At 50.4% G+C, this 264,631-nt stretch overlaps 5 protein-coding genes across 25 annotated transcripts; 4 read left to right on the top strand and 1 right to left on the bottom strand.

The window, feature by feature from the left end:
- Positions 1–7,157: 7,157 nt before the first annotated feature.
- On the top strand, positions 7,158–10,713 carry SRSF1 (serine and arginine rich splicing factor 1). Its single transcript, XM_048966884.1, has 4 exons — positions 7,158–7,459; positions 7,748–7,932; positions 8,154–8,326; positions 8,597–10,713. Exons 1-4 carry the CDS (start codon positions 7,266–7,268, stop codon positions 8,789–8,791), a joined length of 747 nt encoding a protein of 248 aa, XP_048822841.1. The 5' UTR covers positions 7,158–7,265; the 3' UTR covers positions 8,792–10,713.
- Positions 10,714–19,314: 8,601 nt separating this feature from the next.
- Positions 19,315–31,641, top strand: VEZF1 (vascular endothelial zinc finger 1). Of its 2 annotated transcripts, XM_048966683.1 has the most exons (7): positions 19,317–19,508; positions 23,778–24,475; positions 24,969–25,032; positions 25,986–26,169; positions 26,978–27,187; positions 29,304–29,348; positions 29,681–31,641. In XM_048966683.1, the coding sequence occupies exons 1-7, from the start codon at positions 19,476–19,478 to the stop codon at positions 30,106–30,108; spliced, it is 1,662 nt and encodes a 553-aa protein (XP_048822640.1). In that variant the 5' UTR covers positions 19,317–19,475; the 3' UTR covers positions 30,109–31,641. The 2 variants fall into 2 exon arrangements, with proteins under 2 accessions (XP_048822641.1, XP_048822640.1); XM_048966684.1 differs by lacking the exon at positions 29,304–29,348 and having other exon boundaries at positions 19,315–19,508.
- Positions 31,642–36,607: 4,966 nt separating this feature from the next.
- On the top strand, positions 36,608–52,690 carry CUEDC1 (CUE domain containing 1). 5 transcript variants are annotated; one of them, XM_048966686.1, is made up of 12 exons: positions 36,608–36,704; positions 40,384–40,452; positions 45,386–45,820; positions 46,228–46,349; positions 46,753–46,861; positions 47,811–47,979; positions 48,365–48,448; positions 49,045–49,134; positions 49,628–49,721; positions 49,913–49,971; positions 50,136–50,206; positions 50,328–52,690. In XM_048966686.1, exons 3-11 carry the CDS (start codon positions 45,530–45,532, stop codon positions 50,201–50,203), a joined length of 1,086 nt encoding a protein of 361 aa, XP_048822643.1. In that variant the 5' UTR covers positions 36,608–36,704; positions 40,384–40,452; positions 45,386–45,529; the 3' UTR covers positions 50,204–50,206; positions 50,328–52,690. The 5 variants fall into 5 exon arrangements, with proteins under 5 accessions (XP_048822643.1, XP_048822642.1, XP_048822644.1 ...); XM_048966685.1 differs by having other exon boundaries at positions 50,136–52,690; XM_048966687.1 differs by lacking the exon at positions 36,608–36,704 and adding an exon at positions 37,344–38,165 and having other exon boundaries at positions 50,136–52,690.
- A 425-nt stretch (positions 52,691–53,115) lies between these two features.
- MRPS23 (mitochondrial ribosomal protein S23) lies at positions 53,116–55,160 on the top strand. Its single transcript, XM_048967184.1, has 5 exons — positions 53,116–53,250; positions 53,331–53,501; positions 53,964–54,041; positions 54,162–54,285; positions 54,701–55,160. The coding sequence occupies exons 1-5, from the start codon at positions 53,207–53,209 to the stop codon at positions 54,854–54,856; spliced, it is 573 nt and encodes a 190-aa protein (XP_048823141.1). The 5' UTR covers positions 53,116–53,206; the 3' UTR covers positions 54,857–55,160.
- A 19,679-nt stretch (positions 55,161–74,839) lies between these two features.
- On the bottom strand, positions 74,840–258,937 carry MSI2 (musashi RNA binding protein 2). 16 transcript variants are annotated; one of them, XM_048967173.1, is made up of 15 exons: positions 258,609–258,736; positions 258,461–258,501; positions 258,308–258,389; positions 258,049–258,133; positions 254,337–254,378; positions 193,111–193,203; positions 145,357–145,405; positions 118,833–118,915; positions 113,843–113,957; positions 107,940–108,014; positions 95,552–95,614; positions 94,220–94,246; positions 92,259–92,350; positions 78,893–79,047; positions 74,844–75,447 (listed from the first exon to the last, which is right to left on the bottom strand). In XM_048967173.1, exons 1-14 carry the CDS (start codon positions 258,668–258,670, stop codon positions 78,940–78,942), a joined length of 1,017 nt encoding a protein of 338 aa, XP_048823130.1. In that variant the 5' UTR covers positions 258,671–258,736; the 3' UTR covers positions 74,844–75,447; positions 78,893–78,939. The 16 variants fall into 16 exon arrangements, with proteins under 16 accessions (XP_048823133.1, XP_048823132.1, XP_048823135.1 ...); XM_048967167.1 differs by lacking the exon at positions 92,259–92,350 and adding an exon at positions 77,108–77,185 and having other exon boundaries at positions 74,846–75,447; positions 78,893–79,101; XM_048967174.1 differs by lacking the exon at positions 92,259–92,350 and adding an exon at positions 77,108–77,185 and having other exon boundaries at positions 74,846–75,447.
- Positions 258,938–264,631: the final 5,694 nt, after the last annotated feature.

Below are 264,631 nucleotides of genomic sequence, written 5' to 3'. Positions count from 1 at the left end.
ACATTCGGCCATTCACTGTATCAGCACAAAGCCCCTCTGCCAAGAGCTGTCTGCTGTGGTCAGAGCACAGATATCCCGGCTGCTGTGACGCCTTTCCTGGTCCGGAGACACTGCCATCACAGATAATCTTCCTTCTGGGGCTGGTACCTCAAGCAAAGGCCCCAGCAGCTCAGATCTCCTCAAAGGGACAAGCTGCAAAGCACCTGCACAGGAACAAAGTGCTAATGTCAGGGATGCTGCTGAGCAGTTTATGCCCCACATCTGGTTTCTGCTGAGGCTCGCAGGGCTGCCTGCACAGCTGCAGCATGACAGAGAAGTCGCTCCCACAACCCCGCCTCGCCCCCCCGTCTGCCCTGCAGCAAAAGACACCTACAGACGTATCTCTAAGGTAAATGGTCTTAAAAATGTGATGAGCTGTAGATGGCTTTTTGTCTAAACATTGCTTTCCACGAGGTAGTGTGTTGCCTGCAATCCCACAAGCATGACAGAAAACTCTTTAATACTAAATGGCTTGTGAGCCTTATTAATATGTATTCAGGTCATCTGCTTGCTACAAGTTTTTGCAACTGACTTGTGGTGTGCAATTCATGCAGGATCCATAAACAAAAATACCTATCTGGAATCTGGGCAGGGTCACGTTAGCACAGGAATGCAATTAGCACCTCTATGTACACTGCAGCAGGACCAGGGCAGCTCCAGCATCCCAGGCAAGAAACAGGCTGGAACCTCCCTCCGGTCTGTTCTCCTCAGAGGTGAAAGGCAGGCTTAGAAGGGCCTTTAACACCAAAGGAAAAGTTGTTTCAGAGCCATGTGCCACACACTGCTCTCTCCTCATCCTTCCGTGGTCGCAGCCCATGGGAGTGTCCCCACTCAGGGAACACACAGTGGGCTCACATGTAAGTTCATGCATGACTTAAGTGAACAGTCATGCACACACTAAATGGGCATTAATATGCAAAGTAACTGGGCACTCGTGCAAAATACTTGTGTGCTCATTCATGCATTGATTGGGTGCTCATGTGGGCAGTAATTAGGCATTCATGCATGGGCTGATCCTGCACTTGTGCAGGAGCCAGTTGTGACTGTGTAAGTCCACCAAGTGCACAAACAAGAGCCCGCTGGCTGCTCACATGGGCACTGTTTGGCACTCAGGAATCTTCCTAGCACTCACCCCCGAATGAACCAAGTGCTCCTGCACAGAGATCCTGGGTGCTCACACAGAAATGTGCTCTGCATTCACCAAGGGGGCTCTCATGTGTGCATTTGTCAGGCACTCATGCCTGAACTGGGTGTTCATGCAGGCAATGCTGGCCACTTGCACCTGGCTAATTGGACACTCATTAATAAAGTAATTGGGTGAGTGAGCTAGCTCAGAGTAATGCAGGATTGCAGCAACCCTGTGATTGATGCCCTGCAGGCTTCCATCAGCAGTGCTGCACCCACAGCCTGGCCAGGAACCCCTGAGCCCTCCCATCGAGCTCCTGGGGCACAGAACGGAGCTGCTGCCCTCAGTTGATGCAGACCTCACGACAGCACAGCAAGGATGCACGGTGTTCCAAATGCAGGTCTGTGATGTAGGTCAGCGGCACTTCTGTGCTTTACTTAGGCTCTAGCAGTTCCCTAACAGAGTGAAGGAAAGAGGGAAAATAATGGAATCTGGAATCACTGTTCTTGACGCTATACTGACACAGCTGCCTTCCCACAGCCTGGTCAATCATACTGATGCTCTCACTTCACTCTGCAGAAGGAGCTGCAATACTTGGCCCAATCAATAAACACACATTTTATGCATCCCTTAAGCCTGTAATACATCTCTGGGTGTAAGAGCCCACGAGGGATTTGGTTTTAATTAGAGAGATGCTCCAGGCTGCTCCACCCAGGTGCAGGGGGGCCACTCGCACTGCTCCAGCCCAGCCTCAGCAAGAGCAGCCCCACATCCTGGGGTATGCCAGCATACCTGATGGCAACTGGGATTTATTTTGAAACAGGTGGCTGAAATCCTGCTTGCATCTCTAGCAAGAGGGCAAGGCAGCTCTTCTGGTGGGATGCACGTGACATTTGGGCTTTGCTACCAGTGATGTGGCTCTTTGTGCAGACAGCAACGCCCTGCACAAGAAGGGCACCTGAACATTGCCTTCCACGGCCGGTAAAATCAGCTCCAAAACCCAGAGGACCTTTTGGAATCATTTCAGCACTTTTGTCCAAACAAAAGGCAGCTTTATCTACTAATAGAAGTGCTGAAGAGACAACTCAACTTTGTGTAATTTACTGCTTCTGGATCCCATGCTGTCCATCCCCACCCTCTCCCCTCAGTGCAGCCCATGCAGTGCTGTGCCCAGGCAGGGTCTGGCTGTGCTCCTGGGCCACAGAGCATCACTCTGCTGTGGTTTGGAGGTGCTGAGATGGAGTTCATGGCAAGGAAAGGGCACAGGTTTCTGTCCATCAGCCCTGGCTCGGCGCAGCATTTGGTTCGTGTTTGCTTCCAGCAGGCAAGCGGTCACAGTGCATGGCTGCTCTCTGCTCAGTGGGGAGAGAAGGAAGAAAAAGGTGAATAAAAAAGAAAAAGAAAAAAAAAGTCCTGGGGGAAAACAAATACTTTCTGACGTCTTTTATGCTCTCAAAGAAAACAAAAGTGTTCTGAGCTGCTGCTTTATGTTTCCCCCAAGGGCCAGCAGCGTGCATTGGCTGGTTTGTTCCTTTTGCTGCGGACACGAGGTCCATAATGGAAAATAGCTCTGCAGCGAGGTGCACAGCCCCGTGCAAAAGGAAACAAATCCATCTGCTGACCTGGTGAGCAGGGCCCCATGCCTTTGCAGCTCAGCTCTCCCGGAGCCCCCTGCACATCTCCTGCCTGCCCATGTCTGGCATTTCAGAGAACAAAATGGTAATGTTCTGCCTGGGAAACAACGTAAGGAATTGCTATGTAAGGTAGCTGCTGTGGATACACTTTTCTACAGCTTGTATAAAAAGAAATCACCAGAACTACATCCATGTGGGGTCACATTCTGCCTGAACACCCCGGGCAGAACACAGCACAGACAGCACTGCTGCCTGCAGTCTGACTGAACACTAATGGAAAACCTCCTTTACAAACTACTGAGGCCTGAAAAATTGGGGCTATTTTTGGAGAGCAAAAAGCCTCAGATCTACGCACACTCCTGAGGGAGACACAACCAAGAGGACATTGGTACGCATGGACCTCGTGTCCCTGCTGGACAGACAGACGCTGAAATGAGCACCCAGGAGATGGCTGTGCCTTTTGTTTACTCATTCCTTGGCAGGAAGGAGAGGGCTCGTGTTTTGTGCTCATTACCAGTGTTTCTGTTCCTCATCCTCCAGAGCACCCGGCAGCACAGTGTGAGTGCCCAGCGGGGACCACAGGGACAGCAACTGCCACAGCAGCTTGGGGCTCGCCAGGGACTCTGGGCTCAGTTCCACCCACATGGTGAGGAACCCAAGGGAACCTCACCTTGAAGTCATGGCAACGTGACAACAAGGCAGCGCATATCCCACCAAAACCTAATTTTGTTAATGAGCTTTTAATTGTTGCTAGCAAGACAAATAGAGATGTTACAGTCACGGCTCTTCTGAGTAAGTCGTATTTAATAGCTTTGGGGGCGTAGGTGTTATTATGATCAGTGTTCCAGGATTCCTAAAACCCAAGCATCTCTCCCAACACATCATCCTCGTGCTGTTAGCTCACAGGCATCACGTGCGGGAGCAGCAACAGAGCATGGCAGTGCCCCATGGCAGCACTGTGACCCTTCGCACCGTGTGCCCTGCAGGCATGCTCAGCCTAACTCTTAGCAAATAACTTCCATCACCTTTCAAGTTGCATTGATGACTTTGGTATGACCCTGGTCCTAATGCACAGGGGCTGCATCTCTGCCCACTCTTCTGGTGGCTTTCCTCACCCTGCCCTCCATCCGTGTTTTTCACCTGGGTTGGCTTCCAGGTAGAATTTGCACAGCCAAGGTGTGCATCGGGACAAGCCACAGCATGTGCACACCGAATCTTGTGGCTTATGCATAAATCTAAATAAATAAAATGAGCACAAGTAAATGCATGACATGGAGCCACCTCTGGCTCAACATGTAGAGCTGCAGAGACAGTCTGTGCAGTTTTGTGTCACTGCTGATCTGCCAGTGAACCCAGTTCCCCAGAGCCATTGTCACGGATCGGGAAGTTTGGACAACTCAGTTCTACAGTAACTGTTCCAGCTCACAGCACTGCTTAAAAACAGCCCTTTTCTCCCAAACAATCAGGGCTTTAGGGGTTGTTATTTTGCAGTGCAGTGTGACAGGATTAATCCCTGCCCAATTCCGCAGCACTTTAGGAGCAGTTCTCTCACCCCAGCCCTGGGAAAGCCACTGCTCCTCCAACGCTTCTGTTTCATCATCAGTAAAAGTGAATAATGAGCTCGCTGCAGTGTCTTCACGCCAAGAGCCATCTGTGGCATCACACGGCTGTCTGAGCAGAGCGAGGGCTGCTTAACAGCGTGGGAAAAGGTCCCAGAAAGAAGAGGGGAGAAGGAAAGCTGTGAGGATGCCAGCGAGGGCCAAACCAAACCTGCTGGGCTTCGTTTGCAACATGAGAAGCCGAGAGCAGGCAGTGGGAGCAGGCTGAGCTCCGGCATAGCTCCACCCAGAGGAGCTGGGTGACTTGGTTCATGTTTGCTTTGCTGATCGATTCTCTGCTAGAAAGCTCTGTTCTTGTTGTGAGAACAGAAGCCCATCATTTTACAGCAGCTGGTTGACATTTTTGGTTGGTTGGTTTGTTTGTTTTTAACTATTTGCCATTTCTTACCTAGTAATTTATTTTCTACGTAATTAATGTTTAATGATTCTCCACAAATACATTTTTCCAGAAAGCCAAAAGCAGCTCTGAAAAAGCAACCAAACATTCTGCAGCTTACCGAAATGCTTTCAGTGCTCTGCTGATAACACGGAGCTAAAAAAGGTAATGAGAAAGAAAACATTCAATAATTCTATGAAGAGACACTTCATTAAAGTAATTAAAGCAATCACTTAAAGTAGTTATAAGGACTATTAACACACAAAAGAAATTGTGTGGCGGGTTTTAGCAGACCAGGGAGATTCACCATTATCTTATGATGCCTTTAAGAATAACTTCCAGCAGTTTATTAAGAATCATTCCCAGGCATAGGCTGGAGCCTTCTCCACACATGTGAAGAGCGTGTTTGGGGTCTTTGCAACGAGTTCACACTCTGGTTTTAAGAGGATGGTGAAACCATGAAAACTCCTTGAAGATGCAGGAAATCCCCAGGAACCAGGAGTTGTATTTGGGTAAAGCACTGCTTCTGATGATGGGCTTTACTCATCACATCCTTCTGTGATTAACGGCAGTCTTTAAACCACCAGCAATCCAGCACAGGTATCACCGACGTCAGAAACCATTAGAGCAGAGGGCATTACTGCACTTTAACCCACAGAAAGGGAAATGAAAGGCACTGATAATAATCAAGCACATTGAAACTTCATAGCGAGAATGTTTTCGCTACAAAACATTTTCTAATGCCATGAGGATCACCGTTTGCTGGAGGAATACACTCTTTTAATTAACATATGAAAATGAAGTAAGCATGACAGCCACTACCAAGTGCTAGGACATTTCTCAAAATCCCTTAATTAACTCAGGAGCACAAGGGGTTTTCTCCACGCTGAGTTGCTGTGTTCCCCCATCCCAGTGGTGCTGTGATTCAGCCCTCCAGCACCAGGCGGTCTCAGCACTGCTGCTGGCAGAGCCAGCCAGGCTGCAGGCAGCCAACCACTGTCTGCCCCAGTGCCACATCTGACCTCACAACGCATTGCCACCTCTGCAAAAGCCAAGCGCAATCTCCAGGAAGCCAAGCGTGAGCCAAAGGAGCAGGGAATGCTCTGCCCTCCCGAGCCGGGCAAAAGTTTTTGCTGTATTAAAAAAAAGAGAAAAAAACAAAAAAGAGGAAGTGTGACTTGCCTGTCACCAGGGAGGAGCTGCTGGCCAAAATAACGCTTGTTTTTAAACCAAAGCTTGGCTCATCTAATTGCAGCCTCATTAGCGAAAAGCAATTTATATGTTAAAAATTACATCTGCTGCCTGAAGAAATGTCAGGGATGTGTGACTAACAAGGGTAACATCCTGGTGTTTTAGTGACTTCATATAAATTCCAATCTCTTAGAGAAAACAAACACAGCAGGCCGTTATTTCCCTGACGGCTCTGCTCACACCTTCACAAAGCGCCCATCATTACACCCAATTCCGCCTCCATCTGCCCCCAAGTTTTCGTGCTTTTATTTTATTCACTGACGCAGACGCGAACGGCCACTGACGTTCGGTTTGCCCTTTATTTGGATTCCCAAAGCCGCACTGCTGACCGAAGGCAGCCAAGCGGCCGTGCTGTGCCTGGGGAGCCCCGCAGCGGCGCCCGGAGGCGGGAGGTGACGCCGCTCCGCGCCCTCGGGCGGCCATTTTGCCTCCGCGCAGTCAAGCCCGTCCCGATCGCCTCCGCGCGCCCTCGGCTGAGCGGCCGGGGAGCCGCTCCTCCGTTCCCACGGACGCTGACACAGAGAGGCCGGGCCGCAGCCCTCTGGGCGGCCGCGGAACCGGGCGGGAACGGCCTGGAAAAGGACGCGACGTAACGGGCCCAAATGGGACTGCCGCCGCGCACGGCCCGCGGCGCCCCGCGCTGCATTGTGGGCAGGGCCACGCCCCGCGCCTTGGCGCCAAGAGCCCCCGCCGCCGCAGCGCACTGTGGGACACCCCCAGCCCCGGCCGGGCCTTCTTGGCGCGAGCGCCGCACCGGACGTGACGTCACACGGCTCGGCGCCCCGAAAACGGCGGCGGGGAAAAAGCGCCGGGCTACCGTGGCGGACGGCGGGGCTTTCCGAGGGAGAACCGAGTTCGTCCCGTCCCCGCGGGCGGGAGCGGCGCTCCTCACGCGGCCTCGGCCTCTTCGGCGGAGCCTCGGAGGTGAAAGACAGAGGACAGGAACTACTTTTTCTGCAGCACCGCGCGTGCGCGACGGCGAGGGCGCGGCGGGAGACGAACCGCCGCAGTCGAGTCGAGAGCCGTGGGCGGCGCCGCGCCGCGGGGTGAGATCGCTGCGCGCGCTGCGAGCGCGAGGGAAGCCGCGGTCGCCATTTTGAAGCGGCGGTTGGGGGAGGCGGCGTGTGCGCTCCTGTCTGCCCGGCCCGGCCCCGCGCCCGCCCGCCCGACCGCGCTCCGCGCACCGGCCCCGCACCGCCGCAGCCATTGCCGACCTCGGCATGTCCGGAGGGGGCGTGATCCGCGGCCCAGCCGGCAATAACGACTGCCGCATCTACGTGGGTAACCTGCCCCCCGACATCCGCACCAAGGACATCGAGGACGTCTTCTACAAATACGGCGCCATCCGCGACATCGACCTGAAGAACCGCCGCGGCGGGCCGCCCTTCGCCTTCGTGGAGTTCGAGGACCCCAGGTGAGCCCCCGCGGGGCCTTTCGGCGGGGGACGGGAGCGGCCCTGGGCGCGGCGCCGCCCGGCTCCGCCCGCCCCCCCCGGCGCTGCGCTGCGTTGCGCTATGCTGCGATGTGCTGCGCTGCGTTGTGTTACGTTGTGTTACGTTGTGCTGTGCGGTGCTGTTGCGCTGCGGGCCCGGCGCGGGGGGCGGCGGGGGCGGGGTGGGGCCGCGGGGAATGGAACAAAGGCGCTGCGGGGGGCGGCGCGTGGCAAGGCGCGGCCGCGCTCACCTCCCGTCCCGACCCGCAGGGACGCGGAGGACGCCGTCTACGGGCGGGACGGTTACGATTACGATGGGTATCGCCTCCGCGTGGAGTTCCCTCGCAGCGGCCGGGGCACCGGCAGAGGAGGCGGCGGCGGCGGAGGGGGCGGAGCCCCGCGGGGCAGGTACGGCCCCCCGTCCCGGCGATCGGAGTACAGAGTGATTGTATCGGGTGAGTCACGGCTCTCTGCCCCCGGGTCCTTCCGGCCGCCGTGCGCGGGGGGCGACGCGGCTTTGCTTCTCTCGGGAGGGGCGCCGGGTGCCGCGGGGCAGGCCGCTCTCGGCCGAACGGTCCTCGTGGCCGCGGGTGGCTCTCGGCCTCCTGATGCCGTCCTCCCCGCAGGAGAGGCCCGCGCGATCGGGTTTTAAAGCCGGGTGTTGCTTTTTATCCAGGGCTGCCTCCAAGTGGAAGTTGGCAGGATTTAAAGGATCACATGCGTGAAGCAGGTGATGTATGTTATGCTGATGTTTTCCGAGATGGCACTGGTGTCGTGGAGTTTGTACGGAAGGAAGATATGACCTACGCTGTGCGAAAGCTGGATAACACTAAGTTTAGATCTCATGAGGTAGGTTTCACCCTTACTTGGTTTTGGCCAGAATTGGATACAAAGGGCTTAACAGTAGGATGTGAAGGTAAGGAACACGTGGTGTTCGTTGCGTTAATACACAAAGCAGCTAAACTGAGTCTGCTGTCAGTTCGTCACGGAATAGACTTTATTAAGGGCTTGGTGTCTATTTCTGTGCTTTAGTAAACGATATCTGCAGTCTGTCAGCATGCCTAAAACGATGGCCCTGAAGCCTAGACCTTTCAATCGAAAGTTCTGTCTATTCAATAGGGAGAAACTGCCTACATCCGTGTTAAAGTTGATGGTCCAAGAAGTCCAAGCTATGGAAGATCTCGGTCACGCAGCCGTAGTCGTAGCAGAAGCCGTAGTCGAAGCAACAGCAGAAGCCGCAGTTATTCCCCACGGAGAAGCAGAGGATCTCCACGCTACTCTCCCCGCCACAGCAGATCCCGATCTCGTACATAAGCGATCACTAGCTCTGATCTTTTTGTAGAACCCCATGTTGTACACAGTTTTCCTTTACTCAGTACAGTCTTTCAATTTATTTTTTTTTTAATTCAAACTGTTTTATTCAAATCGGCTGAAGTGTTGAATTGCATTCTTGTGTAAAATCCCTAGTGAGTATTTGCTCCGTAACAACAACATTCCCCTCATGTCTTTGGTAAACTGTATTTTAATTGATGTCAGTCAGGATTGTTTCAATTTAGTTCTAGTTAAATACCACCATTCTTCGAGCCGTGGTATTGCTGTGTAAATGTCTCAGTGTTCAGCTATGGTTTATGCGAGCTGGGGATGTTGGGATGTTTGTGGCTAACTTGTCTCTTCTGGGGGATCTTATATTTTATCTTGCCTTTTCGTGTGTCTTTCTGTAGACATATCTGAAGAGATGGATTAAGAATGCTTTGGATTAAAGGATTGTGGAGCACATGTCAATCATTTTAGGATTGTCAAAAGGAGGATTGAGGAGGATCAGATCAATAATGGAGGCAATGGTATGACTCCAAGTGCTATTGTCACAGATGAACTTGGCAGTATTGACCTTATACTGAGACAGGTGAATTGAGAACGTGCGCCTGCGTGTCACTTCTTCAGGCACCTCTTGGTCTCTGCAGGCTACAATTGCTCTCCTCTTTAAAGCCCTCTTGGCAATTGTGGCTCAGTACTTGCTGTTGTAATTCCTTATTCCATTCTAGTTTTTTTTTAAAGGAGTAAACCGGGACAGGGGGGGGAGTATTGGTTTACTTTGTCCTGCAGCATTTGGTTACAAGCGTTAATGTTCGTGGTACTTCTACTCTTGCAGATCAAGGGTATCTTTAAATCGGAGTATAATATCAATACTGCTAAAATCTGCATGTCCTCTGTGTGACTGATACAGCGTTGCTATTTCATTTTTTTAAAGTATCAGAATGAAAGAAAAAAGATAAGAGAACCTAGTTGGGAATAGTTTGTCAGCCCTTCCCCCAGACTAATTCAGATTTGACTCACCGGTATGCTTGAAAACTGCAGTTAGTTAACTTTGTTACCTTCCAGCTAGGGGTGCTGGCTGTAGCTTAGAGGCGCAGTAGGCGGATAGCTTTAGCAGTAAACTCTTCCAATTTCATAAACATTTTTTGCGACCACAAAACCTGTAGCACACCACCGTACGAGCGATGAGTATGTTGGCATTTTCCGTTGGCATATGTAAATATTACAGTGTTTCCTCCGAATAATTAACATTTCTTAAAAAAACAAATAGCATCACCATTCAGAAGCTTGTTTTGGGGAATTGATAGTTATTAATGTACATCTGTATTAATTGATGGCAAACATAACTGATCATTCCCCAGAATCCTATTTTTTCATTGCAGTATCTAACTTTTTGCCTCCTCTTTTTTGGTTTTGCTGGTTATAAAGGTTTGGATTGGAGAGGGCTCACTGGATCCCAATCCTTGGAGCTGGATCATTGGATTCAAATCATAATGTGGATAGGATAGGGAGGCTGAATGGCAAGGATTCATGGAGCGGGATCAGATTACCAGGAACGTAGGAGTGGATTCCTGCCCCAACCAAACCGCATTCGTGTGGATTTTTTTATTCAACTCAATTGGCTATTCCAAAGATTTTTCTTTCCTATTTTTGACGATTGGAGCCCTTATGATGCACGATGGAGTTTTTCATTTTTTGGTAAAAGGAGCAAAGCGAGGACCTGGAGAGGTACGCTGGAGCAATCTCCTTGGAAGGATTCAGCACGAGTAGATGGTAAACGTTGAATGGGAAAAGGGGGGTTTGTTTAAACAAAAAAAAAAGTCATTTCTCTAAATTTAAAGTCAAAAAATTGGAGTTTAAGTAGGCTTTCAATTGGCTATTGCGTTTTTTTTTCTTTGACAAATAAAATTTTTTAAAAATCACGCATGGTTGTCATCATTTGCTGATTGCAAAGCCTGCTCACCGCCAGGAGCTGCAGCGTTGTTCACAGCAGACAAAAGGCTCCTGTGTTCAACAGCCACCTGCTGCTCCGCAGGAAGCGCCGGCCTTGGAGCTCCTGCGTGGAGGATTGGGTGCCCTGTGGGACATGGAGGGGATTTACTGGTTGGGGGAAAAGGAGTTCTAACCGTCACCAAAAGGTGCTTTGCTTCTGGTACTGATAACAACTGCAGTGAGCGTGGAAGCGTGGGATGAGCCGGGCCCAGCGTTCCCCTCTGCCTTCCTCAAACTGCTCTGACTGCAGGCTGCGTCCACACACCTGGCTTCTCCAGTACTGGCAGACTTGGAGGCTGCGTGCAGGAGGCACATCTAGCATGAAGGATGTGGATGTTCCTTCGGTTTCCTGATGAGGTAATGCTGAACTTGGTTCAGTTCACAAGGAATTCAAGTGTTAACACAGCGAGTGGGAAAACTTTCCATAGGATGTGCAGTTGTCTGCCAGTGTCTGAGCGTCGGGCTGGTGCTCCAACAGGAAGCTGCTGTGTGTGCAGGAATGGCTGCCTGCTGGAGGTGGCTGCACAGGGCAGGGCAGAGGCGTGCTGTATTTCCAGGCAGGAACACGGATGTGTTCAGGGTGAGATGAGCAGCTTTGGGTTGGGAAGCTGCATGCTGCAACGTGTGACACTGTACAGCTTGCTGCATGTGGTGAGTTTGGTACAGGATGCTGCATCCGTGCTGAAGTACTGCGCTGCAAGGGATGTGTGTGAGATGCTCTTTTTTTTGAGATACAGTTGCTTTTTTGAGGGGGGGAGCAGCAGAGATGAGAGGTGATCTGGGGTGCACAGAGGTGTGGTGGCTCTTGCTGGGAGGGTTAGGAAGGGGGGGGGGGGAGCACACTGCTGTCAGAGCACAGGAAGGTTGGCCCCAGACCCAAACCCTCATGGGAATTCAATCTGTTCTGTCACCTGCATTCAGGAAAGGAGAGCCTGCAACAGTTGTATAGCAAGGGAAGCAAAACCTTTTGTATTGCAGAATTAAACCTTGAAGGGTTTGGTTTAACTGGAAAAGGCTGCTGTGAATGCACAAGGATTGGAAAGAAAGCAAACTGCTCAGGAGAGGAGTTGGGACCTTGAGAAGGGGGTTACAGTCCTGTAACTGTGCTACAGGAACCAGTGCTGAGCCAAGCAGTGCAGCCCAACCAGTGGTTCTCAGCAAGCTAATATGTAGCTAATTAATGTGCTGTAGTGCTGAATGAGGGGGTGCTTGGCTGACTTCAGGACGCGGGTCGTACCCACGCAGGCTGTAATGGCAGAGGTGTGAGGAGGCTTTCAGGTGCCCAGCCGGGTCCTCCAGGCTCTCCCAGGTGAGGGCAGAGCTGTGTGCAGGGGGCTCTGATCCGCAGCTGCTCCATCTGCTGTGCGGCTCAGCCGCCCGGCTGCAAATCCTGCGGGATCGGCTGCTGCTGCGGGCATCTCGAGGGCTTCCCAGCAGCAGTAAGGCTGTGCAAGGCTGGTGCTCCCGAGGGGGGGGAGAGCACACTGGTATCGGTGTGCCGAGGCACGGCTGGGAGCAGCAGTGCTTCAGGGCTGCGGCGCTCGCACACTGCAGGTGGGTCCGGCCCCGTGGCATCCTGCCGCTGCCGTGCTGGAGGCTGCTACCTGCTGGTGCGCTTTGCAGGCAGCCGTGTGATGCCAAAGCGCCGCTCTGTTGGTACACTGAGGGCAATTGTTGGCCTCGGGGATGTGTGGCCGCTCTGTTTCACCCTGGGCCCCGCAGCTGGCAGCAAACAGCGAGCCCATACTGCGCCCATTGTGCGCCGCGCAGGGAGGGAGGGCTCTGCCCTCAACTGCGCGCGACGCCGATAGCGTTGATAATAAGCGTTGGGTTGATAATAAACCCAACATTAGCACCAAAATAGAAATGGGTAGAAAGCTTGTGGTTTCTCCTACAAACCGCAGTTTGGGGTTTTTTGTTGGTTGTTTGCTGTGTTGTTGTTTTTTTTTTTTAACAGAAACTTCTGCCTTAGAGCAGCAGAGCCTCCCTCCCTCCTCACTCCGGTAGCAGCAGTCGGGGCTCCAGGGCTCCATCCCACCTGTGGCAGCTTGCTTCTCCTTCCATGGCACCGTGCTAACAATTCCTGGTTCTGCCAGGTGTAGCTGCAGATGAGGGTCCAACTTCCCCCCTCGAGTGCAAAGTGTTCCCCATTGCCTTTGCACAAGGAAGAGCGATTTCTCTTAATTTGCAATTAAAACAATTTCAGGTAGAAAGCTGAATGAATAACAAATGGGATTTCGTGCAGTTCCTAAGTAAGGAACCTTTCCTCAAGTCTTTCCTATGTGCACGAGGGCAGCGGGGGCTCAGGCTGCAGTGCTCTGTGTGCAGCTGCTCCAGGCATGCTTTGTGCTGCCTTCATGCAGCTGCTGTGCAGCACGTGGCCGCTGCCCAGCATGGAGCAGGGGCTCCGTTGGGATGCAGCAGGAGCAGGGCTGGAGGCACAGCCAGGGCCCGTTGGCTTTGCCCATCCTGTGCTGCTCAGCCTGCCGCGTACCAGAGGACTGAACGTCTGTGAAACAGTTGTGGGGCTATTAACATAATTTTATGCACTAATTTGTGTGATCATTAAAGAGTTGAAAAGGCCATTGTTCACATGAGTAATTACCTCTGTGTTCTAATAGCTTTAATTCATCCTGTAAGCGAGTTTCATATTTGTGTGACTCAGCTGAAGATTCGTGCTTTGGGTATAATACAATTTGAAAGTCCTCATTGCTTGTGGGGTGGGTGGTGCTCGGCTGTGACCCCACACAGCTGTGAGTGCAGGCTGTGTTACCACGGGGTGGGCTGAGGTCCTGCGGGGAACCTCCTGCCCCTGGGGTGGCACACATGGCCTCTGGGAGCGGAGATTTCATAGCCCGGCAGTGTGCTGCGCCCCAGCTGTGCTCCCCCCAGCAAAGGGCAGGGCTGTGCTCTTCTAGAGACTTTTGGGACTGCGTTGCAATGGGGAAAACCTGTGCACCGCTTTGCAGCGGGTGTGGATCTGCCTTCACTCGCTGTGTGTGTGCGCATCCCTGAGGAGCGGCTGCAGGTGGAGGAGCTGGAGGCAGAGGGGCAGCGGTGGCACGGCGCGCCCTGACCTCGCACAGCCAGCACTGCTCCGCAGCTCAGCCTCCAGCGGAGGTCTCCCCACGTACATCCTGTGCCTGCATGCAGCAGCCGCCTCTCAGCCTGGGGTTGTGCCCCCGCTCTGCACAGCAGAGCCTCCCCGGCACGGCGCACAGCAGGCAAATGCGCCAACATTGATTACTCTGAGAAAATCCATAGCTGCCAAATGAGATTAACCCCCCCTACGCACACGGGCACAGGTCCCACTCAAAGCAAACAGCGGAGAATCAACAACGCGGGCGCACGGCACGAGTGGGGCTGGAGCTGTGCCTGCTGCCCACAGCACCCAGGGACGGCTCCGTGCCTGCGGGAGGGCAGGAGGCAGCAGCTGCGGGGCTGCAGGGCTGCCGCTGTCGGAGCAGGGATTACTGCTCGGATTTTGGCCGCGCTGCTCTGCGTGGCGCTGACCCAACGTGCGCAGCCGCATGGCACTGCTGGCCAGGCAGATGCTGGGAAGGGAGCGGGGCAGGAGAGGATGTTTCTGCGCAGCCCTCGGCCCCAAAGGAATTATGACTAAAAATGGTCACTGGTGATGAAGCGGAGGTGCGTGCTGCTGTGCGATTGCTTCTCTCGCTGCCGCGTGAAGTTTCAAATCAAGAGCAGAGCTGGGAAGCAGCAGACGTGGCGCAAAGGCAGCATGGTGGGGTCAGGGTGCAGGCAGAGGTCTCTGAGCTGCAGGCAACGAAGAATTCCGGTGCTGTGCACCACGTGTACGTGTGGAGCCGAGGGATGGCAGCAGATCTGATGCTGTGTGGGTGGGTGGCACTGCTGGCACCGTACCGCTGGGTGTCCCTAAGAAGTGCCACTGCTGCAGCCTTTCCCTGGGGCAGTCTGGGGGTGTGAAATGTGCCAAGGATGGCAGCGAGGCTGGCAGCTGACGTGGTGGTTCTGAGCAGTGTGGATGGGACGGCAATGTGGCAGCAGCAGTGTGGTGGGAAAAGTTGCGGCGGAATAGGCAACGTAACAGTGCAGGACTGTGCAGCACTCCCAGCATGGGGCAGCCCCAAGCTCAAGGTGCTGAGCGGAGATTAGTGAGCGCTCAGCTGAGGGCAAGGAGGTGGAAAGAGATAACGCTGCTTCCCCAGCGCAGGGCTAAACATAGCTGCATTGCTGCTCGGCCGCAGGCACAGCCAGGGCCGTGCTGGGCACAGCGTGGGAGAACCGTGCTGCCATTGGAAGGCTGTGTTAGCATCTGTCACTCACGGGGCTGCAGGGATGTGAGTTGGTGGGCACTGTAGAGATGGGAGCCATTGGCAATGGTGAGCCTCAAGGGCGGCCCATGATGCGCTGTGATGGGGGTGGGAACCTCGAAGTTTGGTGCTGACAACATGAAAACAGAGTGGGAGAGCACGGAGATCCCCGCTGAGGACTCGTAAGGAAACTCCCTCATACTGAGCAGCTTCTTACTGCTGCTCCATTGATAGCCACAATGCCTGGCTGCGGTGATTCAGCCTGGCTGGCTGCTGATTTCCGGCATCCTATTTTCCTCTTTTGAAAAGTGGAGTGATCTTTCAGATGCGCTAATTGCCAGGCACAGAGGATGCTCTGCATGGCGGTGGGAGCTCCCTGCCAAGCAAGCACTGGGGCTGAGGAGTACCGGCACCGGTGCTGCTGGCGGGCACAGGGTGGCAGAGGAACCACAGGGGGAGATGGCAGTGGGTGTCGTGATGGTGACGGCCATCCACCTGCCCCAGCAGCTTCTCTGGGCTCTGCTCCAGCAGAGGTGGTATAGTGGGAGCTCCTTGGGGGATGCCAGCACTCCCAGTGCTGTGTCCTGTAGCTGTGCTGGGGATGCCCCCCACAACCACCCGGCAGCCCCACAACGACCGGTGGCTGTCACAACATCCAGTGTACGTTTCCCAGTTTCATATTTTGCTGTCTCTTTTTAGCTGCCCGGATCTGTTTGAAGAGGAAGTCGAGGCTGCGTGGAGAGCGAATAGAGAAGGCACAAAGTTGGGAAAGCAGCAAAAGGGAACTGCCCCTGGCAGCGATCTCAGTGACGCCATCCCCGCTTATTGACACACTCGAGGGCTCTTCAACCGCGCAGAGCTGTGAAATTCAAAGCACGCTGTGCCGCCCCAGGAGCAGAGCATAAACAGAGCGGGGCTCCTCCGAAGCCGAAATATTTGACAACATTTTCTATTCTTAGCCATCCAAGCGCACGCTCACGAAACGGAGTCGGAGCGCTGCGTGTCAGCGGGCAGCCAAGGGCTGGGGAAGCGCTGCGGCTTCGGCGCACGGCTGGGGACGGTGCGGGTCGCAGCGCCGGGCTCGGATCTGTGCCGCGCTCTCGGAGCAGCGCGAGAGGCACGGAGAGCGGAAACGCTGATCGCGCTTCGGTGTCTCACTGCCCACGATGAGCGCTGACACCCAGGGTGCTGCAAGGGGACGGCACGGAATCGCTGCCCGGGGAGGGAGGGAGCATCCACTTCCACCATCCCCGCGCACCAGCACAGGACGGGGCAGCTAATGGCGCCCGCACACTGCGCGTCGTTAACTGCTTCGTGGCTGCCACGCTGCCGGGAGCCGCTCGGCTCTGTGGGTTTCCCGAGTTCTCCACGGTCGTTCCTTCTGCCAGCCCCGGGGACGGGCGCGCTCCCGGCTGAGGGCTGTCCCACCCTCCGCTCCCGGGGCTGCCGGCGGCACCGCGGCGCTGCGCGGCTTTGGGCAGCGCGGTGCTGCTGGCGTTGGGCGCGGGATGTGGAGCGGGTCAATGGCAGCGCTCCCGTCCTCTCGTGCCGTGCGGGAAGAAAGGGGGAAGGTTTCATTCCGAGAGGCAGGAAAAGCCGTGTCAGGCGGGCGCTGAGTGGGCCGGGGGATCCCGCTGCCCCAGGAATTCTCGCTGCACGTTCGCTGCGTACCGGGCGGCGGTGGCTGCTGATGTTATCGCTGTCCCGGCTCGGTGACTAAGGCAGCTGGAAGGTACAAGTTAAACAGCGCGGCGCGCCGAGTCACCTGCTGCGTGGGTTTGTCCAAAGCGGTGCTGCGTTAATTAAGACAGAGAGTTTACAAATCTATCCTTTGTTTATTGTGCTTTGGGGCACAGAAAATGTAAATAGGTGTTTTCAAACACTGTGGCTTTTTATATTTCCAGTTATAATTCTGCATAAAGGGAAGTCTGTCAGGTTTGGCATGGGCTTGCCCTTTACCAACACTCTCCTGCAGCTCACGCTCCCCTTGGGGCCATCTGCTCTGCTCTGCTCTGCTTCCTGCAGCTTTCTCCTGACTCTGGGACATCCCAGGAGTGTGGGGCTGCCCCCTGTTCCCCGCTCAGGGCCCAGCCACACTCATCCGAGAGGAACCCGCTGCTGCTCCCCAATCCCTTCCCTTACAACTGAGTAAGGATGTGCTGAATGTCCTCCCCACTTCTGTTTCTGAAGGTGCTTTATGCCCTCTTGGTTGTTTAACTGTAAAAATAACCAAAACATCGAGTTTGGCCTCCTGAGTACAGATCGGGATTTCTTCGATGACTCAGTGAAACGCTCGGGTGGTTCCCTTCGCCTTTAATTGAAGTGAGTGTGAGCCCTCCACAAAGAGCCCTCTCCCAAAGCCCTATTAATAAGTGCTAACAAAAATAACCCAGCAGCCAGAAGAAAAGCACCGCCAGCAGCAGTGATTTCCCTCTCTGTAAGGGTGGGGTTCTCTCTCAGCTCTCCCTGTGGCAGACAGGAGTGCAGGACAGGAGATGAAAGCTGCCCTGTGCCCCATTTGGGCACAGCATCCCCAGCAGGAGCTGCCTGGGTTGAGCTGAGGGGACACCCATAGTACTGACCCGTGGAGTCCTTCATTTGTATGTTTGTCTCAGCTCAGGGCTCCTGCAGCCCAGGGTCAGTACTCGGTGTGTTCCCCCTTCATTTGTGTGTGTGTTTGTCTCAGCTCCTGCAGCCCGCTGACGGTACTTTGTGTGCTCTGTGCTGGATGTATCATAGCAGAGCTCTGCAAAACTTTTTTGATTGCAAACAGATTTTGGCATTACCACTCAGCTCCTACACTGGGGTTTGGAGGAAAAAGATGATGGATACCTGAAGGTGCATGAAACAGCTGCAAGGACAGATGCTAGCAGAAGTGCTGCTGTTTCGCAATAGGGTTGGGAGGTGGAGAAACACAGTCGGTCCTTTCCACCACCGTGAAGCACTGGGGTCCCAGCCACATCTCTTGTGCCCCGGCACATTGCTGCTGCAGCAAACCCAGCCTGCCCAGTGTGCTGCTGGGCCCGTCCTTCATGTTATTGATCATCCAACGCCCAACAGAGTGAAAGAAGCGCCCAGCTCCCCAGCAAGAGGGGAAGTAATACAGGACGCATCAGCGAGGTGAGGCAGATGGAGCCCTGCATGCTGAGCTCGGTCTCTGTGTAAACCAAGGGTGACCAACATCATCGTGTGTCTGTGCACACAGTGATGGGGCAGACGCTCCCGCGGCCAAGGGCTGCGTGCGGTGGTGCGGGGCTGGGCCTGGGAACGGCAGAGAGGAGCTGCGGGCAGAAAGGGAAAGTGCTGCTCTCGCCCCGGGTTCCTCGTGTCCCCGGCTCCCGGACACACAGCCCTTTCCCTGCAAGCAGAGCCGCGGCTCCGAGCCCCTCGCACCGCCGTGTCGGACCCACGCGTGTGCGCCCCCGGCAGCGCCTTGGAGCAGCGGTGCCCCCGGAGCGCGGCTGAGCCCCGATCCCTTCGCTCTCGGGGCTGCGCTTGATGTGTGTAAACACATAATTGAGGGTAAGCGTACGCTTAATTGTTTGTGGCTTCGATTTGCATTCGGGTGCCGCGCGGAGGATGCCTCAGCCGCCGCCGAACGCGGGCAGCCCGCTCGTGGGAGGCGCGGGGGGCGCCGAGCCGAGGCCCGGCGGGGAGGCCCGGGGGCAGCGGGGCGGCGGCGCGGCTCCGGGCTCCCGGCGGGGCGCGGCCCGGGAGCGCCGAGGGATCCCCGGGGCGGCCCCGCGCCCGCCCTCCGCCCGCACCCGCGGGGCGAAGCCGCCCCCCGCCGCCGCCGCCGCCCCCGCGGCTCCTGCCGGCTCCCTCCCCGCGCCGCGGGCGGGGGCGGCGGGCGGGGAGAGCGGGGAGGAAGGCGGGAGGGAGGGGAGCGGAGGGCGGCGCGGCCGGGCCCCCGCCCGGGGCCGGCAGCGGGGCAGCGGCCCTGGACACCGCGCCCGCTCCTCCATCTTCTCTCGCCACAGCGCTCGCCTCGGCTTCCCCAGCCCGGGACCGGCCCATTGCCAGCCCCGCGGGGGGGGGCGGCCCGCCCGCCGCGCCGCCCCGGCCCCGCCGCCCGCCCGCCGCCGCGCCGCGCCGCCCCGGGCCCCTCCGCCCGCCCCGAGCCGAGGGAGCGGCGGGGGCGGCGCCGCGGAGCTCCGGGCCCGCACCGCCCCGCCGGGCCGCGCCGCCGCCGCCTCCCCCCTCTGGGCCGCAGTGGTGCAGCCCGGAGGTTAGCGGAAGCGGCCGCTCGGCGCTGCCATGTTGAGCCGCCGCCGCCGCCGCCGCTTTGTTGTCGGCTCCATGTAGCTGGGGCCCGGGGGAAGGAGGGAGGGGGGCGCCGCGCCGCCGGAGCCGCCGCCGGAGCCGCCGCCGCCCGCCGAGGCCGGGACGCCCCCGCCATGGAGGCCAACTGGACCGCGTTCCTCTTTCAGGTGAGGCCCCGCCGCGGCCGCCCGCGCCCCCCCCCTCCTCCCTCCCTCCCCGCGGCCGCCGCGCTCCGCCAGGGCCCGGCTGTCACTCAGCGCCGCCGCCCGGCCCCCGCCCGCCTCCCCCGGCCCCGCGGCGCGGCGCGGCCCGCCGGCCTCCCTCCTTCCCTCCCTCCCTCCTCTTCTCTCCTCCGCTTTCCTCTCCTTTCCTCCTCCTCCTCTCTCCCTGTTACTTTTTCTCCGTCTTTATTTTTTTCCTTTTTTTTCCCCCCTTGTTGTGATTTTTTTTTTCCGTGCGTATGTGTGCGGGTGGGGGGAGCAGCCCCGCCGTTATCACGAGGATTATCCCCTTTCCCGCTGTTATTTTTGATCTTTATTCGAGTTTTTCTCCCCCCGCCGTTCCCCCCCTCTCCCCGCCAAAAGGACGCGCACGGCGCAGCCTCCGGCACTGCGGGGCCGTTAATCCCGCCGGCTCGGGCCGCGTGCCGCCTCCGAGGGCGCCGTGGCCGGGAGCAGCGCTGCCCTCCCGCCGCCGTCCGCCCCTCCCCGGCCGCGGTGCGGAGGGCGATGCGCGGCGCGGAGCCCCCAAACCCCCGCCGGGCTTTGTCAGCCGCATCCCCGCACGCCGCGCCGTTGTTTTTCTCGCTCTTCGATAAGCGTAAAAGGTGATAAAGCGCATAACCGCGGCGGCGTTGCAAAAAGGGGAGTTAAATAAATCCGCGCGCATCATCGTCCTCGAGGTGAAGCGCTGCCGGGCCGCCGTGCTGCGGGAAACGAAGCGCCGCTCGCGGGCGGTGCGGGGCGGCCGCGGCTTCCCCGGGAGCGCCGGGCGCTGCCTCGGAGGTGTCCGCGCGGCCGCTCGCTGCCGTTTCTGGGGCGGCTGCTGTGATCCCGAGCGGCGGCGACGCGCTGTGATGTAGCGGAGGGTTTTGCTGCCGTAGGTAGGAGCCGGCAGTCCGCCTGCCCGGCGCGCCCGCTGATGGATGGCGTGGAAGCGTCCTCAGCCGACTTTGGCCTGGGAGTTTTCCTCCGATACTTTTATCTTCCCCCGGAATAATAAAGCTTTCCAACCTCCTAATAAATGCCGAGTATCGTTTCTGGAGTCGTTTTGTTAAAGCCGGGGACTTGGGATGTGAGCATCCTAACGGGCCCCGCAAAGATGAGCATCGTGAAGTGCTCTTCTGCTTTCCGTTCTTCTGTCCGTCCTTAAGCATTTCTTCTTTCTGTTCTCCCCAACACGTTGGCTCAAATGAGTGACAGAAAGTACATTTTAACCCCCTCCTCCTATGTATGTATGCTTAAATAACAAGTACAACGGAACAAACGTCCACCAGCTCTTTTTGGGGGCTTTTATTCAGGTGCTTTTCCAATTTCTAAGGGAAGGTTCAATGTAGGATGTAAGTTAGTTTACAGCTGTAAGTTGTAGCAAAATGTTTCTAGAGGAGGTTGCAGTGTGTCAGCAGGGCTGTGCTGGGGAGCGGCAGTTCCCAGTCCGAGCTGTGGCTGCTCTGGGCAGCCGTCACTGCCTGAAGCCATGGTTATGGTATGGAATGAGCCGTCCTTGTGATTTTGAAACCCACTCTGAGTATCAGGCTGGAAAGCGAAAGTTGTATCTGCTCCTGTTGGAGGACTCATCCATCAAACAGGGTATGCGAGATATGACTCACGCTAATTTGTTGCTCTCACATTAAGGCTTGAGCACAAAAATCTCTTCGCCTCTGGCGCTGGAAGTTCGCAGTGCCGCGTCTTGCGGCCCTCTGTCACAAGATTGTTTGTTTGCTGTCCCCCCGGAAAGGAGGATTTCCTGATAGAACGGGGCTGTTCTGCCCAGAGCTGTCCCAGGCAGTCGGAACAGCAGCGCTGAAAGTTTGGAAGAGTGAAGAGCTGTGTGCCAGCGCAGCACAGCCGTGTGAGGGGCCTCTGTGCAGCAGGTGCTGGGTCCCTTTTCGAGCAGCAGGGCACAGGCTGCTCCTTTTAGGATGGCCCTAAGGGCGAGCGAGGGGCAGCGCTGTGTAGGGCAGTGCTGTGTGCCGGGCTGCATGGAAAGAAGCAGTGCTGCTCACCCGGCCGTCAGCCCTTACGTAAGCGGCGGCCCCGCAGCACGCAGCCTTATGAATATACATTGGTCTGTGGCCAGCAACTGTGTCCCTTTGGTGGGAAGGAGTGCCTCGGTGCCTCTGAGTGCTGATGATATTGTAAGGCTTAAAAATAACCATAAACTGCGCGAATTTGAACCCAGTCCAAAGGATTTGGGCTCCTATTATCCGATCTGCTAGCTCTGCCTTTGAAACCGTATCTCAGGAGCTATCCTTAGGTGCTCTTAAGTGTCTCCTGCTGCAGTTAACAACATTGTCGAATGCTTATTTAAAGTCGGCTGTAAAATGTGTCAGTTGGTTGTTTTTTTTCCCCAAATTAAAATTGTATTCGAGTATGCAGCTTGCTTAATATGGTGCTTTTGAAGCGTGTTGGTCCTATCTTTTTAAATGCAATGGAGGCGTCCCATCGCACAGCCGTAGTGGAAGTTCCTGGCAGCCGCTCGGCTTGGGCAGGAGCTGTGAGGTGAGGAGGATGTGTGCGGTGTTGGTTTGGCAGCACGGCCACCGGGACAGCCCTGTGCTCTGCTCTGTGCTCATCCCTTCTGCACACAACCCTGCTGCTGCTGTTTGCAGTGCTGCAGCGGTGACATGCGGGCACCCGGTGCATCCCGCGCTCCTCACAGCCGCAGGGCTGTGCTGGCTCCTTCCTACAAATTTGCTCTCCTGTTATCACAGCAAACCTGCAAACTATTTTCCTGTCAGATAGGCTCGGAGTGTTACAGAGCACGTATTCCTTCCCACGTGGCTCAGTGTTTGTGTCCACTGATGGCTTTTATCCAAAGGCCGTCGGCCCCGCGCTGCGAGGTGTGAGTGGAGCAGGGAGCAGAGCAGGGGTGTGCGGGGCTGAGAGCTGCTGCTGGGAAGTGCTGCTGCCTGCGAGGGGTTCCCCACGAGGGGCAAGGCGTGCTTCTAAAAAAGCTGCCTTCTTGTGAGGGCACCATGAGTTTGAGCGTTAGCCAGGCTGCGCTTTGTAAAGCTGTCTGTCTGCCGCCAAACAGAAGCAGATGCAGGGGGGCTGCAGTGTCCAGCTTTGAGTGGTGAGAGCACTGCATGTTGCTTTGGGGAGAAAGCTGTAGGGAAGGAGCCCCAGAGGGCTGTGGCACTGAGCTCACACCGAGTGTGAGTTCCCCAGGCTTGCCTTCACACCGGGCAAACTGCGCTAATGCCCAGGATGATCTGAAACTGCTCTGATCAGACCGAGATGCATCTTGAATACAGATGCGCTTAAACTGGCTTAAGGTGCTAGAGTGATTTATTTTAATGCTCCATTAGGCTGAATTGCTCTGTGTGGTTTCTAAACCACTTTAAGTTTGTATCTGCTCGGGCTTTGTCCCCATCTGACGGGCGAGATTTGATGTCGGTGTTTTCTGCCTTAGGATGAACAGCGCTCGGTGCCCAGGGGCTGCCGCTCGGCCAAGGGCCGCCTGCCATGGCACAGCGCCGGTGCCCCTCTGCCTTCCCAGGGCTTCTCCCAGCCCTTCTGTCTCCTCTCAGCCATTGGGCGTTGCTTTTGGTCAGCCTCGAACTCTTCCCCTGCCCGTGCTCTGTGCAGTCCCCGGTCCCTGGTAGTTCCCAGCTGTGCAGGGCGTCGGGCAGCGCGGGCGCTGCTGAGTGCAGCAGTGCAGCTCCGGGTTGGGTTGCTCTGGTTGCTCAGTGCTCCGCTGGTATGAACGCGTTGTTTGAACAGGATGGGTTATCGCAGCTCAGCTCCAGGCAGCTGCAGCCGAATCCCCGGCGTGCGGAGAGCTGGGTGTAAGTGGAAAGGTGGGGCGGGATTTTGCAACTGTGACGGAGTGCTCAGAAAGTCCTGCTGGGGCACCCGATACGATCGTTAGTAAAACGAGTTATCTGCTATGTAAAGATCAAGCGATACGGCAGTAAAAGATCTGACGGGCGCCTCGTTGTTTTCCATAAGAAATGTTGCCCTCCGGAAACTTAATAATGATTTGATTGCTACGGTGTGTGCCTCGCTGCACTTCCTCACCGCAGACTCCGCGCCGTGTGTGCATTTGAAGCGTGTGTGAGTTACCCTGTTTGAAACCAAACTTACGTAACCTTCTGCAGTTGGCACTTCCACGGCCTTCGGTCTAACATTTGCTTTCCTGTAGTGTGTAAATGTTCTCACCGTGTCAAAGGGAGCGTCCCTCCCGGGAACTGAAGTGTGACTGTTTGGTTTTAGGCACACGAAGCCTCCCATCACCAACAGCAGGCAGCGCAGAACAGCTTGTTGCCTCTCCTGAGCTCTGCAGTAGAGCCACCTGATCAGAAGCCGATTCTGCCCTTACCAATAACGCAGAAACCTCAGCCCGCACCAGAAACATTAAAGGATGCTATTGTTGGGATTAAAAAGGAAAAACCTAAAACCTCCTTTGTGTGCACTTACTGCAGCAAGGCTTTCAGGGACAGCTACCATTTGAGGCGCCACGAGTCCTGCCACACAGGGATAAAATTGGTGTCACGGCCAAAGAAAACTCCCACCACAATGGTGCCCCTAATCTCCACCATCGCCGGTGACAACAGCCGAAGCTCCTTGGTGTCCACCATCGCCGGCATCCTGTCCACGGTCACCACGTCTTCCTCCGCCACCAACCCCAGCAGCAGCGCCGGTGCCACGGCCATGGCAGTGACGCAGACGGTGAAGAAGCCCAGCAAGCCCGTCAAGAAGAACCACGCCTGCGAGATGTGCGGGAAGGCCTTCAGGGACGTGTACCACCTCAACCGGCACAAGCTGTCCCACTCGGACGAAAAACCCTTCGAATGTCCGATCTGCAATCAGCGCTTCAAAAGAAAGGATCGCATGACCTACCACGTGAGGTCTCACGAAGGTGGCATCACAAAACCGTACACCTGTGGTGTTTGTGGAAAAGGCTTCTCGAGGTACCATGTAGAAAATCCCAGGCGAGCTCAAGTATTGGCTTTTCATAACCAAGAGGGGTTAAGCTGTCGTAGCGAGGGGTGGGAAAGGGGCGAGGGGATAAAGAGCCGTGCTCAGCTCCGGGGCACAGGCGGGCAGCGAGCAGTTGCTTTTAGCAATGATGTTTTGAAATGGTTTCCTCACCTTGGGTACGTCGGTGCTGCTGGTGCCCGCAGAGCCACGCTCAGCCGTCGGGCACAGCAGGCTGTCACCCTGCCCCTCAGCAAGGCCGCAGGGCTGCCGGTCTGTCACCTTTACACGAGGTGCTGCCCTTTCCAGGTGTGTAAGAAGAAGTAAGTTTCACACTGCAGGTTGGGGCTCCTCTGCGTTCCTCCATCTAGCAGTGTGTAGGCAGGGGGGTGTGGGCTGCAGAGGGCCGGCAGCGCGCTGTTCAGGTGTCATTGCTATGTGTTTGTAACAGTGCGCGTTTTCTTTTCTCTTTCTCTCTTTTTGCAGGCCTGATCATTTAAGCTGTCACGTTAAACATGTTCATTCAACAGAGAGACCCTTCAAATGCCAAGTAAGGGCTACCATTATTTGTTAAGAACAATATGTCGTTGTATAGTTAGAATCTCAGGGGAGTAATCGTTGCAGAACTGCATTTGCTCTTGGAGTTTTCTGTGGAATGCAAGTTTGGGAATAAAGTCTCATCTGCACTACTTAGCAGCTGCGTGGCAGCAGTTTGAAAGGCTGCAGGGGCTGCTCCCGCAGGAAGATGAGAGGCTCCTTGCTTTGCTGCAGAACAACAGAGTTGTTTCATGGTGCGCTTAGCTTAGCAGGAGGATTGTAACGTCCTCAGCTCAGTGCTGGTTACTGCAGTCGTGTGTGTGATGTGTTTCTCAGTATAACCCTTCACAATGCATTGGGATAGTTGATTCTGGATGTGTTGTTTTGCTGGAACATGAAAGCACGTTGCCCTAAGTTGATGACTTAGCGTAAGAGAAATAACCTGAATACCTTTGAACAATTAACTGTTTTGCTTGGAATATATCTGCATGTTCCAACCTGTGTTTTAGTGACTCATCGTATGTATGAAAGTTTTGTGTAAAAAGAATGGCTTTAGAAAAAGGTTTTGTTTCCCTCTTCTGATTTGGTTGGAGACAGAAGTAATTGAACACTTCACCTTTGTGTAGTGGAATGGTGTCAGGTACCAGCGGTGCCTGTGCTGGGTGGGTTTCTGTAAATCACCTCTAGCTTTGTTAGGGAAGGCAACCCACTACTTTAGGGCAGCTCAGATAGTGGAGAATGCAATTTCTGTCCTAGTCATCTCTTCCATGAAGCTCCTGGGTAACGCTGAGCTCGGCTCAGCAGTTTCATTTTGGTCTCTCTATAAATGTAGGCAAAACTTGGGGTAGTCAGTACGCCTAAGACACCTCTGGCACCTGGGAAGTGGAATAGGTTTGCAGGGGGCATGCAATTCATACTGTAACCATACTGTCTGCACTTTGAGTCTAACTGTTGTCCTTCATATAGACGTGCACTGCTGCCTTTGCCACCAAAGACAGACTGCGGACACACATGGTGCGCCATGAAGGAAAGGTATCGTGTAATATCTGTGGTAAACTTCTGAGTGCAGCATATATCACCAGCCACTTAAAGACACACGGGCAGAGCCAAAGTATCAACTGTAATACCTGTAAACAAGGCATCAATAAAAGTAGGTGAACGTTTTAAAAGCATTTCTAATACCAATGTGTTTGCAAAGGGAATTGCCTTTGATTACATTAAAATGCAAGAGCATACCTGCCTCTGTGGGTATTCGCACCTATTAAAATAGATATTTCATAACAGGTTCTTCTGTAGCTCAAGAACTTGGCATATGTGGAATTGGTTTGCTGCTAGACTGGGCTGTTGGGAATGTCTAAAATGCCTGATTGTTGAGCTTGGAAATTTGGATGTGAGATATTTTTTGAGGTGTAGGGTTACAGCTCTGGCTTTGTAAGTCAGTGCGGCGGTGCTAAGCCAGTTCATCTGAGGCATTTACAGCAGTTGGTAGAGGTGGAAATGATGAGCTGTAATGTGGCCAGGGGGAAGTAATGTGCTGTTCTGTGATGCAAAGGTAAACTGAAAATTTGAAGTCATGCTTGGAAGAAAAAGTAAAAAGGCCTTTAGGAAAAAAAATGGAACTGAGGTTTAAAAGAAGTGGAATCTGCTAACCAGCTTTTGATTCTAGAGACTCGCTGTGGTCTTTTATTTCAGTCTTTGTAAAATACAAATAAAATAATGAGAAAGGAGGTTCGTTTTTGGCAGAGAAGGCAGATGTTCCTGATTTGCATTGTGTTTTAAACATTGGAAAAGTAGTTGTATAAAACACAGAATTAATTACATGGTTTTAAGCACCTCTGTGATTTTTTGCTCCTGGAATCCTGCGAGATTCCACTCTTTTTGGAGGAAGCCTTTGTCATCTCAGCAGAAAACAGAGTAAATTTTCAAGGTGAATTTGTGTTCTTACTTAATTGGCATAGCATGCATGAGTGAAGAGACCAGCAATCAGAAGCAGCAGCAGCAGCAACAGCAGCAGCAGCAACAACAACAGCAACAACAGCAACAGCAGCAGCAGCAACAGCAACAACAGCAGCAGCAGCAGCAGCAGCAGCAGCATGTAACAAGTTGGCCTGGAAAGCAGGTAGAGACCTTGAGATTGTGGGAAGAGGCCGTCAAAGCAAGGAAGAAAGGTAAAATGGAACAAAACTTACTTGGTTTTATAAGATAATTGAGTTTATGGTTATATGGGGAGTTTAAGGAGTCAGAAAAGAGTGGTAGATAAAAATGTCATTCTCGGAAGCTAGAAGGTATAGCTGAAAATGAGCAGGAGGATATCATCACCAAAATTAAGCTCGTAAAGAATCTCTTTATTGCTTGCTTCCCCTTGGTCTCTGTGATTCAATGTGTGTGTGGCAGTCATCAATTATAAAGGGATGTTTGTATCTGCTCCAAGGCAAGAGTGTGTTTTTCCGCTTGCATGTGGTTTTGAGCTGTGTTTATGTATATTTACCAGTTGTTAACTTGTGTGCATATATATATTTATATGTATATATATACACACGTACAGCACCTCTGTCTTTGCATCATCAGCTTGCATCTGAATGCTTTCTGTGTTCCTTCCAGCCTTTCTCTCCTGACTTATGCAGTTCACTTTGTGATTGTATTGCATGAAGCTTTCTGAAACTTGTTGAACTTTACTCTTCCATCTCTTTTTTTTTTTTTAATTACAAAATTAACTTATATGTGAAAGTGCTTTTCATTATTGCTAGCAACCAGCTTACACGTGCCTGTCCTACTGTCACCAAAGTTGAATAGCTTCCTTTTGTTGGTCAGTGCGTCAGCTCTGTAGAGAATAGATTGCTTCAGCTTAGTGTCTTGTTTGGTGTACAATGGTTTAAAGCTTCCTGCTACCGCTAGCTCGTTCTTTTTGCATCAGTTTGCTTTCTCATGCCTGTCATTGACTCTTGTAGATTACATGTTTTAGAAGAAATTCTTAGTGACCACTAACTGCTTTTCACTGTCTGTTTTTAGTAATAAATGTTCTCAACTCACTTTTTTCCCCCTTTTTCTCCTAATTTCCTTTCAGTTTTCCCTCTTTTCTAGGTCATATTTGTGTATTAGGCTGCTAGCTCCTTTCTCCTTCGCTGTTATTTCAATTGAATTGAATCCTGTGATTTAAAGTTTAGAAACAGCTTGTTTGTGTTAAAATGTAGCAATAGCAGACATTAAATATGATGAGGCCACCAGGTGGATAAAGCAAAGGGGTGCTGGATGTAGAAAATCTGAGTAACCTTTTTCTGCTTGTTCCTGTTTCCTGTTCCCCCCTTTCTTATTGCCATTATGTGCGCTGTAACAGAATCTGCTTTGGGACGGACTGGTGGGTGAGGGAGGGGGGCGGGGAGAAATGCTGTGCAATGGATGATGGTCATTAATTAGCTGAACTGGGGAGGGGACGGGGGCGGGCTGTCGGCGTGTCACTGCGCGCGGAGGGCGAAGCTGGGCCAGCCGGTGCCATGCCTGTGTGCTGCTCTTCTCATGCCGGTTCTCCTGCGCTGGTGCCACCTGTCGTGTTGGCTTTACAATAGATGGGATCTTTTTAGTCTAGTACTATTTCATTTTCACAGCTATTTTTTTTACTCTTTCCCTTCCCTCCCACTCCTCCTAGATATGGACTTTGAAGAACCAACAGTAACCCTTGAATGGGGCTAATGTTGCTTTCAAAGTTAACTCTGTCTTGGTACATTTGTATTGCCCGAGTGGCAGCAGTGGACTCTTTGCTCCTGGCTTACCTCCTGACACGTGGGTGTAGACTGAGCTTGGTGTCCTGCCCTACAAATGTGGAATAAGACACGACTTAGACGTGCTGTAACCTTGACCTAGCATGTATTTTTGTCGGTTTCTCTAGCAGCCACCCCCTTCCTTCACCCACGGCCATCAGCCCGCTTCTGTTTTTGGAGCCTCCTCAGTGTGGGCAGCCGGCAGGTGGTGCTGATGCCCAGCGATCCCCGCGGCAGCCTGGCAGTGCCCAGCAGCGGGCACGGGCCCCTGGCTCTTCCTTGTCTGCCGCTTAATTCCTGCTTGCTGCAAAACCGAGTCACGCAGAGCTTGGCGCGGGGCGGTAGCTTTGTGTGAGAGGCGGTGGGGTCGGAGGCTGTCCGGACTGGGGAGCCTTGGAAGTCGCTCAGTAGGAGCGCCACGATCGGTGGAACAGCCTGGTAGAAATGATTAAGTGTGAAGTGAGCAGGTAAATATTGCAATGAGCTGTGCTTATCCGTCCCTAATAACGACTTTTTAAAACCTTCACAGAATGTCAGTTCACCTTTGAGAAGGCTATAGAGTACGTACCATTCGGTATGTACACTCTCTCCTCTATTTATAATGTTCCTCTCGGGAGGATTTTTTGATTGTACGATGCTGTTTTTATCAACATCGAAACCCTCTTTAAAGACCTCGTTTGATTTCCCGGGAAAGAATGCTGAATTCAAATGAACTGCATGAGTTTGTATTTCTCGTAGGCTATCGAATGTTAACAGATTTAACTTAATAATAATTCCTAACAGAAAATGATTCCAGAATTTGTACTCTTGTACTTGTTTGATTTTTGTTTTTGTTTTTGTTTTTAGATCTCGTCCATGGTTTTTTATGTGTTAAAAACTTTTTGTCTTTTTATGTCTCATTTTTAGAAGCTGCTAACTTGTGCCAAACCTCCACTGCTGCTACTACGCCTGTGACTCTTACTACTCCATTCAATATAACGTCCTCTGTGGCTTCTGGGACTATCACAAACCCAGTCACAGTGGCAGCTGCAATGAGCATGAGAAGTCCAGTAAATGTATCAAGTGCAGTTAATATATCCAGTCCGATGAACCTAGGGCATCCTGTAACTATAACCAGTCCATTGTCCATGACATCTCCATTAACGCTCACCACACCAGTCAATCTTCCCACCCCAGTAACAGCTCCAGTGAATATAGCACACCCGGTCACTATCACGTCTCCCATGAACCTCCCCACACCGATGACGTTGGCTGGTCCCTTAAACATAGCGATGAGACCAGTAGAGAGCATGCCTTTCCTGCCCCAGGCCTTGCCCACGTCTCCTCCCTGGTAAAGAATTTCTCAACAGTATTAAAAGGATTAAAATGGAATCCTTACCAGCAGTTCTTTTTTGGGGTTTGTTTGCTTGTTTTGTTTTGGTTTTGTTTGTTTTTTTTGTTTTCCTTCCCCGTCCCCCCCCTTTTTTTTAAGTTAATAATAAATCCAATCTAAGGCACCGCGGTGACGCACCATCAGAGAGCGTAGTAGCATCTTCCCCTGTTGATTTGGCTCGTGTGGTTCAATCTTGAGTTTCACTGGAGCACTTCGTTTAACGTGAGTTTTACCTTTTAGCTGACTGATGACGAATTAGAGCAGATTCGTATTTGCCAGAGGTTTTCTGTTGTTGTTGTTGTTGTTTTTTTTTTTAAGGAAGTCATTAAAAACCAGTTTTATGTTTTATCCCCCGAATAACTTAGAAAATTATTTTAATCTAAACACTAGCAAAGACCCCCTTTGTATCTTTAAGAGGGCAGATGGCTAAATGTAACTTGCCAGTCCTTAGGTCCGTTTTTTTGGGCTAGTGTAGAATCTTTGTCTGTGTTGATGGTTTTTTTTTGTTTTGTTTTGTTTTCGTTTTTTTTTTTTTTTTAATGAGTAAATGAATTACAATGTTGTCATTTATTAAAAAAAAAAATGCATTTTGGATGAAATATGCATTTTACCTTTGGGAATATGATAATTTCAGGCAGCATTCCCTATGGGAAAGGTGATACCAGCTCTGATATGCAAAGCATATGATAACTTATCATTCTAACTTCAACATATAATAGGGATTGTGACCTGATATTTGGAGATGTAAATATTACCCAACATATTACCCTAAGGGAATATAGCATTGTAGTCAACATTTTTTAAAAAAACAAACTGTTATTGTTTGGCAAGAGACAGCCAAGGCTGACAGAAGAGGAGTCGCAATGTATGTAAACATGGTCTCTGAGCAGTCAGACCCCTATGGGACTCTTACCTAGGAGCAAAAGGAGTGCTTTGAAACTTAAGAAACATTGCTTTAAGCTGGAAGATTCTGGAGGCGCTGGGTGTGATTTTTATGCCCTCTGCCTCCCAATCAGAACCTGCTGGTGTTACAGCAGGGGACAGACGTGTTAGTTGTTCACTAGAAGTTTTGTCTTATATTAAATTGTATACAGTTTTTATTCTAACCACTAACTAGGTAGGATGCCCCTCCAGGACAAGCAGAGAGCGTCTTTTAATTTCTCCCCTATTTCTTAATCAAGTGTTGTGCAAATCTGTTCAACTTTGTAAATATTTGCAAACATCATCATTTTTACGTTATTCTTCTATTGTGTTAACACATTTCTATCAATTTGTGGGAGTTCTGGGGTGACGGCCTGAACCGCCTTGCCCAGAACTGCTCTACAAATGGTCACACATGTTTAAGCTACATGTGCTTTTTATTTCTTAACCTGTTTATCTGTACATAACGTAGAAAGCAAAATCTAGGGAAACAGATATACTTTTTAGACTATCATGTCACATATTCACATTTTTAAAACTTTGTTTAAAAAAAAAAACAACAAAAAAAAAAGAACCCACCCTAAAACCAAGACTCTACATTTAAAAAAAAATAATAATGAGTTGAGATGTTTTTATTTTAATGAAGCTGAAAGCTATGGAGATTAGCGTGTGCGCATTTTCACTGAGTGCTAGCAGGACTGACTAGTCACAATGGACTGCTTCCGTTCCTACCCTGCCGTGTCAGTACAAGCAGTGATTGCCAGACTTCTGGGTCAGGTGACAGGTATCTGTATCATTACGTGAAACTGTTCTAGGGGCTTGGACTACATAGTAAACAAAAACAACAAAAAAAAAATAGAGCTTAGTGTAAAATAATTTTATAAATGATCTTTTGTACTTTAGGACATCAAATTGTACAACTTTTGTATATATAAAAGCTTAGGAACTTTCTGTTTAGCAGAAAGGAAACACATTCCTACACTTTTAATGTATATGTTTGTTATAATGTCCATGTAAACATATGCCCTATGTTTGTGCCTTTTAATTAGTTTGTCTCAATAAACAAAAATGTAGAGAAGAATATGTAGCTATGACTTTGTTACCACTGTTCTTACTCCAGATGTATAGACGTCTTCGTTTTTGCACTGTGTAGAGCGTTGCGTGCAGACAGCTGCATGACTTGGGCTGATACGGCCAACATGAGGCATGTGAGTTGAATGCACCCCAGCAAAAAACCTTCCTCCCGTAGCGTAGAGCAGCCCGTGCTGACGGGCGTTGCATGTTGGGTTGTGTAGTGTCCAAGCCATCTCTGTTACCCACCTCAGTGATACCAACTTGCACCAGTTTTACGTAGTAGGTATGGCATTCTGGATCTGGGTAAACTGCAGAGATGACCCTTAGATGAAGTTTGGGTGTCCCTGAGCTTGAAAAACAAAAGCATTAAAAGCCAATGTGAAAATGTGTACGAGAAGTGGTTATCTATGAATTACTTACAATAAACAGGTGTGAGACTTAATTGTATGTTGTCAATTACTGTAGTATTGACAGGGGATCCATCGTCCTGCCAGCGTGCCCTGCTGGTGTTATTTTTATCCCGGCAGAGTAGCAGTAGAATAAACACATTAAACACTGGCACGGAAATTTTTCAATGTACCAGAGACTTCCCTGACCACTCACCGTGGTGCTCTTAGCACTGGATAGGAAAAGGGCTGCTTCCTTTCTATTTTATGTTGGTTCTGCTCAAATGTACCTGGTTTATGTCCACAAAGCTGCATTAGCTAATTGTCAACCTGTTTCATTTGTACTTGGGTAAACATTTGCTTTGTACTGTGCATAAATGGTTCCGAGGTGTGCTCCTCAGCTGTCTCAACGCAGACATTAATTTCACTTGTAATGCCATCATACGAAATACGTTAAGCTGTTTTCTGACAACCCGAGGCTGCCTGGTCAAGTAGTTTGTGCCCCGTGCACGCTGCCTTGTGAGAATGGTTCGTCCACAGCGCTGACAGCAGCGAGGCCGGCTGCAGGTTGGAGGCACGCGTGGCCACAGCAGCGCCAGCGATTGGTGTGGCAACTCGTGTCCCCTCAGCCATGGGAAATGGGGGCTCTCGGCAAACCGTAGATGCGAAGAACAGATGCTCCCGTTACACCGAGTGTTTCTGTGCAGCCGATGTGCTTAGCCTAGTTTATTTCACGGAAACTTTTAAGCTGGATCTTGTCCAACGCCCAGGGAAGCAGATCGCTTCTGTAGGTTTGAGTTGGTTTTCACATCAAGTCCATTCGGTCTCCAGTTGCAAGTGGTTCAAAAGGGTTCTGATTTTTTTTTTCTCCTGATGTTTTTATAAGCATTCGGCGTTAGGGGGACGGCTTAGCACTGACCGGTAGTTTTACAAAGCTGAATTTTGCTTTGGAAGGATTTGTGCTGCGAAGGGCAGAGCAGTCAGCTCAGTGACACGAAAACTCACCTCTGTGCACGGAGAGCTGCGGGATGCTTTGGTGCTGGCTGGATGCTTCCGGGGAGGCGGGCCAGCAGGAAGTAAGTACTGCAGCACAGCTGCCAAAGCTGCCGTCAGGCTGTGCCAGTGGCCTTCCCGAGGCCATCCCTTCTTTGCTTGGGGTGCCCACAGCCATCTGGGGATGTTTGGGCTGAGGAGAGATGAGGGGTGGGCCTTCTGCGTCCTGCCACTGGGGAGTTATACCTGAGTGATGTAAATTGGTGAGGTTTTTTCTTCAAAGGTAGATCACAGGCAAGAGAGAAAAATGCATGTGTTATTCTCTTAGCGCAATTAAATTGTGTTTCCCATTGCGTTTTTCCCCTCACAACAAGGGCCAGAAGAAGGGTCTCAGTCAGAAGGAGGTGTCTGTGTTTAAAGAAAAATCACCAAAGAGCAATAAGCTGTTTTAGCTGAAACAATCCATGTTACATAAAGGGGCAGGGCCTCCTGGGGATCAGCGCGTGGCATTAACGGTGCCGATAAGCCTTTGTATTTCTGTTCGCTCTTGGCTTTTATTTTAGAAATGGTCACCAAGACGTATTTTGAAAACTGAAGACAGTCAGAGCTGTTAGATTCCCGCCAAGAAGGAAAATTGGCATTTAAAGAACAGCCAGGCCTCTGAAAGCATCGCGTATTCTGTTTGTTTTTAACCCTGCCGCCCAGGATCCCCACATGGGAGCTGAGTGCTTGAGGGGCGGACCACAGTTGTTCAGTGCAGAGTCCTCCTGCAAACTGCCTTGCTTCCTCGGTGCCTTAGACTGCCCATCTCACAATCAGATTTAACAGTATTTCAGAAGGCAGCTATTAAAAGCACTTCATGTTTGTGAACGTCTTTCAGACCTGTTTCTTTCCTCGTGCTTATGTGGACCTTCTAAGCAGTGCTGCTTAGGAGAAACAGTAAGTGTAAAAATGAATCATCTCCTCGCATTATTGGCAGGCCGTGGAAAACTTAAACTAAGTCCCTTTCTACCCGGTATTTAATGCATCATGTTTATACTTGCTGCTTATCCTTGATCTCTCACTCACAGCTTCCAGAACAGCAACTGAAGGGTGACACAGGAACTACGTGCTAACTTTTATGTCAAAAATAGCTTTCACCTTTAAATGCGCGAGGCTCAGGGACTGTTTTCTAATTAGAAAAAGAATGCCTGAGCTTCTACTGTGAATCCATTTTACGGCTGTGTTAAAACTTGACTGTCAACTCCTGGTTAAAATTTAGTGCTGAGGTCTTGACCTAGAAACAAACCTTTTTTGGTATTGGTTTGGAAAAAGTATTTCAGTGCTAAGAAAAACTCAGCCGTGCCGTCCAGCCAGCTCCGCCATCACGGCTGGCTGAGTGCTCTTGGTGGATTGTTTCTGCTTGCTTCTCTCTTAAGCCCAAGTCAGGCTGCTGGGAAAGATGGGCTCATGTTCTTCAAAATAATAACAAGGTGGGTTTTTTTTTTTCTGGTTCTTCAGGTTTATGGGCTAATTTGAATCATGCCAAGAAGCCCGGGGTTTTCCTTTACAGATGCTTCTTCATGTGTAAAACATTTCAGCGTGGGCATCTGATATTAGCTCACATCAGAGAGCACAGACCTCTGCTGTCCTGACCTCCAAAATTAATCCAACCAGTAAAAATGACACAGGGGACTTTCAGAACATATGGAACGTTTTGGTTTTCAGAAAAGGCAGAGATACTGCACTCATCTTCTCACAAAGTTGTTATTGCCAACTGTCAAAGAAAAACTTGTGTTCTGTGTTTTCCATGGCAGTTTTGTTTTGTTTTGTTTTTTTCACCCCCAGGGAATTACCAATTTAGTTGGAACTGGCTGAATTAAACTCTATTTTATTTCTTAATAGTTGTGCATATCTTTTCCCATTTCTTCTTCCTTGCTAGTGTCATTTGCAGCAAGGATCCGTATCAAAGGACAGCAAAGAAATTTGATCGCCTGTTTCCTCTGAAGCAAGGCTGGATTCGAAAAAGATATTTCAGTCACAAAGCTCGCTGCAAGGCACTGAGGATGCACCGATCTGTATTTAACTTTGGGGAGGCAAATGTTGTGGCATATGTACTTGTACTCACTGAAAGCCAAAGATTTGCCTCTAATGTTTTTGCTCTCACTGCTGTGTTCACTGTCAAAGCCTTGCAGATTTTTACACAGGCAAAGGATTGCTGAGCTGCCAGACGCGGATAAAATGACTGAGTGAGGGAAAACCTCTGCACAGAGGGCTGAGCTACAAGATCCTTGGACCATCCCAAACGCACGTTAGGGTCCAGCACCCCAGCCGTGCTCCCTGCCGCTCTGGCTGACCCCGACCCTGGCGGGTGCCCTGGGAGCCACAGCTTTCCTCCCTCTGGGAAACGCCAGCACGTCGGGAAGGGTTCGGAGAGCTGCGAGGTGCTCAGCCGCTGCCTTCGCGGTCTCACCCTGGTCTCTACAAAACGGAAAGCGTTTGCCCCATGTAAATTCACTCCTGTAATTTGTAAGAGGAGATCGCTTCCTGTCCTAAGCTGTTATGTGGTATGGCTGCAAGCTGTCAGATGCTGTAGCAATGGATCTCGGAGGCGGCTGCTTTCTGTTTGTGGTTGAAGTGATGCTTTGTTATAATCTGTATCTCATGTGCAGCCCTCGGGGCAGGAGCGTCGTCTCGTCTTCGTGGGGGCACTGCGGCCTGGAAACCGGGATCCGTGCCGCCCTGCGGATACAGAACGGCCCGAGAGCACCGGCGGGGGCCGGTAGCCCGCACGCAGACGGTGCCGCTCCCGCAGCCGAACCGCCGGACGCGGCAGGGCCCGCACCGAGGCCGGGCCCGCACCGAGGCCGGGTCCGCACCGAGGCCTGCGCGGATCGGGCGGCGCCGCGCCCTCGACGCCCCGGGCGGGCAGAAGGGGCCGCGGGGTTCTGCGCCGGGGGGGGCGGTGCCGCGCGCCGGGGTCGGAGGGGTCCCGGGAGCCACGGCTGCCTTTCGGCCGGGCCGCCGCTAGGCCCCGCGCCCCCCCCCCCCCACGAGCCGCCCCGGCCCCGCCGCGCCGCCCCCAGCTGCCGGGCACGGCGAACGCCCCCGCCCCGCCCGCCCGCCAGCCACGTCCGTCTCCCGTCCCGGCTTCTTTCCATGGTTCCCGGCGTGGTCCGCGCCTGCCGCCGCCCCCGCAGCGCCGGTAAGGGGGGCGGGCCGGGCCGGGCTGGGCTCGGCTCTTTGTGCTCCGCGGTCGGGCCGAGCGGGGCGGGCGGTGCTTCCCGGCCTGTGCGGGCCGTGGCGCGGAGCCTCGGCGGAGCCGGGCGGGAGCGGGAAGGTCCGCGGCCCCGAGGAGGGCCAGTCCGCCCGCCGCCAGCTGCCCCCCAGCTCCGCCGAGCCCGCGGGAGGCGAGGGACGGGGCCGCCGGTTCGGCGTCCGCGGGGCCCGGGCGCGGCTTCTCGGGGGCGGCCGGCCGGAGCCGGGCCGCGGGGAGCGGAGCGGCGGGAACGGCCCAGCGCGGGCTGAAGCCGCGGGGGGCTCCGGCGGCGGCGGCCCGGCCCCGGGGAGAGCCTCCTTCCGGCGGCCCGCACCGCGGCCGGGCCCCGACCGCTCGCTGCCCGGAGCGGCCGTCCCGTTGCCGGGCTGCGCCCCTCGGGCATCTCGGCCGTCCCGCATCGGGAGAGCCCTGCGAGGAGCGGCACGGCGGGCCCTGCCCGGAGCGGCCGGGCGGCCTGCGGTGCTGCCCCGGCGTGGGGTGCCTGCCCTGGGGCCGCGCTGCGGTGCTTTCCCGCGGGCTCTGGTGGCCCCGTGCGCGGACGCCGTCCCGTGCCCCTGCTCCCCGTTAAACCCCGGACGTCGCTGTTGGGGATGGATCGAAGAGCTTAACGCGGGAGGTGTGTCAGGCCCTGCGAGCACCGATGTGCCGGTGGTCTTGGAGCTGTTTGTGGCCCTCGGGCTGAGTGCTGAGCTGCCCCTCCGGGCAGGGATGGAGGTTTCTGGGGCTCCGTGTGCCCCCGGGGCTCCCCGTGAAGTTACCGTGTGTGCGAACAGCAATAGAAAAGAGCCAGAGCTCCCTCGCCCCTGGAAATCACCACTTCAAAGCAGCACTGGAGAGTTGTCAGCCTCCTCAGGCAGTTTGGAAGATTCCTTTTTATTATTTTTAAAAAGCAGCAGTCGCACCTCCTCCTCGCACCTCCTCCCGCTGCTGCCACTGAAAATAAACGTGGGGGTGACAATGTCTGTGAGGAAACCCAGTTATCCTGGACTGACCCCCGGTTTGGGGATGCCTGGTGGGGGTTCCCAGGGGCACATGGCACCCAGAGAAGCCTTTTGCTCCTTGCCTCCTCCATCACACTCATCTTGAACAGCTCCTCACCCAGACACCAGCACCCAGCGGGATCTGTGGTGTCACAGTGTGGGGTTTTCCTTTGCAGGGCTCCAGGCCGTGTGCGTGGGCACCGTGGGGCTGGTGGGGGTGTGCAGTGATGTGTGGCGTCCCCCAATGATAGCGAACTCTTATCAGCCTGCACCAAAGCATGTTGTGCAAGTAAAGATAACAGGGATGCTGTGTGTGGCAGACAGCCCTGTTTGGACAGGAAAGGCTGGGAGGAGAGCTGGAAGGTGGCTTGTACTCAGTTTGTTGCCATGAGGACGAAGTCTCAGGGTAGGAGATGTGTGCTGCTGTCTTCCGCTTTGGGTTGTGTGCGCTATTGATATCAATGGGTGCTTGTGGGCATGAGCGGCAATGCTGCGACTCAGGCGGCTTTTGGTGGCTGTTTGTCCTGGTTTGCCTGTTACTTGGAGCTCAGAGCCTTCCTATTCCATCATCTCAGGTATCTGCAAGTTAGGTTTAAGTCAGATTTTGGTGCATGTGATCTGGCTGTGACAGGGATGTGGCAGCTTTTGTTGGTGCCCATGGCACGAGGGGTAAAAGCTTGTGAGAACAGAGGGATCAAATGGCAGTGGTCATGGGGAACTTAAAAAAGGCATTACCAAACTGCTCCAAATGATTCCTTGCCCCTGGATTTTCTGCTGAAGGACTGTCAAGCACAGCACGCCGTGGGGCTGCTCCTGCCTTTTTCCTCTGGCTGCTCCTTGGGAGCAGGAGTGGGGCTGCTGTGCTGTGCTGAGCTGTGCTGAGCTGTGCCTTGTTCAGCCCTGTGGATCTGCGACACTGCAACTCTCAAGTACTACAGAGCAAATCCCCCTTGCCACTACCTCACCTACTGTGGGTGCTTTGCTGGTGTGGACCCTGAGTGGCTGCTGGTGTGAAGACGGCTGCTGCTGGGCTGAGTTCCACGTACAGTCAGGACAGAAGGTCAACCGACAATTTATTTATTCAGCCATTCATTTGGTGTGGTGTAACTTGAGAAACTTGGGATCTGGTCAGTTGAGACACTTTGTTTAAATTTCAAACTGCTTTTTTTTTTTAAAGCTTCTTTTGAACATCCGTGCTGTTAGCTGTTCCTGACGCACGTATTAACCACCAAAATGCACTGACTTTTCAACTGGAAAATGTTAAAACAAGGCTTTTGATTAACTTCTCATTTTGGGAATGGACTAAGAGGTGCCAGGAGGCCCTGCAGAGCCTTTCCTTGAAACCATCAACCTTTAAAAAAACCCAGAAACTAACGACCCAAGCAGCTGTGGTCAGTGCCAAAGCCATTGCTGTCCTCCAAGCACTGCCCACTCCAGGGCTCTGTGGTCTGGCTCTGGCAGTGCCGGGGAGACGTGGTGGTGCCCCCTCCCCGGTGCCTTTGATGCTGGTGAGTGGCAGGTCCATTGTGGCCCCTTTGTGCCCTCCTCAGTTCTCCTAGCCTGCACAAAACCTGCCATGGAAACCAAACCCGGCCGCTGTCCCAGGAAACCCGGAGGTGCAATTAGGAAATGCAAATATGAATGCAAATTCCTTCCCTGCCTTCACCCCGGGGCCACCAGCCAGTGTCCCTGCCTGTGGGCACCAGGAGGAGGATGGGGCACAGGTCTGGGGGTAGTGCTGGTGGCCGTGGGGCACCTCGGGCTTTTCTCCCCTTTCCTCAAGGCTTCCCCAGCATCTTGGGGGAAGAATGGGGCATTTCAGCAGCTGGGAGCAGTGACTCATAGGTGACAATGTGATATTGATTTTTTTTTTTCTTTCCATCCTCTCTTGGTTGCCCAGCGACAAACAAACAAACAAGTGTCTTAAAATCCAAGCCAGCAGGAAGGGTGAAGCCCTGGTGGCTTCCCAGTGCCGTGCTGCCATGTCCGTGCTGCAGGCAGGATGCATGGGCAGGGTGCTGCGCGGAGCTGCTGCTCCCACCTAGGCTGCTCCATAGCCTGTCATGCTGCTGGGCTGGGAGCTGCTGGGGCACCGTGGAGGTTTTGGCATCTGTGGGACTGACCCTGGGAGCTGCCCTCGTTGGCATTGGTGACAGTCCCACAGTGTGTTCGGCTGCGAATGGCACTGCTCTCCTGTCTGGCTCCAGACAGGGTGGATTTTGTCGACATCTGGAGGTATTTTACACAAATGGAGCTGCTTCCTTTGCCCTGAAGGAGTTCACCCAGCACTTTGTCCCATGGGTGCCTGACTGCACTCCCATGTCTCTCCGACACCCTGTGCTTCCTCCCAGCCCTGTTCCATTGAATTGCTGGAAAATGAGCTCCAGATCCTGGAGGTGGCATTCCTTCCTTCTCCTGACATCTCGTCCATCCCTCCCCTCGCCTACATTCTTGGGGCAGTAGTAGGGTAGTGAGGGAAAAAGAGTGGATTGTCTACAGAAAATGGAGCAGGGCACACCTGCGGCTCACTTTCTGTGATGTTCCAACCCTGACCTGATCTTAGTGTTTGACTCAGCTACAGAGCCCTTTCTAACAGTGTTTTTTCTCTCCCTCTCTGTTTCCAGGCGGCAGTGGAGCTCTGGCACGAGGACAGCGTGTGCAGGAGGTCCGGAGCTCAGCGGGAGTGCTGCAAGGTACCGGAGTGGGGTCTTGCTGGAGGGGCTGGGACATGGGGACATCCCATGGGGACAAGTCCAGGCTCCCTGTGCTTGGGAAGGAATGAGAATGGTGTTGGAGAGGGGATGTGGAGCTGTGGGGTGCTGTGAGGGCTTACAGCTCTGCTGGGGGCAGACAGACGGACGGCACAGCTGCAGCGCCACGCTAATCCTCTTGTGCTGATGGAGTGTTCTAGCTTGTCCTAAACCACTGCTTATAAAATCCTCGCTACTTTTAGCTTCGCTGGCTGATAACTGCAGCTGTCAGATGAGCCCAAAGCAACTGGGACAGCGCAGTGACGGAGCTATGCGTGAATTAATTATGCAAACTTAAAAATAACAAAGTAGAAGTGAGACTGGGCTTGGAAGAGGAGCGCGCCCTAGTTTGGTGGCTTGGCAGAGCGTGCTGCTGGAGCACACGGCCCGTGTGCCACTGGCAGCTGGATCTGAGCAACCCTCAGGGCGCTGTCCTGGCTTCTGGATCCGTATCATTCCTGTGTCAAATCCAGTGTACTGCAGTGGGGCAGAAGCAGTGCAGTGAACATGATCTTGTGGCTTTCAAGGGCTTTTATCTCCCTCTCCTGCAGACACAGTGTGCTGGAGGGTCCTTGGGAAACCTTCCTGGTGTTCTTGCAGGGGAGGGCAGCCATGTCAGTAATTTGCCGTCGGTCCCAGGTGAGGCGTAGTATTCCAGGCAGGTTCTCCTCTGTTGAGCAGTGTCACCCGGCACAAGGGAAGACAGAACAGCACGGTTATGCTGTGACACCGTGTCCCAGCACAACAAGGGCACAGCAGTGCCCAGATTGTCAGCTCGGTGCTTTTGCAGGGCTTCCACTGGTCGTATGGCTTAGTGACTCATAAACCCAGGAGCTCCTGCTTGCTGCTTAATTAATCCTTTCTGCCTGCAGTGCTCTGCTCTGGGACAGGGCTCTGAGCTGCCCTCAAGCTGCAGCAGTGGGTTTCATCCGCCCTATGTCTGCCCTCTTCGGTGGCCGTGATCTCGGTGACCTGACCGAGGTGGCTGCGAGCAGCCTGCGTAATGACCGCTTCTAAATCTTTTTACCAGATCCTAATGGACAAGGGCCTGTCCTGGTAAATAATTTACCGTGCCCATGAGTGAGAGTTTCACTCCACTCATTTTGTTTCCATAGAAACTTCTGCGCTCCTTCTGCTCCACGCAGCCTTCGGCGAATCAATACCCATTTTTGTTCCTTTGCGCATTGAGTGATGGCCCTTAGATCTCGGGGACCGGAGGCCCTGCGGCACCGCGGTGTCTTGGAGCTGGCACCGGTCAGGCCCTGAGTGCCTGCCTGCCCCAAACCGTTGTTTTTCTTCCCGCTGAGCTCCTGTGCGAGCCTGGAAGCAGTGAGGTGCAGACTGACAAAACCTGCTCCCAAACTGCCACAGCTGAGCACCTTTGTCTCTGCAAGAATTTATCTTTCCTTTGCTCTCTGCAGTTGTCCCCACTGCTTTTGTGCAAGGGTTTGTGCTGAGCCAGGAGCACAAAGGGAGGGATAAGTGGCTGAGGACGGGGCTGTGCGCCATATGGCGTGAGGGCTCTGCAGGATGGGACTGCCTGCAGTGCAGTGTTGGCACCAGCAGTGTGTCCATGAGCAGCCCCAGAGCGCTGCAGGGCTGGCTGGCACCTTGTGCTGCTTGCAGATGGGTAAACTGAGGCAAGTGGAGGGCTGGAAAGGGGCTCTGAGCTTGAGCTTGGCTCTGGCACCTCTGCATGCGTGTGATCCAGGGGGATGCCGGCACTGGTTACAGTGCTCGGACAGCACAGGAGCAGCTGAGGTCACCAATGCTTGTGCAGCAAAGCAAACTAGCAATGCAGCTTAGAGCAGCGCTGACCCAGGGCATGTCCCTGCATGGCCGCCCGCCCGCCTGCTGCCACCTTTAAGCCCGGCCCCAGCACACGCCGATCTCCCAGCTGGGACCAATGCATTTTGATGTCAGCAGTGAAAGCTGGAGGAGGAAAGGTCACAGCAGCTCAGCGAACCCCACAGGAAAACCTTCTATCTGCCCCTCTGCTTTCGGCAGCCTCTTGCTTCTAATTTATGACACGTTGACACCAGACAGATTTGAACAGAGATGTGTTTAACCCATACGGAGGGATACAGGGTTACTTTCATTGCTCACACTTGCTTGACCTATTTTTCTTTAATCCCTTCCTGGAAACCTGATTTCATGTTCGAATTCCCTCAACTATTTTAGGAATGTCGTCCTACCAAGATCAAATTACCTCCAATGAATCCGGTGCAAGGCAGCCTCACCAGGCAGGCAGGTTTTTGATTAAGATCTGGCACTAGCTCATTAATACAAGCCTCATTTGGAAGGGTGGGGGCTGTAATTGTAGCATGGCAAATGCACACAAAATCTGGGATTAGCCACAGGGAAACCCCGATCTGGGACTCTGGCACCTCAAGGAGGGCACCGGAGCTGCTGGACGAGTGCCCATGTCCAAACCCACCTGTGTCCTCAGCAAGGTTGTCACAGTGTGTCCGTGCCACAGGCAGACCCTCAAATGCAGCTCATATTCCTGCCTGTTTCTGTGTGAAAGGATCAGAGCGCAGGCACAGACCTGGAGGTGAGTGTGTGGCTGCTGGAGAGAACAGAAAGGTGACGGAGGAGATTTTGGAGACTTAAGGCAGACACATCCTGCACGTCCCCGGGGTGTGCTCTGAATTTCAATGTGCTGGTACACACTAATTTTTGTTCCTAATCATTTCCTTTTCATCCTGGTTTTAATCCTATTACAGTGGTGCTGGGCAGACACCTCCACCACCAAGCAGTCCCTGAGCTCTGAGATCTGTTGCAGCATAGTCCCTTTGAGGGGCCTGGCTGAAGACAGAGCCCTGGGGCTGAAGCAGTGATTTTTGGCTTAATGCCTCCACTTTGAGTCTTACTCTGAGAGTTTTCCCTCCCAAGCTCTGAGTGGGGACAGCCTACGAACACAGCATGGCAATAGCAGGAGAAAAGGGGCTGTTCCTGTTCAGCTGCCTTTAAACAACCCCATCTGTTGTCTGAGCCACAGCAGACATTGGGAAAGAACATTCCTCTTCCATTGGTGCCAAGGCTTTTCCCTGAGCTGTGAGGGCTGGGAGCAGTCGGTCCCGCTGCTGTTACAGCTGTTGGCTCCTTCACCAGGACTGCTTTCAGCAGAGCTGAACAACTGCTGTTCCCAGCATGGAGCTGTGAGTGCCCGGCCCCTGGGATCACCCGGCTGTGCCAGCCCTGTGCCTGGAGCAGCGTGGCTGTGGGTGCTGTGGGCACTCTGTGGGCACGGCCGTCTGCGTGCTGCGCCTGCAGCCTACAGAGGTGAGCCTGCAGATAGCAGCCCACGCCACAGGTCGGTTCTGCAAGGTTTTGGGCTCTGCCCTCTCCTCAGGTCACGGTTGACTGCCAGCTTTCTTCCTTCCTTTTTGGGCAATCCAAAGGATTTTGCTTTTCTTGGCACCCTCCCAGCCCTTCGCTGGCATCGAGGCAGCAACCAGCAGTGGGGATTCTGCTTCCCACTCTGAGCACAGGGACAGAGGAGGATCCTGGGCATGGAACTTCTCAGTTAAGTCGTGCTAATAGGTGACCAGCTTTTCTCCAGATTTTAACTTGTGATGATGTAGTGCTTTTCATTTCTCCACATCATCAGCAGGATGTCTTCACGGTGCAGTCCCTCGGTGTTGCTCAGAGCCAGACGTGCAGCAGAGCCTTTTTGGTGTTCAAATGTCACCATCCCTCATTTTTTTTCATCTTAGGACCAGAAGCTTTCAATTATTCTGCAGGCAGCTGCTCCCAGTCACGCTATCTGGCGTGGGTTCAATGTAACCGAGTTGCCCAGAGCCTCATAACTGCTCCCAGCATGCCAGAGCAAAGCCTGACCGACAGGGCTGGGATGAGGTGCTTCCTGGTGATCCCCAGGGCTGGGCTCCCACGTGCAGCACGGCCCTGTGCAGAGTGTGGGGCACCGGGTGACCTTCAGAGGCGGCCGCTCTGCTTAATGGGTTTCAATCTGATTATGCAGTGTGTTACTAAGAAATGTGCTTGGTTTGTTCTTCTCAATTAAATACAAATGTAGGGACAGTTATCTTGAACTCTCTGCCTGCTACTTGGGAAAAAGCCTTTGAAAATGATATTGCGGATCAAAAGTGTTCCTGGGGTAATTCTTTTTAAACGGCGGAGTTAATCCAGAACTGAATTTGTCCCTGCATTTCCAAATGAGAGGCAGTAGCTGTATATAATCTGTTTATGGTTTTAAAGCGAATGTTAATCTTGGATTTGGTGGCTTTTCCCAAGGGTCGATTTGCTGTGCTGCAAAATGCTTTAGCCCCCTGCACTGAGATGACTCCACCTTTTATTTTAAAGAGGGATTTCACCGTGTTTATAAACAAACGTCAAACCTGGGAATGTTCAATCTGTGGGGCCCTCTGCAGTGCAAGTGGTGCTATTTTTCTCCCCTTGCAGTGTTTGGTTTGTGCGGCGCCTGGCACAGTGACCCGAGCTCCTGGATGCCCTCCTGGGGGACGTGCCGTGCAAATGGGGGTGCAGTTGAATAGTTTGAGTTGAATTCAATTTCCCCCTCTGAGATCTTGCTGTGCCCTGGGTGCTTTCTCCACACCGACAGTGCCCTCGTGCAGCCCCTGCCTGCAGCTTCCTGGCCATGCGCTGGGGCTGAGCAAGTAGGGCAGAACCACAAAAGGACAAGACTGTAAATCCCACTCCTCACTCCCACAAAGCAAAAAATACCACAAGGAGGGTTTCTGAGGTGGGCTTCATACGAAGGTGGCTGCCAAAAATGTGCCTCGTGCTTCAGTCCAGCTGCTGGTCCTGGCTCTGGGGAGCTCAAAGCTGCCTCCACTCTTGGGGCCCCGCGTCTCACCAGAGGTAACTTTGTGACATCTCTCTGTGCCCGCAGGTGCTGGGATGCTGCAGCGTGCCGGGGGCTGACGCGTGGAGCTCTGGCTGTGGGGAGCAGTGCCCCCGCCGCCCACCCATGCTCCCGGCCGGCAGCCGGGGCCTTGCCCCGTGACGAGGTGCCCCCCTTACCAGGACTGCCGCCATGACGAGCCTCTTTCGGCGCAGCAGCAGCAATGGCGGCTCACGCGGCGGCTCCTCGGCGCAGGAGCTCAACAACAGCCGCCCTGCCAGGCAGGTGCGCCGGCTGGAGTTCAACCAGGCCATGGAGGACTTCAAGACCATGTTCCCCAATATGGACTACGACATCATCGAGTGCGTTTTGAGGGCCAACAACGGTGCCGTGGATGCCACCATCGACCAGCTCCTCCAGATGAACCTGGATGGCAGCGGCTGTGAGGACAGCTCGGACTCGGAGGACAGCATTCCCCCTGAGGTACTGCTGTGTCTGGCCTGGGCTCATTCTGTCTCATTTTTGCTCCCTGCATGACTGGGTGTAAGGGAAGGACAGTGCAGCCAGTGTCTTTGCAGGCCTGCAGCTGCACTTTGTGGCTGATGTGGGTGCCTCTTGACAACCATTTGAATGCTGACTTGGCCACTTTGTAGCATGCAGCCTGGCAGTTGGCCTCTGTCAGTGCTTGAGGCTTCAGTCAAACCGCTCTCTTCCCTCCTTTCTTCCCCAAAACCAATAGAAGGTCTTTGGCTCCTGCCTCACTGTGCCAAAATGCAGTGCCTCTTCCCTACAGAACAGTGCCCCAAATCTGCCCAGTGCATGTTGGCCCCATCCTGCCTGCAGCACTGCTCAGCTCAGCTCACCCTCACCCTCTCCTCCTCTCTCCCCAGATCCTTGAGCGCACCCTGGAGCCAGACAGCTCTGATGAGGAGCCTCCCCCAGTATACTCCCCTCCAGCCTATGAGAGCCAGGTGCTGAGCTGTCCACATGCACCTCCCACTCCCCCACCCAGGTGAGTCTGCTGCGTGTGCATTAGTATGAAGTCAAGGGAGATGAAGGAAGCTCGCAGCTGGATAAAAAATGGCCCTAAAATATGAACAGCTGAGGTGGCAAGAGGGCTGCCCATGAAGCAAGTAGAATGGCAAAAATCAGCTTCTGGATGCAGGAGTGCTTGCTGCCTCTGGAGAACACCAGGTGCTGTGTGGCTGGGGCCTGACACCTCTTATCTCTTGGCACCAGGAGCCCTCGTGCCTGTGGCAGGGAAGGGCTGTGGGTTTGTAGGATAGCTAGGCACAGTGAGATTTTCCAGCCCCTGGACAATACCTGGGGAGCTGGGCAGGTGGCTGCTGACACGGGTCCCTGTCAGCAGCGTTTGAGTTCCCTCTGGCTGAAGTCTCTGGCTGTGCTCACGGCAGGACGGATGTGCCGGGGCCTGGCCGCTACAGGAACTGGAACCCACCGCTGCTGGGCAACCTGCCTGAGGACTTCCTGCGCATCCTACCCCAGCAAGCTGCCTGCACACAGGTGAGCACCAACCCTGAGCCCCTGTGGCACGACCAAGAGTCGTGGGTTACTTCTGATCACTTTGAAAATCAGCTCTGTTGCTCTGCTGGGAAACACTAGGACCAGCCAGTGCTCTTGGGCAGAGCATTGAGGCCTTATGCTCAGTGGATACTATGTATGTAAGGTACAAAATCCTCATGTACACAAGGAGAGTACTCATACTCTCCTTGGCAGTTTTGGGGCTGGTACCACAACACCCTGTGGGCTCAGCTCAGCTTTGGCTGCTCCGCATCCCCTGGGCATCCCATGGCCACTTTGCACCACTGCAATAGGGTTGGTGCCCTCCTAGTTTGTCAGTGGCCTGGGGAGGTCTGCAGATGCATCATCTTTTCCCAGCCTTTTTTTGTGCTGAAGGCAGTCTGCTATGTTGCCATATATACTTGCCTGAAAGTTGAGCTTCTCAGGCTATAATACCTTTCTGGGAATAGAAACATAGCATTTCACTGGGGCTCAGGGGAGAGAGAAGCAGCTGCCCTTCTCTTCTCTGGTAATTGTGTGCTTTTGCTTTTTATGGCACTTTGAGAGCAGCAGTAGGTGTTGTAGATAGATACTGTAGGCAAGGGAGAGATTGATCCTGTGCAGTGTGGCTCTGCTCTTCCACATGTATGGATGCAGTGGGAGCTGGGGAGGGTGAGAGAGAGCGTGAGCACTGGTGCACTGCTAGTAGGAAATTGCAGTCTTTTCCTTTTAGTTGGGCAAAATTAAAGCAGTGATGCTGGCTGCAGGACCTTTCTCCTTCACTTTCATGTCTTGCTTCAACTCTATGCTGATCTGAAAAAGAGCTGATTCCCACATCAGGGGCTCTGCTCCCACGCAGAGGTGTCCCCCTGGCTCTGCCTGGTGTTGGTGTCCAGCAGCTTTGTGCTGTGGCCATGGACCAATCTTTCTGCCCGTGTTTCCTCTTGCACAGGGCTCCTCTGGATGCCAGCAGCCTGTGCCACGGGGCCAGGGCTCCCTGGAGCAGGAGAGGAGGTGGAAGCAGTACCTGGAGGACGAGCGGATTGCGCTCTTCCTGCAGAACGAGGAGTTCATGAAGGAGCTGCAAAGGAACCGGGACTTCCTCCTTGCCCTGGAGAGAGGTGAGAAGCACCTTTAGGAACCTCTGTCTGCTTTTCAGGCGTGTGCCCCACTCTGGGACGCTGCTCCTGCTGCGGTGTGTCAACCTCATCCCCATCCGCTGCAGCTGGAAAACCACCACGTTTTGGCGGGCGCTCACTTCCTCCGCTGTGGGCTCCCACAGAGTGCCTGCGGTCGCTGTGTTGCAGCAGTGGTGGTGCTTGGGGGAGGCTGCCTGCTTGCTCCCACCGCTCCCAGCCGTGGTGTGGAGATGTTTGACATCCTTGGGGTGTGGCAGATCTTGTCCGTTTGCTGCTGCAGGGACTGAGTGCAGTGGGCATGTACGGACAAGGAGCATGAAGCTGTGTGTGCTGCCTAGAGAGTCTTACAGGGCTTTTTGTTTTTCAGATCGACTAAAATACGAGTCAAAAAAATCCAAGTCGACCAGTGCTGCTGTCAGCAATGATTTCTGTTTCTCCTCCATAATACCAGGTAATTTTAAGGTGCACAGGAGTATCTCCTGTCATCAGGGGAATGCTCCAAAGCTCCACCCAATGTGCCATGCCATGCTGTGCCGTGCCCTGTGATGTGTCTGCCTGGGGAGGAACCCAGCTGGTCCCTCCCTACTGCACAGAGCTCCTAAAAGCACATGGCAGTGGGGCAGACAGGTGACGGAGCTGGGTGCCCGTGCCCTCCCCACCCAGCCATGTCCTGGCTCTGTTCTTCCCCTGGGCCCAGTTCCCAGGGGTGACAAAGCCCTCTGTCTTGATGGGAGCAGAGGATTGTGTCTGGGAGACGTAATGACTGTTCCCAAGTAATCCTGATTAACCTCGGCAGTGAGGCAGCTGCCTGGGGACAGAATTAGCACTGGTAGCTGTCCATGTCCCTGAGTGGGGCTGGGGTGGGCAAGATGCAGCCACTCAGCTGCAAGTTGGGGTCACTGCCCCCAGGGTTTCTGCACCCCAGATCTCAGAGGGGTTTTGTCACCCAGAACCAGGTGTGGAGTGCTGTGCCCTTTTCGTGCTCACTGTTACTTAGCTCTGCCAGTGACCAGATGTGCTGATGGTGCCCAAATGTTTGCCTTCCAGGTGATGTAGCCACTCCTGGAACCAGCGAGGCTGGCAGTGCTGTGTCTGACGATGCCTTATTCAGAGACAAACTGAAACACATGGGAAAATGTGAGTTGGTTTCCAGGCTCCAGTCTGGCAGCAGGAAGCCCATGGTGGGCTAGAGGAGCGCGTAGATATTTTGTGGTGTGTGTTGATGATACAGATGGCGTTGGGAATCCCAGAAGAGGAAGCAGAGGAGTTTGCTATAGCTCTCCCTTTCCTCTTAAGCCTGCCACAGTTGCTTCTCCCATTGCAAAACAAACCCAAGTTCTTTGGGTGGCCTGACTCAGACTGCAGCTGGCCAAGACCCACTGGGGTGGCCTGGGGTAGCCATGAGTAGGGAATACCACAAAAGTCCCAATGAAAGGATACAAACACCAGCACCTCTGGCCTGGGGCCTCTTGTATCTCTGCTAGTGGCAGGACCTGGTTCTTGGTGCCCAGCACCACAGTGGCTGCTTCTGGCACCAGTGGCTCTTGCCCATAGCTGTCTCCTCCCCAGCACCCCTGGCAGCTCTTTGGGGAGTTTGTGGTGAGACCCTCACTGGCCTGTTTCCTTCCAGCAACGCGCAAGAAGCTGTTTGAACTCGCCAGAGCCTTCTCTGAGAAGACAAAGATGAGGAAGTCAAAAAGAAAACACCTGTTGAAGCACCAGGTGTATCCTAAAAGGGCCTTGTTGTCATTTGCCCCTGGTAGCTGGGACTGCTTGGGGAATGCGGGTGGTCCTGCGGACTCTGTGAGGCTGCAGTTTGGAGAGGAGCATCCCCAGGTGCCCCCACATCTGTGGGCTGTGAGGAGCTGTTTTGGTGCTATGACCATGCCCTGGTTTTCCTTAGCAGAGCATGCAGGCTGGGGACAGCTGCATCCACAGCAAATCTTCTTGATGACGTCGAAGGACACTCGTGCGGTAAGAAAAGCTCTGATTGCTGAGTGCTGCCACTCTGTGCTGTGCCATCCTGAGTTGTGCCGTGTTGTGCCGTGCCATGTCATACTGTGCCACCTTGCTGCTATGGGCCTGGCGTCACATGTGGGGTAATTGCAGACCCTGACTCGTCTGCCTCTTCCTTTCAGATGAAGATTTTCAAGCACGGCGGCAGCAGCTCCGGGAAGAGGAGGAGACGCTGAAGGAAGGGCAGTAAATGGTGAGGGCTGTGGTGCTGTGGCTGGTGACAGCTCCAGCGCCGTGATGGGACAGTGCTGGCCGTGGTGCAGCTGAGGCTGAGCACACACTGTTCTTCCTCCTCCTGGTCTCCTCCCCTCCAGGTCCCAGCGCTGGGGTTTATTGCTGGCACAGAATGTGCAAAGGGCTTAATAAGAAGATGGCTGAAAAAAGGAAAACAAACAAACACCCAACGACAAATAACCCCATTTTTTGGCTGTTCCCCCTCTGCTGTTGTACTCCTCTGAAGTACAAACGTTGAAGTGAGGCAGTTTTCTTTTCAGAGGTTTGAAAACAACTTCTCCTATCTAGCAAATCAGCCAAAAAAAAAAAAGGAAAGGAAACAGCTGGCAGCTGGTGTGAGCTGTGGCATTGGAGCTGGTGGGTCTGGGACTCAGGGAGGAGCCGTCCCTCCTGCGCGTGGGATCCACAGAGTTCTGCCAGAAGAATGCACATGGGCTGTGCTGAGGGGATGCCCCGGCTGCGGGAGCTGCCTGGCAGAGCATCCCTGTGCATATCTGTGGTGATCTGATGTAATTTTCCTCTGCGCATGCAGGAAAAGAAAACACAAGAAAGAAACTAAAAACTGTCGTCTACTATTGCTAGGAGTAATAAGCAGAGATTCAGATCAGGTAATAGTGAAATAATATAAGTTGTTTATAAAAGGAAAGGCCTTCTTTTCCAAGGCATTTCCCTTTGCATTAAACCTTTGCCTTTGGCATCGCTCAAACTGCCTTGAAGTCGGACCCTCACTGCCTTGCTCCCTGTGGGGCAGCACCAAGGGCTGGATCTGCACTGGTGCAGCGGCCGGGCCAGGACATATCCTGTTGGGTGCAGTGCTCCAGTAGTGTTTCTGGGGCCGGACAGGGACATCCTTTGCCATTGATGAGGTGGAGATTTGGGGTTTGCAGCTGGGGCTGGCGGAGATGTTTTTGATACAATGAGCCGGTGTGGGGCAGGAGAAGCTCTCCAAGCCTTGGGGATCGTTTTTCCAGGAGAGCGCAGGGGCAGCTGGGAAGCAGCGCTTGGATCTCTGCAGCATCCTGAGATGCTGTCAGGCTAAAAATAATTACGTAAACAAATTCCTTCCTTGTGTAAGTAACGAGTGACGAGCACTAAGTCAGAATTCGATCCCGCCAGCACATTTTCTTCTTCTTGATCAGCATAATCTGTTTACTGCTCAGTCAGGAGGTGGCTGCAGACATGCCTGTTCTGCTTTCTGGCTCCTGTGAACCAGCACAAATGTTTTAAGATTTGTGCTGCGAAGGTGGCAGATGCAGAATCTCATCCACCAGACACGCACGCAACTGCTGTCCCTGCCTCTCTGTGGGATTGCTAACAAAGCCCACATTGCTCTGGCTCCTGGCGGGCTCCTCCCAAATCCTCCCTGCATCCCCTTTGAAGTGGATGCCAACGTTTTTCCCCACAGCCACAGTGCACCTGTTGAGTGCTGCCACAGGGCTGAGTGAGGCAGGGACACCACCTGCCATCAGTGCTGCCGTGGGCTGCTTGCGCCACGGTTGGAGCTCCTTGAAGGAGCTGCCCTCAAGTCTGAGCCCAACTTTGATCCTGCTCCTTTTTAAGGAAGGGGCAATGGTGTCCCCTTTGAAGTGGGGGCTGCAGCAGTGCCACACTGCACTGGCCTGATCCCCAAGGTGACATTAGGTGGTGGGAACGGGGTGCAGGGAGGTACTGGGGAGGCACTGCTACTCTGTGTAGGGTCAGGATCTGGAGAGGTGCGTGTCCCATGTGGCACGGGGCAAAGCATGAAGCTGCGGCTTTGCTGCTGGAGCAGGAGCTGGGGGCTGCTATCCCCAGCCTGAGGCTGGCTCTCAGATAGCGGGAGGACACCGCTGCTCCCTCCCAGCCCAAAGCAGTGCTGTGTAGTTGGAAAAAAAACAAGCTTGGAATTGGATCAGCTTGTAAACGTTTCAGTGCTTCTGAGCTACCAAGGGCTTAACTCGCAGCCAAGTTTTCATGCATGCAGGAAGCACAGACAGGCGGTGCAGCGGGGCTCCTGTGGGCTGTGAGCTGCTGTCCCAGTGGCTGTGGCTGCTTTGGGGTCGGGGAATGTGCTCCTAACAACGTGCCCTGTGCTGCGCAGCTCTGAGTGATGTCACTCTGCGGCCATTTTAAAATACCTTGGAGGCACAAAACATCGTTTCAATGGACGATGAAGAGTGGCTATTTTTATCTCCTTTAAAAAGACAGTGAATCAGGTCTAATGAGCAGAAAGGCCCCTACAACCAGCTCGGGAGCCAAAATGCATTTCTTGCATAAAGCTGTACGATTCTCAGTGACGTTTCTATCACTTCTATATGAAATGTTTTAAAAAGAACAACAAAAAAGAAGTCTGTGGTGTGTGTGAGTGTTGCTCTTTTAGAATTTCCATAAGTGATTTTTTTTTTCTTAAAAATGTTTAATAGTAATTCATATAATAAAGTCCTGTTGTACTCTTAACACTGCAGCATTTTGCTTTTAGCTGCTGTTATTTTACACGGGGAGAAAAGAAGAAATCAGGGCGGAGAGGGGCCTGCCCTGTCCTGGAACAGCTGCAGCACTTCTTGAATTCTGCTCTCTGTGAGCAGGAGTTTTGTTTCAGAACTGTGTTTTAAAAAAAACTGTGCCCGGGAGAAGCCTAGAACTAAAAACTGTGGTAGAATGACGGTGATGCTGGAGGTGCTTCAGGGCAGCGCCTCCGTGCACGCGTTCTAGGAGCGCAGCGGGGTAACAGCTGCTCCTAGGACCCATTTCAGGACTTTCAGTCCCGGCTCTGGGTCAGCAGCGCTGGCCCTTTAAATGGCGGAGGGGCCGATCCGCAGCTCGGCTATCGGCTGCCTCTGTCTGCGCGCCACCTCCCGCCCACAGTACGCCCTGGTAGCGGATTGGTCGGCGGCCCAAGGGACAGCGTTTCCGCTTCCGGGTGGTGGGGCAGCTCGTTGCTAGGGTGGCACTGTTGCTAGGGGAGGCCTAGGCCGCTGCCATGGCGGGGAACCGCATGCAGAAGACCGGGAGCGTGTTCAGCCGGTAATGGGGGGCGTCGGGAGGGCGAGCGTGGTGAACGTGGGCTGCGGGGGTGGGCGCTGAGCCGTGGCTGCCGCCCGCAGGACCCGCAATTTGCTGCGCATCGGCGTCATCGAGAAGCCGCTGTGGTTCGACGTGTACGCCGCCTTCCCTCCGCTCCGCGAGCCGCTGTACCGCGTGCCCCGGCCGCCGCGCTACGGCAAGGTGACGGACGTCGTGCCGCCCATCCTCTACCGGGAGGACGAAGTGCGAACGTGAGTCCCCGCCCGGGGCCGGAACCGCCTGCGTTGGGGCCTCGCGGCCCTTCGGTGTGCGTGTGACTGTGCCGCTGCGGGGCGCTGCGGGAGCGTCGCTGCCCTGCCGTCTCCTGGCCGCTGCGGTGCCGCTACTGCGTGGCCGTGCCGTGGGGGAGCCGCACGGCGTTGTGCGTTCGCAGGGGCGGCCGGGCACCGGGCCGGGTGAAAGCTCGGCTGCCACGGAAGGCGGAACGGCCTTAAGGCGCCGCGCGTGGCCTGAGCGAAGCCCCTGGGGGGGTAAGCTAGCAGGAGCTCGGCGCTGCGGCTGAATGCTGAGTGTGCTGGTCTGATGCCCCATGGTAAAAGGAGTGACGGTCTTGTGAAGGCCTCTTGTTGTAGCCTGGCTCTGATCGTGTTCATTTCCTTCTAAACGTGTCTCTTTTTAATTGCTTTAAACACTGGTTTTTGGTTTTTAAATAGGAAATTTTATAAAATATATGGCAGCGGTCCCAAACCCTTTGATTTATCACAACCGAGGTACAAATCTACTTGCCAAAGGTAAGAGTTTTAGTTTTTTAAATTAAACTCCAAATATTTCTGGAACTCGTCCCTGTCTCCCCTTGGGTCAGCAAACCAAAATGGTTTTAGTGAGAGTGAAAGTGCAATCTTGAAATCTAGGTTTGTTGAGAAATATAACGAATTGAAAGAAGAAGGAAAAATCGAAGAGGAAAACCTGTTTGAAGAAACAGGAAAAGCCCTTTTAGCCAGTGGGATAATTCTACAGAGACGAGGAACAGATAAAGTAAGCCAAACTCAGTTGTTGTTTTCTGTTGTCATATGCCCTTCGTTTTCCTCATTATCCAGTCATCCTCGGTCTAAGCATCCACAGTGCTTTTTCTATAAAAGAGGCTGAAAAGGAGCAGAAATTGGTTCTAGTTAAAGTGTGATGTCCTATGAGCGTGTAGGAAGATGAGATCAGTACCTGTCTTTTATCTTTTTTCTCGAGGTCAGCAATCTCATTTTGAGTTTCTTGCTTCTTGGTGGTGCTTTGAGACTGTGTTGTACCTTTATAATAATCTAAGCATGAGTCACAACTTGTCTCTCAGCTTTTCTGGGCAAGCAAACTGGCAGTTGCTTTCTGTTGCTCTCTTCAGTCATGCTTTGACAAACTTTTTCAGCCCTGTTTTTTTATTGTGATCATCTGTCATTAACTGTAGGTAGCACAGCAGGATCCTCAGGATGCGGAAGCCAGGGATTCTGTGCTACGTCTGCAACTTCAAACCGTGCTGGAAGAGTTGCAGGAAAAGAAGGAAAGTCAGGAGGAGCAGACAGCAGAACTGAGAGAAACGCAGAAGGAAAATCCTTCATCCTAACAGCTGTGCTCTTGGCACATCCTGCAGCTTGGCGTTGTGTGCCCATGCTGCTCGCCTGCTCAGGAGCCAGCGTTTCCATCTGCACAGCTCTAAGAAATATTCTGAAGGAGGCTATGGCTCAGTCTTCTGGCTGTGGTGCCTCCCTGCCATGGTGTGTGTGACACACGTTCTTGTCTTTCAGTCTCCCCACTTAGGAAGCAGGAGATGATCCTCTTTTAAGGAACATTGCCTTGACATTTTCAATTGTGTTGTCTCAGCTTTTGAGATGGAAAATAGAATGGAAAATTAAACACTTCCTGCAAAATGGGAACCTGTGTCTTATTTGCAGTAGCACTGTCTGGCACTGATGGTACAGGCGTTGTGACAGTCCTGCTGTTGAAATGGCAGATGCTGTTTACTTGATGCATTGTAACAGCTGTCAGAAGTGTCATCTTTTTATAGCTGATTCCGAAGAGTTGCTATTTATATGGATGTTCTAATATGTTCTTTCTGCTTCGTCACTTGCTTGCATTCCTGTTAGGATGAAACACCACAGATAATTTAGATCTTTGAAGTTTTTTAGCAAGTCTTTATGAAATTGGTCACCTTGGAAATGTGGAACATGCACCACTGCAACTCTTTGCTGAAGTGGAAGTTGAATTCTTTTACAGAAAGTCACTGAAACTTTGGCACAGAAAAGGAAGCAGTAATCTCACCCAGCTTAGAGCTGACTATAATTCCATTCTTCTCGTGTCTGTAAACTTAATTGCCCACCTTGTTTTTATTAAGAATTTTGGTTTTAGGCCAAAGGAAAAGGAACAACAACAAGAAAACCGCTGTGTTTTAAGTCATGTCAGGAAAATCTCTCTTCCCACTTCTGACTCCTCCCCCAAACAGGAGAAGGTCAGGATTTCCTTTTGGTTTTGTACCTGCCTTCCAGGACCCGTTCTCCTGAAGGTGGTTTTGTGACCCTGGTGCTGCGTGTAATTCAAGCAAACACTTACGAATATGTACTGAGGTAAAAGGGATGGTTGAAAAATGTTCCTTTCTTTTTTCTTGTTTCTTTTTCCTTTTTGAATGGCACGATTTGCCTCCTGGTAGCAATGCCATTACAGCAGAACGATTCGGTTGCCCTTGGAAGGTCAAACTTTATTTATTTATTCCTGATCCTGCTCAGTAATTGTGGAGCTGATGTTGGTGGCACGTGTGCCTGGCCGTGCGAGGAGCTTCCACATGGAGCGTGAATGACTGCCTGAATCTAAAGCCATGTGTGGCAGCCCTGAGCAGAGGCTGCGGTGCCAGGATCCAGCAGAACAAATGTGGGGCCACCATGGTGGGAGAGAGGCTAATGTAAACCTATGTGGTGACAAAAGAAACCAGTGAAAATGGGATTCAGTCTGAAACAAAGCTGGAGTGGAGGTGCACTTCAGTCTTCAGCAGCAAGTATTTGGGTGCAGGTTTCTTTAAATTTCAGTGTTCTTTGGCCTCCACGAGGGCTGAGGCCAGCTGCCCTCGTTAGTAGAGTGCTGGCAGCTGTGATGTGAATTTCTCTTCTTGTGTGCAGTTTCTTTGTGTGGGGCAAATGGTTACTGGTGGCTGAAGGTTCCACATCTCCTCTGCGGCTGCTCAGCGTCTTTTGCTTTGGGACTCTTCAATCTGAGGTAAGTGCACTGAGCTTCTAACTTTGCCTTATTGCTGTGGATGATGCTCCTAGCTTGTCCTGAATTGTGCCTGGAAGTTCTTTAAAATGAGAAGTGGTGCTATGAAGATGAGTGCCATGGTGTGAGAGGTTTCTCATTCACTTTGCTCACAGCTTGGTGGTCTCCTGGTTGTTACTGCTTCTGTAAAACAGTGCCAAGCTGCCAGAAGGAACTTTTTATTCTGTCCTCTGCCATCACCAGCTTCAGTCTTGCATCTTTGGAAGGGTTGGCTGTTATCCTTTGCCACGTGGAGGTCTAAGAAACGTAGAATGCCAAAGAGGGCAGTGGCTTGCAGTGTGCCATGAGCCGGTTTCTATGCAGAGCTGATGCTAACAAAATTGGAATGTTTTTCTGCTTTAGTCTTTGTTCGGAGCAGTCGTTAGAAGCTGCTCCCTGGGTGGGGGCTCTCCAGATGGAGCCCTTCTGGGGTGGGCTGTTGGTTGCTGCCTGATGTCCTCAGCTGTGTGTTCCCGTGGTGTGGAGCAGTTTGTGCCTGGTGGTGCAGCTGTGCTTCGGGGGTAGGGGGGGAGGAGAAGCACCGCAGCCCTCGTGCCGCTCCTCTGAAACGCGGGCAGATTACCTGGAGAAACCCGGTGTGGGTGAGTTGATGTGTCCGGTGAGGACTGCTGCCGGGGTCCGGGTGGGCTGGGGGCTGCGGCCCTCCATCTGCCGGGCTGTGGCAGATAACAGGGAGCGGGAGCTGAAGAACTCGGTGCAATTAGGAGAGGGCGCGATTAAGAGCAGAGTTGTGTTTTTTGATACCGTGCGATTGATGGATGCGTTTGCTGGGCTGGGATTGAAACTCCAATCGCCGTGACCTGAGAGTAACTGCTATTTTAATTAAAAGGCTCTGAGAAAAAGCCTGGGGTGAGCTATTTATTATTTATCAAGTGTTTGCCTTCCCGCCGTTAGCCAAAGGTCAGCGGCTTTGCGGGGGGGTTCGCTGGGGGCCGCCGCCTGCGGGGCGTCCGTGTCCGCCAGGGGGGGACCGCGCAGCGCCGCCGGACGGAGCGGGGCCGGAGCTCGTGTTGGTGCTGCGGGTTTGTTCCCGTGGTTCTGCCCCGCGCTGCGGCCGGAGGGCTGACGGCGTGCGAAACGGCCGTGGTGGAATTGCCGGCTGTGCCTTCGTGCCGGGGTCGGCACGCGAGGAAAGGAGCGCAAGCTTTCCCCCAGCAGTCGGCTTCCCGTAGGAGCGATCTGAGCACGAGGCACAGATGAAGGGCAAGGGCAGGCGGAGCCCCGCGCCGCTCCACGCGGTACAAAACCCGCAGCTGTGACCTCGTCGCTGCCCTGTGCCTTTGTGGGGCACCGCGCGTCCACGTTGTGCCGCGTGCGGGGCAGAGCTGGCCGCTGGTGGCGGAGCGCTCGCTAATGAGCGGAGCTTCTGCCATCTCGCAATCCTACACCCCATTACAGAGCAGTGTGTGACCTTTCCTGAGCTGGAGTGCTGACCTCTTTCCTCCTGAAAGATGAGCGGTGAGTGTGCAGCAGTTCCCCTTTCTGATTGCAGAGCTCTTTTAAAGTGACAGTAAATGCCAAAGTATTGGTTATGGGGCTCCTCGAGGCATCAAAAATGAGAGACAATTGAAAGCAAGAGGGAGAGGATGGAGCCCTCTGTACCTCTCTGGCAGTCAGGCCGAAGGTCTCCCAAGGTCAGATCCTAAAGCTGAGGGCGTCTCCTGGCAGTGTGAGGAAGCACAGGTCCCAGCCTGTGGTATGGAGTTCTCCCTCAGATCTTTGTGCTTTCCTTGCAGCATCTGCGCTTGCCCATGCAGTGGGCTCGTTGCAGCAGTGCCAGCAGTGAGCCCAGCTGAGCTGTGCTGTGGGGAGGCCCCATTGCTGCTGTGTGCTCCTCGAGTTGGGGCTCTGCTCTGCAGAACTGCTGAGATGGGCACTGGTGGAGCAGTGACCTCTTGCAAGTGTGTCCTGCGCTGATGCTCTGCAGAGAAATTGCTGGGGATAAATGAAGTGGTGCGGGTGCGTGGTGCCTCCCCCCCCAGTGCCCTGGCTGACGGATGAGCACTTCAGCTGCTCCCCAGTGTTCTGCAGTCAGCACATCCCTGGTTATGTGCTGTCAGATTGTCCCCACAACATGTTGGGGGTAAGGGAGCAAAGGGTATAACAGGGCCAAGCCTGGTGCCGGGAGCTGCCAGAGCAATTTGCAGCTGTGCCAGGGGACTGGAACCTGAGCGTGCCAGTGCCAGGCTTCATGAGGGCAGGTAGCAAGGCTGTTAATGTTCTGGAAATGCAGCTCTAGTTAAGCTGTTAGAGACTTGTTTAGTTCCAGTTGTGACAGTTTGAGCTGAAACCCTTCCAGGTGAAGGCAGCCTTGTTGTGGCATGGGATCTGACTGGTCTGTATGGACAGAGGCTCTCGGTGTCCACTTCTCCCAGCTCTGTGTGCACACACATTTGGCCCCATCCCTGCATGTTGGAGCAGGGCTGGGGTGGAGCTGATCATCCGCTGCCCGTTGCTTGCTGGGGATGTGGGGTCTGTGGGGTCCCACTGGGGCTGTCCTTGCTGCTGTCTCAGTGCTGCTGCCTGTGTGCACACCGCGAGCTCATTCTGATGTGCGCTAATGCTATTATCCTCCAGAAATTGAAATCAAGTCTGAACCTATAATGTTTCACTGGGAGGGAATTGGGGTTATATATTCCTGTGTACAGCAGCATTCTATTTCAGTCATAGCATTTAATTATGATTGGTGTGTTAGTGCCCACCAGAGCATAACAAATTGTCATTATGTTATTCTGCTGAGTCTAATTTAATTGGCAAGTTGTCACAAAAGCAATTATCCATCATTTATTTTGTTGCCATAACCACATCTTGGAGAGCACCTGCTGTCTGAAGTGGAAAGGCTCTGCAGTCTCCTGGTCCTGGATTTCTTCCACTTGTCTGACACAAAGGCACCGTTTCCTCCTCCTGTTTAAAAACACGTTCCCTGTTTCCTGCAGTGGTCCCATGTGCAGGGCTGGAGCTGTGGGGGGGCTGGGGCCTGGCTGAGCCCCTGTTGTCCTGTGATGGTCCTGGGGCTCTGCTCCCTCCCGGATGCCGCTGCCCGATGCAGTGTGGTGCTTGCAGGGCAGCTCTCAATAAGCAACTTCCAGATACCTTATCAGGGCTCCCATAGAGATAGCAGGCTGGCCAGTGGAAATTAGTGGGTTCTTCTAATCTAGTGGGCAGAGTAATAATAAGATTTCCCAAGACTAACCCAAAATTGCAGATTTTCTCCTTCCTGAGACAGTGTGGGACTCTTAGCTGTGTGGATTTGGGAGAGGGCATCCGAAATTGCACAAGGCCAATGCAGGCGTGAGAGGATTTGAAGCCTAAGACACGGCAATGAATGAGTAAATAGACAGGATCTGTTTTGATGTCTGTATTTCTCCCAGTTCCTCCTCTCTCCACCCTGCCTGTAGTCTCTTCCCCTCCACGGTTCTAATTAGCTGCTAATGAGGAGAGGTGACTTTGTAGTTAAGGCACAGGTAGAGCGCTGAGTTCCTGGTCTGCTGCGGCCACTGAGCCCTTTGTTTTTCCCTGCCTCGATTTCCCCATCTATAAACCAAGGCACAATTCACTGGAGACGGATGTAGTAAAGCTAAGCGGACTGGCATTTGCAAAGCAATTTGCTTTGAAGGTCGGGCTGTCAGCCCGCGCGGTGGGCAGCTGGGGCCTGGGGTCGCTGGAGGAGGCGGAACGGATCTGAGCAGTGAGCGGGTGCCGCTGCTGCGGGAGGGAAACGGGCTGAGAACTTCATCGAACCCTGCACGACTTCACAAGCCAGCAGCCGCCCCGCTGCCTCCTCGTCCATCCCTGTCCCCGCGGCCCCCCGCACTGCCGGCGGTGGCACCAGGGGGTGCTGCGTGCTCACGGCAGGGCTGCAGCCGTCGCTCGGGGATGGCAGCAAGGTGACTTTGTTACCTGTTCGGCCGGGCGTTGCTGTTGTTCTTTTTCCCATTTCTCCCTGGGATGATGAAGGCGTTATCGGGATGAAGTTTCCCACGGCAGTGCCGGATGCTCGCTCTGCCCCTCGCCGATGGGATATTTGAGCTTCTGTGCTCTGAGGGGAGGGGGGGGAACTCCTCCCTGTGCTGTGGAACGGGCTCTGGGGTGGGCTGGTGGCACCCGGAGCCTTGCTGCCATCCCTTGGCACCCAGGGGGACCCCAGTAGTGCCCCTGGGCAGCACATATGGAGCGCATCCAGGGGGTGGCTGTGATGCCTCTTACACCACGGCCAGCATTTGCTTTTGAGATGTGAGATGCCCTGAGCAAAGCCCATGGTGTCTGCTTGGCTCTCTGTGCTGTGCTGGTCTGAGGGCACGGGGCTGCTCGGCACAGCACAGCGGCAGGCAGTGCATCGCGGCTGGGTTTATCACATGAAGATAACGGTGGTGTTTGCAGTCGTACAGGGGAAAAGATAAGGGGAAGAGCTGGAGAGAACCTGGCTGGGCAGCAGAGATAAATTTACTGTGCTGCAGGAAATTGAAATGTGAAACAGAAATCTCAAAGGGGTGAAATGGTTAGAAAGGTGCAGAGGTTGAGGCCGGAGCACGCCCAGGGAGGGTCATGGTTAACCCCTCAGCTCCCACACTCTGAGCTGCCTCCCGGGACACCCCTCCACAGCTGCTGGTGGGGCCCAACAAAAGAGCAGCTTTGAAACATGGATGTACTGCTTGTACTGCTGCAGTTTCTTGGTGTCGTGAGGTCGCCCGTGGCCCCTCTGCAGACAGCTCTGGTTTTCTCATCAAAGGAGCCCTGAAGTCACAGTCAGGAGCAGCTCCAAGTGGCGTCACAGTGAGCAGCAGTGTCTTAATGTCACCTCGCCCCCTGCACGCCGGCTCTGTCTCACTGACATGAGTGAAATCCTCCTGAACATCAGCAGCACCCGGAGTGAGTCCTGTGTCTTTGAAATGCCCTTCAGAACCTGGCTGCCAAAATGAAGTATCTTAGAGTGGTTTTCTTCTTTGTTCGGTGCTGAAACGGTGTTGGCACTCTGTGGGTGCTGATGGCTGCACCAAATGTTTGGGGTTACAAACCTCTGTGCATGGAAACAAATGGGGATTTGTGAAGAGGACTGTGGTGAGAGCAGAGCTGAGGATTTAAAGGCTGGGAGCTGAGGTGCTGCGCTCACAGCTGAGAAGCCTGGAATTATCTGGAGGGAGTAATGAAACCGTGAGTGAGAGGGAAGAGCGAGCTGTGGTTTGTGGTGCTGAGAAGTAAATCAGCTGTGGGGCTGAGCGGGGGGCAGGAGCACACGCTGATGCAAGCCCTTCCCACTGCCCTGCCGTGAGCAATCTGCACGCCGTGAGATTGCCTTGTCCCTTCCAATGATTGTTAATGCTGCTTTTTCCCCGAGCCATCAGAAGCACTTTCCCCTCATCCCGGTGGTTCTTGCCCATTTTGCTCATTCTGACCCCGGCACCCAGGGCAGTCGCATCCCATCGCGCTGCATCTCAGTTGTTTGTGCCCCTACTTTGTGCTCAGCCCCTGTAGATGGCAGAGGGGGGTGTTTTTTGGAAGGGGGAGAACCTTATATTTTTCTATCTTATTTAGATATGGAAATGATGGTAAACTTCAGTGAGAGTCCATCCTGGTTGCAGAGCTCCAAGTGCCAATTCAGCAAAAGGCTTTAATGGTGCGGTTAAATGTAAGCCTGCTCTTACGTCTGTAGCTGTTAGTGAAGTGGTTTGGCACGTGCAGCAGTGTGCTCTGAGCTGGGGCTGTGCAGGGGCTCTGTTTTTCCTTGGGCAGAAGAATTAAGCTCGGGTTGGTATCGCCTATTAATAAGGCGGGGAGTATCCAGGCAGTGCTTGTGCAGTGCAACGGAGCTCATCATTTTTCTATATATGAGCAATTAAGCTGCACCAGGAGGCCTATGTCTTTATATCATCACCTAATGACTGTGCAAAAGTATTCAGGGGAAGGAGAGGAAAAAAAATCACATCCATATTTAATTGGCAAAGTTATCACCTTCACTTCAGAGCCCCAATTTGCGGCGCTCTTGGCCTGTTTCCAAGTCAGATCTATTTCCCCAGTCTGGGAAGTGAGTCCGACGTCCTTATATTGTACTTCTGCAACAAAATGCCATTTCAAAGATCAGGGACGCTCTCGCTGCTGCTGTAAGTAACAGAAAGTCTCTGTTCTTTGCAGCCAACAGGGGTACCTTTGAGCTGATGGGCTGCTTTCGTTTTTGTAAGGAAATCATGGGTGTTATTCTTATTACCCAGCCCCAGCTTGCCTGTCAGGTTGCATTTCTCATTGCACTAAAACAAAAAGCCATCTGGAGCGCCTCTCACTGCTGTTGGGGTTGCTGGGCTGCAGCACCTCTGCTCCATTGCTCCCAAAGTCTCTTCCTGCTTAACTCTCCAGCCCATAGCTTCCATCTACTTACCCCACGCTCCCAGTTCCCCTCTGCCCTGTTCAGCTCTCAATGTCTCTGTTCCCAGTCCTGCTTTTGCTGGGCAGTGAGGAGCAGCACAGGCTGCTGCCCTCCATTCGGCATCGGAGCCGTCTGCTGCCATTTCAGGTGACTCCGTTCAGACAGCTCATTTACACACTTGGTGGTGTTCTGTGACCCCTGTCCTTCTGTGGTTCCACTGCAGCTGTCTGTCTGGGTGCAGCCCTGCTCTGCTCATTGCAGGGCTTCTCCTTCTCCGCCTGTATTGTGCAAGACGGGGAAAGGAGAAGAGTGAGAAGGAGGAATATCGACACCTTCCATCTGCTAAAGCCTGGTAACTGGCCTTTGACACTTCTGTGCCACTTCATCTTCACAAAGCCCCAGCTCTCTGAAGATTAATTGATGTAGGCCACTCAACCCATTTTCAAATCTCTTTCAGTTACCATTTAAAACCTTCTGATTTATTTTTTTTGATAAAGTCACCGAGGCTTTTTATGGATTCTCAAACGATTGTCCAGCTTGACAAATTGGATTCTTAAAGCCGATCCTTTAAAGAAAAGGATGTGGTTTGACAAGACAAGAAGCAGCTCATCTCGGAGACGGGGGGATAAACACACAAAGGAAGTCCCCGCTCCACAACAGCCATTGTGCTGTGATCTGCCTGAGATGGGGGGGCCTGGGGGGCTCGGATGGACGCATGGATGGGAGCAGCAGGTGTTGGCTGTGTCCCAGCCCTGTGGTCCAGCAGTGCTGCTCCTGAGGGTGATGGCGGATGGGTTTTATTGCTGATGCGCCCGTTGTGCTGTGCTGCCCCAGAGTGACCAGCTTGGGGCTGCGGAACGGCAGTGATTTTTGCTCTGTGCCAGCCCAGGGGTGACCCTGTGGCATCTGTTCCCAGACCTGCTGCCCACCCCTCGTTGGTGCTTGCAAATGCCCAGGGATGAAACCTGTCTGTGGAAATGTTGCTGAGGCTGCTGTATTGCTGAGAGCTGGGAACTGTCATTAAGGATATTAATGTGGTTTCTTAACGAGTGCTTTGCTGCTCTTCTGCTGTGGGTTGAGCTTGGCACGGCCTGGAGGCAGCTGGGCTGGGAGTGAGGGGGTCTCCCAGCGAGGGCTCTCCTGGTTCTGGGGACACCCGGCTATTGATAAACCCACCTGGGGACTTCAGTGGGTGCTGGGGTCCCCACCCCATAGTGCCACAGCTGGGAGCTGGAGCACTGAGCCCTCCCAGGCCAGACGAGATGTGATCAGCTTCTGTTTAAGTAATATTTTAATTGCTGGCTTCTGCTTTCCATTTCTTAACTGACTGCCTTCACTTTGGAAATCTCACCCCAGCAGCTGCTCTGAGTAACGCACTGTAACTCCTACCTGCTCTCTGTGCTGTGTGACTCCAGGTGATACTTTACATCTTATTATGATTATTTATTATGATGTCCGGCTTAGTTCTGTAGCAGAGGGAGATCATTAACCTCTCCTGCAGTAAAGAGAGCTTTCTATGTTGTTTTCAAAGCCATTAAAGCTTTGAAAACTCCTCTGATTTTTTTTTAATTTTTTTTTTTAAAAAGCTAAAAAACCTACAGAGCTGCAGAATAAAATGCTGACACAGGTCGGCTGCTGTAGAAGGAGCACAGACCCTCCTGCTGTGTCCTATTGAATCGCAGCCGGAGCTCAGGATCAGGGAAGGAGCGATGTGCTTGTTGTAGAGCACGGCTCGGGCTCTGGGGACCTGGCTGGGGGATGCTGAGCCCTGGCTCTGCGCTGAGTTTTCCTGCTGCATGGTGCTGTGGGTGCTTGGAGATGGGCTCACATGGGGCATGCCTGGCTGGGAGCCCCATTTACCATCACCTTCACTCCTTTGTTAGTGTCAGATTGGGCCGTGGGGAACCAACGTGTCGTGGTTGTGGCACCAGCCCAGGTCCTGCTCCTCTGCACCCAGATCTCTGTGGTGGGCTGTTTCCTGTAGCCACAGGATGCCCAAATGCTGTGGCTGGTGGCAGTGAAGCCCGTGTAGATGTCCCTGCTTTTGGAAGTGCATTGCACTGACCATATGGCTGGGGAATTGCACGGCTGCGTTGGTGATGGGATGATAATGAGTGCTAACTCTATCCGGCCTGTCTGTACCCCGCAAAGGCAAGAAAGCATTGTTCATTAAGCTCTCGTTAAAGTGTCACCGTAAGGAGAAAAAGCATCTCTATACAAAAATGTCTGCCATTCCTTCCCCATCACTTCCCTTGGGCAAACAAACCCCCTCCAGCATTGGTGGCCGCTGCCTGTGTCTCTCTGGGTCACCGAGGCAGCACGTGGGAGCTGAGTGAGCCCTCGGGTGCTGCAGGTGTGTGCTGTGTGGTTTGTGCAGCAGCAGGAGGGAGTGGGAGCTGCAGGAGGAAAGTAGGGCAGCAGCACGGTGTGTCGGTGCAGCGGGATGGCCGGGCAGCAGCCGTGCAGCTGTGGCACTTTGTCAGTGTCAGGCGGTGACAAACGACACCGGAGAAAGTCACAGGGCTGCGGTGCTTCTGCAGCTGTGACACCTCTGGAAACAAGGCAGGTATTGGTGCTGCGCCTCAGGTCTGGAGTCGGCCTTAATTAATCACGGGAACAAGGTCTGTCCTTGCTGCTGCTGCTCTCCTTCCTTGGTGGGGACGAGGAGTGCGGTGCAGGCAGTGCTGGGTGGGGAGCATGGTTGCCTTTGTGTCAGGGCAGTCGGGGGGAAGCTGGTTATTGCTGTAGTGGTACTTATGGTTGTACCAATTCATTGCTCTGAAATGCAAACAGGAGCAGTGTGTTCATAACCCAACCTCGAGGGGGGAAGGAAACCCTCACCACTGTTACGGGGAGAAACCACTTCTCCACCTCCCCTTATCTGGTTGTTCTGCGAAGGCTTTGCTCAATTTTGTGTAATTAAAAAGCTTGAAAGCAGCTTGTTTCCTATATGGAGGAGAAGCACAGCGTATGGTACTGGCAGAGCTGTTCATACATATGAATGTTTTTATATTTACTAAAATGAAGTCAAGGTGTGACACTTGAAACTGTGGCTGTTGTGGTGAGGGCCCAGCAGTGCCAGGGCCATGTGCTCGAAGCACGCTGCAGCTCCATGCCCTAACCAGAGCCAGGCTGTGCCTCTCTGTGCCTTCTTAATCTCACTCAGTTCACTGCTTACTCCATATGACTGAAACAGAACAGAAGTAGGACGTGGTGTGCTCTGCGAAGCTGCAGTGGTGGAAATAATTTCAGTGACAGTGTTATTAATGAATGTTAGAAGCAGGGAATGGCCACCAGGCTCACGTACCTGGTGCTCACACAGGCTGCACTCAGCTGTGTCCATCTGCTGCCTGCACCCTCACTGCTATCGCCTGCCTGAGAGCTTGGTGCCGCTTTAGAGAACTGTGGAATTGTTCAGGTTGGAAAAGACTTCCAAGGTCCCCAACCCATCCCTCAGTGCCGCATCCCCACAGATCTGGAATGCCTCCGGGGATGGGACCCCTTCATTCCAATTCCAATTGGGTAATTCCAATCCCTGACTGCTCTTTCCTGTTCTCCACTTACCCCTTCCTGGCATGGCCTCACGCTGTGCCCCTGGCCATGCACATCCCACCCCCGGGGCACTGCTGCAGTGTGTGGGCACACAGTGCTGGTCTGAGGGAAATGCAAATCCAGGGCAATCACCTGGAGCAGCAGCAAAGCAGGAGGTGATGAAACCCAATCAGTTAATAACACTTCATGGCAGCAAAAGATTTGCAGATTATCTTTGTTTGTTTTTCCTGTCCTTGTCTTAACTATTCCTCTGGAGTTCTCCAGGAAGAAATCTTGTGCCCGTGAACCCAAAGGTTTCCAGGCCCTCGATGCCAGCTGGGTCTTGGCATGATGGTGATGGGTCAGTGGTTGGACTCACTGATCTCAGTGGTCATCTTTAATGACTGTAGGACGCTGGGCACTGCGGTGCTGCACGTGGCAGTGAGGGACGGTGGCAGGTTCCTGAGCTGGCATGGAAATGATATAATTGCACTTTGCAAGCAGTAACTGCATAATTTTAGTTGCTCAGCGTGTTGCTTCTCAAGACATCTTTCCCCTTTCTGCGCTAATTTGCATTGCACGGCAGGGTTCGTCGTGTGGAGCCAACATTGCTGCTGGGTGCAGGTCCTTGGCTGGGCTCGGGGGTCAGCTCAGATCCTGCGTGCGCCCTTGGGAGGTGCGTGGCACTGAGGGGGCTTCTGCCACACGCCCCTGAAAGCTGGAGCCCTGCGTTGTTGGGCTGTGGAGAGCTGTCCCTGGGGGGGGCAGCTGCAGCCCCGGCCCCGCGGTGCTCAGCAGGCTGTGCCGGCCGCTCGGCGGGCGCTGAGCTGCAGCCAGAACTGATCTCACTTAAGGCTTTGCAAAGCCGCGGATAATGCACTGCGAGAGTGAACAACTGGGATGAAAAATAATTGCACTCCTATTTTTCTCCAGCTTTTCTTATCAATGACTTTATCACCTCTGGTTTTATTTTACACCTTATTTAGACTTTACTGTAATCCCAGCTATTTCACCATTGACACCTCCTTAATACCTTGTCTAACACCTCTGACACCTCTGGCTAATGCCCAGGCCCTTCTGCAGCACCGAGCAGCTCCAAAAGCAACAGAAAAGAGCTGAAATGGAGAGAGAAAAATTATTTACTGCTCCCTCTCTGTGAATAATGGGCTGTGAGGAGGGAGGGCGGGGGGTGAGCCCCCCCAGCCACTGAACTCACCCCACATCGGTCTGTAAGGGGCACTCGGGGCTGCTGGGAGATGTGCAGCAAGTGTTAGGCAGAGAGAAGAGGCAAGGATTTATTGTTGGAGAGAAGGTGCAAACGGTAAAGGCTTGGTGAGTTGAAGCAAATTAATTCCCCTCACTTAGGCACCCTGTGCTGAGCCCAGCTCTATGCACAGCCTTGGCCTCGCGCTCCCTGCAGGAGCCAGCCCTTGTGCGCTGCCAGTTGTCCACGTGCCACCTCCCGCTGCCCACGTCCCATCACCCAGAGGTAACAGCGCTGTTTCTCCCCCCTAATCTTGGAACCTAAAGGCTATTGCTACATTACCTAGATTTAACTACTCATTACACAAACTGTATCTCTAAAGTGAGGGATATGGCAGCTTTATTATAAGTTTATTTCATGCTAATTCAAGCAAATAAATTTGCTCCAGCTGTGGAGCAAAGGAGATTAATAACCTCGAAGATCACTCTGCTGCTTTGATGAGTTTCTTGAACAGAGTAGAGTACATTGAGGAAGAGCAACTAGATTAGTCCAAAAACCCCTTTAATTATTAGTGACACTGTGCAAACTGCTTCATACGAGTGGAATACCAACTACTTAACTCCTGACCTTATTATTCAAATAAACACTTCTCATTATAGCAACATGACTTGCTCGTCAACACCTCCCATCAGCTGCCTGGTGTTGGGTCTGAATGTCCCTGCTGTGTCAGCAGGGAGCATACGGCCCTTGTTAGGAGCACAATGGCCTTAAGGGTGCTGGCGCTCAGGGGGGCGATGGGTGCAGGCAGTGCTGTGTGCTGGATGGAGGGCTGCGCTTCACTGGGATGGGCTGAGCGTTCCTGTTCTTACCCTGCCTTCCTTGGAGGTGGTCTGGCAGTGCGTCACCCTTAGCTGCTGTCCTCCACCCCGGTGCATGGAGCGGTGCCTCCGGCCGCGTGGAGCCAATCCTGAGTGCGATGGGTGCTGCTCTGCTGCTCTGGGACCCGGCCCTGCCCTTGGTGCCTCGCTGCCATAAGGCAGCCCTTCTGTTCTATGTAGAGCAAGCAGAAATGATGTGTTAAATACAGCCCGGGCTGCAGCTCTGAATCAAATCAATTCTTTTTTGATTCCCTGAGCTTTTGAATGTTCAGCCCTGCTGAAGAATTGTTAGCAGAAGAATGGGGCTGAAGGAGCAATCCTTGCGTATCGCTATTGACTCAATTATTTTGCCTCTTGATTTTCTATGAAGCGGCCGCAATGCCGTGCCGATATGCTGATTGCTAATGGCTCAGCATTGTTAGTGCTGGCTCCCAGCGGAATGCCTTCATCTCTGCGCTCCCCAAGGGCGGCATCTGGGACCGCGTTTTATTGTGAGTGATGCAAACTGCGGCACACAGAGGGATGTGTGGAGGGGCAGAGATGGGCGCTGTGCTGCTGACCTTCCTCTGCTCGAGATTCCCGGTGCTGCTGTGCACAGGTCGATGTGGCAGAAGGAGGAGAGGGTGCACTTGCGGTGTCACCGTCATCACTACTGGCAGTGCTGGAGTCCGAGAGCCCCTGCTTTACTGGGACCAAGCCGGGGGTCCAAGTTAGTGGGGCTGCAGGGGACAGAACAGGGCAGCCACAGCCCCATCCGGATTTGCTCTTTTGTGACAAAAGAGGTATTTCCCACCTGTAGAAGGTGCTGAGATAATGGAAACAAGTGCTTTGGATCTCTGGATAAAAAGGGCAGAGGAGGAACAAAACACTGCCTGGCTTTGATGATGCAAAGCCCTGTGCAAGTCCTGTGTGTTTCTATTAGTGGCTCAAACGCACCCCAGGCAAAAGACAAAAAGACAGAGACAGATACATGCTTTCTCGTGCCTGCTATTCTTGCTGGTGTTTACATTGTGTATCAGGAGCCTCTGCGTTTGGGAGAGGAGGATTGGAATGGGACTGGGACCCATGGAACAGTGTCAGGCCTTGAGCACTGCCCCCTGTGCATGGGGACACCTGGGACAGCTGGGGAGGGAGCCAGGAGCTCCGGGGGAAGAGCAGCTTTCTATTTCAGTAACACTCGAAAACACCTTCGGTGCATCGCTGTCAGGGGAGGGAAGAAAAAGCCCAAAATCAATATGAAATGATGATTTCAATTGGAGCCATTTTCAAAGCTGTCAGGAGCTGCGAGTGAAGTGCAGTAACTGGAAAGGAAAAACACTTATTCAGACTCCTTTTGGAAAACAGAGCCCTCCCCATGCTGCTCCTGAGCAGAGCAGTTCTCCAGTCCCATCCGGTGCTGCTCTGCTCCCAGGGATGGGGCTGTGGGAGCTGGGGCAGCTGTGGCACCGCTGCACAGCAGATCTGGGGGGATCTGAGCCACCCTTCGTGTGATGCCTCAAGTGCTGGCTCTGTAATGCCATCTCCCCACAGCTGGCTCAGGGCGGGGGTCGCTTGGTTAATGCACGTCTCCATCTTCATTGCCTTTTTAACTCGTTTTTAATCAGTAATTATTATTGAGCAGGAGCAACACGCAGGCTTCTCTCACCCGCTCCCCAGGCGAGTGCCAGCCAATATGTCACAGCAATTAGTGCCTGGTGGCAATGGGACACGGGATGGCCACTGCCACCCTCCCACTCTGGCTCCTGGATGTTGGATCCTCCATTTACCAGCTCAGGTCCAACCCCAGCACACTTGCAATTAACTGCTCATGTCTTATGGTATGTAATGCGGCTGAATGTGGGATGCTGGGGGGATCTGGGGCTTTGTCCATGGACGCACAGTCACAGCCCTCCTGGGGCACTGCTGTTGTGTGCCCAGATGCCCTGCGGAACAAATGGGCTTTAAAACTGCCCCATTGTGTTATTCCTTATTAATAACGGGGCGGCCCTTGTAAATAGCCATGAAGGGAAGTGCTTAAGCTCATAATTAATAAGTGCTGGATTGGCTTCTGCTGCTGAGCCGCAGCCTGCAGGGAGCGGCGGTGGCGGGGATCCCAAATCCAGGATCCCATCCCCAGGGGGTTCCAGCTCCAGGGTCTCAACTCGAGGATCCCATCTTTGGGGAGTCCCAGCTCCAGGTCCCTGTGGCCGGGCAGTGGAGGATGGGGGCACTGAGAGCTCAGAGCACAACTGACTTACAGACCCTGCACTGAGGCTCAGCAATAAACGCTTTATGCCAGGAGTAGAGGGACGCAAATCATGTTTATGTCCCTTGTTCTCTTTATCGGGACACTGATTTGACAGAGAAGGGAAAATTTCGCTTATTTTACAACTCTGCTTTTAGCTGCAAATTGATTTCAATAGCTGGGAGGTGAACACAAAATCTTATTTTGTCGTTGGTGTAGAAATGTACATTTTGACACAGACCCTGTTGTGTAGAAGGAGCGGAGCTCTGGGCATCACCCCCCCCCCACCCACCCTGCACTCATCATTCAGAGATGTTTGCTGAACGATGGGTGATGTGGCTGCTCTCCCCCCCACCCCACACACTGCAGCCTCCTCCCCCCCTTCACTCCCAGCCCAGATCCGAGCGCTCCCTGCCCCCACTGCCAGCCCCAAACGACAGGGACAAGGAGATCTGTTCAAAACAGTTTATTGTATTTTTTTTGTCAGACAAACACATTGATTTCTGGACCACAGTAGAGGATGGAAACCTTTCACAAACTTATTTATTTGAAAATACAAATATAAAATTATACTTTCCACATCTGTGATGTGAGAGACCCCCATCCACATAGTATTTTACAACAGGGCTTCAGAAAGCCATACACAGAGACCTGAAAGATGCTTGATATATATAGATACATATATATATGTATATATATAAAAAAAAAGTCACTACCAAAGTTCTCATCAGTTCATACTAAAGTATAAAAGGAAGGGCTAGGCTCGCCACTGTGCCATAGTATATTTAGGTACATTTATGACCACCTGAAACGCTTCGACTCGCACTCTAGCACTGATGGAGTTCGGACCTCGCACGACAGAACGACGCAGCTTTGCTCCCCGCTGCAGTGACACACAGAGCGGCGGCCCCGCAGCGCTGCCTGCAGCCGCCCGGCTCGGCGGAGCTGCACCGCGGCGCACCTTGACTCTCTCAAACTACTTATTTTTTTTATTATTATTTTTTTTTGGTAATTTTATTACAGTATTAAAGTATTGCTTAGCTTACAGAATCTCCTCACGTAGTGTTCACACACAGAAATGGGTTCGACTTCGATTCTGTACGTATGAAACTCTACAGTGTACGCGCAGACCCCGGGCCCGCGGTGTGTCTTCGATGCATCCCGTCTTTACACTGATCGACCCTCAGTTTTCTGTCGGAACTATTTTGCTTAAAAAACAAACCAAAACAAACACTAAAAAAAAACAACAAACAGAATTCAAAAAATTCCACCCGAGAGACATTTCCATAGCGTAAAAGACAGCTACGAGTTAGTGTTCTGTTTGTGTTTGTAAACAGTTTCGTATGCAATATCATACGTAACCATGGCTGGCCTTCAGAGAAATGGAGGAAACGCTATTGCTTTATTCGGGGTTAGGCTGCGCTGAGCGGCAGAGCGCAACGCGGCGGTGGTGCAGCACGAGCCCTCATTCGCACCCACGATGGAAACAGCGTCGGAGGATTCGGAGCAGGGAGGGGGAAAAGAAACGCGAACACCTTTCAGGTCATACCAACAGCTACCCAATGGTTGACTACTCTAGCGAGATGTGTGACATTCACCAGCTGAATGAACGCTGCTGTACAATGGGAAAAGAAAATACAGCAAGAGAGCCATGCTACCTTAAAGTCCAAGCTACAAATTCAACTTAGAATGAACACCGATGAGTGTAAGAAACGAAAAAAGGGACAGATCAGGCTTCGCTGTAAGTGAGCCCATCGCAAACGACTTCTTATGTTTTAGTGGGGAGGGGAACTGAACTGCTGGGGTTCTGCAGCTCCTGCTGCGCTCAGCCCCGGCCCACGGCTGCTCTGTGGGAGCTGGGGGCAGGCGGCCGCCAGGCGCTGCGCTGCACTGGAAGCGAGGCGTGCTGAGCTGCTGTGCCAGCAAGGGCACAGAACCCCGGGTGAGGGAAGGAGGGAACAGAGCCCCTTGGGAATGGACTCCGAGGTGAGCGGGGACTAACGGAGCCTCAGCATGGGGAGCCACATCGAGACGTACCGGGTTCCAAGACATTTGTGCTATGGGCCACTGGGACTTCTCAAAAGGTATATAAACATCTAAAACATATTCACACAGATTAGCAATTTCTTCTGAGCATTCTTAAAAAAATATGTTTTTTTTTTCTCTTAGTAAAATCGTTTTAATATACCGTGCCTCCCTCTTTTAAAAAATAAATTAAAAAAATCCAGTTTTGCATATCTAGCGTTAGCATTTAAGGTAGTATGGCACATCCCCTCTCAAAGGGTGGGGATCTACAAAATGCCGTAAGAGTTTGCCAGCATTTTTAACATCGTGAGACCTTTGGTTAGTTGAAACCGCATCAGATCAGCAAAGGAAAAGAACAACAACAACAAAAAGAAAAACAATAGAAGAGGAAAGGAAGGAAAAGAAAGCAAACGAGGAAAACCTTCCCAAAATTATTAGCAAGTTTTTTTTTTTTCTTAAATAAGAGAAAGTTCTATCCTTACTGGTCCTAAATCTGAATAACTACATCTAAATTTTTAACCTTAATTACGATACACCTACCAATATGTACTAGAAGAGGAAGAGAGGAGGGGAAGATTCACTACACTAGCATCAGGACAGCACTCTTACAAGATAGCCATTTTATACACTATTAACATACAACAATGATCAACAAAGAATATTCTATGAGGTGACAGGGAATGGAGAGGAAAACCAACCGGTAGTACAGTACATCATCAACATTGACAAAATAGCCATAAAAAATCCCCTGACTGTACACTGAACCTCAGGGAATTTGGTTTGTTGCTTTTTTTTTTTTTTTTCATTTTTTTTTTTAAAGAATGGTTTCGTTTATGTATCACTTGATCAAGTCTCAATATTTAAAAAGCGTCCAGCATCTTGCTTAAACCTGGTTGTTCGGAAATAAGAAAGAAAACCAACCGAAAACATTACACAAAAAAGCATGATTCTGTTCTCAAAAATAAGGAAAAACCCAAGGTTTTCTCCTTCTGGTTCGCAGTACGGTGCCTCACTTCCATTGCAGATGCCTTCTCTACCTTGTCTACTGAACGGCTACGTTATTCTACTCGTTAGTAAAATTTACAAAAATAGGAGTGCAGCAGCTCTTTTAACAAATGTCGCATTCAGTGTCTTATACTGGCTGTACCTAAAGTACCAAATTTATAAACGTAACAATTTAAAAAAATATTAATAAAACTCGTCAATATTACGTTAAAAAAAGAAGAAATATATCCACACTACAGTATGTTCTTAATGCCACCTACCGTGTTGTACTTCTAGTTGCTGTTGCAGGCCTATTTACCAATATTAAAAAAATTAAATTAAAAAATATCCTTCATAAGTTTCCTCCCCCAACAGAGGACCATATATATAACAGCCAAATATTAAACATGTGCAAATAGGAAACTGTCAGTTTTTCCCCTACCAGTCACAGTGCAATGATGTTTTATACTTTTATTTTTTTTTTCTTTTTTTTTTTTTAAATTCTGTTTACAACTACAATAAATTAAAATCTTCCGTTGCTTCTAGGGTGAAACTTGTAGCACTGAGGTATTCCCAAAAAAAAAAAAAAAAAAAAAAAAAAAAAAAAAAACCAGACAAACCAAAGTCGCTTTCCTAATTTGTTAATAACACAGAAAGTGATGGATAACAAAGGTACCCATGCGAGCTCTGCGCCGCTCCGCCTGCGCTGGGAGCAGCAACGCGGAGCAGCTGTGTGCTTCGAACCTTAAATGCGATAAATAGGAAAACCGGAGCTTCTTTTTCAGTCTTGGGAAAAGCAGTTTTTAAATTAAAAAGACAACGAGGCCGTCACGGGGAAGCTGCGCACGTATGAGCAACAGGCAGAGCGCGGGGCGCAGCGCCAACCTCGAGGCCACACCTGCGCTGTGTCTTCTGTTTTAATAGAGAAACTGCCTTAGACTGACTCCATCACAAAAATAGTTTGTATTTCTCTTTCTGAATAGTTTATATGTACGTAATGGAATCGTATTTACAGTGTTTGGTTGTGTTTCTTTTTTTTTTTTTTTTTTTTTTTTTTTGTTTCTTTTTTTTTTTTCAGAATTCACGATTTCAAAAAACCTTATATCACCTCTTTCAACAAAAAAAAAGCACTTATAGAAAAAGGACGCCCAAAAGTCTGTCGTCCCTGCCTTATTGCCGAAAATAGAACCGGGTGAACGAAGACGGCACAAACAAAAGGAGGGGGGACGACCCGCGTGCTCCACAGCCCCACGTCCTGCAATGACAGCAACTACAGAGACTGGGGGACACGGGGGGGGAAACAAAAGAAAACCTTAATATAAACAGCTAGGCTATGGTTAGGCTCCTACGAGATACACAAAGAATTAGGTCTACGTGGCTACGAGACTATGTCAAAACGCTACCAAAAAATGTGGGTCGAGTAGGTTTAAAAAGGGGGGGAAACCCTTTGAGAAAATAAAACGAACAAGAAATGGATTTTATATACATACTTTTAAAAGCTGTTGTTTTTATAGTACAGCAGATTCATGAGATGATGAGAGAGATTTTTTTAAACAGCCCAAGTCCGTCGAGTGCCACCTCCAGTTCGTTTGCTGTTGGTGAAGATGTAGTGCTGAAGTCTGACGATGTCACCTCACCGTGGGACCGCTCAGAAACTTCGCCCCGTTTTGCCCGGACATCCAGAGAGACTCTGCGAGGAGAGGAGCACACAGGACAGGGGAAGGGTCAGCTGGGGCTGTGCAGGCAGACCGCGCTTCAGGGACATGAGGTGGCCAGCTTTTCCCCAAGGGGACAACGTCCTCCTGGGCGCTCTGCCGCACTCCGGGGCTACGTTCTAAGGGGAGGCGCAACGCCTGGCGCTGCGGCTGCTGCCCGCATTGAACGCTGTGTGCAGCCAGCAGGGCCATGAGCAGCGGGGGCTGCAGGCGGCCCTGGGCCACCCCGACTGCCCCAAGCGCTGCACGGCGCGAGGGATGCGCGCCCCGGGATCTTCAGACCTGGCGGCCCTGGAAGAGTTAATAGCAAGGCTCATTTCCTCCTCTCTAAATCTATTTTCATTAGTAACGAGCAACAGTAAAAGCACTCTCTGTTTTTAAGTCATTAATGGCTTGAGTTTTAATACTGGCCGGTAAATGATGGTTATAGTTTGATGTGCTGTGGTAAGTGTAAAATGATTACAATATATTAATCTGATGAGCACTGCCCTCACTGCAGCGTTATTAGTTTGAATTACGATGTTCTGCTCAAACCTCCCACGTGCTCAGGCTGGCGGCCCACAGAACACGATGGATCTGACAAATCAGCCCGAGAACACACAGGATACGTGCAGCCACTAACAGGGATTGAAGCAGGAGCGCATGGGCACCTCTTTCCTTTCCCACAACATAGCACGTGGTGGACCAAATCCGTCCAAAGACTTTCAGATAATCTTGTATATATAGGGAGATGAAGAATAAATAGCAACCCCCTTTTTTTTTGCCAGTAGCTACCTATACGTTTATCTTTACACAGCTTAAAGCCCCTGCGTGTGTTCCACAGGTCCCATCCCCAGCCTGCCTCCAGCCCTGATTGCACACTGAGATAGGGCAGTGCTGGGCTAAAGGCTAAGGAAGAAATGAAAGATGTCACATCGCATCTGTCTGCCTGGATCACGAGCTCTAACGGTGAATCCATGCACTCAGTGCGTACACCTTTCTGTTTCCATTGACTGACTTTCCCAATCTACGCTGCTCTCAGTGTAAGAATATTTGTTTGCTAAGATGGATATGCCAAAGGCCAAAAAATAACAAAAAAATTAAACATTTAATTAACTTGAGCTTAGTTCAAAGGGTAGGAAACTGGCAGCGATCCAAGGACGCATTACTTAGGTAATGTCTTTAATTTAATTTGCTTAGCTTTAATTTTTTTAAGATCTTGATAACTGCTCTGTGGTTACAACGTTATCTTCTAGCTGTGATATCTGGTACAGCCCTTGATTAAGCATGATGGTTTCTCTCTAATGAAGCAGTGGAGCTCATCTGTTTTCAGCTGGGTGCATTCGTAGCCAATCTCTACCCCCGACAACGATGCTGGCACTTGGCTGTTCCCCCAAAGGGCTTTGGGGATCACTGTTTATTTCTGCGGGGTTTTGAAGTCTCCAAATTAGTGTGCTAAGTGCACTGGGCCCGAGCTCCCGATCTGCCTTCCAGTTTCCAACCCAGGAAATTGATTTAAATAAAATGAATCACAGAAAAGAATGATTAAAGGCCAAGGAAAGACAGAATGGAGATTAACAAAAAATTGTTCTCTTAAAGTAAATATAAGGGAAATGGCAGTTTAGCACGAAGTACAAATGGTATATACTGTAATACCTCCAAGTGAGATGGCAACCAACCATGTGTAACGTTTCAATGGTATCCATTTGTAAAAGCCGTTGCAATCAAAGGTCCCTAAAATTGTACAATTGTTAAGTTCATCAGTGTTCTATACATGGGAACAGATGATTATTAATTTTTGGCAAGAAATTATCAAAGGACTTGAAAGACTGTGTTGTCAGCATGAATATGGAATATGCATTTCCAAAAGCTGTTCTGGTCATTAATGACTCCGTGTGCTGAACTCTACAGGGTCCTTTCCAAGACCTTCTTGTTCCCTCAGATACAAAAACAAACTCTGGGTTTTCCCTTTTTTGTTTCTAAACCAGGTTAGTAAATGGAGTGTGTTAAATAAAGATATAGGTAAAAAGGGCTCCTGAGCCTTTGCAGTTACTGGAGTACACCCAGTATGAAGGGTATCCCCTTAACTAAGAGGCTGCCAATCTGAAAATCCAATCCTAACTGGCCTTTGAAGAAGTCTTAGTGCAGACAGATCACGACTGCGTGGCCTTTATCGTGCATCTCACTGCTTGAAAGATTGGGATGTCACCGAGGTTAAACCACCCAAATTTTCCAAAACAAGTAAGTCTTCAGGTGGAAACTGGAAAGGGGGCCTCAGAAGGGGTCAGTCCGAATTGGTGTAGCCTTCTCTCAGCAGAATAATCATACTCTGTGTTCTGTACACAAACTGATCCAAAGAAGCTGCCACGTCCTCTGTGTGGCCATGTGCACAGCAGGACCAGAGCGGACTGCAGAGCATGAGGGCTCTTGTGGAGGCAGCGGCTGCTGTGGCTCTTTGGATGCTGGCTGTTCATGCAGTACAAACAGCACCACTGCAGGAACTTTGTCTGCTCTGTGCTCCTGCTCCCCCAGCTCATCCAACGTGGTCAAAGAACAGAACTGTCATTTTAGTTTGGAAAACCTCAGGGGAGTTCTCTGTACTTTGACATGTTTATTTTATGAGAGGAAAAGATTTCTCAGCATTTTATGGAAAAAGGGAAAACAGTGTAGGTTGCTGGTTTTCTGTTTTGGAGACTGACAGCCACTAAAGCGGTTTAACCACATTCATGCTAACACACACAGGTAAAACAGTGCAATCTGAAAAACAGCATGCAGCTTTGTTAAGCAAATTTCCATCGCCCGTAATTAGTGAGCCTGCAGAACCATGCAGCATGACAGAAATACGTTTCCAATGACTTGACAACACAACAGCAGTGACTTAGTTGTGACCTGCACGTTTTAAGGACTGTTAGCAACCCCCTAAGCTGCCTCAAGGTGCCCCGATGAGGCGGTGCCCGCCTCCCATGCCCACATCCTCTGCTGCACACCGATGCCGGTAGGGCAGGGGCTGGAAGCTCCAAGCCCCCATGGCTCTGTGCCACTGCTGGGACACGGGCAGGCCTGGTGTCCCGGGAACCCTTCTCCTCCTCTGGGTGGGAGGAGAGGCCAGGCACACTGCCTGCAAGCAGCACACCGGCCTCAACGGGCCGTTCCACTGATGGGAAGCCCATCTAGACAAGCAGAAGCTTGTATCTGTTAAATAGGGCCGTTCAAAACACACCACATTGGTGCAGCTAAGGCTCAGACAACTGTTTCCAGTCTGCACTGCAACTCCAGCGGCTCTGGGACAGCAGAGTGCAGGGCTGCGGGAAACCTCAGCACCTGCAGCGGGTTGTGCCCAGCGCTGGAGGCTACAGGAGCCGTGCACAAAGCAGCCCGTCGTTCCGTCATCGAAAAAGACGCCAAACCCCATCGCGTCCCCTCCCGGCTCGCGGTACTCACGGCGATCCCGTGGCTGAAGCCGGAGCCCGGCTGTGGGCTGGCAGCACTTATGTAGTTGCCGACGCCGGAGTCCTGGCTGGCCGTGCCGTACAGGTCTGCGACGGGCCCAGGGCTGTTGGCCCCAGGGAAGCCTCCGGGCCGGGCTGGGTTGGAGCCTGCCGGGGAAGCGGGTGCGCCAAAATTCGGTTGAGCACTGTAGCTATTCAAGACTGGTGTGCAGAGAATAAAGCTGGGTATGAGGCCAGACGCCGGGCATGCACCGTTATCACAAAGCCAAACACCAGAATAAACAGCCTAGGCCCAACTTCTAACACTTAACCAAGGCCATGCGATAGGAGAGCAAGTACTGAATAATAGTCAGCCCGTACTACTACGAAGCTTAGAGCTCCAAAATATATATATGAATATATATAAAAAAAAAAGAACGATCATTCAACACACTACTGCAACCAGAGACTGTAGGTGCTCATTTTTACCAAATTATCACAAAATATAATAGATATTTTTCAACATCTGACTTGATGCTCATGCAGTAGTAACAAGTTCTCTAGGTCTGGGCACGCCGAGACAGCATTCACATCCCATGCAAACTACAAAGGAACTAGTTTGAGACTACACATTGTGGTAATATTGATATTAAAATGTTGACAGCAAGTAACTTCAATTGCATCTAGTAAAATCATTTTGGATCCATTTGATACTTTGGAAAAAAACCTGCCCTTTTAAATTGGTAAGCTGTAGAAACAGCTCAATAGTTAATTTGTTTTTTTAATGGTATGGAATGGAACGGTTTGGGTTTATTTTTTAGGTATGACCAAGGAGAGTATTGTTTTATTTAATTTGCCTTTCTTTAGATTTGGAGATCGAAGACCTACCTTCATCTCCAAAACCACGTTGGGGGGACATCAACCAAAATTAAACAAATAAATAAAGATTCAAAGCAAAAAAAGAATTCCAAAGGGTGTATGGCAACTCACCTCCTAATGTGGAAGTAAATTTTATTTTTTTCCTCCCTTCACTTTTTTTTTTTTTTTTTTTTTTTTTTTGAGACAGAAAAACAATGTAAACAAGAATGATACTGAAGAACAGATTTAGATTTTAAAGCATGTTAGATGATCAGGCTTCTGCCATTCCTCACTGTTGTTCTTGGATGTGAAGTTTATGAGTAAGAGGATTTAATGTGAAAGAAAAGTCTGCGGCAGGGAGAGCGGATGGGGATGGCGCTGGAAGCGGGAGAGTCCTGCAACACGACCTGCCAACACGGCCCTGCTGACACAGCACTGCCAACGGAGCACTGCCTACATGCTGCTGCTGACCTGGCACCGCAGCCTGACTGACCACACTCTCGCAGCTCAGCCCTGGACACCAAAACGGCCCTTAAGGACGCCCTGAACGCAGGCTCTGACCAGCCACAACGACCACACGGCCACAGCATCACCACAACCTCCCTGGAGCTGTGCAACGGGCACCGCTGGCAACTCACATCACCTCTGTGCTCAGCCTGCACCACGACTCCCTCAGCCTCCTCCTCCAACTGCAGCTCCCTGCCTACCTCCGCCGTGCACCTGAAGAGCTTACAGACAGCCTGCAGGTCAACACAGCAGGGTTTATTGGGGACAAACAGCACTGCAGGGCAAGTCCCGCCTGCCCCGCAGGAGCGGCCCACAGCAAGGCTCCCGAGAGGCAAACCGGGCTGCAGGCTGACTGCAAACTGCAGCAGCACACAGCAGTGAGAAATGGGGGCAACGCGCCGTGCTGCTGTGGTTCCATGACCGTTCCCACCGTGCTGACGGCACGCGTTCCTCAACCCGAAGGATTAACCAGTCAAAAACACGGCGACCGTTGGCTCTGCAATGACAGGGAAGTAAATGTTGCAAAGTAAATGGTTTTATGTGGCTGTAAAGTGGTAGCAGGGGAAAGTAAGTAGGTCGTCTAAGCCGGCAAGTTAAAAGTAATAAGGCATGAGAGAGTAAACAGATTATTTTGGAATTCACTGGCAAACAAAGTACCTTTTTTATTATTAAAGATTAAATGTCAAGATAGCATTTGGCCTTCTCACTCGTGAAGAAAAATATCCAGCTGAGATGTTCAAAAGCCCTTTATTACTATAAGCCAGTGCTTTTTTCCTCTCCTTTTCTTCCTTCTGGTTGAACAAAATGGATGTGGGTGTTTCAGCCCCATGCAGCGCTCTGCAGGCAGGCCGTGCTGGCTGGGACATGGGGAACGTTCACAGAATCACAGAATGGCCAGGGTTGGAAGGGACCTCAAGGATCAGGAATCTCCAACCCCCTGCCACATGCAGGGCCACCAACCTCCCCATTTAACACCAGCCCAGGCTGCCCAGGGTCCCATCCAATCTGGCCTTAACGTTCTTTAACACATCCTTCAGAGATGGAGGGTGCCAAAGCACAGAGCATGAGTACAGCTGCAGACAGCCATGGCATGAGGCACAAGGGGTGAGCAGGGCTCTGCGTGGAGCCCACGTGCTGCCCCCAGCCCTGCAGTGCAGCCCTGCACCTTGCACAGCTGCCTTCCTGCAGCATGTGGCTTGCTGGGAAAAAGTGCAAATCACACCAATAAGAAGACATGGTCCCCAAATCACACAGCTCTCATCTAGAGGTGCACGGAGCATTTCATTAAAAATCAAAGTTGGGGTGCAAGGCCATATTAATCTCTGATGCAGCCCACTGATGGCAATGGCATGTCGGGGCTGGCACGAACATGCCTGTAGAATGCCTCAACATTTAATTTTGAGATACAGTGATCAAATATTACACCATTTCAAAATGGCACTGAGCAGAGGTTGGGCTGGCAGTGGGGCACCCAGCAGCAGCTATGTGACACAAAGGCTGCCCTTGCTTTGCACCACAGCAAGTGGGACTCATGCACTGCAGCCAGCCCCAGTGAGATGCATGGAGTAAGGCTGCTGGGGTGCTGTGAGTCGAATGTCCTACGAATGAACACCTCTGTGGCCTCTGCAGCTGCAGGATGAGGAGCTGAGCCAGCCCCTGAACCAAGTGCGAGTGGGGCAGCGGATCAGACACACACACACACACACACACACACACACTGCAGCACCTCTGCATCATTAAGCCACAGTTACTAGTCCATGCACAGACAATAAGAAGATGTACTCAGCCTGTCCCAAACTCTTACTGAAAGCAAGCCAAGCAGCGAGGAGCCAGAAAGAGATGCTCCATCCCCCAAAGCAGCCCAGCCCCAGCCATTTACAGCTCTAAGAAATTCAGGAATACCAGCTTGCATACGTGCGGAAGGAGTTGGCAGCTGTTTATTCAACATCCTTCTGATTGTAGGTATGCAACGTAAGAAAAAGGCAATTTTCTATCTCCTGAGCATCAATTTGGTACTACATCCTGATGATCACAGAAGTGGCTGCAGACAAACGTGTGACACAAAAGCACGCCCTCCGCTCCGCTCGCACAGCTCCGTGGGCGCGGGGTGCCCAGGCAGCACTTTGTGCACCGCCTGCTAACAGCTGTTTGCAGAACTTCACAGAAAGGGTTGGAAGCTTTTACAGAGCTGACACTTTGCTCCAGACCCGATAAATGAAAGAGAAAAGCTCTCATAATTACCAGGAGACTAAACAGTCCTGAGAAAGCCGTACTTTAACGATTCACTCAGCCATGGTGAGTTGCTAAATATTTGTCTTCTTACAATAGCTGCACTGAAGCGCACCTAGAGCTGGAGGCAGTTTTATGATCGCTTTGAAACAACTGCAAAGGGACCTTGAATGACTTTCCCAACATGCAGAATGCAGTGCGTTTGGGTAAGAAATGCCTGAAAAGAAATCTGTTGTACACAAACCTGCAAGTAATCTGAGACTGAAATGAAGCAGAAAACAAAACACAAAACTCTCCTGACTCTGGATGCCACTTCAGCCCTCAAAAAAAAATGAAGACTGTGGAGATGGACAAAGCTGTCAGCTCACAGCAGAAGCCATCTGAGAGCTGCAGGTGCTGTTGGGTGCAGAGGCACAGAGCACTGAGATTAAAGCACCGCGGCCTGCAAAGCACCTGAGACATTCCCCTGGTCAGACATCCTGCAGACAGAGCTGGAAATAACCACGGGTGGATGTTGGGAAGTGCACTGCTGGCAAACTGGCAGGGATTGTGCTGTGCTGGAGGAGAGCAGCGAGCTGCAGATCGCTCTGGTCAGTGCTGGAGCAGAGCCCTACTGCTTTCCTGTGGGTCCCAGCGGGCGATGCCCTCCCACCTCAAGCACTCGGGAAGCTGTGGCAGACACCGCACCTGTTTCCAGGATCGGAATTGAGCTCCAATTTATCAACTGATTGCACAGGAAACCATCCTGCACGGGATGTTTTCACAGCCCTGAAACTATGACTTGGTACCTCCAACACAACGGTTTCCACTATGCATGATTTTCAGCCCCAGGTGTCACCACAAAGCCCTGCATCAGATCGATGTGGAAGGGATGTGAAAAAGATGAGATGTGTCTGTAAGTCACAGCTAACCAGCCTCAACGTTCCCCAAGCCCAGACAGCCCCATCCTCTTGGTTGGGGAAGCTCTTCCTACACCTAAGAAAAAAAGTGACAGCAGCTGAGTGATGAGAACAGGGACACTTCCTGCAGCACTTCCTTCCCTTAGAATGTGCTGTGCTTTTCCTTACAGAGAAGACACCGATCCTTGCACACTCACTGCACTCATTCCCTGAGCACTGCTCTGTCTGAGCAGAGAACCTTCTGCTAAAATAAATGTCAAATTGCAGCTAATTTTAAAATGCATCTGTAACCTCAAGACAGCACTACACTGAGCAAGGTTCTTTGACTACTAACTCACCTCGGCATCCTTCTGCAGAGCTCTCTGCACACACTGAATGCATGTGAGGCACTTCTCAACACACAGTTCCAGCAGAGAGCTGCATGTGGGGTACAGAGCAGAGCTGCAGGGAGCAGGTGGAGCTCCAGGAGCTCGCTTATCGAGCGCCCATTCCTGCAAACTGCCGTGTTAGCACAGACCCGATCGTACATTAATCCACGTGCAACAGGAAAGGTCACCACTGAAAGATAAACTCTCTTCTGATGAACTCTTGAGAAATTTCTAAGTCAGGATTCATTATGACATTTGCCTTAGCAAGCTGTGCATTGCACTAACGAGGATTCAGATGCCTCTCTGGGAGGGGAGACGGAAACAGATGGGTAAAGCACAGCAAGCTGGATGCTAAAATCCCACCCAAATAAACTCAAGTCAGTGAAGGTAAAGAGAGAGGGAAAGGGTTCAGTAATCACTGCTGTGCTTGTTTTACAATTATTCTACAAAGATTTCAAAAGTTGAAGAAAAAGCAACGCGAAGAACAGCGCACAACCCGTGGCTGCACTCCCTACTACTACACAGGCAGAAGGAAAACCTCAACTTTGCAAGAAACCACCCATGATTTACTGCATTTCCTCCTCAAGAAGAGGCAGAATACTTCAGGATGAAATACAGCACCCTGTCATCGCAGCCAGAAATGCATCTCCTCACGGAGAGAGCAGCCGAGCACTGCCTGCAGCTGCTCCTTGCCCACAGCCGTCCCCATGGCCGTCCCCTCCCGCAGGCACCAGAGCAAAGCGGCCGGCACCATCAGCAAGCACTGAGGCAGCACTCCTGAGGACTGCCCAATGACAATCAACCACCTCCCGGGGAGGGCTCATATTCCCTGGGACACAATCAGTGCTGCTGAGCTCATCTGCTTCTGGCATTGCTGGAAGATGCTGCTGAACAGAGCACAAAGAGCAAAGCTACACGTGTAAAAAAAAAAGGAGAGAAGAGTGAAATATTCCCCTAGAAACACATCCTCATTTACAAAGCACGCACCTGCTCATGTTTCCAAGAGAAGCAAACACAAGAGGCTCCACACAAGGAATAACACAAAGAAGCGAGCCAAGTGGAAGCGGCCGTTCAGCCCCTGCCCGCAGTTCTCCCTGCGCCCGGCGCAGAGCCACAGCACGCTGCTCCTCCGCGCCCTGACGGAGCCCTTCTGTACCAACACGCTTCTGACAACTTGTTGATCCAGAGCTCTAATTTCTGCATGACTCTCTCATCTGCCATAAACAGCCACGCGCAATTTGGCAGGCATTTCTACCACCAATGTTTATGATAATAACTCCACGTGCTTGAAAGCAGCAGGAAATTTTCAATATAACTATCATTAAGACAAAATGCTTTAAATCAAAGCCATTACCCACTACCAAGACTCAAAGCTCACAAGATTAGGCTGTTTTTATCTTTATGAAAAATTCATCTAGTGTGCTGCAAACATCAGCTTCCAGCTTGAAGGAGGAAACAATAGGGTAACATTTAGCATGGTGATGGAACGGCTATGGATCGGGGCAGGGAATGGGCCAGGGGGACAGCTGGGACAGCAACAACACCATGCTTGGGGCATTTGATTCAGCTCACCTGGGATTTAATTTGATTCATGGCAGTTCAGAGGATCTGCCTGGATTTTTGCAGAAGGAACAGCACCTGTAGCTAAGGAGTAGTTAGATCTAATTCCATGAGATATCACGGTAACTACAGGCAGCCATGTGGAGCAAAGGATGCTTTCAGCTACTTCCTTAAACCTCTGACACTGTGCTGCAGTACCTGGAAGTTGGGAATTTCCCCAAGAGGCACCCAAGCATTCAAACCTGCTGCACTGACTTTGAAAGAACCAAGTACAAATGCTGCAGAGGACACCACTAAAAACCAGGGCTACTGGTGCAGCACAGATTGCTTCCCTCCTGATTTCTCAGGCATCCCATGTGTCCTGAAGCATGAACACCAATGACCACATCTTCGTGCATGACTAATGGACCAGCAGGCACAGTGTGATGCTGATACTTTAAATAACAGCCACAGGATGGGGCACAGAGAAACTCCTGCACTGCATGCAAAGCTCAATCATTAGTGCTGAGAGCCTCACAAGTACCCTACCGGTAGCCAGCACTGCACCCACCTCAAGGAGAGCTGGGGCAGCCCTAATTCCTGGAGCACTCACTGCTGCAGCTGAAGAGAGCTCGCACCTTGCTGTTCTGAGATGCTAACTGCCCCAGTGTGATTTACTCAGCCATGGATGTACAAATTAATGTCAGTGTGAAATAAGACGTCAGTGCTCCTGGTTTTTGCTTGCCATTCAGATTGCAGGAGCGCACAGATACAGCATTAAGAATTCAGTGTTTGCATCCAGACTCTTTTGTTATATCCCAGCCACTGCACACAGCTCCTGCTGGAGGCACAAACACATTTGTTTGTGGTCAGGCCAAACTATCAGAGGCATCACTTTTCTCTACCTGCCCTTTTACATGCAGCTTTATTTTATGTCTGAGACAAACTGCACGCGGCACACCTCCAGTTCAGATCAATGCTCAAACTAGAAAATGTCTCCAAAATAATGAGCTGGAAACACACAGACATCCTAGAGAACAGCAGCGTACAAACAGCTCCCAACTAGCTGAGCACAAAAGTGGGAGACAGACAGGAAAGCAGAGAACCCAGCACTGCAATTAGAGACACTGCTCAACACAGCACTGTGCAGAGCTGTACGGGGCTGTGCTTCGCTTGTGCTCCTTCCCAGCAGACCTGAAAAGCAAACCCCTCTTGGTAAGCCCTGCGGCAGGCAGATCCTCTGTCACTGCTGACAGCTGGAGGCATTCTTCCCAGGACAGCCAGGTTTTGGTGCTGCCTGTGGAGACCCAGCACAGCCCCAGGGAGGGCCGGGCAGCCCCTCACCCACAGGGACAAACCGCAGAAGTGGGGCTCATCAGCAAATTGGTGTGATGGGGCCGAGAGACGCCGCGAGCTGCTATCTGCCTTAACAAGACACTATTTGTACCGTATTTTCTATCTGCAGTCACACTTTAAAAGGTTGTTCTGTCTCTGCAGCCCTTTTGGAAATGGCTTCACACATCGAACTATCGCCAGGATACTGACAGAAAGCGGCGGGAGGTGAGCAGGTTCCCAAGCACAGCAATTACAGCTGGAACTGAGCAGGGACGGGGCAGCGCCTGACCCCTCCTTATTCACACCTCCAGGCCTGCACCTAGCAGCAGTCCCAGCTGTTATGCACCACGCTGGATGTGCCAGTGTGATGATGACAATTGTCATCCTATGGAACTGCTCCTGCCTCCGCTCCAGTGCTCCCCTGCTGTTACAAAGAGTTGTGTACACCCAAAATTCAAGTGGAGCAAATGCTTAAAAAAACCAACCCCTGTCCTTCGGTGCACCCTGCAAGCATGCGAGCAGCACCTGCTCCTGCTGAAGGCCTCACTTGGCTTCCTCAAAGCATCAGCCACATCTGGAAGCTGCCCACTGATTTGCCAAAAACAAACAAACAAACAAAACAAAAGCACAACGTTCATGTACTCAAGTGCAGCTTTTCTAAGTCCTGCACTTTCCAGCTTGGCTGTACCGTTTTTGCAAGCGATCAATATTTATTGCCTAATCACATTCTCTGTCCTGCAAGTTGGCAGTGCCACGCGCACCAAGCTGATGCGGAGGCCACACAAAGCTCCACTTGTAGGAGCTGCAATCAGGGAGCCAGTGCTTGTCACAACCCCACAAAAGGATTTCCTCTCGAGCAGCTCATCTTTAATCATTATAAAAGCACAGAAGTTTAATCCATTTTTGATGTAAGCGCTAATAGCTTTGTGTCCTTGAAGTTCAAAGTGGTCTTCGTGCATGTCGCTAATTAGCCGAGCAAGCAGCCATTCAGCTCCCTCTCATGTTTCTAATTAGATCCTTAACAACAAACAAATGTCGACCTTACAAAGGCTGTGCTACGTTTCCCTCCATTAGTTAAACACTTTGGGAGGGAGGCGGTTTCCATTTTTCTGCAATCCCCCAACCACCACAGCAGCGTTTTGGGCCGTGCTGCTGCCCCTCACTGGTGGTGTTTCCGCACAGCGCTGCGGGTGCTGAGCACCGGGGGCTACAGCCGTGTCCCCCACCTACATGGAGGCCAGCAAGTAAATCTGAGAGGTAATGGCTGTCCTGTTTGCCACCTTCAGCAAATCAGTCGCAGAAGCAGTAAGGCTGGAGAAGATCCAACCGCCAACCCATCATGTCCAGTCACTGTCATTAAGGTTTGAGAAGACCTCTGAGACCACCAAGTCAACCCCACCCCCACCATGCCCACCATGCCCATCCCCAAGTGCCACACTGCTATGGCCCAGCAACACCTCCAAGGACAGGGACCCACCTGCTCACCGGACAGCCTGTGTCAGTGCCTGCCCAGCAGCCTTCCAGTCCATTCACCTGATGGTACAGCCCATTTGAAATCTGCTGTGTTCCGCTGCTTGCATGCTTCGCACCAATTGCTTGGGACCATCTCCCCTTGCTCTCTTTTGGTGCTGGCACCCCGGGCTGCCATTCCAGCAGCAGTGCCTGCGCTGCCCCGGGCTGGGCTGGTTGAGAGGCTCCCACCCTGCAGCAGCACAGGGCCAGCCAGCACTGCCCTGTGCACACAGGAGGCTGCAGCTCTCAGCATCGAGCGCCCGGCCAGCAGCAGGCTGGGCCGTGTGACCCTGTGCACAGCAGGCCTCCCCCATCATTTTTCTATATAAAATGAGCAACAGCCAAACTAAGCAGAGACGCCACTTTCACCTCTTGCTGGGTAACATGAAATCTGTTGCTACTTTTACCATGGGCACCACATCTGCATTAATTGTTTACCACCGCCTGGACAGGTCTTTTATTAATATTAATGAGTAACAGGGAACAAAAGGCCCCTTTATTTTTAGCCCACTCTAATTGCGTAGTAATTACTCATCTACAAAACAAATGAGCCGAACTCCATTGCCATAGCAACAGAAACTCTGGCCTCCTACTGTAACGCATTAACTGGCTATCACTCCCGTTAATTTTAAATCGAAGCCTTTTGAACAGTAACAGACAATACAGGAGGAAAATCACAACAGCCCTGGGGCTGTAAGGCACCACGATGTGCAGGGACACCATCCCTCAGCCTGGGGCACCCATTCACCTGTGGGCATCCGGGGGCCCCCCCTGCACACAGCACTGGGCTCCAACTGCCAGGAGACACCTCTGAACAGCCCCAGCTGTGTGAGTGGATTGGTTTTAGAGCTCAGCTTTATGCACCCAAAGACCAATTCTGCATTCTCCTGAAACTCCTAATCCACCCTGCTCCTCGTGTTAATCCTGAGCCAGGCACATGCGAGCACTCGCTGCAAGGAAAAATGTCACTGCTTCTTTTTCACTTTTCTTTCTCTAAAATCAGGAAAAAAACCCAACAAACCCAACAGCATTGTAATTACATACTTACTTCTAAAGCATTTAGGGTGAGGGTCAGCGGTGGGTCTGTAAAATGCATGCTATGTCACACTCAGAGCTGTGGCACTAACGGGGCTCAGCCCGCTGTGCTCAGTCCGTCCCATGGCTGTGGGGGCATCAGCTCTGTGTGCCTGGAGGCAGCAGGGTCTCTGCTGGGACCTAATTCCCACTGAAAATAATTCTCCTGATTGAAAAGACTATTAAAAGTTAGCTGCTAAATTCATAAAAGATTAACTTACACCATGCTTAAGTCTGCACATCAGAGGTGGTCACTAATTGCACAGGGGACGATTTATCAAGTGCGCAAGGTTTCCTATTACGAAATTATTGATTAAGGCTGATGTATTTAAACCACAACAGACCTCAGCCAGGAGCCCTGTGCAGAGCGATTGCTGCTGTGGTTGAGGCCTAATCACAGCAGCACCAAATGGCTTTAAATCTGCCAAACTTCCTACATGGCCCTGGAAGGAGCTCAGCCCAAGAGGAAAAGCTGATGAGTGGGGCTCGTGTAGAGGAGAGAACCTCTGTGGGGCTGGAACCAGCCTGGATTGGCACAAGACCTCCCAGATGATACAAAACATAGAATCACAGAACCATAGAATCATTAAGTTTGGAGAAGACCTCCAAGATCACTAAGTCTGACCCCAAGCCACCCCACTGCGCACACTGACTGTGTCCCTCAACTCCACATCCCCACAGATCTGGAACACCTGGAGGGTCGGTGACCCCCCCATTCCCTGTGCCAGCACCTGACCGCCCTTTTGGAGAAGAAATCGTTCCTCATACTCCAACCTGACCCTCCCTGACACAACATGAGACCTTCACCTCTCATCCTACCCATTACCCGGGGCAGGGGCAGACCCCCAGCACTCTATAACCTCCTTCCAGACACTGGCCTTTGTGTTCCCCCTCTGCAAGTGCATGAAGAGGTGTGATGTTCTCCATCCCAGCCCTCCCTGCTGACTGCCTGCACCACTCTCCAGCACCGCCTGCCTCTGCTAGGAAGATAAGCAGAAGATAACATCTGATGCAGCCATTAATTTTTTGAAGCTCCAGCCGTGCAGAGCTCCGGTTGCCAGCCTCTGTCACATAATTACCGGCTGTTCCAGTGGAGTGAGAAATTTCAGCCTGCTTGCTGCTCCCAAGTGGTCCACTTGTTAGGTTCTGGCTTTTGAGATTACATAGCTTGGATTAAATTTTATGTACTTTTATATAGCAAAATAAAAGGAGGGGAGCAGTTCCATCTGAGCAGCCGTGCCGCAGGGAGCCCTCTCCGCAGGCCGCATAAATCCCTCACTGCCACATCACCTCCGCACATCCCTGCTCAGCTCCGTGCTGGTGTCACCCCCCCGCACAGCCCAGCCGTGGTCCAGCTCTTTATGGCTGCAATTTGCCAACACTATGGGCGCCTAATGGCGATATTACATTTTTAGAGCACCTTCCTGAAGTGTAAGACAAGGATTCCTAAGCCCCTCACAATTTGTCGCTCTGCTAACTTTCAGATACGCTCTTCACTACATCACATGCCTTGCGCATTAAACAGTGGGTCCCCTGCCTCCTTGGCAGATCGAGATCAAAAGGGGACATAATTCTCCCTCTTGATACCTGAGTACCTCGGCTCCTCGGCAGCAATCAGGGAAGCGATACGGGCAGCTCCGATTGCTCCGCACAGGCTGCCTCTGGGTCAGCTCCATCCAAGCTGTTGTTTGGCTGATTTACTTGATGCTCTGTTAGAGGTGAGGAGCAGATACAAATTCTTAACTACACTTCGAAAGCCCCCAGAAAACCTTATTCCCTCTGGCAGCTGAACGCAGAGCCCCCAGCAGAGCAGGACCATGGGCTCAGCACAGTGCCTTCGCAGGAGGAGGAGGAGGAAGCAGGGAGCACCCACACCTTGCACACCCCAGCTGCTCCCAGCAGGGCGTTCTCTGACAGCCAGCCAACGAAACAGAGAAACAAAGTCTCTATTGGGATCTCACCTGCTGCCTGCTAAACCCACAGACTAAACTTCATTTGGGAAAGAGTTCCCAAAGTCTCGTGCACACACCTGGGCACCGGAAGCAACGCCGCTCGCTGGCTCGACGGCAAAGATGCAGAACTCGTCTCAAGCTCCTGATGCCAATATTCATGAAACATTACATCTTCATTTACAAATGCTCCCTTAAGCTCGGTGACATGGCAATGAATACAAACCACTGCTAGCTCAGAGTCTCTGTTGCATAACAAGATTTAAGGTTTATGACCTAAAAACAATTGCTTTATGTCTTGGGACGGTCTGCGGGAAGCTGCTTCGCACACATGGTATTATTTAGACACCCAAATGGAGTGATTTGCATTCGGCACATCTGGTCTACAACTGCTAACAAATGATTCTATGGGCTAATATGGACGAGTAACAGGCTGATGGAGGAACCATGATTGTAAAATGATTTTTAAAATATCTTTTTAATATAAAATAAAAATTAGAGAATATTGTTATGCTTAGCATTTAAATTCCTAGGGGGTTTAATTTGAAAAAATACGGCAAATTTACTATCAACATAACAGCATGTGCGGGTTCTTGTACAGCCTACAGCTGCGTTCAATTTAAACTTCCAGATAATGGGATTTAACAAATGCAGGACTATGGATCCAAGCCTTTAGCAGCTCTCTGCTTTGTTAATAGCCCTACGCTCTCAGTCAGACCAAGGCTATGCTTTTAACTGCCGCGCTATTTCACATTGATGGCACCTATAATATCAACTCAACAATGCATGTTCTACAACTACATCTACTGCTACCAGTACGACTACTACAGTGCATGCATTTAGTTCAGTCCCACAGATACATACACTCTAAGAACAGGCAAGGGGAGATGTGAAATGTTTTACGGGACGACAGGTGTTTTGTTTTTTAAGTAAGGGAAATTAATAAAAACATCAAAAGAAAGAAAGTGTACAAAAAAATAGAGACATTTCTCAAGAGTTGATATGAGTCGTTTCTTGAACCGTTTCGTCTGAACAAGCAAAAAACATGCAACCAGCTGCTACTAACAAGAAGCTGGACACTGAGAGAGGATTAATAGGTGTGGACAAACCTTCCCGCTGAGAGCGCTCAGAAGAGTGTTTGAGAGGAGGTGTGCACGTCCGAGTGTAAGAGAGGCCGGAAAGTATGCCTCAGAGACACCCTCTCTCACAGCAGCCCCAACCAAGCAAGAGAGAAAACAACAAAACATAACTGCTCACACTCACCATCAAGGTCAGTAGCTTGCGTTACTAGATTCGTTATACTGGCAAGTATAAAGTACAGTAAGGGGTTGTCGGGGCGCGGGGCTCCAAGCCGGCACAGGCGCCCGAGGTCCAGCCGCGCTGGGAGCCGTCGGAGCACCGCGGTCACCTGGGACAGCCGGGCACTGGCTGCTGAGCAGCGGGTCGGGCTGAGCTGACGGCCTTAGCGCCTTGATCTCTGGTCAGCAGGGAGGAAAGGCTGGTGGCAACAGGTTGGAAACTGGAAAAATCTCAGACTTGTGCATGAACCAAACGGGAAGGCACTAAAACCCTCTCCTGCCGATTTTTCGTTGGCTCGCTTTCCTTCCAAGTTAATCCCCCCCCCCCCCCCCCATGTCAAATGTAAGATAAAAATGTCCCCCCGATGGCTTTACTTTAAAAAATGCGTTTATAAGACAAAAATGCTGTACACGCAAAAAAATGTCAGGTGGATTTAAAAGAAATGTGACACTGATAGTGAAGTTGTCTAGGAGGAGTTTGCAGCACTCAGACTTTTACGTTTGCTCGTTTCCCATGGCTCAGGTCCCAATTCATAAAAAAAAATATTCAAGAACGGATGAGGTCATCAAAAGCAGCCAAGGGATCTGGCACGGCCCCACCAATGGGAACAGAGACTGAGAGCCCTCGGCCGTCACCTCCTTGTGGGGATGCAGCCGGGTCAAGAGCGGGGTTTAGGGCTGACATTGAGCATGAGCAGAGGAAAACGTCCCTTTCTGCTGAGCGTAGGACATAGCTGCTGTGACAGAAAAGAGAACCTGTCTGACCTAGCAAGGCAAACTGGCGGCTGCATCCTCACAAAAGAAAAAGAAGGGGAGAGGGAAGTGAAGAGTGAACAGGTCCTGTGCAGGTAACTGCCCTGCTGCCCAGCAACGCACAGGGTGCCACAAAGGGTCACCAGCCAGGAGCACTGAGGTCAGCAGTGTCTGCACATCAGAGCTGAAGGGGATTGGAAATGAGAAGGCTGCAGTCTCCTTGGGAGACCATGAGGCTAAGCAGTGAGGCCAGGGGGGAACGCAGTGCTGCGCTGCCCACAGAGGGGCAGCAGCCTTGGGGCAGAGCAGCGGCGCCGCACTCTGGGCTTTGGGCTGGGGCATGTATGAAGGAGGGGTGTGCAAATTTGCAGAGGGAAAAAGAAAAACCCAACCGGAAAGAAGAAAAACCCCAATCATTTTTTCTTGTAATGAATCGGGCTTATAGACTGTATCACAAGATTGATGGCACTCTACTGCTCCTGGATACAATTCACTACCATGGCTGAATGGAAGTGAGGATGTCCCTTCCAAAAGCTGCCTCTGGATGGAGATGACTACGTGACACACACCGTGCCTGGAGCAGGGCTGGCTGCGCCCCACGGCTGTGACAGACCCACCTCCCTCCTCCAGGTCTTGGGGCTGGGGGGGCTCTTGTGATTCGGTTTTGGAGTTTTGCCATTTTTATGCACACGGGCAATTTTGAGGCTTGAAAGACATTTCCAAACACCATACTGCTCTTTAAACTTGCCAGAAAGGGTGTTGTTAATTTCGGGTTAGATTTAGTTTTGTATTGCAAGTTCAAATAAAAAACGAAAAAACAGAACAAAACAGAAAACCCAACAGAAGAAAAACCAAAAAACACTCAAATTAAAGACAAATGATTTTCAGGCACAGAATTGATCAATGCTCAGTTCAGTTGTAATGGGCACCAAAAGCACTCCGATTAAAAAAATAGTAATTATCAGGGAAGCAATGTTAATCCAGCCAAACCCTCTGTGCCTTGCTAAGGGGCAACTCACCAGGTCTGTTTGTACGTAAAACAAAACCTGAAGGGCAAAACATGAGGAAAAGGCAGAAACAATGAAATCTGTTTTCCTGAAATCATATGCAAAATCATTCTCTTTTTTTCCTTTTTTTTTTTTTTTTTTTTTTTTTTTCTTTTGAAAACTTTTGTTTCCCTCGGTTAAGGGGCAGTGGGAGGAGCGAGGAGATTGGGACCCCCACAACCAGTCTGGCAAGTCACCCCTTAGGCGCTCTCTACATGCCACAAAATGGAACTGGTACAGATAATCCTTTGTAGCCTGCAAGCAGTGCCAGTTTGCATGGAACGGAGTTCTCCTGGTGTCTTGCTTTGGCCTCCCCGGCATCAGGCTCACACACTGGGGCCCGTGCCCTCCTCCTGACCCAGTATGCAGCGGTTTGGTCGGTTCTTTCCTGGAAGAGCCCGGTTCACCCAGGGCACCACCAGGAAAGTCACCGAGAAACCCCCACGTCAGGACTGCATCATGGGTGAGCTGGGAGCAGCCTCAACGCCGCGGCCTCCGCTCGGCACAACACCCAGCGGCCGACCCCCGCAGCAGGCCCTGTGCCGGGGAGGCCGAGCACAGCGCTGCCCCCAGCCCGGCCCCACGCCTCGTGTACCCACGGCCCTGCGGGATGGGACAGGCTGGTGGCTGGGCTGCCCAACCGGCAGCTCACTCATGAGTGCACTGAACGCTCCACGACCTCAGCAAAGCGCTAATTTGCACCTTTATCTGAATTTGAAGCCCAAAGTAATAACGGTAATTGGCAACGATTGATTTATTTCCCTTAAGGGGAAAAAAACGGAAGTGTTCGGAAGGACCGGAAGAAAAGCTTTGGCGTTTCCATGAGAAGCGGCCGGCGCACCGCAGGAAATGGCACACGGCCACCCGCGTGGGACCGACCCACGGCGCCGGGGAGCAGAGCCTGCACAGCCCGGCCCTCACCTTCCATGAGAAACGAAAACTTTCTTTCGCAACACCGCAATTCTTTTTTCTTTTGGGTGTCCTTTATAATCTCGAATTTAAACAAAAGAAACCAACGTAATAAAGGGATAAATAAAGAAGCAAATCAGAATATCTACCCTGGTTTTGGCAGTTCTGACGCCAATCTCCTGCAAGGTGCTCCAGGCCCGTGGCCTCTGCTTGTAGTTTGGGGTTGGGATTTAGTTTTTTTTTTTTTATATCTTTTTGATCGATTGGTTTCAGATCCCCAGGATAAGCGTGAGGAAAATCAGAGAAATGATGGAGAGCTGCAGCCACACAGAATACCGACAGAGCTTTTACCTGACCCTGCACTCTGAGGGTTTGCTCTTCCACGGGCCCCCCTACCTGATCCTCTTGCTGCCGCCACGGCCGCCGCTGCTACTGGTCCATAAGCCGCTGCCGGAAAACCTGGCCGTGGAGAAAAGGAGAAGGGTAAAGAAAGAAGCCGGCGGCACCGCGCGCCTCTGCGGGGCGTCTGCCAGGGCAGTGCTGGCACACGGTTCCTGGGCACGGCGCTGCGGGAGGCGAGGGGCCGGGGCTGACCTCGCAGGGCCCCCACAGCCAACATCCCCTCCAGCAGGCAGGGCCGGCCCGTGCACACAGCAACGGCTGCATTTCGGTCGCTGCTTATTTGCAAGTGATAATAACGTGCCGATCTACAGACAGAGCAGTAATGGAAAACGGGGGAAGGGTCTCGTGTCAAGATCACAGATTTGCTGGGATCAAGCAGAAAAAAAACTCAACCGGAATGTAATTTAAAAAAGAAAGAAAGAAAAAAGCTTTTGATAGCAAAACAGCCGCAGATCAAGGAGCTTGAAGACACACACCCTGCTACAGGGGGCTGCAGATGAATGAAACACTGCTACCAAGATTTCAGACTCGGTTTCTTTACTTAATTAATATTAACAGATCTCCAGAGGCTTTGACTTTCTATATATATTTTAAGAGGGCAATGGCAAGGTCCAGGCAATCAACAGGAACCCCCAGTACCCTGTGCTGCCACATCAACAAAGCACTTGGAGCGCTCCTGGTCCCTGGGAGCTCCTGCTGTCAGCCAGGACAGCCGCTGGTGCAAACTCTGCCTCAGCACTGCCCTCAGCAGCTCCGGGACTCGAGACCACAGCTGCTTCGCGGTGCTGAAGAACCACAGAAAAACAACTGAGCCAAGAGAGAAGAGAACAGCAAGCTGAGAGATGGAGAGAGCGAGAGCCAGAGAAACCTGCCAACTACAAGCCTGCTACCACTACCATCCTACCTACGGGGAATCTACCAAGGGCACGAGCAGAGAGCATCTAGGCTAGAGTCACTTAAGGCTACTTAAAACACTGATTAAAAAACAGACATACTTGCATTTAAATATGGTAATAGGGCTGTTGGGGGAAAAGAGAAAGTCTAGGTAAATGTATATGCAGGGTAACCCAGGCAGCTGCTCCCTGCGTACAGAGCCCATGCACAGCACAGCAAACCCTGCTACTTAACACCTACATGATTTGTTCATTACGTTGATGAACTGCTATGATCTCTGAGGAGCAGGATACAGAGGGAAGCACTTTCACATCAGGGGACGTTATAACCAAACACCAGAGCGCTAAATTCATCCCTGTTGGGGAACCTTGTTTGGCTCCCCCCAGCACATGGTAGCAGAGTTGCAGTAGCCTGGAGCAAGAAGACCTTGATGTTAGAGAATCAAACCAGCATTAGCCAAGAGGGAACACACCTGCAGGATGAGTGCATTGCTCTGGGGCTCTGTTTTTGTGCAGAGCCACGCTCAAGCTGAACGCTGAGCTGGGAGTGCATGGGACAGAGCAGTGCTCACAGCCTCCCCCCTGCCTACCACAGAGCACGTCCTGCTACCTCATCCCAAGCAGCGCCCACCACACCCCCATGCCGTGTTCAGGACCAGCTGCCCACCAGCAAACCCGTCACTTGGGGGCTCCGGAGGCCCTAATCCATCCGTAAGGGATCAGAGGAGCTGCGGATTTCCCAGGGAATCAAATGCCTCTGCCAAAACCAATCTAATACCTTTCACATCACCACGCATCTCCTGAAAGCAGCATAAAGGACAGGGCTGCAAAGTTTGTTTCTCTTGTTCAGCTGCCAGGGACTCTCAGTATCTATTTGAAATGCAGGACAAAAAGTTTTGCCATGCAAAAGGAGAACAAAATAACAAGGGTGGAGAAGGCTCTCCACAAAAAGAGCCTGAACAAAGCATCTATTATTGTGATCCGGAGCTCAGTACGGACAGATGTGTGAAAAATTAATCCCTCCTCCCTGAAAGAAAGCTGTTCTCTTGACTATGAGATGAAAGCCTCTGCGCCAGAGGCACTGCACAGCTCCATGCAATGGCACTGCTTGTGCCGGCCAGGACGGCTGTGTGGGGCTGCACAGGTGGGAGATGGGAGCAGAGGCTGATAATCTGTATTGGCAAAAGCCTGCTTACCAACACACACAGACGGGTTCCATCACTGGAGGATCCCTAAATCAATCCAACGTGCTGAAAGTAATCAGTCCCACACACTGAAATTACATTTGCCAGGCGCTGCATTAATCAGCTCCTTCAGTCAAAAACAAATTTCCCACTCATCACGCTGCTGAGCACATTAGTGCTGCGTGCTGTCTAAGAACGCAGCCAATCCACTTCTTGTTCTTACGGAGCTCTTTGTCCCTGTGTCTCTTGGCAGTGACACCGTCTCCGTTTCACAGACGGTACAAAACGCAGCACAAGGAGCAAAGTCACTTGGGGAAAAGGTATTTGAAAAAGGGAACCACTGTGCTGGTTTCTGTGCCCCCAAAGGGACCTTGCTGCTGCAGAACCTCCCCCAGGTCCCACCAGCACCTCGGGGTGAGGATGCCCTCCCGTTCCCAGCAGCCACAGCCCCTTCCCCTGTGCCTGAGTTTGGCCCATCACAGGTACCCACACAGCTCCCCACACGCTGCTCCCCGGCAGCTCTGAAGCTCCATGGGAAATGGAAAGGGGTGGAAGGAGAGATCTCCTCATAATCATGTTTGCATGAGGGGCTCCAGACTTGCAGAAAAGATCCCTGCCCTCCTCTGTGAGTCCTCTGCATATAATTACAGAAAACAAGATAGCAAAGCTGTTCAAAAGGCCCAAAGTGCCTACTTCAGGCACTGCAATTAGAAGGTATTTTACAATAAATGTTTTCCACGGGCTTACACACTGACCAGGAAAGCCCTGAGGATTCACAGCAATTTCATGCTCTCTTATTGTTCAGAACGAGCCAAAGCCAGTGTTTGGAGTTCAATTTCGCACAGATACATTTTTCTGCTTCCCGCACCAACAGTTTCCCTATAAATGCCAAAGCAGCCCCATGCAATGGGGCACGGACACGTCTGTTTCCAGAAGCCCTACTCTACGGTCACAGCTCGAGGCAGCGGCCGCCTCCACACCAGTGCTTTCTCCAGCACAGAAACAAGTCAGGGAGCAGGAGGCTGACAGCAGGACAGGAGCTCAGAGGGCAGCATGCTGCCAATGGGGCAACCAGCGATTGCTTTGGGCCACGTCCCACTCAGCCCTGAAGCACACACGATGCTGCACTGTAGGAACACCGGGACAAGAGCAACCACCCCCCCCAAAAGTCACGAGGACCAAGATATCCCTTTTCCTATCAATAAATACTATGCAAACAATTTTCTCTGCTTCCTACTGACTAAAGCACGTGGGCACATGAGGTCGCATGGCAAGAGTCTAGCAATGAGCACATGTGGCCTCAGCACCAGATTTCAGAAAAACCACCAAAATTATTACAGAATCACAGAACGGATGGAGTTGGAAGGGACCTCTGAAGGCCATCAGATCCCACTGCCCAGCAACGCACAGACAGTCACAGCTCCATCAGTGCTCAGGGCTGCCTCCCCTGACCTTGGCTGTCTGCAGGGACAGGGCAGCACCACCTCTATGGGCAGCCTGTGCCACCCCTACTGTAAAAAACTTCCTTACATCCAACTGGAATCTCCCCTCTATGTATTTTGCCCCCTTGGCCTGTCACAATGGACCCTGGGACGTATGCTGGGAGCTCCACTGATCTCCCAGGGAAAAAAGCACCAAGTTGCCAAGACAGAAATGTCTGCAGGTGGAGCAGGAGAGGGGGAACCGATGCCCTCCTTTCACACCGCGTTACCAGCGGCTTTGATCAGCGCAGGAGAGCAGCACGAGGCTCACAGCTGTCATTTCAGATGGGTTCTCACCCGCATTATTCTTTCCATTAGGCAGTGTTATCCTCTTTGTCGGATCTTTAGGCTTCATTTCAAAAGTATCAGACTCACAACCATGAAGCAGAAGAGCCCGCTGCCTTTTTTGGGAGGCAGGCAGGCATGGGTCCAATTTACCCGACACAAACGCAGCCTTTAATGGTGAGCACACACGAGGGAAAGCTCAATCCCAAAACAATCCCTTTACGCTCAAAACTTTCATCTTTCAGTCCTCCATTTCCCCCCCCCCTCCTTTTCTACAAGGAACAAAAATGAAAAAGAAAATGCAGCCGCCGTGTCAAGCTTTAGATGAACAGCCAACCACTCACCACTGGAGGAACACACCCAGAGCAATCAAACTCCATCTAGGCTCACTGAAAGATCAGGACAGCACCTGACCGCTCACAACCCGCTGTCGTGCTTTAGGAGCAATGTTCTCTCCTGGATTTGACTGCAGACCCCACAAAGCTCTCCCTCTGCCTGCAGCAGCAAGGAGCAGCACGGTGCCAGGCAGCGCTCATGGGCACGCAGTCTGCTGCCCAAGCTTCCCATCGACTCCACCAACACTTTAAGCATCCCCAGGCCTGCTCAGAGTTATCCTGACAGCCCCATTAAGCGCTTCCCTTTGTCTTTATATGCTGTGGTACATCAAGTTTATTAAAATCTATTTCAGCAGGTCAGAAAATTAGCGAACTTCAGATTCAGCACATCGCGCATAACGCAAACCTCATTAGCAGCCCTCTGTGATTCAAGGCACAGCCGCTGCTGTTTGAGATGTGCGACGCGTCGCAGGTCGTGGTGGGGAAACGCTCCACGTCAGACACGCCACGCGCCGCACCGGATGCATGCTCGTGTTCTTGTGAGCAAATATTTCTGCTCTGGAGTTTCAACAGAACAACAAAATCCAAATATAGTTAATTCGAAATTTGGCACTTGTGCTTTATGCACAGCGAACGACCCATTTTTCAGCTGTTTACCGCTCTCAGGCCACGGTTTTTAAAACGAGAATGATGCACTTTTGCCCAGTAATTACTTTATGCATCGCTGAGACAAAGCCTTGTTTGTCTCCAAATTATCGTTCCGTGTCATTTCGAGTGTAATAACCCTTCTGCAGTTATTTCACCAGGCAGAAAACTGGGGAAGTTCTCAAAGGCAAATGGCTCGTTTTCAGTAAAGTATTCATGTAAAAAAAACAAAAAAACAAAAGCTACAAAAAAAAAAAAAGAAAGAAAACCCCAAAACCAAAGCAAGGGCCGCTAGCTGCCTTAGTCTATTTACTCTCCTTAAGGCATCCACTCAGCTCCTCAACTGTGACTTACAAACACTGCACCTCCCACCACCCAATGCTTCAGCTCCGTACGTAATCTTCCCTAATTTCCTAATCTGGTAAAACACAGGGAATTATGAGCTTCAGGTGAAAGCAGCTCATGTGCATGAAAGAGAATCTCAACTAAATCGCTTCCTAAAAGCAAGTAATTCTCTTTAGTACTAAGCTGATTGCCCCACTGAAAGCATTTCTCATTCTAAAGCCCAGAGCCAAATGCTTACCATCGACATCTAATAAACAAGGTCTATAGAAGAGGAAGGCTGGCAGCAGGGGGAATGCCTGTGTGCTCCCCCAGCCCCGGCCCAGCAGCGCTGAATTGTCACCTGCTGCTAACAGACAGGGCAGGGCGGAGGGAAGAGCATCATGGCATGTATTTAAAGTTCAGCAAAGCGGCGCTGATTTGCTTAAAGCCTCATTTGAGTGCTTCGATGGTATGGAAAATGAGCTATTTTGTTTAAACAGCTTGCTTAAATTTTTATGAATGATCTAAACTATCTGGGTAAGTATTATTAAAAGACAGATCCCAGGCTATGAAAAAACACATAAGAAAAACCCACGTCTGGAAGCTGGAGCTGGAAGAACCAGAGCGTAAGGGAGGCAGCTCCAGCAGAGAGATGATTAAGCAGAGGGCCGGCAGCTCTGCACCCCGTGCGGGGTCCCAGGAGCAAAAGCCGCTCCTGATGCTGCACCACAGCCGTGTGGTCAACACATCCCTGCAGCTCTGAGCTGGAGGAACTGCTGCTGGGCAGCTCAGACCCACGTCACAAAAACAGGCTGAGCAGAGGATGGTGAGGCTCAGCCTGAAGCCCTCAGAGCAGCGCTGCAGTGCCGACAGAGCGCTGCTTTGGGGGGAGGAGCACCTGGAGGCGACTGGACGCTTCAGCACAAGCGTGGAACCCTATCACTAAATGCCTCTGAGAAACATTCACATTGGAACGTTTTCCTGCTTTATGAAGAATTACCCCTACGAGTTCTTTTTCAGCCCCTCGCTCTATCTGTAACAGCCTTATGGCTAGGGATCAGGCCTTCAGCCTCTGCAGGTCCACGCATGCAAGCTGCCACACTCCATGCAGCTGGGCACACAGAACCCCTCACAGCAGAACAGCATCTCCAGATCCATCATTTGCTCCACGGGGTGATCTCTGCTTTGCCCCACACGTTCTGCTCGAGTTACAGCTCTTAGCTGTTGTAAATAACTCCCGTTACATTTCCCGGTCTCTGCTCACCACACAGTCGCACAGGAGCAGCAGGCTGTGAAGTTTGCTCCTTCCTGTCCTCCTCGTCCCCTTAGGACTGCTCATTCCCACAGCAATGGCTGTGGATATTTACAGCCTGGCTCTTGCACAGTTCAGTGAGCAGCTGGGAATGGGCAGCGGCTCCCCAGGTCGGCAGTCAGGGTGCTCCTCCTGCTCAGGCACCGAGTAAGGAAAAGCCTAAGGAAGGACAGGGCATGCTTTGGTCCTTCAGAGGAGCTCTTTGGGGAAATCTTACCAGCACCTGCATGCAGCACAGAGCCTTCTTCATGCCCTGCTGGCAGCTGGACCACAGACCAGGATCAGCAGATCCTCCTGAAGGCCTCCCCTCCAACTCAGCACCAGGATATTATTTGAAAGCGCAGAGGACATAAGAGGTGCAAATTTCTACAAAGCACTTCTGTGCAACACAAAAAAATAAACTCATAAACAAAAGATACCTATAAAAGGCAAAGCTGCCAAAGCTCTGCTTGGGCCCAGACAACAGCTCTAGGCATTCTTTTTTTCTTAATCAAAACAAAACTCTTATCATCTCAATACAACTTGAAGGAGTACCTTCTGGCTGGGAATGCATGGGCTTTGCTACATTCGTTCCTCAGTTTGTCAGCTGCTCTTTCAGTTCAGTTGCTCCTCACTGCCGGGATGCAGCTGCACCAAGAACTCCTCAGCCTGTCCTTTGCCAACCAGAGAAACCCAAGCTCTTAATTTTTAGACCAGGTCAAGTCCATGGCCTTTGTTTTCATTGGTGGAGGCAAAACTAAGACTTCCGAAGAGCTATAATTAAGGTGATTCTAGCAGATTTCAAATGCGCTTTGTGAACCATTTGATGCCATGCAGGTGCAGTAATGTGTTTTTTTGGTGAACAAAAGCACACAGCGCAGGGATGATGGCAGCAGACTTTAAGCTGTTAAGAAAAGGTTAGACAAAGGAGCGAGAGCAGCTCCAGCTTCATTCAGCATCTCGCTGACGCAAGGCTTCACTAACTGAACAGACTACACCAAGTGTGCTTTGCATCGCCTCCTCCTATTCTGCAGCTGCCAGTAACTTCTGTCTTCCTTAATGTTAAGTTTGATCACTAAATTATCGCGTCTAGACAAACACATTCCTTGTTAGACAAGTCTACAACTTGTGTCACAGCGCTTTACAAGAGCGTGTTAGAGAGCAGACTCCTTCAGTACTAACTTCACTACTCCCTGCAAGCAAGGAAACCACATGCAAGCAGCATCTCAGCTTTTGGAACTTCCCCATCACCTGAGCAGACAGCTGGGTGCTGAGGAACAGAAGTGAGCTTGGGATCCTGGCAGCACCACACATGTTGGGCTGGGAGATGGAGCTCAGCCGGTGCAGCTGGGCAGAACCACAGCTCAGTCCTTGGAGGGGAGCTGCTCTGCATCTCTGCTGAGCGAACATCCTGCTCCCAGCCTGGCCAGGCCGTACCCAGCACCGCACCAGGTGAAACTATGGACATGCTCGTTTCCTCCCAGTCTTACTGCACTTCTCTTAGATTACTTAAAAAGGAGCGGGGAACCAAGAGACCTGCAGGAACAAAGCCAGCTCACAGCTTTGTAGCACCGCTGAATGTCCTCAGCACCAGAAAGAGGTAAGGAAGGAAGCTGCCCTTTCTTTCAGACAATACAAAAGAAGCCTTAAGCATGTCATTACTATAATCGTTACCTTTGCCTCTGGTACCAGCTCTTTTTCTTGACCCAGAAAGCAGCTACCACACCTATCAGGTAAGCATCACGAAGTAACTTTTAGGGAAGGACACCATCCTACTCAGAGTCAACTGCTGATGAGTGAGCAGTGTGCAACTGCTATCAGGAAAGAAACCGAACTGAACTCTGTACATTAGCAGAAAGTTGGCTTGGTTTTAAATATTCTCATAATAATGGAAAGTCCCCGTTCAGACTCAGCTCCCTCACACTGTGTGTCTGCAGCAGGAGCACAACGCAGAACCAGGCTCCAGGCTTTGCAGATTATGGGTTATTAAGGTGCAAGTGTTCTTACGGGAGCTCAGGAAAGTTTGTGATAATATCTGGCTTTCCCACCTCTTCCCACATACAAAGGCTTTAATAAACTTTAACAAACACACAAGCAAACAAACCCTGAATTAAAAAGAAATTTAAATTCCTGAGCTGAAGGCTTCTAAGCAACTCTGACATCCTCCAGCACCCGGGCAGTGACAGCAGATGGGCTCACAGTGACACCCACAGCGATGGCAGCTCTGCATTCTGCAGCACCACTTGGGGCAAATGCTGCCATTGCAGCACAGGACCTTCTGCCATGACACTGCCCCCACCGTCCCTTCCATTTCCAAACAGCAAAGAGCCTCCTGCTCACCAGTGCTGGACAGGGATTTCTACCACAGCTACAGTTTGGTGCTCAAACCCACCTCGGTCACTGCTGGGAATGCTGCAACCTTACGGGCAGACACCGCTCTCCCCCAGCTATGAGTGCTCTGTCATTGCTTTTGTTTTAATTTTTGCTGCCAACACACCTCATACGTAACCATTCGTCTGCAGGCTCTTCCAAGAGTGGCTCACGTGCTGGGAGTGGTGGTGGTGTCATTCTTTTATTAAGCTGTCATTGGTACTGGTTATTTGGTGCATCCAAACCAAAATATTAAATCTGCAAAGCTAAGAGAGCAGCAACACAGCACATCCGTTGTAAACAATTTATTATTATTTTCTACCTCAGTTACTTACAGGATAAAAGTCATTAAAAAAAAAAAAAGCACAGATGGACTATTTACAAAAAATGAGAAAATTCACAATAGCCGAAATGTTTGCAAATCATGCACACTAAGACAAGTTCACAAAAGCAAAGCAATTCATAGCAAAAAAAAAAAACAAAAAACCAAACAAAATAATAAGAAGCCATACAGATTAAAAAAGCTATTGCCTGCAGAAAAGTAAAAAGGAAACTAACCAATCGTTACATCAAGCATCTTTAATGAAATGAACAGCACAGCCGTGTATCGCAGAGCCTTTGACACCGACATTTTAAACAAGTGGATTAACAAACATTAAAATGCATTACAGTTCTACTGTAAGCATGCAATTTACTTCTCACAAACTTATAAGGTAGGTAGAAACACTTAAAAAAAAGATACCATGTGTGTTTTCTACCCAAACCAGCAGAATCTGGTCTTGTTAAAGCGGAGCCAATGGACAGCAGCAGATCACCGGTTTGCAGTTCGGGCAGTTGGGTGGAGATTGAGAGGTGCAGCACAGCTGAAAGCAGCACAGCAAAAGCCCCTCCTGCCCAAATTTAAGCAACCTGCTCACAATTTGCAAGCAAAAGCAATTGCAGGAGGTGGAAGCATCGCCCGCTGCAGGAGGCGGGGGGATGGCATTGAGGGGATGGCACTGAGGGGGGGACGCTGCAGTTCAGTGGTGGCCACACAGAAGCCACCGACCCCAACCCCGAGGCAGCAGCTGCCCCAGGCAGAGCCGCCCCAAGCACAGCCAGGCACGGCCATGGGTGGGTGCTGCAGTGTGAGAGGAACTCGCTGGGGACAATCCAACCCTGATCCATTGGAACCCCAGCAAGAGGAGACGGCGGCCTCGCTCCGCTCTCGACTTGTGCTGCTGAACAAAGTGCCAGCATCCCTCTGGGGCCGGCTGTGAGGCCAACCGTTGTTTTCGCTCCCTGGTCAGAATTATGCTTAAGAAGTTTGTGAGAAGTCATGCCTTCGTAATGCCCCTCTCCCCATCCCTGTGAGTTACATTCCAAGTGGGCATTAAAAACTCATAACAAAGCAGAGGGAAAAAATAACAAAATTAAAAAAAAGATAATAAAAAGCAAAACTCAAAGCAGTGAGGATATGGAGCCTTTAAAAAAATAAAGTAAAAAGTCCATTCAATCAAACCAGCCAGCAAGAGCAGCAATTTCTCAGTGGACATTGATATTAACATGGACCACCCAGGCTTTGTCTGTCTCTCTCTCTCATTAGCACTGTAGTAAACCCCGATTAATTTGTTATGCATCTTTAAGAACTAGTTGATAAAAATTATGTCTTGTGAAATCGGCAAATAGTCTGCAAAGTGAAATAAGAACAGAAATTAATAGATTAAACTGAAAAGATAAGTCCCAGAAATTAAAAAAAAAAAAAAGACACAGAAAGGGGAGTGATTGTAAAAAATAAATAAATAAAAAGAAGAGGCTAAGTGCTGAGTTATAAAGGCCTAGAGGCAAAAATAACGATGGGAGAAGATAGAACAGTCGCCCAAGTGCCTGTGTGCGCTGTGCTGCAGGGCCAGCGGGCAGAACGGCAGATGTCAGACCCTCTGAGCAGGCTGCCCATGCTCCCAACACCCCACGTCCCACCCAACGCCCTGTAGCCCCCCAACGCCGCCGCACTCACTGCCCCAGGCGCCCTCCCGGCTCCATGCAGTGCACACTGCACACCGCCCGACCCCCAGCACAGCAGCAGCCCTCACACTGCCGTGAGCGGTGCTGCTCCCGGTGCCAGCCTGGCCAGGAGCTGCTGCTTCTCCTGCCAGCCCCGTTTTCGAGCTGCCCCCGGTGCAGGTGGCACGGCCAGGCTGGCACTGAGTGCAGCGCTCGCTGGAGGTAACGTTTCTCTTTGATTTTCTCCTGTGCCACAATCTCTGCAAGAGACTGAACATAACCAGACAATCATGGGAAGATCACCCAAACCTCCAGGACAGCGTATGTCAGGATGGCTGAAGCTCAACACACCTCCACGTTCAACAGCCAGACACGCTCATTTTAGTTATGTTTATAATTAAAGCCACCTGAGCTGTGCTGATTTTCACCATGTAACCTATCGAGACTGTCTCTTGTCTCTGCTCTCACACAGATCAGTCACCACAGAAACCCCACGAGCCTGCCCAGCTGCTGTGGGGCACACAGGGCACCAGCAGTGCTGCCCGCCCCAGCAGCACACTCTGTTCATTGCTGTGCAAAGGGCACAGTACAGGTGGGGAATAGGCAGGTGAGCATAACACAGAACTGCTGCATCTGCAAAGCCTAGAAATAGAGGAAAAAAAAAATCTAACACCGGCTTGCCTCGATGCTACTCATCCTGCAGACACCAGATCTGCAGTGCAAGGACATCATTCATCCTATGGATGTTAATAACACACATCCTTTCCATGCAACACTCCTTCCTACTGATGCCACAGCCATATCTATGACTCACATGCCTAAGGCACAGCCAAGCCCTACTCCTTGTCCTCTGTCCCACCCAGGATCAACCTGACAAGCGCTCGAGAATTTAATCTGCTGCTGCAGCATGCAGGGAGGTTAGCTCCCAACACAGCACCAACACAGCCGCTGTAACTCAGCACACAGCACTGACCACAGCAGCCACAGCTCTGTGTAATCTAGTAACATCCCTGAGAAGCACTAAGGTGAGGGAAAAAGGGCTCTCAGCAGTGCTCACAGACCTGGGAGGGGAGCACAGCACAGAGCCAGAGCCCAGAGAGGGGAGTGAGCACAGCACAGGATGCCGGGAAGGACACGGCGGGCACCGAAGGAGGCAGCAATGTTGGAGGGCAGAGCGGCCCTCCTGCTGGATGCGAACGTACCACGGTGTGGGGAGCATGTGCAAGGCTGTGTGTGTGTGTGTCTGTGTAAGGCTGTGTGTGCCCAGGCACAGAGCTGTGGTATGTGGAAGGAAGAACCCCTCGGAGGGAGCTAACAGCTCTGAAATCAGTTCTGCCGCTTCACGCTTTAACTTAAGTTTTGTTTTCAAATAACCAGTACCAATTCACACGTTAATAAAGATGTATTAAATATATCGTCTGTATAGATATGTTTTAATCGCAAAAAAATATGTTATGTGAGATGCTCCCTGCAGACCTGCCTGCCTCAACCTGCAGCTACGGATTAGAAAAAAAAAAGAAAGAAAGGAAAGAAAAAACTAAAGAAGGAAAGAAGGGAGAAAGAAGTGAATCTGCAAATGAAACGTACATACCTGGAAACTGATAGCTGTAACTTGGGGCAAATCCAGGATATCCTCGGCCATATGTCGCGACAAAATTCGGGTAACCTTGATCACAGAAACATAGAAATAAATAAACAAACAAGTAAAACAGTGAGAGAAAATGTTTTAAGATTAACAGAGGCTTTCTGATTATAAACACAATGCCAAATAACACTGAGGATGGGCAAAACTTGATTTTACAGGGAATATGCAGAAATGAGATTTATTCTGCTCATGCAAAACGCAGGAAAGGTTTCATTATCATCTGGAATAGAACCATCCAGAGATGGAGGGCTGCTGATCACCCGCCTCTCACGAGCGCTGTCACTCCTGTAATTAACATGCACTTTGGTGCCTGAAGCCCAAGCACTGTGCATACTTGTTAGCTGGAAGAGTAAATGCCAAATGCTAAGGCTAAACACATAACACAGGTTTGCCCTGACATTTGGAGAGCTTACAATGAATGTACTTTGCTTCAGAGCTATTGACAGTTGGAGATTAAGGTAGTAGTAATTCTTTATCCCAGGAGTGTGAAGGACAACAGTTAACACATCAAAGAGCTGGAGGAGCCACGGCAACGAGCCAGAGTCAAAGGCTTTTAATTTTTCAGGACAGTAAAACCCAGAGATGAGAACCACTTCCTAAAGGGATCGCTCAGACACACGCACCCAACCTCGGGCAGCTTTTGAAGTCGTATTATGAGAAAAACACCATTCGAGGCCATTTTGCTAATAAAAATGTTGGAGGAAGCACACGAAGGAGCAATGCTGCCCACCTGAACGCAGCAGGTGGAAGGCAAAGGGTGCTGCCAGCGGGGCAGGGCCACGGCACACCAGTGCCCTGCTGCTCATCCTCAGCATCCCCTGCTCAGCGCTTACCAACAGCAACTCTCTCCTGTAATTCTAATGCACTAAGTGCTACACAGCATCCCCTGTGTCCACAGCATCAGTCGGTGCACCAAGACTCCTCCAGCCTTCAGGAAAGGCCCCTCTGGACCAAGGACCATCCGCAGACGTTTGGTGTTGCTCCACCCGAAGCCAAAGGCGTCCTGCACTAAGGGCACTGCAGGAGGCCTGGCGTCCCTACAGCCACTTACCCTTGTTCATACCACATCCCACAGCAATTCTTCTGCCAGGGCAAGTCCCTCCGATTCAATTTTAACATACATATAACGTGCTATTAATCACCATCTAAAACCGGAAGATAAAAGTGCTTGGATGAATTCGGATGCAGCCATTAGGCAGAGCCAGGGGAAAGCAGGCGGCAGCCGCAGGACAGCGCTCCGGCTTCCCGAGGTTCGTCCGTTCTGCTCAGCCCATGTATTTGTTTCACAGCTCAGCAGCTGGATTCCCTTCAAAATTAATCACTTCTGTCGCTAAATCAGACCTTTCAGAGTTACGCTTCACAAAACTTTTTCCCTTTTTCAAAAAAAGAACCAAGCCCTCCACTACCACCGCACTGACAAATGGATTATTTGCCAAGTGAGCAACACCCCTACGAGCACCGCCAGCTCCACCACCGCCCTGCCGCAGCACTGCTCTCCCTCTGAGGTGCAGGGGCTGCCCGGGGGGGTCTCAGCTGTATCCCAGCTCTCAGCGCTCTCTCGGTCAGGCAGATGGAATCATAAATTTACAATACAACATTACTTCAATTTTCCTCTTCATTTACTGCTGCAGTGCCCCGCTCTGCTCTAACGAGTCGAAGCCCGATCCGCACAGGGGAAATGGGCTGGCTGAATATCAATAGCGCATTAACACCAGGCCCATGTGGCTGCTTCATCAAGCCAAATTACGGCCATGCTGACCTATCCACCATTTCCATTAGATGCCACAGTCATCCTATGCTGGGCAGTGAACAGTTTATTTGCTTCAGTACTCCTAGAGAATGACCCAACCCTCTGATTATCCCCCACTGTAAACCAAGAATCCAAGTTTTGCCCAGGTTGCCTTTTCTCAAGCAAGACCCCGGAGCCTGCTCCAACCAAGACCCCAAAGCACGCTGACAACGCCAAACTCCTTGACCCCACAGTGTCATCCAGAGGCAGTGGGTTGAGCACACCAGCAGCCTATGCAAGGTGACAGCAATGGCTGCAGTCACTGTGCTGAGCAGCAGCAGTCACAGCGATGCTTCTGTTGGAAGGAACACCCAGCACTGTCACTGCCACAGCGTGAGGTTGGTGTCCTGTCAGGGGGAAGGAAAGCAAAGGCTCTGCTTCCAATGCAGGAACAGCTGCAAACAGATCAACACTGACCTTTTCGCTTACAGTTTATGAGAGAGTTCCACAACACCACTGGTATTAAAGCTCAGGGTAAAGGCCAGTCACTACAGGCATGTCACAGAAAGGGAAATGGAGCAGAGCGCCCAGCCCTCTGTTGTGCTCACAGGAACCTGCGGGCCTGGAGCCTGAGCTCATGGCATCAGGTCACCAGGGTGGTGGGACACCAAGCCAGGACCTTGGCTCTGCATGGTCCCCGTGTTTAGATGCTGTGATCCAGGATGGACAAACCTCACAGCTAAAGTATGGATGCATGGAGTGACTGCTTTGAACCTGGGGACTTTTGCTTTTACACTTAGTTCAAGAAAATCATCATCTCCCCAAGAGAGAGTTGCTCCTGTGGTGCAAAAAAAAAGCAGATCTGTCCCAGTGCAAGGCCAGCAGAAGCCAGCAGAAGCCAGCAGCTCCAGAGGTCCTGCAGAAAGCTTGTGTCCAATACAGGGCTTCCTTCCTCAGCCTGCCTCACAGGCAGCTGCTGCTCTATCAGACACTCTGAGGGAAAAAAGGAATGACTTTCTTTGAAGGGCACGAGCTTCTTTTATGCATGAGTTCAGCCTACCTCACCTGAACGTGTGCAGTAATGCAGAGCCCTGGTCTGCCTGGCGCAATGATATAAGCAGCCTGGCAGAGACTTCCTGAAATTTGGTGTTCCTATCAGACATTATTTCAGCAGTCTCGGAGCATAAATCTTACAGACTGTGCTCTATCTCTGGAGAGGTTACTTCAAAATTAAACACCAGCAAGCCCAAGGTACCCATCGCCAAGTGAAGCTGATGCTGTGGGCCCCAGCTCAGACAGTGCAGTGCAGCAGCCACCCTCAGTGCCTGGTGTTCCAACTTGAGCACGTGGCAGCACTCCATCCTAGACACAGCTGCTGCCAGCAGGAGGGAAGAGGAATGGAGCCCACCTGCTCTTCTCTTTGTCCCTCTTTACTTTTCTTGGCTTTTTTTTTCCCCCCAAGAGCAGAAGGTAACACAGCAGCACCTACACGGCTCTGGGTGATGAGTCTGCACCGTGACCGGCAGGCAGGCAGGGTCTCCTGGATGCAGTGTGAGCTTTCAGGCCCCACTTGCTCTTGTCCAGCTGAGCACAGTGCTGCCCACCAAGGGGCACAGCACTGCTCACTGTGACATACGAGCTGCCATGCTGTGGCCGGGTGGGCAGGCAGGGAGAGGAGATCACAAACTGAACACGCTCCAGCCCACTCTTTATGCAGAGTGGCTAATTAATGTTCCTGGCCTCCCCCGAGGACGTGTGCTTCTCATCACCAGACAGCGACTGAGACAGCCCAGGAGCAGCCCTGGCAGAAGGCTCAGCCTGCCTGCACTCTCACAGTCAAAAAATCCTTTCAGAAGAACACTTTAATTTTGTTCCAATCAACCAAATCATCACAGAAGCGGCTGCCTGTGCACCTTTAGACCCCGGCTGCTGCAGGCTCCTCAGGGAGGCTATGATTAATGAAAAAGACCAACTTCCTTAATAGCTTTGGAGGGAGTCACTCTCCACTCTTTCCTTTGGGTTGTCTTGTGCGTTCGCTCCTCTGATTTCCTGCTCTGCCTGCAAACGGCATCTGGAGAAGGTGACCTTGGACAAGGGCTCCTGGAAGCAGGTACAACAGCATTCTAAGAGCAGCTTCCATCCACTCCATCTCAGCCCAGTCAAACAACTGAAGCAAGGAGGGGAGTCAGTCTGCCAGCGGCCTCGCTGGGATCTCAGCAAAGCGCTCTGCTGCTTCAGACTCTCCTGGCAGCCCACTGTGCCGGATGCTCCACAGCGTGATGGGTTAATTATGCCCTCCCCACACTGGGGTGGGGTTCTCCATCAGGGCTTGCTGTCCCCCTCCCAGCCTCGAAATGAGCCCTGGGGCTCAGAACGGCCCCCTACATCGCAGGCTGCAGCTCTGTTAGTCTGCACGTCTTTAGTTAACATGGTGCACCGTAGCAAGCAGAAAATGAAAAACAGTGCGAGTAGATAACGAAGCATCTGGCCTTCAACATAAATCAATCAGCAATTCTGAGCAAGCCACTCTGGCTTAAAATCTAATAAGCACACTGAGGGCTGCCCTGCGAGGAGCACTGGCCAGCCAACCCCATGCAGCAGGTGACCACAGTACACAACCCAGCTGAAAGTTATCCACAGATGATCCACATGCTGGGAACTCCCCTGTTGCCTCTTCAAGCCCAAAGCCATCTTCTTCCCCAGGAGGCAGCCATCACTCCCAGCGCACTCCCGAGGGATGAGCTTCCCATTGAGGTCCCTGGCACAGAGCCCAGCTGCAGAACTGCTCCCAGCATTGCCTCCACTTCTGGCAGAGGGGCTGCTGCCCTGGTCCCCACCCCCAGGCTGTGCCAGTGCAGCAAGGAGCACCCACCTGCGCCTCCTGGACCACCAGCAGTGCCACACAGAGGGACTGACTTGAATAACATAAATATTTTAACCATAAAATACAATCTCCAGACACTTTGGGGCAGGGTGGTGGTGTAGCAGAAAAACAGATGTTGGCTTGAAATAACCGAACTACACATCCCAGCAACTAATCATTCTGGCCACACAGAGAAGTTCCATTAATTCAGATAATGCCAACATGGCAGGGAAATTCTTCCCCATCCAATCAAGCAGTGCCTGAAGTCAGACATCTCTGCAGAACAGCCCAGTTTTCACAGGAATCAAACCCTCTGCCCTGACAGCAGCTCAGTGTGCAGGCCCTGCTCCAGCCGCTGGGTGCCTTCAGCAGAACGGTGCTGGAGGGGAGGGGTGAGCACTATCCTGCCCTACTCCAGCTGCTCTGCCACCCCGGGCAGAAGCCATAGAGCACCCATGAAGGGCCATGGAGAAGGACTGTGGGCTGAGATGGGGCACTTCTGGCTGAGAACACCCCCAGCTGCCGCCCTTGTGCCTTACTGTGTGTGGCAAGGGAAGGTGCAGCAACACAAAGGGAGCAGAAGGTTGGCAATATGTGGGTTTTACAAAAGGACACTGGCAATGGACTACCAGCATTTTGGCTTAGCAAATCTGAGGACAGAATATTAAGGGGTTGTCAGACTATACAGGAAGAAGAACCACCCAGGCAGAAACAAATGAGAACCAATTATAACTAAATAGACTTCGCGCACAAATAGAATTTTGCCATTAAATATCATTTATCCCATTTAATTAGTATTTTCTGGACACAATACTCTGGACCAAAATACCATTCCATCTCCTTGAAACTCGTAATTATTGTTGTGACCTATGCTGTTATGCATCCCCCTGCTTTCTCCACCTTGCGTGCCATTTAAGAGCCAGCAAGATTTTCAATTATCTACACCGAACTGCCAAAGATACCTTTAAAAGAAGAGGAATAATGTGCAACTGAACTCCTCTAAAAAAGGGGAGAGATCACTTTTAGTCAGAATGAACACACTGCATCTTTCATCATTCTATTTTTGCGAGAAAGACTAAAACAGGCTATTTAAAACACCCATTTAAATGCAAATTCTTATATTCCAGGGAGGGGGCAGTTCATCATTTCCCACCGACGGGATTCTTTCCCCCCAGCCCTGCTGAGGTTTGGGGCTCACCCCCACACGGGTGCTGAGCAATGGGCTGAGCCCTGGCAGACGCTCGGTGGCACACTTACCCAACATTCCCATCCCCAGCATGAAAGCGTCCATGGTGTACGGCAATCCGCGCGCCCTTCCTCTCGTCCCTGGTGGAAACATCACTTCTTTAGGTTGTGCTTTCTTACATTCTACCTATTGAGCAGAAACACGTACAAATGAGATGCAAATGAATTCCATGTAAATGTCAAATGCAGAACTGATCTACTTAAGGGGGGAGATTTATTTTTAGCGTTTTCCTGCCCCCACCGCCTCCCCCTCACGATGAACTTTCTGAACAGTATGAATGGATTGAGGAGAGCACACGTGTGCTTCTTTCAGCGCACCCAGCGCCGTAAGGACGACAGAAAAGCTGACTGAAGAAGTTGCTGCGGTCCTGGAAGCAAAACCCGTGCTGCGTTTTCTCTCAGTGACACTTTGCAGGCGTGGAATGGATGGAGGAAAGTCCTCAGCACAGCTCTATTACAATCAATAGCACAGAACGACTCTCGATGATCATTACAAAAAGCTCCTTTTAAAACAGGAATAAGGAATCAATATTTCTGCCCAGCAGAAAATTTCTGTAAACCCTATTAATAAACGATCTGCATTCTTTCACTTCCAGTTACTCCCGCTGCCTCTGAGTCCCTCCACGCCACAGCAGTCACCTCTGCTCGCTCCTCCTGAGCCCCTACAGCAGTCCAAGGGCCAGCCAGCTCCAGGGAATGGTTTGCAGGGTGCTGGACACCTATGAGTGCCACTCCACTGCCCCTGTGGGATGGGCTGTGACCATCCCGTATCCCCAACCCCTCTGGCAGCGGTGGGTGAGCAGTGACAGCAGCAGACAGGCCCGGGGCTGTTGGATAACGTGGCTGAACATCTCCGTTCCTAATAGCCCTATCAGTGGCTGTGTGTTCATTGTCTTATGAAAACCGACCGCCTGTTTCTAGGCAACCTGATCAGCGAAAATTTCAGGTTTATACAATTTTCATTTAGGTAACATGAAGGTTAACTGACTGTAATGGCAGTGTTTTAAACAAAACCACCTACTCCTCCCCTTTCTGCTGCAAATCTTGTGCAGATCGTATTTACGTCGCTTGCCTGCAACACACCTCAGTGTTACAGCACTCAGATCTGCCAACACCGTCAGAACGAGCACTTCTTGCAAGCAAACTGCCCGAACCCAGGGAAGGCTGGAGTGAAATTCCTCTCAAGTTCTCCTTTTCCACCTTTCTCTCAACAAGTATTGAGGTCCCTAAAAGAGCTGTGGGGAAGGGCTGTAAGAGACGGGGTAGCGCAGCAAAGCCCCGCAGTGGCACGCCGTGCAATGGAAAGCACCACGGTGCACATTGGGGGCCTTGGTATTAAGGTAAAGAGAGAAGGAAGAGGGAGCAGAAAGCTCTGTCAGGGAATTCAGCGGGCCCTGCAGCAGCGACGTGCCACAACTCTGCCTCTGAGAGCAACGGGGCCCAAATGCAGCCGAAGCACCGGCACCAGCTGCGCCGACACCTCGGCCACATCCTGCCAACCACTGCTCGTGTGCTGCTGAGTCCTTCAACAGCCCTGTGCCAATCTAACCTCTTAACTGCAACTGGGTGGCCGCCAGAGGTGCTCCATCCCATTTCTCAGCACATCCTTTGGGTTCGCCACTACTCACAGTGTCATGGAGGCATTGGTTACACCTCACAGCTGCTCTCACTGCAATATTCAGAATGATGAAAACAATGTAGCCTGGCTGGACGGACAATTAACAGGAAAATGAAGTTTGGATTAGCACCGTTAGAAACAATAACCCAGTAATTAGCTTTTGCAACCACAAAACAGCCTACTGCTGCTCCCTGAAAGACTGGCTTAATTTATGATTTTCACAGCACATGAGGATATAAAGGGAACGGTACTGAGCTGCAAAGAAGTTTTAACATGGTTTTAAAGGAGAAGAAAGAGTCACCCGCAGGAAAAAGAAATAATTTCTGAGCCTCGTAAACAAACACACCCCATAGCAAGGGCAGAAACACTTGTTACTGCCCAGCTGAGATGACTCCTGTGTGGGGTGGGTGACAGGATGTGCAGGGCTGGGCTGCTCGGGTTGGGGACGGCGCAGCCCCAGGGCAGCACGGGGACCCCAGAGCCCAGGCAGGCTGCCCCATGGGCCACGCTCTGCATCCGCTGATGGTACAGCCATTGCCCAGCTCTGTGCAGCCCAGGAGCTGGCCCGATGTGGGCACGCTGCATGCAAACCTGAATCACACACAAGCTTTTAGTTCAGCATTTCTGCACATCTTAATAATTTCCAGATTTTTTCCGCCTCCCCTGTACGAGGGATGTGCTCCAGTTTCAGCAGCCTAACAAAGAATGGTTTAAGGCTGAAAGAAATTTAAAAAAAAAAAAGCAGGGAAACTAAAAGTCACTGTTTTTGTTTAGTCTAGTTGGCAGAATTAACGTCGCGCCGGGGTGCTCCTGGGTCAGATGAGCAGTCAGAGCCACCAGAGCCCAGGATGGCTGAGATGGGGAGTGAAAAGCCTCTCACACCCAGCGCAACAAGGCGGGCTGTCAGCTCGCAGCACCACGACAGCTCACAAAAACACGGCCAACAGCTTTCCAGGGAAAGCAGAGCACTCCCAGATTCACAGCGCACAAAAATCTGCTTTACCACCCAAAGACAAGGTGACTTTGTCTAGCTGGCCTTGCGGTTAGCCGGGGCTGGGCCTCCCTGCTGCCCCTCAATGTGAGCACCAGTGAGAGCTGCAGCCACGAGTGGTGCTGCCCCGTGACCGCTGTCAAGCATGGCCTCAGCTGGGCACGGCTCTGGGATGGAAACCCAAAGCACGCAGCGTAACACGTGCTGCAACCACAGCTCGAAGGCTGTCGGTCCTGGCAGAGCCCAAGCAGCTCTGGCCCATCCAGAACAACACAACCACCAGTGGGTCCCACCGTGGGGCAAGGGGCAGAGTGTCAGCCCTGCACCATGGAAGCCCACTCACAACAGCTGCAGAGAGGTCCAGGCCCAGGTACCCACATCACCCTGCAATGTGAACGACTCTGCTACAGCACAGATCTCAAAGCAAACGATCCCATCATATTCCTTTTCCAGCTACTTTTGCACCCCCTACAAAACCGGGCTTCTTTTGGCAACAATGACAATATTCTGGGGACATTTCATTTTGGTTTTATCTATTCCCCCGTCCTCAGAGTTTGGAGAAAACCCGTGGCCTCCCCCATCAATTCCAGCCTTCCATTTATTAAATACCTCTCTGGCATTTTCCTTTCGCTTGCACACCGCTCGTTTAATATTACACTTGACATTCTAAGCTTTATGGATGGCAACAGAGGCAGAACGGGAGGGATAAAAATAACCTGCATGGGAAGGCAGGCTGCAGCCGGGCCACGGAGCGGCTGCTGACAAGAGCCGGTGTGGGGCAGCTGCCAAAGCAGTGCTATAGAGCACAGTGGGACGCCAGCACCCCTACAGCACAACACCAGGGAGAAACCAAACCAAGGCACAGGGCCAGGGGCACAGGAAGGCTGGCTGCTGTCAGCCCCGACGCAGCACGCTGCCACATACGTGTGTGCAGGCTGTGCTGCTCCTGCATGGGTTTGGTAATTAATCTGCAGGCACATCAGCAGCACGATGAGTCAGTCCCAAGGCAGGATCATGTCTCATCTCCTCCCTCGTGGGCTGCTTTTAAAATTAGTGCTGCGGGAGTGACAAGAAGAGCGCACTCGAGGCGCCCGGATCACGCACCGGCAGGAACGCACCGCAATTATTCACACCAGCAGAACACCCACCCGCTTTCTGCTGCTCCTTGCCATGCGGAACGCTTTCGCCCTGTGCCCCGCTCAGCCCGCCTGCCCACAGCCCTGCGCAGCCCTTCTGCAGGAGGAGCCTTTCCAGAGGGGCAGATCCTGATAGCAGAGCAAAACCCAACCTGATGGCTGGGGCAAAGGAAGAGCAACAACCACAGACCTCCCTGTGCCCCCAGCACACAGCTCCGCTGTAGGCTGCTCCTCCTGCTGGGGGCCGGCACTGTGCCTGCCCTGTGCAACAGTTCTGCCCTATGCTCTGTGCTGCTCTGGGCTGCTGTCAGTGCCCTGCCAGCTCCTGCACCTCCCCGCTGTGACTTACAGAGAGTGAGCTGAGAGCCGAGCTGAGCTCCGGAGAAAAGTATGTGGTGTGAAGTAAGCAAACCCAGGGAGTGCTTTGTGATGGGCACTCACCTCACATTAAGGAAATTCCTATTCTTCCTCCCTCACTGACAAACCTTACCCATATTTAAAGCATTCCTAATTTGTAGCAAGTCTGCTGCTCCTCGAGGCAGGAGTGTTGGGTGTTAACTCTCATTTAGTTTTAAGGCAGACAGATCAGCGTTTAGTGACTACACAGGGAACGGAACCTCGCCCACAACCCACATTCATCTCACACGAGGCATCACCAGCAGCAGAAGGAAACTCCAGAAACAAAGTAGAGAGCAGTGTGGCCAGGCAGGGCAAGCTGCCCCATTCCTACTCTGGACCCCAGCGCTGTGCCTGCTGGAGGGACGGCCGCTTTTATTTCAGATGCACATTGCAGTCAGGAACAATATGAAGAATATTATTTCAGTGCCCTGGGAAAAATTAGCAAGTCAAATATTGAATCAGGCCTCCAGCATATGCCAAGGAGATTGCTTTGATCTTATCCACACTAAAAGCTCCATTATTGAATTTAAAGTCTGTGAACACATATCAGACCAATATACAATGCATATCTGAATACACATTTGAGAAGCAAAGGATGTTTTGACAAAGGGAAAAAGAGTATTTCAGCTGAAAATATCAAAGTTTTCGCATCGATTGGAAGACAAACACCCTTCTCCCTCTGTCACATCGGCTTTACCAACAGGGCACCGTGCGACCTGGGGCTTGATGTCACCCAGGGAAAACTTCCCCATGGGCTGGGCAGCGCTGGCACGCTGCAGCACAGCCTTGGCTCTGTGGACACAGGGCTGGCAGCAGCCCAGGCCCCACATCCCAGCTCTGGGCAGAACACACACTTACCATTTTATTATTGATTTCGTGGAAGTGGATTTCGCAGACTTTTTCCACCACATCTTCATTTTCAAAAGTAACGAAACCAAATCCTGTTCAACAGAGGAACAAAAAGGGGAGGGGGAAAGGAAAACGTTAGCGAGGTCAAACAGCTTTTCTTCTAACAAGGCATTATTTGCCATTTGGACTTTGGAATGCTTTCACAGGAATATGCTCATGTAAACACACCTGCCCTGCACAGCGCTGCCGCGGAACTCATTACAGCCTAATGGAGGTAGGAAGCATCACCTCAGAGGAAATTAATAGGGTTCTGTTACAGCTCTTCCATAGGATTTAATGGAGAATTAAAACCTCCTTATGGATTTTTTGATCCATCCAAAGAACTTAATGGATAGTTACACCCTGGTTCACAACGGCTCAGAAACTACAATCAGGCTATATTTTCTTTTACACCTTATAGGTTTTTAAGAGCAATCTCTACAAAACCCAATTATACGTCTATGGAAGCGTATTGATTTTATCTCCTGTTTAATTCCAAGGGACTTCTCCATTAGGGCTGACTCATTGCAGGCCAAAAAAAAAAAACCCAACGCACCAAGAACCCAGGCAGACAGCAGCTGGTTGCTGCCCTCCCCTCGCACCAAGCCAGCACTGACGACTTCAGCAAGGCAGCAGGGCCGCCAAGCTCCGGAGGTGCTCGTTTGTCCCCTCTTCCTGAATGACTTCCTCTAATGCCTCATCAGGACATCCTGAGGCCTCTCAGAAGTGTCAGTCAGAGGGCTCTGATCTCACCGCTCCTCTCCTCCGCACCGCTGAGTCAGAGCTGTGGGGATGGGGGCTGCGTCAGGGCTGTTGGATGCCTGCTGCCCACCTGCAGCCCAGCACTGTGTGCTCTGCTGGCTGCACGGCCCTGCAGGGACACACGGCACCTCACCCCGAACCCACAGCACCAGGACCAGGCGGTGCCTTTTTGGGAACGTACAGCACAGGCAGTGATGGGAACGTACAGCACAGGCAGTGGCCAATGCACCCCTTGCTCTCTGGATCTTCTTGGGCAGATGGAAAAAAACCCAACACTAGAAATGGTTCCAGCACTTCTCCGAGGTGCAGCACATCATCCCACAGCACACCGCACCCAAACGCAGCGCTCAGAGCAATGCTTTGCATGTCAGCACCTACAGCTTCAAGCGTGGTGCTTGACCCAGCTCCTCTCTTTGCCTTCCAAACTGTTCCATTTAAATCCACCTCAAACAGATCCGCACTCACAACCGAATGTTTAACTGCCTGGGTGCAGCACCCCGGGGTGCCCTGCACAGTGCTGGGACTGTCACCACCACCACCTCCTCATTAGTAACTCATTAGTGAGTGCTGCAGCTGAGGATTTCTCATTGAGCTCCTGTCAGGTCTTGCTGCCAGGCTGGAGCCAGGAAGAGGAATTTAGAGGAGATTAGCATTAATACGCAGCGCAGCACGACAGCCTGCTGCAGGCAGGACACGTTGTGACCAGGAAACAAGTTTCCCCTTCTCATCGTACTCCATACGGCTTAAACACAGCTTTACCCAGAAATTATTCCTCTGATTAAACCAGAAAAGCAGAAACCTGCCCAGCTTCCTGTGTTTACAGGCTTTATAACAAGAACAAAGTAACAATCCATAGACATTAATGCTCATTCATGTTTTTAAAAGATCCAGGCCAACCCATGCAGGCAAAAAACCAGACGTGAATGGGTCCATAGGAAAACCCAGCACCAGCTTTGCCTCATGCCTCCCTGGGGGAGCACAGGAGAAGAGCAGTGCTCAGTGCTGCAGGCTGTGCTGCCTCTGCTCTCACAGCCTGTCCACCGCATCCTACTGCTCCTTAAGCAACCCTAGGAGATCACTGCCCTGCAGCTAAAAAATTCCTGGAACGAACCCACAATGGGTCCTTCTTTGTTTCACTTATAAAATACTGGATTGCGACTTTCAATAATTGCACGTATAAAAAAACATTACAGTATGCATGGCTTATTAGTTAGCGTAATGAATATGAGCTCATTTCTGAATTACCAAAGCTCTCAGAAACCTTCCTGGACGAAACAGACAATTACTTCTTATGAGAGGTACTGAGAGTCAACAAAAAACGCTCCTTGGAAAGTGTATGAAAAAGATTAACACAAAACAAAGGCGGCTGTTTGAAACGGTGACAGAAATAGGATTCCGGTTGTCAAGGAGCACACGTTTTAAAATGAAATTATACGGCATCCTTCTGAATGAAGCTATTATTGGAAGCTAACAAGCTCTATTTAAGAGATAAGCATTTAACAGAGTCAAATGGTTTGCTTTTTTTTTTTTTTTTTTTTTTTTTTAATTCAAATGAATAAAACTGAATATTCATTTGAATAATCTTTTCTGGAGAAGAGAAGACAATGAAGAGGGAGAAAATAAAACAAGAGGCAAACAGAGTCCGAGTGAGCAGCCCTGCAGGAAGTGAGACGGCAGCTCGGCCTGCAGGCACCTGTGGGAGCGCAGCCCATGGGCACTGCTGGCACTGGGCATCCTCATGGGGAAACACATCCAAGGGAATGGCCCACAGGGAAGGTAAGCCTGGGGAAATGCATCGCCTCCTCATGCACACACCAGCCTGAGCTCCCTGGAAGCATCCCTGACATGCCCAAAATCACCGCCCAGGCGCTCAGTGCCCAGCACACCATGCCCTCACCACTCAGACCCCCCGGCCCAGGGCACCGGCAGCTCTGCACTCCGGAGATGAGGGGAACGCTGCTCTGAGAAGCCAAATACAACCAGAAAAAGATTAAAACAAATCAGTGGGCGCCATAAATCACATGGAGAAGCCGTGCTGAAGATACCAAATGTCAGCGCTCCTGTGTTCCGCACTTTGTTTTTCTCACACTTGAATCAACTATATTTCACACCTTTGTCGTCACTTGAGAAGTTTTCTGTCAACCTCAGTAAAATATAGCTGAGATGACGACACCGTCGCTATGAAATACATCTGCTTTCCCTTGCAAGTCGGCAGCTGCTTCCCTCAACCAGGGTGCTGAGCGCACAGCAGTGCGTTACAGCTGCATTTAGGTACCCCAGAACATCACTCAGCAGCAGAGCTATGTGCACGTGGAAGGCCTTGCTCCTTCAAACCTGCACCAACAGATCCAGTGTTTGCGTTGGCTGCAGAGACTGTGACTGACACAGGGACACTGCTCACACTGAACACCGCAGCGCGCCCTGCCCCGCACTGGGGTACCACCACCTCCCAGCATCTGCACTATTGCCAACTGCTGGCCCAGCAGCTTTCCTAAGGCAAAGGATACCTCTGTTTTCCAGCCACAGAGAGGAGCTCTGGGGGCAGAAGCAGGGCAGTGAGCACCAGAGGAGAGTGGTTTAATCCCTGGCTGTCCCAGTGCCACCCCATGACACGGAGGAGATCATCTCCTTTCACCACATTGGGTCTGCATTGTCTACTTGGACCGTATGGTCTCAGTTAGCTGGGACCCCCTCCTACAGCATGCTGAGGTATGAGATAGCTCCTTAGAAGATTTCTGGGAAATAAGCATGCACCAAGGCTCTTTTGTGCCTGCACAATAATCCATAAGACCAAGGGAGAGAAGGGAAGATATACACAGCCTGCACCACACCAACAAGCACTGCTCAACTCTCACTCCTCTGCCAGGTAAGAACACCTGATGGGCATCCATACAGCACAGCTCCATCCATCGCAGCCTGGCAGTGCGGAGGCTCACAGTGCTGTGCTGAGGGACACGAACCCACAACATCCCCCAACAACCACAGCACCGGAAAGAGGGAACATCCCTCCAGTTGTGTTCCCTCTTTGCATTTCATCTTGGTACCCGATGATCCCGTTTGTATTTGTTTTATGCCTCTCTTTCTCTCCCCATATTTAAGTTACTTAAGCAGTGAAGCACAGCAATGTCCAGTCCTACCATGGCATTATTTACGCACCTGCTTTCTTGTTTATACCAACAGTTTTGGCAGCCAGACCTGTAAACCGTAATAAAATGCATTTTGAAAAGCTTAAAAAAACAAAAAAGGAATGTGACCAGACAAGCCAGGCATAATAATATTAAGGCCCATGTCAATTAATTTTCCCCTCCTCTTGATAAACGAGCCCCATTCCATCCATTAATAATGAGGGAAGAAACAAGAAAAGTTGACACTGGTTTAATTTATTTGCTCAACTTGCCTGGTCATATTTCTCCCTGTTGTAAAGCTTTCTGGTGCTGCTGGGAATTGCAAGTGGCTCCCACACAGTCGATGCACAGATTGGTGTGAATCAATACAGTTCTGCTTTATTCACACATCCCTTGTAATCAGAAGGGAAGAAGTTCCTTAGCAAGCGATCTCACAGCCGCCAGCCCACCTGCAGCAGTAACAGGGCTGGGGGGGAAGGAGGGGCCAACACAGCAGGGTCTGCTGCCTCCTCTCAGAGCAGAGGTCAGGGCACCTCCGCTGCCCAGATGCAGAACCAGGACAGTCTGGGTCTAACCCAGAGCTGTGCGAGGTCCCTGGGAACCAACGGGACAGCCGCTGCTGTGCTCAAAGCGGAGCCCTGCAGGACCTGCACAGCTCAGCCCTGCGCCTCTCCCTGCACAAAGCACGGAGCTCCCCCAGCACTTCAGGTCCCACACTGCTTCTCCCCCACTTCCCAGTTCCTTCTGTGACGTCTCCATCTGACAACCACAACTTGGCTCATTACAGCTCAGAGTTGTTTGAGACAAAAGCTGTCAATTCTCATTTGTTATTCCTTGTTATTCCTGTTTCCTGAGCGGCACGCACAGAGAGGAGATGTTTCTGTCTGCTGGGGAAGTAACTCCCAGGCCTGCAGGCTATGCCCTTCGGATGGCACACACCTCACCTCCACACTGGGGCTCAGAGCAGCGATGAGAAACTGCTTCACAGCACTGCCTGCACACTGGGACAGCACAGCAGGGCAGCAGGATAACGGGCACCAGAGCCACTCGGCCTTTGCAGGCAGCTGCGGTACTCGGGTCCCTCACCGTCCTCCCACAGCTGCATCTCGAGGGAGCATCATTCAAAAACAACCCAGAGCCAAAGGATAAAGACGTGGGCATGGAGAATGAGAAAGCAGAGCAGCACGCGGCGGTGCTGCAATGGGCAGAAAGCACCACGCCGCCCTCTGGGAGCGATCGCCCCGCAGGGCGCAGCAGGGGACACCGAGGGCACATCCATCACTGCAGGGACCTGCTGTGACACCACCAGGCCTGCAGGGCTGGGACACCCCGCTCCCCCCAGCCCCGCCGGCAGCACCTCACCCGCTCTAATACATTTTTCATAACAACAAGTCTTCATTAAAATTTTATTCTATTAACATTCTGAAATCAAACCAAAGCACTGAGTACATAATGACTTAAACGCACACTACACTGCAACTTACTAAATGCCAGCTTTATCATACTGTTAATTAACAGAAGCCATTAATGCATTCACAGATCATTTAGACGCATTAAAGTTGACCTAAGAAAAACTGCACGTATGTGTGATGCACTTGTATCTGCATTGTGTCTGAGTTTCCCACACGGGGTGAAGATGAGGATGGGGAGAGGAGCAGGAGAGCGATGCCAGCAGGCTGCCCCATGGGTGCTGCCCCACATCCTGTGGGCCTCGTGCACTCCCTGCCTGTCAATTCTCCCACAGTTTATTACCAAATTTCTAAAATATTACATTTTTTATTATATCCAAACTCACTTTATTGCATTTGACAATACAGATAATCACATACCATATGCTCTAATGTTTTGAAACCAATGCATGTTGACAGCAGTTTTTATTTGTGATGCATAATTCTATCCAGGGCTAACAAAGGCGACGCAGCGCTGAGCCCGGCACAAACGTTCTGTCACTGGGGGAAATCTCTTTTTTTTCTTTCCCATTTCCTTTTCTTCATTTTAACAACAGATTTACAACACCAGGAGGAAAGTTGTTTGTTTTTGGTTGAGTAGGAAATTGGCTGAAAAGACAGGCTTATCAAAGAAACGTCCTCAAAATATTAGAAACTGGTTGGGGTTGGTGATTTTAATTACTTGCATTTGAAGCTTACTGCTAATGGGGTTAGGGAAATATGACAGCTCATCCCTGAGCATAGGGTGGGCTGCGGTGTCCTCACTCCTGCACAAGCTCCACCAGGATGGCAGCCTGCTGGGTCCTCATCTATGGGCAGGATGCAACAGTTGCCCTCAGACGCTCTTTATCACAACACAAAAACCCTTCCATTTAAAGCAGCTCTGCTGCTGAGATGGGAAGCAGCAACGTGTGCACACATTGGGCACTCATCTGTTGGTCTGCAAGGGATGCAGAGCCACTGCCACCCAGCATCATCCCACTGCACCAAACGGCTGCACAGAGACAGCACCCCACAGCGTGCAGCCATTCCAAGTGAATAACACGGCAATATCATACCTGATTAACTCCTTTCAATGGAAAAAGACCTAAAATCCCTTCAAAATAACATGAAAAAAGGGGAAGAGCTGAAATGCAGCCTCATGGTGTGGAGGAGCTGCCACTGTGTTCAGTGCAGCAACAGCTCCCACTGCCTCCCAGTCCCTCATCTCTGCAGTGCCTGCGAGTTCCAGTTGTATCTTATATGGAAGAAAGAGTTTGTGCTGAACCCACGGCCTGGCGGCTCAGCTTGGTGCCACGTGCATGGGAAGGACAAGCTGTCCGAGTGGCTCTTTCATGCCTCTCCTGACTCACACAGCTCCACTACAAATGCTGGGATGAGAAAAAACGCTGTTTCTGATGTACTCTAAAAGGGAACAATGGGGACACAAAGTACACCTAACAAGAAGCAATGAGCTCTTGCAGCCTCCCTATGACAATCGCAGCTGGGCTCGAGCACAGCCCAGCCGCACGCTGCCAACACAGCTGATGATCAGCACCTCCCAACACCCAGGTTTCTATCTGTGCTCACACCTCCACAGCCCCATTCCTATCATCCCCTGCTCCCCATCCTTGAACAACATTCAGGAACACAAGGAGAGATGAGGCGACATGCCAGGAAGTTGCCCAGATCAGGGATGCTCAGAGCACGTGCTTGGTGCCCTGCAGTGCTGGGAAAGCAGCCTGGGCAGAGCCCAGCTCCCAGCACCAGCTTTAGCCTGAGAGATGGCAATGCTGTTCAAACCAAACAGGATGCTATGTCTAAATTAAGCTGTAATGACCTGCTCTGAGGTCTTTATTAGTCAGGTAACGATCATTTAAGAGGAGGTTACAATCTTGAGCCAAGGGCACCTAATACCATTACTGAACTTGTTAAAACCTGCCAAGCAAGTCATTATTTCTAACGCTATTTCTTTTTCTCTTAACACAGCTTTCTACCTTTCTCCTTGCGCCGCTTGGCCGTAAATCCCAGGCAGCACCTCAGCTGCTCTGCCCAAGGATGGGAGCAAAGGCTGTACATGCTTTCACACCAGCCCAGCTCTGCTGCTCTTCAGTGGGGATTTAATCCTTTCCTCAAAGCAGCATTCTGCATTCTGATCCAACAAGCAGTACTTCTGGCCACCACCTCCTTCTCCTCATTCTGTTACGCCATCCTGGAACAGTCATTCATCCCCTACATCCTCCTCCTCACCCATCCTGCAGTCTTACAGATGCTCACATAAGGAAAAAACAGAGCAGAACAAGCACGGAGCTGCACAGCACCAAAAGCATGGTGGTGGAGGAGCCCACAGGAGCAGCCCTGAGCCCAGCAGCGGCACAGCCCAGGGACAGCAATGCACAGAGATGGGTGCCCACGCAGCACTGTGGCTCTCAGCCCCAGGAGGTGCAGCAGACGCGGCACACAGCAACCAGCAACCCCAACCAGGAGGGAGCGAAGGCAGCTGCATCCCCGGGTAACCCAGCACGGACAATATTATGAATGACACGAGCAAGCTGCCAGCTCAGGAACTCATTACTGTCAAGGTACAACATGGCTGTCTGCCAGGCCCCCAGCTTTCACACTCGCTATGCCAGAACATCCACACACAATTTAATTGCATTATAATTTCAAAAGTGCTTTTCAAACTGGAAAAAGGCATTCACTGATTAACCAGCGAAGAGCAAAATTGTTTATGAAATTGAATACAAAAAGCTACAGAAATGTAATTGGGTCGTTCTAGCACCTAATTTTCAAGCCATTTTCCCACTTATTTAATCACGAGATACAAAAGGAACTAGTGAATTGACTTCATACTAATTAGATTACTCCCTGCGATACTCCAGGCCCATATTCCAACTGGTTGATAGCGCTGTTTTAAAATGAAAAAAAATAAAAATGCAGCAACAGCTTGTCAGAGCCATAACGCATTTGTTTCCCATCAACCTCATCGCACAGGAGGGCCAGAACACCCAGGCCAAATTCCCTCTACCCCACCAGAAACCACCAGCTTCCCTGTAAAGGAACGAGAACTTGGTGCCAGACCTCTACAGCTGCTCCCCCTGTGGTGCCATGAAGGGTGGTGGGGCAGCCCTGTGTCTGCAGCAGCAGCAAGGTGAGAAGCTGCCCTCACGCTGCCCACGACCTGCTCCATGCCCAGTACAATCTGCTCTGAGCTTCTCCCTCTCATTTTAAGTTTTATTAGGTACAACATATTTGATTATATAATCAAACAGAGAAGGTACATTATCAAGATCCTGCAGCACTTCACAGGGCATTTCATCAGCATATCTGGGGCTGTGCCAAAATGAATTAACTTGCATTATGTTTCAAGTACATATTATTGGCTGTATTTGTCTCTGAGTTTAAGCACGCACTTGCTCTTACAAAAGAAATCTGAAATCTTTCAATTATAGATTTTTTTCTTTTTTTAAGGTGTGCTTTTTGAGAGCTGTTTTTTTCTGCAAGAAAGCAAGCAGAACACCCCACTGCATTCCAGGAAGTCACTGGGACTGAGCACAGGATGAGAAGTTGTTAGTGTTTATTGATGCTCTTTCACCAAAGCAGCACACAGAACTGCAGGTACCCAAAGCAGGGCAGGATGGGGGAGCACAGCACAGCAGCACAGCAGCACAGCTCCTGGAGCAGCACCACCAGGCTCAGCCCTGCCCCGCTCACCCCCCCTCCGGCTCAGGCACCACAGTGCCCCCAACCTGACAGCACGACCACAGCACCCAGACAGGTTGGTTTTCTGTGTGCGCTCGCTAAGCTGTACCAGGCTGCTCCCACACCACAGGGATGGAGCCTCACGCTGCCCTGCTGCCTGCATATCAGTACACAAAGAAACAGAATCAGGCAGGGAACAACAGAAACTATTTCAGGAATTGAGACAAATGCTGAAGAGGGTCAAGGGAAATACCAGCAGAAATGAGAAGCTTAGCCTCGGGTTAAAGCAATACCTCTGAGCTGTGCAGTATGACCCCTCGGGCTATAGCTCCAGGCAACACATAACATTCTTGGACAGCATTAAACCCTCAGACGAGGCCCCATTCCGCTGCTCATGCACTGTGTCGGTTTTTGCCTGAGCAAAGAATGCATGCTACTGTGAGAAAGTGCCTGGCTATGACAGATGCTTTGAATACATGCACCATTTGTTCCTCTGGATACACATGTAAAGAGCAAGCTCTGCGCTGAGCTATTCCTGGAAGCCCGGCCCAGTGCTGCTCAGCCAGGCAGGGGCACAGCACAGCCAGCAGCACTGCTGCCTCCCTGCGTGGGGGTGAACCCAGCAGCCCCTGTGCCACCTCCGAGCAGAAGGAATGGGGGGAAATCCCTCCTGTTCATAAGCTCAAGACTGCAGGCAAAGAGAGATAACATCAATTCCTTCGTGACATAAATGCTCATCAGAGCAAACAGGTTTAGGTTGAGAACGCACTTCAAGTAAATGATGAATAACATTAAGATAATCACTTTCTTACATATATATTTAGAGCTCCTATACATGGGAAAAAACTCTCAATTCAAATAATCAAAGACATTAACATGAGTTAGAAATACAGGCCAGCTTCCCCTTGACAAGGAGGACCACCCATGGATGTGGCTAATGGGAATTGCCCCATGGCAGCACAGGGCACAGCACTGCCCAGCAGCATCTGTCACCTCACCAAAGGCACTGGCACCTCTGTGGGGCAGCGATGGGCTGCACACAAGCTCTTTCCCAGCCAGATGGAACCTGGTGAGGACAGGAAGGCAGGGAGCAATGGACTGCAACAAGCACCTTGTCTGAAGGAGAACAAAGGCCATGCAACAAAGTGTCCAAAAGAATGGACAAATAAGTACAAACATTATGTAGCACAGGCACTTCTAGAACGAGTTCCCTGAAGCTTAAAGATCTCTTCTGCCAATTGAAACAGCCTGAGCAGATCTTGTCTCTGAAAACAGAGCTGTTACAGTAACAGCTCCGGAGAGGCCACATCACACAGGGCAAAGGCTGACAGAAACTGGTAAGGCATAACATATACACACATTTTTGATTATAGAATCACCATGGTTGGAAAAGACCACCAAGATCATCAAGTCCAACCATCAACCCATCCTCACTGCACCCACTAAAACATGGCCCTAATACACCAGACATACAAGCCCTGCCATCTGCTCACATGAGAAATTCAAAGCCAGTCCCCGAACATGCAGAAAACCGAAGCTCACACTCAGCACCACTGCATGGAATGCTCTGCCTACCTCCCGTCATCTCAGTTCCCATTCCACACAGACAGGATCCTCCCCATGGGGCAGTGAGCTCCGGGCACGGCAGGCACAGCCACTGTGAGCAGCACTGCATGCATCCCCACAGCCGTGACCTGACACACACCCAGAGCCATCACCTCCGCCCAACCCCATCTGTGCTATTAAACCAGGGCCACGTTCTGCTTTTTCAGCTCTCTGCCTCGCAGGAGGAGCATGGGCAGGATGAACACACAACGCTTCAGCCTCGCTGGGGAAGAGGAGCTCATCTATTTGCTGGAATCATTTGTTGGTATTAACTAATCTCCTCTTGAAGTGACCGCAGTAAACCTAACATTTCTCTATTTTCCACCACGGGAAGCCAGGCATAAAGAAAGCCAAGAGTGTATTTTGGGAGCATGGCTGGAGAGATCCCATTGTTCTTTGCTGCATCAATAAAAGCAGTTTTGCTGTTTGATAGTATGAAGTGCTCGAGAACTGGATGCAACAAAGGAGCAGAATCACCCTGGGAAAGAAAACTTTTAATAGGGACCACACAGCGCCGAGCAGCTTTGTGACACAGATCTGCTGGTAACAGAACAACACGGCTCCGAGATGGGCACAGCACAGGCACAGAGCCCAGGTCCCCCTGCTAATCACATCCATAATTTCAGTATGCTTTCCAACACTCGCCAGATACGATGGGAAGCTTTGCTTCCCTGGCAGCTGCTCTTCAGGAGCACACGCTGGCAGGGAAAGCAAAGAGAGGTGTTCCCTGCAGAGTGCTGTGCCCGGGGTGCCCATGCCTCCCCATCCACTGCTGCACCATCTCTGACCTCCACTGGCCCAGACCCCCACATCCACACCCAGCCAACAGCCTCTGCTCATACCTGCAGCAGCACACAGCACTGCCAGCAGCCCCAGCCCAGCTGATGGAGCACGCACAGTCACGGAGACACGGCCTGGTCCTGCCATGCAGGCATCAAGGTTCAGGTGAGAACACTTTACTTCCTGGTCTTCAAGTTGGACAAAGAGATGGCCTTGGAGAAGAGGTAACCTTTTCCTATTGTGTCCACAGGCACTCAAGAACAAAGCTGTGGCAGGTATTACCCTGCCTCAATCTTCAGCCTTTGTGTTTAAGTCCAGCCCTTGCAGGAACAATCAACCCCAGAGATCGAAGAAATGAAGTCTATGATCTTTCATACTGTTTTTGAGAAAAACGTTATCACTGACAGTTGCAAAAACAGAATCATTTGCTACAGTGTGTAAAAGCAGCCATGTCTGCAGAGAACTGTAATGGGCTGTGGTCATCACATGCTGAGTTTTCAAGCAGTTGCTGGGGCTCACCTTAGGTATGAATCAAGTTACAGTCACCAGATTAAATTACCAAGGGTAAAGCACACAGTGCCCCCCCCACTTCCCCCTCCCTGCCTCTCTGCAAATGTTCTTTTGCTCTGGGATTTCCTCCATCAGTACACAGCTCCTCATCACACACACTGTCTGGCAGCAGGGGAACACAGAGCTGGCAGCCCCAAATTTCTCCTCCACTGACCTACACTGCTAGTCCAACTTGAAAGATAATGAGCAAACCTCTGGGGCACAGCACACACAAAAGCTGCCTGTCTTACTAACAAGGTAGGGATGGCCATTCCCACAGGACCATTGGGTGGCACTGGAGAGGTGTGGGGATGTCGAGCCTGTCCCCATCCACATGGGAGGTAGAGGGCTGACCAACATGGGGACAGAGCTACCAGGCCCACATCTCCCTCACCCATCAGCCCTCAGTGACCTTGGGCATAACCCCACTCTATAGGACCTACATCTTGTGATGCAGAAAGGGAGAGCTGCTGTTTGTAAAACAATCGGGATGAAAGTCCCTATATGGAGAAAGAAAGAAAAAAAACAAACCAAGAAAAGCCTTGCAGCTCTGCGAGGCACAGCACAAAAGCCTTATTGCCAGTCAATGGGAACAGACTATTTATAGCTGAGGATCATTAACTGTATTAAAAAAAGTTTGATGTTCTCTAACAATCTATGTCATTTTAAAGCGCTGGCCTTCCCCTGACGGCCGGCTGATAACTGGAGCGGCAGTGCTGAATAGAGGTAATTATACGCTAGTTCAATAGGCTGAGCCCGCAACTGCGCGGAGCCTCCTCTGAATGCAAGCATGTCCTTTCCCCAGGGCTCCTATTTAAATATTATGCCAGCTCCCACAGCCTACCGCAGGAAGAATGCTGCTATGCATACCCTCATAAAACTGCATAATTAGGAATAATGCCTTGGTTTTTAACAAAATAAATCACCACACACCAAAAGAAAGTACTAATTCCAGCCTACTGCTGGAAGATGCCAAGCAAGGGGAGCATTCTTCTCAAGCACCAACAGCACATATTGCTGTGCCGCTGTGAGCTGGAGGGCAGGGCTGGCAGACAGCAAAGCCACCTCCTTCACACTCCTGGCTTCTTCCTCCTTGGTTCCCCAGGCCTCCCCACTCAGGCTGCTGCCCTTTGCGTGGGTGCTCCCCTGCACTGAGGGGTCACACCACAGGCACAGACTCCATGGAGAGGTGCTGGTTCCGCCGTTACCACCCCGGCTGCACTCCTCTGAGGCTGATTAAGACATTAAGGACAAGGCCCAATTGATTCCCATCCGGCTCAAAGTTTATCAGCTTGTAAAAAACACACAGTCGAGGAAACACAGATAATGCATTGCTGATTGTTATCACCAAGAATATAAAGCTTCTGTGATATGACACATCGAACATATGGTTTTAAAGACTTAATGCTTTGATCTGCTGCACGATGCCACTGTCATCTCAGTCTGGCAGGACTGACACCCACCTGACATCAAGCTTCCATCAACTGCACGGTGCACTCCTTCACCAGGCACACTAACAACACAGCCATGCCTGCTTGTACCTCAGGCGGGCACACTGCAGGCCAGCAGCTAAAATCATTTCCCTCAATGGACTGTGCAGCCATGGGAGCCAGTATAAAGAGAGCGATCGATCTATCAGATTACTTCAATGTCTGCTGAGCCCAGCTGAGGCCCTCTGCCCTGCAATCTGGTCTTTAAATGGGCATCACGCACTTAACGCTGAGAAGGGACTGGGGAGCCCAGCAGACACAGCAGGTTTTGCCACACTGCAAGGGCAAGGTGGTCTTTAGTCCCTCAGCTCTGACTTCCCACACCTGTACCAACCGTACCGCATCATTCTGAGCAGAGGGAACGGGTCCTTTGCTTTAGATGGAAATCATCACTCTCAACTAAGCATCACATTGCTTCTCCTCTATCAAGTCTGGCACCTGCAAACTGTTAAAGCCATTTAATGAGCTCAAGGCAGCGGACAAAAGGCAAGTACATTGCTATCCACCACCTGGCAGCAACAGGCAAACCCAGGTTCAGAGCTGGGCCCTGCCACCAGCACACAGAGAACCTGCAGCAAGGCTGAACACAGCCAACCCTGCCGTGTCCCCTGCAGCAGAGACAGCAAGCCGGTGGATGGCACCCCATTAACCAGGGGCACTCTGACTGCAGCTGCCCTGAGCATGGGGACGGGCAGAATGAGAGCATGGAGAGGAGCTGGGTGGCAGAATACCACTGGTGCTGGGTTTCTCAGCAAGGCCAGAAGCTCTAGAAACGCAATGCAAGAGCCCGCATTTGCTCCAAGAGCAGCTAGTCTAATTACCTTGCCAAGCCTCCTGCGTTGCTAAGAACCTTCCCTTCGAACTCTTGATAATAAGGGCTCTCCTTCAAAATACTCCACGCAGCCCTTGTTTCCCAAGTTGCCATAGCTACAAAGCGGTGTTTCCGTGTCCTTTCAGCCTGGTACAGCTTTATTAGCACCCGGCTCCCACGAGGGCAGCAGCCAGGCCTAATGCTGCTGATCCTCCCTGCTCTGCTCACGGCCCCAAACCAGCCCCGAGCCCCACACCGCTGTGGTGATGCTTTGCAGCAGATCCCCCTGCATGGGCACTGAGCCCCATCCCTCACAGCCAGCCCAGGGCCACTGCTCCCCTGCACTCTGACCACGCTGTGCTCTGGAGATAACCCCAGCAGCATCCGGTTTATCTTCTGCCCACAAGCAACACAAAAGCAGGCTTTCCACCAGTCAGTCATGAAAACTTCCAATAGATCAGGAACAGAGATATCTGCAGCATGCTTCCAACCTGTGCAGAAGGGGCAGAGCTGCACATGGAGGTTTCAGCAACCAGAGGTCCTTTTCCATGCTCAGCACAAGGCCAAATACAAAAATACATTGCAGCTTTAAGTTGTTTTTTTTTTTTTTTTTTTTTTTTTTTTTTTTTTACTTCCCAAAAAACTTTCCCCTGCAGGACCAAATCTGACCTAAATCTCAAATAGCATATTTCCTACCTGTTAACCTGAAAGGCAGTATTTTCCTCATTTCCACCCCTGTACCAGATCTGTACACAGTGGCTATCCATGTCCTTCAGCTGGCAAGAACTCTAAACTCCCAGGAAAAAAGAGGGGAGTGCAGATGAGCACACGATCCAGCAGCACTGACATGGCTGCCATCCCCAGCCTGGGACATTCCTGGTAGCATTAGCAATGCCCATCTCTCAGCAGGCAATTAACTGGGAGCATTCAGGACGGAGCTTCAGATGAAGAGCAAACCCTCAGCCACTAAATCCCATCCTCAAATAATGAGGCTTTATTTTCATTCCATAGCAATAACACTGCACTGTACCCTCTTCCCTTATTTTCCTCCAGGATGTACCATTAACATTAAAAAAAATAATCCAGCAGCCAGCTTCCACCTCCTCTGTACTGTTCACCATTTAATTTGAGAATTAAGCTCTGCTAATGGACACAAACCACCATTCTGAGCGTGCAGGCAGCGTTAATATTTGAGCAAGCCAACAACAACGACGACACAGAGGACTAATACATGCACGGTCATTCTTTCTAGCAGGAAGGATTCGGTTTTAATTTTCACAGAATATTAAAACCAATTTTAATTAGATTATAGCGGTGCCTTCCCAGTAAGTGCTTACAAGGGGAACAGGCAGAGCAGTGGAGGAGCCCAGCTGTCCCAGGGAGCAGCTCATCACCGCCCTGCTCCGAGGCGGCTGCTTTCCCCATCATGCCCACCTCACACTTTGCAAAGAGGCTGTCAGAGGCATTTAGTCACAATCATTTCTCTGGAAAATGAGAAGTGAGCCTGACAAACAGGAGTGTGAGGGAAGAGAGAAGAAACAAATCCGTCAATACGTGAAAGACATCCTGTTCCTTCCCAGTGACCCTACACACCAAGGTCTGCTGCTTCAAAGAATAAAAGGGGAACATCTCCAAGGAACAGTTAGTACATGGCTGAGACCAGCACTGCCTCTGCTGGGTTTGTCTTTAAGAGACAACGAAACCACCCTTACGCTTCTGCTACAAAGGGAAACTTACGAACAAAACAAAACAAAACAAAGCCAAAAAATCTTAAACACATAGATATAAGCTCACCTTCTGTAAGCCCACAGGTCAGAGCTCCAACAGCAGCAAGGAGCAGCACCGCTCGAGACACAGCAGCTCGGAGGCACAGACCACCGCTCTGGGGCATCTCCTCCTGCTCTGCCCAGGGAGCACATGGACACCTCTGCCTCTCCCCACAGCACCCCACAGCACCCCACAGCTTCTGCTGAAACCCCAGAGCAGCTCAGCACACCCAGGAGCTGAGCCCAGCTGCAGCCACTTTATTTCTCCTCTGCAGAATTAAATACACCTGGGCACTGCCCAGCACCGAGGGCTGAACCCACCTGCAGCTGCCTGACTTCTCATCTGCAGGATTAACGACACCTGGGCAGAGCTCTGCTCACACCCAGCAGGACCAAGCACAGCTGTGAGGCAGGAACGGTTACCAAAACCCTCAGTGAACGTCTTGGCACCACAGCATGGCTGCTCCTTCCCCTCCCAGTCTTGGACAGGAGCTGCCCTGCCCGTGGAACAGCACAGCAAAGAATGAGGCGCTGAAGACCATGGGCACGCACCCCAGGGGTTGGATGCAGGGCACAGCTCTGTGTGCTCCACTGGGCTCGTTGCTGCAGGTCAGCCCGAACAAAGCACACATCATCCCCTGCCATGTGCTGCTATGCTGGTGACGAGTGCCTTTTTAGAACTGTTTTCCCTTCTTTTTTATTTTTTCTCCTTCCCACTTTTTACTCAATCGGCCGCAGTGTTTACAGCTCACTACACCACAAATCCTTATTTCATGTCACCCACTGGCCCAAGCTGTCCCCACTCACTGCTTCTCCCAGACAAGTTAATAAGATGGAAGGCTCCCTGGAGGCCTCGAGCCAGCGAACATTATCACTTGGAAGCAAGGCAGAAATACTGACACATCGGAAATGACTTCAAGCCTATTAATTACCCTTTCTTCTGTGGCAGATCTTTGAGAGAGAGCCTGACAAATTGAAAGGCAAGAGAGCTCATCCTTCCTGCCCCAGAAAAGCCCCCACCCACGTCAACAAAAGCAAAACACCTCTCCACTCGAAAAAGCCGCTTTTGTTTCGCTATCAATTAATCTATTGACAATTAGCTGAAATGGAGCCGCCCTTCCTCTCAGCTCCCGCAGGGCACAGCGGGCAGAAACCCCACACCACAGCCAGACCTGCACCCCGCAGCACAGCCTGCCCCTCCTGCGAGGCATCCCAAAGCCCCGCACAGTTGATCCTGTTCTTCAAGTATTAGATAGTAAATGCACTCCTACGTGCAACGTGGCTTCTACCGTGGGCTTCCAGCAAAGTCTATTGTGGAAATAAATGATTGGATTTCTTATTCAAGAGCTTCATATTTGACAGTTAATTCTGATGCAAAATAGCCACACAAGTCCGGATGAAGTCACTACCTTCAGCGATGGCTTCATTTTTAAGGTTTTCACAGTTCCTGTTTTTTTTTTTTAAAGGCTACAAAATAACTTGAACAAAATCTTTAAGCCATTACCTAGAAAACTATCATTAAATCATTTGTTCCTTTTTATTAGTATCATTGTAATTAAAGAGAATCGTATTTCAAAAATACATCTTCAGCAGCACTTATCACAACCCATCCCCGCAGCCTATCAATTAGTATTACAATAACCTCGCTCCCTTGTTGCCTTTGCTATTAGCATTTTGATTGAATGTCTGTTGAAAAGTGACTGGTAACAGAAGATTGTGTTCAGAAAGTAATGTTTCTTTATTCGCTTTCATTGAAGCTTGTCTAGTTGTCTCCAGTTCCTACTCAAAAGAGACAAGACAGCTCCAAAAGCAGTAATTTTGATGCAGGATTATTTTTTTCTTCTCTGTGAGGTGAGGTAGATTGGGTTAGGCTGGACACAAATGCTATTAAATCACTCGATGGCAGATATGGGAGCTTCTACTGCTGTGACCCCAGCGCACAGGGCCCACGGCGGTGCCCCAAGCACATGGGCAGGGCTGGCGAGCATCCCGCAGAGAGACTGGTTGTAACGACCATTAATAATGCATGAACTACTCGGGGAAGTTTTGGGCCATGTTTATCACTAATAGTTCCGAATGTAAAGGGCAGCAATCCATTACACGGCCCTCCGTGCTTCGGGAGCAGATCATGACAACTCGGGGAGAGCCGAATTCTGCAGCCGTAATAAAGCCCTCTAACAAAGGACAGATCTGTACCGAACGTCATTAAGGAGGGGAAATGGATGCATTCAGCAAGTACCATGAATTATAAAGACAAGAGTTCATTAAATCTACTACATTAAAATAAAAATGACCTGCCACGTCAGACAGTTCTATTTACTGATATTCCCACCGCTGATGCCTTCCCACTGATAAATGACATCCAGCGGGCACAGCGCGCGCGTCACAAACATTTCAATTACCCAAACGCGCAGGAGTCTCGCAGCAGCACCGCGATGCCAATAACAACAACCTGAGCCCCAGGTGGGCTTTTCTGGCACTGGGGGCAAACGGAACGGCCCCACAGCCAAACGCTGCTGCTGCCACCCGCCCCGGGGCAGCACCCAGACACAGCAGTGCTGAGTTTGATACGATCCCACAGGGCCACGGTGCAGAGCAGGGTGAGGAGCAGCCGTGCCACCCTTGTGTCGCTCCCGGTCACTTTGCCCCATCTCCAGCTGAGCCCTGCTGTCAGCCCTGTGCCCAATCCCTGCGGACACCCCGTGTGCCATCAGCCCCGGCTCTGGGAAGCCTGTGTCCCCAATAACCCCCTCCCCTCGGCAGGCAGCCAAGAGCTGATAATGGTGTCAGGTAGCAATTTCATTTTTAAAACATTCTTATCAAAGACTTAAGGTGAAAGATAAGAAGAGCATAGTAAATCACCATAAAGGAACCACTGTATAGGACACGGTATTTTACAAATCCAAACAGTTAATAAAACGAAAAGTAGGAATATAAAAACAAACTGGGCCATTCTCAGGGAGAGGTTGGTGCAGGGCTGTGAAGAGCTGACAGGCTCAGTCACCCAATGCAGGGACACAGCACTGCACCCTCCTGGGCTACACGCTCAGTCACACACCTCTTCATACGGACCCATCAGTAAACACAGACACCTATTTTTCATACCACTGCCCACAGTTGCTGGGTTCTTCTACCCAAGTCACCTGACCTGGAAAGCATCTGTTGTTAATGCCACTGTTTTATTATTTATCAAATCCATTTCTTCCCCCGATGACTAATTTCCTGCTGCAGCTGCTCCCCTCTGCGCTCTGCAGCTGCTCCTGCCCTGCGCTGCCCACCTCCAAGCCCTGGCCGCGGGGACGCAGGCAGGCTGCTGCCCTGCAGGGAACCCAACAGCCGCTGTGAAGCTGTTACCACAGTCACACAGAACAGCCCCTCACCGGGCTTCTCCCTGGGGACATGGAGGGATGGGTGGGGGCTGTACCTGGGGTCAGGGGAGGACTTTCCCAGCACGGATGGAGCTGCATGCCCCATCCACAGCAGTGCCTCTGGCTGGATGCTCTGCTGGGCGCCGTGAGCATCTGGAGGTGTTTCTAAACAGATCTCCAAATTATCACGTTACTTTAAGGTGCTTTTCCTGGTCCAAAAACCACTATATAAATTAACAACAACAACAACAAAACCTCAGCAAAACCGCTGACCTGCAGTCTTTTGCAAGAAGCTGTTCTTCAACTTATTCTATCACATCCAGCAAAAAAACCCACCAGATGTTCATACCTCAGCTATAGGTAAAAAAAAACAACATACAATAAGCAGAATCACTCCTTGCCAGAATGTATTTATCAAGTTAATTAAAGAAATCTTGAGTTAAAACCTGGTGTTCTGGGAAAGACACTGGAGCACAGGTAAGAGGGCACTGATGGGGAACAGCACAAAGCACACCAGCTCGGTCAGTGACAGCCCTGCATCCCAGCACCCATGGCAGTGATATAACAGCCCCTAGGGTGCTAACAGAGGAGCACTGATGAGGTGCACCCATACAGGAGCTGCACTCTTTGTTTTAGGGCAACAGCTGCCTGGAAAGCAGCACTGCTCAGGGGCAGCGCAGAGCTTCTGGTGCCACCAGCACTGTTTGTGTCACCCTGACTGCTGGATTCCAGGACCTGAGGAGGTGTTATCTGCTTGATTAGATCTCTGGGAGCTCTGAGCTGTGCCCTTCTGCAAAGAAAGGCAGCGGCAGCACACGGGCACTGGCTGGCAGCAGGAAGGTATGGGAGGAACGTGGCGCAGCACTTGTGCCCCCGCGCTGCTAGGAATGCCCCCACTGCTTTCAGAAGGCTCTGAAACCTTTATCATCACAGCAGATACAGAGCATGGATGTCGCAGGAAGAAATCAGAGATCTGTGCCCCAATGTGGACTGAGCGGCTGCACCAGAACGCTTCCAGCAATGCACTGGGAGCAGAACAGAATGCAGCAGGACGGAGCACTGCAGGGTGCCCTGTGCTCCCATCGCACGTTTTGCAATAGCTGCTGCCTTCTCAAGGTCACTCCACCAATTTTAATTCTGCTCGCTGTAGTAAGACTACCCATCTATGTAAATGCTGCATTTTGTTCTCCTCCTGCTTCTGGCTTTTCTGCAATTAACATTTTCAAACAGTCCCACAAGACCGCAGCACTACCTGATAATCACGTCCTGCTGCTCCATGCAGGCAGAAGGCTTCTGGTCCCACCAGTGAGCCGTCAGAGCGGTGCAGGCTCCCTTCCATGCAAAGACCATCAGCACTTCTGCTAATTTCTCTGGGCTCACACCGGCTGCCCAGCAGTGGGGAGGAAGGTGGCAAAGTGCGGAACTGCAGTCCTACTACATTACCTCACTGCCTTCTCAATGCTGAGGATGGTGCTGCCTGCTCCTGCTGCAAGCACTCATCCCATCCAGCATGCTGACAAGTAACACAGCCATTATAATTCAAAAACTGTCTTAAATATTTGCACAATCCTCACCTTCAGGTTCCTGAAGAACCTTCCAGAGATGAGAAGGGCTCCACTGATTTACTTTGCACACTCCAGCGCTACCACAGTCTAATTACACTAAGCTGTTGACACCGCTCAGCACTGAGTGAGTGGGAGCTCCTCGAGGCAGGGACTGTGAACTGAGGCTCCACGGGATGGAAATGCCCCTGTTGCTCTGGAGGTTCTGCTGCCCCCAGCCCGGAGCTCCACCAACTCCTCCTCTGGGATGGGTGTTCCAGATCCCCTGTCCTCTGCAATATTCTTTTAAGTTGGTATTTACCTTAGAGTCTAATTGTGCAGCTGGAGACTTCCAAACTAATTGCCATGTTGGGTTTGCAACCTTTACTGCAGGTTGGTGGGACTTTTTTTTCCATTTTATTACCACATTTGTTTGTAAAATGAGAAAATAAAAATGTCATGCCATCCCCTGAGTGCCGCTAGCAAGCCAAGCTCTCCCTCTTTCAGAATAAGCATTCACACATGTCTGTGCCTTCTGTGTGTCCTGGACAGTGCAGCTGTTGGCTCCTTCTGCTCCTCTGGATGCAGCTTCCACCACTGGTCCAAAATGGAGCAAGGAAGAACAGCAGCAGGACCCAGCTGGGCCGCTGCTCTGAGCCTCAGGTGGTGCTACCCGGTGTGGGGCTGGCACAGAGCATCCTATAATTACCTGGAGACGCATGGCCAGCACCTATCTGCCGCTCTGACACAGAACCTCCCAGGATGCAGGGCTGTTACTGGCTTAAATGCATTTATTCCTGCACCTCGTGCAAGGTGCTCTGATGCAGCAGTAAGTGGCGCCGGCCAGGAAACCAGAGCCCAAGGCTGAGGGGCACAAGGCTTGGTGGCCCCTCCTGCTCGCTTTGTGGCTGCTGGCACAGAAGAAACGAGCGGTGCTGGGAGCACCATGCAGGAGGCAGGGCTGGGACACAGCGTGCAGACCCACATGGTGGGGGATGGACACGGGTGGGCTGCAGGGCCACTCCAAACCTACAGGCTGCAGCCCGGCTCCTGCATCCCACCCGGCGTGGGTCTGACCTCGGGATGGGAGGCAAAGAGCTGGGAGCGCTCTGCTTCAGCCTTGCTGTCATTAATATGGTTTATGACATGAATATTTATAAGTGAGGATGTGATATTAAAAGCGTACACACATGAAATATTAATATGGCACATGTCATAACTGCAAACCCAACAGATAGGTGTGAATGATGGCACTGTAGCTCAGCCATCACCACTTCCACTGATAGGTCTGTAAATGGTAAATAATATTAACTAATTAATCTTCACAGCCCTCCTTGGAAGTTTTGAAGCAAGTATTTGCTTACAAACCATGTGCAGCTCCTCTCCCCAGCCCGCTGGCTGGGCAGCAGACTGACACGGAGCCGCTGCTCCTCACAGCACTGCCCCGGGTTGGGCTCTGCTGCTGGGAACGCTGCGCTCTGCACAGCCGCGCTCTCCAGAGGCTCATTTACGAAGCGATAGAAGCGACAAGGGAATAAAAGCCATCCTCATCCAGCAAAGCGCTAACAATAATGCTGCCTCCATTTATATCTTATGTCACGACTTTCATCCAAAGCTCTTACAGCACTCACTGCACTCAACAAATGCCAGCCCCGTGCGGATGCTTTTCCAAAGGCCCCGGGTCAGAGCCAGGAGGAGCTTCCCTGCAGCCGCCTCCTTCCAAAGGCTGCAGGCTCCATCCCAGCTCCCCAGGCGCGGTTCAGCAGACACAGCTGTGCTCCGGAGGACCAAAGCAGGCAATGACTTCTCTATGTTTTAAACACTCTCCTCAAAACCGCTTAGCGATGTCTTTTTAAACACACGTGACCTTGCTCTGCTTGAGAGAGACGGCGATAAACAAATAATTGCTGTGACTCTTAATTATATTTATATCTCATCTAGAAAAATGTCAATTAGAACTTCAGAGGTCAACTGCAAGACTGAGGTTCTGGCAGTCGGGCAACGCAAAAGGCAGTTTTACTCCTGAGAAAAGCACCCTCCCTGGCAGAGCCCCGCAGCGTCCCGCTGGCAGCGCCCCCTCTTCCTGCAGTGAGCACAGGGGCAGCAGCACTGCCATGCAGGGCAGTCACTGAGCTCTGCGCTGGGCTGGGGCGATGCTCTGAGCGCCCACACGTGGGACACCGCGCATCGCGCAGCCGGCCTGTCTGACTTTAATTTTGTTTAGTTTTCAGATTAAAGAAGCCCAAATCACATGCTGTCACTTCCCTCCTCTCTCCCCTGCCATTCCGAACCACGTGAGAGTTAATTGATATGAAAATAACTCTGGGGGCTGCACAGCTTTGGAAAACATATAGCATTACATTTAATACCAGCAATTACGACTTGGGGGATTCAATCAGTCAAAATCTTTATTTTCCTTTCTGCACAGTCAAGCTGTGGGACTGCTGCAGCACAGCACACAGCCCTGCAGGCAGCATGGGGTATGGGCACTGCCCACAGAGAGCACCCCAGGGCACCACCTCTCCCCATCGCCTTCTCCTGACTAGTGTCCACCTACTTGCTTAACAGCCACAGAAAGAAAAGGGAGAAAGGGGTTCCTGAGCAAATTCATCCATCAGGAGACACTGCACCCTGCTTTCCCTTCTGCTAAGAACCAAGGGTGGGGAGATGAGCCTGCTCCCACAGCCCTTGCTCAGCAGCCAGCAGCTCCAGGCAGGGCACCCCCAGGGATGTGCCCCACACCTGTCTGTGCAGTGAAGGCAGAAGGGCATCATCATCTTGCAAGGTTCCCTCCAACCCCAAAGATCAATAACTAATGCTGAACTCAAGATTTTATCTGCTCTTTGCAAGGGTAACGAAATAACACCACCCTCGCTTCTACTTTCCAATTACTGAATCCTTTCAAGACTGACCCAGTGATTTTCAGCTCTGTGAAATTTTAGGCAGCAAAAGAAGTGATAAAAGTGATCTTCCACAGTGCTTACGGAACTTGTGTGTTTTTTCTCCCTATACAGAAATGTAGAAGTACAGTGCAGGGCACAGAAATTCCACATTACCAACCTTACCCAGAAACAAATGGAATCATAAAAGAAGGCGATGCGGACAGCGGCCTTCTACACGTCCACCCTTTGCATCCCACTGCTGAGGAGGGGCCTCGCAGCACGAGCCTGGTCCCACCAAGGTCAGCCTGCTTTTCCAACAGAGCTCCAAGCAGCGAGTGCTGCTCCCACGGCGTGCGCACAAACTGCCAGCTGCCCACCCGCGTGGCGAGGCAGATAAGATGGAGATGCAGCAGCTCTGCCTCTCACTTCCTTCACAGACCATGAAGGAGTGATGGGGTATCAGAAAACAAAAGGACATCACAGAGGAAGCAAAGTGGTTCGCTTGATAATATTTTAAAGGGTATGAAAGTTCTGTGCTCCATTGCTCCATCAGCGTTTCATTTGAGGCCTCCCAAGGCATTACTAACACTGCTCAGCACTGAGCAGTTCTGGGATTGCCTCCGTCTGTGGGGGCTACATGTGAGCATGGCCACACCAACTGCTACCGGAGCACACAGGCAGCACACATGGGACAGCCTTACACCAACAGACATCCTCCATTTCCTTGCAGCAGCAGAGAGTGAATTCTAATACTTTTCCTTGCTCACGTTGATCATTCTAGGCATACACTAACTACAGTAAACCACAGCGGATATTTTATCTGCCATTTCTCTTTCCCTTGGCTAATTTGACGATACAGATTGCAACCCACAAGTGGTTTTAAGAATTGCTATTAACGCTGCTGCTCGCATGCTACTGCATTTTAAACGTGTTTCCAACACAATCAGAATGTCACAATTTGTAAAATCCAGGGTGATTTTATAAACGATCGATGCCACAGAACCCGCTCCACGATGACAGCCTGCCCGGCAGCTCATTAGCCTGATTAGTGGCAGCTACCTGCACAGGGAAGGAGAAAATGTCTGGGGAGACAGGCTCAGCTCAGACACGGGGCCAAAGACGGCTGCGCCTCCTGAGTTGTTATGCTTGCTTCTTCCTCCCTCCGCTCCATGGCAGAGGTGAAGGTCAGAGCTCAGCCGCAGTGTCCCCCTGCTGCAGGGCTGGCTCCTTCCTGCAAGAACTCGGGCCGATCCCAGCAGGGCTGCCCTTGGGCTGTGAGTGACAAGGACCGCTGCTGACCAGGAAGCTGAAGCAGCCGTGGCTGAGACAACAGCTGTGTCAATTGAGCAAGCCCCTCCGAGAGCCACGGCGCAGACGTGGCCGGAGCGTGAAGGCCGCAGGACAGACCTCCAGCTGTGCACCCCTGCGGGAGCCACAAGCTGTGCTGCCTCCAAACACGCTTCGTGAGAGCAGGAGGAGGCAGCACCCATCGGTCCCACTGCAAGGGAATGGTGGCACAGTGCTCCTCATGCCCCCGGGGCTCCCCAGCTGCTAAGGCTCTGCTGGAGCTCTGCTCCTCAGTGCGAGGCGCTCACCCGGACCGCAGCATCATTTATTTCTGCTGAAAGGAAAGGCCATAAAGCTGAAATAATCCTCAGCTCATTTTCACAGAGCTGTACAAGCAATAATGAAACCTTATCTGTCCACTGAAATATGTGGATGGGATTCGTTTTCTGGAGATCTTGCTCACTGTTATCGACACATGATGAGCAGCCCCAAACTTCACAACCCCAGCGAGGGGCTCAGCACCCTGATATCCTGGTCTCAACCCCTACTTTACACCCAGCTCACCCCAACACCCACCGCCCTGGTACAGCCTCTGCACATCCTGTGACATGGGTGGATCCAGGGAGAACAGCCATGGTCCTCAAGCTTTGCAAGCCCACTTGGTCACCTTTCCCACAACTACATGTAAATGATATCATCTGAGCCAGCAGCCAGGCCCCACTGACTCTGGGCCAGGGAACATCACTTCAGGTTCCCTGAACAGCAGCCCCAGCCAACACCCCCAGTGCCACCAGCACGTCTGGATCTCAGCACTTCTGCGCCACATGGCAACACCTGGTGTGAGCCCAGCACCACTGCAGGACCCCGAGCTGTGAGCATGGCTCTACCAGGAGCACTGCAAACAGAGGGCAGGTGGGCAGCACAGCGACCAGCACTGCAGGGATGACGTGTGTGCAGGGAACAGGAGTGTATGCAGTTCTACCAGCAGGGTTGGGGCTGACCCTGCTCGGATGCACATCCCACGGGGTGAACAGTGGGGACACAGAGACTTTCCCTCGCTCTGATGCAGCTCCCTTCCCTGTGCCACACGCTGGCGCCGGGCTTCACCACCTCTGGGGACTGCACAGAGCCTGACAGTGATCCTCCCAAACGTAAGTCATCAGGCTGACCAGAGAAATCAGCTCCAATACGAAAACCCACATGGGACGTGGCATTACATGTCACACAGCCCTTCCTCCGTACACCCACAGGACACAGGGAGCTGTCTCAAACATGAGGAGCTCTGCTGATTTAGCTCCACTGCATTTAGCCACACGGTCACCACGCTGACACTGATTTTGGCTGTGCTCAGCATGCCGACTCTGTCACAAAGGTGATGGCTGAGCTGCTGCTCTCTTACCTCTATGCCTGTTGGTCGTCTTGTCAAACATAAGCATGGCGTCCTCTACCTGCAAGACACAAGGGAGAGGCGTGCTTAACACACCCAGCTGGGTTGGCAGAGGCACACAAACACAGCGGGATGATGGCGGAGGCCTCGGCTCAGGCAATGCAGGTGCATCACATCTCCTTCCTCTGGCTCAGAGTCAGCATCGCCCCTTGGAAACCTGCTGCTTCCAACCTGTGCGCTCGCTGACATCTGATCCTAAAGCAGAAAAGCGGACGTTAGCAGTACTGACACCCTACAAAGCCCAACGTCCAGGCGGCCCTGCCAGCTCACCATGCCCCACCTCAGCCTCTTTCCCTTTTGTAGAGATAAAGGAGGGCTGAGGAATCATGGATGCAAATCACGCCCGTGACTTCTCCAAATCAGTGCTGCTGCCTTGGCTGTGAATTGGGAGGTTTCAAGGAGCGGGAGCAGGGCAAAATCTGGTCAGCCAAGAAAGGTATTCAGAGGGTTTCAAAGGGCCCTTTGAAAAGCTGGAGGAGAGGGCAGAGGGAGGGGGAGAAAGTTTAATTCGCATCAGGCCTGGCATTTCCACTTCAGAAGAGAGATGACTGATGAAACGTACTGAAGTGCAACCAAATTGCTTTCAACTTTCATTACTATTTGCATGATTTATTCCACCTCCGTTTAATCTGTGTAGCCACACCTAACATTTTACACTTATTTTAGAAGGTTGTTGGGCTGGGATTTCTCACCACGTTTTGAACTGGTGCTCAGGGGCTGTGGGTCAGTCCTGCACGCTGCAGGAAAGGTCCTGCAAGGCCTGTGAAAAGAATTCCAGGCTTCCTGCTCCTTGTTTGAAACCAGGGGCTGATGAAAACCTGCACCATTGCTAAATTGCAGGAGACATCAGGGATGGTTATCTTTTTAAGGTGTTTTTCTTCCATTTGTTGTTTTTTTTTTCCCCCCTCTGATTTCTATGAGATTTTCATGTATTTACACTCAGGATTTCTATAAACCACACACCTTAGAAGAGTTCACAACATCCTACACGCTCCCCTCACCTGTGCAATGCCACCACGGACTCCTCCTCCCATCACAGCAGTCCCTGCCTGCTCTGTGCAGATGGCAAAACACAGCTCAAGCCTTTTAACTGCTGCATTAAAACACACTCCAGGATACAGCAAAAATGCAGAGCAGCAAAACCTTTTGTTATACCAGGGTGCATTTAGCAACCTGTCTCTGGTTAACTTGCTCTTGACTTCTGCAAAGTGCTTTGCAAAATGTGTTAGCAGCAGCTAGAGACAGACAGCAGCATGCCTCCCTAATGCCCACCATCCATGAGACCTAACAATGCTGATGCAATGGAAATCCAAACCACACTAAGCACAAAGCCACTTGTCCTGCTGCCTCTCATCACTTGGAGGAAGAAGATTCACAGGTCTGAGCAATACTGGGATGCTGATAAGGACGGCGCTCCGCCCACCACGAGCACTGATCTCCAAGTAAGGTTACATCTATACAGCAGATCTTGTCATTCTCACAGCTCTTGGCCCCACGGGCTGTAAGAATGACCCCTTGCACTCAGTGCCAGTTCTGGAGACCCACAGACCCCTGACTGCGGCTGGGAGCTTCAGGCTGGAACCCCGGGTGGGGGAAGCAGCTCCTGCAGCCGGTGTCAGGTTTGGATGGAGCACACTGGTAACGAGCAATAATCAGGGGGGTGTTCTTGGAGCCAGCTGGTGCCCTTCTAACAATGCCTAATTGGTTATCTTTTCTGCTTCCTAAGGTCAGAACATTTTATCTCAGTCTCTGCCCTTTTGGAGTTTACCCCACCCTGCGTTATTTTGTAGGGCAGCCATTGTAGCAGAAGAATAGGCTCTTTCCTCTATAGTCCGGTGACACAATGAGACTTCTTGAAACCTCCTGAATAGACAGAGTGCAACGGCCAAAGAAAAATTCTATTAATGCTTTGCAAAATAAAACATCTGAGAGCCGGTCAGACAAGCAGGAGAGGAAAATCAATACGCAGAGAGCAGCGCTTAGAGAAACTTTTCACCGGTTGCAAAAAGGTGGTGAGGGTACGGGAGGGAGGGGGAGAAAGAAGCTGATTAATGCAGAAAACCCATCAATGGTATGGAAATCTGGCAGAACAGCAAGAGCTGAAACTGGAAGAATTTGAATATACAAAGGGCTGAATAGAATGAGAAAACCACACTGCCTCACACGCTGCCCGTTTCTCACGGTTCTCTGTGAGTCTAACACAAGCGGCTTGTTCGAGCCCTCACCAAGGAGAAATAAGGGACGCAGTCAAGGTAACTGGCAGGAAACCCCGTAGTAAGCAAATTGATCCCTGCTGCAAGGGGAGAAAAAACACAAAGCCTGCAGATGAAACTCAAGGCGTTCGGTAGCGGTGACCCTCCCGCAGTTCACCCCTCACAACGCGGCTCCTGCGCTGCCCTGCGCTCGGAAGCTGCTCTGCAGGGAGAGCTCTGCCAGCCTCAGACCAAAGCCTTGCTCTGTGCCACAGGAAGTTTTCTGCAGGGTCAAAGCGGGGCTGCAAGGCCCATCAACTCCCAGAGCCGTGCTCCCCCCAGGCCCTCTCCCCCCCAGGTCCAGAGTGCCGCAGGGCCATCTGCACGGTGCCCCGAGGCAGCCCTGACCAGTGCACACTGCTATGGAGGCCGGTGTGAACGGCCGCGTTACAGTGCTCAACTCGGAGCTGAAAGGGGCTGATGAATCCTACCTAATAATGAGCAACAAATGAGAGAGCGTTTCAGAACAAACAGTGTCTCTGCACTTACAGCAAAGGAAAGAAAGTTGCCACCCAACGCCAGGAGCAAATGGACTCCGCGTGGATCTGAAGGACTTCTCCCCTGCACAGCACACACCATACCAACACCCAATTTAGACCCGGCTTCTTATACAAAGCCCAGGTAATGGGTTTTAGTTTGTTTAACCTTTTTTTTTCCAACCTACTTGGGGCTCTGAGAACAGGAAGGGCCAGAGCATTGCTTTAATCACCGCCTGGAAGGAGGAATAAGGACTAAGAGGAGAAGAGAGAAAAAAATGGGGGAGCCAAAGGCTTTAATAATCCTCACAGCTCCAGGCTTATTTAAAATATGCCCAACTAGTTCACAAAGGGATCCACGGAGATAAATCTATTTGATTTTCTTCCACTTTAATGGCGACATATATTTAAAGCAACAAAACCAGGATGACCTAAATAAGATGACTATTAATTGTACTCAGAAAAGCTCTGAATTTAATGCAACGGATCCAGCCAGAACTAGAACACACGCTTTTCTTCATTCATTCCTCCCACTTTCCTCTTAAGGATTTTCAACTCCTCTCCTTTGCCCGGGTCCGTCCTGAGCGGTCAGAGATGATCAAACACGGCGCAGCCCATCACCACTGGCGCCCTAATGAGTGAGAAGGCTGAATCCTCTCTGCGGATGAGAGGCAATTCCGTGAGTTGCCCGAGGACAGCAGTTTCAATCAGCCACCGCAGGCAGCTGAATCTGCCGCAAAATCAGTGAATGCTCAGCCAGAAAACGGCAATGACTCAAACTGGGGATTTTCTGGGAAACTTCACGTCTGGTCTTTTATTTCTGCAACCTGGATTTGGGTGCTGGGCCTCATCAGCTGCGCTCAAACCAGAGCTGTCACCGGTTCCCACAGAGACCACCCTGGGACAGCCCAGGACCACCCTGCGCAGGAAGGCTCTGGAGGCACAGCTCCACGTCCCGCACGGCCCTGCAAACCCAGGGGGCAGCGGGAATAAATGCAGCCACTGTGGCTGCTGTTATTTACAGGGTGTCTGCGTGCAGGCACAGGGATGACAACAGCCCCTATTTCATGTTCCCAAGTTCTTTTTTTTTCCCCTTTGAATCAAGTTTGCTCATTCGGTGCAGCCTCCACGGAGAAACCACTGACTTTCACAGCTCTAACCGACACACAGCAGCCTTTATTCCTCACATCTCCTCATCCAGTCCTGGCAAGTCTGTCCTGATCCAAAAGCTGAGTTCCTGACATATCCTGCGCAGGTGGGGACCCCCCCTGTTCCCAGGAAGCACAGCAGGGCTGGGCTAGGGCTGCTCTGAGCTCTGCAGCCCCGCAGGGAAAAGCTTTGGGGCAGAGAAACGAAGCAACGCACTGCAACCTAGCGCTGTGCCCGTTCACACGAGGCCCTAGGAGAACAGCGACTACACAAGGATGACACTCAGTGACATGTGTTGTGCTGTGTTCCTATCCCTCTGTCCCAGGTCTGCAAACTGTACAGGTCTGTCATCTTCAGCAATTCTGAGACAGAGCGCCGGACATTCTTGTCCAATTCCTCAAATTATTTACACACACTGCACAACTCCTACAATATTTTGCTTCCAGAAGCAGAAAAGCCTCTTAGCTGCTAGTAAACTGTCAGGTGCTATTATTTTAAATGTGCATGTGAAATCTGAGTGCCAGCAACGCGCTCCTGCTGATGCACAGCCTCCCCCCGCACAAACTGAGACAGATACCTACTGCACGTCAGAAAAAACAGTTCCCCCAGCGCAGGCCAAAACCTGTGACCACGACCACGTTCCCGGCAGCTGTGGCTGTGTGGCAGCAGAATGGCACCCACGGCACGTGGTACATCTGTGCACACCTGGGGGCCGGGCGCACGCGGTGCAGTTCCTCACTGAGCGCATCCTGACGTCCCCCAGCGACATCGCACCAACCCACGGCCCGCGCCTCGTGCTCCGCGCTAACCATCGACGCCACGCTGCGCGACAGCAAATTCCAGCACTAGCAATCTTCCCCCCCAGCAGTCAAGTCTTTAAAAAGTCTTCTTTGGCAATTACAGCTAATAAAACTACAATTTCATTCAACACACACACATCATCGTAACTAATTTTGCTCCGTCAGGGCTGAAATTAAAACAGTCATTCAATCACAGCAATCCCAGGGCTCGCCCACCAGCCGGGACGCAGCGAGGCGCTCCCAGCCCCCAGCAGCGCCGTGCACTCCGTGCTCCCACACGAGGCTGAGGCGCTGCTCAACACGCGCTCTTCCCAGCAGAGATGCAGGAGCGGCCGCTGCTCTCCTGGAAACGCAGCTTTCTGCAGCAGGACAAACTGAAGATGGCACCACCTGCAATTCCTTATGAATCCCTTACTAACAATTCCTTAATACCGTGAGCTGCTGATTAAAGCAAGGTAGCTGGCCACAGCAACAAGGGGAGCAGCGAGGCCATAGCAACGTTATCCCTCCTTTGCAGAGCATGCGTGTGCTTCTTGTGCTTTTATGGAGACAAAATAGCCAAGCCAGCCACGGGCCCAGCCTGATTTCCTCCACAATCATGTCCTGCAGCTGGGTCCAGCTGCCCACAATGATTCCTGCCACCAGAGAGGTTGGCTGCCCCCTGGGCATGCTTCACCAGACAGGGAAAGAGGTCTCAGCGCTGCATTCCCAAAGGAGCAGCGGAGCCACTGCTGAACACTCCACATCCCCACCTCCCTCCAGATTGAGGCTCACGTACATCAGATGCTGTGAGGACGAAGGTACAGCCACAGCACGGCTCTGACGCTCAGCAGCGTGCCCCAGCCCACGTCCCACATCCCCCAGCACTTCATCCATCCCAGCACCTGCAGGGGCTGCCGGGCAGGGATGGGGCTGCCCTCACTGCTCTGTGCCGCGGGCTCTGGGCAGAACACTGCTCCTTCAGCATTTCGGTGAGCCAGGTGTGAGGCAGTTTGCAATTTTACTTTCACGGCACATTAGCTGCCGTCAGCAGAAATAATTCTTCCTCCCTTCACGGTGCTCGTTTGCATATTAGCGCTGCAAAGTTGCAATCTGTTTTCTTTTCCAAACAACACCTAAGTGGTGCTGCCTGCACGGCCCAGGCTCTCAGGGCAGCTCCCACCACGCTCACACCGGAGGGTTTCTGGGCAGATACGGTGGTCAGCATTCCATCCAGCCTGCTCCACAATAAAGGGAGTAGAAAGAAGGTGCAAGCATCTCTGTCACACTGTGCAGTGACACTCATCAAAGTGATGCAAAGGACAGTGCTGGGCAGCCACGAACCATGGCCCAGAGCTCACACTACCTGTTGCTCTCTTTGGGATGATGGATGGATGGGGAGAGCCCAGGACACATCCAGTGAGAAAAGAGAGCTTCAAATATTTGTGGAGCAGTAATTTCAGAGAAGCACGTGCAAAGCCTTCTCTTTCCAAACCCAGCATTTTTCCCGCCAATGCAACACTGAAACACAAGCAGCCGTTCTGTCTGCTACAAACAAACGCCCAATAATGAGCTGCAGTGAGACCTTCAGAAGCCTCATGCCAGAGAGAGCACCAGAGCCATCCCTCTGAATGCCCTGCACTCCGAATCCACCACCAACCATTTCAGAAGCAGTCTCTAACACACGGAAGCTGCTGCCGAGCGCAGCTCAACTTGCAGCATACAGTTAAGCCCAACTAAGCCCTTCCAAGATGTGTTATTTGAAGATGACAATTTCATTTTCACAATTTCCTTGTGAGTACTTTCCAGGATCAAGATATAAGGGCAGCACAGCGTGACTCGCACAGTGGTAATGGGGCTCCGTGCTGCGCTCTGACATCGTGCCAAGCACCAAGCAGCTCCCCTACGCCCAGCTACAAAGCCACAGAGGAACAAACCGCTCACATGCCCCTCTACCACGTGTGAGAGTGCCAAGGGTGCTCCAGCATGGGTTCTCCCCACTCAGTGATAACCCCCAGTTCTGCAGCCGGGGTGCTTTGGAAAGAGCCCCAGTGTCAGGCAGACACAGCTGAGCGGATCTGATGGACAGACATCGTGGGCAGCAGAATCCAAGAGCTCAGAGGGCGTCCCCTGCCCTTCCGTAACTACCTGCTGAATAAGTGTGAAGATAAGACAAGGATTGCATTACTATGTTTCCTGATGCATGAAGGGCCTTTTTATTGCCCAGAGTGTAAAAAAAAAGTCTGAACAATCGCCACAGTCAGCCTCAGAAAAAGGCTCAGCTGCAAAATGAAACAGTGCAGTTTATTAGCAAAGAGAAACTCATCTAAGTTTTCCTTGACTGTAATGAAAAAAAGTTTCATTTTATTTCCTGCTAGACCCTTTCTTCCTTTTGTTGTTCTCTTCATATACTGACTTGCATATTAAAGAACGCTTTGCCGAGGCTATTTCTGCTAAGCAGAGCTCTCTCCTCCCGCGTCCCTCCACCCCTGATCAAACACGGCTTTCATTTCTACATTTGGGGACTTTTAATCTGCCAAAGAGCGCTGCAGCAGCTCCAGGGCAGCAAGCACACAGCAGGGCGGGCACACAGTGCTGCGCTCCGCCAACCTCAGCGCACACCTGGCTCAGTGCTGGGCTGCACCCAGGGCACGGCCCCACGGAGGGTCTTCAGGGATCCAACTGAAACCATGCTGGCAAACAATGGCTGCAGAGCTGGCACAGCCCGCCCCGACCCACAGACACCACAGCTCTCGCAGGGGACGTTCTGTTTTGAGTCCCTGCACTCCCGACACTTTTTATTTCTTGCCCAAAAGCTATTTGAATGGATTATGTCCCAGTGATGAATCTCTCCTCCAAGCGCTACAAGAGGCTCTTGAATCACGGCAAACAGGCTCTGTAAATCAAGCAAAGTGCAAAAATGGGCAAAGAGAGGATTCTGGCGCTAAGAACAAGGTGACAGGTCCACACATCAATCCCGGGTGACTGACAAGGTGTCCTTCGGAGACGTGTCTATGTATTTTTAAGCTTTGCTTCGCTGGCTACAGTGCCTGATGCCACAATAAGTCAAGACGCAATAACTAAGCTCCCATCTCAGTGGATTGTTACAGTGATAATTCCACCTTCGTAACTCAGCCTCAAATAAACCCTCTTTGTTCTGTCTTATTACACAAATTCTGGTATCATTCAAGTATATTAACTGTAGCCTATTACTGTCACACAAAAACGCTCCCTGAGCCTCAGCAAAGGGCTCCCCAGACAAAACTTTATGTCATGTTAATCCAAGCTTTAATAACTATGAGGATATATAACTGTATTCTAATTGTGCTTTGTGTTTTGGTGTGCAAAAGCAGAAGGTGTCAGAGTTGGTGGCTGCAGCCTCATCCCAGCGCAGCACCCACCACCAATGTGTGATGCAGCCTGGATCACAACCCTGGCACTGGGGGAAACCCAGGCTGAGAGCGATGGAAAAGAGCAGAGATGGACAGAAATGGATCTTGAACAGGGAAAACCAGCATTGTGGAAATTGTACATACTGAATCCTCCAGCGTCTGCTGGAAACGCTGTGTGATAAAGGATAGCAGCAAGCATTCATTTTGTAACCAATGCTTCAAGTAAGCAAAGTGAATGCTTCCAGTAAGCAAAGAACAGTAAGAAAGAAAGGAACATTTATTAATAGCTTATTTTCAAATGCCAGCTGCAAGCTGGAAAATGTTTTAAGAAAAAGCGCACGGATCTGTCCCATCCCCAAGAGGCCAAGGCAGCAGTGCTCTCTGCTGTGCTCTGCTTGTACTTTTGCTAACCCAGTTTTAAGTGTCATGAGAAAGGAGATTTATAACCCTTACGTACATAGGGCCACAGTGCTGATCTCGCAACTCAATCCGCAGCAGACTGCAAGTGGCCAGGTTTTAACCTTGCTGCTCGTGCTGTAGGACACCGGCCCTTCCGACTCTCCTTATTCTCACATTCTCGTGATTTCCTAGCAAAATCTTCTCTGTCTTATTCTTGCAATATTGGGGTTTCAGCACAGTGAATTCCAAGCTGACCCAGCAGTTTGAAACAGCCACAAAGAGCAGCCAGGAACTCAGGGGCAGCTGCGAAGCTTTCTGCACCAGGAGACAGCTCAGGCCCAGCAGTGAGCCTGCATGCAACCAGCCTGCATGCAACCAGCACGAGGCCCAGCACTGCTCCTGCCTGCCACGCTCATCACTGCACTGCTCCCTTCCCTCGCACAGGTTTGTAAAACAGCCTGGGAAATCTCTTCAGAGGAACTTCTGTTAGCCCAAATGCTACCACAACTTGAGGAAACACAGAGGTTTTCCTTCCTCAACGTGTGCTGTGACCACTGAGGGCTTTGCCAGCACTTCCACACCAAGAGAATGCAGCTAATGCAAACAAACGCTTTATGTTATTTACTCACTGATGATTTATAACACCTACCTGCCATAAAGTGTCACTTTGCAATGCTGTAAAACACAACCCATATTTCACAGCAGCTGCTGACAGCCGGGCTGAGGCCATGCAGGTCCGTGCGCAGTGCTGTGCCCCACCAGGATCAGCCCTGCAGCTCTCCAGATCTGCACACCAGGCCCCTGAGAGACCCTAAGGATGAAACCCGCGTCTGTCTCCAGTGTCAGAAACTCAAAATCGGCTCCTTAAGCTCCCCAGGCTCTAATTAGGTGGCATCTTCCAAGCGGCTCCTGGAGCAAGCCCAAGAGGTACAAAGCAGCGACAGGTTTTGTTTATCGGTGTGAACTAACCCTAGGCAAACCCGGAGAGCTTCACTGGATGTGTCCAAAACAACGAGGAGCTCAGGAGAGACCAAAGGCAGCTGCGAGGCAGCGCGGGGTGCTCCGAGGACACCAGCATCCCAGCCGCTCCTCCCCGTCCCACCAGCCGCAGATGCACAGCAAAGCTACAACGCTTCAGACAGCCTTTGGTTGAGGCTTTCACTGCTCACTGGCACCACGGCCCCTAAGTTCCACATTCTGAGGCTTTTTCTACAACATATTTTCAAAACAAAAATGAACAGTCTTGTGTAAATCACAAGGCTCCAAAAGCCGGGGTACTCCAAAGGAAAAAAGGCCATTGAACAGCCTGAATTTCTCAGTAAATTGTGAAATTTGGCAGCACCCAACTGACACTGTTTATTTTTTTTCCCCAAAAGTTGTGCTATGCAGAACATTAGAGCCAAACAGCTTTCTCTGGCAGACACGGGTTCTGCTCCGCACTCCCCTTCTCCCTGACACACCATATGGACCTCTCTTAATGAAATATATGTAGCGAGGGATATTAAAGCAGCTCAGCATCGGTGCAAACACTGCTCCTCTGGAAGTCAGGCTGAAAAACATCACACGTTTCTGGAACCATCGCTTTCAACGTTAGGGTCCATTACACTGCAGTCCGTGAGCTCTGATTAAAATGCCAGATAAAGGCTTGGTGATGTAAAACCTGCATTATATATATATGTAATTTGATATATATTATTAAAATCAGAGGTATTCTTCCAAAATGCCTTTATGTAAGTAGCACATCGTAAGAAGAGCCCAGGGAAATCAGGAAAGCTGGCTTGGACAGCTTCAATACAAAAGAGATAACAAAAAAACCCAGAAATTTATTAAAAAGTGAGAGATTTTTCCACAGCAAAGAGGGGCGTTTCCACGGTTCCTGATATGCTCAGAACACAGGTGTGATGCAAACCGACAGCAGGCTTTAAGGGACAGCTAGAGAGTTACAGACAGCCTACCAGGTTCATCGGGTGCAACCCGTGGCCAAACTATCTGCCTCTGCACCCAGCAACTCCCTTGTGATTTTCATTGACTTCAGGAAAATCGGCCCATATTCTCATCAGCAGCAACAAGCCAGGAGCCTCTACAGAACAAATCCTTTAAGAGGAAAAGGGCTTTTATTTTGGGGAAGAAACCTGTGTTAAGTTGCTTGAGTCGAGTTTTGGCTTTGTGTTTTTTCTCTCCCTCTTTCCTGGAGCAAGAGGCAGGACAGATAGACATTATCTAAAAAAATCTTGCAGCGTAATGTCAAGATCGATATGTTGACCTAACAAGTAATGCCAGCTTCAGTAGTGTCTTAATGATGTGATCATTATCTTCTCACCTGAAGTGCAGCAGCGGTGAGCACGTGTGCCAGCAGGAAAGCTTAGGACTACTTAGTGCAAACACCACAAACACTTCCCCATATGCACAAAGATATTCTCTACATTTGGTGTCGCGGGGAAAAAAACAGGCACCTCTGTTCCTGATCACCCACAGCGGGCTCAATTAACCAAGCACCACAGAAAAAAACACCCCTGTTGTGGAGTTGTTGTTTCCCTCTGGGTGCTCCTGGCCATTTGTATGGATACCCATCTTTGTCTCAGAGATGGCTGGGACCAGCACAGCACAGAGGCAGCCAGGAGAGAAGACACTCTAAGTCCTCCCTCTCTGCAAGAATACAACTGGATTCTGTGACCCCAGGGGATTCTCTGCCCCATTTATCCAGCAAAAACTCCACAGTTTGGGTAAGACAGAGACACTATACAACTCATTCTGCCTGGCTACCATACCTAAAACAACTCCAAGACTCCCGCTTTCCAAACCCGTCACTTTTGCTATCAAGCAGAACCTGCACCCCACCTTCAAGCACTGCGTTTTGCTCTTGCCGGCCCTACGCACAGCCCAACCAACACACCGGCCATGGGCCACCCTCCGACCACGTCTTCCAGGGGCAAATATCCTCAGTGCTTAAGCAGGAGCCACAGAACAGGAGACACAATCAACATCAGAACAGATCCCTCCCCGCCGTCAGCCTGACCGGCCCTGTGAGCTCAGCATGGCAGGAAGGCCCCCGTTACTGACGGCACCGCAGGGCACGGCCGAGGCCACAGAGCACAAACAGCTCTGGATTAGCAGCAGTACAGCAGTTCTTCTGTCCCTTAATAAATTACAGCTAAATACCCCCCGCACCAACAGAAAAGAATGTCCCCTTCCTGAAAACAGAACTTAGAGGAAAATTCATTTCCTGTAAGCAGCTTTACTGGCCATTGGTGAGAGCAGAGCGAGCAGCAACGTGCGCTGATGCAGCCCCAGGTTCGCTCTCTGCCTGCTGTGATTTGTCTATCTCCAGAGACAGACCCACAAGAGATGGCACTAAGACAATGCATCCTTAAACAGATTTCAAGACTGAAATGCGCGATTTTTGGTCTAATTCCAAAAAACGTTAGCTAGCGCAAGACGTCTCTTTCAGTTGTCTGCCTCGGATCTCCCTGGGCAGCACCAGATAAAGAGGCAATTCATCATCAGCTGAGGGCTGTGTGCACTGCGTTATCTGCCTTCCGCCGAGAGCCGCGCGCTCTGCGCTCACCCCGCGCTCACAGGCTGACCTCCCTCCTCCATTTTGAGATGCCATAGCAACATGAAATTAGCACGCACGGAACTGGTAAATGAATAATTTACTGATTTCGTAAGAACCTGCCTTGCAATTTATAGTTCTTTATCTTCTAGAGCTGCATCTTAACTCCTTTTGTAAGGAGGCTGCAATCAATCTAAACAATCTGAAATCCCACCGAGCACTGCAGGCTGCGCGCTCACAGCACAGCGGTGCCCTCAGCCCCGTGTCCCCCTGCACAAGGACAGGAGGTGCGGAGCCCCCAGCCCTGCAGGCCCAGCCCAGAGCACCCGCAGTGCTCAGGATGAGTCCCTGTCCCCATCTGCCACTGTCACTCCAACAGCGGCAGCGAGCGGAGGGGAGCGCTGAGATCAGTACAGCTGCAGGGACACTGGTGTACAAAATACATGCGGAAGGGGTTCTCGAGTGCTATCACAGATCATCTTCTAGCGACTCAACCACATCTTGTCACTCAGACTCAATTTAAAAGATATTTACAAAGACAATACAGAGGGAGATTTATTTTCAGCCTTATTTATTTGGGTGGAATAGGTTAGATTATTTTTGTTATCTGCTCCTCAGCAGAACGGATATCTCCATCCGCTGTACTCGCAGCAGGGATGGGTTTGGGGGATGCTGCAGCCCGTGGTGCTGAGCCCAGCACACAAACCCTTCACACTGGCAGCTTCGAGCACAGCAACAATCAGAGGCAAGCAGAAAGGAGCAAAGACTTTGGCATTTGCTGCATGACTTCAATGCAAGACTTCCAAAGCCACCTCTGACAGAAGGTGCTCAGCTTCCCCGGAGCTGTGGGCTGACCAAGTGGGGATAAAACCGCCATGAACACATCTGGGTGACAAACTGGGAGAGCAGGGGGCTCTATAGCAAGCAATTACATCAACAGTGGGCAGGGCAAGGAAAACCAATGCCTTAAGTGGGGCAGGAAGAGAGGGGCAGGAGCTGGAGCTGAACAGCCCCCATCAGCCTGGAGTCCCTGGGGGGCTGCAGGGGATGGAGCCCAGACACAGACCTGGGAGGGACAGCCACCAAACAGAACGACTTCTTCAGCACCTCCAAAACACAGACATGAATGTACACACACAGAGGTGCACATGTAAAAACAATTAAGTGACAGCCAAACTCTCTGAGCTGTACTGAACGCACCTCCCCTTGTTATTTTTACTAATAAGGTTTGGAGTAAAAAGCAGAATTTGTCAGATTCCAGGAACACAGGAATAGGAAGACAAGAAGCAGGTCTGTTTAAAAGCTCTACTTCCTCTCACTGTTTATTGTTGCACTTTCAAGCACAGCCGGACAATAGCACACAAAGCCCCGTTAAGCCCCACTCTCAGCGTTTTATTCCCCAAACGCCCATCACCTACCAGAGAGCAGAGATAAAAGTGAGGAGTGTGACCTGACCACGCTCACAATAGCAACATAAAAGGATGTCAGGAGCACAGATGGATCTGGAGAGAAATTTGAAAAACAACAGAATGCAATCCGAACCCTCAAGCCTGTGCCCATTTGGGTAAAACCCCTCACTCCATTCCAGTCCTGAGTGGCACAACCGCCCAAGAGTGGTGCAAGATTGCTTTCCTGTGGGCTTTTCAAGCAAAATTCTCGACCCTTAGCACTACAGCACCTGCCTTCTTTAAAGATGAGTGCCTATGGCTCCAGAGCTCTGTTTAAACCTGCTTTTGGCAGCAGGAAGCTGGCGGCTCACCAGCCCTTCTCGGAGGTACAGGGACTGCAAGGAGAGCTCCAGCCGCCAGCACAGCAGTGGAGAGCCCAGGGAGAGCCCAGCACAGCTCTGCTGGGAAGTTTTTGTTATACTCTCCAAACCAGGGGGAGATGAGCAAACAGTGGGTGCCTCCTTCCTCCCGAATCAATAAGCAGTATTCAGACACCTGCGCTGGAAGAGCTGCTGTAGCTGCTCCACTGTTAAAAGGCTGCTGTGCACTTCAATGAAAGCAAAAGGACAGATCTCTGCTGCTACAGCCAACCTAAAGGTTAAGCTGTGCTGCCGCACTGTTGGCGGTCAATGGCCACAGCTCAGGGTGCACTGCTCCTGCCAGCAATGCGCACGTGGGGACACAGGAGGACCTGCACGCAAAGATGCAGTGCCTGCAAAAAGCTGGACGGGCACCAGTGGGGCAGCCCACGTCCTGTGCGGTGCCCATTAGCCAAGCACACAGTATTGCTCTGACAAGGATCCCACAGCCCAGTGTGCCGCGTGCCTCGCACTTCACTGACCAGAGCAGAAAGGAGCAGGGGGTCAGGCAGGAGCTGGCACTGCTGAGCAAAGCCCTGCAAGCAGGCTGCCAGCACACCGCGCAGCCACAGCCCCGCTGCACCCTCCCTGCCCTCCCCACATCCTTGGCTCTTCCCTCCTGCTCAGCCAGGGCAGCGCTGGTCCCAGTCCCGACCTGTGAAGAATAACAGCGCTGCCCTCTTTCCCCAGCTTTTACTAAATCATCAGCGCAACAAAAGGGATCAGAACAAAAGGTTAAACTAACAACTCGACTGGGACAACCGCCCTGCTTCCCAACAGGCGTTGGCGAACATTTGCACCAAACACTGGGGCTGAGCTGAGCAGGACTCGTGCAGTGCACCCAGCCTGGGGCTGACACAGCCCTGCTGCGCCCTGCAGAGCTGCCCAGCCACACGCTCCTTTCTCTGGGGCAGGACGAACCTCAGGAGCTCCCCACTGCCGCAGCTATTAGCGGGGCTGCTGCTAACAACTGCATTTCTTGGAGGAACAGCAGCAGAGATGAAGAAGAATGCTCATTAGCTGCTCTCTTCATGTCAATGAAATACCTTGCTGCACTATCTAATGGCTGAAAATAAGATGCAAATCATAGTAGATGGCTCTACTATATGCTTCTGAGTGGCAAACAATTCCAGCTTGTTTGACAACTGCTCCTGAAGGTGCAGCTAAACTGCCCTTTTGTGCCAATTAGAGGCTCACCAGAACAGTCTGAACCCACACAACTGTTTAATAAAAAAGGGAGGAAACAATTTTGCTTCGCCTTTTAAAATAACATAAACATCTTGCTGAGGATTCTTGCAGCAGGATGTTGTGGGGTCACTCATACTCCCAAACAACATGACTGCAGACGGCTGCTCCTCCAAGCAGCACAGAAGGGGATCCTCCTCCCAAGGGCCTGGACGCTCCCTGCTAACACCTCCCAGCAGAGCAGAGCTCCACTCCCCATTCAGGTGGACGCAGGCTGGAAACCAAAGCAACCTCCAAAGCCCACTGCCTCCAGCCGCCCACCGAAGGGAAAGCACCTCCCCAAGCCAGGTGGGAGATCTGTGTGCTGTTTGGTTTCTCATCGCTCCTTTTCACACAGCTCAGTGTGAGATGCTGGATGAAAAGCCCAGCAGAAGCACAACAACCTGCAGGAAGGAAAAAACAAAGTGAACTGCGGTCCTGGACCATCACAGCCCTTCACAGAACATGCCGTGGATGCAACGCAGTGCTGCCTATGTGCATGGGCTCTCCAATGAAGCAGTGTCTCTGATGCACTGGAGCAGCACATGACTTGGTGTCAACACAGCTGATGATGCTGATGGGGTTTTTTCTGACATTTCTCATGAGGTTATTTCCATTCCTTTCATTTTTTTAATTGTTTCATTACTTCTGTCTAAAGTACATTCATGGATTGGGAAAAACAAAAGCAAGAACAAAACCAAAACCCTCAAAATGTTGTTCTGGAACTAAAAAAAGGAAAGGAAAAACAGAAAGGAGATGAGGAATGGGGATGGAAGGCCCTGTCAGGTGGCACTGGGATGCATGTTTGCAAGCGCTGAGTGTGCAGCTGGGAGCGTGCATTTGTTTATGTGCTGCAGCTATACTTTATACACTTACACAGTAAGAACTGGCCCTCAGAGGAGAGTGCCCATCTCAGAAATGTTTGGTTTCGTTCCTTTTGCTGTCAATGCATGCGCTCATGGCATTGGTTTGGACATATTCCACACAGAAGCTAACCAGAAGCACTTGAGCAAAAGCCTCAGCTGGGAATAGGCTATAAAATACTTTATGTAAGTATTTTCAAACGGAAAAAAGAAGCCCTTTCTTAGCCACGCAAGTCAGACACTACAAAGGAGGGATGAAATTCAAGTACGAAAGCGATGGCAGCCCAGCACTGGAAAGGACAGCCCCCGTCCCTCTGGCACTGTGACACAACAGCTATTGTCCCTTTCACTCACTCACTGTTTGGAACCTCACTTCCATGGCCCAGTTTCCTCTATTCAGCTCATCGCCCTCTCTTCCCTGGATGCTGTTCCTCGGTCCCGCAGCTCCTGTGCGCACCTCAGTTCCCACCTAGCTTCATCAGACCAACAGCTCCTCTGCTCCTTATCTCTCCCCCAACCAGTTCAACAGTCCATGCTGTAACTTCCCAATTCACTTCTCTTAAAGAGAGGTGATCAGGCTGAGGTCTTCCAAAAAAAGGCATCAGTGCTTCTCTTTCCTCACCTGGGCACCCGGTGGAACCAGTTCCCCTCCACACCCCGACCTTCACACACTTCTTCCTAAGGCTATTTTTTCCAAACAAGCCCTTATGGCATTTTATTCCTTTAATTTATCACTCTTTGCTATTTCAGTCCTCCCTACAGCATCTCTGGGCGCTGTGCGATGCTGGATGCTCTGCAGCCGAGGTGCCCTGCAGTGGGATCAGTGCAGCACCCTGCAGGGATCCCCACAGCACTGGGGTTTGGAACTTCCATCAAATACAGATGGAAGGCTCACAGCCTGAGCCCCAGCAGAGCTGTGATCTGCAGCACAGTGGGACCCAACCCAGCAGTGAGGTCTCGGAGCCGGAGAGCAAAATCTAACAGCGGAACACGAAAGAAATGCAAAACGTAAACAAACAGACGCAATGCCATAGAATAAAATTATCAAGGTTTTGGAAGTAACCCAAACTTAGTAACACAGAAGGAAGCAAAAACTGAACTTGTGGATTTTTAACCTCAAGAGTCTGTTTAATTCTAAAAAACAGCTGCTGGCTGCACCCCTGTGCTGCGCTTTCACACAGCGCACGCATCGCCGGCGAGTCTGCAATGGAATAAAAATCCACTGCAGCCAGCTCCGGTGGGACCCTGCCTGCCCCACTGCCTGCCCCACTGCCTGCCCCACTGCCTGCCCCACTGCCTGCCCCACCCAGAGCAACACGAGCCCATGAGGAGCGCACTGCCCAGCCCTGCAGCACGGCCCCACTGCCTTAACCCTTCTCACCTCCCCTGGGGATGCGGGCACACACAGTATGGCACGGAGGAAAATATGCTCCAAAATGGGTCATCCATTCTGTACCCTTGTTATTTGCAGCTAAGTATAATGGAAAAAATTGACTGTTTGCTTGGTGCAATAGGGCATGACTCTGTTTACACAGAAATAATAGCTAAACAGTGATGGATTCTAAATCTCCATTACAGTGAAAGATTTGAAAGAGTAAAGCAGTTAGAAAAATAATTGGTTTTCTTGTTTAGTTTTAAAAAGCCTTTACACACTGCCAAATGGAGGAGACTCCTCATCTTTTGTTTCTGCCTTGCACGGGGGTATTACTTTAACACTGGGTATAAAACCGACCCCATCTGACCCAGAGAGAGCAGGGCCCGAGATGCAACCTGCCTGCTGCCACAGAACATGAGGGCAGCAGAACCTGGGGCACAGGAGCAGAGCTGCACGGCAGGGACAGGGCCCCCAGCTCACTGCTGTCTGCAGAATGGGAAACCCGAGGTAGGGAGGGGAACAGCAGCTCGGGATGAGACACAGCTCCCAGTGGCTGTAAGGCAAAGGCCTGCAGCTGCACTGAGCAACCTGCAAGGCTGCTGCCAAGCCACAGTCCCGACCACTTGTTCTAAAGATGGGCTGAGAAACGGGCACCAGCTCACTGGAAATAACAGTAACAGTAAGGAAAGCCAGACAGGAGGTCTCTACAATAGGAAAAAGGCAAACACTTAGGAGTTCAGAGCGCTTTAGGATGCTTCTGAATATTTCAGGCACTGCAGTGACGGGGGAGAGGCAGCGGTGCTTTCTGCAGGCAGAGACCTTTCCCCAGCCCTGTGCCCTGCTGGGCAGCCCGTGCAGCAGCACAGCACCGTGGAGCTGTGTCCAGGACAGGGACCAACCCACAGTGTCATCTGGGGGGTCAGAGCAGTGCATGGCATGCCCCCCCCCAGCTGTCCCAGCACAAGGGCCTGCAGCCCAGCTTCCATCTGCATACAAAAGAGCAGCTGCTGCGCAGCCATTGTGCTGTCAGCCTTTCAGTTGTGACCCGTGGTGGGCTTGGGAGAGGGAGGTTAGCAGCAGATGGAAAGCACCCATTGAGGCCCCATTAATTTTTCAAGAATTCTCAGGCTTTGGCCTTTACAAACCCCGGCAGGAGGAGGAAGGAGGAAAAAGGCTGCAGTGCTGAGAGTCCCCCGCGCAGCCCTCGCCATCAAATGGCTTTGTCACAACAGAGATGAATGGATGCTGATCTGAGCTCACCGCCACTCCTAATTAGAAGGAAGAAATCCGGGGTGCTGATGGAAGTGACAAGCAGCCCCTTCCCAGGGACAGCCGTGAGCACATTTGCACACACGAAAAGAAGTTTCTCTCTGTGGTCCAATTTCTGGAAATTTACTCCAGTTGTAAACCTTTAGGTGCCAATTTTTCAAATCAGCCTTATGATTCAGCAGCGGCGGCTGCCTAATAGAGTCTGAAAGTCTTTTGTCAGCTCACAGCTGAGCAAGTGTTACCTAAAAACATCTCCTGAGGCTCCTGCTCTTCTCAGGGCCCGCAGGCAGCTGCGAGGGTGCTGGCCCCAAAGGGTGGGCAGCCCAGCTTCAAGGCACACACTTCAGCCCTCCCACTACAAGCCCTGCCCAGCCCCAGCATAGGGACGCCCTGAACAGGGACCATAAGCTCCAGCCCCACGATCACCAACGGCCTGACCCTACAGAACCAGCAGAGCTCAGCACCCTTCTGCCCACAGTCCATCATGCAGTCAGCAGACTGTGGCTGCACATACACTGTGCCAACCATGGGACATCTCCTCCCTGCCCTCTCAGAGGGGCAGTTGGGCCACAAGGCCCAGAGCTTTCCCGTGGGGCTGCTGCTTTGTTGGAAGCATTGTGTTAAGAAGTCCCATTGCGTGGGCTACAAAGCACCAACGCCAACTAAACTCCCAAGCCTCTGTTCAGGACGGAGGAAGACGACCCAGCGCTGCACCTCCGGTTCACTGAGAGTTCAGAGAGTGCGTCTAACACTGCGATTGCTCCAGCAACCCCTGGAGCAACTCCATAGCATGCATCTTCCCAATGCCTTTTATGTTTACATAAAAGCAAATACTCTTATCGGATTCCTTTAACAACTCCTGCACACAAACTTAAGGAAATAAATGTCTCATTCCAAATCCCACACCCAGGCTCAACCTCTGCTCTCCCCTTTGCATTCCACTTGTACCCAGCTGCCTCTGCAAACAAAGCCAGGTTGGTCAGGGAAGGGCTCTGCCTTCCTCTCTAAGTTCTCATGGCTTTACAGCATGGCACGCATGCACAAAGCTGCAGGAACAGCGCAGCCAGAAGTTCCCAAATTTGTTCTCGTATACATGACACGGTCGAACGCTTCCTGAAGAATGCACTGAGAGAAGAAAGCACACTCACAACACTCAAAGCTCTGAACCAAGTTTTATAACTGGGATCTGAAGTCCCAAAGGGGGGAGGGAGGGATTCAGGCTTATAATGTTAATGCTGACAGATTTACGGTCCGTTTTAATAGAACATCTCAGTACTTAGGGACGGCCCGCGCCGCGCTATCATCAACACTGCACAATATCCACTTGACTGTGCGAATATCCCAACTCTGCTCATATGAGCAGCTTACAGGAATTACAAAGGCTGAGCGGGCGAGGAGAGAAAGGATTACTGAGGGCCACAGTTCGTTCTACTTCTGCATAAACAAAGTATGACCTTGATTAAATTAATAATCAAACTTAGCACCCCATTAAACTGCTGCCGAAGAGCAGCACAGGCCGCGGAGATAACCGCCCGCACTTCTCCAGCCCCAGCGGACAAATGGACACGCGCAGGCTTTCCATCTCCACAAAGCCTAAACAAACGCTTAGCAGGATTAATTTTTAATAACTCAGCACTTTGGTTTTATGTACTTATTAAAATTTAAGACACCGAGCCACTGACCCCTGTAATTTTTCAATTGTTCAGATCATGAAGTCTGGGTTGGCTAATTGCGCCTGAACAGCTGTTGGAGACGACCTTGCGATCAGTGGGGAGAAGTGATGCAATACTATCAGTTTTCTAAGATCCACAACAGTTCCTCTCTTCCTCCCCACCCTGTTATCATTTTAAATGAGTTCACGAGTTAATTACACAGAATAATTCAGGGGGTTATTTGGGAAATCAAACCCTCTCGATAGTCTAAAAATGACAGCCACAGCTACGTGCATTCGGGTACTTCCATACTTCACCTTCACCAGCACCACATCCAATGCAGGCTGGGATGCCAGCCCTGCTCCCCAGAAATGCTGCGACAGCAGCGGATCCTGTGGCACCCGGAGGTGACACCACAGCTCCCAGCCCTGCAAAATCCAGCAGCATTTTGTAAGGGTAAAAATAATACCCAGGCCTGGGTGGATGACCCAGCAGAAACTGAAGAGCTCCTGCGACGGCAGCTGCAGTGATTGAAGTGTCTGGTAACAGCACAAGTCCTCTGGAGATAGCGGTCTCCAGCAGCTTCTGGACTTTCAGGAAGGAGGAAAAAAACAATTCCTAGAAAAACAGCCAGCAGAAACTCTCATCTTCAGGCACAGGGAACAAATGGGCAAAACAAAGCGAAAGCTGAGACTTACGTGCTGCACGGCTTTGCCACGGCTGCCTGGGGCTGAGCCAAGAGCGCTGTGAGCACTGGACAGGCCCTCACCAACAGCACCAGCTGCCTCTGCGCTCACAGATGGAGGCCTACACATCCTTTTCTACCAGAAAAACCCTTCCATGCACACACTGAGGGCAGACCCACACCAAACCATTGCTGGCAGCAGGACTACAGCTGCCTGTTGAACCCAGCACTCCTTGCATCGCTCACTGCCACCTGCAACCAATGAGAAAATAAATGATGCCTGTTGGAAACACAGGGCAGTAATAGGAAAGTCAGACTGCCTTCTGAGAGCCCACACAAACTGCAGTCCTATGTGCATTCTGAAACTGCTGTTTCACAGCCCAACTACTGCTCGAGCAAGCACGCAAGAACCAAGGGGTTCTCTGTTCAGATTATTCCATACCCTGGTATCTACGTACTTAGCAGCTAAATGCATGTAAAAGATGTGAAAACCAAACAGGAACTTAACACATAATTGCAGCAATTCAAACAGTCAGCTTTGAAGTTTTCCCTTAAATCAGAGAGAAGAATTACTGCTCTGAGATGCTGAAAAGCACATTTCCTCCTCTGCAGACAGAAGTGTTTACAAACACACAGAAGCACTGAAAAGGCCTCAGGGTTTGTTTCCACCAAAAGCAGCAATTGTCAGAGACACCATATCCCAGCAGCACAAGCTGTAACATATTAAAAATTAATATGCATTTGCTATCATCACGTGCAATTTGTAACTCCATGTAAGCTGACGCAGGCGGGGCCCTCGCTCGTGTCGGGATGTGACCATGAGTGCTCCCAGAGCCCGAGAGCAGAGCAGCTGAGAGCCCTGCTGTGAACTTGCTACGGAGTTCCGCGGCACTGAAACAGGTGGGCTCCCCTTCCCTTGCTTTGGCTGTTTGTTTTTTATACTGAGCATTAACAGATGCTTTCTATTTTTCCTTCTTTTTGGGGGCACAGTGCGGTAATAAAGCAGAACTAAGTACCTCCAACACGCACACAACAGCAGCTCCGCTCAGCGCTGCCCTATCTGCACATGTGCGCCTTGCTTCAGATCTGCTGCCTCCACATCTGCCATCGATGAGATGTGTTTATACTGGAACAAATACACGCTAATGTTATTGCATTTTTTCAAATGCTCCTTGTTTAAAAGATCATATCCTTCCAGGAGAGTGGATTCTTTTGTTCTTCACTGTCCAGAATATGAATGCACAAGGGGAAAACAAACCTGCACGCACGTTCTGTGCCTGATTTCTCATACCAAAGGGGGAAGCAGCACACAGACAGGTCTTCACAGCACCCCACAGCTCCTGGGTGTGACACAGAGCACACGGTTCTGCTACCTATGGACCTGGCATCCCTCTGGATCTTGTAGGTACAATGACATGCATCTACATTTTAGAACCACAGAAAAGCAGATGTCTAGCACAAGGTGTTCTCATAGCTCTTGGCCTCTTTTTCCTTTGCTACAATTCCTTTTTTTTACTCAACAGTGGCTAGGAGACCTCATTTTTTCCTTCTCCATGTGCTGGAACCAAACCTTGGATATCTGACTGGCCTGGACAGCACGGTCCCTGCATGCAGCTTCACACCATACCTGAGGCAGCTACCCACCTTGAAGTGCTGCCCAAGGGGCCAGGCACTGCTACAGCAAGCACAGCTACGAGCGTCAGCAGGGGAGAGGAGAGACAGCAAAGTGTTTGGTCTTTTTTGACAAAGGAGCAGCAAAACCCAGAGTAGCCAGGCTGATGTTAGAGCTGGGATCCCAAGGGCTGCTTCCGGGCAGCGAGGGGAGCTCTGCACTGCCTGCATCACCCCAGCTCCACACCCCAGAGGGGAGGTCAGGACATGACCAACGTCCCTCCAAACCTGCATGAGGGACAGTGGTGGCATGAGACAGAGTGCTGCAGCCCCCAGCCAACTCTGCTGCCTCTCAGTCACGTCAGTGCTGTCAGAAAGGGCTCAGGCTGCAGCAAAGCTCTGACTGCTGATGAATGAGGCAAAACTCAAGCTACAAGATAAGCAAAAAGCACCTTCAGGCACTTAAATCCAGTCTCCGGCAACCAGCTGAGTGACAACACAGCGCAGGGCTGAGACCGAACTGGCTGCTTGACGCAGGGACAGAATAGGGAATTCACTTGTGTGCACCAACCAGACGATGACCTATCAAATGCAGCTTGAAGAGGAGAAAGGTCTGCATTTAAGAGACCTCACTGTCCTACCTTGCGTTATGGTTCTCCAATGTAAAATTTGATTCAAAATACGACACTGTCCCGAAGATTTTTATTCTTTCTTCCAAGCGTGTGCCATTTCCCTGGCACAAAGAACACGAGCTGCTGGCTCTCACTGCAACTGGGCACAGGTTTGATCATGGGCAGCCACAGGGAAGCAGAGCTGAACACAGACAGCTCTTGGCTCTGCCTTGCCAAAAGCAGGAAAGCTATTTTTTCTCTGCTTTAGGAAGCCCAGACAGATGTGACTCAGAGGAAACAGGATCCCAGTTTTGGCTGGGGGCTCCCCTACGCCCACCAGCAAACCTTCAGCCAGCAGCAGAGCAGCCCACCAGCCTCTGGCTGCCTTCCAGCAAGATCAGTGACAGGACAGCTTTGCAGAGCCCCACAGAGCGGGGCTGTGGGCACTTGGCAGCACTAGTCCTTGGGAAAGGAAAAGGAGGGTCACACCATTCACATACCTGCATTACCCAGGCACGGCAGATCACTTTCATTACTGCAAGGGATAATTTGTGGATTGCCTTCAAGTTGGGCTGAATTGCTAACGGTGCTGTAACGCGACAGCACCTGCATAGAGGTGTGCTGACCTCAGCCAGTCTTTTCAGCTCTGCTTTTCCAAGCACAAGTCACCTGTGAAAATTCTGTGCTTGTGAAAAGGCAGAAAAAAGCACAGAGCAAGCCAGGAAGCTTCACTCATCCACTCCAACTGGTGGAAAGCAGCTTGCCATGGGGCAAAGAACCCTCTTCTCACAGCACAGAAATTTTACAGATAGGAAACCAAGGCAGAGAAGAAATAAGTGACTCACTCAAAGTCCCAAAGAAAATCTGTAATGGTGCTGAGACCTGAATCCAAATATTCTTCCTACCTTCCGAGCTCTCAGGGAGCCCCTGGGACCATCCCTCCTACAACATCTGCACCAGCGAGGACAAACAAGCAAGCACCTTTTTTTCTTTGAGGCCATCTAACAATGATGCATTACTCCCCAAAGAATGCTTCCCAACCTTGAAATGACCAAACAGCTCCTTGCAGGCTGTCTCACATACTTCTTCTTGCCTCCATTTATTCTGCAGAAAAGCTGTATTTAAAAGATTTTTTTTTTTTTTAAAGAAAAAAAATACTTGGAGACGACAGCTTAACTGTCAGAGGGATCACAAGCACCAGCTCCTGCACCTCCATTAAACTCTAACTGCTCAACAATTCTGCCAGTCTGCTCCGAGGACTCCTGACAAGGGGGCACGCATAAAACACTCAATCCCATATGCTTTTAAATCACCCAGAAGAAGCATGTTTACGTGGCACTCCTGCTCCTCCACTAACTAGATTTAAGTGGTAATTCCATAGGAAGGGTGATTATCACTAAAGTTTTAATGAGTTGCCATCTGTACCCTGCACTTCATAAATGAGGAGCGTTCCACTACCATGCTGTCCAGGAACATAAAATGTGGCAGCAAAGCATTACAAGGTGATCTAAAATAATACTTCCCTTCTCTCTGAATTAATGGCTTTCACTTGGCAAAGAGATACACAGCAGAGAAGAAAATGAGGACTGTGTTTCGAGCGCTATCAAATGTATGAGAAGGCCTTATGTAGCGTTATTAAGACTTATGGCTCTTATTTGGCTGGATCTAAGCTCCTAAATGAAATTATTAAGCATTAAGAAACATGATAAATCTTGTATGCCATATGAAATGGAAACTGTGTACTGAGTTACCAAAATACGTTCAGCAAACCAGCTCCACAAAATGTAATAATTACAAGGGTAAGAGCTCTCTTGGTTTTACAAGCAGCAGAAGCCTACCCTTTTGTCCCCTGAAAGTTCACAAATCATACATCACCCTGGCTGGCATGTTTGCTTCTGAAGTATCTAAACTGTCGCAGCTGTCTCAAAGGATTTAGAAAACTAGGAGCCAACAAGGAATTTTTCATTAACGTGGAGAGCAGAAATCAATGGTCCCCTGGTGTCATGTCATTTCAATGGGGAGAGGGAGGAGATGGAGGAGGAAGAAATTCTAACAATACGTGTGCTGCAGGCAGGCAGCCAAGCTACGGCGCACACCATCTTCTGCTCATTTCAGCACGCAAGTGATCTGCAGAGCAATTGTTCCTGATAAATTACCAACCTACATATCAAATATCACAACGGCTTTGCGTGGTTTTCGTACTCCTGCACCCGCGCGCAGCTACCAGGACTCCGGAGCAAACGACCGGCGCTGAGGTTTTCTTTTCAAGAGAGCTGGCCCAGCACTCGGTTCAGAAGAAGCCTAGGAGGTGTGAAACCACCTCGCGCTCATCACAGCCTCCCAAAACCACTGTGCTACCCAGTGGCACATCTGTTTGTGACAGCCAGACTGCCACCAGCGGGGGGTGCTGCCGAGGGGACGTGGCGAGGGGCAGCTCTGCACGGCAGCTCCCAGGCCCAGCAGTTTCCAGAGGTGGTGGAGCAGCTGGGGTTGGAGATGGCCAAGAACCCATCAGACCCGAGCACATCACGTTGGTGGGAAGATCCCTCCAGCGCCTCTTGGCCAGGCACCATCTGGGGCCAAGCAGCTCTGCGGTCCTGATGGACACCAAGTGGCTGTGACCCGGCGATGCTCCCTTGTGGCAAGGAGAGCCAACAGCATGCAGGGCCCTCCGCCTTCTCAGCTCCGGGAAGCAGCATCTGGAGCCTGGGACCAGCCCAGGATCTGCAGTACCAGGTGGAGCTCCTGGAGAGCAGCACAGGGCCAAGAGAAACGTGATGGATTGGGGAACCCCTCCTCTGAGGAAAGGTGGGAAGGACTGCCCCACTGCAGGGAGAGAGAGCTCACCACTGTGTAGAAAAATAAGAGATGGCGAGGAATGAAGAGCGGACCAAGCTGCTCTTGGTGGTGCCAGAGACGGGTCCAGAAGTGATGGCACCAAGCCCTGAAAGCTATCAAATACCAGGCTACCAAATAACAGGCTGCCCAGAGAGGCTGGTGGGCTTCCATCCTTGGAAACATCCAGAGATCCTTTCAATGTCTACCAGTTCAGATCCTATCTCTGATAATCAACGCAATCAGGAATTCCCCATCCTAAATCTTCAGACAGGAAGAAATCTTTTGTACTAACCCAGCCCCAGGGCCAGCCTAGCAGTGGTAATTGTTGCTGCAGGCACGGGGCTGGGTGCCAGCACCCAGGCAGCTCTGGCTATTGGCATGGGAATTGGGCCACAGTGCTGCAATGAGGGCCAGGTGGGCAGGAATCCATGGGAAGGAATAGAGCCCAGCTCCAGATTCACCTCACTGTTTCAAAGCAGAAAAACCCAAACGATGTCTTTGAAAAAAGAAGGGTAATATTTTACATCCTCTCTGCACAGAAGCCAGTAGCAACATGAGAGGACCACAGAGATGCAAACTCTATGATCTACAAATGAAAGCCACAATACAGTCTGCATGCAACAAATACAGAAAATCCCACTCCTGCCAGTTTCAAAGATCTTCTTCATTGGAAAAATATTTTCTATACATCTCAAGAGAGACATGGCTGAAAAAAGCCAAATCTCTCCCCAGGCTTTTAAAGCCAAATCAATAGACAATTGCCAATTAACGTTTGCCATATACGTAACTCCCGCTTTCTAGGAAAAGTGAAAAGTCATTTTGAATTTGTTTACTATTTCCATAAAAGAGAACTCCAAACCAAAGCTCTCCTGTTTTATTCTATTTCAAAAATTCAACAAGAGTGAAGAGTGAGAGGTTTGGAAGCCTTCCACTGAAGAGGAGGAGGACTCCAGATGCAGTCAGCACTGCACCAGGCCTGCTGTTTCGCTTCATGGGGGTAAATCTTCCCTAACACACAGACCTCCAGGTCAGCTCCACGGCGTTTCAATAAAGCAGAGACAGGACTGCTGGAGGAGAGACAAAGAGAGATGCAAGCAGGCAGAGGACCACACTTGCAGAGGAAGTGCTGGAGCTGCCCAAGCACTCATGGAAGTCAGCAAGAGCCGGCGCTCTGTCAGGACAGCGGATGCCGCCTGTTGAGTGTTAATACGTGCTGCCTCCGTTCTCCAAACAGTACACGATTTTCTTCGCTGAAATACGAATGACACCAAACCCCTTTCTAATTATAGGTGCCTCTTACATGTGATCATCTTCGTACGAGTCAGTCCGCTTAAATGATCAAATAAAGAAGTGGTTAAATAACACAGAATGTGATAAAAAATGGCAAAAACCCAAGAGATTGAAAACTATGGCACAAATTCTACCTTTAAGTGTACAGCAGTGAGTGAAATAGCAACCCCAACCTTCAACCCTGAACTGGCAAGCCCAAAGCTGAAACAGTTGAAACATTAATACAAAACCACTCTGCCATTATAACAAAACAGAACAGCAACAAAAAAATAATAATCAACAAACCCCATAACAACAGGAACTCACAACTGCACTTATGAACAGAATGCTGATCCTGTGTGGACAGGATCTCAAGGAAAACAGACCCCACGTATCTACACGCGTTTTTTTCTTTTTCTTTTTTTTTTTTCTTTTGAAAAGCACACACATAAGAAAACACAGCCTTGCCCTGAGACCCCATGTAATTAAGATTTAGCAAGATTAAGTTTCAACCAGCAGCAGATATCCTTACAACCAGAGGCACAACTCTCCTCTCAGAAGTGCAGAAGTTCATGAGAATAAACTTTCCCAAGTACCCTCTAATTTGGGATGGGAACGTGAAAACACACACTGGGTAAAAGCCCCTCAGAGTCAGGAGCAAACTGTATGTGCAACACACCAACCACCCACCCTGCTCCACATGCTCGCTACAAAGCTGCAAGCCGGCTCCCAGCTGCCGCAGGTCAGCAATCCCTGCACCAGGCACTTGCACTGACAGCTCGGCTGAGGCTCACTGATGGATTTTCTTTGCTCTCCAAAGCAGAGAAGCTGTGCCAGGCCACCGGTCATCCCACCAAGCTCTTCTCTGCCGCTCACAGGGCCAGCAGCTTTCCCAGCTACCAGACCCCAGAATGGCTGCCACAGAAGCCAAGCAGCCAGCGCTGCAGGGCTGCCAGCAGTGCACGGCCATCCGCATGGCACAGAGCACCGCCAGCCTCACAGCCCAGGGACCCAAGCGCCACAGGGACAGGCAGCAGCAGGAGCCCACAGCAGGGAGAGGGACAAATGGCAAAATCTGCAATTCAACACGGCGCTGGGAAGCCAAAGCAAAGCCTCGCTCCAACCCCAAGCTGTGGGCTTCCCGCTGCTCCTGCCACACAAGCCACCCGCAGTGCCTCTCCTTGCAGAGCTGCTGTCTTCAACCCTTGCGGTGCCCAACGAGGCCAAAATTTTCTCTATTTTCCACTAGTGTTCCAAGAAACAAAGTCAGCACAAGAAATGCCAAGGACAACAGAAGCACCTGTTTAAAAACAGAATGGGTTCACTCAGCAGCAAGTGAGCCGTGCACCCAGCAGCCCCAGGTGGAGACAAGCATGCAGAAACCTGGCTTCTCCCTGCAGTCCTGCGCTGCCACCAGGCAGATCACCTTCCTACTACAAGGAGGCACCTGGAGCTCCGAGATGCAGCTCTGTCAAAATCGCCATGGCAAGGCAACCTGTGCGGCTGCATGCTCTGTGCACGGCTCCCCTTCCTGCTCTCCTTCCTTCCCAAGGCATGTTCATCGTGACTGAACCAGCGCCGCCCTCTGATGCTGCCTGTCTGTAAAGCGGAAGCCTCATCAGCAATCAACATGCGGCAATTAAATAAGTGTTTACATTACACCTCCCTCCAAGCAGCAACAACAGAGCGGGAGGCCGCCCACGTCCTGCCTGGGCATCGCGCTGCAACAACGCGAGAGGCACCAAAACGCCGGGGAGCAGGGCCACAGCCTCACCAGCCTGAGGCAATGAGAACCCTGCAGGGCTCTGCACCACGCAGGCCTGGTGGCGCAGCGGGCACAGGCTGTGCTTGAGGAACAAGGAGGAGGTCAGGGAAGAGCTATGAGGCCCTGCTGTCCCACAGAGGTGCTCCCACAGCACAGCCGGCACACAGCACACAGCACCGCCTCCACCCCGCGCTCATGGATGTGAAGGGCATCATCAGACAGACGGTACCACTGAGCGGCAGGCAGCAGCCTCCTGCCACAGCTATAAATAGAGGGCTCTATTTTTAAGTTGACCATCACTTAGCACAGCCAAACTTCTTCCCCTTCTGCTCACACAGCCCCCACGCAGCTCCCAGCCCCACTGACAGGCACGCAGGTGCACACTGCTGCCTGGACACGGCCTCTGCTCACTGCTGCGTCCCTCCTCCACGCGAGTGGCAGCCCTGCTGCACACCCACCTCGCACTACAGGAGGCTCCAACTCATCTTTGTGGTAGAACCACTTAGAGGGATTCCCCTTCTCCTTACATACTGTAACAAATGTTATATAAAGCTAGAAAGGAATTCAGCCGCAGCTTTTATTTACCATGGTACATATGGGCCGATGGCTGTGGCAGGCTACCAAGTTTGCTGTTAGCTGGCCAAGTCTGCTGTTATCACTTTGCTCCTGACGCGTGCCCCATGTAAGGAGGAATGCTGCTGTCAGCCGGGCGACTGTGAGCAGCTGGAGGGAAAGGCTCTGCTCTGCTACACTGTGCCCTGCAGGCAGCATCTGAAGCATCACTCACCACACAAACGCCGTGCAAAACTTGCTGGTGGTCCTACTGCAATGCCACTGGGGAACTGGCCCTCAGCAAGGTGCACCTAAGGTTTCTCTTGGGAGAACTGGATGCTGGTAAAGGATGAGTCTAACGTCAGCATTTACCTGGGTGAATCCTGGGAGCAGTTTCACCTCCTGCAATCAGAAATGAGCGCAGAAAGGGCCATATCCCACGTGTGGGGCTGCACAGATACCTGCACCACCCGTGCCCAGAGAAAGGGCCCTCAGTAAGGCTCAACAAGGTGCTGCCACCAAGCCCTTAACTTCAGAGTTCGCATGGAACAGGTATGCTGTCATTCTAACAGATGCTAGGAAAAGCAGCATCTGTTTTAAAAGGACAGTCATAGACTTCTTCATTTCCAATGAAATCCTCCCATTCTCTGAGCAAGAATCGCGGCACAGCAGGTAACTGAAGCCTCCAAAGGGATTCAGAGCCACCCAAGAGCTCTATGCTTAGCACTTGCTGCCTTGGCAGAGATGCTGAGGGAGGCATGAAAGACCCTGAAATGCACAGGCACCACGGGCCACTCGAGGTGCTTGTGGCCTGGTGACAAACAGGACCTTTCCAGCAGCTCAGTTAAAAACTTCCCAACTTAGGCTCACACCAATAAATGACCTTCCCCACTCTGCAGAGCACAACTCGCTCCACTTCCTAGAGCTGCCATACGTACTGGCCTGGGCAGGTTTAGATCTCCCTGAAAGCCTGACCTATTGGTTACGTTTTTAAGCCAAGTTGTTGCTTGCTAAATTTTATGACCTTCCTCCTCCTGCTTCTCCCCTCCCAGTCACGAGCAATAGGAATTAAATTGATTCAGTCTATCAGTGTTCTGCATCTAAGTGATTAAATTCAGCCACTAGAAAAATCTGTTTTGTGCTGCATCTGAGAAAAAGCAGCGCTGCCATTGGATCCAGCTCCCGGCCTCAGAGGGAGGGAGGGAGGAGGCAGCACGCGGAAGAAAGGCACAGAAGGTAAAACGCAGACATGGCTGCTGTGGGAATATCACAGGCATTATCTTTTCCCTTCCCCCTTTAAGCTGGATCCGTTAAGAGATGTACCGTTAGGAGCTGTCAGGGCAGCAGCACCCCCACAGCATCTCCACACCCACGTCTCAGACCTGCAACATCCACGACCAGTGACTCCAGACAGATGTCAGAGGGCTGGGTGCTGGCTTTTAGGGCAGCTCCCCAACCTCAGGCTCTCCCAGAACTAGTCCTAATTTATCCAGTCTGATGACCAGGCAGCATTCCTGGGGGACAGATGCCACGCTTTCCCAGCTGGCTCCAGCCCTAATGACCAGCTGACCATCTATTATAAGCTGTTCAGCTGGGATTTTACTTTGGGACATCCAAGCCGAGGAGCACCTTCCCTCCTCTTACTTCCACACAGCAATTAGGAAAATTAACAAAGGCTGCAGAATTTAACACATCTGCAGAGCACCCTTCTTCAGGCAGCAAGCTGTAAAGACAGGGACAGACCCAAAGGGCTGCAAAGGAGAAGGCAGGGAGGCAAAGTATCCAGCTGCACAAGCAGTGGGCGCTTCACAGAGCACATCAAAGCAAGAGGGGATCCAGCTCTGCTGCTCTCTGCGTGGCCCCTCCGTGCTGCCCTGCTCTGAGCGCTGCCCGCAGGAACACAACCCGCCCCTGGAACACGGGGAGCTACGGCTGTTCTCTGCGCTGCAGAGGATCCGGACCTTTCTGCTTCTGGAATGTAGTGAGAACAAATGTGCGCACAGAGAAGGAACACACTGAAATAACTGCCTGTTCAGCCGCATCCTCCAGAAGTTCTTCGCTTCCTGCATCTGTGGGATTTCTGGCACCGCCACAGCCCTGACCTCACCTGACCTCCGCACCGCATCAAAGGGCCTCATCCAAACGGGCCATTCCTCGCACAGGGAGGAAAGTTCAGAGGAAGCTCAGAGACTTACAGGCCGGCCCTCATCGCCAGCATCCCCCCCACTCTCTGCTGGGGAAAAAAAAAAAGGACAAAAAAAAAAAAGAAAGAAGACATCCACGGGGCAGAGACAAAATGTTACAGAGAGGAGAATTCGGATCTGCTTACTGCGGTAGCTGAATTTTAAGCAGTACGAAGTCTAAGAATACATCTGGAAACACACATGCAGATTCTTCACATCTAAAAATAAACGTCTCTGCTGTAGATTACTCTCCAGAGTAAAACAGAAGTGCTGATATTACTTGAAGTTTTTTCCTCTCTTGTTTTGTTTTCCCCAGGATCAGAGTGAGTAAATTGCTTTTTAAAAAAATCACATACATTAAGTTATTGAGATCATTTGAAGCATTATACACTGAAATTAATATTAGTAATAACAAACTACCAGTTTGCCCCAGGCAAACCACACTACCAATGGTTTCACTTCATTCCAAGCCCGTATGTTTTGCTTCAGACTCGAATGTCCTTCCTATCACCTCTGCAGAACGCCACATCCTCTCCCCGTGCTTCTCAAGGCTCACACCAGCAAGCACACAGCGAGGCGGCCTCACGAGCTGCAGCTCCTCAGCAGTGGATTCAGCACTGATTTGCATCAGCAGAAGTTGTTGACATATTTTCCTCCTCAGTTCCTTAGAGGAAAGCTTGGAACTTAATTCCCTCTTTACATTTGCTTATTCAAGGTCCAGTTGCATCTCCCCCTAATGTACCATTAGACTTTTCCTTTTAATTACTTTTTCACATCATCCTCTTTCTAAGAACTCGGCTCACTCCCCCACGGTCCCTTCTGCTAAGGATGCCTTCACCCCCCTCCACTCCTCCCAGCAGCCACTGCCGCCCCTGGGGCTCCACGCTCTGCTCTCCCCCCAGGCTCACACCCACCCGAGATGCAGAGCAGGCGGGCAGCAGTTGGGTGCAGAGCCCTCATCCCTGAGCACCACGAGTTTGGCTCAGTGACGACTTCGCATTACGTGCACCGTCCTTGCAACTGCATAAAAGATTAAGGAACATAAAACTACTTAACTGCAGGCAGGTGTGCAAACCTATTCCCTCCGCCTGCACCTAATGCTCTTTGGAAGCACCCTTAAAGGCAAAAAATAAATAAAATCCTTGGAGAGATTGCACAAAGGAGACACAGCGAGTCGTGCTACAGACGGACAGGCTGGCAGGGCAGGGCATGGCAGCTCCTCACCGCTGCTCTCTTGCAACCCTCCCTGCGCAGTCCAGACCTGACAGCAAACCCCCACCCGACCTCTCACCAAACACTGGCATCTCCTCTCCTGCCTGCCCCATCCCACTACTGCAGAAACACAGAGCAAAGTATGGCTGACAGAGCCCACGTTCAAAGCAATGACATCCCACACATCCAGAAACCCAGCTGGCAGAACAAGGGGAATCTCACCCAAACCAATGGGAAGCCCCAAACGCTGCGGTCACACCGGAGCACACAGAGCACAAACACTGAGCCTGCACACAGCTTAAGCCAGCAAGGTCATGCCACAGAAAAAAGCAAGCCCTTTTTCACACTATGCTCATTTATACACTATAGGCTGAAAAAAGAAGCATCATTTGTCTGTGAGGCCGTGCTCATCTTTTTGTAGCGCAGGAGACAGAAGGACATCTCTCTTCCCCATTCAGCTTAAACATCATTTTTTTTCACTACCACGATGAGAGACTGGAATCAATGTCAAGATACACAGGAGAAATCAGTTTACTTCCACAGTACCAACAGCACAGAGGAGTTCACCCACAGACATGACTGATAAACTGCTACAAATTCAGGCCAATATCCTTCAGGTTTAACTCCACGTTGCTGTAGAAGACACGACAGATCAGCAGCTACTTGGACAGCAGCTTGAAAGTATAAAGGGCCATATTAGTATTATTATTACTAGCAGGCTGCTGAGGATGTCTCCTATATTTACCATCTGGGTAAAATTACGACTTTAAACAGTCTGTTTGAAGAAGTCCCAAGAGCAGTGAATGTTTTCCATATACCCTCCCAATCAGTCACAGATGATGCAAGACAGAAAAGCTCCTTCTCCCATTCCACCTGAGTTCCTAGCAGCCCGGGGAGGGTCACAGACCAAGACCTCAGCCACTGCCCTGCTCTGGCTACTGAGGATCCTTCTGCCCACCCAGCACACTGTCAATAGATTCAATCACAGGGCAGTCAAGCATTTTCCTTTACAAACCACTGATACCATCACACACCATTTCTCTCTTCTCTGTCTGATGTTCAGTTTAACCTGGACAATTTGTTCTGCATTAATATTTCAATAGCACTATAAGCAAACGAACAGATTTCTTCCCGGGCTGCCAGCAGACGAGCACATGCACCCAGGGGCTGCAGCACAACCACGCTGCACTGAGCTCCTGCTCAGAGGCCACAAAAATAGAGAAGGTGACTCAAGGAGAGCGGGCAGCCCTTCCCTTGGACAGCAGCAGTTTTCCACCCGTGCCCCATTCGACACGAAGCTCTAGCACCGCTGCCATCTGGATCACGTTTGGTCGCACACGGTGGGTGCAAACGAGCACAGTCCCCCTCATCTCAAGGAGTTTTGCCAGTTAGCACCCGCAAGCAATCAGACCGAAATCATCAATTACCTCTAATTCTTCCCTTTTTGGAGCACCCTCCTTATCACCAATGGCCACGACAAAATCCTACCGCATATTATCATTTTACACAGCATTATTACTGTGATAAGGCCAAACAGCCCCTGATGCAAGTGCGACTCTGTCCTATTTTCACTGCTCCCCTCCAGTTTGATTTACACCATGTAAATAGAGGTCAAAAGCAAGCCTCTGGTCCCAAAAGATACACTCTGAGACTTTCACACCTTCTGTATGTTTTATGGAGCAAATTTTTAGGTCAGGGAATAGTACACAAATCTACCCACTTAAACAGAAAAGGGGGAACAAGAAGCACGGCTTGAGTCAACAAAGCAAAGCGGGTACTTTTCACAGGAACTCTTCTCCTAATTACCAGCGAACAAGATGGAAGCAGCGTCATTACAGATGCTTCCATTTATCCTACACAGCTGCTTTGTGAGCAGGGAACAGCCAACATTCACCACTTCAGGAAGGTTACAGCACTGCATGGCAGACCCTGCTGATGGCAACACCTAGACCCACTGCCCCACTGACACGAGCCACGAAGCCTCATGCCCTGCAACAGGCAGCAGCTGCAGCACTGGAGCATGAAGAAACCCAGAGCGATCCGAGCACCGCCAGGCACAGCCCGGCTCACCCATCACGTCACAGCCTCTCATGAGCCTGTCTCAATCTCCACTTTCAGCAGTGAAATGCTGAAGTTATCAGGACTCAGCCTGCTCAGGCCAGGCACCGTCCGCCTCGCCAGTTTACCAGAAGGAACTGATGGATGCTACAGGGCGTGCTTTGAAACATCGCTTGGCAGCACCAGAAAGGACACCTAGCCTTCAGATAACACTCGGATGGTCGAGCTGGGCTACAGTAATCAGATTCCACCAGAATCCTGCAGGAAAAGTACAGCAAACCACTCGCTGGGGGATCTGCAGCCCCTTTCCTCCTGCAGGCCCCCGGGCTGGGCGGTTCTGCAAGGTCACAGCAGCAGCGGGGCGCAAGGCAGCAGCTCCGGCAGCGCCCGCCCTGCACGCTGCTGTGAGCCCGCAGCATCAAAGCAAGGTCACATTCCAGGGCGCCAGAGCGTGAAGGCGGAGCGGGCTTTGTGTCGATTCGCTGGCTTTTGCCATCGCTGGGTATTTAATCTCTGCAGCTCTTCTCTTTCGACGCGATGGGCTCCTCTGGAGTCATCACAGCCCATGGAGTCCATCAAGCAAATGAATCCACATTTCACCAACGGCCAGAGCAGCTCGCTCCTGCGTTGCTGACTATTGATAGCTCGCTTCCATTTTGACAGAAGGGTTCTCAGAGCTCCAAACAGGAGTAAGAAAAATTTCAAAGACAGCACTGAGTAAATAGAGGCAAGGAAAGCCTGATGAGCTGAGCTGCACAGCCTGTGCGTAGGACAGCAGCACAGCATGGGGCAGCACAACAGTGACTCTTTACACAGCCCTTCACACAGCAGGAGAGGTCCTCCTCTCCATCCCTATCTTTCCCCCTTCTCCTATGTGAAGAGCTTGTTGCTGTCTCAGAAGTAAAGCAATCCTATCTCTACAAGGTATTTTTACTTCCTTCAAGTCAAAATACAGTCGGAAGGTCAAATGAAATACAGTTCTTCCACAGCACCTGACTTTGTGAACTTTGGAGCGTAAATCTAATTGAAGACTATGACAAAAGAAAGGAAAAAAATCAATACTGCTAGTTCTAGAATGTTAGTGCCATTCTTTTTCGTTTGTTTTCAGAAAGCACAGGATGGACAGGAGGAGGGCTTCACACCATCCACAAAGGGCAGAATTTGTGTTGCGCTTAAACAAACCTCTGGTTCACGCTGCCTTGAACTCAAGATCAGTATCTGTGCTGTTTTATCAGACCAGGTCTGATTTCTGTTCTTTTTCTTTTATTTTCCTTTTTAAAGGTTTATTTTTAAAAGAGCACCATGCAACAGGGCCTCATCCATTTCAGGAAAAGTAAACAAAATTCTTCACAGGGAGGGCTGGGATGAGAGAACAAAGCCTGCTAGACTAAACTGTACAGAGGTGCATTTATCTGTCATTATTTGGTATCACAGCAGCACAGTGACTTTGCCCAAGGTCAGGGCAAGGTGCTGCACACAGACACGCTCTCTCCCTCTTGGAGATGCTTGCAGCCACAGCAGCACCAGAGAATTCTCACCATTAGTCCCAGATTGTGGGTGAGGATCTGAATGAGATTAAAACAGCACAGCAAATCAGTGCCACGTCTGCACAGCAGACCTCCCAAACCTTGCTCCAACCATACCTCCTTCCTCCTCTTTCCTTCCCAGGCCACAAAACAACCAAGTGATCCCATAGGACCCATCAAGACCTGAGCAGTTTTAACACAACACTCGCACGCAAAGAAACAATGGTACATGGGATCCTGTGGGATCTCTATGACTTCTTGGTACAGTCCTGCTTTCTTATTTGGAACAGCAGAACTCCCTCACAGGAGAGTCCTAGAAAAGTCCTTTGGGCCCCTGGGTTCTCTCCACAGCGTTCCAGAACAGGAAGCTGAAGAGAGAGGTGAGGGGACAAGGGCTTCAGGCTGGTGGGGACAGGAGGCAAGCATGATAAATATTTAAATTCCTGCTTATTAGGAAATCCTTGGCAAATAACGTGAAGCCTGAAGGAGGTGTTAAAGAGATGCACACTCGGTATTATGGGAAGCTTAATGAGAAGCTGTAGCCATTATGTATGTATCATATATGCAAAACTAGGTGAGGCCCCTGTGGACTACTCCATTCTGCATGAAACTTTATAGACACTGTAATGCATTATTTTTAATGATTCCCTTGCCTACTTCGAGCTCTGGAAACCAAGAAGAGCTTCCCTATTTTCCTGGCGGTGTGTTAGCACCGATACCTTGCTGGTTGCTAGACTTCTAGGTTATTTTAATGAGAAATAATTGGGTTACTTTCCAAGATTCTGCAAAGCCAATACGTGAACAGGAACTCTGAAAGTTGCTCAGCGTTGCGGCGCACTTCACGTCCTCTACTGTCCACAGGGTTACTTCCCCTGGTAGACCATTTATCTACAAATAGGCCCACAAAAACGCTGGCACTTCTGCTAGTTCAAGTTTGCACTGTCATCATCCATCTCGAGGGAGAGCCAGGCCACAGAAACAACCAGCTGCAACATCACAACGATTGCCCCTGCAGGAGATGTATATAATGAAAATTGAAAGCTGCAGGATGAACTTCTTACATACTTGTCCTTTTGGTTTATTCATCAGAAATAATTATCTGTGCTCACATTTACAGGAGCACATACTTTATGACGTACATTAAAATTTAATGGATTTTTAATAATACTGTAACAACAGCAGGAGCAGAAAAAAGCTGTAATAATAAACCATATGTGCCGTGTTGGTGGGTAAATGGGGTTGAGCAAACATCGACTACATGGAACCAGCCTAGGACCAGTGAGGACGGGAAAAAGGAAATCCCATCTCCAGTACATAAAATCACAATGACTGTAATGCCAATGGCTTAGCTTAAAAATCTCCTGCAACGAGAGCAGAGTGCATGCATTAAATGAGCAAACACGAGTTTCTAGATTTCGGGAACCTACAGGCGACACCCAGCAGCTTTTGACAAGCATCCAAACTCCCCACATCAGCCGCTCCACCCATGAAACGGAAAGGAGCAACAAACCAACCCTGTGACTGTGCCTAGAGAATGTGTCTAAACCCCAATTTCCACTGTGCTAATTAGAGTATTTAAAGAGTATTTTATGAAGCTACTGATGTCTATTCCTTAAGCATCAGCAGAAATTACTGCTCCGGCAGGAGAGACTGACACTGGACACTCTCCTCCAGCTAAGAGTCAGTGCACAGCATCGCCGTGTCACCAATACTTGCACGGACATCTATTTATAGACTCAGAAATTATATATGTGGTGTCCCCACCAACAGTGACAAATCTTCATTCAGGCATGAGTCACCTATTCATAAGCACGTTTCCAAAAATAAATCCTATTTACCAGAATTAAATTCCACACGCTCAGGAGAAAAATGTCTCCTTAAAAACAAAACAGCAGAAGAAAGGCATGCTGGAAAAGCAAACAGTAGCAAACAAGCACCAAAGCCTTCGCCTGCAGGTCCTCACATTTGGTACGAGCACACTGCGACTGGAAGTGTTCAAGATGTAAAAATGAAGATGATTGCATGTTCTCATTACAAACCCCTGCCAAGGTCACCAGAGCCCTACCGTCCAAAAGCAAGTACCCAGAATATTCCTGGTGATTCACGCTTCGTAGGAATAGTCAGTATATTGCAGTTATTAGAGAGAGCAGACAGAATGCGCGCCAAGTAATCCCAGAAAATGTGGTGTTAAATAGAGGGTTCAAACCACAAAGCAGTTGATGGGGAATGTTAAAAATGTCAGCGTGGCTGAAAGACACTCACCAGTGGTGAATGTCAAATAGCGAGCTACTGTTCAGCAGTTCCAACAAGAAAGTAAGGATACGCGGGGAAAGGGACCCACGGTACAGTTACTGGTACAAATTACATCCAGAAAGCAAAGAAATAAATAGATTTTAAAAAATAATGCAAAAATGGAACAAGTTCAAACTTCTTTTATAGTAATAGTCTCCAGTTGAGCATAATCACCAAAGCTATAGTGATAAGATTGCCAAAACTAGACAAACATCTGTGAGATGAATTCATCTCAGAGGGGAAGCCAACAGCTTGTTATCATTAAAGAGGCAATGCTCTCCCTGCGTTTGAACTGCAGGCCGCCTTGTTACTGCGTTTGCTGAGGCAATTGCACCAGATGTTGGCAGCTATCTTCAGATGGATGACAAGCACCTGCTGTTGGGGAAATTAAATGCTCGTCGGCCTCCTATCCTTCAGGGGAGGGTGGGCCGGGAGGGGAAGAGGGGGAGTGGTGACGGCTGACCCTCTGAAATAAACCTATTTATGCAAAGTGACAGTAAGTGCTGGTTTGCCAAGCAGGGAAACAGAGTGGAAATTCATTGGATCTCTTCCATTGCCCCTGGTGAAATCTGCTCCCATCCTCCCCGTCCTGACAATTAACAGGAACCCATCCGGACCCGATGAACCACTCCTCACAGTGCTGGAGCAGCACAGGAACCTCCTGCAACGAGTCCCACCGGCACCACGAGCACACGCTGCGCATCAGCGCTGCAGGCACAACAACCCACCAGAGGGCACAGGTGTAAATGCCAGTGTTAAAACAAACAGTGCTGGTAGTGGGATCCTGCACGCGCTCAGACCTCTGCGATCTCACTGCCAGGGCCACCTGGTGCCATGGGGACGTGTCACTGCCTCTCTTCAGATCCCTTCCGCAGGGTCAGGAATGCCAGCAAAGGTCAGGATGGGCACTAAAATCCACTTTAAACGCTAAATGCACAGCTGCTTTTTTCCAACAAACTTGCTAATTTCCAAACTTCTGTGAAAGAAAAACTGCAAAATGTGGTCTTGTTTCACATGAGCTATCGTTTCATTCCCTCACCTCCTCCAACCTGTGCAATGAGGACACTGCAGCACAGCCCACACCTCACACTGCCAGCAGGGCCCAGATCCCTGCTTCAAAAACATTCTACCCTGGGCAATAAGCAGACACTACCATTGTTACTGCTACACACCAAAAACCTCTTGTGAATGCCCCTGTCAGAGACAAATGCTTGCTTGATCTAAACTGACCAAATGCATTTAGGTATTCTTCAGATTAAGAGGCAGCTAATCCTCATTCTGCTTAGATTATCTTAATTGGCTCTTCATTTGAGCTACTTTGCCCTTGTCCCCATTTCCGAAGATGCATTTATAAATACATACACTGCATCACACAGTGTAAACACGCAGTCTCTCCAGACCAGCACAGAGCCCCATGCTGTAGGGTTACCAATGGAACTCACACTAACCAGCCTGCTGCCCCTGGCTTCTACTCCACTGCCACTCAAATACGCCCAGGCACGTTTTTCTCTGCAAAAACAAATACTACATTCCCTTAACAGAGGTGTACGCATGTATGATGGATGTCAAATGAATTTAATCTCCTACCTCTATAAAATTAGCATAAGTTTAATTAAATCGGTCAGAGCTCAGTCTTGTGTGTGTGAACAAAGCTCTGTTACTTCACCTCTAGGATGGACCAAAAAGTCATCCTGTTGGTTCTTACTGCCCTGACAGAATAGCACCGAAATACATATGAAGAACAAGAACACAAACAAGAACTAGAAGGCTCACCACACTTAAACACCAACGAAATGTTTTTCCATTAGAAAAACATCAGTTTCTTAAAATCAGTACAGAGCTCAAATCTGGCATTTCCTTGATGCTCTGCACAGGGCCGCGGCGCTGGGGGCAGAGGGCAGCTGTGCCCCAATCCCTGCAGCCAGCTGCTGAACGAGCCGTGCCATCCATTTCCCGCTGCAAAAGGCGCTACTACAGCAACATGGGCTCCTTCCACACTTGAAACAATTCGTATGAAGTTCCTCACAGATACTTCTAAAAGCATCCAGACTCAAAGCTGCTATCAGAGTGCAACACTAACATTTCCTTCAGAGCAGACCTGAATCTTCAAGCCCACCCACCCACGTTGGGATGAATCCAAGGGCACTGCAGGGATAATCTGAAGATGTTAGCAAACATGATTAGCTGAAGTTGTTAGGCACATTACATCATGTTTTTATAGAACAGAGACAGAACGAAAAATCAGATTTCATAGGGTCTCAGAAAAGATACAGGTAATTTTAATGGTTTTGGCCCTGTTGCAAAATTGCTACATGCTGCAAGCAAGCATTCATGTGCATGCTGGAAAAGTTAACATGAATGTTTTCTTCTAACTTCTTTCATCCAAATGCAGCCCCCGGCCAATTGCTGATTCAGTCTCAGGTGCCTCAGGTCAGCAGCAGTGTGCCATGCCCTGCGAGCTCAGGATCAGAACTGCTCCCAAGACGAACACAGAACACCAGCCGTGACTTCACAAAAAGGAAAAGAAAGAAAAAGACGATAAAGTTTTCTTTAAAAGCCACATTGAAACCAAGGACGCAGGCGCTGCCCAGCAGCTCCCAGCCGGGTGTTGGAGCCGCGCTCTGGCAGAGCTGCAGCACTCAGCTGGGCAGCACAGCACCGAAGTGCTGCACGGAGCTCAGCCCAGCCGTCCAATCGCTCGCACCGTGCGCTCAGCCCGCACCGAGGCCACACGGCTGAAGGCTGCGAATGACAGGACTGTTGGCATATTTACATTTCCCATGCCCTACAGAGCTCACTAAGAAAGAAAGGCAAGGAAATGTAAGGCAAGATAAAACAGCTTGCCCAAAGTCAGACAGCAAGTGGGTGGCACAGTGGGAAACAGAAGACAGATGTTCGGGGCCCCGGCTCCCCACCACAATTACCTCATCTCACACGGGTTACAGCACAAAGGCTGCCGTGCCGTTTCATTTAGGCAGAGCAAGAAAGGAAATAAAATCATGCTTTAAACTTCTGCTGTGCTCTGATACAGCCGCCTTGCCCGCAAATCCTGCCTTAACATTTCCTCTTTTCATAAAATCCAGGTAGAAACCAACCGCTAATTTATAACAAAACCACTTCCACAAAGCATGTGTCTTGTTACAGACCTCCTAAAAACTGACTTCCTGTGTACAAGCTCTCATTCAGAGAATGAAAACACTTTTTTTTAAAGCAACAATCGAGTTCCTTGGTTTGTAAAAAAAAAAAAGAAAAAAGGAAAAAGAAAGAGCATGCGTGGGAGTGAGCAGAAATAATAAAAGCGCTCCAGGCCACGAGGGACCACTGCATCCCAGATCTCTTTGTCACATGCCAAAGCAAAAATTTAAAGGAATATTCATTATCCTGCAGAGTAACACAGACACAACATCCAAACCAGGAACTCCGGAAATAGCAGGACTTAATGCCTGAGGGCAGGGCAGGCAGCACAGCGCCCAGCAGCACCGCTCATCGCTGCTGCAAACAACCTGCTCATCTGGGGTCAATCTAAGGAGCTGCAATGAAGCAAATTAAGCAGCTCCTCCCAAAGCGCTCCCAGGTAACTTAGGAAGAAGAATGTAAGGGCCTGAACGCTATTTAACAACAGGCCAAGAGCTCAGGACCTCTCTGAAGGGAATGGTGACATAAGCAGCAGCTTAAGCAAAGGAAAAAAAAAAAAAAAAAAAGAGCCAACATCCTCTGTTTTGTATTTATAAACTATTTCAGGAACTTGGGCTATTACAGACAAGAACATAAACGAGCCCAAATCTGTCCCTCAATTTCATAAAATATCACCACTTCCCAAATACTGAATCTGGAAATACAGTACTGAAACATGTGGCAAGCTAACAGCTTGTCATATCAAAAAATGATTCTTCTGCAAAGCAAATATTTTGAGAATGACCATCCACGTATCCCATTAACCATTAACTCTACACATCAACGCCCAAGAGATGTAACAACGCAATTCAGACTGTTTGCCAAGCCAAAATTAACTCTGCTTTCACTTTCATGCCAGCAGAACTCCCTGTACCTCCTGGCTCTGGCCGCAGCTCCACGCAGACTCCCAATCCCCAGGACACAAAACCAGGAGCAAAGCACCTTTTCTCATGCTAATAACTCCATTGCAATAACATCTTCAGAGGCCACACTCAAGGTCTGAGGGAAAAGTAAACCAGTGAAGTGCTTAATACTCCAATGGCGCATTAACTCATTCACACCCAGACAGCCCTGCCAAGCCAGGAGGAGTTTTCTTTCATGCTTTCCTGATTTATATTTTCACAGCTGTCAGAGAGAAAAGCATGTAGGAAGCACATGACGTAAACCACCCGATTAGGCTAAAATCCTCCATGTGGATCACACCTCCTTCCCTCCCCTCTTCCACTGCAGTTTCATGCAGAAAGTAGAGGGACTTTTTGTCTGTTACTGAAAGCAGATTACTTTTTTTAAAGGTTAAACTAGTCATTATTTGCACTGCTGTCCCTGTTACAACACATGACGGCATAAAAGGAAAGGAGCAAATTCTCATCCTGACGCTTTGCTCCCTGCAGCACCACAGCTCTGCCCGCCTCGCACCCCAGCCCTGGTGGCAGCAAGGAGGGTTTAGGAGCAGCCTCCTTGTATTTGTTAACTGTAACGAGACAGGAAGCCACGGCTGCAGAAGGGAGAGATCAGAAGAACGTAATCTTTCAAAAACACAACAGTTTTGCGGGAGAAAAAAACCCAAACCAACATCTGAAACCAGAAATTATTATTCCACTGGCCTGTTCTGTGCCTCACAGGAAATAACAAGCAACTGTACGAAACCCTTCACATCCAGAGAGGTAATTCAGAAATCCTCTCTTCTTCCAAATTTTCCAAATCTTAAAAGCCATTCTTGAGGAAACAACGTACTCTGGGCAAAGCTGAAGCATGCCTGCAATTTGTCTGAGGGACCTGGTGGCAAGCCCCAACAGAAAGCAAAACTAATGCATGCATCTCTGTTCTGATTTTATGTGGAACTTTAAAATAAAAACCAAATGCTACAGCGCCCATCCCAAAAGTCATTTCAGGATTGCTGTGGAAGACAAAACAGAGCAAACGCTCCTGCTTTGAGATGGTGAAAGCAAGCACAACAGCTGGAGCCACCAGCACCAGCACTGCTCTGCCAGCAGTTTAAAATAACTGTATGCAAAGCAGTCCACAAAAATATTTCAGACTTCACCTTAAGAAAAACCACTTTTTTTTGAAGTATAAACTTAGTGTTTTCTCTACCTCACAAGAAAATACATCTTTTCTTCCAGAACAGTCATATCTGCACTGATCTAAATAGCTGAGGACAGCCAAACGTACCTGTAACAAAACCGTTCCCAGCAAGCTGGAAACATGGGCTGGAAATACCCGGTTTCATTCAAAAGACGGCACCCCCAGGACTGGCTGTAGCCCTGCACGAAGAACACCACTGAACAGAACTGATCCAACAGCTGGGTCCAGAACTGCCCGGTGCCATCAGGGCCCCCCTGGCACCGCTCTGCACTCCCAGCCCAGGGGGCCCAGCCTGTGCTGCAGGCCCGGCTCAGCCCGGGCAGCGATGGGGTTAAGGCAGTGCCAGACCGCAGGCGCTGGCGGCCGACCAGGAGGGACATGGGAACCAGGGCAGCCAGCTATAAAGGCCTTATTGTAGCAGCCCACTGGATTGGAAATGACTTGTAGGCCTAATGAAACAAAACTTTGGCAGTAAAACAGAATGAAAGGAATGAGACAATAAAAGACAGGAACAAAGGGAGCAGAGTTGTTTCAGCTTAGGAAAATAAGCTCACTTTGTTGTTGGGAAAAGCCAAAGCCGATTAGGATAAACCAATGACTAGGCATAAGTCTTCCAAACTAATTACACAGTTCGCCATGTGAAGTGTAACTGCAAGTCACAAAATAAGGACTACATTACTTTCACAGGAGCGCAACGAAGCTACCCAGTACTGCGGACCCACAGGGGTCCCTCACCACCCTCGCTTGCAGCTGGAGACGCGCAGGATGCGCTCGCCCTGACAGAAGTGCAGACAGACGAAGGCCCCTCTGCCACCACAGCCCAGGGTGAGGTGCAGCGAAGCTGAGCTCTGCTCCCAAACTGCTTCTGGAAGCACTGAGCACCGCAAGAGGCGCTGAGCCCAGGGAGCAGCTTGGACATGCAGAGGGCAGCCGGGCCCCTCCTGCAGCCGGCCACCAGGCCTTAATTACACTGCTCTGCGCTCTGTTAAGGCTTTTGATTTTATGCAGGTCATTTTTCCCTGTCTTCCTCTGAATGATGGCAGGGATTCCCACAGATCTTCAGCTTTACTGAAAGAAATAACTATCATATCAGAAGCTTCACAATAAAAGTCTCAAGAGTTATCATTACCACATTTGTTGGTGTGCTAGCTGGCAGGCATTTCCACTGGTGAAGTCAGGAAAGAAGGTTTATTAAAGGCAGTTTTCTTTCTACTGGAGAGAAAGGTTCTGACATTTACTTTTCAGAAAGAAACTATTTCAAATTCAACACTTCAGGGCCCTTCGTGCCAACTCCCGTTAAATTAGTGCGTCAGCTTGGCCCAAAGCTGCATGGCTGTAACCACGGGCTGCACTGAGAGCAACCTCCAGTTACCAGAACAACCGCCCCTGGTTGCAAAGCTCTTCTCTGCAGCAAGTACAGACAGGATTCTGAGAAGCACGGCAGCCGTTAAGCAATTTTATTCACACCAATAAGAAAGCTCAGCATTTCAAAGAGGAAGTCACCTGAGATGTTCTTATCAAGCATGGGCGGCTCTGCTGCTCTCTAATTATGTAACGCAATTGCCTTTTATTTTAAGAAAGCGCTAACCAAATGCAATCCTTGCCATCAGTCATAACGCACTGTTCCTACTGCAATGACTTGACAGGAGAGGGGTGTGCTGAGCAGGACACAGACACATCACCAGCCTCTGCCACCACGAGCCTGCAACCAAAAGCAGCAAGTGAAGGTAAGGCCTGGGAAGGAGATGGGCATGGAAGAGAAGGAAGCAGCTCCTACAGGTCCCACAGGGACAGCCCTCCCTGTGCCTGAACAACCCACCCACTGCAGTGCACTGAGCCACCTGAACCAGCTGGACCACAAGTCCACGATTCTGAGGGTCACTAATCACCTCTGCTCCTTCTCACAGCTGGAGCCTGGCAGGCATCACCTCAGACACCCCCAAACCAAACTGCCAGCTGACAAACACCACAGTGCAGTCAAGAGCACTTGAGCGCCTCCAAAATGCCACTGCCTTCAAACTCTCCTCCTGATCACAATGTAGCACCGAGATGCACCAGACAGGGATGCACCTGGAAAATGCTACTGGGCAGCACCCTGCTGGCCCTGAGTCCCACAGCAGCCCAGTCCCAAGGACTGCCAGCCTCAGCGAGATGAACCCCGGCTCCACTGCCAAAGGGAAGGGTTTCAGCCCTGCTCACAACTTACACAATTATTTCCAGCTCCTTCATTTTTCAGCCTTCAACTGATAACACCTGAAGAGTATCTGATTCTTCAGAAGTGTTGCTTTCTGAAAACCCTTCTTTAAAGTCAAGAAAGGCAGAGCACAAAAACAGGAACTGAAGCATCCCGAACCACAAGTTGCTACCGAAAAAATGCAGTCCAATTGTCTGCGTTATCAAGGACTGCAAAACTGCAAACATGAAACTACCAGATGGTGAAATTAAAAAGACTAGATTAAGAGAGCATCCAGCCAATATGCAAAGCACTTTTATTGAAACTATTATTAACTTCAAAAATACAGGTTAGAGGAGTTCCGCAATTAGAAGTAACTACAGAAGAAACATCCAAAAGCTCGTGTAATCCTTTAATAAAAGGCTCAGCAGGCTGTAAACATCCTGCCGGAATCGAAGATTATTATTGAAAATAAAGTGAACGGCTTGAAAAACAACTACCAATCCAGCACAGGAACACTTTATAAACTCCCCTCCTCAGCTCTCAACAAAATACTGCCTGGCCAAGGCATTTCAGAGCCAGATAAAAGAAACATAAACTGACTACAAGGAATGGGAGCTGCTTTGCTTTGGGATATCCCACTGCGTGCTCAGGCAATCACGCATCTAAATCATCAGTCGATGCAATCCAAAAGGCAGAAACCGAGCCGCACGGAGCGCCGAAGGTCCAGCGCCCATGGGGAGCACTGCGCTCAGGGCCTGCCCACCCCGCCTGCCGTCAGCTCAGCACAGCCAGCAGCGCTGCGCCGCACCGGGGCCCCACGCCGCACTGGCGCCCACCGCAGGGTGCGAGCTGTTCTGCTGCACAAGAGAACAGTGGTGCAAGGCCCAGGCTTCCGTCGGACAGCACCGACTCCACGCCTAACTCTGCTTTTAATGACCTCAGGACTCCATGTGTGCTTCACAAGGGCCTTGCTAAAGATTCTTCAGTAAGAACCAGAAGGATAATCTGGTGACTTCCATTCCCCTCTTGCTGTTCACATGGTTCCTAAAGGCATTTCACAACTTCGCAAGCTCTCTCACACACCTCCGTGCCTCCTTCAGCTGCTGGAATCAGGGCTCACAGGAGGCTTACGTTATGGAGCAGACAACTGTGTAATCGTTCAGGTAAGGGTCGCGTTCCTCCTGAACAAACAAATTCAACTCCCAGTGATTTTTGTTGTTGTTGTTTTGATTTTTTTTTTAACCCTGAGCAGTGCTGACAATGCTGGATGATGCTGTACACATTCAAATGCAGCAAACAATAGGAACCACAAAACAAACTTAAATAGGCTTCAAAAAAAATTAGACTGCAAAGCAGAAAATGTGGCTCTCCTTTGAGCGCAGGCCTCACTGCACTTCTGTTTTTTCAAAACACTTTAAAAAGAAAGGGAAAAAAAGGAAGAATTCAAAGAATGCAGCGCTCACTCAGGCAGGAACTTACCTTGCCAAACTGCTCAAAGTATTGCTTTACGTCTTCCACTACTGTATTAGCCGATAATCCACCTACAAATATTTTCTTTGTTCTTGTGACCATCTGCAAGAAATTACAAGACAAGCATATGGTTTAACCAGATTATTTCAAACAATATGTGGAAAAAAAATATATTCTTCAGATGCCATCCCTAGCCCAGTTAATGAGAATATTTCTCTACAAAAGCAATTCAGATTCTATTTGATTAGATACTTTTTTTCTTTGTCTTGTTTTGTTTTTGTTTGAGAAATGGATGAGTAAAGGCACTCAATAACAACTCTAGCCCCCGGATATTTTTTTTTAATAAATGATTTTTATTGTGCTTCTCAATGCAAATATAAGGGAAAAAGGATTCCTCATAGCTACCGTCTCAGAAAGGCACGGCATTTTTCCCCCCTTCTTTCCTAAAGACAAAGCACACTCTTTAGCAGACACAAGGCAATTCCATCCAACTGAACTGCCCTGATATTAAGTTTCCACAGGCGGCTTTAAAAGGAACTTGCACAATTACTTCGATATTCTCCAGGAGGCGAGACCCCACAGCCCAGGCTGGTCCACACAAAGCAAAGGAATGATGCTGGAGCACTGTGGAGCACTTCCAGGTGACCCATCACCCACAACCCTTTGAGATGGACAGGACTCAGCCCAAGGACCCGAGCCCTTAGGAGCAGCAGCAGTAGGGCAGTGGGTGTCACTGCAGGGCCAGTCCACCACCAATGGGCCGCCGCACAGCAGCACAGACCCATCACTCCCATCTCTGCTGCCATTCAAATCAAACATTTCCCTCCATCACTCCCCACCCATGCTTTACAGAGCTGCACTTTTTTTTTTTTTTAAGGAAAAAAAAATAGTGTAAAAATTCAATTATTTTTTCCTGAATGCAATCTGGGACTCTGAAATTGAAGCCCAAGCATACATTTTCCTGTATAAAATTGTCATTTACAAATAAAGAATTGGCTAAAGCCAACTTGTAACTAAAGGATTTCGCAGGGCTGCCAGGAGCCCTCTGCCTGCTGGCATCTGATGAAGATCAGGCCAAGCTCCTGTTGTCATACAAAAGAGGGAGGAAAGCAATTATTCTAAAGCAATATTTGAAATTATCTTCATTTTTATATTTGACCAAGAAAGAAAAAAAGAGAGAAATACTTCTTTTAGAAAGAAGATTGAAGGTTAAAAAAAAAAAAAGAAAAAGACTATTTTGTTTCAATAGCTTCAGTCAAAGAAAATACAGGTAATGACAAGCAAATTCACAACATTTCAATACTGTGTGCTGTGAGATGGGAAATGGTTTCAGAAATCACTTCTAGATACAGAAGTGAAGGCCAAAATGAAGCCTGCCCTCACAATCCCTGCTCTCAGACGGCTCCAGTACTCAGCACTCACTGCCCAGGCAAAGAACGCAGCCCTGGGGAAGGCCAGGTCAGGCTGAGGGGCACCAGCACGTAGAGCTGAGCCAGGCACGGAGTTTCTGTTCAAAACCAAAGGCTTTTTAAAATCAGAATGTCTCGTTTGGCTGTGAAAACACACCTGCATATCTTTAACCAAAATATCCTACAATTCTACAGAAACACACGTATAGGTGAGTGCAGGAGTTGGGCTCGCTGACCCTTCTTGGCCCCTTTTCACTTGGGATGTTCTGTGATACACCTAAGAACAACCCGCTGTGCCATCCGTCTGCACTCACTCACAGCGCCGTGCCAGCAGGCAGCGACAGGAAGCCATCGGAGCCGATCCATCACAACCCCTCGGAGCAGCACTGGGCGCCGGGTCGGCCAGCAGGCACCACTGCCAGCTCCACACCTCAGCAACGTGCAGCAAAGCAGAGCTGTCGACGGCTATCGGAAGCTCTGCACAGAACACAGACTCCACGTGTTTCTGGAGTCTCTGCACGCTGATGGCGTCTGTCTGTGCTGTAGTGGGAATCGACAGGGGAGAGGGAGACCTAACGGTGCTTATGAAGTCCACTAATGGTGAGTATCTGCAGAACCGCTTTGTTTGTGCACGGTGTTGGTGCTGCAGTTAATCAAAACTCAACATGTGACTAAACTGCGAAGAGTCACTCAAGGTTACAATCTCTCTCTTGGCTTGGCTCTTCAGAAATACATCTGCCTTTGTGTTTGGCAAACACTTTAGCTGGTGCAGAAGCAGGAAAAAACGCCGTGCTTCAGCACGACAGCTCTTCTGGTTTGATGGCATTTTGTGCTAGGCTAAGGTCGTAATGAGATCGGTTTGTGGCACATCAAGCCAGTCTTCCCAGAAGAAGAGGCTGAAGACTGCCTCTGGAAACAGATCCGTCCCACAGGAGCGGAACCCAGCCCAGGCGACACGAAGGAACGCACGGCTCTGCAGAGCTTGTGCCTCCAGCTCTGCGCCCGTCTGTACCCGCACACATCAATTTTGTTCTTAGGCTGCTTTGTTCTTTTCCCCCCCATTCTCTCTTGCTATCATGACTATGAAAATGGGCAAAGGGGATTTATGAAAGAATTTTTGGAATTTAAAGAACTTCAGAATCTCAGGCACCAAACCCCCAGCACGTGCAGAGCGCCGAGGCCCAGCTCACACTGCGCAGGAATTCTGCGTTTGACTTCAGGACAACGGCTGTAAGAATCATTTCCTTCCCATTCTCAACGTCTCAGAATGGTGGAAATGGACTGGAGTACTAATAATGAATCTGCATCACAAATTGCTGAAATTAGCATTAGTTTCAGATTAAACTAATTATGCATATATAACAGTTTTCCAGAGCACTTTCCTCTTGTGCTTCTGAGTGTGTGTGTGGGTGCATGTATATTCCAGCTTGCTCACCTCATCTGCAGTTTGACATTTCATCATTTCTAATGCATCCGCCTTCTAAATAGGTTTGTAATTGGAAAAATCATCTCTAGTATATATGCTGAACTGCATTTTATACCCCATTGTGTTGTACATCCAAACTACAGCATTACCTCTAATTAAAAACAACAATAACTCATGTAATAGGGGAAGCGATCTTGTTAACTAAATTGCTAGGCTTCTTTAGCAGAACAAAAACCATAAGCAAGAATTCTCCAGGTTTTTTGTGGTGGGTTTTTTTTTTTTTTTTGGCCTCCAGGATCCTCACAGCAACTTCCAAAAAGCTCTTAAGAAACAAACCGGAACACAGTGCAAAGCCCACGATGAAAGAAAGAACATTTACTGAAAGCTGCCAACTTTTCTCCATTCACAAAGTGAGCAAACACCCCACCAGCCATCCTCTCAGCCAGAACCACTGTATGGTTGAGAAATGACGGACGTATTTCCTGCATAGTACTACATACCTTCAGCTAGCAAACATCAGGCACTCAAAGCTCCCCAAGAGCAAGAAAAACTCAATCCTGTGTAAAGGCAGCACAGCTTTACGTGCCACGTACAACACGCTTAAGTATTCAAAATAGGATTTCAGCAAGACTTAGCCAGTGCAAATACCTTGTGCCTGACCCCTGTGTAAGCTAATGTCATCCTGTGAGAACCAACGCCAGCTACAGAAGGGACGCAGCAATGAAAGGGCTCTTTAATTCCACCCAGCAGCACAGATTCCTGGTGGGGTCACTCAGTTCCCTTGATTTCTGTGGAAAATACAGACAGACTGTATTCTCCCAAGCCGTTCATCAACAAAACCAATTTAGTCCCAGCTGTCTTCCTAGTTTTCAGCTGTCTTTGGTTTTGATGTTAAGCTTGAGAGAGCTGGTTTTTGGCTGGTTGTTTGCTGGTTTTGCCCCCTGCCAGATGCCCGTGGTATCGGCAGGAGGCAGAACAAGCAACGTGGCTTTTATGCAGCAGAGCAGCACCAGCCAGAACCAACTGCAGGGCTGCAGCCCTGGCAGAGCCATCCCCAGTGCTGTCCTGGCTGCAGCCAGCCTCCACAGAGCTCCTGGGAGCAGCAGCAGCACAGCCGGGGCAGCACAGCCCCCCCACACACAGCCACAACCAGCTGCCCATGCTCCCAAAAATGAGCCCCAGCTGGGACAGCTCAGCATTTCTTTGAGCAAAACGTGGCTTCAAGTTTCAAATCAAAAGATACAGTGAAATTCACCAGAGCCGGACTTCACACCCTCCAGAGAACAGGAATAGATCACAGCCCCTCAGCCCTGATTCAACTACTTGCTCTGAATCCCGCAGGGCTGTTCCCTCCTCCTCCACTCCAGGTTACTCTTTTTATGCGTAGGAGAAGCGAGGTCTGGAGGCAGGAAGAGGAGAACAGAGCAAATCTATTTAAATCCCCCAGTCGTGTTAGCTTCTCACACACAGTTATGGGAAGAAAGGTAACTAAATATTCACTGACTGCAGACGACTCATCCACCATACCAGCTTGATTACTGCTCAGCAGTGCTTCAAAACTGCGCTGATACGTTAAATGAAGACAATTATTGCTATAGGAAGACATCTCAGGACCACAAAAGGAGACCACTGTTCAATATGAAGATGTACCAAGGGAAGGATTTTTGCAATACCCACGTAATGTGGGGACAAAAGTCCCAGAGAGAAGCAATTTAGCCTACAGATTTTGCAGCAGAGTCCTCTTGCAGAACTTCACCTTGTACTGCAGGACAGGGGGGACAGCGTTCTGCCCAGGGCCCTCCATACAAAGGCACGGCAGCAGCGCTCAGTGGGAACACAGCAGAGCTGACCATCACAAGGTTCATCAATTCCACTATTCATGTTTTATTGTTTTCTGGAAGGAAACGGTGCCATACCAAAAAAAACAACCAGAAAGCTTTGTCCTCCACCAGGACACCCAGCAGTAAGAGAACACCTTTCCAAGGGCACGTTCAGCAGCAGGGCTCTCAGCGAAGCAGCCTCTTCACCAGGCTGCACCAAAGTAGGTCAGAGTGGGAAGCCCAGCTCCCATCGACACAAAACGCCCAGCTAAGAGTCTTCCCAATATTTCTGTGATTTGAGTCATAACGACCCCATTAAAATCCATACGTGAGTTAGAGCAGCCAAAGCTGAGTGCCTTTGATTTGCTGTCATGCTTGCCTACGGCTGCAGCTGTCACGGGCTGCTGGGCATCGCAGACAGCAGGGGACATTGCCAGGTTGCCCCACAACCCCTGCCCAGGCAAAAGCCCCCAGAGTCACAGGGCCACCCTCAAACACACATCCTGCACAGGTCTCCTCAGCCAAAGCCATCACTGCTGGACAAACTGACGCAGGGCAGAGCCACTGGCAAAAAACTGTCCCATGGGCAAAATCTATCATCTTCCCCTCCCTCACTGCTCCACACTTACCTCTGAAGTTAAGAAAGCTCGCACAGGCAGTTACACCTTCAGCCAGCCGTACCTTTTGGTGTGCCAAGCAGCCAGCTCCGTCAATACACCCATAAGCACGCAGTGCTGTGGCTAACAGAGCTCTTACAGAGCCGCGTGCGCTTGCCAAAAGGAGAAAGAAGAAATGCATTTGGAGGCCCAACGCAGCACTTCACAAAAGCCAACAGCACAGCCCAATGTGGAGACTCAGAGAAGTGCATGTTCTGTAAGTTATAAAATTCCTCCAGCTGCAAACAGCGAGATCACTGCAAAAAAAAAAATCTTACTGCCTCCACAGCACAGAAAGCAGGCATCATTTAAATACTTCCAAGTTAGCACCAACTAATTTTTGGTGATAGCCCTGACAAATCAGGGCTAAGAGCCCTCTGTTAAGATTCTAGATGATGTTCTGCTAAAACAGAAGAATTCAGAAGCAGCAAAAAGAAATGCATAAAGCAATTTACCTCCCGCCCAACACACTCCAGATGATTTCTCTGAAAAGAACAAATGGAAAACTTTAACCCTTAGCCTTGATTAATTTCATCTACATAATACAGATGCACATGGCAATCAGTTACTGATGAGCAAGTTTTACTTCATATGCTGAGTCAAGCTCATGTCTATGCAACACACCGCTTGGCTTTTTCACAAGGGTGATCTTTTCCTCTGATGTGAGACCACTGAAATCTTGCAACATGCCCACATTTGCTCATTACTGCTGTTGAAATACTTCCACAATCCCACGAAACACCACATTTTCTTTCATTTTCTTTCCTCCCCACATAAACGGGGTGGTGAATTGCAAGAATTACCCTGCTCCCACCTCCTCCTCACAAAAGAAAGACGGGAGGAAACTCACCGGCCATTATAAAAGCAACAGAGTCGTGGCTCTAAAGCGGATCAAATAACCCTTGACTAGGAATAAAAGGGCCCCTGAGGAGCGGCATCGAGAATGAAGAGTGGAAGCAAGACAAGAGAAAATATCCTGATTTTTCTTCCAGGGAAGGCAGCACCTTGCAGCTACAAGAGCTTGTCTCCCTCGTGTGATGTTTACTCCCTTATTGACCAGGGGACAAGTCATCTCAGTCTCTGCAGGGCTGATATACCAGAGTCTTGGGAGAAACTCTGCCGGAGTCTGCAAGGCTCAGCATTTAAGCATACATTTTAACTTGCAGAGCTTGTAGAAGCCTCATTAGGTTGAGTACGCTGCACAATCGAGTGCTGTGTGCCTTGGTTTCCATGAAAAAAAAAAACAAAAAAAAAATATCCCACAGCTCACCAGAGCCTGTGAGGCGTCACTCAAACCTCTGACCTGCCGAAAGTCTGATTTGAAGATGCTGGAAGAGTGCAAGACATTGTTACTGACATTACTGTTATTAAAGGAAGAATAAAAATATTATTCCTAGCTAGGGAGGTCGTAGCAAACTACCAAGCAAGCGATAAATCAGCCAAGGTCTCCAAAAAAAGACATTATTTCTCCTTTACTCCAACATCTTAATGCGCATGATTTTTTTTGCGTGTGCTAGGAAGATATTTCTATAAATCCTCCTCTGTAGAAAGCTTTGCTTTCAGAAGGGGAAAAGTAGCAGATAAAATACTACCCATCAAAATGAACTCAAGTCTCTAGTAACATAACTAAATGTGTAATGTTACAGATGTTTTATAGCCAGGATGTCGGATCCATTTAGATCACTTTTACAAACCCAGCAGGAAGCATCTCCCCAGCGCTGGAAACCACGCTAACTGGTCTTGGACCAATTGTTTATCCAAAGCTGCAGCCAGGGATCAACGATGCCTCCTGACCAGCACTCAGAGGGCTCTCTTGTCAGCCACGTCCTAGAATCCTGAGCCAAGAGGAGGTAGAAGGCTGGCAGAGCAGGCAGCCTTACTGCACGGGGTTGGGAAGAGGTAAGCAGGAGGGAAAAGTGGGGAAGGAGCAGGGCTGGGCTACCAATGGAAACAACCTGGAAGAAGCAGACCGTCGGTCTTGCCAACAGCAAGGCATGAGGCGTGCAGAAACAACACAGGACCGCTTCCTACCTGTGGTGGCACACGCAGCCCACGTGTTCCAGGAGCACACGCCAAGAGCGGCCCTGCAGCCAGGCCCACGGCTGCAGCACGCCCAGCTCCTGCCCAGCACCGAGCAGCCCCCACCAGCACGCCCTGCCTGGACAAATGGCAGCCACCAGCACGCCGTGCTGACAGCCTCTGCGCTGCACGCACTGCTGCCCAGGCTGACGGCACGCTGACTGACGTATGGTCGTACTTGCAAAGCCCATTAGCAAGTGGTACTCAACACCGAGAGATTTATTACCAGAATGGTAACTGTCTCATGCTGCTTTGTTTGCTAATTGCGACTAGCTTCACTTTCAGAAGGGTGGGAGCCTAATAAATCAGTTATCTCCAGGAAGAATTTATTTAAAGTTGTTAGCATTGTAAATCCAAGTACTTGGCAAGAGATTCTGCAAAAAATGATGTGTTTATACTTCAGCATTTGGATGGCAGAACACGCGGCGTGACTCAGCACCCAGCTCTGACACAGCCATCTCTAGCAGGACGCCAGTGGCTCAGTACTTCAGGTCACGGAAAGGTGCCAGTCCCCTTCTCATGTGGCAACAGCCCAAATGCTCCCAGCACACTCCTCCAGCCTTCCTCCAAGAAACAAGCCCAAAAGGTGGCGTGTTACCTCCAAAGGACAGGGCTCCAGCTCCCTTTCACAGCACGCTGCCCAGATCCCACCCACTGACCAGGCTGCAACCATGGCAGGGCATCCTCAGGACAGCCCCACTACAGCTCCCCAGCCTGAGCATGGATTTGAGAAAAAGAAATGCACATCAAGGAAGCGGAGGCTCCAGGACAAGAGGCAAAAAGCAAGCACGTTACACTGGAGCTCACCAACCTCCAGCTCCACCTTGGCCAAGCGCACACACCAGCCCCTCACCAGCATCAGCCCCAGTGCTCCTTCAGAGACGCTCACCCACCTCACTGCAAAGTCTGCACAAACGCATTCTCTGCAAACAGGGACTGTGCCTGGTGCTTCTCTCTGTTCTCAAACACCGACTCTCCTTGTTTCAGCACTCGCAGAATTTGGCACTGAGAGTGCATTAGAAGAAAATTGTTGTCATGTTGACAGCCCTGTTGTTTCTTTTTCTCCCCTGGGCTGCTAGACCTGCAGAGCTCAAAGAAACCACTGAATTGTTGTATTTTGGTCATCAGCTTAGCCTCCTCCCCACTGTGAGCTAAGAAGAGGGGGTTCTGGTTCCCTCCTTCCCTAGTCTGGCGAGCACAGTGCTGTGCTGTATGCTGTCTTGGTGGCTCCCTAAGCAGCAGCTGTCACAACGAAGGGACTCCTTATTACCCGATTCATCATACCAACAGGTCTCTAATTACTACAGTACTGAAAGTAAGCAACTGGCCAGAAACATACTCCTTCCCTGTCTCCCCCATAGGGGAACTCTGCTGAGTGTCAAGGACTATCACAGCTCCATACACTCAAACTTGAAAGCACCTAGAGCATTAGAACACTGCCAAGAATCTCAGACAGACAAGCCCAGTCACTGAGATGGCTGGATTTCCAGGTCTGGCAGGACATGAAAAGCTGGGACAACATTCATGAACAGCTATTTGTGTAGTTTGACTCAAGACAGATCTGAAGACCATTTACATCTGCCTCCTGCCTGATAAACCTGCAATTCGAACCTCAGTTATACAGCAAGAGAAAAGAGCATCACGGGTGTGGAGCCAGGGGAAAGCTGCAACCCTTCTGCCAACAGATCACCCACCAGGAGGCAGACAGGCTGCTGGCACAGCAGGAATCACCTCAGCCTGAAATCCCACACCGCTCCCAACCAGAGCAACCTGCCAGGCTGCCTGCAGGGTGCTGGAGATCTCACTCCTAGCAAGGAACCTCATGGCCTGAAAATGCCCTGGAGACTCCAACTCAAGGCTGGGAGCTCTGTGTAGACACACAGGGGGCTGAAGACCGCTCCTGTATTAATAGGAGATAAACCAGGAACCACGTGAACACCTTTAAGACACATATGGCCCCGTACGTCACAACAGTCCACACAGACCAACTTCATCTTTCACTGAGGCTTACACCTTACTTCTCCAATCCTGTTTCTTAGCAGTGATATAAAATATGTAAATGATTTGCCCAGACTGAATTAACACATGGAAGATTCTTTCCTTTTCAGCAAAGGTTAACAGCACCACAATAGTGAGGAGGTCACCACAACCTCAGCTGCAGCCACACCATGCTGGCAGCACACTCGGACCAACTCCCTCCCAGGCTCCAAGAGGACAAGCAGCCCCAATGCAGCACCCAGGAACCGTCTGGCAGCCAGACACGCTTCCCAGCCCTTCACAGTGCTGATTTGCTTCCCAGCTCCACAAGCTGCATCGTGCCAGTCTTTCTAGCTCCAAAGCTCTGCCCTCGAGGCAAAATGCAGCCAGCTGCGGCAAGGCTTTGATGGATATTCTTTGGGAAGAAGGGGAGAGGAGAAAGCAGAGGGGCTGAAGGTTTGAAAATTCCAGGTTATTCATTCAGTTCAAGTTCAGCAATCCGTCATCCATTGTTAAATCGCAGACCACATACTGAGAGTTAAAGACTTATATAGGTCTCCAGGGACTAATCGAGGAATGATTTCAGCTTCTAACTGTGCTCTAACCAGGCACTTAGGATGCAAAGCGCAAGTTTGTGATACCATTGTACTCTGCATCAAAATGACTTTTTGATACATTTCTGCAAATAACTAATAAGGAAAAAAACCCATCACCCTGGCGTTTAACGTAATTCTTTCCCTCCATCCCCCATCCTTATATTCACATTTGTGACAAACTGCTTCTGCCTTCAATTAGGTCTACTTTATGTATGCACGAAGCCCCCAAAATATGAGCGCTTTTATGCAACACCAGATTATCTAATGTGCACATATTTTGCAAAAGGGCGCTTTTAAAATACCTCGTCACAAAGAAAAAAGCGTTCCATTCAGTAAGTGAGAAAGGAACAAAACACAAAGGCAGCAAAAAAGAATCGGAACGCATTTTATATTAAGCAATCAAGGGCTGTCACACGTTGGAAACACAAAGCGCTGGAAGTTTAAGTGGGCATTCACCAAGGACCTTTCCCTGGGACACACTTTCTCAGCAATACAGAAAGCACTCCTTATCAACGCACCGCAGTAAGAAGCAGGATCTCTGCCTATTTAAATACAACAACAACAACAACAACAAAACAGAGAAATAACTTCTCTTGACAGCCTGACAGCTGACATTCTTAACTGCAAAAGCTATGTGCCAGGAATTATCAGGCCCGGCTTTTCCCTCCCTGATAGATGACAGAGCAAAAAACAACAACGGCCACACACATCTCATAAATCACAACTTTTATTGAATGCCTCGCCACATAATAGCAACAGTCAAACTGAATAAAGACACTTTTCAGCGCTCATCTGTAAAGTACTGGGGGAGAGTAGAGATCATCCCCGGCACTAACAGCATCTCCCAGATAGAACAGGTATTAATATCACCACTGCCGTTTTTCTTATGTGGCTACTGCAGTAATTTGGGGCTTCTTAATCTTCCATCTTTTTTTTTTTTTTTTTTTTTCCCAAAAGCATCAAAGAATGCAGAGAAGAAAAACAGAAATTAAGAGCAGGTGGAACAGAAGCAGAACACAGAAAGCTCTGCAGAGGCAAACACCGCAGCCCCACCGCTGCCAGCTCTGCTCTGAGGGCCGCAGCCCAGCCTGCAGCACACAGCCGCTCATGGTGCCATGTGCCCACGTGCTTCCACCCAGGAGCACCAGGAATCTGCCTCCAGATCTTCTGGAGCCAGAACAGAGGTGAGTAGAGAAGACTCACATGCTACAGCAGGAGAAAGCAAAGGTGGCAGCCCCAGTCAAGAGAAATTAGCGTGATCTCCTGAGTCAATTAGCTGGAAGGAAGACTGAAATGACAGCAAAAGGAGTGGGACCGCAGGTGAACAGTAGATGGGCCTCAAAAGAGGGGGAGGTGAAGGCTAATTTCCCAAAATAGACCCTCGTATCTGACTGGTCCCAATGGAAGAACACGACAGCCACAGTCTGCCAAAGCTGCCAGCTCTGCAGGACAGGGGCTGCACCTCATAGAGCCCCACGAGCAGCACCTCCCAACCCCAAAAGGGAATTCCCAGGCACTCTGGCAGAGTGAAACCCCCGGAGAAGGTAACGGCCACAGCAAAACTGGCCAGCAGCACACAGTGCCAGCGATGGCACACCGAGCATTCCAGATGCACCTCAGAGGGTCCAACATCACTGATAGCACAGCTCCCTGCTTTGCCCGCTTTTCAGCGGTCATTCCATCAGCTCAGAGCTCCTACAGCACTACACACACGTGAAAACACCTCATAACCCTGTGTAATAAGTGTGCAGTGACCGCCAGGACATGGGGCCTGAGCTCTGCGATGGGCTGAGGCTCAGTGTGAGGCTGCAATGAGTTGCCTTTGACTGCAGCGACTGGCTCCAGTACAGCAATAACAGTAATGATAACAACAATAACTTGTACGTTTATCTGAATTAGTGAACAATAGTACTGTGCAAATGAATAGTTTGGAGGCACTTAATTTTTTTTTTAATTTCAAGAAAAGCCTAAAAACACGTTTTTGTCTCCCTTATAATAGAAAACTTCTAATACAATCTTTCCAGCACATAAACCAAAGAAGGCAGAGGGGCATTTGTATATTAAATCAATTACCAGAACTTCCCTTCTCTTCAACCCAAGCTAATTAAAATTTCACATGATCCATACCAATAATAGCATGGAGGATCACAGCTGGTGCTTTCAAAGTCGAGCAACAAACTGAAAAATGAGGGGATTTTGGGCTCTGACTCTACTGCAGCAAGACAAAAAAAAAACAACAACAGACACCCAGATCCTACCAAACTGCCAGCAGGGCAGGCCAGCACCTCGCTCCTTCTGAACTTCAACCACGAAGGCTGCAGTGCTGAGCTGCCCCAGCTGAGCGCACAGCCCCAGCAGCACGCAGGGCACAGCGGCGGCTCCAGCCCTGCAGGTCCATCCCCTGAACTGCTGCCACAGGGCCTTCAGCAGGGACTCAGCCCCTGCTCTATGGCTTTTCAACCACAGGCCCTGACCCCCAATACGAAGTGCAAAACCCCTCCTATGTCTGCTTCCAATATTATCTTTCTTGAGAAAACAGACTGAGCATATACTCTTGGGGCTTCTGCCCACACAGTGGGCGGGTGTTACGACAAACATTATGCAAGACGGGTACCAAATGTGCCTAAATACCTACAGCAGGGGGGTTTCTTTTTAACTCCCGTGTTAAGTCCAGGATTAACAGAACCAGGCCAGGACTGAAGCTAATGAAACAACTCGTGGGTTGAACGTGAGCCCCGATCCCCAAGAACGTTCATTCTCCCTACGTCAGTTCTGCACTGACAATGGCTCGGCGCTCCTGCCATGCCACGCTCCATCCGCAGAGTGCTCACACAGTGCTGCAGGCACAGCAAGCAGGCCCTGCCCCAGCTCAGCTGCATCCCGACTGCAAACAGCACCGAGTTGGGCAGTGTTTGGGAGACTCGCAAAGACAGGCACTGTCAGAAGCGCTTTTATTTCCTCCTGAAGAAGGAAAGGGAGGGGGTGGGGGTTTTGTTTCCAATATCCATCTGCTCCTGCTGCCGTTCTGCATGTAAAATCACACTTCTGAATCTGTGACATCCTGCCTGGTTGCTGTGGAAATAGCTATGCCGTCACAGGCAAAGGGCAGCTCCTTCAACTTGGGAATAAGCAACAACAAAGATAATGTGCTCACTTCAGCGATGCTCTTAAACAAACCAACAGCCAAAAAGCTTAGATAAGGGGAAAAATTAGAGAGAATACAACAACCAGAGCAATTTGCCTCTAAACCACGTGTTTTATAAGTTCCCCGGTAAGACATTAGCATTCAATTTCCAGTCCTTCCTTTTGTTCCATTAAGAACTATAAAATCCACAATTAATGAAAATCCAAAAATGTTTCTGTTCTCTAAGCATGTAGCCATAAACATCAGCACATATTGTATTATTTGTAATCAGCTTCACGGGAAGGAGACATACATTTGTCTGAAGTGCTGCATCATTCTTCCTATGCAAGAGGCCCATTACCAGACTGTACTTATTTGCAAGTCAAATACAACGCCACTATTTGAACACATTTCCAAGCCCCCAAAAACAAGGCAGTAGTTTCGGCTACCCAGAGCTAACTCGATCTGACAGCCACAGCACTGATGCCTGCCAGCACTGATTGACTGGGTGGATATATTTAGGCACAGGAGCAGAGGAGGGGGAGGGAGCAGCTGAGTTGCTGAACTCAAGCACACTGCTAGTAACCAAAAATAACAAGCACTGGATCAGCGACGTCGCTCAGAATGGACTCGGCTCTCTCATGTAGGATCCAACTAATGGAGAATTTACTACCACAAGGCAGTGCCAAAAAGGACACAACGCATTCAGAAAAGCAATTAGGAAATAAGCATCTAGGTAACATGCATCCTATGGAACCACCACTTCCCTCCTGTATGCATTTTCTTAAATTTCCTAAACAGAGAAGAAAGCGTGAAATTCAAACGTCTTTTTTTAACTATCATTTTGACAGCAGGGACTGAACAAACACCAGGTAGGGGAGCACATCACGTACCTATTCCGTAGCCAGAGCCTCCTCTCTCAACGGCACTCCTCGTTCAGCAAAAGATGCCAAGTGCCACTAGCTGAGGGAAAGGACCCTCTCCAGGATGGAAGGACAGCACACAAAACGAACTGAAGAGCAGGATTCAATTTTTTCTGCCCTCTTCTAAGTGCTAAGATAAACCCTGGAAAACGAGCTGTATTTACGCACGTAAATCAACCTGCCACCGAGCTCTGGTGGCACATCTCCAGTTCAGAAAGGAGGAGAAGCAGGGTGGGTCGGTTGGGTTTCTCTACCCGAACTCTCTGGGCACTCACGGCCTCTGCTCTGCCCCGTGGCTCCCGCACACTTCCCAGGGAAGCCAGCGAACAGAACCAACCCAAGGCCCTACAGACACCACCCAACAGCGCCGTCCTTCGGGCCGCATCCCGGGCTGAACACCCAGCGATGCTGAGGAGCAGCCTGCGGGGGATCCGTGTGTGCTGCCATGGCCAAAAGCAGGCAGGTGGCTGAGGGCAGCGGCAGGAAGCAGGCACCCAACTAACACAGCTCCTTCTCGGCAAAAGCCTCCCTAACAGCGGTGCCTTGAAACATTAAGGTTGTTTAAGAAAAGAGAACCTTAAAACGTAAGCGGAATCAGGCACCAGAACCTTAATTTATCAATTAGACACCATCTGTGGATTGTGTTCCTTGAAATAATTGTTGGATTTGACAACGCACTGCTGCTCTACAAAGTTTCTGCCAGCCTTGCTACCATTTAATTAAATTTCTGCACTTAACTTTGATTGCACTGAAAGCACTGCTGCTTTCTGCCGACGGAGTCCCTCAGCCACCTGCTGTGTTAGAACTAACTGGGTTTCCACACTTTTATCAAAAATTATGTTTCTTATTTTTAGCCCTTGTCTTTTTCCTTACAAAAAAGGAAAGTAATAATAAAGAACACAAGATTCAGCATGCTAAAGCCACAGTAACCATCGTGTAAAGAAGCAGAGACTTTTACACCTCCCAGCTCACGTCAGACTCTTCCCTTTTTGTTTCTAACTATGAAACAAGTGTCAGGACATGACTGCTTAATGCGCTGCGCTTTGCTTAAACAAAGTGAGCTTCCTGTGCCTCATTATATTTGTATACACCTCTTGTATTTGTATCCAGAGATAAAGGCAAACATCCCAGCAATTTACATACATAAATATTGCACACAGAAATAAGAATCAGGACGTCATTCACCCCTTAACTCACAGCTTTGGGAAAGAGAACTTCAGTAACATCCAATGAGCAGCACAAGGGGCCCCAGAAGCCAGCCAAGAGCAGCACCCACCTGGCTGCAGGCAGTGACCCCAAGCCCACAGCAAGCAGCACTCACTGCTGCACCTGAGCCTCTGTACCAGAACACAGCCAGCCGCACCAGTGCTGGCCTGGGCTCGCTCTGCTGGAAAAAAAACCGGAAGGAAATGGATGGTACATCTGCCCATTTCCTCAGCTGTGAGGACTGCTGTGTCAGACTCCCTTCCAATTCCTTGCTTGTTGCTTGCTTCATCAAATGTAACACAAGGATCGAGGCAGGTGGGGACTTGGGTTCTCTTCCCACACTTCTGATTGTTAAAATGGGAAAAGTATTTCCTCTGCTCACATGAAGGAGCTCATGCTAAATTAACGCACGCTAGACATCTTTAAATCCTTACTGTAAACGCTGTGGAACTACAAAGATATATTTCATCCACTAGTGCTAAAAAAAAAAGTCAGATTTAATGACAGAGGAAATTCAAAGCCAATGAAAATAAGTCAGCACTTACACAGGGCCCATAATTCAGGGCAGTGCAGCAGAACACCAAAGGAGGTCATAATGACGACCCCAAGTCTGCTTCTGGGCTTTGCTCAGGCCAAGCAGAGCCAGTCATTTAGATATTTAAATTGTGCTAATAAACTTTCACAGAAGGTTATGAAATATTTATTAGCAACGTGTGGGGCTGACCAGCAACGCTCCAAGAAAAGTACAGATTTAGGCAATTCTGTAAAGTATCTATTCTACAACTGGAGAGGATGGAGTAACTCTTAAGCCAGCTCACGGATTGGTTTTATGATGCATCTCACAGCAAATCACAGTTGCACAATTAAGGCTCAGCAGCAACCCTCCAGCCGCTCCTGCAGATGAAGGCCATGCGGCCGCTGGGCCCCGGAGCCGTGCTCCCTTCCCAGGGCTGAGGCCATGCTGATCTCTCCAATCTCTGTTATTACACAAACCTATTTTACTCTTCATCCTCAGCGCACCTGCAGTGGTTTTTTTTATACCTTTGTAAACAATCTCAGCAGGGTCTGAGGAAAGGCCTTGTTTCCATAACCACAGCTCTAACCCTGCCATTTTTAATAGCTGGATGCATCCAAAGTCAGCACGAGCCCAAGGCACCTCTGGGAGAGACGGGGACGTGAACCAACACAGGGCCACGGTGCCACGGCCCCAGCATGAGCTGCTCCTGAGCCAGCACTGGTGCTGAGCTGCCATGGGCACAGCAGCATCCCCAGCCCAGGAGCAGCACAGGGAGCACAGAGCCCACATCGGGCCAACCTGCACCACGCAGGGTGGCTTCCATGGCCAAGAGTACGGGATGGGGGCTACCGAGTTACTTGGAGGTACAGGACAGGAAGAGACGCTTCTCTTCGCCTTCAGTTCTGTCCTAAATTAACTTTTAATATGGAACAGAATGTCATATTTTCATCTTGTAATCTAAAAATTTCTCCTTATGCAGTAGCAGTAAGGAGGGCTTTTAAAAATTAAATAGAGCTAAAAACCACGCAAGAGTGTATTTCATGGCTATAAAAAAGCATTTTAAATGTAGAGTTAAAAAGGTGTTTCAAGTGTTTTCATCAAAGTCAGGAGAAATGGAAGGAAAATAGGATTATAAAACATTTTTTCTTCAAAATCAGCTCCATGACTCAGAGCACGCAGAAGCCTTTTTGCTGCTGTGAAGATCCCATATCCCAACCTGGGCAGCACTGCATCCCGTTGGTTGTTGGAGTAAATAACGATTGTCAGCCCGGCTGTCCCTGCTGCCATCCCCGCTGTGCTGCCAGCCGCGTTACCCCCGGGAAGGGAGCGCAGCTCTGGCCAACAGCCTTCAGATGCTGATGACAAACGAGACACAGAAGCAAAGTCCAAAGCTAAGGGAGCAGGAAAGCTGAACCCAGCACTTGTAGGAGCCCCCAAAGGCCCAGGGTGAGGGCTGGTCCTGCTGCTCCTCATGGCTGCGGGTAGGAGAGCTGCTCCTCGCAGATGAGCGGCCAGAGCCAGCATCCTTCTCAGCAGCACTGCCTGAACTCAGCACATTCATTTCATAATCCCAGCTGCTCAGAGATGGGCGCAGGGACAGCCCTGCCGCTGCTCTGCACATCCCTCCTGCAGTCAGAATTCAGTCCCACATCTCCGCGCAGTCCAGGTTTATTTTTATGTCTGTTTTCCAACAGCACAAATTAAGAGTGTTTGAAAACAAACAGCGCGTCTGCTGTTACTGAAGTGAGAGCACAGCCATGCAAAAGCCACCAAGAGCACCGGGAAGGAGGCGGTGGGCAGCACCCAGCACCAGGCTGGCACTGCTCAGACCTGCCTTGCTCCACCACAAGGTCCCCTTCTATCACTGAGCCACAGCACAGCTACAAAGCACATGGAGAACAGCAACCAGAAACACCACCATCTCTGGAAGGGAAAGCTCAAACTCAAGGATGAACCCGAGCTCATTTTGTCAGAGAAGGTTTCAGAAGTATCTGCATCTAACGCAAACACAGGGCAGAAGAGGAGACCTCTCACGTGGGCAGCTCTCAGCCCCACAGACTGCATGAAGGAGACTAAACAGCAAATGCTGCAGGAAGGTGATGAACCGGTGCACGGCAAGCAGCTGCCTGGCACTGCACTGGGGGCTCCCCACCACACACACACTCCCATCACACACTGGCCTATGACACAACGGGGTTCTATTAGTGCAGCTCTATTACAAAATTAATAAAAAAAATCCTCCAAGTTTAGACAGGTCCGCAGTCTTCCAACCAGCAGCTGAGAATCAGATGAGAATTCACCGACCTCCCCCTTCTCACCTTCCCAGGCACCACTCTTCCTCCAAATCTTGATTTTGTTAAATAAAAAAAAAGAAAAGAAAAGAAAAAAAAGCCACAGCAGACAAATTGCAGTGATCTGACAGCCAGGAGCTCGAGTACTTGAACAACGCAGAGCCCTGGGATGTGACACAAACCCTCACAGCCGACTGCTGTGGGTGCTGCCTGCATGGCAGCGCCTTCTGGAGACGTCGCAGTGATCGCTGAAGGCGACAGCATCGAATGACACATCGTGCTGCTTCTCAGTGCCCCGTGGTGTTTCTTCCCTCCTTTATTCTTTTTCATTTAGCGAACCACAAAGTTTATTTTCCTAAGTTTTTGCCACAACTCTTAAAGCAATATCCTTCAGCTCACTGTTTTCTCATAAAATTCCCCAAGTGCCTCAAATCTTTACCACCAAACCTCAAACCGAGATTCCAATTGTAAATCAAACAAAGCAAGCGCCGATCTACCTCTCACCTTAAACCAACAGGATATGACAATAAAAACATCCTGGTTTGGTTGCCTGAAGCAAGCAAAGCATCCACGTCAGGATTATAAAGTACATATGCAAATCAACATACCCCACACCACACGGACTTCCTTCCCTTGCATTAAGCAAAGTGCAACTGAGCAGCAGCAAGATGCAAATTACCAAGAAGAGAGTTCAGAGAAAGAAAGTTCACGAAGGAAACAGAAGGATTTGGTGTGTGGATGCATTCTGATTTGAGTAGCTGGCAAACTACAACAACTCTTCAGAATTCATGCGAGGAAGGCTTCATTTGAAGATGAAAAAAAAAAAAGAAAAAAAATCAAGGAAAAAACCAGTACTGTTCCCCTCAGTTCATAGTGGGAATGATGCAATCACAAGAGGAGCCAGGATGCCCTCGGGCCCTGAATTCTGTTCTAACTACAGACAAGGGGGAGCAGAGACAGCAGAGCTGTTCCAGTCACTCCTGGAGCACCGTGCGCCCACATCCAGCAGCCCCTGCAGAAGGGAGCAGGGCTGCAGGTGGGAACTGTTGGGAAGTGGCTGAGCAGAGCTGCAGCAGCCCCAGCCCCCGGCCGTGTGGCACCGGCAGCACTGCAAGGTGCTCTGAGCTCAGACAGCTAATGAAATTCCAACGCTTCCGCCGCTACGCAATTGATTAAACAGTTATCTATGGTTTCAATAGGCTCTGCAGCCCAGATTTCTTCATTAGGAAGTGGTTACCAAACTACCGTGTAGGGATGGATTAAGAGCAGGAGAGATTATGATGAACTCTGCCGCTTTTGAAAGAAATCAGATCAAATCTGCAGCAGAAGGTCTGCCCAAGGAAACGGCAAATCGGGAATGCTTCGTGATTAAATATAATGGCACCCATAATTTCTGACCTACCCCGAAATGAATTTGCAAATGATTGGTAACACCTGAAACAGAAAGACAGAGCCTCGACTGGCTGCTAATCATCACTAAATAATACTTCCATATAAATGTAAACATGCATACAATTTTTGCATCAAAAAAAAAAGCTGAAGTCCCACCGTTCCTTTTAAAAAATGACACGAAATTCCTCATCAAAGAAAAGATTGAATACCACTGGATGCCTACAGAAACAGAGCAAAGCAACTTCTGCACCGAATACCATTCACTGGAAATCAGCACATACTTTTTTTCTCCTTTACCTATCATTTGTCTGTTGAGATAATCCAACTAAATCAGCCAGTGCAGATCTAATTAAGGAACCTGGAAACTGACTGAACTGTGCAATGATGTAGGGTGGTTTTTCAGTTGCTTATTTTTTTTGTTTGCTTGTCTCTTTAGAAAGAGATCTGGCCCGAAATCTCATCAGTCCCACACACCCCAGAATTAGTCCCTGCCTTTGTGGCAGATGGAAACTAAGTTTACAAATCGTCCAACACAACTCATGCTCGAGATGAACAAAATGCAGCTGTCTTCATCTGTTAAGTTACACTCTGCACTTCCCACTATCAGGAGACAGCCTGCAGGTGTAGCACTCTTCAAGGCCAGACACTGAGATCTAAAATAGAAATACAAGTGGTTAAACTGAAAGGAGTTTTGTGCCCGTTTGTGCAGACGGGGTGTGAAGATCTGGGAGTCTCTCAGATGGTGGTGGGAGCCCAGAAGGAGAGCAGGGCTGTAAGGCATCAGGGCTGGAGCCCTCTGCCCCCCTCGCTGCCTCAGCACCGCAGCTGAGATCTTTTCCAAGTGTGCTACCAGTCCTTGGTCCCGCCTGTGCAGCGCTTACACAGCACTAAATTGGGCTCCAGCCACGTCTGCCCCCTCACAACCTTTTTATCTTTATGACCTTAACTGCCCAAACTGCCCACCTCCAAGGACTGTCTGATGCTGCACTAATAAATGCTTGGAAGGAATGCAGCCGGAGCCAGGAGCGAGGGCAGCAGCTGAAGTTCAGCAGCAGCAGCAGAGCAGTAGCCAGAAAGCAGCAGGAGGCAGAGGCCCTTCGCTGTCCTGCTCCTGCTCTGGGGTTTGGTCTGGGCAGAAACAAAGGGTGTACGGCCCCTCCTTCCCCCAGCTGTGTATTTCCGGGTCCTCTGCCTTTGATGGGCTTCACACCAAAGCCTACCACGACGGCCATTAGGGTCAGGCACACTTTACTATCACATACAGCAATTTAAAAACAAGTTGATGCTGCTTTAAAATAACATTTTACGCTGGCACCCTAATCATTATTATGGCTTCTGACAAGCTTTAAATACAATAGTATTAACTGCAATTAATTCATTTGAAATTAATGTGGATATTGCAAGCACTTCAGCAAGATCTCCACTGCAATTCACCATTCATTACCGGACCATTATTTTTTAAGTGTTATCCATAAAGCAGGCTGCCAGTGCATTTGCATTTAGGTGACAGAATTAGGAACACAGCAGAGCAATAAATCAGCACAAAAATTGTGCAGAATCACCACCGCTCGTCGTCTCAAGTTTTAATCCCCCCACGGTCCCTGGGGCTGGGGCACAGCACGCAGCACAGCCCTGCGCACGCTCCTGCTGCCCACCAGCAGACAGGAAACAAATGGTGGCAGTTCCAACTAAAAACAAAGTTGGCATACCCAGAAAGAGAGGTAGAAATGAAACGTACGGTACCACTGAATGCACTGCATGCTGGAATTCCTCCTTGGGAAAAAATAAATGACTTTGGTGCAGTTAACGGCCATTTTTAGAACATTAATGACCTCAGGTGAAAACAAACCGGTCATTAAAGACACATTTTAAGGGGATTAGCTGCCCTCAAAACATACAAGTGACTTAAACCGAAGCAGTTCCCAATAAACTCCCATGTATAATTTCTGAGGTATTACCCTGAGCGGGCGCTGCGGGCTCCAGGAGCGGTGCGGAGCTGCCCTGTCTGGGAACACTGCCACAACAGTTCCGTCTTCCAATTTGCTGACTAAACTGAAAACAAGACAGGACCAAAAAGCAGGAGGATAAATTCGCTCATGATTAAACAAACATGTTTGCAGTTTGTTGGCAAATCTTTAAAAAGGAAAAATTTCTTTTCAAGTCAATCCGCAACATCTTGTTTTAACTCTAAATATATTGCATTTTTTCCCCAGCTTGTTTAACCCCTCTCTAACCTTTTGTCTTTCAGACCTACTTTTACATAAGGAGGACCCACAAGAGAGGAACTGGGGGCTTGTTTTCAAGAGCTGTCAGCGCTGTGTCCCCCAGTCTGTGTCCCCCCATCCTGCCCCCGTTCCCCACAGCCCACTTCTCCCTGAGGCCGCAGGCGCTCACAGCAGTGCCGCACGATGCCCAACAGCAGGCGCTTCGTGCAGGATGCCAGACCTCAGCTGGCAGGGAGCAGCGAGCCCAGGGACAACCCTAGAGCAGCCTGGGGGTCCAGCGAACACCAGCAAAGCGCTGCTCCGAGCAATGCCCTGCAACAGGCCTGACTGGGACACGGGAGCTCAGTCCCAGCCTGCTGCCACGGCCTGCAACACAGCTCACTGCCAGCCATCCTGGCTCGAGACAGGAGAGGTAAGGCATTTAGGTGCCTAATGATAAAGCCCTAAGATAATAAGGGCACTAAAGCTGTCATAGAGAAAACACAAGCAGATCTTCAGGCAGTATCACTGTCATGCATTCCTTTGTGAGGAGCCTCATAAGAATGCTGAGAACACAGAGAAGGGGAAGAGACATACTTGAAAAGTAAATAAAAGCAGGCTTTAGTTCTCTGCAAGACCAAAACCATTTAAATAACAGATACGCTGCTAAATACATACTCTCCAGAACCCGAAGCCATTAAAAACAAGTGTTCTTTTTATCACCAAAACCTTTGGGGAGATTTTAGAAGTTTGCTTCATCCTCATAAAATAACTGTATCAAGCTGTAAAACTTGATTAATATGATCAAACAGTGCTCTGCAGAGAACCAGCAACAGGTTTGAGACTTACATTTCTACCACTAAACAGCAGCACTATCAAATAAAACACGCTCCACTTCTCCAGAGCTGAGTCTTTACTGCTCTGTGACACTTGTCTCTAAGTCTAAAAAAGAGATCCATCTTCACGGAATCTCCTGCATCTCCACCTGCCCCACATCCCACTGTCTGTGCACGGTACAAGAGGGGCCTGTCTGAAGCAGTAAGAAGCCTCTGCTTCAAAAGGCTCCCAGCAAAGTTCCCCAAGTTCTGAAGCCCTCAGATGAAAGCAGCTCTGCTCTGGAACCCAAGGTGAGGAGCAGGCAGCCAGTGCCTCCCTGAGCTCCCCTCCCCCCCCACGGAAAGGACTGGAGGAAGTGAAGGTGGGAATCCTCCCCCAGCACAAACCAAGGGAAGCCGCCGGGATGTTTCTAGTCCTGTCTTGTATTCCAACCTGCTCAACCTCTAAATTTGCTTTAATCTTTTTGTCAAAACAAGAGACAAAAACCAGCCCTTTCCAAGAATGCCGAAAGGCAGAAATCCAAACCCGATTCAGCTTAAATCTGTGCTTTGCCAAGGCCTGAGCTAGGTATTTATCTGGAAAATGGGAGCTAATCATTGCTTCCCAAGGTCATTTCAAGTTTCCCGTACCAACAGGAGAAGATGATTTACATGCGTGGGATTCATCCTGTGCACTCAGTTGGGAAGGTAAATACTGCTTTTTAAAACAAAACCCAAAAACATGCACGTGAAAACCCACCCAACAGTCCCCAAACTCAACCCCTGCCTCCAAGGCCTGCACCCGCAGTCAGCGGGGCGTTCAGGACGCCCATGTCCCATGAAGGTGTTGTGCCAACATCCCTTAGAGCTACATCAAATATAATTTTCAAACCAATTAGCTCAAAAAGCATCAACACCAAAGCAGTGCCTTCCACATTCTAATTACTAGGCCATCCTATTCAATTCTTAATGAGAGAAGAGACAAAGGCAGTATATGTATTAGGGTCTACTTCAAGAATTCTTTTTCTTTTAGCAAACAGATCCTCTTTTGTTCTGGTTAAACACCAATTACTCCGTTCTCTCTAACATGCAAATCAGCTGAAAATAGGGCACCATGTATCTCGATCCTGCACCACTACAAGTTTGAATGAAGGGGGAAAATAAAGCAACCCTCTAGGGGTTTTCAATTCCAAGTACTTTGTACTCTGATAAAGCTCTTTTCAAAGAGCTTTTTGTATGCAGTTCCCATAAGCAGCGATTTTGCCTTTATGCCAAAAGAAAGAGCACGTTTAAGGTGTACAATATAAGCAAGGAAAGTAAAAGTGGCCGACAAAGCTGTTTACATGTAGTGCTTAGCCGTGTGTAGCACTGGGCACAGCACTGCACATGGAACTTACTTTGGGACAGGATGAGCTCCTCAGGGCTGCCCCAGGATGCTCTCACATGGACACGTTTTGGGGTAAGTCTCGGCAGTTCTGCAGTCTTCATCTACCACACTTGTTGGCTTCAGTAGAGACAGGAGCGCAGTGCCGGTACCCCAGAGCTTCTGTGGCTGCACCCCCTCCCAAAGCCAATGCCATGCCCAAAGGGTCAGCCCAGAGATGTGCCTGGGAACCCAAATCCACTGCCACTTTCACATGCTCTGTCCCTTCTGGAGTCATTTCTAACAGGTAGCTTTAAAGCACTGCTCTCTTTGTGAACGCTTTGAGCAGTGTCAGTAGCAATTCCGAGCTGTTAGGCACACAGACACACGTGCAGCTCTACACAGAAAGACCTTTTTACATGGAAATTCACAATCTCTGCGAGATGACCTGAGCCCTAAGTTTGCAGCTGAGTTCAGGAGCACAAACAGTGCCAAACAGTGGCACTGCAGCGACAGAGGTAAGAGGGTCACACTTCTTCCCCTGCAAAGCATTTTAATCTCTGTTCCACGAGAAAAGGGAAGAAAGGGTATTCATTGTGTGCTGTGCACAGAACAAGGCACAGATCACAGCGGATTCCTGCTTGGAAAAGGGGTACAGAAACCTCCCAGATCACAGGTAGAGTAGCATCAGCAGTCTAAAGGTAACTCCCTCCACCTCGAGTGCCAGAAGCACCTTAGAAATCGGAGGCAGAAGGGCAAAGCATCACAGGAGGAAGTAGCAGCTCGAACTGATCATCCCACACTGCATCCTTTGTGGCGTGACTCAGTTACACAGAGCACAACCACACAACTACATTTAAAAACGCATTAGAAGGGGAAGAAACATGCCGTAAGAAGTTTACTGAAGAGCAAGCAGACCCTGAGCCAACTCACTCGGCTCCACTTGGCCGCTCACTTCCAGCTGCGGCTGCCAGACGCAGGCAGGGCAGCTCCTGCCTCCAGCTCCCCGCGGTGCCGCGCACCACAAGGGCTGAGCGCAGGCCGCCAGCTCTGCCCTGCACACACCGACAGCTGCAGGGCGCAGTGCAGCTATTAGAGAAGGAGCCTGAATATTCTGTATAAAATTGTAATTGAATGTTTGTAATGCCATTCATATCATTAAATATTAATTACACAGGCTTTAATACATACACTGCATACAAAAAAAATCACCCCTGCTGGGTTTTTTTTCGAAATAGATATACATGAAATATACAAAAATAGATCATTTCGAGGAGACAGACCCCAGAGTATTTCTCATTTACTAAATCAGCCAAAAAACACAGCATATTAGTCTCTTCTGCCAAACATTATAGACAATCTTCCAAAACAGTTTTCATCTGTTCTGCTGGCCTTTAATATAATTTTTGATTTATGTCATTTTGAGTTTTTTTCCCCTTCTGTAGCTGAGGAGGAAACAAGCATTCTTCTGATTCCAGATTCAGGACTTCTTTAAAGAGAAACCAAAAGCAATAAATCTGAGATGTCGTGCTGCTACTGTATCACACTAGCAAGCAGTACTACAGCATGTGTTGTCTATAGCTTCCAAGCAAAAAAACGCATTAAGTGACAGTGTTTTCTTACATTACATACTCTTTTTCTTGCCTGAAGAGTGCATTTCCTCCCATTTCCACTCAGATGTTCTTCATACAGCAGAAGTGTACACATAGCAATGGCCGAGGCTCAGACCCTCTCCTCCTCCTCTCCCCACCACCAAGCAGTAGCAGCTCAGGGGCAGGATGCAGCCACCTCGACATGGGACACACTATCAGCCCTCCTATCTGTTCCATGGCTGCCACGACCAAACTGAGCTCCACGGTGTGCTGCTATCCTTTGTGCAGTTTCTACACCAACCTTACTGTGAAACAAAGCACGGGAGGGCAAAGGGTACAAGCAGTACCTTTTCAATGCGAAAGGAACCAGACTGACATTCCTGTGTGTACTTCTCACCAGGACAGACAGTTTCTTACTGAAGATTATTATGCCAACCCAAAGCTGTACACTTGCAGAGCTCCCCTGCCTTTCTGAAGGATGACCACACACGCGAGCGGCTCCAGGCTGGGCAGGACTACCTTAAAGCAAAGCATGCACCCAAACACTTCTCAGTCAGAAGTCTCTGCAAACCGCACCTTTTCCTTTTCAGGGAACAGGCTCCCTGAGCCAGTCCTGTCCACGCCATGCTGAATGCTGAGCAATACATACTATGTTCCAGTATCAGCACTCAGCTCGGGGTCAAATCAACTGCACTAACAATAATACTCTTCTTTTGGGTCAGTACAAAAGGGGAAAGAGGGTAGCTTGAGAGAAGCCTGAAAATGGAGAAGAGAACGAGCAGTAATAGTGGCAGTTAGCCTGGTGAGCACATAGATATCAGGCTGTCTCCAGTTTACCACTGAGAGCTAAGGATAACCGCAGGGCACTGTAAAATGTTCATTCCTTTGCATTAATTGCTGCTGGAGTCATAGTTTAGTATGTTATATATAATACCAGTCTCAGCTTGCTCTAATTCTTCATCCTATTTGCTTTGGCCAGAGTAATTTGGAGAGGAAAACAAAAAAAAAAGAGAATGCTTTTAATGATTATTTGAAGTGCATGACACGAGGCATTGCCAGGATGTCCTGCCTGCCTTCACCTCCATACACACACAAGCTGAGCCTGAGAAGAGCCGTTTTCCACACCCCCAGCTGAAGCGAGCTCTGTTGTCAGGCCCATGGCAGCACAGGTGAGCACAGAGCACCATACCTGCACCCACAGCACCCAGCTCTGCAGCAGCCCCTTCCCCTGAAGGAGTGCATGAGCCTGGGCATGGGGACCACGCAGAAGGAACCCCAAAAGGCCCCGAGCCCAGGAAGAACAGCAGCAGCAGGCTCTGAAACGAGCACTCAGATTTAAAAACACACACACACACACACACACACCCCATCCTGAAGACCACATGCAGACGAAGCTTCCAGGAATTACCAGCACCAGTCGCCCCGCTCCCTGCTGCTGCCGCCCGTGACCTTCACCCTTAGAAGAGAAAGCCCTGCTGCACACACACCAAGCGGCCTGCTTTAAAAAAAGCAACACAGCCCAACGGTGGAGAGTCAGCTCAATTCCAACCACGAGCCACGGAGGCCCAACGCCACGCATGGTTTAGCTGTGCTGGTTTGCAGCAGGATGGGAACGCTCTGCCCACGTGAGGCAGTCATCCGTAGCTGTGCCAAGATGTGGCAACCCAACCCTGCTGCTGAACTACAGAAAGAGAAATAACACACATTCTCCCATACAAACTCACACCTGTATAAGTTGCATGTACATAATTACATTATTACTTAATAACTGCATTAGAAATGTTTACCAACACACAAACCATTAAGAATCAGAAAAGCACTAAAATAATTTAACTAAATAAAAAGGTAAGTAACAGCTTTTACAAAGCCATAGAAATTCCATGAGGAAGAAGCTTGCCACCCCGAGACCAGAATTACAATGCACAACCATTTTGTATCCTTGTATAAGGATGGTATCTCTAAAGGCTTTATGATGTTAAATAACAGCTGCAGGATTTAATGAGCACCAGGAACAAGGAAGAGCTCTACCAGGAAGTAAAGCAAAAAGAGAGGGAAGAATCTGACTTCCAAGCAAAAGTTAGTGAAAGGAACCAGCACTGAAGCAGGCACTGTATAGGGCAACTGCTCCAGACAGCAAGGTCTTGTAAGGTAAAGCTCTGGGAGGGCAGAGCAAGCAAGGAGGCAGATTCACCCCGTGGGTGGCCAAAACCACGCGAGTTTTCTCAACTTTCAGTGAAGGACGGCACCTGGGGTAACAGGGCTGGGTTAAAGTACGGGCTTTTGGGAAGCAGAGGTTTCAGGCCCTTCAGCACACGCCTGCTGCACAACCTGGGGCAGACTTCTTCACCTTCCCCTAGGTTCCACCTCTCCCTCCGCTAACCTGAAGTAACGCTGACTCCTTCCCAAACCATTTCTGCCAGTTCCGTTGATCCCTTCAGTGCTATCAGTGCACATCTCCAGATTGCTGTCCACAGCAATCCCACATCTGGCAGCTGGGACACACCAGGCGAAACGGGAAGGAAAAGACAGCATCTCCATGGGCAAAAAGGAGCCTCAGATCTCATTTCAGGGAGCATTCCATGTCAGACAGGCTTTCAACAGAATATTTGGCAAATAAGTAACGCAGTGAATTACGTAGGTGCTCAGCAACTCTACAGGAGAGGACAGACACGAAGGGTCTCATTCACAGTACACGGCTCCTGTGCTGCTCCTGCTCTGCAAGGAGCTGGAAACTGTCGCGTCCACTCTCCAGAGTTATTCTTCAACAACAAACAAGCACTATATTTAGAACTTTTTCCATGAAGTAGCAGTATCCAAGGGCTATAGAGCCAGGAGGCGCTCAAAGGTTACACAAGTCTACCAGGCAGCGCCGCAGCCCAAGTTGGTCTGCAGGTCCCATTTCAGCCCTTCCTTAACTTGCCTCTAAGTTTTACAAAAGGTCTTTGATCCAAAAAGTGAGATCCTGCACCAAAAATTACCCTCGCTGTGTCTATATTTCAGTAGCAACCTAACAATTACAGGAGCACCCACACACAATTACTCTGACATATTTAGAAGGCTTGGCTAGCAAAGATGAATATAGTGCATTAAACAAGCTAGGAAAAACCCCACACAAGTTCCTTTTTTTTTCCCCTCTCAGCTACTTCAGTCAATATTTCAGCTCCTCGAGCAGCTCTGAACCACACACATTCTTCGTTCTTTGATTTTCTTCATATTTTAGGAAACAACCGTTAGATCATGTAGAGATTCACATTTCATTCTCTGCGAGGAAGTACAGCCCAGCTACAGAAACAAGCAGAGAACAACTCTTAGCTCCACTGGAGTTATATGCAGCCTTCAGGAAATTAAACCTACCTCCTCCACCAGTCATCAGCAGGGTTTGCAAACGGGGACTTTCAGCTCCTTAACTCAATACCTTACTACATGAGCTAAAAGAGCAGCACGCCTATATTGCAGCAGGAGCGTGCTGCTGCCCGTGCACAGAAGCCATGACGGAAAAAGGGAACAATGCAACACGTCCCGAGTTTGTAACAAGGACAATTCCTTTGTGCATCACTCTCCTGCCTCCCCCTGCCTTCACGAGGACAGAGCTTTGTTACTTTTCTTCCAGAGATGATGCAGGGCTTCAGCTGCATTTGTGAAGCCCTTCTGCACACCGCAACAACCAACACAAAGGCATCTACAAAGCATGAAGTGCAACAGCAATGGTGGTCAGCTAAACTGAAGTCACAAACGCACTGGTCTGATCACATCAGTAAAAAAAAAAAATCCACCTTGCTAAACAGTTCAAGCTAGAAAGGTGGTCCTGACCAACCACTAACTTCAGCAGCTTTCATTGTTGATTTGTTTCCTCCCAAGCTCTTACAAAACAGAACCAGCAGGGCTGGAAGACTCAGCATCCAAGGACAAAGAATCAGCAGGCATGTAAGCACCAATATTTACACAATGTATGCCATGCTCACAGCCACAATGAAATTGTTGTCTTCCAAGGGGGTTCGTGCGTTCAAAGCATTTGTTTGTTATTTCTCAGGATCCAGGAGGCAAAGCAGTTAAAAAATAAAGAGGTCACTGCATGCAAAATTAATCTTTAACTGCCTACACTGCTTTAAATGACTCGGAAGGACTACAATGCACTCCCCAAGTTGAGAGCACCTTTGGTAACAAATAATTCCTCAAGAGGAGGGGGTGGCAGACCACCAGCAGATGCTGGGCAGCAAGTTCCCTCGGCTCCCTTTGCTTCCCATGGCCTTCTGTGGTTGGGGCCGTCCCACAGAGAACACGAGGATGTGTGCTGCAGAGGGGCCCAGCACTGGCACCTGTATGCTTCCACGTCTTTGAGCCGATTGATGCCACCATTACTCACAGAAGCGCAGGGTAAAAATCAAATATAAAAGAAGACTTAAAACACTGAAGCTATACCTGACATCTCCATATAGAAACCATCCAGTTTTATCATTCCTGCCTCGCAGGATAGCCTTGAAAGCCCTCGCAGAAAAAGGCACGATTAACGTTAATTTACATGCAGCAGCCTGATGCCAGCCTCAAAGGCTGCCCCACTATGGCTGCTGGCAGCCTGGCACGAGTCCCAGCACCACTCTGTGCACCTATCAGCAAACAGGAACAGCACCTGCATGTCTCCTGGTACTTCTAAACAGTCACATTTCTAACAGCACTCCTAAATCAGGACAACCCTTTGTGTCACCTGCATCAGAAGGAGGCAAAGCACACAACCACAGCTGAATTCACAAATTCAGAGCAACCTCATCACAGAGGCAACAGTTGAGAACTGATTTTTTGAGAGATACAAACACTAAGGATGCAGCTACCCACTTTGTCACAAGTGGCCGTGTCAGCTGTACATGAAGAGGCTTACTGCAGCAGACAACTGGCAGGGTAACAAACTGTCACCTAGGTGACAAAATAATGACCCTTCTGCGAAGCTCTTGCAGTGTCTCGTGGCCATAATTGGATGCTGCTGTTCCAAATGCTAAGCGTGGGAGGGAAGAGGTGCGGCCGTGGATTTGGAAAGGCTGCGGCTAACGCTTGGCTCCGCGGGCACACCGAGACTGCGGCACAGTGCGGCGCCCGTGTGGCCAAGGGCAGTGCCAGAAGAGATGCTAGCCATGGGCACACATCGGGGTCAGGAGATAATGAAAGCATTAGGCACAAGACACCAGGAGGTACTCTTCCCACTCCACAAACAAGTTACGCGCTCAGCATCTTGCGAGCATTACCCTTCTAGCAATAGCCTACACGAGCTGCACAACAGGAACACCGCTCTGCAGGATCTCAGACCATGCAGGTCTATCACTAAACATCCGAAGAAAGCAAGAGGACTCTCTGAACTCTGCAACTTTCCTAATTTTCCAACATACAGTCCAGTCCTTGAAATAGTGGCACAGCCTGAGCTGGCATGAAGTTAGCTACACTGATTTTCATCTGAAGAATGAAGCCCACAGACAGCTGCCGCGTGGAAGGGAACTGCAAGGAGCTGCTCTGGTCTAGGACAAGCAGAGGTGCACCCAGTCAAGGCTAAGCAGGAAAAGTTTGCAAGAAAATAGAGGAACACAGGGTGGCACAGGGTCTGACACCCCTGGTCACAGAGGCACGCAAGCACAAAGACAGAAGAAAGATCCAGCATTAATTAATGTTTTCTGCTGTAAAACAGCAGAAAGACTTCATTATCTTTGTTACCAAATAAGCCTAAGAAAGACTTTCTTCAAGAATAGGCAAGATCAATTAAGGATCCAGCAGCACCTCTGTACTCTGGCCACAGAGTGCTGCCACCAAAGAACCTGGTCACCAGGTCCTGCACAAGTAAAGTCCCAAACAACACATTCAAACTGGATGATCTCTGATGTCCCTTTCAACCCAAGCCATTCTATGACTCCAAGTCATACTGAGCACCTGGCTCAAGAAGGGTTACACAGCCCCGCTGCTCCTGGGGCTGCACACATTCCACTACAGCTTCCTACAGTGTTCCTACAGTTCTCTCAGTGGGAGAAAACACAGCACACAATTCATCTATTTGAAAGAATGGGGTTTGCAGCACCAGCAGACTTACTGCATCTTCACTGGAAGACTAAAATGCAAAATATGTCTGGTAAAGCAATGCAACACACACCTGAGCCCCTGCTGCCTGCCTGCCCTGAGCCCATCACAGCTCATCACAGCAAACCCAACAGGGTCAGCAGGCGCTGCAATGACAGCAGTGAGGGCAGTGGGCTGGGCGTGCTGAGCTCATCTGAGCAAGAGCGAGCTTTGGAGGAGAGGCAGTGGAACAGCCCTAAGCCAGCAGTGGGCTCCTGAACCAGGACACAGCCCACCTCAGGAAGAGCAGGGACACGGCCTCTTCATGCCAGTGGTAGCATAAACTGTGCGTCAGGTAAGGAGGAGGTGGAAGGAAAGTGCAAAGGAGCAACACCACATAGTAATTTTAGAATAAAAACCTCACCCTCTGTGGCTTCATTGAAGAAGTATTTCAGAGTAGGGCTGCTGTTTTTCACAACTCTTTGTTGCTCTTCACAAATCCACAGCCAGTCTTAGACACACGCAAAGAAAAAGCATTTGCTCAGTGGAAACACTGCAGTTTGGGCCCAGGAAAAGCATGTACACTCACTTCTGCTCCTGGCTTACTCCTGCACATCAGCTTCTAAACAGCCAAGAAAAGTTTCCATTGTGTTTCCCCATAAATTCTACTTTGATCATTCAGATAAACATTTGTTGCCTTTCCCCTGAAACAAGAATAAACTCTTCTGTTCGTGCTCATACCAAACCCAAACGTCTGACAAACAAAGGCACAGAACAAAGTATTTATATGCCCAGGAGTCAGAGTGGCTCCTTGCAGCCACTGGGGTAATGCAGTAATGGGGCTTACATCAGAAGTTTAAGGAGGCAAGCTCTAGCTTGAAATAAGCCACGGAAGCCCAATGTATCTCAAGACGAAATGGAAATCACCCTCTGACTAAGAGGTTTAACTAAGATTAAAATGGCAAAATGGAAAAAAAGCATTGCTCAGCTCATCGAGCAGCTCTTTTCTCAAGTCCTGTCACATCCACACATACCACAGGGCCGGGCTCCAGCCAGGTGAGCCAAGGGAAGGGAAAAGCAGACGCAGGAGGAGGAAGTCCATGGCTATGAAGACCTCCCGGGCTCAGTTCGTGTAAAGATTAGACACAGTGCTGGGAGGACTGCGCTCCTCTCTGCAACAAAGGCACGTTTCTACAGCTAACACTTGAGGAGTTTTGCTTGCTAGGAGATGACAGAAGTTAGCTCTGTTTGGCCTTTCCCTTTACCCTCCCAGACAGAATTTAAGTCATTTTCTTTGGTGAGGCACAGCTCTAGCTGCAGACTGAGATCCCAGGTGGGCACGTACAGGAAGGCGCTGTACGATGTACAGTGCTTCTGATCAAGGCTGCAGATAAAAAAGAGCAATAGGTGCCTTGCATTTCCCGCTCCTTCAAACATTTCCTATGGCAATTGGCAAGTTTGTTTTGTTCTCTTCTGATAACCCAGAAGGCCTTTCCAAAAGGCAGAACCGGAGGCTGTAATCACTAACATCTAATCCAACAGCCTATCTAATGCAAGGTAATGGAAAAAAAGATGACAGCACAGGACTCTGACAATATTCCTGTCATCAGCACTCACTGGCAGAACAGCCCCCAGCGCAGTGTTCTCTGTTCTCCCATTGCTGCTGCTCACACAGCTCAGCTTCACTTCAGGCAACAAGGAGGCAGCAGGACACGTTGCAGTGCTGGCAGCGTGGTGCTGGAGCACAGCTCAGCAGTGCAAGGGAAACAGGACAGGGAAGGCACAGAGCATTTATCCAGAATAGTTTTGTGCAAGCGATTATCACTGGGTACCTGTAATGCATGGCGTGCTACTAAATGAAGGACAAGCAACACATTTATACAGACTTCCTGTCTACCTCCTGTGACAGTTCAGTACACGTGAGAAAATTTACATTTAACAAGTCAGCATCTTAATTCTAAGCTGAACAGGCGCTGCAGCCTGGAAGCATCTCCTGAAAGCCCCACCGAAGCCTCAGCTCTTTATGATGTGCTCTCCTGAGGCGACGAGCCCAAGCTGGTGGCCCTGGTGCTAGGGGCAGGTGGGCTGTGCACCCCAAAGACTGACAGAGCCCACCTGGAAGGGAGCCGAGTCCTGAGCCCCAGAAATCCCATTTGAATAAACATCATGAAAGCCACAAAATACTCCAGCAAAGGAGCTTTAGAAGAAAGGCATCAAAATAAGTGTTGTGTAACCTTTTGAACTCGCACTGCACACCCAAAATTGGATGTACTTTTTCTTTTTAGCGATCATCAACTGGAAAGCAAGCACAGGAAGTAGGGCACATCTTCAGAACACCGCAACTTTTATTGCGCATCTAATGGAAAACCTTCAAATTACAAGGAAGCTGATAGAAGTCAGGAGGACACATTTCTGTAAAATTCCATTTACCTGCCACACTTGCACCAAATTGCAGATTTAATCAAATCTTTCCCCACTCTTTGCTTTGTGGATAAACACTCTGGCTCCCAAATCGCAGAGGCACAATTCTGCCTTCAGGTCTCACCAAGGGGCTGGGCGAGATGAGACGTCCCCAGAGCTGCAGCCCCAGCTCCCCAGGCTGGTGCAGCACCGCCGACACTCATCACCCTGCAGCCAATTAGCAAGCCAGGCTTCACAGGAACGTAACGATTCACAAGGAAACTTAACGAATCTCAGATACTGTGTACATTTACATCCAATATGTTTGGAACATGCCAATAAAATATTTATTGCTATGTTGCGCCTCTCCCAACTGTTGTGTTTTTCTCTTGGCAGAGGTTAAGATGACTCCCCCTCACCATCCTGCGTATGTATTACAATACACTTTCAAAACTGCCAGTGGAGAACAAATTTGGTTCAGGAGCACCCGCGTTAAAATTAGACTTGCAGACAACTATTCAGATTACGAGAGCAAGACTAAGTGCCTGATCTCCTCCTGCAGTACTCGACAATGTTCCTTTAGGGGAAGAGAAACAACACTGCAAATCACCTCTTCACCACCAGAATCAATTCCCAACACCAACCTCCTCCATACAACGCCCCGTCAAGCATGGAACTACCACATAAGCACTTGCTAGAAAAGTGTATGGAAATACACACATGCATAGAAAAAAAACAACTAACCATTCACGCAGCTGCATTTCCCCTGAAGGATTCCAGTTTCTTTCCGAAGTGAATAGACTTATCTGCTGCAGCACGATCAGATCTACACCATCATCTCTGGAGCAAAACAATGGCTGCTTTCACGATAAACCCAACAACCAGAAACAAAGAAAAATAGCAGGGAGGAAGAATGTCAGGCAAGCAGATTATTTAACTGAAGAAGCAGAACTCAGGCTTCTGTCATTTCAAGTGCCAGGGATCCCAAACAGGCTGGCAGCTTTCATCTTAACCTTGCACTTGAGTGGCACCAGAGCAAACGTCCTTTATTTATCCCTTCTGGCTAATGTCATCCCAAGATGGACAGGAGGAGGACAACCTCATGCTCTTTCAGGCTCACTGCTTGCCAGACTCTCAGGCTATGGGAAGAAACATCTATTCTGTACTTCTTTAAGCAAGACCTCTCCTCCTTTCCCTACAAGTGCCCCATTCAGAAGGGATTCCCCTTCTGGGCTTAACTTTTATTTTTATTTTTAATTTGCCTGATACAATTCAAACCTAATTTTCTTCGGGAAGCATCCTGCTGAGGTTAACAACTAACATGGTGAAGTAGGATGGAAGGCAAATGGTGTGAACCTACTTTGAATTCTGATCAGAGGTTGGGAGAGTATTCACTGTCACACAGCCCATGGCTCTTAAGCTTCTTCCTCCCTTTTTAACTGCTGCCATTAGAGAGCTCCACGCTTTTATTATTCTACATATGACTTCAAATACTTACGTAACAAAGCCTGAAAAATGAGAGGCAGATGAGCTGTCTCAGCCCAGAGGTAGGAGGTTAAAGCGACCTCGAATCATAACGTCTGGTACAACATTTAATCTCTGAAACAACAAATGTTTTAAAAAAAAAAAAAAAAAAAGCCACTATTGATCAGTTCAGATGGCAGCAGCCCACTGCCATGGAGGTTCTCTGCTCCACAGCACAGCAACAATCGAAGGCTCCATCTGGGGAAGGGAAGGAGACCACAGCAAAAGAGGGACACCATCCACTTTTTCATGATAGAAAGTGCTAGCTCCATTGGCTAGGTAGGAGGGCTGACTTCAATCTCTTCCATTTCACGCTGGTTAGACTCGGACCTTCCTTCACTAACAAACGTGTGCCGTAAGCGATCTGCTGGCAGCACACGAGCTGCTGCTCAGAGCAGCGCTGAGCAACGCTGCAGCAAGGAGAGCACATCGCACCGGAGACAACTGCACCAAGGCTTGGAAATGAGTTTCCAGTGGTCCTGCCACCAGCCTACTGCATTTTCACTCACTACCCTGTTTAAAAGCATGCGCTAAAGTTGCTCTGCACGGTTCATTAATAGGAGCTCAAGAGATTCCCTTCAGTAAGAAATTCCCTTCGAATTCCATTAAAAGGAGAAGAGCTTCATGTTGCTGTGTGTGTAACAACATCCCTTTCCTGATCCAAAAAGCAAACTTCTCTTTTGGGCGACACACTGTGCCCCAAAGAGCATCTTCTTGGCGGCAGGTAGGATCCTTTTGGCTCATGCCACCAAGTGCTCCAACAGCTCTTGCCCGCTGCAGACTCCTTCCTGGCTCCTTAAATAAGGGCTCCAAAGCCCAAAGACACTGATGCTTGTATTTTGGCAACTGTTCAGATCTCCCATTAAACCAGGAATACGATACAGAAGTAATTCAAGCTTAACTCTCAAACAAGGAAAAAACCATCAAAAAGAGCAAGCAGAAGAAGAGTTCTCTGCTTATCATGAACACGAAACAGCAAGTCTCAGCACCAGTGCAGGCCTTGCCTCTCATGAGCTCACTGCAAAGATGCAAAGCCATGACAGTGATGGCATTAAAAACAACCGTGCTACACAAAGTTTATACTCTGCTGGGGAGGAGACTGCAAGGACAGAGAACATTAATATGTGCTTCAGATTCATTTTTCAGGGAAAGAAAGCTTCCTCTCCCCTCACCATCACCCAAATATATCAAAGTGATGGAAATTGTATTATGATAGATAGATCAGTCACGATGATATATATGTTTATCACATAAGTAGCTAATTGCAAACATCCCCACCTCTGCCCCTCTTTAGCTTCCACCTGGATCAGTACAGCTTCTCTAAGCCTGAATGACATCAGCAGGTGACCTCTGATAAACAAACAAAAAAGGGAATCAAACTGCTCAGCACTCCTCCACCCCAACCTTCCCACATATACAGAACCAGCGGCTCTTCACTGCAGACCCTTTTAGAATCCCCAGCCTTTTCCCTGCATTATGCATTAAATTGACTACAGTGTTTTCTTTCAGCACAAGCGGAATTTGAGTTGCACGCAAATCAAGAGGCATTTAAGGTCACTTTCACCATCACTATTTTCTCCACATCATGCCAGCACCCGTGGAGGACACAAGAAGAGGGCCTACAACACCCCGACAGCACACGCAGACGGCGGGACTCCCAGACACAGAAAGCTCTGCGAGCAGATGATATGGGCAGATATGGCAGCATTTCTTTCACTGTCACAAAACGTCAGCACAGCCCAAGCTCTGACAACATTACTGTATTACCTCATACAAATATCACAGCCAAGTCGTTCCATGAACTTAAAAATGCTTACCAAAAACATCCAACTGCACAAATGTATTTCCTTTCCTATTTTTTACCTCTTAGATAGCAACTTGCATACAAACTATCTGAAAAGTCTTGAATCTCAACAACTGAGGATAGCTGGCAGCTGAACAAATATTTTTTGCCTAAAAACACACTTTGGTCAACTGAGACTTAAAATAAGCACCGCCTTCTACCCTACACCCTATTGCTGCCCTCATCAACGCAACCTCAATGACCTCATGTTTTTTCCCAAGGGGTGGGTGAGACTAGGAACACCAGCTGCAATCTTCAAAGACACCAAAGACAAAACAGTCTGCAAAACACTATTTCTGCATTAGCTTCAAGACTCAGCCATCCCCTCAGTTAGAAAGCAGGACAGCAAAGCAAGCTCTGCTGGGGACATCGACCTACCTCCACTTGGGTTTTTGGAACCAGAGACCATTTTTCACATCTGTACACGTCCCTCCCCCAGCAGCCTGTAACAGCAGCTCCTCTCCAGCACTGCAGCACAGGACATGAAATCAAGCTCCTTCCAGATTCCCAGCCCAACTGGTGCAACTGGGATCCTCTGCAGATTTATGGATTTAAATGCACACAGCATTCATTTCCACAACTGAGATCTCAATGGAGATCTCAGATCACAAAGGAGATCTCAATGATTTCTGACCCAATAGAAGTGTGAAAAGGAACACAAGAGAAGAGAACCATCGGGGGTCAGGGAGTACACCAGTCATTCCTGCAGCTCTCAAGAGCAGAGAATGAGTGGAGGGCTACAGCACATTCCCTCAGCACACCAACATCTGCCCTTCACTTCAGGCTTCCAAACCCTGACCAAAACCCAGTGGGGCCTTAAAAAACACGCAACAAGAGTTTCACTTTCTGCAGCTACATGATGCACATCGATCCACGCAGCAACTGGACAGATCAACACGATGGGAAGAGGTGTTTCACCAGAGGTGAAAGGTGATGGAGGATCAGCATGATAGAAAGGTGCTATAAAGGAGGGGAAGAAGATCACTCACCCGTGTCAGAAGATTCCAGATTCGCAAGGGAAAGCTCCACCATGGTGGGATCTCCACAAGGAAATCCTTCCCCCTGTGGCAGTCAGCCCTTAAATGAGTTCTAAGACAGGTGCAGCCAGGCTCCACCCCTTCCTGCCATACAGGTGAATTGCCTCCTCCTGTGCTCCCAGGGCTGACCTGGTCCTTTCCCCAGGTGCTCCATCAGTGGCTCAGGCCGTGACTCAACAGTTCCCATACAATCCATTACTGAAAAAAAGCCACCAAAAAGCTTCCTGCTTTTTGCCACAGATTAGCACATTTCAGCTTTGACTGCCTGTGTTGGGTTTTTAGCAAGTGTTGTCACAGAACATAAAATTGAACATGAGGGGGAGGAGAGGAGGCGGTTTGTTTGCACTCAGCCTCGGCACTCCTCCTCCTCAGGCAGCGAGGACTCTGGCTCCACTCAGCACTCCTGAACTTCAGAGCACCTTCCCACTGTCACACAGTTATAGAGCTGAGAAAACAGGGGCTCCCCAAACACCCCTCTGCTGGGCTGCAGCTCTGGGTGAAGCAGGCAGAACTGCAGCTGTGCGGCACAAAGCTCCCAACTCACAACAGTCCTCTGTCACTCTCTGAGGAGCTCAGGAGCACGAGGCGGCACCCCGGGCCCTCCAACCCCTGCCGAGCTGCCCGGCCCGGCACAAGGCCGCCACGGCAAACAGCCACGCTCAAGCCTGACGGCTCCTGCAGGCCGCTGCAGCACCCACAGGGCTACCTCACCGAGGGCTGCTGCCACACAGACCACTGAACCTCCCGACCACACAGCAACGTGCCAGCAGCAGGCCCACAGCCCTCTCAGCGCCAGGCTGCCCCGGACGCCAGGCGCTGCGCTGCTCCCTGGCAGCACCGCTCCCACAGATTCACTCACCAGATCCTGCAGGTGACTTCAGAGAGGTCTGAATCCACCTCCAGGTGAGCAGGTCGCCATGATGAAGCCAAACGGTGGCTTTATTTACCTAACAATAAGCTGTATTCATCCCCTCCCCGGAAAGCTCCCAGCAGCCCAGAAGCAGGAAACACAGTGCCAGCTCTCCGTGCAACCAGGGCAGGTGGAGGAAGGAGCCCAAACAGCACAGAGCTCTCACCAAGTCACTGCAGAGATGAGCCAACGCAAGTAGAACAAACATCACTGAAACATTAACAGTACTTAGAGCTACAGCTCACTCCCTTTTTATACAGAAAAGCAACAAGAACAAAAATACGTGGACTATTTGCATAGTTTTTTTCCCCTTTTTCAACTGCACTCTTCCTCTCTCTTGTCCCCTACCCTTCCAAATCAGCTGAAAAAATTCAAACCGTGGCTTTGCATAATGATTCTCCCTCACTGAGTAGAGCCAGCAATGCTTCCCTGGGGATCCTGCAATGAAAATTCAGGTTGTGAAGAACAGAGTGCTATTCATTACACGTCTCTGCCACACGCCCTTCAAAAACACAAAACCCAAAGCAGGCGCGAAGGCAGAGCCCTGATGCCACCATGCTGTCCCACTGTGCTGGTGCCCATGAGGATGGTCACAGTCCCTGCACTTTCCCTGCATTTCTTGCTTTAGTTTTTAAGAGAAAACATTTATGGTAAGCATACCGGTCTCAATCAGAATGGGAAAAGACTCCAGCTGGCAGGTGCCCAAGTGCTCCAACACTAAAAATCCCCACCGCTACTTCTGGCAGCTACATGCGCCCATCGTGGGCTACAGGATGAGAGCTGCCACTGACTCAGCCTCCCTAGCTGTGCTGATGGCTCAGTTGGGGGACAGCCCTTCCGCAGCCCTGCAGGCAGGTGGAGCAGCCCAGGGGCAACGACAGCCCTGTGCCAGCCCTGTGCTGAGACAGCCGGAAAGCCCCTTGCTCACTGCCTGACACATCAACCAGCTTCACCCACCCAGCCCAGCAAAAAAGCCACCCCTTCCCCGGAAAATGCCCTGACACAAATTTAGATTAATTGAGCAGCTCTCCAAGGAAGTCTGCTTTAAATAATCAGAAAGAAACGAATGGAGATCATAAATTAAGAATAACAATTTATCCCTTTATGCATAGAAAACATGCTCACACCATTCGTTTACACCCCTGTGCTTATGAATGCACACAACCACAGCCCAATCCCCAACCTCTCAGGAACAGACCCCCAGACTGGATCAAGCAACACCACAACTTGGGTCTTGGTAAAGTCAGGACTTCAAGTAGCCTTAAAAGCAAGCTATGCTATTTGAGTATCTGCCCCAAATGACCATTTTTACGCTCTGGAAATAAAAAGACATCTAAAAGAGCTGGTAATTGTCCCCAGAACTCAGAACACCACGACACTTGAAAGAAATTCAACCACGGCAATGGAATAATCACCAGCCCCAAGTCCAATTGCTTTCCCCCTAACTGCCCCCACAAGAGCACTTACCAGAGGCTGCTATTTGGCACGTCAGCAAGCAGACTCGCTGCGCTTTGTTAGCTTTCCTCTCTGGACATGTTTGGAAAGGTTCTCGCTCATTACAGCGTATGTGGCCAACCTGCCCAAATCCAGAACTTCAGCAAAAAACTTCATCGTATGCTCTATTACCAGAACTTCATCATCACAGCATCATGAAAAAGAACTTGCAAACAGTCATTTAGCAGGCTGGTTTCCCCTCGGAGATAAACTAGAATTGGAAAGGGTAGGAGGGGAGCAGACATCTTGTGCCTCTCTCCCACACAGGAACGGGGCAAAGTCTCATGCCCACAGCTGTAACTCAGCTCAGGCTTTGCCATCAGCTCCCCCCAGCACACAGAGTGCAGTCATTCCAGGGCTCGAGGTCTGGCCCTGACACAGGTAGCACATCCCCAGCAGCTCCAGGCACAGCCCCGCTGCATCACAGCAACACTGCTTGGGTTTCAGGCCGTGAGCAGGGCAGCCGGGGCCCACAGCAATCCTGGCAGGGGCTGAATCGGTTTCTGTCAGAAACAGCTTTGGACAGATGACAGAAAAGCACACCAGAAAATTTCTGTGATGGAGGTCCCAGTCCATCAAAGCAAGAGAAGTTCGAGCACGTGGTTGGGATTGACTTCACTGGAACAGCTCGAGTGCTCAACTTCCACACCAACACACCCAGTGAAACTGGAGCTGGCTTGTGTTTGGTGCTTGAGAAGATACGTAAAGATCACAACAGCAGAACAGGGGCAAGGGAACAAACACTGAGTGCAAGATGGAGCACAGCATAAAGTCCCACATCCACTGCGCAGAGATAACAACTTCTTCCCACAGCTCTTAAGTGTATTTAAAATTCATTTATGTAAATTACAACAGCACACATAGAATAAAACTGTTAAAAGTAGAATCCCCCCTTTGCTCAAAACAAAAGGACTGACAAAAAAAAAAAAAAAAAAGGATTTTTTAATAGAAATGAAAAATATTTATTTCTTATTGGACTTTTTTTTTTTAATAAAATATATGCTCTCAAACCTGCACTGTTCACTTCCCCAATTTACTCTGAAGCCAAAGGCAACAAATTGCTGCTATGAAGCAATGAGAAAATCACCATGTCAGAAACAAGGCAGAACGGCATTAAGCAGCCGTTCAGAAGTGAGAGTGATGAACAACACCAAAGGAAAAGCTAACAGCGATGTGCTGGGATGGGAGCGGTGGCCCTGCAGTGGAAGGGAAGAGAGAGCGCGACGCCTACCCCAGAGAGGCTCAAGAAGAAAACCACCTTTAGAAGCAGCACGCTGCCCACATGGCGGTCAGCATCCCAGGAAGCAGAACCCTGACACAAACTAGAGGGGGAAGAATGAAAGTAACTGTGGGAGGTTTCATTCAACTGTGTTAAAAACGAAAACGCACAAAGCTCTGGAGATAATGCCAAGTTGTATCTGGTTCCAAAGAATCTCTAATTCTGAACTCTAAAGCATGGTATTAACTTACAACACACTCGCCCACAGCATCGAAAATAGAAGCATTATGCAACCAGGACACACTGGCTCTGGCTAACGCCATCTGAAGGCGGGCAGCACTCGGGTTCCTTCAGCGTTAACTCTTCCACCAGAGCCATGAAAGCCACCCGGGGCTGAGCAGGGCTGCTATCCACAATGTGCTTGGCTGGCGGACACCTGGGGACGGGAGCAAGGCAGCTTCTGGGGAAGCCCAGCAGGTCTGGCAAACCTCATGCAACTTCCAATGGGACAACAGGCCCTGCTGCAGCCCAAACCGGCCATAGCAGCAGCAGTGAAAGCAACTCTTACAGTACTGTGACAGACTGGCACAGGGCAGATGAATAACGACAACTGCACTCAGCAGATGCTCTGGAGATGCGTGTCTGAGTGACCAGACGTGCTCCAAGAGGAGAACGTTTCCTGAAGCACCATCTGAGGGAACGCAACTGGAGACCGGCACAGCGCAGGAGGGAATTACAGCACCCAGGGAGAAATCAAAGTAGCATTTCCTATGAGAAATTCAAGTACAACAAGGCACTACTTCTACTCTCAGAGATTTTCAGACCATTTCCTATCTTTCTCTCAGCCACAGATATTGTACAGGTTTCAAAAAGTAAAAAACACTTCAATTTGTCTCCAGATTCTCAGTTCCTGACTCACAAAGTGAACACAGAGAACAGCAAAAGATGGGGGAAGCAATAGATTTTGCAAAGTTTTATCGCCAAATGTTATCTGGATTAGAAGTAGTTTTCATGGGAGCTCTCAAGCGGCCTTATCAAACACGACATTTCAGCCTGGATTTCTCAAAAGCACTTCACAACAGAATCCTTGAGAACCGAGATCAATTGTTACGCTATCCATTAAACAGATAAGAAACTGATGCACGGAGCTCTTTATTCAGCAAACACGAGGAGACAGAATTACAATGGGAAGAAACACAGCAAAAAAGACAACCAAAAAAAACGAGTAACCAACATGCAGGAAGGTTCCGCACGGACACACAGCACCAAGCACAGCAGCTGCTTTCACGCAGCCCCACCACTGGTTCTCACCATCCACCGACACTGAGTTCTGACAGCCGGTGCAGCTAGAGTGAAGTGAGCTCACCAGACACCTCTGAGGAACAGCTCTCAGGCCTCTGCCCAGCACAGGACCACAAAGGACACCAGCACTCTGCTCCAGGACAGACAGGCTCTGCAGGACCTGGCCATACACACAGCCCCGGCCCGCAGGAGGTGAGCGTGGAATGCGTGCGCCTGATGCCTGAATTAGATGAAATTAAGCATTCTCATACATGCCCCATCTATTCCTAATACATTTTCCTTTGCTGATTACATGTTTCAAATGAAGGCAATAGAGGGAAGAAAAACTTGGAGAAAAATTAATCAATCAGCTACTTGAACCTTTTTCCGCTTTCACAAATAATCAAGTGATGGTGGCGAAGTATCGCACAGCGCCGTCCCTGCGTGATGAGCTGAGAAGGGCCACGGTGCAGGGCAGGCTCCCAGCCCTGTGCACGTAGCAATCACAGCAGCAGGGAGCTGAGCAGCAGCACACGGCCAGGCCAAAGCTGTCATGTTACGCACACGCACAGATGCCCACTTCAAGGTTTTCTGTTTTTTTGTTTTTTTTCACTTTCTTAATTTAGTTTCAGAGGAGCAAAAGAGGATTAGAAGAGGTCCATGAGCTGACCAGGACTTCACTAACACAGCCCTACGTATGGGCTTTTTTTTCCTCCTACACAATGCCCTTTTTCAGGCTCAGGTGAGGGATGAGCAGAAGACAGCCCACGAGCAATCAGAGACACCCTGGGGAACACCGAAAGTAACGAGCTGTGTGTGCTGCGTTATGGAAAGCTGCTGCTGGATGATGAGGTGGAGACGGGATAACTTGCATCAGGATATTGAATTGGACTTTGTTACGGCATAAGTTGACTTAAAGTGGCATTAATGGTTATGGAAAAATATTCCCTCCCCCACGATGCAGGAGACTGATCAGACCAAGCAGAGCTTTGCTTGTAATGCTGCTTATTTCACTTAAGGCCTTATTACAGTATCATGCTGCTGTTTCGCTTCTAGAGAGAGGGATGTCTTTACAGCATTAAAGAGGTCCTGTGTTTAATTAAATTAGCTGCACCTGTATATATTACGAGCAATAAATCAACTATAATTTGCAACCATAGGCAGCTATTAATCTTCTCTGCGTTATTTATTGCTCAGCATCATTAGCACGAAGGCTCTTTCAGGATACAGCAAGAAATAGCAGGTTAGGGACCAAAGGCAATAACTCACCATGCTGTCCCCTCTCCCTGTTTCAGCAGTGTCAATCACACATCCTGTGCACTTGAACAAACACAAATACGTCAGCAATTCTGGCATCTGCTATGTGTGTGTATGCACACATATTTATACATAAAGCAAAATTTATGTTCCCCATGCATCTGGGTCTTGACTTCTGCTTGCAAACATCTACTGGGCAAAAGGACATAGCTCAAAACACGAAGCACATAAATTAAAAATAAACAAACAATACAGCCCTGGATTTTTGCTCTTTCACCTTACGCAAAGAAATGATGCTGCAGTACTCCAGCTATGCCACACATCATCTCTGAATACAATTTAGAGACTTACTCACCTAGGGATCATGGACCACAAACCACCACTTTAGCACACAGCAGCAGCTGGCAGCACTACCAGCCCTCTCTGTTTTACTTTAGAGACACAGATGTGCTACTGGATTTTGCACAATTTGGCTCACAGTCAAGATCATGATGGCATTATCAATTCATGATTTACTCACAATCACAGGGTTCAGGGAGGAATCAGCATCTACTACCACAACTGCAAGAGGTGGCAAAGGCAATCCTTGCTTATCTTTGCAAAAAAACATGATTAAACATATCTGCCGTGCCCTCCCACCCCTGCTTTTGTTCTCTCACCTTGCTCCTGTCCCCTCTTCCTAGTTAAGCCATCATTTAAAGCAGCAAAAATAAATCAAGATCACAGGAGATGAGAAACCACCAAGTGCACTGAACCCTTTACCTGTAGGTTCAGCCCTGTGCTGAGTGCCTGCAGAGGCAGCCCGTGTGCTGCTCTCTGCTCTTCCTATTCCCACCCTTTCCTTTTTTAAACAGCTGCTACGTTGCACTGATGTTCACAATGTATTAAATATTTTCCCTGCAATACTTTTCAACTGCACTGACATAGAGTGTTACACAACAGCTGATGTAAGAGAAGTTATCTCAGCAAATGCACGAGTACTTCCAGTGCCCGAGGTTGCTGCTCACTCACAAGTCCACTCCTAACACATTCCTTGCAGCTTCTACGATTCCAATACTTTAATCTGGATTTACATCTCAGTTCCTCCTCCCACCCCATGTGTATGTACGTATGCAAACAGTTTTATTATCTTATTCTTTTAAATAACAGTAACAGCTGACAGTGACGTAACCCAGTGCTGGAGCTTTCAGAGAAGCGCCATCGGGAGACACGCAGTAAATTCGTGCCAACCCAGCAGGAGCAGAGGACAACAGTAGAATGCCCTACAGTGGTGCCGGGGTGAGGGATGTGGCACAGCAGCCCTTCAGCATTCACAAACATTGCTGCTGTGTCTCTACAGGAATGCTAATATTTACTGCTTGTAAAGGATTGGCAAATCCACATTAATACCCAGACCCGCATTTACAAAAATAAAGAACTCAGAGCAGAAACAAAGCAGTCCTTCCTGAAACAAGCAAGCTGAATTTCAAGCAACGCTGCCCAGCCGATGGGACTGAGCGGGCCAACAGAAGGGCTCATCGGATGGAGCTACAGCCCCCCCAACCCTTCCCCATTGGGCCCCGTGTCCCCTCCTCACTGCACTGGGAATGACAGCAGCAGCTCATCTCGCAGCCCAGCAGTTCCATCCTCCTCTCCACAGCACTTTTTTCAAAGCCACCTCTGGAACTAGCAAATCAAACACATCTGAGAAGCTGGGGGCTGCTGAGGAGCAGAGTCACAGGGGTGGAGAGCAGAGGAACGAGCGCAGAGGCACACGCATCGCACACAGCCAGGCAGAACACACTGCAGCACCAGTACTATTAATAAAGAGAAAAATTAAAAGGACATTCAGGAGTGTGACGAGCCGGATTGGAAGCTGGTGTTGGATGGGGCGGAGGGAGTCCTGACACTGACCCCAACGGGATTATGTAAGCTAAGCTGCCCACGATCATCTGCTGCCCGGCTCCGCTGCATGCTGGGCACTGCTCAGGGCTGCACAGCCCCACGTGCTCCCAGACCTCTGCACACAGCCACACTGCATTCCTCCCTCCTCCATGCAGGATTCAGCAGTGCACAGTAAGCAAGCAAAGCACGGGCACAAGGGCTGGAGCGGGATCTGTTCCTGCCACTGGAGCACTGTGTCCCACCTGCAGAATCTCTCCCGTCAGCACAGCAGGAGCCAGCCCAGACCTCCAGCTCTATGGCACACGCTGCCCCATGCACAGCACCAGTTCCCAACCAGATGGACCCTGTGAAAAACTCTCACTATTCTTGCAGAATTCCTCAGCCAAGGCAGCATGCTTAGCTCCCACCTGCAAAGCAAAGGAGCTTATGGGATTTGACCTGCTCCCTGCGACCCAAAAGCCCAGCACCTACAGAAGGACAGCATGTCCGCCAGCTGATGGCCCACTTCTCAGACAAGTTCTTTTCTCCTGGTCTGAGATCAAGTGCTGCCCTACACAAGTCATTAGAGGAGCGTGCCAGCCACCAGCACCTCTGGTCCCTCTTCTCACATCCTCTTGCTCTGACAGGAAGTGAAGCAGGGCTGGATGCACACTGGGTTCAGGTACACAGCACCAAGCAGAGCACTCACATGCAACACCACGTGGATGGCGCAGACCAGAAGGCAGTGCACAGCAGCAGCTCCTCTCCAGCCACAGAACAGAGGCATTTTGAGCATCTCCTGCCTCATTTTAATGCATTCTGCACGATCTACAGCATGTTAAAACCTCTCAGAGCACATCTTAACCATCCAAACAAGAAGCAAGGACTGCATGCGCCCAGCACAACCTCATAGCACAGGGCCACGCGTGGAGCCAACATCATGCTCATGGTCAGCAGTGTCCTTATTTACCAACGCTGGACACTAACTTCATCACCTCTAAAAATTAATGGTGGGAGAGCTCAAAATCTACTTTGTTGGCTACGTCAAACTGGCTGGAAGACACTGCCCAAACCCTTGTGGAATGGCAGGAAATGAGAGTGGTCTCAGCATGAGCAGAGACTTGATTATCTCCAATTAGCGAATCAATGATTCTCCAAGACACTGATTTAGGCCAGCACTTCTTATTAGCAACAGTCAAGGAAAGCACAAGGGCAAACTGCATCAGAGCCCAGCTCCCAGATACCATCTCTGCTGAAAATTCAGATATGATTTTGCAAAGACTCGACAGATGCGCAAACAGCATTGCTGCAACTAGCCTGCCAGGTACAGGCTGAACATGACTGGCAGTTTGGTGGCCTTGGTCACCACCACAGAAACATGGGAGTCATTTTGCTCTGAATACTTTGGTCTTCCAGGTAGCTGGATGTTAACAGCCCCTTTCCACTGGCACACTTAGAAATTTTGCTCACACTGCACGTTGGCACCCTCACTGCAGAGCAGAACAGGAGCTTGGTGAAGTCCTGGGAAGACACCCATTGGTTTAGGATTAGGCCCTTCTGTTTTTAAACACTTCATCTAATTTTGTCATGTAGCATTACACAAAAACACAGCTCTATATTTAATCTCAGAATTAAACCATTAATTTGCAAATTACTGCATAGTAATACTCTCCATTAATAATGCCATTACGTGGGTTACATTTGTTTTCTATCTAGAAGTTTAAACACAACAGGTCTCACTCGAATGGCTCAGAATTAAACCATTAAGTCCATTTGCAATCAGGCACAAAGACAGGTATGGTGTAAAATACACAACAGCAGACAGCTTGAATATACATTTTACTTTCATTTGCCTGAGATGCTTGTGCCAAGAATCCACTTGAGCCTGCTCCTCACTCTCTTTTAACACAATTAGGAAGAAAAAATTTGTTTCTAAATGATTAAAAGCATAACACTGCCCAGTGCCACGTACCCTCCAACAGTCTCCCATTTGTGTGACTGTCTTTGAAACCATATCAGAGCAGTTTTGTGACTCACAGCATGTATTTTTGGTTTATTAATCCCTACACTTCCAGAGGAGTCCCTGGAAGGAAAGGAAAAAACCGAACCCATTCACTCTAAAGTAAATGCACACAAAATCAGTCATTTAGATATTGAAGTGGGACTCAGCAGAGCAGCGAGAGGAGCTCTGATTTATACTCCAATGGGGTCAAACTAACAAGGTCAAGTTGGGTTTCAGCTCCGTTCTTTGCAGGCTCTCTGTACAAGCACCTCAACTACAACGCAGTTATCTGCAGCTCAGCCCAGTCAGTGAGGGCACACTGGGCCGCGCTGCACCCAAAGTTGCTCAGTGATGCTTTTGCCAAGACAAAAAGACAGGTGCCTTAATTCTTCCCCTTCCTGAGCCTGGATAAATTCCAGCCCTGAAATACAGGAAATTAAAACAGAACAATAAACTCCAAAGACACGTTTCCAGCAGGGAGGAGATCCCAAACGCTGCCGTACCCTGCAAGAGTTAAAGCAGCGCCGCAGCCCCAGGCCTGCCGGCAGCCGCCAGCTGCTACCTGCCGCCCTGGTAGCAAGGCACTGGGAAGTGCAATTCTGCGCTCCTCTTTTCATCTCTATGGTGACAAAAAGCTCCGTGGAGGGAAATCAGGGTGCCTTCCACTCAAAAGGAGTCTCATTTCCAATGACTGCCTTTCACAATATTTTAATTAAATCTCCCGTGGGGAAGCTTTAAAAAAATATAGTTTAAAAAATATTTATTTATTTTTAAGATTGTGGGGCTTATTTACAACAGCTATAGTAGAAAGGGGGAATGGAAGTAATTTAAGCATATTGAAAATTGAAAGATTCTCTGGCTGAAGATGCAAGTCTACCAGCTGCTGCATAGTTTTATAAGCCAGCAGGCAAAGGGACCTTCAGTATGCAACTTCTCCCAGTGTAGCAGAGGCTGAAGGGCAGCAGAGAAAGGGCTGAGCACAGCCCAGGCCTCACCGAGTTGGGCATACCCCAGAGAAGCCTCTCAGTCACCCTGAAGCAGTGATGGCACCACAACAGACAAGCTGAGATTCAGCTACACACTGAACTGATGGCACTTGGCGGCTGCAGCATAAAGCAAGGTCACACGATCTACCCTCATACCTGAAGATCCCAGGTCCCCGGCACTGCACAATGCAGAAGCTCCCAAGACAGGGCACTGCAAGGCCAGCAGCCCTCCGAGCCACAAGGAGCCCACAAACGGCACCAAGAGATCCAACTGCATTAGCAAAGATGAAGCTCTGGAAAAAAGATTTCACCTCCCATCCCAGCTCTCTCATATAATGTGGCAACAGCACCAGCTTGCAGAACTGCTGAAAGAACACATACTGCAAGGTGAACAAACTCCTAGAAAGCAGATGCTGTGACCACATAGAGATCTTAAGTCATGAGACAAACCAGGATGAGCAAGTCACCAACTCGTGTTTACTTTGAAGTGCAACAGTCTACTGAAATGAACAGCAAAATCTAACCAGACCTAGGAAAAGAAATACTCTTATCCACCTTTTAAGGAAACACAGGCACAGGGAGAAGCAGTGCTGAATAAACTGCAAGAGACGAGCCCAGCTCCCCCAGGTCCCAGCCCAGAGCCTTTACCATCATGCAACACAGCACAGGTTCTTCAGCCAGGCCGGCTGCCAATCCCTCATCCTGCTCCTGGAAATTGCTGCCCTAGGAGCCAACCACGCAAACTGCAATTGCTTCTGGGCAAGTCTGCATTTGAACTCAGGGCAAAGGCCAGGCCAAGAGGGAGACCCTGTGTGGACCTCCTCCCTCCACCCTCAGCTCCTTTTATAAGGCCGTCTCCAAGAGGGGAACAGAATGCTCCAGAGCTCACAGAGGCTGAGTATCTGGAGTCCTAAAAGCAACACAGGCTTCTGCCAAAACTCCCATAGGCACGAGTACATTTGCTACAATCAAGTGTCAGAGCAGGGGTGGGAGGCATTCAGGACCAAAGGCTTCTTTTGCACTGACATAAACAGAACAGCCCATTTTTCATGTAAATTATTATTATTTTAAAATCATAATTGCTAGTGAAAGTCCAGCTACCCCTGTACGTAAAACCCTTTCCACATACATATTTTTCCCGGGGGAAAAAAGCCTTATCCCCACAAAGGAGTATGAAATAAATTGCTTTACTGAAGGTTAATAATATCCTGTCGCTGTGGTAAAAGACTCAATTACAAAACCTTCAGAAGAGCTCCCAAGGAACTCATCTGCCTGCAGTGACGGAGGCTTAAATAGCCAAAACACAGAGAAAGGCTAAGCACTTCCCAAAAGAGAGGGAAGGGGGAAAAGATGGGGAGGTTAAGTAAAAAAACCTGGAAATTGTACACTCAAGGTTATTTTAAAAAATCTCACACATATACAGAGGCAGCCACGATTTCTCTTTGCACTCACAATTCTCTATAATCTCAGCAAGAATTATGGCCTAGGGAGACCGGCACTAATTTTAGTATCAGATTTATTATGCAGCAGGGAGCAGAAATCAACCAGGCCTGTCTCCCACTGCTGATGGGCAGAACGAGACCGTGCACGGGAAGGCAGCACGGCAGGCTGAGGCCCGGTGTGGAGCAGAGCCCCTGGGGCCACGCGGAGCCACAAGATGAGGATGTCCCCACAGCACTGCCTGCCGCAGGGTCCCACAGCCGGAGCACCAGCCCAGGGGAGCAGTGTGCAGCCCGCGGGTGCTGGGGCTGTGCGGCCCTGGAGTGTTTCTTCTTCCTCTGCGGAGCTGCCACAGAGGCACGTTCTGCATGCAGGGGACTGGTGCTGCTCAGCCTTTAAGGCAGCACCACACCACGATGGCTTGGCTGCCAAAAATCATCCATGAAACAGTTATCTTCACAGAAGGCTCGGCCCCAGCCCTGCACTACTCACATCCTGTTAGGACATCACTGGACTCCCAGCTCCTACCTCACTACTTCCACTGATTCCCTAAGTAACTTCCATTGCAGTCAGCTGCTCAGTGTTATGAGACAGACTTCAGCTTTTTCACTTCTGTGCCTAAAAAGCACAAAGAGCAGGAGAGCACAAAACAGGCTCTAAGAATCCCAGTCTCGATGAAGCAAACTCAAACCACGTAAACCTGTGGCCATTCTGCCCTGCTAACTTCAACATAAACCGCCAGAGCTCTTCACACCACCGCTTCAGCCCCTCTGGCTGTCGTGCAGCAGGAAATCTCCTGCATTTCTCCAGCAGTACAAACCTAAGAGCCTCCTTACAAAAGGGGCACCAGGTTACAGTTCAGGAATGTCAGATTTACTCACTGAATCACACCAGCAGTGCAAGCCCTCCTTCTGCACAGCAGCACCACATCATGTGCACAGTAAGTTCACCAAAAGATTCCAGTACACCAACACTGTGCATTTCACAGCTTCAGGCCTGCCAACCACCTCATCGCCTCTTCCTCCCTCCATCTCTTTACAGCCCAAAGCACATTTCTGCCCGCGTACCCAGCACCAGTAAGCAGGCCAAGCAATTCAGGACTTGCTCTCTGATCTCTGTTCCACCTCAGGAAGCGCCTGGCAGCACCCATTTGTCTGCCCTGATCCAACAATCTCCAGTTCTCAGTAAGACAAACAGGTGCTGCTGCCCTTCCCAGTCAAAGGATATTCAGAACATTTCAAGGAAACAAAGGGAGGCACTCCCTGCAGATGAGGGACCACACCTGACAAAGACCTCTGAAAACATCCAGAAACAGCAAAATTTACTTTGATCTTGTCCATATGTAATGCTTAGTCTGTCAACCGCGTTCCTTCAGCTGCAAGCTGGATGAAATAAGGTTATGCTTTCGGCAGGTACTCCCTCCCTTTTTTCTGTCTCCATCAGTTTCAAATGAATTGACACCTTTATTTTACTTTCCACATATTGCAAGAGCTCAGGATTACACAGGATCAACTGAACCAAGTTCCGCACACATTCGCATCAGCTTCCTGCACTCTGATGACAGTGGTGGGAACTATAAAAGCAGGGAGACAGAACATCACTTCTTACATCTGCAATTATAGTTCCAATAAACTTTCTCCACGGCTCTTTAGCATTGAAGCTTTCAGACCAAAACTAAGTTGTTTTAAGTTTATTTATATATTTTGCTATCACATACACATGCTCAACTGTGAGGGAAATGTCTCTATCAAAATATCCACTGAAAACAGCCATAAACAGCAGCCAAGAAATAGGAGCTGACTTCTAATAATGATGACAAACTCAAAGCCAAGCCCACAAAGCTTTGGGGAAAATCTTAAGTGTGAGGGCTTCCACTGATCATCTGGTCTGATCTGCAAGACAGGACACTGAGGATGCAATTAAACGAGATCAAAAGCAGCCATGCAGGACAGCTGCTAAAACTGCTGGGCACACGGCACGCATAACCTGCTGCTCTGACCACAGTTAACCACGATTCATCAGGACTCCGCCAACCCAAGGATCCAGGCACAGAGGCACCTGGCAGGGGCTCTCCCCAGCTCTCCTCCTCAGCTCCCACTGCTGAGTGTGAGCAGGAAGCGCACGTCCCTGGTGCTGCTCTGCACCAGAAGCCACCCCTGTAGGCACTGATGGGAGGGAGGCCTCGCAGTGCACGGCCCGCAGCACAAAGCGCGCTGCCAGCCTCCAGGAGCCAGGCCACGGGGTGGAGGAGCGCCCAGCTCTGCGTGGAGTACAAGGCCCCCCCAGACACCTGCAGCTTGGCAGGCTCCCTGCTCTGCTCTCATCACAGAGGGCATCAGGAGGAGCCTGCAGTGCAGTGCTCAGCGCATTTGAGTCTGCTGCCAGCTTCTGCCCTCACCTCTGTGCTGCTGACGCGCTGCCCCAGCCCCCTTGGGCGCATGTGACAGCAGTGGCCGCAGCACCACAAGCCATCCCACACCGCAGCCCCGCACCTTATCTCACTTCCCCCTCCCCAGAGCCGTGCTGCCACTGGTGGGAGGCAGAATGCTCAGCGGGAACCTCTGCACATAGCAGTTCAACCTCCACCATGCCACCGGCACGCCTGACTCAGGGCCTTGCTTACAAGTTCTCAATCAAAAGCCGTTAGAAACAAAACCTCAGGTTAAGCCCTCACTCACGTCACCAAGAGCTGGCAGCAGGCGATATGCTTTGCTCACACACTTCCTTCCCAGTGCCCAGGGATGCCGTCAGCATCTCTGCACAACAGGAGACCGCTGACCTCGTGATACCCAGCCCAGGGCTCATGAAACGGATGTGCTCTCTGCCACAGAGATATTCTGGATAGCACACGCCCTTTCTGCTCTGACCTCTGCCCCTTCAGGCTCACAGATCTTCTGGGGATCCTCAGGACACTGCATCAAACACCACAGCACACAGCCCTGCACCCAGAATGGGGTGCCATCTCAGGCCTCAGTGAATTCCTATCACATTTCTCACCTCCATATCAATTTCAGATTTCTTTTTGTTTTCTGTTCTCCTCCACAAAGCTCTATCGTGTGCTTGATGTAGTAAGCTTTGCAGGTCTGCCAAATGCAATGCCAGAAGTAGGAAAATTTCACCAGCAAATGAAGATTTTTTGTACTCCTTTGCAGCAGTTTGCAAACTTTTGACAAAAACAGAACCACACTGCACACACAGTGATCAACATGCAGCTCAGGCTCAGAGCAGAGTTAACACCTTCATACCTCTGAACGTAAGTGATTGATAACAGCCAAATGGAAGACTATACAGAAGCTTCATCACTTCAGTAAGCGCTGCAGAAAACCACCAGCAATGCCCCCTCTAGCAGCACCTTCCTCCAGCAGCACGGCCAGCAGAGAACCCCACTAAGGGTTTGCTACTGCTGAGCCTCCAGCACAAACCAGGCCTCCAGCCTGAGCAATACTGCAGCTGGATAGACAGTGTCTGGGACGAACTCTCAGCTCCTGGTAACCTCCTTACACACCCCATTAATTACCTTTCAGGAGGGTTCCTGAACAGCATTCATACAACTGTTAGAAAACCTCTACTGACTCTGCCTGCAGGTGCTCTGCTGCTGCCAGCATTCAAGGAGCTAGAACTCTTGCTGGCACTTCACAGTTCTTCTTTTAAATAAAGCAAATCTTAAAAACACTTTTTTGCTCTGCGCTCCTCACCTTCCCTTTGATGGAAAACTGACCCACAGAACAACATGAAAATGAGCTCAGAGTCAGGAATGATAAAACACAGGGGAAAACAACACAGCACAGGGCTCGGAACACCAGAACACTTCCTCCCCTCCAGGCAACACCAGCACACTGTCAGCCAGGCTGAAGCATAAGGGCTGGAGCCACTGCAGGGTGCTGCCCAAGTTCTCAGCCACGGGAAGCAGCACAGAGGCCTCGCTCTGGCCATATCTCACAGTTGTAAAGCACATAAAAGGGAAATTTAAACCAACAGGACTCAACAATTCTGAATCCTGGGACCACTTGATTAACTAGAAGTTAGTTTCCTTCCCTGCCCCATCATTTTCCCTCCCACCTGCCAGGCCACCTCATTACTGTCACTCCACATCAGCTCCCACTGCAGTAGCTTTCTTGGACCTTTGGCCCTTTAGTCAGCTTGAAACTTCTTCCCTATTGTATATCAGAGTTGGCGGGGAATTAATGCAAGCCCTTGCTGGGGGGAGGGAAGGGCAGAAGGAACGATGCCTTCCCTTCACTCTTCTTGCCATGTGCCCTTCATCGACACGTTGAGCAGCGCTGCTCACATTTAACTCTCTTGCTAAGGTCTCCAGAACCACTCCTCATGTGTAGAACTGCACAGGTGTTAGCAGGGTAGGATCCCTGATCAGAAACCTGAAGCTCCCAGGTACAATCATAATCTGTAAATTAAACATACCTGATCCCAGAGGCACACACAGCTGCAGCTATTCCAGCACGAGGATCGGCTGAACAAGGGCAAAACACTGCCTAACATGTATAAAATGTTCTCAGCACTCAAAAAACAAAGGAAATATTTTCAACAGGAGAGCAGCAGAATGCCAGTGTTTAGAAGTAATTTATTAATACCTCATGCTGATCTGTCTACAGAGATTCACATTAACTTTCAAATTACTCAGCAAACCACAATTTCTACAGCAAACTAAGTTGAACACAGCTCACATAGTTTACAGAAAATTGTTCCAGTGACTCTGCCAAACAGAACGTGTCATTCCAGGACCAGACACTAAACTAAGCTTAGACTATGGTTTCTGAAGAGTCAGATGCTACAAGGACCCAGCCTCATGCCTGCAGTTACTTCTGTCAGGCAACAGCACATCAGTATCTTCTTGACACTGAGATCCTATGGTCAAAGCAGGAAAACTGTAGGAGATACGAAACCAGCCATCTCTGTAAGAGAAGAGATGGACCTGACCGTAGTCAAAGTACTGTCAAACACACCAAGTAACCTTTTCATCTTTTTCTGCTACAAAATCCACAGTTCAACAAAACATCTACTAACGTGCTTTTAGTCCATCCTGATCAGCAAAGCACTTACCCACACGCTTATGCCAACTTAAGTATATGCTTAAGTGCTTTTGCACAATAGGGACAGGGAAAGTTCAGGCTCTGCAGATGAACCATTTGCTGAAAGAAGAGTTTTTTCCTATGACCACTGGCTCTATTTGCAGTCTTTCCTGTTTACAGCATAATCCAAAATGTGTTACGTAGAGAATACTGAAATATATCAGAAACGCCAAACAACTACTAGGAACAAAGATACCTACATCTGAATGAAACAGAAGAGTTTTTTTCCTTCTCGACACAGCACGTACCTTTATTACATTACCCTGTTTCAATGGATCTCCTCTAAAAATAAGTTACAAGTTCCCCTAACGCTTTGGATTTCACAACATTTATAAGACTATCACCAGAGTCAACAGGCTAAAAAAAGAATCCATTAGCATTAACTGGGCTGTCACTGGCAGTGACAAATAAATGAATTTGATGGTTTTAGATCAGTCATTAGTAGACCTACCCCCGGGCTGATAAAGGCTCAGCACTTTGCAGACGAGATGTACTCAATCTGGAAGCAGAGAGGAGCACACAAGGGTGTCAGCATGCTGCTTCTCTCCCATTTGCCTGTCCTCCCCCTCTTCTGACCCTCTCCTGCCGTATCCAAGCAGCTAGGTCTTGGTGCAGAGGACTTACCTCTGCAGAAAAAAAGGCAAGTGATGCTCAATTTTAATTTTTAGTTAGCACTAAGTAAAAAGAAAGGAAAATAGGCTAGACACAGGGCCATTCTGAATACAAAAGCCATCCTTAGGCAACAATAATAGAAATACATGCGTTTTACAAAATAATAGGACGCTCTCTGGAGGTTAAGGACAATGTGAGCAATCTACCTGAGTGGTTAGGGAGAATAAAATCCACCTCAACTCCAGCTTCTGACCAAGCTCATCACACTCACAGAAGGCCCTACACAGGCACTTTTTCCTCTGTCTGCCAGCATCAAAGAACAGAGATCGTGTTCTGCCTCTAAGAGATCAGAGAGCAAGAAGCTGAGCTCAAGAATAATAGGTTTTAAAACCCTGAGCCCTTACTACCTGAGAAGATAAGCTAGGACTCAGACTCATCAACTTTTTCATTTGACCACCTAGTGCCAGAGGGAGACAAATTCTATGAGCAGCTTACAGCACACAAGGCATCTCCACCAGGATAGGCTGCAAACACCCATACACTGGCCATCAACTGTCAAACCAAGTCTCTCATGCCATCTGGTAGGGATCTCCTACTACTCTGTATGTAGAAGATACAGCAGTAATAACTAAGATACACACATATGCCAAGAGCAGAAAGTAGTAACTCCCTTATTCTATCCTGATATGCAAATGCAGGGAAATAAAACGAACGATAATAACAACAATGGTAACAGCAGCAAGGTTTGTCTTTGCTGCTCTTGACAGCCTGGTAGAGAAGGAGGGGCAGCAGAAAGGAAGAGTCCTGAGCTCTGCTGGTGAATCCAGTTTGCATTATTTCATAGAGTGCACCTTACACCTAAGATGAAAAGAAACAGGACTAACCTGGAAGAGTTTGGAGGAAGAAGCATGGGAGCAGAACTCTGGATTCTCAAGGTCCATCATTTGCTTTGGAATAAAATCTCTCTGCTACTCTGACTCACATTTACCAGCCAAGGGATGCAGACTCCCCACCTACAGTTAGCTTAATTGGAATCAGACATCCAAATCCATTGGTTCACTTAAAAAAAATAATAAAAAAAAATCCCAGGTTAGCCGGGGTTATTCCAAAAGGGCATGCCCTCCATTTGCTGCTCTGGAACAGTCAGCTTCATGTGGCTTTAACCAGGACAACTCCACTGAAAGAAGAGCTGTTGATGCTCAGTTTTCCACTCAAGAAGGAACAGACGTGTAGAACTGCACCTCCATCCAGCCCAGGCACTGGCAGGCACAGCCAGCTGGGAGCATGCTGGCTGACTGGGCACAGCCATGCCAGAACCAGGGCTGGTCCCACAGTGTCCTCTGTCAGGATAAAACACACCTAACAAGAGCACTGTATCCAGTACCACCATTTGACTACCAATCTAAACACTTCTCTCCCAAATAAGACTCTTGCTACTATGTGCTGGACAGTCATCAGAACACCATGCCCAGCACACACAGATCAGCTCCTCAGTAACAACAGAACCTCGACAAGAACAAGCTCTGCTCTGGTTGGCAGCAGACGGAGCTCCTGGGCTGGGTGCTGCCTGTCCAGCGCTCCTGGAGCCAGCAGCAGCTGGGCAGCAGCAGGTCGGCCCTGCACAGCCAGCAGCACAACTGGCCACATGCAGGCAGTGGCCAGCAGGTCACACACGTGGCACTGCCCGATGTCACTGAGCACAACGACACGAGCAGCAAATAACTGCACCGAAGTCACACAAGCACACACGTACCATCTGAGAGTTCCTTTGCAGCAGGGGGAGGTGGGAATCCATCACGCTTGAAAATATCTAATGAACATGCTAAATTCGGTAAGGCTTCTCCCACATAACATAATGGGTAAGGTCAGAGTCAATAGTCTGTATGTATTAAAAAGTCACATTACTGTAGTCTTCAGTGTTCAAAAAGGGGTACTCAACTGCTTCCTCCCGCCTGGCTGCTTTTTAAGGATTTTTATGTCAGCAGAGTTAAAAATGATCAACTGCTCGAGAGCTCCTTCCAGCATTTGGAAGCAAGACAGATTGCTATCAAGGAACAGCGGCCTCCACAGCACCTCGCTATATTCCTTCATCTCCGTTAGCCCACACTGGAACCTCGGCAAGTTAAAGCTCTGCAGCAAATGTCCAAAAACAGCAGCTTGAAGTCAGACTGCACAAGGAGGGGAGCACTGCACATCAGAAATCCACCAGTGCAATCGCTAAGGATCTGTGGAAGGGCTGTTCTCAGAAAAGCAGGGTGAACACTCCGCCGCTCCAGTCTGCCACTTCTCGCTCAGCAGCCAATCTGCATCACCAGCGAGGTGACACACCATGGAGACGCAGTTTAGAAAGCCCAAAAGAAAGCATTTTGCCCGGACGCAGTCTGAAAGAGGGAGCCTGGCCAATTAGCATGGATCCGAATGGGGAAAGCGACACACACAAATCATTATGCACACACACAAAGTGACTGTGACCCCGCAGAGCACAGCCCCCAGCCGGGGGGAACACAGCCTGGGAGCGGCCAGCCGCGGCCCCGGATACTGCACTGCCCTGAGCGGCCTTCTGCGGCCCGGCCTCACGGGGAGCACAGCGCTGGTTCTGGGGGCACAGCTGGGGGAACTGCCTGGGGAAAAGATCTCCTCTCACACCTAAAGAGAGAGAGACAGCACTGAACGCCATTCATCTGCACAGCCCCAGGCGTTAGCTAGTTAGTTAGACTCCAAAACAGCTGCATTCTAATGCACAACATTCAGTATTCAACTGGGATGAGGGAACAACTTAAGTCCAAAACCTTAAATCGGTATCTAAGTAAGAAACAGAAAGTCCAGGTCGTAAAACACAGTCCAGAACAACGTATCACAAAACAGTGTAAAACCTGCTCTTCACTGCACACATTTTCTCCATCAGGCTGCTTTCATTTTCTTTCTGTCCCTCAAACGCCATGCGGGATCCTGGCCCCCACGGGAGGCAGCACACATAGCACAGCACGACGCACCCCTGGGGAGCAGCCCACATCCCGGGCTTTGCCCCACGCCTGAAAGATGTCTGCCACCAACCAGCCAAAGCACTCCGAGAAAAACAAAATCCCCTTTGTTTCCTTGGTAAAAGTTTCCTGTTAAAGAATGCAGAAATCAGGTCAATTTAACACAGCAATACCCACGGCATAAGACAAGCCCTGCTGTTTTTTTTGCTGTTGTTGTTTTAGAAGAAGTCACCTGGGACAGTTTAACAGCTCCGCTGTAAGCGTTATAAACTTTCACAAATAGCACTGTAGAAACAGACACCTGGTAATTGAAGGCAGTTTAAAAAGTAAATAAGCCTTTAAAGGCGCTGGAAGGAGGAAAGAAGCATCAATCACAGTGTGAGATCACCTTCATGCAAGATCACCTTCTTTAATTATGAAACCTTTCAGAATCCTGGAAACTTTAAAAATCTCTCTGAAAGACAGCACTAATCCAACACCATAATCCAGAAGCCACAAACCCCACAAGTATAAACTCTGCTTAGCAAGGAAGCAAATCAGGCAGCTTGTTATTCACTAATTAGTTATTAGATATGTCCAATGAAGAAAAGAACCTTTAACTCATTTACCACATTCATTTGGTTTAAAGCTCCACAAGTACACTGTTGGGTTTTCTTGTCTTTTTCCCCTCCCCCCCATTTCACTTTAAAGAAATCACCAGCATCTCTCCTGCTGTATGCCCGGGGTTCCTAAAATCACACATTTTTCCCAGACGCACATTTTGTACAATATTCAATGTTATAGTCCCACTATTAAACCACCTGCTTTGATAAGAAACCATATACAACAAAACTGTTGGGCTGAACTTGCTCAGGTGGTCTCAAGCCACAAAGGCTGTTAAACACTTCTCCTTACTGACTTCCCTCTGCAACTCCACAGTCTTCTTTTCCAATTTTTCAACCAAAACAACCCAAGACAAACAGTGTATAAAAGTACAAGTGGCACACATCACATAGATTCCTCCTATAGATTCTCAAAAACAGGCAGTCAGAAAGCCAATTACAGAAGTTTTCTTTTAGCTTTTAAAATTCAAACGCAACTGCAAATGTTTTGGGATTTGAAACTGATCTGCTGGTTTTGCTAGGCAGGACCTGAAGAGCAAGGGCCGCTCCTGCTCCATCCGCAGGTCTGCCCAAGGAGGCGGCACTGAGCGATAACTCAGAGCCAAGCGCGCCAGCAGCGCATCTGCACACAGCCAGCGCCTTTGTGCTGGCGTGGAAAGCGCCCCGCGCTGCTGGAGCGCCCTGTAAGGATGCTAGGAGGTCCCTGCTCAGCCTGCCCGACTTAAAGCTCATTGCCTCCCCGTGCCTGCAGAAGAATACCCTGTGGCCCGAAGAGTTCACAGCTCCATCACAACTTGCTCTCCAACACTTGCTAATATCCAAATGCATCTCTGAAGCTACACAAAAGAAAACTTGCAAACAATGCAGGCACAGATATACCCCCATCCATCACAACCACAGAACTGAAAGCTCAGCTCAAAACAAGCCTGAAGTCTGCATTTAATCCAAACGCTCTCCATAAATACCATGCAAAACATACTGCAGAAAAGAGCATAACAAACCCAAGTAATGTGGCAACAATCTCCCACCACCGCCAGAGAAGCCTCTGGTTTTCAGCCAGCAAACTGACCGGGACTCTGCAAGGAGACAGTTAACTGCAGGCACGACAGCACAAAGCAGCTCTCCTGCAGTTTCACAGCCATGCGCTGATACCCTTAAGACGCCATGCACTCCGGCTTTAAAAGCTTTCATTGCCAATTCCCTGTTTGAAACCTGAACTGCCTGGCAACAATGATTCTCTGTGTGCCTAAAATCCTATTATTGATCCTCCTACTTACCTTAGGCTGTGCTCGTCGGGGAAATGCAACTTTAGGGTCAATCTGAGGAAAAAGAAAGGAGAAATCAACAAGACTGTCAGGCTGTTTCTTGTCTTATTAAAAAAAAAAAAAAATCATTGAATTATTAATCTCTCATTTCTCAGGCTTATAGTTCAGCACACTGGGCCCTACAACCACCCCGTGAGATCACAGGTTGGGTTTGTCAGAGACTTCCTGGCAAAGGGAGGGAGACAAGGAAGGGAGGAAGCAAACTCCTGTGCACCCTGAGCAGGGCCAGTGGGTCACAACCACCAGCAGTGCCCAGGGAGCCCTGTATGGGCCTCCGGGTGCTGCTTTTGCAGCAACACCACTCTTGAGGTTGCACAGAAAGCAGCACTCCTGATCGAGCCCTTCCCTGTAGGCCCTGACACCTGCACCTTCCTTCCGTTGGGTTTTGGGTCACTTTGGCCTCTGTTTTATTCTTCTACTTTGTCAGCTGGCTAGCAGCATCAACGCAGAATGCAAAATGCAAAGTCAAATTGCTTCAGTTTCAGTTGGTAATTAAAACTGAATTCTCAGAAGGACTGTGTGACCATCCTTCCTAACAGCGCTCCTCATGGATCTGCTACAGCATTTCCCCCAAAGAACCAAGGAGCGCTGCGAGACCGCAAAGGAGCACTGCGGAGGTGAGGGAAAGAGGAGAGCAAAACAAAACGTGCAGCCACTGTGAGCCAGAGAGACCCAGTTCTTCAAAAAAGATTTTCCATGAGGGAGTTCCCTGAAGTATTCCTGAATGAAGCAGGGACAAAAAGGACCAAGAAGATCAGTGAGCACACCTTGGTTTCATCCCTCGCTCCCTTCAGATGCAGCACTGACACCCACTGTGTTGCATAAATTACAAGCCATATCCACTTTGCAGCTCTAAAACGTTCATTCTGCAATTTTAAAAGCAACTTTCACATGGGGCATTACCAACTGCACTCCGTCAAAAATCACCTGAAAACAGAAATCCACCACCATAAATGAAGGACTGGATGTAAATAAATAATCACACCTTTTAGGCAGCGCTCTACTGCCAAAAACAACTGCAAGAAAGTGCACGCATGCTGCTGATTGCTTCTGTATTTTTAGCAGCATCTGCGTGCACTCACTTTCTAACTAGGCTAGGAGAGGGTGTTTCAGAGGACTACATCCCACCTGGACTGGGCACCCTGCGACTGCCTTCAGCGCTCTGTGACTGCGTAACGAACGCTGACCCTGACCATGTGAAGGCAGAAGCAGAGGCTTTCCTGGCTTGGGGTTGGCTGTATTTCACCCCCTGCAGCTGCCCCCAAACAAGGAGGCGTTCCCACTTTGGTACCATTATTCCTGTGGTGATTTCTGTGACAAATAACCTCTCCTAAAGAGCAGCTCTGCTCACTTAATATGTCAAAATCGCAAACAGCACCAGCATTTGAAGTGCAACTTATCACTAATTTGTCTGCATCAGATACAAATACGGTATCTTTCTTTTAGAACACACCTGAGAAATGAGTGATTACGTGCCTCTTCTTTGTTCAAAAAGCATTAAACAGTAACTTTTCTAACTAGAAAGCTAACCTTTTTCATAGAGATTAACATTATCTACAAATACATCCAGCACTGACTAGCATCTGTCTACTGGGGCGACACAAAAGGTATGGATGGCCCATGCGGGTACCCAAAGGCAAACAGGCACATTGCCACAGCCACTTCCAATGGAAAAGTTTTTGCAAAATGAACACCGGTCCCACCAGAACACCGCGATCCCACTGGCAGAAAGCAGAAGAGCCATTACATTCTGAAGTGAACCGCTCATTTCTCAAGGTCGGTCTAAAGAGCACGGAGCTCCCTGCACCGCAGCAACAGCTCCTCCTGAGCAACCGAGCTCTCCTTCGTACAAACTTTCTGCCCAAGGCTGCCATTCTCAGAGGCACCCCGGCACCCCTTGGCACATCCATACCTTTTGCACAACCCCATCAACTACTTCAGCAAACAAAAAAATTTCTACAGAAAAAAAAATATGGAGTTAGTTAGGTATGATTCTACTTACTGTATCTACAAGTCCTCTAGGAAATGACTATAATACTATTTCTGATATGAATGGCCATTACCTAAACAAAGCTTTTAACGTAACTGTAAACAAGAGCGACGTTTCCATGCCAATACCCAACCGATCTGCCTCCTGCGCTGAACGTTGAAACAGAGTCAAACGCTATGTTACACCGAGCAGCATCACTACAACACGGCTACGGACGAGCGGCCGGGGCGACCCGCGAGCTGCGCCCCGCCAGCCACGCTCTGACTGCGAGGAGCACTGCTGGCAGAATTGCCTCCATCGCTCACACGGCAGCACTGAGGCACATTGGCCCTCGCCGAGCTTTTTGCCCCTCCCCCAAGCAAAGCAAACTAATTCGCTGCAGGGACTCTGTGCCATAGAAAGCTGGGGAGAACATAATCATGGGCAGAGGAAGAGAGGGTGTCCTCCTGGCATTTTTTAAACTCTTGTTCGGATATTGTTTGCCTTTGTTCTTCCTAACTAGATTTATCTTTAAAAATATCCAGAATACGGCTGTACACCAAGGTCTGGTGACTTTAATCTCTGGAGCACAGTCAAATCAGTGACTGCACCGTATCTGATTCAACCCCAAATCAAATTATTGAGGCAGGCGAAGGCAGGGGCCGCGAGCTCGGACAGGCCCAGCAGAATCTGTCAGTGGGGTTCGAACATTACGCCTCAACTGCTTCCTAGTGGCTTTGCATTTCACATCAACCCCTTTAAGGGCCACACACCACGCTCGGCCTGCCCTTGGTGCGGCTGTATCACACCCAGGTACACAGCGGATGCTCCGGCACCGAGGCAGGACTCTCCCTTTCACCGCTGTCACATTTCAGTCCCAGCACCACAAAGCAGCACAGCCGCGGCCACGCGCCCACAGGAGCGCCCATGCAGGGCTGAGCCCCACAGTCCCTCCATCCCCATACAGCACTGCTTACACTGAGCGGCACCAGAGCAGAAATGACCTCTACCGGCGTCCTCCCCACGCCGCTGCTGGGCACAGTGCGGAGGCAGCGTGCGAATCGCAAACTTCAGCCCCAGCCCCTGGGTACAGGGCAGCAGTGGGGGCTGGACACAACACGTGGTGCAAGGGCAAGGGGAGAGGTCCCCTGGTTGTTTTTTGTTTTTTAAATGATCACTTAAAAAAATATATATATATATATATGTGTGTGAGATATATATATATATCTCTCAGTTGAATAATGTCACGTTATCCACTGGGGAGCGACTGTAGCAAAAAGCTTTGCACAAATAGTAAACCGGCACTTGAGCAGCTTTGCCAGCCCAGCTCTGCCAGCCCTCACCCTCGTGGATCAACGCGTGAATCCCACGGGTCCCCAGCGTGGGCTCTGGGAGCAGCATCAACTGAGGGGACGGTGCGGCTGCAGGTGGCCCTGGGACGGACTGAGGACATCATCACCCATCGCAGCCGCACAAAGTGCCCCGCAGGAAACCTGCAGCCGAACGCCACAAAAAGTTACATTTCACCCTGGGATTTTTTCAATGTCATCGCTCAATAGAACGTGAGGCGTGGGGAGGAGCCACCGGCCGGCAGGGAGAATTCGGATTAAAGCGGAAAAAATATAAAAATAAAAAAAGTTGCCGCTTTCGCGAGTTCGAGCCGAATCCGGGGCGGCGCTGGGGGCGGCCACCTACCGTCTTGGAGTCCAGCTCGTGGTGCGGCTGGGCCAGCACCTTGTCCACGCTGCCCGGGTCCGCGAACGTCACGAAGCCGAAGCCTCTGCCGAGACAAAGAGCGGAGACGGGCGGGGGGCGATGAGCACCGGGGGGCCGCACCTCCCGCACCGCCGCCGCTTTGTTCCGCGGGGCGGACCCGGGCCGGGCCGCAAAGTTTTGTCCGGGGGGGGGAAGGGGGGAGGGAAGGGAACGTGGGGGGAACGGGGGGGCCGCTTACCTGGAGCGCTTGGTGGTGGGGTCCCGCATGACCATGCACTCCCGGATCTCCCCGAATTTGCTGAAATAGTCGCGCAGGCTGTCTGCGGGGAGAGGAGAGCGGGGGGCAGCGCGGGCACGGAGGGGGGGCGGGGGGGGCGGGCGCGGCGCCTACCTGGGGAGGTCTGCCAGCTGAGGCCGCCGATGAACATCTTGCTGGGGGGAGAGAGCGGAGCGGGGCTCAGCGCCGGGCCGCCATCGGCCATTTTGACGGGGCACGGCGCGGAGCGGGGCCGGGGAGGCCCCCCCGCCCGCACACTTACCCGGGGTCGTGCTGCGCCTCGCCGGGGCCGCCCGAGGTCGCCTGGCTCCCGTCCGCCTCCATGGCCGCGCGGAGCCCGCAGCGATCCGCGCCGAGCGAGACCCCCCCCCCCCGCCCCGCTCGCCGCCGCTGCCGCCTCCCCGGCCCGGCCCGGCTCGGTTCGCTGCGGCTCCGCTCCGCTCCGCTCCGCTCCGCTCCCCTCCTTCCTTTCCTTTCCTTTCCTTTCCTTTCCTTTCCTTTCCTTTCCTTTCCTTTCCTTTCCTTTCCTTTCCTTTCCTTTCCCTTCCTTTCCTTTCCCTTCCCTTTCCCCCCCTCCTCCACCACTACCACCACCACCACCTCCTCCTCCTCCTCCTCCCTCCGCTACCGGAGGACCTCACTGGAGCGGCGCCGGGGAAGCGGCCAAGATCCGTCACACGTGGGCTCGGCTTAGCTCAGCGCCGCGCGTCCCGCCCCCCCGCCGCCATCCTCTCCTCCCTCCATCCCGCGCGCCGCGCCGCCCCCCCCACCCCCGCGCCACGGGGCGGAGCCGCCGCCGTCGCGTGGCCCTGCGTGACGTCACCGCCGCGAGCGCCCTCCTCGCTCCGCGCGCGCGCCTCCGACGCCGCGGCTCTCCCCCCCCCCGCCGCGTGCCCGGCGGCGCCGCTCAGCCTCCTCCGCCCGGGGGCGCCGCTCCACGGCTCTGGCCGGGGTTGGGGAGCGCTGCGGAGCGAGGGCGGGTGGAAGGGGTCGGAAGGCGGCGCTTGACCGGCGACGGCTCGCGAGCGGGCGGCTGGAGCCCAGCGTCCACGCGCCCGCAGATGTCGGCACCCGACGTCGCGGTGCCCTCGCTTGTATAAAGTCAACGTCCCGGTGCCCCTCGTCCCGGTGCCCGCTCGCGCTGGCAACTCCGCACCCCGGCGCCCCAAATCCTGACCTCCCCCACGGTCCGCAGCCCGCAGGTGACGCGGTGCCTGCAGGCGATGTCCACGACGCCCACCCCTGCCCTCTCCCCATTCCCAGCCCCGCTCCCACGCCGTGCTCTGCTCTCCTCTTGGCCGCCCGTGCTAAAGATCCATTCCCAACGGATTTTCAGGAGCTAACGACCTGCAAAGTTAACTTCTGTAGCTGCTGCTCAGCGCTAATGTTGTCCCCAGCTGCACAATTAAAAGTTGGAGCGCTCATTCCATTAACAAGGAAAGTTACCAGTACCAATACCAGTGCAGACTCTGGGCCGTGGCACTGCGCACAGCAGACTCTGGGATGCCCACACCTGCCCACCCAACACCTGCCCGTCGTTACCAGCTTTTAGGCTTGCTGAGCTCTTGACACACAGCAGTTTGAGAACAGAGATGCACGGTTTGTTGCAGGAAGCATTTGTAGGGCCTAAGCAATGGCTGGCTCTTGCCAGCAGCACGTGGGTTATGGGAGCCTAAGTGATGTCTGAAATTTCCAACAAGTTTCTTCTCAAAAAGAACACTCGGGTGCCCGCACAGCTGCCCATAGAGCAGGGCTCACCGCCCCTCCAGGTGCTCCGCTCTGCGGGGATGTGGCACTGAGGGATGTGGTCAATGGGCACGGTGGGGTGGCTTGGGGTTGGACTTCGTGATCGTGGAAGTCTTTTCCAAGCTTAATGATTCTGTGGCTCTGCGGAACACAGATGTTGGGCTGCCAAACCACAGAGAGAGTGGTGAGCCAAGTAAGGTGTGAGCGGTGCTGGGCCAGGTAAGGACACCTCACTGCACTGGGAGCAGGTTCGCCTCTCTGCCAAGGAGGAATCTGCATTTATGTTATGCATGCGCTATAAATTCAGTGTCATAATAAAAAGGATCTAAATCTTTACTGAATAATTCATTTTCATGCACAGGGAAGAAATAATGACTTATATTATATTCCATCTATCATTTAATAAGTTCTTGAGATTGATTGGCCGGTGGGTTTTGGAAGTCCCTGATCAGCAGTGGTGCTGCGGGCTGCCCTGCTGCCGCCCGGCCACGGCTCCACCTGACAAATGTTATTTAGACAGCTTTACGGAGGGGCAATGCACGGGGGAGCTGCCAGGAAATCAGAGATCGTTTAAAATGCAGAATATGTCATTGCAAACAATTGGTGCTGCCTCTCTGCCTCGGTGTTGGCAGCAATCTGCAGAACCGCTCCCCCAACACACTGAGGGGCCACGGCTCCAGGACGGCCCTGGGGCCCACGTGGGTTCCACAGTGCTGCAGCTTGGGCGCAATACCCACGGGCAAAAGTTGGACAGGGTACAGACACTGGTTTTGGTTTTGCTTTTTAAGGCTGTCCGTCCTTTGACAACCAACTGCATCTCCTAGTGGTGAGCGCTGCCTGCCTGCCTGGGCTGCCTGCCCTGCTACCAGCTGCCAACTGGGACGAGTGGGAATGGCCTCAAGTTGCTCCATGGGAGGGTCAGGTTGGGCACTAGGCAGCATTTCTTCTATGGAAGAGTGGTGAGCCATGGGAACAGGCTGCTGGGAGTGCTGGGTCACCATCCTCAGAGGTGCTCATGAAAATTTGGATGTGGCACTGAGGGATACGATTTAGTGGGGGAATATTGGTGGCAGGTGGACGGTTGGACGGGATGACCTTGGAGGTCTTTTCCAACCTTGGTGGGCAATTGCTGTGCAAACCGGGCTGTGCCGGCCCAGCTCTGAGCTCACACCTGCTGCAGACGGGGCTCCACACATCAGGGGGAGACTGACCTTTTTGTCAGCAACAGTTCCAGATCTGCATCAAGTTATTTCAGCATCTTGCTAATGAAGACGTTACATTGACCTTATTAAAATCATTGGGATTTTCATCTTAATTGCAAGAGCGTCATTTTTTCAACTTGTTTCAAAAGAAGAATGGAAAACAAATATTATCAGGCCCATCTTTTAGATGATAAGGAAGGGAGAAAGAGAGCTCTGCAAGGAAGGATTTCAAAGCCTGCTTTGTTTTCATCAGCTTTGAAATCAACAGACAGCCCTTAGAATTCTGTTTTTCTGAACCACGGTGTTTAATTCTATTTACTACTTCCAGGCAATTTTGTATATAGGCACCAGAAAAACCAACCGGACCACTTGAAAGAAATGCTCCTGCTCTTTTCAGATGTGTCATTTCTCCTGTGGGTAGGAGGGTGGGATATGGATCAATTAAGCTAAAAACAAAAACAACACGTGGAGGCAATGTGGAAAGAGGAGAGAGTGTTTGCTGTGTCCCTGCTCTGTAGCTCAGGTGAACATCTCAAGACTTCTAAGCAGGAGTTTTGTGCTGACTTCTTCAAGGACCACCCCCAAACTGCACCCCCTGAAAGCCCTGCACAGTGCCACTGCCTCTGCAGCCGCTGCATCCTTGGAGATGCACTGTTGGGCCACATCCGTGCCAGCAATCCAGCTGCCTTCCCTCTCCTGAAATGAGGCTCTCTACCTTATTCTTCTACTTGATTAACTGTTAGCAGAGGCCTTTAAGATCCCCTGATAAACTGTTCCAGAAGTCCAAACTAATATTATTAACTGTGAATCTTTTCCTATAAATAATTTCCAGAAGCAGATCAATGCTACAACTGAGTCAATGGTTTCCCTGGATTCATTTCTTCCTGTTACTCCTGGATTTTTTTTTCCCTGTAGCCACTAATCAATTACAATGATAAAACTGCCCTGGAACACCCCCAAAATAAAGACAAACAGTGTGCATTATCAGAGACTGGCGATGTGCGTGGCATTGGAGATGCGTTACCTTCTCTGTGGCACATTTGTTTTCCCCTATAGACAGCTAAAAAAGGAGGCACAGTAAATGAATGGTCTGGATGTAACACAGCATTAATTCCCTGACCTTCTGCATTGAGTGACTAAGAATCTCAATCTCAATTATTCCTTTCATGATGGAATCTGAAATAGACACAGCGAGTCCTCACATTCTTGCTCAAAACAGGGAGAGGTGGAATGAGATGAGCCAGCCCGATCATTTGGCACTGAAATCACATTCATTATCAGCTCCGTGTCATTCAAAGAAATTGACTGTAGGAGAAAGCAAGAGCATCCAAGGAGAATTACTGCAGAACGCACACAGACAGCGTCCGTACAGATACAAGCACACCTCTGTGTACACAACGTGTGCTTTAAAATTCACAAATCTGAAGCTGAATTAGAGGAAGGGAAAACAAGTTGCTCCCTAGAGGGCATCGTCGCTGTATGTTTCCAACCAGCAGACCAAAGCTGTTGCAGAACATCATGGCAGGTCGGTGCCCCAGAGCCACTCTGCACATGGAGGGACGTCCACCATTGCCCCGACCATGGAGCAGCCGAGGCCGTGAGACCTGGGCACAGCACAGTGCTGGCAGCACCCAGGGCCAGGGCAGGAGGAGCAGCGAGGGCAGTGATAACTCCACAGGGCGCAGGTACGTCCCGTGCTTCCCTTTGGCACCGCGCGCTGCTCGCCTCGCTGCGGTGCTGGGACGGCAGCCTGGGGACAGGGGCTGTACGCGGCCTCCACCCGCATCGCAGATTCCAGCGGTGTAAATCAGGAAGAAATGTGTCTGCTCAGTGTAGCCATGACTACATTAAAACACCATAATTGAATATGAACCACATCGTGATGGAGTCACAGATCGCAGGAGCACAAAGAGCCGGGCGGATGGTCCCGGTGCCCGCTCACTGCACCCTGCTCACAGAGCTGTGCCCCCAGAGCCCAGGGCTGTGTGCCACGGCCCTCCTCACAGCACATCTCCTCAGAAGCCCTCACGGCTCGGCAGGTCCTGCTCCTGCCGGCCTCTGTTACCCCAGGGATCTCCCCATGACTCAGAGCACTCTTTCTTGCCGTGCCCATTCTTTGTTCTCTTCCTCCATTTCAGAAATTCCTCATCCTGAATCATTTGCTTCTCTCAGATTTAAAACCCTGATGCTTCAGCTGCTCAGGTCCCACATTCTGGTCTGACTCTGGGGCTGCCATCGGATTAACTCCCTCATTCCAAATCAGCTTAAGCAGAGGTTAATGCCGAGTTTGTGCTCACACCTTTGCTGAATCAGGGCTTCGCCAACTTCCTGTTTTATTTATTGGGCTATCCGAGGCTGCAAAGTTGATATGGCAAGGATCTACCTTGAACCTCCCCCAGGATTTCTTGTGATGGAGAGCAGAGGCTGCAAATGTTGCACGGCCTCTGCTGCATGAGGAACAGCTTCATGAAGATTCATGCCTTTCATATTGTTCTATAAAATTAAAGTGCAGTGGAAAGTCACTCTTGAGGAAGTGAAGATCTACCGCAGTAATATACATGTAAACATAATTAAGCAACGAGTCCTGATCTACCTGTCCCTTCCTGGCCAAAGTTCAGCTGGTAGGACCGAGCTATGCAAACAGTTCTAGCATACTTGCCCATAAAAGCAATTTTGGGTGAAGAGATCGATAGCAATGTCCCACTTTGGTCCACACGAGCCAGAAGCAGAACACTGAGCCCTTCGTTTCTCCCTACCTGCCACACTCAGTATCCCCACAGCGTACAGAGGTGTGCACCATCCCTGCTCATAGCACAGCCCCCAGCCCACAGAGTAGAGCACGGAGCCCCGGCCTGCAACGCGCTTGCTCTCAGTGGCTCAGACCCCCCGGTGGGTTACCCCAGGGATCAGGCGCCAGCTCTCCGGCTCACTGCTGGATTAGGTGTCATGCGTCCCCTGGGAGGTGGCACGGGGCCAGAGTGACACCAGCAGGGACACTGCCTCGTGCCCAGCCCTGAGCTGCCGCCATCCCACAGAGCTGTCACACTTCTCCCAGTCTGCACGTGAGCAGCGCCCCAAATCCTGCACAGAAAGGACCATGTGCTCCTGAGCTGCCCAGCCTCACACCAACAGCTGCATTGCCTTGAGCAGACCCAGCTCAGCCACGGGGCTGAAATGTGAGCACCCCCCAGTTCACTTTGGCCTCATCAGCATAGGTCAGTTATACATCTAAGTGGCTGGAAATAGGAGGTGGGTTTGCACTTGGGTTTGGATGCTCATTTTCGAGAAGCCACAATCATAGATGTGCAACATTCACACTTATGAAGTATTTGTAACT

The sequence above is a fragment of the Lagopus muta genome, chromosome 20 (assembly GCF_023343835.1).
Source record: "Lagopus muta isolate bLagMut1 chromosome 20, bLagMut1 primary, whole genome shotgun sequence".
Taxonomy (NCBI): domain Eukaryota; kingdom Metazoa; phylum Chordata; class Aves; order Galliformes; family Phasianidae; genus Lagopus; species Lagopus muta.
The sequence above is the reverse complement of the archived record's forward strand: the minus strand, read 5'-3'. Positions and strand labels throughout refer to the sequence as shown.

Bases quoted from the DNA above. Each gene is read 5' to 3' on its own strand.
- MRPS23 (XM_048967184.1), top strand. From the start codon at position 53,207: ATGGCGGGGAACCGCATGCAGAAGACCGGGAGCGTGTTCAGCCG. The intron at 53,251-53,330 runs GTAATGGGGGGC...TGCCGCCCGCAG, and splicing joins ACCGGGAGCGTGTTCAGCCG to GACCCGCAATTTGCTGCGCA. The intron at 54,042-54,161 runs GTAAGAGTTTTA...CTTGAAATCTAG, and splicing joins TACAAATCTACTTGCCAAAG to GTTTGTTGAGAAATATAACG.
- SRSF1 (XM_048966884.1), top strand. From the start codon at position 7,266: ATGTCCGGAGGGGGCGTGATCCGCGGCCCAGCCGGCAATAACGACTGC. The intron at 7,933-8,153 runs GTGAGTCACGGC...CTTTTTATCCAG, and splicing joins GTACAGAGTGATTGTATCGG to GGCTGCCTCCAAGTGGAAGT. The intron at 8,327-8,596 runs GTAGGTTTCACC...TCTATTCAATAG, and splicing joins CTAAGTTTAGATCTCATGAG to GGAGAAACTGCCTACATCCG.
- MSI2 (XM_048967182.1), bottom strand. From the start codon at position 258,670: ATGGAGGCGGACGGGAGCCAGGCGACCTCGGGCGGCCCCGGCGAGGCG. The intron at 258,502-258,608 runs GTAAGTGTGCGG...CTCTCCCCCCAG, and splicing joins GAGGCGCAGCACGACCCCGG to CAAGATGTTCATCGGCGGCC. The intron at 95,615-107,939 runs GTATGTACGTTT...CTCCACGGCCAG, and splicing joins TTACAGCTATCAGTTTCCAG to GTTTTCCGGCAGCGGCTTAT.
- CUEDC1 (XM_048966686.1), top strand. From the start codon at position 45,530: ATGACGAGCCTCTTTCGGCGCAGCAGCAGCAATGGCGGCTCACGCGGC. The intron at 45,821-46,227 runs GTACTGCTGTGT...CTCTCTCCCCAG, and splicing joins AGGACAGCATTCCCCCTGAG to ATCCTTGAGCGCACCCTGGA. The intron at 47,980-48,364 runs GTGAGAAGCACC...TTTGTTTTTCAG, and splicing joins CCTCCTTGCCCTGGAGAGAG to ATCGACTAAAATACGAGTCA.
- VEZF1 (XM_048966683.1), top strand. From the start codon at position 19,476: ATGGAGGCCAACTGGACCGCGTTCCTCTTTCAG. The intron at 19,509-23,777 runs GTGAGGCCCCGC...GTTTGGTTTTAG, and splicing joins GGACCGCGTTCCTCTTTCAG to GCACACGAAGCCTCCCATCA. The intron at 24,476-24,968 runs GTACCATGTAGA...CTCTTTTTGCAG, and splicing joins TGTGGAAAAGGCTTCTCGAG to GCCTGATCATTTAAGCTGTC.